This window comes from Aplidium turbinatum, chromosome 4 (assembly GCF_918807975.1).
Source record: "Aplidium turbinatum chromosome 4, kaAplTurb1.1, whole genome shotgun sequence".
Classification (NCBI taxonomy): domain Eukaryota; kingdom Metazoa; phylum Chordata; class Ascidiacea; order Aplousobranchia; family Polyclinidae; genus Aplidium; species Aplidium turbinatum.
The window spans coordinates 20,752,304-21,040,661 of NC_137475.1; the positions used below are offsets into that span (position 1 = coordinate 20,752,304).

The following is a 288,358-nucleotide window of genomic DNA, read 5'->3' on the forward strand; positions in this document are numbered from 1 at the left end:
CGTCGTTTAGCGACGTAGATTCGACGAAAGCGGCGTAATAATTAGTAGGCCTACCTGGTATCAATATTGGCTGTTTCTGCAATGTTGCGTTATGACCATGAACGCCACGTGGCTTGAAAAACAACATTATAACGCTGAATGAAACCATGTGCATGAAACTGATAATCTATCTAATAAAATTATCTCTGATGTAAATTCAACGATTGGGCAATGGTATGTCTCAACAAAATTACCAAATATTCCATCATTTTGACGGCTAGAATGCATTGTTGTACCTAAACCGAAAAATATAGATGCGCTGTTCATCCATAATTTTTGATATTTGTTTATATGTTTAGTGAAAATAAGCTGTCATTCTTGTTATTATATTGAAAACGAAAAGAGCAGTTTGCAAAACGTCTATATTACCATGAATGCGGTTTCATCTATTTTGATTGTCCCTTGCTGTAGGCCTACTCAGGCAAGTTGTAATTATCACAATCTAACTTTTCCCAATTATGAGCACTATATCTCGATGCGCATTTGTGTATTGTGTGAAAATTTTGATGATGTCTAAAAATCAAATACTATTTACAAAATAACTCGGTCTCTTAGAATATCCTCATATGTCACATCAACAAATACTTTCCTGACTTACCAATAGGCCTAACTAAGGTAATAAAGAAACATTCTACTAACGGACAGTTCAGTGATAAAAAAAATCGAAAAGTTTGATATTTCTTGCAAATGCAAACAATATAAGTTTTTCACAAGATGAAGTTCAATAGCATTACAAGAATTCCATCACCATAATTCAAAAATAACCTTTCCATTACTTGGGTTGACCCTTGCGATTACTCCGCATGTGGGTTATGTTATGTACCACTATAGTTCACCGTACTGCCGATTGCCTAAAGCATGAAAAAAGTTGCATCTGTCTGCGGTTATAAGTTATATTTTTTTCTAAATTCAACTAAAACAGCTATTCGCATTATGAAACAGTTGGATAAGTGCCATAAATCAAACTATGGAATAAGTTTGTTTCCCTATAAAAACGCCTGCCTGCAAAATGATACCATGTTCATAAAAATTACTAGATGTACATAACGCAATATACTTTATGATATTATATTTTCTGATTATACATTTCCAGTCTATGTCACAGACTGCATAATGCTTACTCATTCACTTTCAATGTAACTGAAAGTAGTTGTTAGATAAAACCTATATATCACACGCGCTATCAAGTAAAAGCGTTCTATTTTACATTGATTGGATTGGCTCAATATGAGATGGCTACTTCTAAACTACACTTATGAAGGCAGAGTCTGCAATTACTTGAATTTTTGCAGGTGTTACCTACAATAAATAATGCGATTAATCGAATACAGTTCTCACACAACTCGTGAATATGTCTAGTCAATCAGCGCTGACATAATGCTGGATGATGCATTATTGTTTATTGAATAATTTAGTAAATATGCGTAACTTCATCTGTTTGTTATTGTGAGACGAAACTAGGAAGAATGGAAATAGAAATGGATAAAATAAAGGTATTTTTATTCAATGTAAACGCGCTGCCGCGTGTCATTATCTAACTAAAATATCTCTCGCCGCTAGCCTATGTCGATTCATCGTTTTCTGACGTCACGTCCATTCGACAATAAACGATATCTTTCATGCATTCTCAGTTCAGTTTGGCAGTTACCCGCCTTTCCGTCGATTCAACGTTGCAAGACGTCGCATAAGTTCATATCTTTAGTTTGGTAAACGGAGATAAGATTTCATTGTGACATTGCCATGCAAACTTATATTTCACATGAGATAACTTGACAAGTAAATACACAAGTTTTCACAGTTTATGACGAGTTATAGCACATGGAAATGTTACGCTACAATTGCTTTGCGAGGTACTGCATTGCGGTTTAGTTTATCAGTGACAGTGAACCTGGTATAAGAAGCCTCGAATATATTGATTCAACTAAGCCGCATGACGTATAAACGTGGTGGAACGATCGTCCTTTTCACAAAAGCGTGATGTTCTGGTTTATCCTACACAAATGAGAAGCGTATTGCATTTCAAATCTTTACATGTCGACTTGGAAATAAATGTTTACAAGTATATGTGAGAAGCTTTGGGAACATCGACGCCTTTTCTGCTTTTGATAGTGTGTCGGATAAAAGGAAAGATTTGAAACCAAAATCATAATATGTTACAGCGCAGCTTCTACAGTACCGTAGGTAAATTTCTAATTATTCAAAAAAGCGTTGTGGCCCAAACAGAACAATTCAAAAAACAGTCCACAACGTTGAATATGTCACGAGAAATGAGAGTGAAACAAAACAAGTCGATCACTTTCAATACTTATCTCACATTTTACATCAAATCTACTCCAAATGACGCTGAGTCATTGCAATAACGTTGTAGCCTATGCTTTGTTTGATTGAAAGGACATAATTGTCTGCGAAAAACAATTCTCGCTCTAGATGCATTGGCATCAAGTCTTATGTTTAATTTTACGCAATTTCAACCGCAAGCGACGGTAACTCATCGTATCAAAGTTGAAGCTTTTCTTGTATCGAAGTCGCTTATAAGCCTTGGTGAGAACAAAAGGTCCACGCATTCTGCCAATTTCCTTCACGCTGTGAAGCAGTTAGGATTAACGAGACATGGGCCAAATTAATTACTTTCATCCAGCTGGTGGGAAAATTTTGAACAATAGAATATGAAATATTTCAGAGGATGTGCTGAGAAATGCCTTATATCTCTCAATTTATAACCTTTATTCGCTCAAAATTTTAGCTCAATAGAGGTGAATGAAAGTTAGGAAAAGTCAAGAAATCTCTTAGTCGCAGCCTCAGTGGTTTTAGAGATACAACTGTTGATGCAAAAAAGTTGAATTGACAGCCCCCCCCCCCAACCTTCAAACAGTTAACGAAACCAAATTGCTACGATTTAGAAATGAAAGATGAAAATAGAATTTTTCGTCCAATTTTGTGTACGAAAGTTTGTGTAAAAACTTTTCAACACAAAACCAGTAATCAACTCACAAAAATCAGATCTTATTGAAAAGCAAAGTTGGCGTGTCAAGGCTGCTATACTAAAGCGAGTAGTCTTAACATAAAAAAGAAAAATAGTCTCAACATATACTTAAATTGTAGCCTACTAAAAATTAGATTAGCCAACAGTGAAAAATTGACCGGTCTAAACAACAAAAACATAACTTAAACCAGACAAAAAATTAGAAATTTTTATAGCCTTCTAGCCACACTTTTGTTGTAGCCTGTATTAATGGAGAAAAACAAGTTTGTGACATGCGCTTTCTTAAACTCGCTATTAGTGCATCGCAGGTTCACAAAATTATTTTTAGTGCGTCGGAGTGCGTCGTTTGAGAACCGTTGTCGTAAACATCTCATTAATTAAAAAAATGATCATGCCTCAAAGGATGTTGTTTATTCAGGAGGAGCGGGATGAGATAAAAACAAATCTTCTCCTGACGCAGTCAGCTCAAAATGCCAAGAAAGATGCGAACAATGTCATGGAACTCACAACCCTCTTGGCTGAACAAGATCTTTATGAGCATATTATCAATGAAGAAACGGATGCAATCCAAAAACTGGATGAGGAAATAAAGGAAATGGAGCAGAAGATTGGAAGTCAGCATCGAACTATAGGAGGCGTTTACTCGGGTCATCAGAAGCACATAGGAACGCAAAAGCAAATCCGTGTCCTTGAGAACCGACTTGACAAGGCCACAATTGACTTCAATAAGATGTTGACATCAAATGCAAAACTTCGCGAAGAAATCGACCACTTGCGATCTCAGCGCGCTGTCTTCAATGGTTTGCACAAAAAGCTAACGAAAGAGTTCAACGAGCAGAAGAATGCAATGGCAGAAATCATAGAACAATCAACACAGGTGATTATAATAATTATTATACCCTAAATGAAACTATCTCATGAGAATGAAACTTATGAAGGCTCAGTGATGTACTCGCATACAAAAAATATTGACGCCGTCAGCGTAAATGCAAACGTTCGAAAAACCATACACCGTATGCGTCAACGCAACTTGTAAAAAAAGTTGGCGGCGTCAGCTTCAGCGCATACACTAGCGTAAACTAATTTTTGTTTGCTAGGTGCCAAACATTCACACGGTATAAACCTCTCGAAACAAACAAGTTTTATTATGAATTTCCACGAAGATACACAAGCATCTGAAAGTGTTCATCTGACCTTTTTCTGTGTTTTGGTTCCAATCTGTCTTTGCCCATTGAAAACATTCTTTCAACTGCAGCGCTGGAAGGTATTGGCGTGTTGTAGCCAAAAAAAGACATTAAAAAGTATGCGTTGACGCTATACGCTAAAAAACCGCGAAAACTTTACAGCGTAGCCTCAGCACAAACTATCCAAAAAAAGTGTGGCCGCAAGCGTTAGTGTAAACAAAAAGTCTACGCCGCAAGGATGCGGCGTATACGTACATATCTGTGAAGGCTGTATGTTAAAGGTCTGTTTTAGTTTACAGGATCATTTTCAGTCAAACTTGTGCGTAGCTCATGAGATGATGAGTTAGTTCTCTGTCTTTTGGCAAATCGACTGCTGTACTGTAGACGGCCTACATGCGCTTAACTTAACTTAAATTCATTGCACAATAAAAAGACTTAGAGCTGTAATACTACAAACTTAGAGAATTTGATCTTTTCATCTTGCTTAAGTTTGAACTCCAGTTGTTTATCCAACTTTAATTCCTCTTCTGTTATTTAATTTAGTTAGCGTATGACCATACGATTAAATGTAGCATCAAAACGTTTTCTATTTAGCCAACTAATTATTTTTTCTGCTTAAACCAATAGACCTACAAAACCAACATAGACCTGTTCGTCAATCGTCAGGTAAAACCGTTCAACCGTTAAAGTGTATTCAACTTGGCGTCTTACGTCATAGAACATTGCTGGTCTGCTGGAAATGTTGCATCATTTCTTTTTTTACCGCGTGTATACGACAATATGTTGACTGTTACGTCATAAATGCCAGTTACTTGCGTGTTGAAATATTCCATTAGTTCCGTTATTTTTTGATTGTCGCTTGAGAAAGTTGGTCGAACTGCTCTGCTTTGTGAGTACCAACTGGACAAAATTTCCGTTCTTTAACCAGAAATCTGTCCTGCTATGTCAAGTTTTTTAGTGCGTATGTGTTGCACCTCCTTTTTAACAGCCTGTCTTGCTGTCCTTTCTTGAAATACAATTCGTGAAGAGAGTTCAAAAGTGTGTTTCGCTCGGTGTCATCGCATACAGACGAAGGATTCGGGAACTTTATCTTACAACTTTCCCACGGAGATAGGCTATTATGGTTTTCCGCTGTGACCATAAAAAATAAAGGACGTGTTCTTGTGAGTGGTCACAGCGGTAAACCATAATCTCTTCGTGGGAAAATTGTAACATAAAGTTCCCGGATCCGTTTGTCTGCATATAGTGACCGAAAAAGAAACACTTCTTGAAACGTCTATTCAATAAGTGTATTCCTGTAAAATTAGCCCGCGGCTATCGAAATTGAGATGCAATGCCGTACACCTCTAAAACTGTCACTACGATACAGATTACTTGGATAAAAGACGGAGAATTTGTCCAGCTAGCAAGCACCAAATAAACCAGTTAAATGTGCGACCGACTTCCAACAAACAACTTCGAGAATGAATCAGAAAAATTTGTGATAACTCAAAGGCACGCCAGCAGTTCGTGACGCAATATTTCATGTTTAAACAGGTTTCAACAGGTTTGACACAGGTCTTACGAACGATGGCGCAATTTTGGCTCATGTTTTAGGAATTTCCATGACGTAATATTCAGTAGACTTGAACGGTTTTTATATGACGTTTGACCAGGCAAACAACCGTCTGGAACATAGCGGCCCCTAGTTATGACAGTCTGACATGGCATAACTAAAAAAGAATTGACGACAATTGTGAGCCAATGAATAAAAACACATGATACACAAATTGTTAGAGTCACTCACGTTTAAGTTAATACGCAAATACAAAGGGCATGCAAAGAATGAACAGCAATAAGAATAAACACGACGATACATGAAATTGGTACCATAGGTAGTAGGTACACGCAAAAAATGATGCTATATACAATGGTTGCGATAATAACCGACTGTTCCGGGCTCAGACAAGGGTCGGCCACCGCAGACAAAAACCAGGCTCAAACCCTAACACTTAGGTGTTCTTTACGGGGGCGAGGCACGAAATATCCCTCAACACATAGTCTACTTTCACTTTCCCCGTACTCTCATCATAGTTGCAGACGGCAACTTTAGCTCTACGAACCACAGGCTTCCCTTTCCTAATTTGTGGAACTACCTCATGCACCCTCCCAAGTTGATACTTCCCACGTTTACCAATGTCCTGGAGAGAACCTACCACTACAAGTTGACCAGGCTCCAAATTCTCGGCCATTTTTAGCCATTTTTTCCGGCCCTGAAGACCTGGCAAGTAAAAATCGATCCATTTACTCCAAAACTGCTGAGAAAGTGACAAATTGAACCGATAATCCCTTCTTAATTGGTCACGATCATGTGGTTGCCCAACAGCACAGTATGGGTCTAAGTATGGGGTCAAAAGTGAGGCAGGGGTGATGACAGTAAAATCTCTAGGGTCGTCACTCAAAGGTACCAAAGGGCGTTCGTTCACGATCCGAACGGCACTGCCTGTGTACGTAAGCAGTTCAATAAAATTGGGCTTACGACTTGAAGAGTCCAAAATGTGAAAAAATGCAATTTTAAATTGTTTAACCATTGCCTCCCAGGCGCCACCTTGCGCCGGAGCATACGGAGGTATAAATTTCCAGTTTATCTCTCTCTGTCTCAGGGCGTTGTGAAATTCAGCTGATTCTATCAACTCGGGTAACTTCTTAGATGCTGCCTGAAAGGTACTTCCATTGTCGGAATAGATAGCATTAACCTGCCCACGTAAATCTGTAAACCTTGTAAAGGCAAGTAAAAAATCACTCAGCGACAATGACGTAACCAGCTCAACATGAATAGCGCGAGATGCCATACATGTGAACAAGAGTCCCCAAGCTTTTTTGTGACTTCTACCTTCAACAAAGGTTAAAGGTCCAAGATAGTTTAAGCCGCAATCAAAAAGGGTTTCCTATGCGCAGTTGTGCGAGACAAAGGTAAATCAGACATGAGCTGCCTTATAGGTCGTGCTTTCTCAATCGCACATACACCACAATCATTAAGATACCTCTTCACGGAGGCATTACCATTAGCGATCCAAAACTTCTGTCGCGTAGACAACAAAGTGTGCTGTACTCCACAGTGCGCATTTCCATTATGATGCGACAGTACAACAAGCCTAGTGAAGGGGTGCTTCGAAGGCAAAACAATCGGATGCTTTGCTTCAAGAGAGATCTCGGGAGAATTACTTAAGCGCCCTTCAATGCGGATTACACCAGCGTCATCTACACAAGGTCTGTACTTTTTAAGTGAACGTAATTCTTTCAAGCGTTCCTTCTCACGTTGCGAAGCGCCAACACTACCTCGCTTTATCACTTCCTCAAGGGCATCCGGCGATCGTTTGGTCATTAAATGTACCACATCGCCATACACGCTCTTCTGAACAAACTTCACAGCCAACTCTGAAGCACTGTTAAGATAAGATGCATCCAGTTTTGGCTTCACAAAGCTACGCTTTCTCGTTTTACAGCACAAAAATTCAACAAAAGCAACCAAATAAGCGATTCTCTTTTTCATAACATACAAAGAAGGTGCGGCCTCGATCAATCTGTGAAGACCACCCTGTCCAACGTCAAGCGACTCCTCTTCGTCACGAAGATATAGGCTATGGACAGGTACTGGAGTGGCATTTTCTACAGATGGAATTTCCTCACACTGGTAGAGAAGACTAGAACCATTTAACCACAACTCTCGAAATTCTTTCTTTGTAATAAGATTTGGCCTTGTGCCAACATCAGCTGGGTTCATATCGGTAGGGCAAAAACGCCAATCCTGGGCTCCAGACAACAATAAAATATGCTCAACTCGACGCGTAATAAACTTATTCAAACGTAAATCAGGGTTTTTAACCCACTGCAACACAGTACGAGAATCACACCAAAAATACTTAAGGCAGTCGGGCATCTTCAATGCCTCGTAGGCCTGCTTCACGAGTCTTGCTGTATTCAAAGCGGCAACAAGCTCTTTCCTAGCTATCGGCCAAGAAAACTGATTTTTTACAACAATGGTAGATTTACCCAGAACGAAAGACACACTCGGAACTCCGTTAACCAGTCTACGTAAGTAAACAACAGAAGAGAAAGCTTGATTCGAAGCATCACTAAACCCATGTAATTGATATTAAACAATATCATCCGGACTGCACACACCAGAGTTTGCAAAATACCATCTCGGTAACGAAAAATCCTTAAGCAGGTCCAAAGAGCGAAGCCACGACTCCCACTCTTTAACAAAGCTATCAGGGACCTCGGTGTCCCAATCAAACTTGTCTATCGCCAATTGCTGAAGTATAAGGCGTGCTTTTAGAAAAAATGGCGCTCCAAAGCCTAGCGGATCAAAATTTTGTCCAAGCTGACTGAGCATACTTCGGCGCGTGTGTTTAGCTTAGGGCTTTAAGGAACATGCGATACGCATCTCGTCAGACTCGGTTTGCCACACACAACCCAATGTCTTCGCTGATGGCAAAGTCATATTTTCAGTCTGAAAGTCAATGTTACGAATCAAAGGTGAAAGCATCTCATTATCCAAATTTGACAAGACAATCATAGCCTCCTTGTTAGCACTCCACTTACCAAGTTTAAACCCACGGCTATCAAACAAAGCAATTGATTCATGAGTGATTTGCTGAGCTTCCTCTAAGCTATCAGCCGAAAATATAAAATCATCCATGTACATATTATTTGCAATATTGCAGAGAGTCAATTCACCAGCACTGCTGGGATTCTGCTCGATCATTATCTTTATAGCCAAGCAAGCGATATACGGGCTACTCTTTATTCCCCAAAGGTGTACACAAAACCGAAATGGTACCATCCTACCATTTTCAAGGTCATCATCTTCAAACCACAATATACGAAACAAATCCCTTTGCGACTCAGGTAACTTTATTTGAAAGAAGCATTTAGTCACATCAGCCATGAGACCAAATCTACCAAGCCGAAATCTAGCCAAGACATCTACCAGAGGGTTTAACAAGTCAGGACCCGAAAACATTACATCATTAACACAAGTTCCTCGAAATTCAGACTTGCCATCGTAAACAATGCGCTTTTTTAATTGTGGCGTAACAAAGTATGGTAAATACCATTCAAATCCCTTGACATTTCCTGCTTCACCAGTACGCTCAATATAGCCATTTGATTTAAGATCTTTCATGGTGTCAGTAAGGAAATCACGAAGTTCAGGTTGTTTTAAAGCCTTCTTCCTTAAAGCAGCAACTCTATCTGACGCCAACACAAAATTGTTAGGTAGATCAATATCTTCCTTCAACGGAACAGGTATCTCAAATCGACCATCTTTCAACTCAATATTCGGTTCAACAAGTTCTCTAGCCAACTTATCATTGCGAGACAATTCACAGGTTTCATTTTGCAACGTCAAATCCTGAATGACTTTATTCAGGTCTGCTATTTCCATATCGCGAGACTCAATTTTACGCTGAAAGCCAGAGATGACATCCGACTCTGAAGACGTCTGCACTCTGCACACTTTAGCAACGCTTTCATCTAAGGGTGACTTACCACCACAAGCCAACCAACCGAGAGGAGTGAGCAAAGCATGTGGTTCACTACGATTTTCACCAACACGCTCTTTTTTTGCACACATCAAATAAGCGTTATCGTTGCCAATCAGTACATCTACAGTACTACAATCATTCAAATGAAACATATTCACGTCATGAAAATGACGGAAACCATTTAAATCTTGTTTATGCGGTAAAGTTTTAACATCGTCAGCCCAAGCTGGGTTAACCACCGAAGTTATATCACAAAACAGTTCATCTGTCTCTAACGACTGGATGTTGAGTTTGACAAGGTCAGCACAAGTAGCTTTCTGACCAGCCAGGGTATCCATTTTAAACGACGCTTTATCGTACGGTTTAAGATCAAGTTCACACACCAAATCACTCGAAACAAACGTCAACTGCGAACCAGGATCATGCTGACAATACACCAACTTCGATTTGCCAGTTATTGGATTCAAAACACGAGCAGCAGTAACGCGGTTAAAAGCTGCTTTAACATTTCCAATCTTAACATTACGCACAGGAACTCTGGCACGAGCATCATCTTTCCCAACAGAATCCAGAGAATCATGTGACGTCACATAAAAATCATGCAGAAGAAAATAGTGTTTCCTATCGTTGTTAGGCCCACACTTACGACAGTTATTTGCATGAACGCAATCCCTAACCATATGCTGGCGCAAACAATTCAAGCATTTGCCAGCTTTCACAATGACATCTCTCCGATCTTTAGGTGTCAAGCGCAAAAATTCTTTACAATTAGACAAAAAATGATATTCAACTTGACCACGTGACGAACAACAAATGCATGCCGGTAGGTTTTTACGTCTGGCTTCACCACCGCGCGGTGCGCCAACAACAGTCGAGTACTGCGAACTCCCTGACATCACATCATCATGGGGTTTTACGGACGTCTGCCTAACCGGACATGAAGGCAATTTTCCTTTGCCAAACTTTTTAAATTGCTGCGACTCACCAAAATCGCCCATTAGCATAATGCTAAAATCAGTCGACTTACGCGTTTCCTCCCGTACTACAAATTCAAACAAACTCTGAAAAGTAGGCTCATCAGTGCCACCATACTGATCACCTAAAAAGTCAAGATAACGCTGCTTAGCGTCAAACGGGAGTCGCTTAGCCAAATCCAAAACAAAACGTCCTTCCAATTTGTCACGCTGACCATAAGCTTGCGCGTAAAGCAAACACTGCGATAATTCATCTTTAAACTCTTTCAGATCACTGGAAGAGGTCGAAGTCAATTTGCTACCATAGCGATACTTTATAATTTCCGGTTCTGCAAAAAGACCTCCACGAACCCCAAAACGCTGGGACAAGCGAGCTAACGACATTTCTATCCTGTCTTCCTCTGACAAGCCAGGGGTGTCAGAAACCAAATTAGCAATCGTTTGCGCAGCTGTTCTAACACAAGCTGCTTGTAACAAAGTCAAACGAGTCCCCTTAAAGGGCGAAGCTGCCATTAAGGCCGTAACACGATTTTTAAAGAAGATAAATGGCATATTATTACCATCGTAACCAATCAAGGCCGCCTTATCGAAAAACGTCCTACTATTTTGGTATTCAAAAAAGCAATCCTGTTGTTGAGAACAGAACTCGATTTAGCGGGAGAAGACAAGCTATATCCCTTAAGGGGCTGAGTGGGCTCAGTCACATGCACAGCTCGATCACGATCCTCACACACGTTAAAATCAGGAGACGCGATACGCCTCTCACAACCACCCAAATTACGTGTAGCTGGGCGATCAAAACCTAGCGGCGCAGAAAACTGTGAAGGGGGCAAAGCATTACTACTAATAGCGGCCCCGTGACCTGTACGCTCTGGGGGAGGAGTTCGGTTGTAATTCGCAGACCTTGGCTCTACAGCATTCGGAAGACCCTTAGCCGCGGCCCCGAGACCTCCTGAAACAGCTGGAAAACGTGTGGATTGCCCTGGTCCACTCACAGGTTGAACGGGCGTTTGGAAAAGGTTATGTAAATTAAACTGCGATTGATGTTCATTTCTGGAATGCCTAGAAGAGCCCTTCTTAGAGCTACGCCGAGAGCCCACCTCTGATCGATATTCAGCTAAAACTACCTCTTTACGTTGTTCAGCCCTCAACTGAGCGTCTTTGAGTGCGAACTCAGCAGCTCTCGCGGCTGCCTCAGCTGCTCTCGCTTCGGCCTCAGCTCTCGCGGCAGCCTCAGCTCGAATGGCCTCAGCTCTCGCGGTAGCCTCCGTTCGTATGGCCTCAGCAGCTCTCGCTTCGGCCTCAGCTCTCGCGGCAGCCTCAGCTCGATTGGCCTCAGCTCTCGCGGCAGCCTCAGCAGCTCTCGCTTCGGCCTCAGCTCTCGCGGCAGCCTCAGCTCGAATGGCCTCAGCTCTCGCGGCAGCCTCAGCAGCTCTCGCTTCGGCCTCAGCTTGTATCTGGAGCTCCTCTCGTCTTAGCTGCAGGTTAATTTGTGCCACTATCCGAGTCGAAGTCCTAGACATCCTAGTGCTTACATTTGAGGCGCTATCCTCAGGATGTATGTCAGCATCCAACATATCTGAAAACTCACTTTCTTTTTGTTCAAAGTTATTTTTTAACGAGTTAAATTCGGGATCTACCCTATCACGAAGTTCTGCCAAGATTGCAGAGTTAAAAATTTTAGTCAAAAGAGCATGGAAATGCCGTAATTCCTCTTCTAAAGTAGATAACTTAGATCTAAAAATTAACAGTTCCTGCTTATCACTCAAAGAACCTAGGGCCACAGAAAATTTCCCAATTTGAGTCAAAATATCCCGTCTAAGATGCCGGGCCTCTCGAACTGACTTAGCCTCATCGTTAATGGGTCCCTCCCCAGAATGGCCTGCCCGACCGCAAAGAACATCATCAGGCTTAAACTCAGTCGAGTCGACGGCGGTCGAGTCCCTGTCGCCACCGAGTGTAGACATATTAAATGTTGGGGCTAAATTAACAATTAAAAAAATTAAGTTACACAAACACACAAAATTATTAGGCTACAGTAGTTATAAAAAACTTAACTGCAAAGACCGTAAAAATACAAAAAAGAATTTAAATGCACGATACCGTAGCTGTACGAGTATGAAGTCCTAAAGTCCATAAAACTTGCTTGGATTCTTCCACTTGAATCTACAAGCACAGATGGATTGTCTTTTAATCTTCTTTCTTGCCAATGAATGTCAAAGTTATTTTTCTTCAGTACCAAACTGAGAAGAAATGTCTTTACTTTTCTTTGCTTCTGTAAGAGTGTAGACTACCAACCAACAAATCTTCTTTTATTATTTCTTGTACTTCTAAGTAGTTCTTCTGCACTAGCTGACAACAAACACGTCGTTTATTTTTATGCTTTCAAGTGCTTCTTGGCCTACCAGCTAACAAAAATCGTCTTTTATTTTTTATGCTTTAATTTCTTCTTGACCTACCAACTGACAAGAACTCGTCTTTTATTTTTTATGGTCACAGCGGTAAACCATAATCTCTTCGTGGGAAAATTGTAACATAAAGTTCCCGGATCCGTTTGTCTGCATATAGTGACCGAAAAAGAAACACTCCTTGAAACGTCTATTCAATAAGTGTATTCCTGTAAAATTAGCCCGCGGCTATCGAAATTGAGATGCAATGCCGTACACCTCTAAAACTGTCACTACGATACAGATTACTTGGATAAAAGACAGAGAATTTGTCCAGCTAGCAAGCACCAAATAAACCAGTTAAATGTGCGACCGACTTCCAACAAACAACTTCGAGAATGAATCAGAAAAATTTGTGATAACTCAAAGGCACGCCAGCAGTTCGTGACGCAATATTTCATGTTTAAACAGGTTTCAACAGGTTTGACACAGGTCTTACAAACGATGGCGCAATTTTGGCTCATGTTTTAGGAATTTCCATGACGTAATATTCAGTAGACTTGAACGAAATTCTTCCATGGCCTATGTCACTTTACATTTTGGATGTACGATTTTGAATTGGTCGATCAAAGCATTGTCACCAGGGAGCGCCTAAATACAAATTTAACAACTAAAAATGGAATTAAAGAGCACATCGCCTCTTGTGTAACGTGCACTGACAATGCTTCGATCGATTAATTCAAAATCATCTATCGAGGCAGATCTGAATACCTGACCAAGATTATGGAAGCCCTAAGAATCAAACGCAATAATCTGTCCCTTAACAAACAATTATTTTTCTGTGGCTCGTCTTTCCTTTTGTGTGTGTTCCAATTGTTGTCACATGCTTGCATTTTACACTTCATGTGATCTGTTTCCCGCCGTGTTATTTACTCGTAATCTTTCTTGAATCACTTGTTGAGTTAGTGCTTTTCAGTTCGAAGTGTCGTTACAGTTATAATGCATAGTTAGATTTATTTCATACAGTAATTTGCATTTTATTTATGTTGCAGATTTGTAATTCCTAATGTGATGAAACATTTAATAACCAATTGAGGCTTTTATTCACTGAAATATAGAAACACAAAACAATAAGAATTAAAGACAAACTAATAGCAATAGGTAACGTAGTAGGCATACAACACAAACTTCTACTGTAACATATAGTTTCAAACATAAGACTGCGACGCTCTGGCAAAGCAGTTGAAAGGAAAGGTTGCTTGCGGTGCCAGAGGCATCGCGCTTCTTAATCAAGCAGCAGATGACGTAACTACCAAACACAAACTCCAGACGTTGTCAAGACGTAAATACCACATTCTTCACTCCTTCATCTTAGGAACATCATCTTCGAACAAAACAATAACAAACTGACAAAACGATACAATATTAAACAAATACATTTCATACATGATAAATAAATGCATTATACCTACAGGCACTTCAAACGTCGTATATATTGTGACCATATCTTTCAGGTGGTCTAGTTACTCTAGAAGAACGTCTCGGGTGTGTAGAAATGGTTAAGGGAGATTCAATCATTTTATGATTAGTTTCCGAAGAAGTATGAGCATCTGCATCAATATCCGGTGTAAGATTTTGCTGTGTACCTGCGGTTTCTAGTGAAGGGTTTCATTGTGTACATGGAGGTTCTGATGTAAGATTTTGTTGTGTGAGTGAAGTTTGAACAGGAGATTCAGAAGGAGTAGAAACCATGTTATCATTGTTTGATCCATTTCTAGGTGTTGGGCAAGATCGTTGGTTGATACGGAAGATTCTCGACCATTGGGAAATCTCACATGGGCGAAACTTCGGTTTGCGTCCAACAGCTCGACCTCTTCCACAAGCGGGTTGCTTTTATGTCGGACAAAACGTCGGAGTAGGACCGGTCCTGGCTGGATAAGCCAGCTAGGAAGAGATTGACCGAACATACTTCGACGACTAAACCCCAGAAATGGTTCGTGGGGAGTGGTGTTGGTTGCAGTGCATAAGAGAGATCGTACTGCGTGCAGAGCTTCGGGAAGAACTGCCTCCCAACAGCTCTCGGGCTGTTCATATGCTCTTAGCAAGAGTTTGACTGTTCTCCAAACAGTTTGATTAATTCTTTCACATTGAGAGTTGCCGGTAGGGTGGTATGGTGTACTCCGGCTACTCGCAATTCCTCTGTTTAAAAGATATTGCTTGAGATCTTGAGACATGAATGAAGAGCCTCGGTCGCTGTGGATATACAAGGGATGACCAAATAAAGAAAAGAGTTGACCAAGACATCGAATAACAGTAGGCGAAGTCATGTCTTTACATGCAAATGCGAAAGGATAGTGACTATATTCTTCAACAACAATCAACATATACTTATTCCTGCCATCGAGGGGTCCTTTAAAATCAATGCTAAGTCTTTCCCATGGTCTCATCGATTTAATCAACAATTCGGGTGGTTTACGATAAAATCGAGGTTTTAATTCAGCGCAGACTTTGCAGTGCAAACAAACATTTTTGACATCTTCCATAGAAAAGGGCATATTTTTGGTGCGAATGAAATGGGATGAACGTAAATGCCAGGGTGCCCAAGTTTTTCATGGATTTTGGTAAGATCCGGTGAGTTAGAAGATAGTGTACACGCTCTGGATAACGCATCTGGAACTAGATTGCTCTTATCAAGTCGATGCAAGATGTCGTAATCGAAATTTCCCAATTCGGCACACCACAGCTGGATTTTGTGGTTTTTAATTTTACCTAGTCGTTTTGGGTCAAGCATGAAGAAAACGGCCCTTTGATCTGTCAGAAGTGTAAACTTGCGGCCATGTAATAAATGGCTCCACTTTCTAATCGCATCCATGATAGCGGAAGGTTCTTTTTCTACAGTTGAATAGTTTGCTTCGCAACAAGAAAAGGTTCTAGACTTGAAGTGAAAGGCAACAGGTTGCCCTCCCTGATTTAAAGTGGCAGCTAAGGTATGCTCCGAAGCGTCGCACTCCACTACAAACGAAATTCCTTCTTTGACACTGGTGAGGCAAGCAGATGCAAGACCCTCACGTAAAGTTTCGAAGCTTTTAATAGCGCCAGAGGGTAGAGGAAAAGAAGATGATAGATTGGATTGTACTAAAGGTCTAACCTTTTCAGAGAAATCAGGTACCCATTTGGCATAGTAAGAAAACATTCTCAAAACCCGTTGTAATTCCGGTTTAGATTTCGGAAAGGTAAGTTCGAGCAAGGGTTGAAGGCGTTCGGGGTCAGGTTTGATTTTACGGTGTGAAAGTCTATAGCCCAGTAAGTCAATCTCATTACGAGCAAAAATACATTTTGATTCATTAAAAGTTAAGCCTTTGGCTTTAGCTGCAGCAAACAAGGCGTTTAATTTCGCGTCATGATCTGCTCGATCATTGCCACACACAGTTATATTATCAAGATAGGCATAGGTGTCAGTCAAATTATGCTTTTCGATCAGTTTGTCAACAATTCGTTGAAAAAACGACACACCGTTAGTAACACCAAATGGTAAGCGCGTGAATTGAAATAATTTTCCTTCGGCTTCAAAAGCCGTAAATGGGCGGTCAGCAGGACAAAGAGAAATTTGATAATAGGCGGATTTTAAATCTAAAGTGCTAAACACAGATCCTTCTGCGATTTTCGCAATTTGGTCACTTATTTTAGAAAGCGGATAAGCATCAAGTAATGTAAATCTATTTATAGTTTGTGAGTAGTCAACAACCATTCTTGGTTTATGTCGTCCATCTTTTGCAACCAGCACTAGCGCTCGCCATGGTGAATAAGAAGGTTCGATAATTTTCTCGGACAAAAGTTTGCTCACCTCCTCCCGGATGAATTTACGATCTTCTTGATTGAAATTCCGAGACTTAGTAGCAATGGACTTGGAGTTAGGTTCCAAACTTTGGAATAAACGAGGAGATTCCATGGTTGAGGCAGATATCCCGCAGTAAGAGTCTCCAATCACTAACTTTCTTTGTGATCCATCAAGTTTGAACACAACTTCTTCATGCTGGTTCAGAAAACCTTGGCCTAGTATGATGTCGGCACAAAGTTTTGGTACTACTCCAAAGACGACGTTGGCATACTTTCTCTCTTGAAGTTTGACGTCAGTACACACTTTCTCCAGCACTTGTGCAGTCAGTTGGTCCGAAGCCATTGAAACTTTTGATGGCTTGCCTTGAGGTTGCAGTTTAATAAATTTTGCAGCTTTGGCACTCATGAAGTTGTCGGATGCACCTGTGTCCAGCAAGCAATCGAAATCCACCCCTTTTATTTGTGTACGTAGTGTGGTTTTGTTAAAGCATTCTGGGACTGTACCAAGAACAGAATACAAGTGAGATTTTTCAGCATCATCATGGGCTGTGTTGTCATCATCAAGTGGGGACTTGTGGCCTGCAAATGGTATTGCAGCTGCTTTCCGAAGGTTGTTTTGGCAAACACGTTGGAAATGACCAATCTTACCACAAGCATTGCAAAGCTTGTCTTTCGCTGGACAGAAGTATCTGCCACCGGCATGGAGATTATCTCCACAAAAAAAACACTTGCGCTTTGTGCATCGGTTAGAAACTGTAGATTTCATTGTTGCCATTTTTACATTGCTGCTGGATTGGTTAGAAATGGATGAAGCATGCTGGGGTGGATTAGTTAAATAAGAATTTGAGTGTTTTTTGGCTTGGTCCAGCATTTGAGCTTTTCTAATGGCAGTTGGTAAATCCAATTTTTGCTCTTCAAGTAATCTCTGTCGAATAGTATTGGAGTTGATGCCATTAATAAAAGCATCTCTTGTAATTTCGTCCTTGTAGGTCTCGGCGTCTACGTTTTCGAATTCGCATTCTCTTGCTAGTTGACGTAATGCCTGAATGTATTCATCGATGGTCTCTTCAGGATTTTGAACTCTGGTCATTAACAAATGTCTAGCAAACACAACATTTTTCTTTTTATGATAAGCATTGTCGAGTGCTGTCCTTGCTGCGGCGTAGGTTCCTGCATCTGCGATGAAGGCGTAGGTTCTGTGTGAGAGTGAGTTTGCTGGTAATCCCAGCTTGTCGATGTTTTCTGGATTTCCTTCGTTTCTTTCAACCGCAGTTAGAAAAGTTTCAAAAGTTTTTTTCCAGCGATCGTATATTTTCTTTGCTTCGGGCTCCTCTGGAAGGATCTCCAGTCTGTTGGGTCGCAACAACTTGTCCATTAAATCAAGTGAATAAAATTGAGATAAAAAGACTTTTATTCACTGAAATATAGAAACACAAAACATTAAGAACTGAAGACAAACTAATAGCAATAGGTAACGTAGTAGGCATACAGCACAAACTTCTACTGTAACATATAGTTTCAAACATAAGACTGCGACGCTCTGGCAAAGCAGTTGAAAGGAAAGGTTGCTTGCGGTGCCAGAGGCATCGCACTTCTTAATCAAGCAGCAGATGACGTAACTACTAAACACAAATTCCAGTCAATCATGCTCGTAAGACAAATAGATGGCCGCTTCAAAAGTCGCACAAGCACGTCATTCAAGTCGACTTCTAAGATATGAAAAATCTGGTACCACTTGAAGAACCAAGCTAACTTCTTAACATATTAAATACCAGGCACAATAAATAGTTTTGCTGCAAATTTCTCAAATGTTTTCTGTTTGCAGCCATAAAGAAATAACTTTTACCAAACATTAAACAAATATCAATTGAAACCTTGCATATTGGTGTAAACCACAAAAGTTGCAGTACGGTACAAAAATCAAGCAATCTTTTTGCCACATGCTTGTGACTTTTTAAAAATAGTTCTAACAAAAACTATGTAATCACATCAATAATTACATTAATGTTACTTACAGGAGGAGGAAAAGTTCATTTAATAATACCTTTAGCAGTAGGGCTTGTATACTGCTATCCTAACAAGAAAAACAATTTTTTTGTCAATTTTTATAGTGATTATTTGAACAGAGGTACGATGGTTTTCTACTAATGTATTTTTAAACAACTATTACTGTGTTGTTTTTCTTCCATTTTTCTTTTTAACATTGATGAACATTGATGTTTTGATGCCATAGTATGCGTGGCACAAGAGGGTAAATGTGTTTCTATCAACTGGGCTTGTGCCTTATTTCTTTGCTTTGATGACAGTGTGAAGTTTTCAGTCCAAACTCATCTTTTATTTTCAGGCTTATGACCAAAGAGATGATGCCCAGGCGAAAATGGCGTCATTGAAAGATAGAAATGAAAAGGATTTGAATCAATACAACATGGAATACAAGGAGTTAATGAGAATCATTGCTCATGATGCCAAACTCAAAGCATTCATGAATATTAAGTCCCAGGAACGAAGCGAACTGGAAGAAGAGGAAGCTGCTAAAAGGAGGGCAGGCGAAAAAGATAAAGCAGAGCGAACTGCGGAAGAAACCATGGAGACGTACCAGGCTGCTTTTGAGGACATCCAGGCAGTAACTGGGGAAGAAGATATTTATTTTTTAGTGAAAAAGTTTGTTGAAACTGAAGATAAAAACTTTGCTCTCTTTAATTATGTTAACGAACTGAACAACGAGTTGGAGTTGGTTCAAGAGCAGATCTGCGAGGTCCAAACTAGCATCCAGCACTTTAAGGACCTTGGACTGAAGCATCAAAACGAAAGAGAAGCAATTCTCAAAGACATGGAAAATACTTTGAAAAAATCTACCAAGCAAGCTGTCACACATGAAAGGTAGTAGAATTGTTTAAAAGTTATAAATATTTTACTCTTGCACAACAACGTTAGATTGGTGGAGCAGATTGCTTGATGGTCTTAGAGCCCAATCGTACACATTTTGTATATTTGATTTTGTCCATTCAAATGAATATTTAATTCTTGTTTATGCATGTAGATCAGCGCTCTTCAACCTTTTTGTCATCGCGGGACCTCTAATTTAGTTTCGCGTTTTTGACGGAACCTCCAATCAGGGCGTTCGAGAGAAATCAGGCTGGTGAGGAAACAATACGAAAAATGGGCCCCATTTTTTTCAACAAAAATACAAGCAACAAACTTGTATCATGCGTTGCATCATGTGTTTTAAAGTGAATTTGGCCTACTTTCCTCAGCGTGAAATTGAATTCCTTTTAACGTTTAGATTTAACAACGTAGGCAACGGTTTCAATATGAAAAACAAAACTTCTTTCAATATGAAAATCAACAAAAATCACTCGACTACACAAAATTGCTATTGTTGTTCAATATTTTACCTAGAAAAAATTATAGTAGCCCTATGGAGTCATGTGGTTTGCACATCTCATACGCGATGCCTTAGGCCAGTGCTTCCCAACCGGTGGGTCGCGAAGCTATTTCAGGTAGGTCGCGAATCATTTCCAAATGTTACTGAATGTTAAATTTTTCTAAAAAATACCGACATTACTATAGATCTCACAAGCCGCAGTTTGGTCTTGAACAGTGCTGCGCCTTCGCCATCGCTACTCTTATCTTCACTTCATTTGTTGACTTTCTATTTTCATGAATTGTGCACCCTGTTTTCTATTATATCGGGAAATTATTGCATTTTTATTACGTAATAATTATGCAACAATGTAACAAATATGTAACAATTAGATGTGTTGTGTAGCATTAACTTTTTCACAACGTACACCAATAATAAAGATGCCGTGATAAAGATGTCATATCTCATTGTGGGTCGCACAATAAAACTTGCATTAAAAGTGGGTCGCAAACTGAAAAAGGTTCGACGTCCTGAATGTTGGATTTGCATTGTGGGCATCCAGGGCTGCTAAGAGTATTTCGGCAGCCGTGGCCGAGTGGTTAGCGCGTTGGGCTCGCAGTCGAGAGCCTGCATGTTCGACTCCAGCCACCCGCACTTGCTGTTGTTTCTCTGGGCAAGAAACTTAACGATAATTGCCTCTACCTAGTGATCGATTTCGAGTAATGGGTAGTACCAAATTTAAGTCATAAGTAAAGTAGACAACCGGAAAACAGACATTGCCGTCGGCTGCAGCGTGGGTCAGGTGTATGTCGGAAGGCGTACACCGATGCATAGCGCTCAAGTCCGCTTTCCCGCAATGCAGGATAAAGATAAACAAACAAACAAACAAACAAGCAAACAAAGAGTACCTCGCCTATGTAGTGTTTTGGCAGTACGGGCGTGTTTACTGAATGATGCACAGCATGCATAATTGCATATGCTGTTCAATCGGTTCTGAGTCATGAATCGTCAACAATTTTTCACAAATTTCTGAGCGCTAAAACTAAGTTTTCAATTCGCAACTGTTGGAGGTAGGGCCTGTTTGCGTAAAAATTTCTCAAAACAACAAAAGTATTTGGAAAATTGTTTTGAAAGTTGCGATTAATGATTTCCTTTAGTAAAGATCATAGGTGACGAGTTCCGGTTTGCAGCTCACGTTTGCTGTGCAGTTTTCTTTCAAAAGTACCAATTCATTAACAATATCACTATTGTAGGCTACAACTTGTTTAAACTTGTGCCACATGCCCAAAAAGCATGAAATTTTCATAGATCATCAAGCTTATCGATGATATGCTTAAGTTTTGTTAAATAGGCTATATCAACCGCCAGCGAATCTTTTGCAACATACAGTAGAATAAATTTCGTTTGTATGATGGAGCTGGTGAAGCAGAGTTGTTGGAGCGTTCCGTCTCCATAAAAATCAAACATTTTATTTTATAGTTCCTGTTAACAACTTAAGATTGCGAGTAGCCTAGTCCACTCTTTCTAGCTCTCTCTGTCTATAACTTTGATTACATTTTCTTTTAATTTCAATAAATTCATAAGTTGATTGTCCATTCGTTGTCGTCGTGTGAGCCTCTGGGGCCGAGGGTCTATCCTTTTACCAACCTAGATTTACGATGTTCACAGAATACACTGGAAGGCTACTAGAGAGCAGCCAGTCTTTGGTTTCATCATCCATGACACGCGGACCTTCCGCTCCATTAGGTGGCTTGAAGATGTAGCAGTCATTGATGATGTGGTCTGCGGTCTGTTCCTCGGCACCACATTCACAGGAGGAGGAAGAGGCCATTCCCCATTGGTGCATGGTTGTGAAAAAGCCCGACGCCCGTACGAAGACGGTTGAGGCGCACCCATGCCTGTCTTGGTAGTGTTAGACCGATGGGGCGTGTGTCGGCGTAGGGGATGAACGAATAGAGTCTGGTGGCTGTTGACTTCCATTCAGAACTCCATTTATGGTCCGCCCAAGCAGCCGCAGAGATGTCCTGTACATCAGCTTCGTTAATAAGAAGTTGAGCGGCTGGCACGAATGGGTGTCTTGATTTCAGTCGACGGGGGTGCTCGTTTGAGAGAGCAGAGATCTTGTGGTGGAGAAGGTGGTTAAGCTCCAGTGCCCGTTGACAGAGGGACAGAGTGGCTTCTTCGCGACGAAGCTCAGCGGGTTGGATGCCAGCGAGAATGGGGAGATTGTCCAATGGTGTGGGACGCAGGCATCCGGTCACTGTGCGCAGTGCGCTGTTTATGGCAGTGTCGATGTTATGGCAGTGAGCACTGCGGCACCAAACAGGTGCACAGTACTCTGCTGAAGAGTGAACAAGGGCTAAGGCTGCTATACACAAAGTGTCAGCCCTCGCCTCCCAGCTAGAGCCTGCCAGGCGCTTGAGTAGCAGCGCAGATGTGAGTTTTTTGCGCAGTGACACCAAATGGTGGCGGTATGTGAGCGATTTGTCCAGTGTTACCCCAAGATATCTTGGTTCGGGGCAGAAGGACAGAGATTTTCCGTTGTTCTGAACGTGTAGCTCACGATCAGCTTCCCGATTATGGAGGTGGAAAGCTGCTGCCACAGTTTTGGTTTCGCTGAGTTTCAGTCGCCAGTTCTGGAGATAGGCTGAGATAGTTTTCATGCCCTGGCTCAAGGTGTCTTCTAGATTTTCCCACGACTTTGTGGAGTGGAGAATTGCCAGGTCGTCCATTGAGCAGTTATTTATCGCTGTATGAATGGTTTAGTCGAGTGAATTTCGTTAGGACTATAATGCACAAAATGCAGAGAAGCATAGATTTGAAACTACTGAAGTACGGTACGGTAGGCTGCTTGTATTAATGAGACAATTTTCTTTTCAAATTTCCTATCTGGCCGGGTTACAATTTAAAATGACACAAGCGTACCGTCGATCAATCACTTTGAAAATGATATGACATCTGTGGCCTACACTATAAACTCCAACTAGATTTAAGCAATGATATCCATAAGAAAAAGATAGTCAGGAAGGGTTTACTTTCTTTAACCTTTTCAGACACGTTGGATCAATTTGTCTGGCCAACGCAGTGTTTGAAGTCAAGGCTCAGTTGGTCCAGCATAAATAGTAGGCCACACGCTTAGCTACACGCAATGATACAGAAATTAGTAGGCTTAACAATGGCTATCAGATTTTACGTCTTGAAGGAGTTTAACATAGCCTACCTAAATATGAGAGTGATTTGTTCATAATGAGACAGTTGAAGTGGTATCTAAATTGATCGAAAAATACTTGAAACTAGACATTTCATTCAAAAATTTATTTATTTTTAAGTTGGTACTCTTTCATTTTAGTAATTTCTAAAAATGGGCCCCCACTCAAAAGTGAAAAAACGAAAAACTACTCGTTTTTTCTTTACAATATTATGCTATGGGGTAAAGTTGCCCGACTTTCCCTCTCTCTGAGCCCTGACGACACAAGAAATAAATTCCCCTATAAAACGAGGAACCTTTACGAAACCCTTTAAACTCATCGAACCCTATGCAAAACTCTTGTTAAAGAGCACTGATGTATGAGCATGTATGAGCTAGTATATGAGCTAGTGATGACCCTAAGGGATATAATATTTGCAAACTCAATAGCTGCTGTGAGCCACAATACAACTACTCATTGTGCTTGTTACGTTTGCTATTTTTCGTGCGAACATGAATAATAGCTTCTGGTGAAGTGTGGCCATCCTTCACTAGGGATGAGTAGAATTGTTCTAGAGTAAACATTTCTTATTTCAGACAACTACGAGAGACCGAAAAGATCCTGGAACAAATCAAAAGTGGAATTGAGACAGTTTTTATGAAGATCAACTGCGATCGATCAATCATCTCCAAGATGCTAGGAAAAAATGATACTGTCAATGAGAACAACATGATGCAGTATCTAGGAGTCATAGAGCAAAAGACAAATGAGCTACTGCAGATCCACGCCTATTTGCAACTTAAAGAGTTAGAAGGTTCAACTGAGAGGGCACCCGGGACTCCCAAATCTAGCACTTCTGCTCTCCTGGGGGGTCCGTCTGCTCCCCCAGTTGTGGTACCCATTCAAATTGTCCCTCCGTCTACAGAAGACGATAAAGCCGACGAAGCGGCCGATTGTGCGGACGAAGGAGGCGAAATTGATCGACCGTTAACGCAAAGTGAGCTAAAATCCAGGGCTGTTCGAAGGATCGCCCGTAGAGAGATGGGTACACACACCGCGCTTGGGGGTAAGCGGACTGAAAAACAGTTTGTGCTTCCTGACAAAGTTTTGCGACAGAAAGAAACTTCGCCGAAAAAGAAATCTACTCCCAAGTAGATGGACATTCATTAGCTTGTCAATTATGCTGTCACTTGTCTATGACAGCTAAAATGTCACTTTCTTTTTACTTTAATATTTAATCGTTCTTATCCTATCGTGATAACTTATTCCACTTAAACTAAGATAACTTTATACGTATGTTTATGTTGTGTTTATGAAGCCTTTCCCTTATTATTATTTATTGCGTCAGACAAGAATGTCCGCATACGAATAAACAAACAAAAAGAGATACACAAATAATGAATGGCATAACAGTTGTACAATGTTTATACACACCAACGACACAAAAGCAGCCAGACGACATCTCAGCACAATCACTGGCAGATACAATGGCCTGCTGTTGGCTCAGCAAAACTTGACAGACTCTTCTCATTAAAGAATGAAAGCAAAGAATAAATTACAGGAAAAAATTTTATGGATGGAATGCAGAACATGATATTGTAGTGTTCAAAGAATTTCGATTTATACAGAGTTTCAGAGGACAATAAAGCTTTCAGTAGAGAATTGCAAGATTTATAACAGCACGGAACAAAGACATAAAGTGATTTTCGCAAGAGAGTTTTAAAAGTTGTAACATTTGCCCTTCGCTAGCCCAGTCTTATTTAAAGCTTTTGATATTCATCATCTGACATTACTGTTACTATAGTCTCCTTAAGTGGGCAGAGTGCAATTAATAAACGCAAAGTTTGTTTGCATTTTGTTGTTCTTTGTGTCTTACTAGGCTTGTGGTAAAATATGAACCTAGCTTTTGATTTAGAGCTGCCATCAACACCGAGTTCTGAACACAAAGACATAGCCCGATCATACAAACCAACATTCTATTCCGTGGCACCTAGTTGGTATAGCAATATAAACAAAAAATAACCTTGTGGTCTAAATTTCGGTAAATTGGTCTGAGTTAGTGATACAATGCTTCTTCTCATATAAAAACTGTTGAATTAAGTTTCAGGAGAAGTATTTTCCGACAAGTTGAATATGCTCATTTAAAACAGCTGCTTATTTAAATCCAAAGTTTTACCACCTGTGGTTGGTTTGTCGTAAGATTTGGTTCTGTTTGCTGGAGCATTTATGATTCTGTTAGGTTTTTGTGGTTTCAGTTGCAGAAGCTGGAAATTGAAATAATAATTTAAAGATTGATAAAGCAAAGCTTTTTGAAGAGCAAATTAACAAATTAAAACACAGCTCATGCTGTCTTCAAATGGAGATCCAACCCTTTACGTTTTTTAAATATAATATTAAAAACCTTTTTGGTAGGGGTGTAGGTAGTAATTTTAATTTCAACATTACCCCTGATTTTCGGATACAACAGTACATTTTAAGACATCAGGAAAACAATTATTTTCCGTCCGAAACCCTCCTTCCTCTGAAAATTACTCTTCGCGTAAAATTGCCTTGTATTGCATTGACGTCACTTTTTATTATGACATTTAAAATTCAAGTATTATTTGCTACTGTACTGAAACACGTTAATACTGTTGCAAGACAGCTGCAAACAATTTTTCTGGTCTAGGTTTATCGTAAAACACGGGAAAGTGGTCTTTTGATTTGTGCGCATGACTACGCGCATGCGCAAAAGCGTACCGAAATAACAGATATTCTGTATTGCAGAAATAGATAATAGGCTACCACATTAAATTGATAAAAGGCTATTGTACAGCTTTTGCCACACTATGGCTTTTTGTACTATGGAATTTAATTAAATTCCACACTTTTGGAATTTAATGCAACTAATTAATTAATTAATACGGGCAAATTACCAATATATGTAGGCCTAACTATTTTATGAGCGACGACGCGTACCGTAAAGTAAAGAAAGTCTTCAAAGACCTGCATTTGCCAGTCCACCTCTTTCGACGCTCAAGAACCCTCCGAAACGCCCTTCAAAAACCACAAAAATCAGAACCTTGCCGGCTACAAAACTGCCCACTACGGAACGACGACATGTGCACCACCAAGAACTGTGTCTACAAGATCATAATTATGCAAGAAATGCAGGGAAAGCTACATAGGCAGCACGATTCGCCCACTCCACTCCCGGTTGAAAGAACACCTTAACTCAGATAAAAGTTCAGTATTTGATCATCAACAACAGTGACTCGCCGACTTTGAATTTACAATCACTGCCAGAGAAAACGATGCCGTACAATTACGCTTCAAAAAGGGCATTTTCATAAGTAGACAGAATCCAAAAATCAACAACCGTGCCAAAAAAGAAGAACTACGACACCTAATCTATTAATCAACTGATTTAACAAAATTTTAAAGCAATAACGCCTAACAACACAGAAACTCAACAACCAGCAGCCTTAAGCCAAACAAAAGAGCCGCAGAACGACTCACTGAATTCAACACCATTCGTCATAGCACATGACTAAGGAACTATGATCCGAAAGTAGTGTAATTCGCTATTATCACAGCGAACTGGCAGCATCAGGCTAAAACAGGTCGTTAAAATCTACATTGTGAAATATGTAGGCCTATTTCACCAACGAAATCAAAAGAACTTAATAATATTTATGAGCAAATGAATTAGGCCTAATATTTGTTTTCTGTACCACGCACCTTTTTTAAAAGTACAGTGTTCGATTTTATCTTTTCATAAAATTCACTACATGTAAAAACAAAAAATTAATTTTGCAAGTGAGGAGAGCTTTGACATTCTGTTTTAGCATTTGGCCTCTGTCGTCTGTCCACATATTTTTTATAATTGAAAAAAATTTCTCAACTGGTGCTGATGTCCCAGAAAAACAAAGCACAAACTCAACAAGTTTTTGAAAGTTTGGAATGGCTATGTTTTGTTGATAAAAGTTTGGAACAATTGGATCCACTTTTGCTCAAGAGATGTCGCATTTCGCTATGATTCTTTCCTCTCACTCTCAGACATATATTTCTTTACCAAAACGTGCTCATCGAAAAGGAAGTCGATGTTGATCATTTGCTTCTGAAACATTTTGTTGATATTTTCCGCAGACCACTTGAGAAAGAACTTCTAAAATGGCTAACTCAAGAATTTTTTTTTTTAAACTTTAAATTAAAAATTCTATAACAAACTGCTTAACTGGAACAACGGGACAAGGCCTTAAAATCGAGACTGTCTCGGCTAAACCGGGACATATGGCAAGCCTAAGCCTCAGTCAGTCACCTGTCCTTCAGCCGCATGAGTTTTTATCTCTGTTTTTCATTTATCGAAATCGTCCATTTGCGTTCTGACTAGAGCGGCGAACTGTCATATTTTCAAAAATTTCGTATTGATGGTGGCTGACTATTTATTCGTGGATTGCAAGTAAACCTGAGTTTAGACTACGTGCGTTTTTATACGTTTTTGTTACGTTACGTATTTCCTGTGTTTTGACTCAAACACTTCGCGTTTACACTACCAGCAATTTCCATGAGTGCTGTGCTACGTCATTTGGAAAATAGAGGGTATTCCTCTTTATTCTTGAATACCTGCTGAGGGTATTATTTTATGGAGTTCTGTATATACGATCATTGCAATTGTAGCATCCCGCTCTGTGGATGGGTGAGTTTTATCGCTAACCTACCAATCTAGCCTGACTCTCACCACAAGTATATACTACAGTCGGCATAAGTGTTGTAATATGAAAGAAAGTAGTTGACAAGTGGCAAACAGCATAATTTTAACTGTAACTGATTAAGCAATTTAAACTAAAGTTTACTTACCACCAGAGCGCGACCGGACACCACACAAAAAGAGCGAGCGACACTAACCACGAAGTGGTGCGCATAACTGTCACATCGGTTCAGATAAAATTAATTGTAAATAGAAAAGGGACAAAACATAAAATAATAGGAATCGTCCTCAACATACTCCCCACAAAAACGTAGGTAAGTCGCTGACGGACGTTTTTTAACTAAGGACGATGCCACACGAGAAATACAAATCACACTGGCACATTATACAAATGTACAATACATGCAAGCAAAAAACACATAAATTACTGACCGTGCACGAGCACGAATATTGAAGTCAAATCACGAAATCAAGCTTCTTTGTTTTATCCCAAGCCGCCACACAGTTCGATTCATTTTGGAGATGATCTCTAACAGACGCTTCACACTTTACATCAGCGATGGACAGGGTAGCCGACCTCGTCCTTTGAAAAACGGCGTGCCTCAAGGATCAACCTTGGCATCACTGCTATTCAATATCTACATCAGCGACCTACCTTGCACCAAGTCAAAGCAATATGGTTTTGCTGACGATTTAGCCCTACTAGCCACTAATAGAATGTGGTCAAATGTAGAACACTCACTGGAGTCAGATATGAAAAGAATTTCGTAATACCCAAATACGTGGAGACTGCAACTCAGTGCTACAAAGACTACTGTCAGTACTTTTCATCTCAATAATCACCAAGTCGACAGGCAATTGAAGGTCGAAGTCAATGGTTGTCAGCTACCGTTCAAGATTCAATCAACTTATCTCGGGATGAAACTGGATAGACAACTGACGTACAAGCAGCACAACCAAGGCCTGCGTGCAAAACTAACTGCACGCAATGGACTTTTGAGGTGCTTGGCCGGAACTACATGGGGGGCAAACCATCTACCCTTCGCATAGGTGGCCTGGCGCTTGCCTACAGTGCCGCGGAACACGCAGCTCCGGCATGGTGTCGCAGCAAGCATACCAAAAATTAGACGCCTGCCTGAACGAGACAATGAGCATTTTTACTGGATGCTTAAAACCAACACCACAGCAATACCTACCAGTGCCAAGGCCTATGAGAGGGGGGTACGGAGGGTACGGCGTACCCTTGAAGGCCCAGAACTATGATTGTTGGGGGGCCCGAAATTGTGATTTTATAGTTTACGTGCAACAATGTTTGGTTAAAACCATCCTAAACGACTAAATTCAAGCATAAAAGCTGTTATTCTTTAGTCCCGTAATGTAGAAAAAGGGCCCGAAAAGGTAATTGAATGCATTCCACGCAAATTAGGGGCCCAAAGTGGTGATTTAATGCTTTATGTGCAAAAATGTTTTGGTAAAAACATCCTAAATTAAACCATAAAAGTTGGTTGTTCTCCTGTCCGGGGGGGGGGCGTAGTGTAGCAAAAGCAGGGTTGAGAAAAACTCGGGCTTTTTTAAAAACCCAACCCGCTAGTTTTTTTTTAAAGCCCGCAGGTATTTTTGAGCTTTTTTGTGTTTTATTAAAAACTATTTGAGTAAGGTAGTTTCACGCTTATTTTACTTCAAAATGAATTTCGGAGCAGGGAGCGCAGCCAGAGTAAAAAAAAGTGACTTCGTTCACCTCTGCTAGGCATGTGGTGAATGAAAAAGTTAATATGTTATAATTGATGAACAAAATGTTATATTTGAGCCTTGGTAGAGAGCTTGATTTGTTGTACCAGATACATATTACACTCAGTAACATTAACGGATTTAACATTTTTTATTAATCACACAGAAAAAACTATTAAATCCACGTTTTCGACACCACATAGTGTCCTCATCAGGAATAATTATACGCAATACATCTAAGAAAAATAAATAAATGAATTTGAAAATTTTACATTAAAGCTGTACAAGCGACACTTCTCAACAGCACCATCAACAACTGACACACGAATTCAATGCAGGATACACAAATTGGCAAGTGACAGATCACAAGATATGCACAACACAAAACACTAAATAATAGTTATATTGCAGCCAGCCTACTATTATTGCGCACAGATGTCCAATTCTGCAGTAAAATGTTGTATGATGTGCAATATGCCTATTGCCTAAGCCAGTGGTTCTCAAACTTTTTTTTGTTGCGACGCCTCTGGAAAAGTTTTCTGGACTTGCGACGCACCAGCAAATAAAAGTAAATGAATAAACTTATGATTAAAGTTTTGTTTATTGATACGACAACAAAAGGCAATGCATGTTATTTAATGTGACATGTGGGCTTGTTTGTTTTCACAAAGTTCATTGAATCTTGGGAGAATTTTTGAAATTGCCATTCGCATTACTCTTTCGGTGTTTATTCGTGATCGATATTTGGTTTTTATCACCACCAAGGCAGAAAATTTTGCTTCACATAAATACAACGTAGCGAATGGGATAATAATTCGTAGTGCTTTGTTTCACCAAACCTGGATAATCGTCATTCATTGAATCCAAAAATTTGCCGGATTTCCTACTACGAAAGGATTGCGAGTCCATTCGTAGTTTGAAAAATTTTCCTGGAAGTATTTTGCAAATTTCGACTCGAGCTTGGACAAATGTAAATAAATAAATAAGCCTCTGCTTCGCAAATTTGAAGGGAAAAAATGCACTTGCAACCTCAACTCTTCACTGTTTTCAAAATGAAATTACACCAAGAAAAATGATTCATCGCATTTCACACAATAGAATCTATGGTTGCTTGGATTTTCTGGTGACACGATACTTTTTACCGATCCATGGCTTTTTTCTTCCTTCTATGGTGCATAAATCTTCACCAATTTGTCGTTTTTGCCTGGCTATCCGCCCAGATGCTGCTGTTGTCAGTTTAACTCCACGTTCTACAGATTGAGTGTGACTTGGATAATTTAGATGAAGAGGATGTTCCACAAATTGCTTAATGTTAATGCATGATTTGGTCAGGGGAGGTTTGTTGTATCCAGGCTTACACCAGTGGTTGAAGATTTAGATTAAGTGGACGAGAAGGCATGGAAGCCAATCTTCGTGTCCACCTTCAGGCATGCCTTTAACCCTTTATCCTGTGACGTATTTTGGCCAGTTGACTTGCGGACGGGGGGGTCGGTTCGACACTATCACTTTGAGCTCGTGTAACTCAAAAACTACGCAAGATAGATCAATCAAATTTTCACATGGTGTAGATAATTTATCTGACAACATAACATCGAAACTCTTTTGCAATTTGTTCAACAGCGCAACTTGAAAAATCAAATAATTTGATGGTTGGTCATATTTTTTTATTTGACTTGAGAAATTGCTTCTTAATTAACTTATAATTGAGTGTGACGGGTTAATTCTATTGTGTAGATTTTAATCTCTTACGCGGAGACGTCGTCCACGCTTCAATGAAATCGTAATTGGCGTCCGACTCGCGTTTGCTTGTTGTTTTGCCGGAGGCATTGCAAAAATAATTTGCTTTGTTTCAACATTTGCAGAGAATGAGACATAATCACCGCAAAAAAACTCTTTCAAGTGCTTTTTGAGCCACATGTTTATAGTCTACACTTTTTCAAACGTACTGTCATTACTTGATATTGGAACTAAATCAAGCAAATTTTTTTTCACATTCACACTGTCGAATTTGGTTATGTATGATCAAGAAACACTTTGCATTTCACAGCACATCTCAGGAAGCTATTTATTCGTTTTTAACATTATTTCAACGTCTAAAGAGGTTGAATCGATGTAAAAAGTGTCTGATTTGCTGTCTGGGTAGCGATTGAATACAGAAAAGTAAGGTAGCCTGTGGTGTCACGTGGTATTTGAACAACAACCTATCCAAAGGTAGTGACTTGCTTCGATAGGAGCTTGTTCCATTTTAGGCCATCATGCACTCCAAAAACAAAGAGCGTCTAAAACTCCTGACTGATAAACTATGTCACGATGCATTCCAAAGTGATATGTTTCAATACTTACCAACAATGATCACTTTGAATGAAACAATTTTGCAAACAGCTGTGACAAAATGTAGTGATAATAATCGTTTAGTCAAATCGTGTTGGTAGGTTATAGAAGAGGTTGTTTGCCAAATGGAACTCCCGTTCTGCGTAACAAACTCAAAGTCGTGACATAACGATACAAAAAATAGAAAAAAAATCTTTTTCAGGCCGAGTGCTTTTGTCGTAAAAAAACAAAAAATCACTAAAGTGTTGACTTTTTCCTTGGGCAAAATTGAAGGTTGTTGATATTTTAAAAATGCACGTTTGTGTCAAAATGATTGAAGCGTTTTTTTTCATGTTGTTAACTAGATTTGCAAAATAACGTTTTCTACATTTTTTGTCTATTTTGTTGGACATGCATTTTGTGTCAAGTTATTTATTACGCATGAGAAGATTTCTTTCTGTTCAAATTTTGAAATAGCATTTTAGATGCAGTTTGCGGTTGATGGCGTTACTGCAAAAGCCATCTTTTGTAATTGACACACATCCAAAAACAAAAGACGCATAAACTACTGCTGGCTGATAGACCACGTCACAATACATCGTAATGATGTTTTTCCGAACCGAAGACCCAGAAAACCAATTTCGTCGTATATTAGTTTAGACGTCTGCAGACGTTGAACCAATGACAAAAAGTGATTTGCTGATTTGAAACAAAGTGATTGCTGTTTCCAATGTGCAAACATTTTGATAAAAAGTAATCAAGTTTTGGCTATCAGCTTTCTGGTCCATTTAGGCTACTCTGGTCAATCGACTCACGTTGCAAATAACTTGTTTTGTGTAAGGTCTTGCTTGTGAAAAAATCGAAGTAAAAACACAAAAATGAAGTAAGCTATATTTACAAAGTGTTATATTCTTGAATGAACCATAGTTTTTAAAAAAAATAGTTTGAACAGGTTTCATCTGATAGAAACTATAATTGATATCATCGCGAAGGATCAAATAGCTGCGAAAATCACTTCAAGCAATTCTTTGTGGTTGATTTTCATTATGCAAACCAAGGTGAACTTCAATACACATATTTTTATGCCAAACGATAAAAATCGTTCTTTTCTTTTTTTCAAGGATAAGGAAAACGATCCGTATAAAATATAATTCAATTCAACATATTTTCCTTATTTTGTCAGATATGCATTTTGTGTAACAATGCTTTAGAAAAATTGCTGAGTATGGTATAGCGTTTGAGATGCAGTCAGAGAATACAACTGTATGGTTGATGGCGTTATTACAAAAGCCAATCTTTTGTCAGGGAAATGTATTCGAAAACAAAAAGGCACAAAAGCGCTGACCGATAGATTACGTTACGATACGTTACTAAAACGAGGCATTGATTTCAGATTCTTTCAACCCAACAAACAACTTTGCTCCAAATGACACAAACGTCCAAATTTATGGAGAAAAAGATATAGGCCGACACCGTTTTGTGAAAATAAGTTTTTGTAGACCAACATTTGAATGAAAAGTTTGAAATTATTGAGTTGGTCCTAATAGTGTTTCTGCTGAGATATATCAAAACTTTTCAATCCTCGTATAAAAAAATAATTTTGTAATCTCTCAAGCAACTGCAAAATTACCATTTAGGCAAAGATTCAGTGATGATACAATATGCACAATGCTTGTCAAAGCACAATAATTTAGCTGCGCGTGTTTTTCCACAAAAGCCAAGCAGTTTAGATAGTCTGTGTCAAGTTCTTTTCAGTATCCTTCAATCTCTCGTTTTCATAAAACATTTTCACAACATCCATAAATATTCATGTGAATATAAGTGTACACTGTACAGGTACATGCAAAAGTTTATTGGCGGGTCAAGAACGCACTCCTTGCTTTCCGACAAGAAATCAAGAAACTTACCACATCAGTATGTTTGTTTTATGAGATAAACAGAGTTTTGTCAAGAACTTTCCTACTGCTTTTTGTTAGAAGTTAGAAACAAAATGTATTCGCCATAGAAAGCAACGTAAAATTACATTTTTTTCAGCATAGCTTATCCGATGCTCTCTGATAATTTCAAAGCAACTCAGATGTAATTAAAAGATTAATCAAAGCAACTCAAAACTCGAGTTTGCAAACAAAAGGCGGAATCATTACGGTTGAATGCTTTACAACAAAACCAAATCATGAGATATCTGCGTCGCAGTTCCACGCACGGCGGCGCTCAGTAATCCTATTAATCCGTATAATTTGAAAACAAAAGGGCTAGCTAAAATATCAGAGTATGTTATGAAAGTCATGCCATATCTCTAAAACTATAGACAATAGCAACGTCATTTAAAGCGGAATAAATACTTGAATAATTTTTAGGAAAAGTCAAGAAATTTCAAAGCTGTGGATCGCGTAGTTCTTTAATGATATTGCTTTGAAAAGTACCAAGTCCCAACCGACCCCCCCCCCACAGGAAATAGGGTTAAGTGTCCTGCCAAAGACACAGCCGCATGCTCTTGAGCGGTGTCGAACTGGCGCCCTTTCGATTGCCGTTCCAGGGTTTTCACCAGGGGAGGTTCATTCAAGGAAAGGATTCCTTTTTTATTTGAGAGGTAGAATATTGTGGAGCACCCTCTGCCATATATGGTTATCATTTCTGTATAAGATGTTGCCTCAAAAGTTAATCTGGGGAGGTGAAACTCTTGCACTGTAGAATTTTGCGATTGACTTTCATCATTGGTGGTGCGCTTAATCTAATAGATTAGTTTGACTGCATTAGCTGTGATGGTTTTGTTATCATCGCCCAGCATTGTCAAAAGCACGTTTTCGAGATCAGTAAAAATGCAATTTTGTTGAACACTCTGTTGAATGACTAGGAGCACTTCATTGCCATTGAATAGATTATTTCGTGATTGCATTTCTTGAAAAAGATTCATCGGCCCATCCATGATTGTACTTTGATATTTAGCTTGAATGTGACCTTTCCAATTATATTTTGCAAGAAGGCGGATTTTTCTTTGTAGGGTGCATTTTGTAATGGTAGTTAAGAAATGCCGATTCTGGCGCATTAATTATTTGACTTTTCAACAAATTAAGTCATAAAATACACTTTTTTGTTGTTTTGAGACATCTTAGTCAATGACCCCAACAGGAAATCCCACGAAGGGGATTTTCATAACGCCGATTGGTTATGTTTCTTTTAACGCTTGCTGATTTGTTTCTCATATGTTTTTTCGAAACCACATGTTGATATTTATATCCAAAGCTGTAACTTTTATCACAAATTTCACAAATGAAAGATTTTCCCTTATTCTATGTCCGTATTGCAGCATTGAATCGTTCTCTTTTATTATCATACATTGTATATTTGATTGGTCGACCTTTAGTCATTTCTTTTTATTTATACGTTTGATTTCCTTTAAAGAATTAATAAAAATGACACCACTTTAAAAGAAAATCTCTCGTATAATAAAATGAACTCGTCTACTAATACTCAAAGGTATAATAATAATAAAAACGACAACCCTATAAAAGCAAATCTCTCGTATAAAAAAATGAACTCGTCTACTGTAAAACAACTTAAAAAACTTGCTAAAGAGCGAGGTCTCAAAAGATATTCTAAATTACGAAAACATGAATTACTATCTTTGTTAACTCCAACCCCGAATAATATCCTAGATGAACCAGTCCCTGAGATTTCTACCCCTGTTTTGAAACCAACACCATATGAAGCCCCAACTACCACTCCAGTTAAATCAAAAATTAATGAGATTGTAGATTGTGCAATGAATTTTATTCCTCCAGTTCCCAAAAAACCACATCTCTTTTTTCAATAACCCCGTTAAAGTTTATTGAAGGTCAATCATCGTTAAAACATTTCGCAAGGAAATTCAAAGTCGTTCCAAACCAGAAAGGACACCACGACGAAAAGCCATTTCTGTCAAGTTTAAAAATGAAGCAATCAAAATCTTAGAAAACAACTCTGGAACAAAAGTCCGGATGGTTCTAAGATATCTTCTGAAACGGAATGATACTATTGAACAAGAATTTCCATTTTCTTCATATACTGAAACTAATCTACCAGGAACAAATACTCTGGATTTGTTCGAAAGAATGAAAACATAAATCTTTGAAAATTTTGGTAAATCTTTACAAGAAGGAAGTGGTTGGACCCTCGATTCTATAATTCATCTCAAAATCCACATTGTTGAATTTAATCCATTAAGTGGCTCTTCATACATACCTCTTCCATGTTTTATTGCAAAGAAAAAAGCTATTACAAACCTTAAAAATGAAGACAATTAATGCTTTAAATCAGTGGTTCTCAACTTTTTAACAGTGGGGGACCAGCAAAATTTTTAAAAAATGTTGGCAGACAGGTAACCAAACATCGTAGTGAATGGAATGAATATTTGAAACGTTTTGTTAACCAAAGTTGTCGTTGCGCACCATAATGCAAGGTTTTAGCATATGATTTGTATTCAGGACGAAAATTGGAATAAAACGGCAATCAAATCAACTCAAACAGACAAATGTCAATCCATTTGCATAGGCTACAAAATCAATGTCAGTGGGAAATTTGCTACTGTTACGCAGCTTACGCTGCCAATAGCCTAGCTTATGTGAGGAAAACGAGATATCAAAGAAGTATCTAAAACATGTAGCTCTGTTTCTGCCACAGACGGTTTCGGCATCCAGGCGATTTCTTGCTTTATTTCTTTGCTATTTTAACCCTTTGAAGGTTGGGAGGGGGCTGTCAATTTAATTTTTTTGTATCAACAGTTGTATCTCTAAAACCACTGAGGCTGCGATTACGAAGTTTCTCGACTTTTCCTAACGTTTATTCACCTCTCTTGAGCTGAAATTTTGAGCGAATGAAGGTAATAAATTGAGAGATATAAGGTATTTCTCAGCACATTCTTTGAAATATTTCATATTCTATTGTTCAAAATTTCCCCACCAGCTGGATGAAAATAATTGATTTAGCCCATGTCTCGTTAATCAAATGATTCAAATTGAGATGATGTAAAAAAATTTTAATCACAACATTGCAATGCATGTTCTTCATTACTCTACCAAAAAAATATCACATAATCCAAACGTCACAAATCACCTCAACATTTTAACGTATATGAGCAGTTCTAAAATTCACATAGTTTTAATTTTTGAATATGCTCAGCGTGAATAATTTTACAAAGTGAATACCAAATTTTAAAACCGTGTCTTAAAAAATAACATCACTCCTAAAGCATAAGAAGAATCGACAGCCCCCCCCCCCCCCCCCTAAACTGAGCATGACTCCAGGAGCCCAACCTTCTAAGTGTTAAAGCTAGAGATGAAAAAGAATTAATTGTCGTTTCTAAATAGCTAGTTGAAACAATTACCTGCAAATCGATTTTGAAAGTTAGCCCCGAATTCGTTTGCAAGATATATCCAGAAGTGTGACAATAATTTTTTACGAATCTGGACTGCAAAGTAGAAGCACAACATATTGTAATTCAATCAGACTTTCTTTTTCATGAAGATTAAGGTCGCATGTGTTGACATCATCGATGCATGGGGGTTGTTTATCCAAAAGTTTCCATGTCGAGGATCTTCATGTTACGCAAAATGATTGTGAAAATTGTTAGCCAACTTTTTCAAGTGTCGACTCACAATGCTCAGCACCTCTTTTTACTGTTTTCACCACTCCATTTCACCAGCATTTTACACAGCAAATCGGCTTGCTTTCATTCCATTCCGAAGCGCTATTTTCCGCATAGTCTTTGAAAAACAAGATTTATCAAACTCTAAATTTTCGTCTCCAACGACTTTGAAATTTTTCAAAATCAAGGACAAAATTCCCCATTTGATTATGTATTTCTGTGTTTCAAAATTTTTTTAAAACAACACGCAATTTGTCACAAAAACATTATCAACGTTACAGAATTAGGTCATCAAAAAGTTCACCCTAATTATCAAACAATTTTACGTGGAGATATGTCAGCTTTACAGCTGTGCATGTTTCACAGTGCGATCACAATTTTACAATATTGCTAACGACTACACATTAAAGTAAGCTTTGTAGAAAGTAAGATCTTCTGCGGACCGGCGGTTGAGAACCACTGCTTTAAATGGTCTGTTACTCGGGGGTTAAATCCAGTAGAAAGAGATGGAGAACGGATATCTAAAGACCTTCGAAAACAGTCTGAACAACTTGATTTCTCTGGAATTTCCTTCCCAGTGTCTTTGAAAGACATCTCAAGGTTTGAATCTAAAAACAACGACATCTCAATCAACGTTCTCGGATTCGAAAATATTTTTTACCCTTTGCTAATTTACAAAGGCCCTGAACGAAAACATAAAATTAATTTGTTCTTCTTCACGAATCATTATTGTTTGATTAAAAACCTTAGTAGATTGTTGTCATCTACTAAACATAGACATCAAAAACATTTTTGTCTGAGATGTCTCAACTCTTTTCATTCTGAGGGATCACTTGAAACCCACAAAGAACTATGCAATACTAAAAATCCAGTTGAAATTGTGCTTCCAGAGAAAGGTAACAATATTCTCAAATTCAAAAACGTTAATCACAGTATGAAAGTTCCGTTTGTTGTCTATGCTGATTTTGAGTCATTTGTTGGGAAGGTCGATACTTGTCAACCAAACCCAACTCAAAGTTACACAAATCAATTCCAAAAACACACACCATCAGGATTTTGCTATCTCATTAAATGTTTTGACGACACGATCTTTAAACTTAAGTTAGTCAATTTCACAAAAAAAAGTCAGAAGACCAGAACGTTCCCCAAATATTTGTAGACACTCTCGAAAAAGACGTAACTAAAATCTTCCAACAGATTAAATTTCCAAGAAATATGATTTTTACTAGCAAAGACAAACAACAGTTTGAAAAAGCCAAAGAGTGTCACATATGTGGAAACCCATGCCCCGACGACCTCAAAGTAAGAGATCATTGTCACCTTTCTGGGAAATTTCGAGGAGCCGCCCACAATGAATGTAATCTTAAATTCAATGTACCAAAATTTATACCTGTGCTGTTCCATAATCTTTCTGGCTACGACTCTCATTTGTTTATCAAAAACCTTGGTGGTAACATCAAGTGTATTCCAAACAACGAAGAAAAGTAGGCTACATCTCCTTTACAAAAACAATAGTCATCGATCAATTCGTAAACAAGCAAGGGTCAACTGTAGACGTTAAACGTGATTTGAGATTCATTGATAGTTTCTAATTTATGTCAACCAGTCTAGCAAAACTCACTTCTACTGTAATTTAGACTCAGAAAAATTCTTTACCTTGCGAAAATATTTCACTGATGAAAAAAACTTAACCTTGTCGTAAGAAAAGGAGTGTATCCATATGACTACGTTGATTCCTTAGAAAAACTAAACGAAACATCTCTTCCACCTAAAGAAGCATTTTATTCAAAATTAACCGACGAACACATCTCGGAATCAGACTATCAACATGCCCAGAATGTCTGGAAAGAATTCAGATTGAAAACTCTTAGAGATTACCACGACCTTTATCTACAAACCGACGTCTTTCTCCTTGCTGACGTATTTGAAAATTTCAGGGAGACCTGTTTAAATCATTATCAACTTGATCCCGCTTGGTATTATACATCTCCAGGATTGGCGTGGGATGCTGCACTCAAGAAAACAAAAGTAAATCTCGAACTATTAACCGACCCTGATATGATTCTCATGGTTGAATCTGGCATTCGAGGTGGGATCTCAACAATTATAACCAGACATGGGAAAGCCAACAATCAATACATGAAAGAATACAACAAGTCACTTCCAGATAAGTACCTAATGTATCTCGATGCAAATAATCTCTACGGGTGGGCAAGGAGTAAATCACTTCCGACGTGTGACTTTAAATGGATGGACTCTACTTGAAATGGATGGACTCTACTGAAAATTGGAAAACCACTCCCTGTATCCTCGAGGTTGGCTTGGAATACCCGGTTAAACTTCACAACCCCACAACGAATATCCCCTTGCCCCAGAAAAAACTCAGGTAAAAAGTAAAGTAGAAAAACTCATACCGAATCTAAACAACAAAACAAAATACGTTGTCCATCATGAAACACTTAAATTATATGAATCCCTTGGGTTAAAAATCACCAAGATCCATCCGGGTATTCAATTTAAAGAATCCCCTTGGCTAAAACAATACATTGATCTTAACACCAACCTCAGAACAAAAGCCAAGAACAACTTTGAGAAAGACTTTTTCAAACTCATGAATAACTCAGTCTTTTGGAAAACTATGGAAAGCATCCGCAATCGAGTCGACGTTCAATTGGTTACTTCCAGAAAACGAGCATCAAAATTAGCAGCCAAGCCCAACTTTGATCGTGTAACTGTATTTGATGAAAATTTGATTGCTTGTCACATGAAACAAATCAAACTATACTTTGCTAAACTAATTTATCTTGGTATGTGTATTTTAGACTTGTCCAAAACACTTATGTATGATTTCCACTACAATTACATCAAACCAAAGTATCCAGGTAAATTATCAAAATTATTATTCACAGACACAGACTCTTTACTATACGAAATCGAAACCAAAGACTTTTTCAAGGACATAAACCAATACATACAATCCAGGTTCGACACTTTTGGATACCCAAAAGATCACCCGAGTAAAATAAAAACTGGGGTTAACAAGAAAATTATAGGTAGGCTATGATGAAAGATGAAACAAATGGGAAAATTATTTCAGAATTTATCGGACTCAGGGCTAAACTGTACTCGTATAAAATGGACCTTGGATCACAATCCAAGAAATGTAAGGGGGTCAAAAAGTCTGCCGTTAAAAAATCAATCTGTTTCGAAGACTACAAAAAATGTCTTCAAACCAATTCAAAGGTCCATCGTAGGATGAACGTAATTCGAAGTCACCAACATGAAATGTTCACAGAAGAAATCAACAAAATTGCGTTGTCTGCAGAAGATGACAAACGGATAATTCTTAAAGACGGAGTTCATACACCAGCTCATGGTCATTATTTCTCTTCAGATAAGCCTTTGAATACTTCTCAGGAACCACCGGACATAAATATGTTATTTGATCATCAATCCAATTGAGTTCTTTCATTAATTCTATTTCGAGACCAAAATTAAATTTTCTTGACCTTAAAATGTATTTGATTTTGTTAAGTGCCTTTTGATATTCACCAACTGCTTTCCTACATGATTCAATCTTTTTGTTAAAGTTTTTCTTTGTCAGAAAGGTTTGGATTAATATCTGTAAGCCAGCGACAGACCCAAGAACAACCGGATTAATTGTTATCCCTCCTATCCCTCCATAATTTGACCTAGCTTGATTAAGTAAAGGCAAACAGTTGAAAATTCAAATAAAATTTACTAATCAGGAGGATAACAGAAATGCTTTGTCGGTGAAAGCTAGAACAAACGCTTCTATTACATCATCATGCAAAACTAGCATACGCAAAAGGTTAAGCATTCAATGCGGCAGAAATAGGTGACAAGGGAATGGAAAAACTAAAAAAACCGTATCTATGATCAAAAGTGGGAAGAACTAACTGGAAAAGAACTAACTAGCTTTCACCGACAAAGCATTTCTGTTATCCTCCTGATTAGTAAATTTTATTTGAATTTTCAACTGTTTGCCTTTACTTAATCAAGCTAGGTCAAATTATAGTATTCGAAAGTTGCGTTTTTGCTAAAAAATGAAGAAAAGGAAAAGAAAAAAAGAAAAGAACATGGAAGACATGAACATTTTATCTAATTAATACCGTATGTAAATTTTCGTTCGTTTTGGTACAGTTATGCTGACAGTGACATCTATTAATTTTGTAGGCTAATTTTTGTTTCAAGTAATTTTGTTTCGATCCAGTTGTGCTGAAGAGTTCTAATGAACGAAAACCGGTTCCACGACATAAATTAAATTTTAAATTTTATTGAAATACTATTGTGAGTGTTTGCCTGGACAAATGAATTAAGGTTCAGACTTTAGGGAAAAAAAGCTATTGATTTGTTTTCTAATTCAATTGGGTTTGAATTCGTAGGTGACATCCTTTTTTCAATATTTTCGAAAATTGTGAGCTTTGGTTTTCGAGAATCAACATAACCCTTTGTAGCAGGATCATCATCCACAGGAGGATCAACAAGTTTTTTGATTGTAGTTTTGTTTCCAACACTTACAAGTCCTTTGTCTAGTGAAGTAAAAATCCTTATCTTTTCTTCTGAGTTACCAATAATATCATCAATTCCATAAAGATCGGAATTTTTAATAAAGACACTAGAAGGTGAAACAACCGGTATGGTGTTGGGATCAGGGAAACTTAAATAAGCTAATACTGAACCTGGTCTTGGTCCTTGTAGACCCCTGGAAAATTTCACATGTTGATCAACGTATTTCTTATTCGTGGAATCTCTTGGGTCCACATTTTATTATCAGTCATGTTAAGTTCACCAAACATTTCATCTCCTGCTTTTGATACTTTGGTGGAGCCTGAGGACCCCTCGAATTGACAAGAAGTCCCCCAGAGATTGTACCAAATTTTTTGATTGTCATTTAATAAAAGAATGGAACTTACTAATTACGACTCCGAAATACCCTCCGAAACTTGCAAACATCACCCGTTGATCCCAGACTGTCATTTTATGATTGTTGGGTCTACCGGTCAAGGAAAAACTAATCTTCTTTTGCATATGTTAAAAAAGTGGATGAATTTCGATGAATGTTATGTGTATACAATTAACCCTAACCAAGCAAAGTATAATTTACTTGATTTTGCAGAAAAATTAGACCCTGAAGAGACGATTCCAGTAGAACATCTTGACAATGAAACTCACAAGGTGGTGGTTTTTGATGACATAAAAACCGACCTAAAGAACATGAATAAGATTAAGGAATATTTTTCACTGTCTCGGAACAAAAATTGCAATTGTGTCTATTTGACTCAATCATACTATGACGTACCAAAATACATTCGAAGGAATACTAGGTGATTTGTCTTTTTCGGTAGTTTAGATAATAAAAACATCAGACACATTGCAGATGATCACGCAAAAGGTATTACCACTGACGAATTTAAAAAAAATTACCATGAAGCTACTGAGGAACCATTTAGCTTTATGGCAGCGTTTCTTAACCTTTTCTGACTCTAGCACCTCTGTAAACAGGCCTCAACAGTCTAGCACCTCCTAACTATCGTTGGCATACGACTAGGCTACTACAGTGCCGACCAAAAGTTTAGTAGAGGCCAAATTTTGACATGCCTTTAGATCGCTGGCGATATATTTTGTAATAAAGTCTCTTGTTGTTTAACCCTTTGCTTTTCAACCTTTTTTCGCAAGTTGACTGCTCAAGGGGGGGCCGTTGTTGGACCAATTTCAACCAGCTGTTACGTCTGATCTGCTGGTTCTTTTTGAACAGAATTTGTACTGATGTATAGCAAAATCACTTGTCTATAAGTTTGAAATATTAATATTCTGACATTTTGTATGCTTAACTTGATATCTCAGTTTTTGCAAAGATACCCAAAAACGCTTATTTTACTTCATCTTGCCGCCTTATAATTACTGTGCTAATCCAATTTTACGCAAAGCGCTGCAAAACAATGAGCTCGCTCCAACGCAATGCGGAGTGTGTGTGCCAGTGTATTATATTAGATAGCTTTGCGAGCGAATCTTACATCGTGCTTTACTTCAGAAATCTTTGATGCAAGAAGCCCATAGATATTTTACTAGTTGGAAAATCTGGCATAGTTTACATTTTGTTACAATGTAAACAATGACTGAAATTTTTAGTAAATAATGACGGTTTGCATTGTTGTGCAATGCAAGAATGACTAATTATATCCGCCTAATATCAATGGTTTATATCGTTTTCGATATCAAATTGAAACAAAAATTCCATTAGTTTTTCATAAGCCATTGCTTTCCGAAACACATAATGTTTAGTTTTTATGGAACCAAGCATCCCTCAGCAATAGTACCTAAAATATTGAATTTTTTGTTTGTGTGGTTTTGGCTAACAATCGCATGTAGACATTTCGATTTGAGAAGAGCAGCTTGCAATAGACCTACTGTTGAAATTATCTGAAATTTCTAACTTGTAAACTTGTTGATTTTTAAATTATTGATTTTCACGACAGCGTCTAACAAACAACCAAAAGCCATTCCATTTTCACTTTAGCACGTTTATTACTAATCATGTAGGATACTCACTAAACACAAATACAAATCACGCTAGGTTTGAGTACCTCTTTTATTGTAGATTTTTATCAGACAGTTTACTTGCGCCGTCGTGGTAAGCAACAAAGACAAAACAAAAAGAAAATATGGTTGGACAGAAATTTATACGTGAAAGAGGTGGTCAAACAATGAGTACAAGCTAAGCAGAGATTATCCCAGACAGCAAAATCTGTCCTTTCTCTACATTGATGTAACGTCTTCAGACGTTAAAGCAATGTAAAAATGACAGAATTTTCTTTCTAGGAATAGTTTTTAACAAGAACAAAAATATTACCATATGGTTTCAACAACAGATGTGATTTCAACGTAGTTTCAAAGTTTATGATAAAAGTTGACATAGAGCTACAATAAAAAACAGTTAATTTGTAGGCTACCCGATTGCTCCAACACTTTTTCAACTTTTCCAAACCTATAGATACCCCACAGGATTGAGAATCTTCTTTATGACCTCACATTGTCTAAACAACACAGCGTTGTTGAAACAATTTGGCTGCTATTATACAAATAAATACAGTTTGAAACCTTGAAATATGAAAGAAATCTTCTTGGGATAAGTTCTGACTATGTTTAGTTGCATCTGAAACGTAAAAAATGATGATGGTGAATGATTCAACAAAACACGTGTTTTATAATTCTTCCTCTAAGATTTGTTGCAGCAAATTCATCACAAGACATGAAGCATCTGCAAAAGAACACTATCTGATCTACACAATTATAATGGTTATCATGCAATTATCGAGTTGCAAATTACCTTTATTGTCTATCCTGTTGATTTTCGGCCAGCTTGGAGCAGCATGCAATACACGCATTTATGGCATGTCTATTACAAGACGGTTTTCCGCAGTTTTCACATGAAGTTTTTATTTTTGACATGCTGTTTTTCCGCTTCTTCTGCCCTGGACCTGCAGCTTCTGTGCAGCACATTCCACATCGCTTTCGCGACTCAGCCTTTAGTGGAAATCGTTTCAGTAGTGTATCGTTGGAGGCACTACTATCTGCTTGAATGCCGCATGTAATGCCCATAACCAGGTTGATCTTGTGTCGTACGGCCATTTGTAAGCCATTGAGTGACCGCCGTTGTATCTGGGGCTTAATTAGGCTCATAGCTAAATCCATGCCAAACTCAAAAGAATTTTGTTTTCGAGGATCTTTGCCATTGTTCATTGCAAACACAGTGGATGCATTTATGCGGCAAGTATCTAAAATATATGAAAAGGCCGGGATTGTCCATCGCTTTGATTTGGTTTTTACTGTGTTGTTTCCCATTCGTTGGTCCATCACGTCTGTACCACCTTTCGTAAAGTCATAAAGCTTGTAAATGGCGGGTTTTTTCTTATCGTCTTTTGTGACTCCTAGCAGTGGCTGGACCGTTGACAGAAGCAGGACGTTTCTCATACCTTTGCTTTTTGTTTTTACAATGTAAGAATGCAAAACAATTTTTTTTTCTTGTTCTTCCCAAAAACATTCGTAGGAGTAAACTTCCCGATTTCCACAGGTTTTCAGTTCAACAGGTAACCCTCTCCTGTTAGCTTGCAAAGTTCCCACGCACGTGATGTTGTGGGATAGCAACCAGTTTGCAAGAGAAATGCTGGTGTAGAGTCTATCAAAAGAAATATTTCTTCCTTGGAGATCGACTTGGCCTTGCAACTTTTCGATGAGGTATTTCACAATATTTTCTGTGCCTGAAACATAGTAAGGCATTGGATCTTCAACTGGTTTTCCGCAATAAGGTGCTGCAATGAAGGTATAGCTGTATCTAACAGCATTTACCGATTTGAATAAAAGTCCATATTTCGCCGGCTTGCTCGGGTTGAACTGTTTAAATCCTATTTTGGTGCGCATCGGATAGAGAGTCTCATCAATTGATAGGTAATCGTCAGGCACAACATGCTTGGAGCAATTATAGTTGAACTTTTCAAAGAGTTCCCGTATTGCAGCAAACCTATCTGACTTCCATCTTTCGTTTCTTGTTTCCTGATTATCAAAAGAAATGCAAGAATTAAGAAATTGAAACCGGTTCTTACTCATAGTGGCACCAAACACTGGTGGACCAACTATGGGATCATAAAGTACCTGCACGTTTTTATCATTCATTCCTGTAAGCCCCCTCACGTACATTAGCCCCAAAAATGCGGATGTTTCAGTGTTGTCAGTATCGTTCGTGAAGGTGAATGTACTGCGACTTGTGGAAGCATCGAAAGACTTACGAGCATTTCGTATACGATTGTTTGTTGCGGTTACTACCATTTCCAGCATTACCGAAGTAAAGAACAGTTCCCATACACCACGGGAATCAGTTTTCAGCTGCGATTCTTGTGATGGACCAGGATTGCCAAGGATTACGTTATGCAGTGGTTGGCGACCACTGCTGAGAGGCCTTTCACTTTTCCACGTTATGAAAGTAGGTGCAGCACGTTTACTTGCGGGTCTATCCAGAATGGCACTGTAACATTTCGGTTCTGACGCAAGTGGAAGGATAGAATAATTGTTAATATTCAGAGCAGAGTCAAGGTCATGCACTGGCCTTGAGGGAAGAGATGTGGCTTTCCTGGGGCAATGAGTTGTAGAAACTCCATCTTCTTCATTTTCACTTTCAGAAGTCAAATCGGATGCTGACAATGAATCCATTGATGAAAAATCATCGTCTGCGTACAATTGGTTGATTGATTCTTCTTCTTCTGCGCCAGAAATCAACTGCTCTATCGCTTCCTCGGCCGTGAAGCATTGTCTTGCCATTCTATGAATGTTACACGTTCTACACTTTCAGTAATAAACTAAATAAAGCACATAAAAAATATCCTAACGGTATGCAACAGTTTTCCGAAGCTCTATTACAAATTGAATTTATGCGTCAATCTTTTCTTGTTTTGTCGTACCCCTCCTGCGTAAAACAAAACAAATTTTCATTTTTACCGTAGGCTACCCCGATTAGTAGCAGTTGGTTAAATAAGTAGCAGCATAGTAATATACACCAATAGCATAATCTATTCACTATCTAGATGAGGTGCCGTTTTGTAGATCAGATCTTTATTCTCCTTTCATTATTGCAAAATAATATTGATTGCTAGATATGGCGTATATTCATTTGCTAGCTAAAGTAACGTTGCTGTGGTACTAAGCTACCCTTTGTTCTACACACCCTTTCCGACTCTGTTGCTTTTTTACTTCTACTTTGATTCGTATATGTGGAATTTTTTTCATTGGATAGTCGAACGACTAATTAATTATCACCATTTGCTGCATCGACCTAATAAGCTTACGTGTTGTCTGATTTTTTTTAGAATGGAATAAATCCGGCTTTGATAAAATAAAATTGTCACCGTTTATTAGTTATTTTGTAAAGAAGTAATTTTTCTGTACATTAGACAGAAGCAAAACAAATCAATTGGGTTTGAATGACCCTATTGAAACCCAATTACCCTTCGGTCTATCATCTGTGTGTGGTGTAATCTATGTCTGTCTATGGTAGTCTCCTGTTATTACAAAGCTGAAAATTACGTTTTGTTAGTTACTTGGAAGAGAAGTTATTTTGTTGTACCATAAACAATTGATAGACAACAAAGTAATTGGATCGAAAAACACTAATCAATCCCATATTGTTGTCTATCTACTCTAATAGTTGTCCAAACTAATAGCCTACTTTGTTGTCGATCCGTTGTCCATAATATTAGCTATGTAGAAAACGAAACTTGTGCAGTAAGTCACGTAATAATTTGAAACCTCTAACGCGATTTAGCAAATCAACAAAAATTTCAAGATTATGGAAACGAAAAGAGCGAGTTTTCTATTATTCAAACATAGATCCTGCACAAATAAAACGTAGTTGAATGTTTATGGCAATAGCCTACTGGCAATCTGACATGTGGAGTAAAAAAAGCTATCCCATTGTGTATACATCATTTAGGCAATATATATTTTTTAATAATTGAATTCTGTAGGAAAATCAATGCCATGAAATCATAAAACTATAAAAAATAAACATAAAACAAAGGTTGATCAAAAATAACTTATATAATTTTATATCAAAATCCATTCATAGCTGTATCCAGTGGTAAAAATGTGATGTCACAATGACAAAAAGTAAATGATCATCGAGTTTAGTATCTGTCCACCACCTAAAAAAACACGGTCCAAATCATCAACCTTGAATTTCTGAAAACCCTTACTATATACCGCTAATTAGGCTACACTAATTGAAGTTTCATGATGGATTTTCTCATGTTCTAAATGCTTTTTTTACGCAAACATGAACACAAGTTTTCCAACACTGCTGATATGAGCATGCAATTTCGAATAAAATGATATGATTATGATACAAGGCTCTCTGTAACGACAGCACAAAAAACTTTATCAATGGCAACAATCTGCGTAATAGATCTACCAATACTTGAATAAAGAACACGTTTCTGGTAATTTTTATAGCTACATCAAGCCTTCAAATCTAATCAAGCACATTTACGGCAATTTTTGCTCATTCCATAGAATTTTGATTTGTATTGGTTTTATATGTCTTTCGTACAGTGACGTATTGTATACGGCAATGGATATTTGTTGGATCGAACTTCTACTGTTTTCAATAAATTGTATGTGAGCATTTGGTGGTGGGTAACTATTTCCCGAGTCGCTAAAAAGACAAGATAGAACGTATTCTTTTTCATGAACAACTGCAGTCTCACTGGCTGGTATATTATAGCACAAGAAATGTTTGGGCATTGTGCGATTTTTCAATGCAATGCTATGAAAAAGGAATAACATGTTCTATTGTCCACTCAATAGGAAAATCTTTTCTGTTTTATTTTGGTTTCACGTCTTGAGACGTTGAATCAATATAAAAAAGAAGTGATTTTCTAACTGGATTGCTCTAGCCATCCGCTCGGGACAAATTTAGGTCAAACAAAACAATGGAAAACTCCGCGATAGTCTCTCTCCTCGCGCATGTTGATTCACGGAGCAATTATGAGCTTATCCCTTGTAAGCGGAAAGTAATCGATTTCATGCTTTGCCAAACGTTGGCCAAAAACAGCAAAAATTCACCAAAATCTTGAATTTACAAACAAACTACACAACTTTTGCTATCAAACTTTACATCATCAGATCCGCCTTGCAATTTTGGGAAAAGTCAAGAAAAACCAAGTGCATAACATTACTGTGCTTCAAGTAATTAAAAGAAATGTGAGGGGGGGGCCAGATCTGGCCTCCCTTTGAGGATCAAAGTGTTAACAAACTGTGCAGTTGTTTTAACCAAATTGATTCAGGATTTGGTATTTGGCTTTCATTCACCAACAAAAATTCAATTATAACCATATGTAAGCGAATCAACTCTCTTAAAACAACAGCACAGTTTGTTAGGCGACAAAAAATACAAAATATACCGCCAGTGATCAAGAAGCATGTCAAAATTTCGGCGCCGCCATTAAACTTTGGTCTGCATTATTGAAAGGAAAGCGATGTACAAACTGATCATTTTGTTTATTCTTCAAAACTACTGTCGTCATTGGTGATAAAGAAATAGGAAAACCCGAGAATAGTGAAAGAACATGGAAAAACTTAAGCATACTTAAGTTACTCAGCTGGGTAACTAGTTACACATGTATCAATGTGATTTCTGTTGTTGCTTATGTGTGACCAATTGCTCTATTCGAGGCTAAGTGTTGGTCAAAGCCACTCTCATATCGTGGAGCAACCCATGTTGAAGGCGGTTCCTGTCAATTATTTTGATTTGGAGTATAGTGGAGAACGCCTTTTCACACAGTTAGGTAGTCAGAAATGGAAAGATCGATTCCAATGCTGCTCATGCCAATGCATGATATGCTGTCAACTGATCACACCAGAAATCAGCAAGCGGAAGGACGAAATTTTGTCCGACAACTCTGGTTCACCTGCATGTCAATCAGCTTCTTTTTTAGTCTATTATCATCACTCATGTCTGCCAAAAAGGGCTGCTGTATCCACTCTGGATATGAGTAATTTGTGGGAACGTATTTTGCCATGGTGGTTGATAGAAGCGAGCAGTAATATTACAACAAAGCACCCACCAGGTAAGTTCGCACAAACTACTCAGGATCAAGTTGCGTACTTGACTGGGAGATGACTACAATAACAACACACCATGTACGGTAGGCTACTTCGAAACAGCAATCATTGATATGACAACTGCCGATGCTGGTAGAAAGACGAAACAATGCAGAAAAGTAAAATGGAATTTTTGCTATTATACTGCATGCATTTAGCACCCCCTACAGTCTACTCCAGCACCCCCAAGGGGTGCTAGCATCCCCGGTTAAGAAACGCTGCTTTATAGTCTTGGACAAAACAGCTAAGCATAAGTCATTGATGTATCGGAAAAGGTTTGATAATTTTTATTTTGCTTAGCTGTCAGCTAAGCATGTTAGCTTTTTTTTCTTTTATGCTTAGCTTAAATAGAGATGCCTTTTGTGAATGATGAAAAACTCAAAAAACGTGACAAAGTACTTGCTCAGTATTCCAAACAACGCAAGAGTATAAAAGAAGAATTTCTAGCTCAAAAACTTAGCAAAGAACAATTTTATCATGATGCTGAGAAACAGTTTAAACTAATATTAGAAAAGCTTGAAAATCCTCCAATTGCCTCTGTTCCGGAACCTCAAGCTCAAGCTCAGCTCGCAATTCAAGACCCCCCGAGTCCTAGGTTTGTGGTTGATTTTGAAAAGAAATTCAACCCAGAAGAAAATAATTTGTTAGAATACAAGGGTTAGATCCTGAGATTAACCAATTCAGAGACCTGGAAAAAATTGAGACTTAAAGAGCCCATGTTGCTCAATTAAACAAAGTCCACGGTGGTCAAACAAAAAGTCATAGAATATCGGAAACTAAAAAGTCTGAATTAAACAAGAAAATTAAAGTAAGTATAATAAGATTTTGAAATCAGTAACATCCGCATTGAGACATGGTACAGGATTGAGGCCTAATGAATTATGTTATCGATTGCACCTTTTAATGTATTCTAAACAAGCAGGAAACAACAACAAAAGAATAACCAATGAAATCCTCCAGATTCTCAACAAGCTTAGGGAAACAGGATGTCTTACACAAACTGACTATGAAAAAATAATATTAGGCTACCAAGTAATAAATGACAATCTTATTTTTCGATTCAAAGAAGGGAATTGGGAATTCACACAATTTTACAACCAAGTTTAAACCACCTTTAGAGTGGAACACCAACCAACAATACGAAATTGGTTTGGTCAGCGCACAGATTTGGTACTCTTGGCACAACATCACCACCCGGAATAATGTGTTTAGTTATCTTAATTCTAGTACCAGCAATTTGTCTAGAATCGTCATTCCACCAGGGGCTTACAACATCGAAGACATCAACAAAGAGATTAAACATCAAATGAAACTGAAAGGTGATCGCCCAGAAAACATAACCCTGGAATCAAACTTCAACACACTGAGAACCCGATTAGAGTTAAAAAACGGATACAGTGTAAGCTTTAACCCTATTCGGACTAACGGGTGGACGGGTTCCGTCCATACCTAAAACTTTCATCGATTACATAAAAGCTACTGGCTCAAATTAACTGAAATTTTATGACTTTTCCTAAAAATTATTCATCTTTGATTTAGTAAAAGAATTACATTTTTGTGTAGTATAGTTTTTTAGTTATCAGCAGTTTTTGACACCCTACTCCCAAAATTATCTGCAAAACTAGTAAAAAATTAATCAGCGTGAAGTTGAAGAGGGATTAAAAGAAATTAACTCCACCGCTGGATTTTGCGTCAGCAGTTGTCGAAAGAAAATAGGTCACGACGTCAAATCTTCGCTCTGCTTGATATCAGATGTATTGCAATGTATTGTTCAGAAAAATCAGTGAACCATGACAAGTAGACTGGCATTTATGAACAAATGCAGTTGATCTCGTGGGAATTGTGTTTTCGCAAACAAAAGAGCATGAAGTTTAGAACTCAACTTTGTTGCTAAAAACCGATTACAAAATTGTGAATTTCCCTATGTAAAAAATTAGGCTACGGAACAAAAAAAACCTCCAAATTTTATGATAAATAACATGGTTGATAAATAATATAAAAATGTAAAAAAATATAACGTTGGTATAATAAATAAATACAAAGCTTAAATGTAACCATAATTTTACTGCATAGCCTACTTTTAGTTTATTTTTATGGCTTTACGAAGGTCAAAAAAAAGACTTTTATGTCATGTCAAACTTGTCATTTTTGTGACTTGTCTTCAAGTATGCTCTGTACATTTTAGTTTACACAAAAACAGAAAAAGTTAGTTTCATTAGCTGTTGGAGCTTTTTTCACCAAAAATGACAGAGGTTCCCAGACAACAAAATCTGTCACTTTTACGTTGATTCAACGTCTGTCGACGTTGAATCAATTTAAAAATGACGGATTTTTCTGCCTGGGTTGAAACTTCATTAGAAGTTTGAGGTTAGAATTGTTTCTAATGCTAATAGGTTATCCAATACATAAATTTGCAAATTACAAACACTGAATAGAACTGTTTTTTGTTTTTTTTATGCAAGCAGGATTGCAGCTTAACGTAATAAAGTTTCATGAAATAGTAACATCAAGTTGTGCAAAATAACCCAATCGAGATTAGTCAACATCGCTTTGTTTTGTAATCTTGAAACCTCATTTTTTATTGTTCTGCACGCAAAACAGTAGTTTGAACAAAATAAAATTGTTACAAAATCTCTTCAGAACGGATTTAGAACAAACATCCAGCATAAAATTAGGTTAGATAAAAGAAACGTTCAAGCTGCTGTGCAAACATTGCTGTTTTCAGAACATATTGATTGCATTCATTCCTTTGTCTGTGCTATAACAATGCCAGCAAAGTTACAATTGTTTCTAATTGGTTTTTACCAAGACGGACTATATAGAGGCCATGACAACGCACAATAGGATTGTTAAAACTGGGGGCAGATAGTGACATCATAGTACCATTGTCTTCAATGAAATTTCTCTACAGATGCTTCCATTTTGCAGTGCGTTTAGTTCAGGGTAGTCAGGAATTATTTTACTTTAATGAATACCGGTACAGTAGCCTACTTAAGTTAGAACTCTAAACTTGGTAGGAATGTGATTTATCGGTGTCCTATATCAGCATAAGGATGAGATAGATCGATATTTGAAACAGAAATAGCCTACTTTGATTTGTTTTGGTATTTCAAAATATGTTTTTTTAATTGTTTCGAAATCCAAGCAATTTCATTTGGTTGTGCGTTTTAAATGATAGTGAAAAACTGGAAAATCTCAGAACGTAAGCCTAATAAGCTGCCGTACTAAATTTGACCCAACACGGACGTTTGACGCCTATATGAATGGGAGAGTCTCCTACAAGTCAGCAGTTTTTGAGATCACCAGCTGAGTGTATGAAACTGCCATACAAAACTACTAGACTAGCAGTGTTGTACGTTGACGCCGTCAATTTGACGGCGTCATTTGACGGCGTCAACTTTTTGTTGACGCTGAGGCTAGCGCCGTCAAATTATTTTTCAGTTGACGGAAGTGATAGCGCCGTCAACTGTTTTGCCGATTTTAAGCGTCAAGCGCTAAGCGTCATTTTTTGTTTTCATGGAAAATCTCGTTTCACAATAAGAGTTTCACAATGTATTCTGGCCAGCGCGACTCATCCGAATTACCGGCTTTTGCGTTGGTTGGAATGGCTCCCTGGCAGGCGCGGATTTATGGGGGGGCCCAGGGGGCCCGGGCCCCCCCCGAAATTTTGTGAAAAATTGTATGTTTCCGCATCAAATGGTTTGATATGCTTCTAAACAGCTGATATTAGTCCTTCGGCATCACAATTGATGAAAATGGTTGTTTTAATGTCTATTTTCTAGCATATCGTATATGTCGTAGTATCATTGTTCATATCTGTTTAGCTTTTTCTTTCTTTTTAATTGATTTTCAAATTTTCTGGCCCCCCCCGAAAAAAACTCTTAGATTCGCGCCTGCTCCCTGGAATACATGCGGAAGAACTTCGCCAAATGGTGATCACCCATGTATTGAGAACGAGGGATCAGAGACAGAAAGCGAAAAATCCATGAATAGCATCGCGGACGTTGAATATAGCCTACTTTATTTCAAGAGCTTTATGCCCCTGAAAAGAGCGATGTTGGTGCAGTGGACCTCGTTAAAAGATTTATACATGCTAAACTATCACAGCACGCTTGGAACAGTGATACCTTTCCAACTAAACGTTTTCAACTTGTTTTTGAAATACAACACACCAATACCAACCAGCGCTGCTGTAGAACGCATGTTTTCACTTGGAAAGGACAATACGCGCAGGGGCGCCGGAAGCGGGGGGGAGCAGGGGGAGCGGATGCCCCCCTGCCCTCAAATTTCTGTGGATGGGGAGGGAAGAGGGGGCAATGGTGCCCTTTTAAGGTCATGTAAGCTACTGCACACTTTGCATTATAACAATTTATGCTATTCGCTATTAGCCTAATTATAATGTTCTATTTTTGCCTCAAAATAATATTCACGACACAAAATTCTCCATCACAGTAAGTTATATTACATCATTATAAAATAACATTATGCCCTTCCGTGCCATTGTTCTTTGTATAGCGGACACTTGTATCATTACTCGACAATAAGCTGATAGATGAGCATTATCGCTATATCTTATCTTAAAACTAACAAAAAAAATTGGCCTTTCAGCAACAAAAGTGCCCTTTTTTCATACTCCTGCCTATCCAGTCAAAAATCGCTCCGGCGCCCCTGAATATGCGTTCCAAACGCAGCAGATTGTCAGACAAACGTTTTAAAATGCTTGTTTTTCTGCAAGGAAACAACTAATAGGCTGAGCAGCTAATTACAATACAGTCTCAAAACATAATACCTGCTCTTTATTTATAGCTATTGTTAGGCTGAACTTGGTTGAAATATTTCCGTTTTATGAGACGCTGGAAAAAAATAGCGCTAGAAATTAGCGCTGACGCTGACGCCGTCAATTTCTTTAAGAGCTTACGCAGTCCTTTACGCCGTAAAGTTTTTAGGCAATTCGCGCTGACGCTGACGCCGTCAAATTATTTTAATGACGCGTACAACACTGTAGACTAGGCTACTAGTTTGAGAATATCAAATAGACCTGTCAGTTTCTGTGTGGTAGAAAACGAATACGGTAATTTACTTTTGCCTTTTCCGGCGTGTTTTTTTTATCATTTCATTTTGATTTGAAGCAAATCATACTTTTCTTGGCTTCCACTTAATCCATATTTTGGAAATTTTTGCAATAAACAGATTGAAATCATCAATCAAAAAGTTTTCCAACTCCCAGTGCTATTGCATGGTAAGGTGCTTTTCCGGTTGTAATACAATGATTGTTTTTACGTTCATGGATGATTTGATTCGAAACAACATAGTCTAATTGAATTGCTGGTCGTCATTTGAGCTATTAGGGCGGAGGGTCTAGTCTACCCTATTGAGCAACCCGGTTACCTTACTAGTAATGAGTCAGGATGCACCGCAAGTACCCGTATTTCGAAATATGTTTGTTTCGAACAGCCTTGCTGAATAGGCTATTTAACGTCCTAATACGTCTATATTTGATTCAATCTTATATTTGATTTGTTTTACGTTGTGAAGCATTGTTTGTGATATATTACGGAATGGCCCGTTTCGGTGAGTCCGATCCCTTAACAGGGGATTTTTTCAATTTTTTTTTTTTAAATTATCGGGTACCGTAGCCTAATTATCATTGGCGTTTTAGGGTTAGGGGTTAAGGTTAGGGGTTAGAAGTTAGGAACTCACCGAATCAGACTCACCGAATCGGACTCACCGAATAGTAGCAGACCGGATATATTAGTATGGTTATGTCTTGTAAGTATGGTTAAGAAGTGCTGCGTCAATTCCAATGGAAATTATAGTGAAGAAAATAAAGTTGCGGTATTTAGACTGCCTAAATGCCAACCGGAACGTGATAGATGGCTTGCTACTATCCCAAGGGATAATATTCCCGATTCAAAGGACACCATCGTTTGTGAACGCCATTGGCCAGAAAACTATCCTACCACTATCAAGTATGAGAAACTTAGGGAAAGTAAGATCTTTTGTATCCACCATCTGTGTTTACCTGTGTCCCTTTGAGTTTATTTCCTTCACCACCCCTTCTTCCTAGAAATACTCAAAGCGCGTTAAGTGGAACTTGCAATCAGCCTGTTGATGAATTACCAAGTTTTGACAAAAGTAACATCATTGTGAGCTTTGAAAATCTCCTGGCTAATGCTTTTAGTGTCCAATTTCATTTTTTAGCCGGTGATCATGTTGTTGTGTTTCGGGCTCATCAGACTCATATGGTCTCATTAATATTACTATAAGTAGGGTTAGCATATTAGTCAAATTATATACTAAATGCGTATCAGCCTTGTCTCGATATTGACTAGTTTGCAAGGCTTGGTGAATGATGCATTACTTTTTACACATTAACAATATTAATCTTATAACTAAGCGAGTCTAGGCTACGAGTAGCTGGTGCATTGTTTTTTTTAGATACTTTTTGCTAGTGATGTTACCACTTTTTTAAATATCTTAGTGTTATCATAGCTGATCCATCGCAATTTTCAAAGTTGGTGCGGTACAATATCGGTAGGCTATAACGAACGATTTAATTGTATTTTTCCTTTTACAAGTTTGTGGTGGGCCCGTTTGATACGAGATTAAAAAACATAAATGATTTACAAGACGAGTAGCGTACTTGACGATTTATTTCAACTTTCAGTAGGCGACCGTTCTGTAACAACATATTAATTTTTTAAAGCTGCCACAGCTTTCGTTTCAGTGTTATAAATATTAACGTCCAGTCTCGGTTCAATTGAAGACAATGGCACTATGACGTCACTATCTGCCCCCAGTTTTAACAATCCTATTGTACGTTGTCATGGCCTCTATATAGTCCGTCTTGGTTTTTACAAACAGTATGGTGCAACCAATTTTCACATAAATACTCAGAAAGCCCAACACGTACATTTATTTGTGAGAAAAATTTGTGCATGACATACAACCACACTTCAAACGCGCAACATGGCTCGACAACAATTTTCTGCAAGCAAAGTTGTGGAACAACTGAAAAATTCTTTTGAGGAAAATATTAACGATGTGCTAATATCTGATTCTGATGAAGAAATAGATTATGAGCCGTCGACAGAAGTGCTTAATTTAGAGCAAAGTAATGTGGAATCAAATGCTGGTAGTAAAAGAGTAACTGTAGCAGTTTCTAAACGACGAGTTCACGATATTACTTCGGCCTTGAATGAGGAAAACTATGATGAGGTGAGTGTATTTAGACCACATAAATTGTACGTAGGAATATTAGAAAAAGGAAACAAAAGCAAAAAAGATAAGGGAATTGGCTGGACAACTAAGTCACCGCAACAAACTGGTCGCCAAGCGAGGTCATGTGTTATTGTGGGAAGACAGCCAGGACTCAAAGACACTGCAACGCATGCAGACAATTGTGAGAAGGCATGGAAGCTATTGTTTTCTCAACCAATGATTGACTTGATAGTTGATAGCACAAACAACCAAATACGTTGCATGAATTTAGGCAGAGACGATGATGATCTCAGAGAAACCAATGAAACCGAACTATTGGCATATATTGGTTTGGTTTATATACGAGGTATGCTGGGTCTCAACGGTCATGAAATAAACCAATTATTCGCACCTGTAGTAGGACCGCCAGGGTTTGGAGCAACAATGAGCAAAAATCGCTTCAAGTTTCTCCATGCTTGCTTGACATTTGATGATCAAGCCACTCGCCAGACAAGATGGAAGCATGACAGATTTGCTGCTATTCGCACACTGTTTGAAATGTTCAATGACAACTGTTCCAAACATATTATTCCAGCGGAGTTTCTGGCATTGGATGAAACATTGTATCCAATGAGAAATCGTATTGGTTTCAAGCAATACAACCCAAGCAAGCCAGCTAAATATGGAATGCTCTTCAAATCGATTAACGCAACCAACTACAGTTACACTTTTACCACCTATCCTTATTGTGGAAAGCCGCTGGAAAATCTCACCGAGCATTATGTTTGTGTAACGGAAGAAACTGTAAAATACCTTGTAAATAAGCTACAGCTCAGTCATGATTTACAAGGACGAAAGCTATCATATGACAGGCTCTATTCAAGTATTCCACTTGCTCTGTAGCTATTGAGTCTAAAGATAACTTGCGTCGGGACATTGCAAAGCAACAGAAAAGGAATCCCTGCCGAAATTAAAGATGTCGGTCAGCGAGAGGAATTGTCTTATCAGTGTTATTGGGAAGGTTCTGAAAAGAGGTTAGTGCTACATTCCTATATAGCAAAGACTAAAAGTTCAGGAAAACGCAATGTTCTGTTGCTTTCAACAATGCAACCTCTCATTGGAACTACAAAAGAAGACCCAAAGAAAAAGCCAGCAATGTACAAGATTTACGACTTCACGAAAGGTGGAACAGATGTCGCAGATCAAAGGATTGGCTTTTATTCTTGCAAAACAAAGTCACGACGTTGGTCTACAACCGCATTTTGTTATATTCTGGACACATTTCGGGTCAATGCAAGCACAATTTTAGCTATGCAAAAAGGAATTAATCCCAAAACTCAAAATTCTTTTGATTTTGGTTGGGAACTTGCAATGATGCTGATCAAACCGCACATACAAATGCGGTCACGGTGCGGTCTTCAAAAATCCGTTCTAAGCAAAATAGTTACTATTCTTGGATGCGAAGATCAAACTGATGTTGCTTCAACATCTTCCAACAACTTGTCTCAAAAGAAGCAATTTCCTACAAAATCAGACAAAGACAGACGTTGCTATTTTTGCAGCCCTCCAATCAATGGCTCACCAGCAAAGCGGAAAAGAAGCAATTTGTCTAAAAGTAAAAACCAGTGCCAGCTGTGTGGTAAAGCTGTCTGTGCTATTCATGTGACGCAGGCTTGTCCAGAGTGTGCAATAAACATTGATGTTGAAGAGTAATGGATGCAAAGTTTTAATTTATGCTCAATTGTTTGCAACAAAAATATTGTAGCCTATGTTGTTCACATTCCATTTTGAATGTATTTTGATTTAGAATGATTTGTGAAAAAAAGCTTTTGTAGCCAACTATAACATTTTGGCACCGGTTCTACCACTCAGAAAGTTATACTCTATTCTTTGTTATTCTTTATTATCCTTTCATAACTGTTTGATGCAATGACCGAAGTTCTTCTCAATCCTAGTATTTCCATTAAAGATGCTACAGCTTTTCCTCAGAAAGTTTCCATAATTTATCGGAGTCAGTTCAGCAATGTAAATTGTTTTGTTTGCTTTTTTTTGTGGCGCCCAGTTTATCAATAGGCCTACATATGCTCAATTACAAAATTTTCTCAGATCGACCCTTTGATTTTGTTTGCTAGCTACTGTAGATATGTCCGTACTCGACCGGGAAGTTACCGCAGTCTGCAAGTGCAATAATACAACTTTCACCAACGGGGCAGTAGCTTACTGTTCTCAAACTAGACAACTACAGTTGAAATTTTGAAGCACCATCAAGTTAGAAACTGTTTTCAGAATAATTTGGAGCACAATGAACTCTTAGTGATTTGAATATGAAAACCACACAAATGCAATAAAGCTTGACATGCAAAATGAACTTGTAAAACTTGCAATGCTCTAACTACATAAGATTTTGTTCAAATTATTATCAAAAATCTCTGAAATGGATGTACTCACTTCTTTTTGTAGCGCATTAATATTCTATACGTAATAATTTTTTATAGCACTTCTCTTATTTTCAAGCTCTAGTCAAGCCCAAATTTAAATAACATAGGTTTGCTTGCAATAAAGCAACATTTAGCAAAGTTGAATCAATATGAACTAATAATAAGCACTTGTTTGATCTCGATCAGCGTCATAAATAAGTTTAGTTGAATTTCTCTCAATCCGTCGACAACACCAGAAACGATATATGCCAAAACTTTCTTTTGATGGAATTAATTTTGAGAAAAAAATATTTTCTCTAAGCTAATATCATCTCTAAACTAACATCAGCTTGATGTTCAAAAACCAATGCAATTGCTTTGGCTGGGAACGTTTTGGTTTATTCGCCATCACAATTTGTTACCGAATTTATTTTATTGCTAAATCAATCTCACCTTAAATTTCCAAACGTTAACATAGGCCTATACTGTATCGGCCTAAATATAATTATAAAAAGTGCGATTGGAACACTCCAATGGAGAAGTTTTAGGAGTAATGATTGACTGCAGACTTTTACACTGCTCAGTCAACTAAAACATCATCAAGGAGAGATTACTTTTATTTCCAAAGCAGATTGGCTACATTTAGCAACGTCGTATAAACTATCAAATGGCAAATATTCAAACATTCTTGCATAGCAATAGATAGAGTTTCACTTTTAGCAGCATGATCGTTGATTTCTTCTTCACAAATGTATTTGCATTTGGAGTTCTTGCATAGATTACTCTAAAATAAATTTGGATTGAACAAAAGATGATTTTTCTTCATTTGCGTTTTTTAGTTTCGAATACATCACTACGTGTTTTTAATTGTTATACTTGTTGGTAAATCATATATTCAGTGGTTTATGGTAGCCTACAACAACATACAACTTTTAAAAAGTGCGATAAGCCAGCTACCGACTTTGTTTTGATCGACAGTCTACAAAGGGACAGAGAACACATTACTAGGTTTAGAGTAGGCCTATGCACTATGCAGCCTACTTGTTTTGAACTTTTGCAAAAAACAAAGTTTTTGAAATAACAATGACATTTTCGATGTTATTTCTACAATTTTCAAACTAATAAAAACCCAAATTCAGATAAGTTTAAAAATTTTTTTGCTGAATAACATTTAGCAACGCTGAATCAACATGAAGTAAACTTTCTAACAAATACGTTTATTTTCATTTTTGCCATTTAGCGATAATGCAGAAAAAGATTAAAAATGTGGATCCAAAACTAAACAAATTTACATCGATGGAACCAAGTTCTTTTTGACTAATATTTTTGCTAAAGCAACATTGTTTTACGTTGAAAGACCGTCTCAAACTGTTGTCGTACTGATTGCTTCAAGCTATGGAAAGTTTACATAATTCATTCATCACCAATTTCTTAATTTGATTTTGTGCTTTTGTTACCACACAAATCTATACTTCAAATTTGAAGTAAGTTTCATTGTGAAGCATGGATTGAACTAAACTACTCGAAAAGTCTTTTGAGTGATTTTAGACTGCACACTTCCACAGTATTCAGTCAACCGAAACACCCTTATTGTCTTCATGTGCTTACATTTCGTTTTATTCACAAAGCAGATTGGTTACATTGAAACGTCGTATAAACAATGGAATGATGAGCATTTTAGTATGAACGAAAAAACTGATAATTACTCACAGAAACCCTCAAAATCAGCAATTTACTATGCAACCATATCAATTAAATTCAAAATAATAATTAAGTTGAATAGTTATCGAGACGTTTCTTGGTATGCTTGCGTGGTAATTTCTGACGACTTTCTTCATAATTCATACATGTTCCAACGCAAGTCTAAAACAATTTCATTTCAAGTAACTTATTCCTTACAAAGTCACAAGCAGATTGAAGTCACAAGGAAATCAATAGCCAACGCAATAACTAAGCATTATCTGAAAATTGAAATATTACTTGTAAATGCAGCGTAGTGATTAATGTTTTATACTAAACGACAAATGTTTTTCGAAGCATAATATTGGTTTGTGAGAGGTTTTGCTGGTTTTCTGGAAAACTTTATCTTCTTGTACAAGCAAGTTAGCAAACATTTGTATTGTTTTGTGCGTTCCAAGATTTACTGCGTGACCTACATGACCAATGACCATTTCGGATTACATGCATGGCTGGACCGTGCGTGCCTTCAATGAAGAGATTAGCGATTTCAAGGAGATTATGGCGGAGACATCAGACAAATTTAAAAAAAAATTGACTTTTTTTAGCAAAAAAGCAATAGCAAAAAACTGATAAAGTATGTGTGTAAACTTAAAATTTTAACCAGTTTGTTAATAATTTGCTCTAACTTTGCGAAAAAAGCAACCTCGTAGCGTTGTTATATCAAAAGTTATATCAAAAATTACCTCACAAAAATCGCTTAGTCTGAATACGGTTAAAGAAAATAATTCAATCAATAATGTCCTTGAATTTTCAAAAAGATTAATTGAAGATAATGGAGTACATGACAGCGAGAATATTGTTAACATCACGGAAATCGACACCCTCCAACTTAATTGTGACTTAATCTCAGGATCTTATGTTAATGGATCATCTAGTTCATTGTTGTTTAGTATTTCCCCAAATGTCGCTCCAGGAAGTTTGATAAGTGTCCACCCAAGAAGAATATACATCCCGATTATGAAAAACCGTGTAATAGATTCGATTTTCTGTTCAAGACCAAGATGGAAATGAAATTGACCGTAATAATGAACTAGTTACACTTTAAATTCATCTCCGACCACAAAAAAAATAGTTATAATAAATAAATGATAACCCAGAGAAACAGAAGATTTGAAAAAAGAAAAATCATTGGTGGAAAGTTGCTTAAAAATGTTTACGATAAAGTCAAGAAAGTACTAAGTTTTGGATGTAAAATAATCAACAGAAATCCGAGATTGAAAAAACTTGGAGGTCCTTTAGAGATTAAAAAACTAGTAGGCGGAGATCAGATCCTCAACGACAGATCAAGGGCGATTCTCTCAAATTTAATTTCCGGAAGTGGTTTTAGAAGACTACTCTAATTATTATTTTTTTGTTAATAAATAAAAGGACCATGAAAATAGTAAACGACATACTTAAAATTTCTGAAGAAAATCTAGAAGATGACTCAATCCAAGAATATGAATACATCGAGTATCTTCCTAGAGATGTTGACGTGAATAAAGACAACCAAATGTTTGAAACTAAAGATAATGATGTGTTTTTATTGCCTCACAAAGCTGTCTTAGTAACTCGAGGAAAACTCCAAACAAACGCTGGTGCTAATTACGCTGAAAACGATGCGGTGTCGTTGGTCAATAATGGGTGGTCTCTGTTTCAGTCCGCTCAATATCTAGTCAACAATCAAATCATTGAAGACGTAAATAATTACCTACCACAGGCTAGTACAATTCTTAATACAGTAATGTTCTCCGATGATTATAGTAGGTCAACCGCTTCGGGTATGCTTTGGTATCGAGACACTGGGAACGCAGGAACAAGTCTTATTCAAAATTTAGGTGATGTTGTCGCAGACGATGCAAACCCAGCTGCTGTAAGAGATGGTTTTAGAGAGACAATTGAAAGATTCAACCAAAACACAACTGCAAACCGAGGTTTCACAGCACGATAAAAGATCACAACTGGGGACAAACAAACCCAATTATTATTACCACTGTCACAAATATTTGGGTTTTGTAGAGACCTTACCAAGGTTTTAAGAGAGGTCAAACACACATTAAATTTAAGAAGAAGTCTGGCTTCAAATACAATCATGAAAGCAAAATTAGTAGGTCAAAGTAGGGGTCGCTGATGGGAGGTTTAATGTCAGTTACATGAGTCTTTGGATGCCAAAAGTGGTTCCAAATCTACAAGTCCAAACTGAACTCGACAAGCGGTTGATCCAAGGTCATCTTAAGAAACTAAATTTTGAACAAAAATCAGGGTTTACCAAAAGTAATTTCAAGCAACCCAAATTAACCCAACATGGAGAATCACAACTCAGTCAAGGTCTGAACTACCTCGACACATTTTCGTAGGATTCCAATCAGCAGAACGATAATGAAAACCAAAACATGAACAATATGGTCTTTGGCAATGTAAATTTGAGAAGAATCAGTTGTAGGATCAACTCTCAGCAATACCCCAAATGTGAATTTGAATGCAATTTTGAGGAAGCGAACAGAAGTTACACAAGGTCTTATATGAGTCATGGATGCTGTGAACAAATATCAAGACACAGACACCGGATCACAACTAAGTGTGAAAGACTGGGCTAGTTTGTATCCAATTCACCATTTTGACGTCTCCAGACACAACGACCGGTTGAAGAACTCCCCAGCAGACATTGAGTTAAAATTTACTCTCGGCGGTAATTTCAGGAACCTCGCAAACAACGCTGATTCTCCTTATAACGTCTACACTGTGATTTTATCCGATCGACAAATGGGACTTGAAGGGCTATCAGGGAGAATGAATATAATTGTTTGATTGTATATATAATAAAGGACATGTACGAATCATATGCTGTGAATTTGACAGAAAATCAAAAGCAAATGATTAAGACCGCGTATCAAAAGAAAACAGGAACAGAAATAAAGTTGAGTTTCGGGCAGGTCACCGGAAATTCCACAGGAGAAAACTTGGGATTGACGAAAACACAAGTAAAAAATAAACACCGCAAAAGTGAAACGAACCGTAGTAACAATTAAGTTATCAAAGTCACAGGTCCAAAAACAAAGTGGGTTTCTTGGGACCCTTTTAGCAAAGTCTCGCTGGATCAATTTTACCAAGTCTTTTCGGGAACGGATTGAGATTACCAGGAACCGGGGGGTCTGGGACTCTATATTACTTTCCACAACCAATTCATGGATCTGGTCTTATCTTGGGGGAAAACTCTTCATTCAAGAACATACCGATTCTTGGTTTGATTTTATGATAGTTAATTTTTTTTCGTGTGTAATAAATGTGTTATTTAAAATTTGATTTGAATTTGACAGAAAATCAGAAAAGGAGGATTGGGTATGCTGGGAAAAAGGGAGAAGGACTTACAATTCGATTGACGAATGGGAGTCTACGTGGTCCAAAAAATGCATCACTTTTGCTAACAAAAGCTCAGATCAACAAAATTGAGAAAGCAAAAACACAAAAGCAAGGTGTGGACTTGAAGATGTCGAAAACTCAAATGCAAAAACACGGATCCGGGATTTTCAGTGGTATTTTGAAGATGTTACCAGCAATTGCAAAAAAGGTCATACCAACTTTGGGTTTAGCTGCTGCATCGGGTGCAATTCATGGGGCAACCAGCGAAACTGTTCAAAAAAATGACTTCTCTTTCCAATATTGGTATAGAAAAATTGATGAAAAAACACCTCCAAAATTTTAGAGGAGTGTTTTCAAAAGACATGCTTCCATAAAAAATGACGAATTGAATCTCCCATTGATGAATTATCAATCTCCAAGATTACTTTGCAGGACCAGGGACACATTGAGTTTCTGTATTTAACGATCCGAGGTCTGATTGTGTTGAATATTTTGATTCATTTGGACTTGTTACCCCGAGTGAAATTGTTGATTATATAAAAACTGCTGGGAAAATTCCGATTTTCAATGACTCACAAATTCAGAACATGAGTTCAATTGCGTATGGGTATTATTGTATCTATTATATATCAGAACGAAATAAAGGAAGACTTCCTGATGAAATTTTAAAAGATTTTCATGAAAGCCCGAGTGAATTCAATGAAGCGTTTATTCAATTTTTTTGAGAATTAATTGAATAAAAAAAAATGTTTTAAATAAACAAACTAATATGGAAACCTATTGCGTCAACGAACGAATGAAAACAAAATGTGTTCCAGGAAGTGAGCGTATTGAAAAAACAAATCGGGTTATGATGAAGTGTGTTTGTATAAGTTGTGGAATAACGAAAACAAGTTTTGGGATTTCCAAAAGTGGTGGTGATCATAAACTAATTCAAAAATTACCAAGACCAAAAGGAGGTTTCACTCTGCCACGTCATAAATACACAGGTCCGTTCAATCCTCTTGATCAACAACTCGATGCAAACGACAATCCGTTGCCTGGTCAAGAACCATTTAATCAAGTTGATGCTATCGCTTTGAAACATGACATCTGCTATCGAGACAATGACAACAAAGCCGGAAAATTAAAATGTGATAAATCCATGTTGGATAGCTTGTCCAAGACGAAAACAAAAGGAATCAGAGAGTCATTTGACAAAAAATTAGTTCAAGGAGCAATTGGAACAAAATACAAATTAGGTTTGGGAATAGTAAAAAAAAGAGGGTCAAATACTATTAGCTGATGAGCTGCATAAACCAATAAAGAGAAAATTTACTCGAAGACAGGTATTTTCAAAAGGAGTTGATGAAACTTGAGCTGCAGATTTAGTTGAAATGCAAAAATTTTCCAAGTGGAACAATGGTGTGAGGTACTTGTTGATGGTAATTGACGTGTTTTTCGAAATTTGGTTTTATTGAAATGATAAAAGATAAAAGGGGTGAAACAGTCGCAAAAGCTTTTCAAAATATTATTTTTAAGAATGGGAGGACCCCTAAAATGGTTTGGGTTGATAAAGGGAAAATATTTTTCAATCAACATGTGAAAACAAAAAAAATCAGGTTATACACAACAGAAAATGAAGAAAAATCGAGTGTGGTTGAACGTTGGAATCGAACAATAAAGGAAAAAATGTGGAAACGATTTACTGAAACAAGCTCAACACGATTTGTGGATTGGCTTCCTGACTTATTAGAAGAGTACAGCAACACACACCATTCCTCTATAGAAATGACACCGACTGAAGCAAGTTTAAAAAAGAACTCTGGGATTGTTGCCTACAATTTATACAGGGATCATCATCAAAACCCTGTGGGAAATCCAAAATTTAAAGTAGGTGACTTTGTTCGAATCAGCAAATACAAAAGGAAGGTTTTCGATAAAGGCTACACTCCCAATTGGACTGAAGAAATTTTCAAAATTGTGAGAGTTAAAAACACAAGTCCAGTTACGTTCGTGATTGAAGACTTGAGTTGAGAGTCCATCCAAGGGTCGTTTTATGAACAAGAATTATTAAATGCTAATCAATCTACTTTCAGAATAGAAAGAGTCATTCGTAGGGATAATAAAAAGGGGGTTGTCTTGGTAAAGTGGAAAGGCTATCCAGAAAAAATTAACAGCTGGATTCCAATGAAATAGTGGGGGAACAGTTTTCAAACTGAATTCAGTTTGAAAACTACTTTTTTTTGTTCGTATGGAGATAAATCTGGTTTTTACTTTTTTTGCGTGGACTCCGATGTGAACTTAAATTAAGAACAATACCTTTAGTCTTGTTCTTAATATAATGAAATTTTGTTTTTACTTTTAGTCGTCATCTCCAAACGATACTGATCCAGAATCTTCCTCAGAATCTGAGGAAACTTCAAACCCTGAGAAAGGACACTTGGCCTTTTAATTGAGTTTCTCTTGAAACTCAACTTGAGCAAAAGTTGCTTTCATTTTCAAAGAAACCATATCGTTTGATCCTTCATTGTAGTAGACATTGTCCAATCTGACTACAAACTTAAATTTTCTAGGATGAGTCATATCAATAAAATCCTTATATTCAGAATCTTTTATTTGTCTGACCTTTTTTTAAACTGGTTCCTCTTTTCTATTCAACTTTGGTACAAATATTGGTGTTGTGATCGTATCTGTTTTGTTATCAACCATTGGTTTCAAAGACATTTTTGGATTAACTTGATTGTCATCATGTTTTCCATACTTAAACATCTTAATTTTATCAACGCGTAAAGGAATATAATTAGGGTTCCTGAAAAGTCCTTCGGCTTTTGAGACAAGTTCTTTAATATGGTCATTAACAGCATTCATCTTTTCAAACCACTCCTGGTTTTCTGGGGGTTCAGAGCGCTCAGCTTCTTTTAAATATGGAAAGGGTGAAGCGTTGAATCTGTAGTCGTTATATTTTTGGGGTTTGCCTTCAACTGGGAATCTTTGAAGGCAAAAACTAAACAAATAGGGTGTTATAAAATTTAAACTCACTGCATGCTTGTTTTTTTCGACAATATATCCTATTTGGACTTCTCGGTAATTCAAAGACTCTACTTTTCGACGAACTGTATCACAAATGACAACCTTGGACAAATCAATGTCTTTAGATTCCAAAGTGACACCGTTGTTGTAAAAGTCTTTAGAGATTATTTTCTTTCCTTTGTATACAAAGGTGTTAAACATTGTTGGTGTAGTAACAATCTTTTTTAATGACATGTGAGAGGAGTTCATTTATTATACATGAGGTTTTTCTTTTAAAGAGGCGTCATTTTTATTAATTCTTTAAAGGAAAATCAAACGTATAAATAAAAAGAAATGACTAAAGGTCGACCAATCAAATATACAATGTATGATAATAAAAGAGAACGATTCAATGCTGCAATACGGACATAGAATAAGGGAAAATCTTTCATTTGTGAAATTTGTGATAAAAGTTACAGCTTTGGATATAAATATCAACATGTGGTTTCGAAAAAACATACGAAAAACAAATCAGCAAGCGTTAAAAGAAACTGAACCAATCGGCGTTTTGGAAATCCTCTTCGTGGGATTTCCTGTTGGGGTCATGTGACTAAGATGTCTCAAAACAACAAATAAGTGTATTTTATGACTTAATTTGTTGAAAAGTCAAATAATTAATGCGCCAAAATCGGCATTTCTTAACTACTTGTAATTGGTATCCAAACTATCCATGGATATGTAAACCCTTAGAACTTGTGATCCCAACGTCAGCCAGCGAGAATGACACAGTGGACCAATTTTTTTATTAACTGTTAACTCCAGAGATTATCATGAAAGCTCTGATTTTGTCTATAACAAAATTGGTCCACTGTGTCGTTCTCACTGGCTGATTTTGAAATCACGAGTTCTAAGGGTTTACATATCAATGGATACCAATTACAAAATGCACCTTACAAAAAAAAGTTGGGGTATCAAGATAAGTCTTGGGATCTCCACATTGTTTGCAAAACTTGCAAAGAGCATTTACGTCAATGGACGAACAAAAGGATTAAGGTTTGCTATTCCAATGGTGTGGCGTGAACCAAAATATCATAATTGCGACTAGGCTACTATTTTTGTGCAGTAAAAATAAAAGTCATAAACAAGAATAATAGGACTTCCTTGCAATATCCAAACCTAGCTTCAGCAATCAGGCCAATGCTACACAGAGAAAAACTTCCTGTTCCTGATTATGAAGGGTTGCCACAATTGGATCTACTTCCTGGTAGCGAAGACGAGCAAGCTTCCACTGACAGCGATTCCACCCTTGCTGAAATCGAATTTCCTCCGGCTATTTTACCTTGTCAACTTTTTCTCAGGGAGAACTCTATGACCGCGAGGGATTTAAATTTATCAAAGGAATCTTCTGAGTTTTGCCTTATTTTTCTCGGGAAAATGATATGGTATACTGTATCGATGTGGAAGGTCTTCTTAAAAAGTGTGGTGTAGCAGAATGTAATCCTCAAGATTGGCGACTTTTTATTGACAGCTGTAAACGAAGTCTAAAGTGTGTTTTACTGCACAATGGAAATGTTTATGGATCTGTACCACTTGGACATTCAACAACTCTCAAAGAAAATTATAACGAAGTCAAATTTGTTTTGGAAAAAAAATCATATTATGAACACAATTGGACTTTGCGTTGATTTGAAAATGATTGGATTTCTGCTTGGAATGCAAGGTGGATACACAACGTTTCATTGTTTTCTCTGTTTGTGGAACAGCAGGGCAAGAGATCAGCATTGGAAAAGGAAACATTGGTCTTTGAGAAGTGAAGTGATTCCTGGCGAGAAAAATATTTAAGCTCATTCTCTGGTGGAACGATCAAAAATTGTGTTACCTCCTCTTCACCTTAATATAATAATAATGATGGTGTTGCAAGCACAGTAATGCTTTTTCACCTTCATGATAACTTACGTAACAAAGTTGGGTATAATGAAGCAATTTGTAAAAGCACTCGATAAAGATGGAAATTGTTTCAGATATATTTGCACAAAATTTCTAGAATTAACAATTGAAAAGTTAAAAGCCGGCATATTTGATGGGCCTCAAATCAGAAAATTAATCAATGATCCAAACTTCCCATCTTCTATGAATGAAAAAGAACTGAGTGCCTGGGATGCTTTTTTAAAAGTTGTTAAAATTTTTTTGGGAAATAAAAAGGCATCCAATTACAAAGAGCTCGTGTCTAACTTACTCAGAAGACTCCAGGATATTGGTGGTGACATGAGCATCAAGCTTCATTTTCTGCACAATCATCTAGACTATTTTCCTGATAATCTTGGCGATTTGAGTGATGAGCAAGGGGAGCGATTTCATCATTAATGGGATGGAAGTCAAATATCAAGGGAGATGGGACGCTACCATGCTAGCTGATTATTGATGGTCTATTAAACGCATTGATGCTTTTGCAAGTCATTCTCGTAGATCTCTTAAGCGCAAGTTTATGGCAGACATTTAATCGTATCTGTTACTGGCGTAGACCTTATTGTCTCGCCCTCTGCTAATTCAGCAATTTCACACAGAAGCAGTGACGTTAAAAACCTGAGATTTTTTACTTTTACTTTTTTTTCTTGCCCCATTTTTTAATCCCGATTATGTTGGTATCGGATAATTGTGAAGTTCACAATAAACCTTTTGTCACAGCCAGTTATGAAATGCAAGAAATTTGCTGATATTCAAAAGCTTGATTGACAGTTTACTATTAGCGTGCGGTTTCACTTTGTGTTAACGCGACGGCGCTAAAATTCCAGGCAGCAAAATCCGTCATTTTTACATTGATTCATAATCGATTTTGCTGTCTGGGTAGGGAGTCGGTCTCTGACGCAATATGAGTCATTCTTTGATGGCAGATAATAATTGGGAAGGTAATTCGTTATTTGCGCAAATTGCTTTGTAGTGCAAAAAGTGCACGTAATACTGTTTGCACAGAAACGGAAAAACAAAATTGATGAAATTCTGTGTTCAATGCAAGAAGACTTTCAAAATGAAATGTCAACTGAAAAATTTTACCAAGAAATGGCGAAATTAGGTCTAAAACCGAGTCTTTATCACCTTTTCTACCTAAAATACACAATCACGAATATATTTTGCGAAATAAATTGATTGAAGTGATAGATAAGGCTTTTGACCAACGGCATACTTTTTCCAGGTGTTATTTGATATAAGCCGACGGAGTAATTAGCAATAAGAGAGACGTAGACCTGATGGTCTCGGCCAGTAACTCTTGCCGCCAAAAGGAAGCAGTGACAAATACGGTTAAGCAATGTGAAAAATGAAAAGCTACCATACCTATTAATCCTATGTTCGTGTGTACGTTTTTAAGTTCTTTGTTGGCTTGCTGAAATTTATTTGTGTCTTTTGACAATATATTTGACTCGTGAATTGATTTCACATGCACTCATGTAGTTGAATCACCGTAACTAGAAAACTAGACCTGATAGACAAAAACTGACTGTATTTTCGAAATCAGCGACCCCAAATTAGCTAGAAACAGTTGAAATATCTGCGCACAAAAAAAAATTTTTGTCGGCTACTATTATTGTTCTATTTTATGTTCCATAGAGTTAAGTTTGCAACCGGCTTATTCAAGCCTAACAAAGGTTAACTTAAACTAGATGTGTTTTATTACAATTTCATAAGCTGCTTACTGGTGGACAGCAAGTGCTTGAGACCGCCGACTTTCGAAGTAGACGTGAATGCCTTAGATAGCACCAAGAATATTTGAATAAGGTGAATGGATGCCTAGGTAACTTGTGTAAATCGAAAAATTTAAGTACTGTAATTTTAATCTTGCCTAATACTTCTTGCTACTGTAATTACCTTGCTAAGAAAAATGGATGATGTTAGAAGCATAATGAAGCAATTGTCTGAAGAAGTAAAGGAGATTCAAAGGGAGCAAAAGACCTTAAAAGAAAAGTACCAGACTAAAATTCCTAAACCAAAAGCTGACTCCAATGGTACATCCTGTTTTGCAGAACTTCAAAAAAACCCAGATTTGGAACGACTCGACAAAACGATTGACCATCTGGTCAATAAATTCAGCTTGATGTCTTCTGCCATGAAGAAAATTGAAAACAAAATGGATGACCAAGAACAGTATACCAGACGCGACTGCTTGATTCTTCATGGATGCTCAGCCATGCCTAAGGAATCAAACAGTCGCTATCCTTCTTTTTTTTACTAATTTTTTAATTCAAACTATAAAGGAGAAGTTAGATTTAAACATCACAGATTGGGACATAAGTACCTGCCACCCTTTATCTAACAGAACTGAAAATGTACCGATAATTGTAAAATTTACTAGGAGGTCAACCCGAGATCTGATCTTCAACTCAAAACGCAAACTAAAAAGAACCGAGATGGCCATTGCTGGATCACTAACCAAAAGAAGGCTGGCATTGCTGAATCAGGCCAAGGAGAAATGGGGAAAAAGTAATGTGTTCTCATTCAATGGGAAAATTTATGCGTATTTTCAAGACAAAAAGCATTGGATTCAATCTGAAGATGACATAACAAGTTAAGCAATTAATATTAATTATTTATATGATTTCTTCTTTACATACATTTAGCTCCATAACCGTTGAGACTTAAAATGTTGAAACCTACTTTTAGATGCAGTACTGAAAAGTGCTGCTTTTTATATACATACCTTTTGTCAAAGTCAGCTTGCAGTATGCTAATATAACTTTAAAGCCTCCAGTCAACATCAACTTTAATGTGTAATTATCTTGCTAAACTATGCTTTGATTATTGTTCAATTTTTAGCATGTTGCTTTTTTCCTGCTTATTGGAATACTCAGCAGTAGGCTGTATTTTTAATATCATGTCGGTTGACTTCTTCACAGCTACACCGGTAAGTCCATATTCTGTATGCCTACATGCAACATTTGTGAGAAAGTTGTTCGCAGCAACCAGAAGTCCATCTCATGCAGTGTGTGTAATTTGTCTAATCATCGTAAATGTACTAACTTAACTCAGACTGATAAATCTTATTTCTGTACAAACTGTTTGCATCACTCTTTACCGTTTTTCAACTGTAGTGATATTATATTTACCCAACTTTTTTCTTACAAAACAGCACAACTTCTCAACCAAGATCCGACAGTACTTAATGAACTTTTTTCATCTCCACTTGGAAATGAAATTGTAAATACTGAAGAACTTGAACCTTGTTTTCATGCTAATGATATGTATATGTATTCTAACAAAGTACATTTCTTGGCAACAAATATGCAAATAAACAAATCTCTAATTACTATGCACCTTAACATCAGATCTTTATCAAACCCAAAGAATTTCACAAAATTGCAGGCACTTGTAACATCAATGACAGTTAAACCACATATTATATCTATTAATGAAACATGGCTAAAAGTAAACCAAACTGGCGAATTTACCTCCCTTGAAGGATATGTATTTCTCGCAAATAGTAGATGTAAACAAAAGGGTGGAGTGGGTAAACAAAAGTCTGTATAAATGTTTTATAATGGGAGATTTTAATTACAATCTATTGGATCATGATAATTGTCACACCAGTAACTATGTTGATGCAATGTTCGAACACAGCTTCCATCCATTGATAACTAAACCAACTATAATTACTTCATCCAGTACCACAGCTATTGATCACATGGACAAATGTCTATAATGCCAAAACAAATGCTGGTATAATTGTTGACTGCGTCGCTGACCATCTGCCTGTAATACAATGCTTTCAATTAGGTACCATAGAAGAAGTTTTATTAATCAAAGAGAAAAGATGCTTCAGCAACTTAAACACATGTCATTTTGTTGAAAAATTATCTGAGCTCAGAATGAATGACATCATGAATGAAACCAACACTGATGTAGCTGATAACATGCTTTTCAACAATTACATTGAAGTATTTAAAAACAGTTTTCCAGTGAAATCTGTAAGAAATGTAACTACAAAATGCTGGTATGATCACGAACTTAGTGATCTTCACAGAAAGAAACAACTGGCATAGAAAAAATACCTTAGAAATTCCTCTGAAAAAAACAAATCTAATTACAATGCTCTAAGAAACTTCTATACCAGGTCACTAAAACTCAAAAAACAAAACTATTTTAAAATTTTACTGTTGAAGCACAAAAATAACCTGAAAAAAAACCTGGAACATTTTAAATCAATTATAAGGTAAAACCAGATGCAATTAACAGTCCCATCTTGTTAGAGGTGACGAAATACTTATACAGAATAATGAAAAGGCTAACTACTTCAATGAATATTTTTCTTCAATAGTATCAAATCTGGTGGATAAAATTCCTAATACAAGTACCAAATTTTCAGAGTATCTTTCAAATCCTATCAGTCAAACCATTTTTTGCGCCCCACTTCTGCTGATGAAGTCAAACAAATTCTTTCTTTATTTCAATCCAAACTCAGTTGTGGAATAGATGAAATACCAACAAAGATATTAAAATTTGCACCACAAAACATAATCATAGCACTGACACACATCTTCAATTTATCCTTAACTAACGGCGAATTTATAACCGCATTTAAAACATCTAAAATAATACCCATATTTAAAAAAGGCAAAACTGATGACTGTAGTAATTACCGTCCCATCAGTCTTTTATCTTCCTTTTCTAAAATACTTGAAAAAATAATTTACAACAGAGTGTATAATTTTCTTGAACACCATAACTTTTTTTACCCCCATCAATTTGGGTTTAGAGAAAATCATTCAACTAACCTCTTAGTTTTGCATCTTGTAAGTAAAATTTCAAATGCATTTGAAAAAAAGGAGCCACGCTTGGTATATTTTTAGACCTGTCCAAAGCATTTAACTGCCAGACCTCCAGTTACTTTAGGTATGTAGATGCAACTGATTCTTTCAACTAATTCATCTATTTTATACTGTTAGGTTTGGTGGCCGTGCTTAAATTTACCTTCATCGACGTATCCTATTTACATCGCATGCACGTTTTAAACTTCCTTGGTTTTGCCCGTTTCCTTTTGTTGGTTTTTATTCCCGTAAACTGTTGCGAACTTTATCATTGCTGTTGTTTTCCAACAAAGAAAAATAAATTGAATTGAATTAAAATTGAATTGAATTGAAAAGAAATGGAAACATTAGAGGAAAACATTTCAAAATTATTTACGTCGGATCGAAAATGCTACAGCTGAAGATAAGCTCGATATTCTGGTCAGTTTGATTGATGCATCGGTTTATAGGACTCTCACGTACCGACACCACCTGGAATCACTTCGCAAGAAAGTAACATCACGCGTTGCCTTTATTCGTCGACTGGCAGGTACGAGCTGGGGTGCGACAGCAACAACTTTGCGCACCACTACCCTGGCTCTTGTCCATTCCACCGCGGAGTACTGCGCCCCTGTACGCCTTGCGTATTGTATCGAGATGCCTGAAACCTACACCTACTGGGTTTTTATCTGTTCTTTCAGGCATCGCCCTGCTGAGCTTCGCCGCAAAGCTGCCACACTCTCCCTGACTCGCTGGTCACTGGAGCCACACCACGCGCTCCACAGCTACATCATCAGATTGGTAATAAAAAAACGCCTCAAATCGAGAAGCCTCTTTGTCGCTCAAACACAACCCTTGCTGGAGCACAACACCAGTGCCTCATCCTGGATCGCCAATACCTGGCAAGAGGAGTGGACAGACAACACCTCCAGACTCCACACCTTTGTTCCCGACGCTGGACCCATGCCACCATGAAAGGAGCTCAGACGACCTGCCTGGGTACGGTTGAATCGCATCCGCACGGGTGTTGGGCGCTTCGTTTCCTTGATGCACAAATGGGGCCTATCAACATCTGCGGTATGCAACTGTGCTGCAGAGGAACAGACAGCAGATCACATCCTCTACCACTGCCCGACGTTTACTGCTCCAAGGGCAGCTGGCCTGTCAACACTGGAGGACTCTACAATCTAGTGGCTGCTCGAAGAATGCACGGACATTTGACCCCAATGAAATGTAGCCCAAAAAAAAAAAACTCTCTTTCGAAAGAAGAAGAATTCACTTATCTAGACGCATATCCGTTACCCAAAATCCAAAGCATCATTAATGAGGTATCTAGGTACAAGTGGTTTTCCACACTAGACCTGTGAAGTGCTTATCACCAACCAAGTGATGTTGCTCCCTGAAGAAAAAAAGTACGCTGCATTCGAAGCGGGTGGGCAACTATATCAATTTAAGCGAGTACCATTTGGCCTGAAAAATGCAGTTCCTTGTTTTCAGCATGTGGCAAATCAAGTAATTGCAATTTTAACTGCAATGGTAGCCTACTTTTGCTTATTTCGATGACATTACGGTCTGTGGTCGCACACGCGAAGAGCACGATGCTAATTTAAACACATTTTTGAAAGCTGTGAAAGAATGTAATCCCACCTTGAACAAGGATAAGAATATTTTTGCGACGAATTCCATCAATCTGTTGGGCTATCAAATCTCAGAGGGCATTTTACGACCCGATTCCGATAGAGTAAAACCGATTCTTGATTTACCCGTGCCAAGTAGCTCAAAAGAACTTCAATCCATTATTGGTACATTTTTCTATTATGCACACATTCCACAGTGGTTACCAAAATTTTCAGAAAAAATTAAGCCTCTTATCAATGCTGAACAAGCCTTTAATACACTTAAAAACGATTTGGCTTCTGCTGCCTTATGGATAATTTAAGAAAACCCCGACGTTTATGATAGAAACTGATGCATCTGAGAACGCGATTTCTGCTTCGTTAAATCAACAAAATCGTCCTGTGGCGTTCTTTTCTAGAATGTTGAATAAGAACGAACTCCACCATTCCAGCGTAAGCCGCTGCCATAGTTGAGGCAGTTCGGAAATGTGCCCATTTTTTTGTGGAGCCGCCACTTTACGATCATTACTGATCAAAAATCAGTAACATTTATGTACAGTTCTCAAAATTATGGAAAGATCAAAAATGAGAAGATAATGCGCTGGCGGATGTTATTAAGTGAGTTTGATTTTGAAATTGTATATCGGGCAGGCAAGTTCAATAATGTGCTGGATGCCTTGTCGCAAGTCTTTTGTGCAAGCATGTTTGACAATACGTTAATTAAAATTCATTAATCGTTGTGCCATCCCGGTATCACCCGTCTTCATCATTTTATTCGGATGAAAATTTTGCCTTATTCCATTGAAGATGTGCGACAAGTGGTTAACCGTTGTAAGATATGTTGTGAAATCAAACCTAAATTTTCTGTAAAACAGCACAAAAATTCTATCAGAGACAGCAATTGCGTAATAGATCTACAAATAATGAATAAAGAACACATTTATGAAAGTTGTTATGACTACATATAGGCCAGATACAATCTAATTACGCACATTTACGACAATTTTTGCTCATTCCATACAATTTTTATTTATTTTATAGTTGGTTTGGCATGTCTTCCATACAGTAACGTATTGCAAGAGGCAATTTGCTAGATCGATCTACTATTGCTTTTAATTATTTGTGTGTAAGATTTCATCGTGGATAGCTATTTCTCCAGTCGATAAAAAGAAAAGAGATATTATTTTTCATGAACAACTCTGAGCTCACTGGCTAGTATATTATAGCATAAGAAACGCTTGGGCTTGGTGTGTATGTATTTTTCAATGCGGTGCTTTAAAATTGGAATAACATCTTCTATTGTCCAGTATTGCGTACAAAGGTTAAACTTTCATGTCAACTAAATATTATTTTGCTTTCGAAGTGCCCCCACCAAATGAGCCACGTTACGCCATTGGTTTAGCCTATGTGTTGCTTTTATTAAAATGAAACCAAAAACACAAAGTTTTGTCTAGTGAAGCATCACAATTTTTCAGCGATCTTCACCCAGTCGCTCAGTCTAAATAAAATTGCTTTACCAAGACATTCACTGAGCCAAATAGTCACTTGAAGAACTTTCAACCTGTTTGAAAAACTTCAGTATAATTTCCAACTATTTTAAGCAAAAATCATGACAGAAAAACAAATACCCATGTCTATTTTCCGTTGTTCGTAGTGACGATATTATCAGCTGAGTCCACAGTGGTCTCGTAGCAGCAGGACTAGCAGCAGATTCACAGCAACCACGCTTCCCGTACTTTATGTAGAAGAGAGATATTTGACTTCACAAGTGTAGTTAGCGGTTAAATTGTTTCTCAACATGATGGCGGCATGAGCTTAAAAACGGCAGCGATTTAGATTGGTGTATTTTAAAGCAAATTTTAATAAGCTACTTTATTCATATTAAAAAAGTAGGCTACTTTTGCATTAAGTTTTACTGATTTTTATGAAGTATTGACTATTTTATGCAACCTAGTCTAATGCATAGGCACAAAAGGTTTGCAGTGACACATAAACTAAAGACTAAAAAAGCAGGCTTGAGTTGTAAATATAAGTTACACCATGACCTACTAGAACACTACTAGAACTACTAGACCTGTTTGAGTAGGCCGTGGTTACACGGCAACGTTGGTTTGCATGACAACAAATAAAATTGTAGAACAATTTTCTAGTAAATACTTTAGCACCGAGTACTATTAGTCTTGGTAATTATCTTCTCAAGAAATTGTAAACTTGAAGTTCTTCGAAATTCGTGCGTCTTCGCAAATAGTGTATTCTAGTGTTGTCAGCATAATTTGAAGTAGTAAAGTTTTCTTCACCAAAAATAGCTTGGAACGTTTTATGGTGAAATAGTCATTTCAAATAGATGATTTTGAACAATATTTGACAGATTATTATTTTAGAATTAATAAAACGTTTGCTTTTGCTAATTTTTACAGACCCACCTTTTAAAGAAATGTAACTGTAATTTTGCCCGCATCATGCATCTTGTGTCTCCTATCAAAGAAATTCTCAATCACCATAGCTGTACAAAATGGGCAAGATTTGAATAGAGTGCCATGCAAACATGATTTTTTTACTTTAACAGATTCTAATATAATAAATTGGCTGCATTATACTTGAACAAATATGGCCAGTCTAGGTTCTAACACGATCAAATTGGAAGAAAGGTGAGAAAAATTAAAAAATTCTAACATATTGATCATTTTTTTCAATAAAATTTTATTCATCTACTTCCCGTCCATTTTTGAATGTTCAACTTTCATTTTTAAGTTATTATTTTATATGGAGAGTGCACAATGTACGGTCAATCATATTAGCAGACTGGGGAGTAAACAATCGAGTGAGGTTTTTACACCTTGTCCAATTTGTTAAATAGTAGGCCTACATTTTGTTGCAGTAGATACGAATAATTGAAAACAGTTTAGCGCTAACCAATTATAACTAAACTAAAAGAGATACATTCTGTTTGACAGAGCTAAATTTTAAAATTAAAGAGATAACTATTGATGCACATAAGCAGTGAAACAATCATATCACATACTATTACTGTAATCAGTGATTTTCAACCTTTTTGGTGGAACGAAACCCAAGGAAACATTCGAAAATCTCTAGGAACCCCTGTTCAATAATTTAATTACCTTATACAAAAAACGTTGTTTGATTAATAAAATAAAATTAAAATACTCATGTTCAGATTCAATTATGTACAATAAAAATACAAACAGTAAAAAATTACATTTATTCTCATAAGAAATTCAATGGGAAACTTCAGCCTGGTGTTTCTTGCACAAGTCTTAATAATATAATAATAATAATAAAACATACTTTTGGATTTGAATGTAAACTTGCGGAACCCCTAGACTTACTGGCGGAACCTTAGGGTTCCGCGGAACCCTGGTTGAAAACCACTGTGTAGTGTATATAATTGAAAGTAACCATTCGCTCGCTTCAATTAGGCTCAGGGTCGTTTTAATCGCTTCCTTACGCGAATATGTAAATTGTAGGTGGCTAAACACACAAAGTTGAGAACATTTGACCTAAAAAAAATTATTTTCTAAAGAGCAAAATTTTCTTCTCTTGCTTTCTCTTGCATGTTACATTAGTTTGCCTTTAAACATTTTTTTGCAACTATTATTTCATATCGTTGCTGCTTTGAATATCTCCATTGCACAATTATCCAAAACAAAAAGATGCTTTGACTCCTCTACAAAATAACGAAGTTCTTTAATGATCAGTACTGGCGCCAACTCTTTTCAACATACACTTTAGTGATATGCCGACGACAACTTCACTTAAATTTGGATTCGCCGACGACTGGGCTATTGCCGTCCAGTGCAAATAATAGAAGAAACACTAAATGAAGATCTGTCAGAAATGAACAATTATTTTAAACAATGGTACTTGCGCATGAACACTGCCAAAACAGTTACAATTCTTTTTCACCTTAACAACCACTTTGCAAAACTGAGACTAAACATTAAAATAAAAGGAAGAATGCTGTCATATGAAAAAAATCCCTAATATTTCCGAGTTACACTTGACAGGAGCTTAACGTTCAATAACCATATCCAAAATATTGCAGCTAAACGCAAAACAAGAAACTTGTTAATCACAAAAAACTATCTGGAACAAGCTGGGGTGCTTCTCAAAACGTGTTGTGCATTTCCACGCTAGCACTGTGCAATTTAGTGGCGGAATACTGTGCTCTAGTGTGTGAACGATAAGCATAATTCGAAGAACGTGATGTTCAATTACGAGAGTCAATGCGCGCGATCACTGGAGCGCACAAATCCACCCCAGTAGGCTACAATGGTTACTGATGAATGATAAGTGGAATTCCCCCGCCATATCTGAGAAGAGGAGAAATTACAGCCAAACTAAATCAAAGACGTGAAGAAGCTGGCAATAGTTGGAGTAACTCACCATTACAAAACATAATCCAACAAAAACCAAACACCCAGCGACTAAAAACGCGTCATCCCTTTTACGACCAAAAACTATGATCTAAATCATGAATGGAAAGAATATTGGACAAAAAATCGACAATTCATCGCTACCTCTCCCAGGTTTCTCGACATGCAACAAAAAGAAATGGATCAAGTAAAATAGAATTTTATCTTGTCATGCCCGAACTACTACCACTCTTTATCGATAAGGCTATCAAAACTCACCAATGTGTCTAAATTGTGAAAAAGCAGGCAAACGTGCAAGTAAGGCAGATCAATTGATTTTAGAGTGTCTGTGGACTGGTGGTTTCAACACAGTTTATCAATGTGGAAACATATTTAAAACTGGTTAAAAGACAATAAACTTCAAGTATAGCTAATTCAAAGGAATTTTTATCACTGCACATTTTCTCAGAAAATTGTTACATACCGTAATGCTACCATGGCATGAAAACTAAGAAATTGCAAACTTAAGCAAAAGCGGCTTTTCCGGTTACCTCGGTTTTATTTTGCTTGCTATGCATCACAGTTTCATTTAGGCTACTGACTACTGTGCAAAATTCTTTTTATTTTGTGAAATTAAGGAAAGATGATAACTAATCAAGTTGCATTTTGATAAGTAAAAGTAAAACAAATAATTCTGTGTGACAAACTCAAAGTCTTAGCATAACAATACGAAAAATAAATACATTTAGCAAGACATCAAATCTTGCAAAAAAAATTGTTTTTTTGGGTTGATTGCTATTGTCGTACAAAATAATTACCAAAGTTTTGACTTTTTCCTTCTGCAAAATTGAAAGTTATTGATATTTTTAAAATGCACATTTGTATCTAAATGATTGAAATGATTTTTTATGTTGTGAACTAAATTTGCAAGATAAAACTTGGTAAATTTTTTTTTTCTAATTTGTTGGTCATTCATTTTGTGGCAAGCTATTTCTTACACAATAGAAGATTTATTCCTTCCAAATCTTGAAATAGCATTTTAGATGCACTCTGCGGTTGACGACGGTACTGAAAAAGCGAATCTTTTGCAATTGATACACATACACACCGAAAAACAAAAGGCCCACAAACTTCTGCTGACTGATAGATTACGTCACAATACAATCAGAAAGATGTTTTTTCCAAACCAAGCACTCAGAAACCAATTTTGTTTGATATTGACTGACAAAAAATGATTTGCTGATTTTTAACAAAGCGATTGCTGTTTCCAATGTGCAAACGTTTTAATAGAAAGTAACCAAGGTTTGATCACAGCTTTCTGGTACACTTACTCCAGTCAATCGACTCACGTTCCAAGTAACTTATCGACATTACTGGATGGGCTCACATTGAAGACTGGAGTTGTTTTGTGTAAAGTGTTGCTCGTGAAAAAGTCGAAATAAAAACACAAAAATGAAATATATTTGCAAAGTATTCTGTTTTTCTTATTCTGCTTGAATAAGGACCTTCTGATGATCCCCTTTTAGGGTGAAATAGGCTCTAGAGGTTTTAGAGATTAATAACTATTTTCGATGTAATTCGCTATGCTTGGCTTTTTGCTTGGCGTTGAGCAGTTTTTGTAGTATTAATATTATTTATTGTTTATTTGCAAAGTATTATATTCTTGATTAAACCATAGTTTTTTTGTTTTTTTTTAAGTTTGAACAGCAGCTTCTGTCATCTGATAGAAAGTATAAATGATAATATCGCGAAGGATCTACTACTACAGTATCATAGCCGATGCGGCCTTTGATGAACTAGATGCTCAGTTCGTAAATTCTTCCAATGTTCCCTTTGTCGTGCAGTAAATAGCTGTGAAAGTCACTTCGAGCAATATTCTTTGTTATGATTTTCATTTTTCGTTATGCTAACTAAGGTAAATCTCAATATACATACTTTTGTGTCACACGATGAAAATCGTTTTTCTTGTCTAAAAAATCCGTATAAAATATAATTCAATTCAACGTATTTCCCTTATTTCATCAGATATGTATTTTGTGCAACAACTCTTTAGAAAAATTGCTGAGTGGTACAGCGTTTTAGAATTTAGATACAGTCAGAGAATGCAACTTTTCGGTTGATGGCGTTATTACAAAAGCCAATTCTTTGTCACGGAAATGCATTCAAAAACAAAAAGGCACAAGAGCTGCTGACTGATAGATTGCGTTACGACGATATGTTACAAAAACGAGACATTGATTTCTGATTCTTTCAAGCCAACAAACAACAGAATAGACGAGTCAATATACGAAAAAAAGGCACCTTACCCCAAAAAAATTGATACAAAAGGTTTTTCAACGGATTCTGTTACCAATGGGCATACTAAATAACATACTAAAAGTCTACCAAAATCGGACCCCCAGAAAGGGGTCATTTTCAAGGAAATGTACGGCATATTTCTAAATAATTTTGCCTATTGGGTAGATGGTGGTATTCAAGTTGTTATTGTTCTTGTGTTTGTGACATCATAATCACATGAATGCGTGCATAGTCGCATCACAATGCAAGCAAAGTTATCGTTGTTCAAGTCAAAAAGATTTATTCAGGCAAAGTCACTCAGGACTGCCAGAGCTTGTTTTTTTAATGCACTTCTGTGGTTTTATTTTTGAGTCTGGGGTTTTTGAACCATCTAATTTATAGGCTTTCATTTTGCTATTTTTAGGATATTTTTTGCCAGGCGTGCTATTTTCCCGCTGTTTCATGTTATCCGTCGCAGCAGCCAGTTCTGGGCAGGCCTCAGCTCAGATCTCGTCATCGAGACGACATTGATGAGGTCGTTGAAAACCACTGGGGGTATGACGCACGGAAGTGGAATGGATGAAAAGCAGAGAGCCCTTTGGACCATGTCCATTGTCCTGGTCTATAACATCAGAATACAACATCGCTAATATGCAAGAGTTTACAAACTTGTCATTCACGACATCTGAATAGCACAAGGATTCAACAAAGGCAAGGATGAAAAGGCACGTTGCTGACCTGGAGAAAATCAGTTCAAAACTTGTCGTATGTTCACCTTTCTTGCAAGATGCTTCGTTAAGGAACGTTGTCACTAGTGTTGTAGCCGATGATAGTGTGAACGTGCACGAATATGAGACTGTTGGACAAAAAGTCTTACAAAAAATGACAGGACAACCTGCATTCACACACTCATTCAGTAGAAAGGATAAAGCCAGGACCCTTGGGAAAAAATCTGCGATCAAGGTCGCTCCTGATCGAACCATTGATACTGCACTTCTTTTTCAACGCTTCATGGTGGTCTCCCAAGCTGGACATTTATCACTGGAGGAAGTAATGTGTTACGAGCTTAGTCCTTTCCTTCCTGCTCTCTTTGAATCGAGACATGTATTCCGAAAAGCTGATAAGCCACAGTTAGCACACGCGATCTGTGATCACGCAAGTAATGCAATCCTACATTCTGTGCCAAAAACGGAGTGCCACGTACTTGATGGCGGTTCACTCCTTCACCGCATACCATGGCTGGGTGGACAAAACTATGGTGAAATAGCACGGTCATATGCTGATTTCACCATCCGGCAATATGGATGATGAAATCAGCATAAACTTCGGAAACAAAATTGCACCGTGGTAAATGCATCTGGGGATGCTGATGTAGAAATTGTGAAGGCCGCACTGGAGACATCTCTTCTCCAGACAACAACGCTGATTGGAGAAGATACCGATCTCCTTGTGTTAATTGTTTACTATGCACAAGAAGATAGTAAGGGCCTTTATTTCAGGTCAGACAAGTCCAAATCTGATGGCAGTACCAAAGTATACAACATCAACCGTTTGAAAAAAATCTTTGGACATGACATGTGTTCTGAGTTGATATTTATCCATGCCATGACTGGTTGTGACCAATTATGAAACCAAAGACTGGCTGCTCTCTAGTAGCCTTCCAGTGTAGTCCGGGAACATCGTGAATCTGGAGTGGTAAAAAGATAGACCCTCGGCCCCAGACGCTCACACGACGACGACGACACTACGTCTCGGATATTCGGTGTTGGCAAGAAGACTGCTTTTCGGAAACTTGTGCATGGAGATCCTGTTCTTCGGTCTTGTGCTAAAGCATTCACTGCCCCAAACCAGACCACAGAGATAATCGATGACCTTGTGTGCCAATTAATGGTTGTCTTCTTTGATGGCCAGAGCACAGATTCCCTTGCGACAATGCGATACAACACCTTCAGCAAGAAAGTTGTCTCTGCTTCATCATTTGTTACGCCCGAGCGTCTGCCACCAACTGAATCTGCTACCCAATTTCACTGTCGTCGAGTTTACTAGCCTACCAGATAATGGTCTGGATGGGAAAAGCAGAGAGTATGGATGTCATGAATTGGAGGTGGAACCTTCAAAAGAATCGGCTCATCCCACTTATGTCAAAAATGAAGGCTGCTCCAGACAGTCTCTTGAAGGTCATTCATTGCAACTGCTCCACTGCCTGTAAGACACTCCGCTGCTCCTGTAGAGGATACGGACTACCATGTACCGCTGCATGTGGACCATGCCAACTGCAAGAATGTGACAATCCACATAACAAGTTTCTTCTAGACGAGTAGGAAGATGATGAATAAAGACAGCCGTAGGCAATAAGACAACAAACGGGCTGATCACCCTGGTTTACGATTTACTGTACCTTTGTAGCCTACTGTGTAGCCTACTACTGATGATTTTCTGAATGTGTCTGTGTCCAGACTTTAATGGTAGGCCTACGCCATTCTTTAGAACAGATTAATCCCCTGTATTCATCTACTGTAGGAGGCCAAGTATGAGCCTCCTGTTGGTTGCAGTTTTTCTTACCCCATAAACATTGGCTCGTAAAAACACGAGAAATATACGTGGATTACACGAGTTTCCTCAGAATTTCACGTGCTTTTCACGTGTTTTTCACGACCAATGTTTATAGGGTAGATGCCTGTATTGATAGTACTTGTTATGCCGCATGTAATATGCTGTTATGATAATTCCATCTTATTAGGGGAGATTGGGGATACTACGGACGGATTTTCGAGTATTTTGTTGTCGAAAAAATGTTTTATTTTAAATTGTACTGGAAACCGTTTTTAGCCAATACATATGGAATTTATTCAGATAAAAAGTGAGGAGTTGTCTCTGAAAATTTTACCACTATTCGGCTTATCAAGCTGCCAAAAGTATGGAAACTAAAATGTTGGAAAACCACTTTTCTCAAGCTCGTGTTACATAATGGAAGTCAAGATGATTTTGTTTGCGGTTTATCTCAAGCCTCAAGTGAATTTGCTAATATCGTGCTCTGTCTGATGTTCACCTATCGCTGCGTCCGAAATGTCCCCGGGCTACCCCAGGTCGTATATTATATACAATCATACGTATTCTTAGTAGATAATCAGCCTATCGTAATTTAACCTGTTTAATTCGATTCATTGAACCCGAAAACCTAGGGATAGACACCTAAACCGCCTTTCTAGCTTGAATAGCAATTGAGATATAGACAATATAACATCCCGGCGGCCATCTTGGACGCCATCTTGAAATTGACCCTTTTCTGGAAGTCCGATTTTGGTAGACTTTTAGTATGTTATTTAGTAGGCCCATAGGTAAAAGAATCCGTTGAAAAACCTTTTGTATCAATTTTTTGGGGTTCAACCTTATATTGACTCGTCTAGAAACAACGGTTTGAGCAACCAAAAGTTACAGGGAAAACAAAGTAAACATTTCTTATAAAGTAAATTAAGTCTACGTTTTGTCAGTGGAAGTGGTAGACATTTCGATTACAAGTGTTCGATTCCCACCCAAACCATAACTTTTTTTCTTCTGAAATTACCAAAGAAAGTTCAAAGTAGGATCAACTGTCTGGTTGAATGCCAAAAGGGTAGGGTCACAACAGTGCCGGTCTTTGGAGTGTGCAAACCGTGCGGTCGCACAGGGCCCGCAAATTAGGGGGCCCGCAATTTACTCAGAAAATGCAGTAATTTTGTCATTTCCAATGGAAAATTTCAACAAGTGAATTCAACAAAGGAATTAGCAACAAGAAAACATAAAGACTCAACGGTGCAACCTATTTTGTCCCCTGAACATTTCGTACCCTGAAAAGATCGAGAAAAAGCAACAGAGCCGAAGTCGCTGATAGGAGTTGCCGCAAACATTTCAAAATTTCTCTCGATCTTTTCAGGGGACGAAATAGGTCAAAATTTGATTTTGTTACTCCGATTTCAGGGTACGAAATCAGGGTACGAATTTTTCAGGGGACGAAATAGGTTGCATCCAGACTAAACATAGAGACATAGCTTTATTTCCGAAAAATGCCAAAGAAAGCATAATCTTATCCTTTTGCTATGCCACCGGACAGCACCATTTTACAGTAATATTCATAACCAAATTTATGTTGAACATGCTCTCAGAATGCCCCAAATATTCCGCACAGGGCCCGAAATACCCTAAGACTGGCACTGGTCACAATTGGACAACAGTTACTTAAACATGTTCTGATTGGTTGGCGGTGTCATCAGGTCTTACACTACCTCTCTGAGCAAAGCTGAAAGGAACTGATTATTTAGTTTTGCCATTGAAAAAAAAACACAGAAGTTTCTCAAAGAAAAGTTGAGAATTTTTGCTCAAATCTTCTCCCACTGCTTCTATCCGCTTTAGGCTACAAATTCATTCCTCGTAGCTTATACTCCCCGTCCAGGCGGGTGGCACGGCTGTTTAGGGGCACACTCATCTTAATTTGATTTGTGTTTTCTTTTCTTTTTTTCGGTGCAAAACTTCATCAATAGCTTAAATCACGCAAGGCCGTATTTAGGCTACCGCTTCCCATATATCCGGCAGGGGCCGACCTTGTCTAAGGACCTATGCATATTCAGTTGGTAGAATACAGCGTTTTCCCGCTATATGAAGTACAAAATGTAAAAGACTGCTACAACAGCTCGACATTTAATAACTTACATCAATGGGGTTTGTATTGTCGATCATCAATTGGTATGACTAATTTCGAAACCAGTAGGCTAAATCTATGTTATTTTGTGAGAGTTTATGCAAAAGAAATAATATTATCATCTCGTTTTCTTTGAATATGTCAACGGTTGATGTATTGGGACTTGTCCAACATTAAACACTCTTGAAATGGCAAAGATGTTGGATATTAGCAACCAATAGCTTTCACAGAGAAGATTCGATTCGTTTGCGCCAGGCAGAGCGTCATAACAGCAATCAAACGATATGAAAATCATGTGGCAGTAGTTGTCCTATCATAGAAGGCGTTTCCAGTCAACGAAGTTGAAAAAGTCTACAAATATTAACAATTTAATAAGAACACAGTGATGAAAAATCACGACGCTTGCTACATTTTTTATATCGGGCAGAACCAGGCAAAAAATCGGTGGTGTTGCAGTACCACAGTACAATTACACGATGCGCCACTGTGTGAATGTGGAAACACCTCAGATAAATTTACGAAGTTCTAGCCTTCTGAAAGTCATGAAAAAATTAAGCTGTGAACTTTAAAAAATTTGCCACTGCTGATACCCTAATGTACTAAGTTATTGGATATCTATGCTTAATTTTAGGATAGACATCATTTTTTAAATTTTTTTTGCTTAGATGTTGTTTATATGACATATAAAGTGGTAAACAAACAAATTCTACATAAAAAAAATTTGGGGGGAAATTTAATGGTCCTCAAAGGGTTAAAAAATAAATATTGAAATCTTTACTTGCTCTTGAATAAATTTTCTTTTTTAAATAGCCTACAGTCCAATTTATATTTAAGAAATTTTGGAATGCGTTTTGATTAAAAAAATACATCACCGCGACTAAAAATGCCAATCAAGTGACCAAAACAAGATTAAATTTGTCATTATGAGAGCAAGCTCCTCAGACATCACGGCCCGTTACTGCAATGTCGGCATATTAGCTTTTTTTTAGAAAATTCGAGAGTCGTTTATTCTTTGCTAAAATGATAAATGCGATTTTTTTCATACATTGACAGTATTAGCCGCCCTAACTTAATGTTTTCCCGCACTATTTTTAAACAGGCCCATGATTTGAGAAGCATTTTAAAGTGCCATTACTAAACATATAGGGGCTCACTGGTGGATTTTGGAAGGGGCCCTATAGATGGTACACACGTCGCACAAGCCTTGATTGTACTTGTCATGAGCAATTGCATGTTCTCGTTTCTTTATCCTTGCAGCGACAAACAAGGTTTCCGTAGTTTACGTGCTTACGAAACATAAATAGTTTCGGCCACATCGATGGACTTGTCGGTTTATGACAGAAGAACATTGTATTTGCAGAATTGAGGAATTGGATTCGTACCTTGAAAAGCAAACTGAAGATGCAAGTGAGTTCATATTTTTAAAATTTGAAACTAACAGCTATCTATTACATAATGTTGGCAACGAGCGTGTGTTAAATCGATTCCTTAATTTTCAAATGAAAGCTATACGAAGGAAAGTTGTGAATGATTTGTAATAAAGTTGCAAAAGACGATGATTACTAACAGCGCTGTCTGAACAGTGTAAACATAAGTTATTGCTGCTTTAAAAATGGAAAAATTAGAGTAGACTATACGAAAATCACAGCTAGTGGGGGGGGGGGGGGCATTTAACCATGACCCGCCTTTTTTAAAACAATGTTTAATTAAGCAAATTAAACAAAGTAGATTACGGTATAAAATGTTTTGTATAGCACTGTCAATGCTATTAACAATCTTGCTAAAGACTAAGCAAGTAGGCTACTAACGTATACAAGGCCCAACTCACCTACCTTATCCCAGGCACGTCAATAGAATAATTTGTAAGCCTATTAAAAAGAAAAATTCATGAACTCAAAATATTTTTTTTCCAAAAAAAAGTGTGTAGTAGGCTGTAGGTTACCAACCACATTTAACCTTGTACAACTATAACTGATCTATTAGCACTGAAATAGATTAATTCAACTATCAACCAGATGTTGAGAAAATAATGTGTTTATTTTTATAGTGCATTATTTGTCCTGTTTATGAAGGACACATGAAAACCTTTCAGCCTTTTAAATGCAATTCTGCAACTGGTTAAGTTAAATCAATGGTTTTAAGTATTTTTTTGCACCGGGACCCAGTAGGAGCAAAAAATGTAGCCTCGCGACCCTTCATTCATTGATTGAGTTCTTTCCTCTCGTCAAGAGTTTTAGGCAATGAAGCGCCAAGTTTCTCTGTTGTTATATTTTTATTTTGCAATTTTGTAATCAAGTCCTGATCAGTCTTTAATAGCATTAGTCCAAATTTTTGGTGGTCTATCCCTATTTCGTTTTCCATTCATTTTTCCTTAGAGTAGCCTAGTTATCTTTTAAAAGAATTATTGCCTACCGGATAGCGACTTTAATATTCTTGTTTTAATTTTAGTCCAGTCGTTGAAGGGTTTTACCTTGACTTAATTGGTGTAAAGCTGAAATTTTGCACATTGGTTCTGTTCATTGTGTACAATGACCAAAAAAAAATCCCCGTGAAAATTTTTTGGTGAAAAAAAGTTATCCGCTATTTTCGAAATTCCGCCATTTTTTTCAAAATAACGGATGTACAAATACTGAAATATTCAATTTTTATGAAATTATTGTTAGTGTTGGTGCTCATTTAAAAGTAAATTTCATACTGCAATTATTTCACATTGGCAAAGTTTTGGTCCACCGTGATTGCCGGAGGAAGTTTACGGATACACGGAAAAGGGTTCAGGGAAAATGCCTGCAAAGAAATTACGATCTGTGTCAAGGAATTTCAAGCTTCTGAAGCCTACAGTATACTGTGTCAAAAGGGTGCTGATGGGATTAATGCTGCCAGTACTAATAGAGGGGACAACACTATTGCGACAGCTGGTCGATAAGTACACATAGACTGTCGTAGGCCTAAACGTTACACTAACCCTATCGATATACAGCTTAAGAAGAACAGAGAGGAAAGTGGGTCCTGCGTCACGAGCAAACGAAGTGTTCGAATTCTGGATGGCAATTTCGGCAGTAAGACTCATTGTTTTTTTTGTGGCCATGTGGGACTCGAGTTCTCACGGACAGACCTGGCTTTAGTTTTGTTAAAACAGATGTTTTTGCAAGGACTATATTAGAGTGTTGTGAGAGACGTTCTGTCGATTGGTCATTCGCCACGAAAGGTCGTATTGAATAATACGGTGGCGATTTGCATGCTGCACTGTGTTTATACCATCATTCTTGTAGTGTTAATTTTATATATGGATTTAACGTAACCTTGTAATGCGGCAGAGTATTGAGGCAAAACGTCGAAAATCTGGGCGACCGAAGGATGAGGAACAGGATCAGGCATCTCTAAAGATGTGTTCACATCTTGAACAGAATGATGAAGAACAGTTAACGATATCAGACCTCAGATCTAAAATGAAGAAGTTTTTAGCAAATGATGATTGCCTTCCTTATGGATCAAAATATCTGAAGACTCAATCGATGAATCTATTTATATAACTGAAGGTCAGGGCCTTCATGACATTGTCACTATGAGAGAGAAGACATCCGAATTCCTCCGATCTCATTACCTAAAAGCAAAGCATGAGGATGACGGAGAGTCACAAAAGAGAGAAATAGTTATAACTGCGGCAAGGCTCATCTAAAATGATGTTCCATCTGGTAATGATCACTATCCAAGCACAGACGTACTCAATAATAATAGCAATCGTGTTTTATGTGCGCCCATTGCGATACATAACATATAGTAACACTGCGATCGCAGATGCGATACAACAGACGACAGGAAGCAGTGAAGTGACATATAGTCTTCGAGTCAGCTGCTCCCCTTATTTTGGCTTGCCATTACTTTATTTGTAGGAAAAGACACAAAGCAAAAGGTTGCTAGTATTGGCCAAGCTGTCGTTTTCACCACTCGACCGACCAGATCGTCAGACCACGAGCGGTGATTGCACCATTGCAAATTGGTCTTGTTGTTCAAGGACATCATTTGTACAGGTCGAGATTTCTTGTTGATACTTTACACAATATGGGATATTGTTCTTCTTACGCTGAAGTCCTGAGGTTTGAAAAGAATGCAGCTGATTGTGTAGCGTCAGAATCTATTGTTCTGAAGAACATAGACCTACTCGAAAGTACAATGTTATTTGCAGCTGACAATGTTGATCATAATATTATCACCCTGGATGGGAAGGGGACTTTCCACGGGATGGGAATGATTGCTGCCTTGACACCGGGTCATAAAGCAAACCGTATGATTCCAAGGCACAACATATCACAACTCCACATCACAGAGAAGACTAGGATTGAAATCATGCACCTCCGCTTTGCCAATGAAGCGCAGAAGACATCACTGGCTGGTTATGTATCTTTTTCTCAAGATCAAACCCTGAGGAATATTGTGAATGGTGTTGTGGCCGAGGATAACGTTAATGTACATGAACATGAATAAAAAAAAAAAGATAGACCTATTCGATCAGTAAAACACTTCGGGGTAGCCTAAAGGCTGCGAAGTGATCAATGCCCCAGGGGATGCTGATGTTCCGATTGTGAAGGCTGCTGTTCTTAGTGCAGTGTCACACTCGACAACGTTGATTGGAGAAGACACAGCTCTGTTGGTCCTGCTTCTTCATTATGCGCAACAAGTAAACAGAGATCTATATTTCCGTTCCGACAAGGAAAATGCTGACAAAGTGTATCATATAAACGGTACCCGGTCAATTGGTCGAAAGACATTTGGTCGACAGTCATTTGGTCGACAAACATTTGGTCGACAGGACGTTTGGTCGACAGACAATTGGTCGACAAGACATTTGGTCGACAGGACATTTGGTCGACAGACATTTGGTCGACAGGACATTTGGTCGACAGACATTTGGTCGACAGGACGTTTGGTCGACAGACATTTGGTCGACAGGACATTTGGTCGACAAGACATTTGGTCGACAAGACATTTGGTCGAAAGAACGATTCATTTTAGGGTTAACTAACCCTAACCTAATCCTAACCCTAACCCTAACCTTAACCCTAACCTAACCCTAACTCTAACCCAAATGTCCTGTCGACCAAATGTCTTGTCGACCAAATGTCTTGTCGACCAAATGTCTGTCGACCAAATGTCTTGTCGACCAAATGTCTGTCGACCAAATGTCTTGTCGACCAAATGTCTTGTCGACCAAATGTCCTGTCGACCAAATGTCTGTCGACCAATTGTCTGTCGACCAAACGTCCTGTCGACCAAATGTCTGTCGACCAATTGACTGTCGACCAAATGTCTTTCGACCAATCGACCGGCCACCATATAAACGAACTGAAAATGGTGATGGGTGAAGAATTATGTTCCCAGTTACTTTTTCTACATGCCTGCACTGGATGTGACACAACATCAAGAATCTGTGGTGTGGGTAAGAAAATCTGTCTTTCACAAGCTGGTAAAGGGTGATGCTATTCTGAAAGACTGATGTGCCAATTACCTCCTTCTTCCATACCAGACAGCAGCATCCATTGTGAACAAAGATTGTCAAGCGATGGCTGTGATTTTTGGGGGCACGCGGACGGATTCGCTCTCGTCATTGCACTACAGAATACAGAGTAGGCTACTAAGAAAAAAAGTAGTCTCTTCCCAATCATTTGTACCACCTACTGAGTCATCAACAAAATTTCACTGTCTAAGGGTTTACTACCAAATAATGGTCTGGCTAGGACAGGAGAGTGATATGGAAACTTGCGGGTGGGGTTGGAAACTGGAAGGCAGTCAGTTTGTGACAACAGAATCGGACATGAATGCGGACCCAGTTTCCGTCTTACAGATTATCCACTGCAACTGTACAACTGCCTGTAGCACTGCCAGGTGTAGGCAGAATAATCTACCCTGTACCTCAGCATGTGGACAGTGCAACTTGATACCTGTGACAATACGTACAATCAGTCATTACTGGATGAAGATGATGACCAGGACTTATTAAGCAACTGAATGTAAATAACTTAATAAGTGGTCTGCGATTCTTGTACTGTCAGTCTTTCACTATTAGTTTTGTTTCATATAGGCCTAAGTCTTTCCATTAAACTAATTAGTTAATTTCATTTTGAATTGTTTTAATGAATTCCTTACCACCTTAAACCTAGGGATAGACGCCAGAATTAGAGCTCTAGCATGAATATTAAGTGAATTATTGTCATTATACTGTTTTTGCGGCCATCTTGAAAATGACAACTTTCCGGTGCTCTGATTCTCCTAGATTTTTAATACATTAATCTTGATGGTAAATACTAGAAAAAAACCGTTGGAAAACCTTTTGTAGGAATCAAACCATATATTGACCTGACTATAAGTGAACAAATTTATCGTTTTTTGAACTATTATACATTAGCGTAGGCGATTATATAATATTTTGTTAATGTCACTTTGTTTAAAGTCAAAATATAGTTGTTATTGAGTACCTACTTGCTTATTAATTGTGACAAATATTATATCATATTTTAAAGAAGCCGTAGTATGACGATACTTCGGAAAAATATTCGAATTTTGTTTATCCGCCAATTTGAGAAAAAAAAATGGCGGATTTCGAAAAAGGCGGATAACATTTTTTCACCAAAAGATTTTCACGGGGATTTTTTTTTGGTCAATGTACATAATCAACAGCAACAATGTGCAAAGTTTCAGCTTTACACCAATTAAGTCAAGGTTCTGCCCTTTTTTTCGCTTCAACGACTGGACTATTTGTTTGTAGAATTTCCATGGTGGTTTGCATTCAAAATAGTAGGCTACATCTTCGTTTATGATTTTATCTTTCCATGAGATCTTATTAAACCCTCATTTCAAATGCCTCAAGTCGTTTTATCATTTTTGATGACAATGTCCGTGTTTCTGCATTGTAAAGTAACGTAGGCAGGGGCGTTGACAGAGGGGTCTAGGTGGTACTTTTGGACCCGGGCCCGGAATATTTAAGGAGCCCGGATTTTAAAGATTCCTTGCGACTTCAAACATTATCAAGATCTTAATATAATCAGATTCAAAGGAATTGCCATCAGAGGTTAAAACAGCCACTTCAGCAGTCAGATGGCAAAGTACCGGGCCCACTTCAGCTCTCTGGTGGTAAAATAGCCACTTCAGCCACCAAACAGTAAAATAAAAATTTAGTTTAGTCTAGTATAGTGATTTCCTTAACCACAAATACATAGTGAAATATAACAATAAACACGAATTTCAAAATAAACATAGGCTACTAATGTTTTTTTAAACTCAAAAACTGAAATGTTACAGGTAAGAAGATTGCTATCCCTACTTCTGGACTAAAAATTAGATCAAAACCGCTTTTCAGATTGCAGCAATCATCAAATGTTTGACCTAAACCCAAAAACCTTTCCCAAATCAAATTGAAAACTTTCTGACCGTCTGCACTAACTTTGCTGTAAATTCTCTTCTGGTGAGCCTAGAATGACCAGTAAAACATCAATAGAATCGGAAAGTAATACTCTAGCGCCATGTGACAAATAAAAGTTCAAAAAAAGCAACCGCTCAATAGAGATAGTAAATTTCGCGGTTCGGGAAATGTTAAGATTGCGCAAGATTTGTTAAACAACCATACTTTTAGCATAGCCTATCGGGTTTGATCTATTCCTCTTAATTTTCTACTTTGAACGGCATGAGTCATTATCATTTTAACAGCAAGTTTTATATTTATAATATTGTCGATGAAAGGGGCCCGGAAATAAATTGGCACCGGGCCCGAGAACTCCTGTCAACGGCCCTGAACGTAGGCTACTCCAAATTTAGCATTTCATAATTCGTTTTCGAGTGTTGATGTTAAATTTGCGTGTTGTTACTGTCTTTTTCATTTTGACAAAGTTATTTCTTGCTATTTTTGTTCGACTCAATATTTCTGTATCGCATCTGCCATTTTCAGTTACTGTGTGTCTCAGATAGGTAGGCCTAAAGCTTTTGCTTGTTCGACCAGCATTACGTTAATAGGCGCCTAATACTTAAACTTGGTGCATTTTCTTTTCTTGTTATAATCATCGTTTTCTTTCTTTTGTGTTAATTTTCATGTTATATTCCTTTCCAATATTGTTTACTTTTTTTAATAATTTTTGGAGAGCTTCTGCCAACTCAGCCAACAAGACAGTGTCATCTGAATACCGCAGGGTTGGATACGTTCTTACCTCCTATACTGATACCCTCTATGATACCCTCTATGCCATCAACCTGCAAGATTATTTCAGTGTACAAGTCGAAGAGGCATAGTTGAAGTTTAGTGTTTTACAACATATCGTTGTGAAAAAGAACTTCTTTCAATATAAAAATCAACCAAAATCACTCGACTACAATTGCAGAAAAATTGCCAATGTTCCTCACTATTTTCTGTAGAAAAATTGTAGTGGGCCTATATTCGTATGGTGTGCACATCTCATATGTGGTGCTTTTGACGCTTTAACCAGTGTTTAAAAACATCGTCACATGCATGTAAGCTACTGCTCCATATCTACCACTGATTTTGGTGGATGGAGAAGTGGATGGAGAAACCTTGACCAAGTGATCGACGTCCTGAAGGTTGGATTTGTAGTGTGAGCATTCAGGGCTGTTGAGAGTACCCCATCTAGGCTACGTAGTGTTTGGGCAGTGCGGGCGTGTTTACTGATGATCCCGCTAGCTATTACCGATTCTTGTCTGTTGGTTGTGTGAAAGCCTGGATGAGCCGTTGTTTGGTCAGTGATAACGTCTCCTCCCCTTGACAAGTTTGCGTGCTAGACCAGTATTGGTTGGTATTCCAATCATGATACGAACCAAATTGTTTATGCTTGTAATTTTAGTATAGCCTAAAAAAGATGAAGAAAAAACTGTGCGCATACAATAGGCTGCAGGCAATGAAAATAGCGCAACAAGCATTTAATCCATTGCTGACCTTTAGCAATGCAAAGTTGTGGATCCCAGCATCAAATGCAACGTCTGATTTAATGCACAGCATGTAGGTTACTGGCTGTTCAATCGGTTATGTAAAGTTCGCCTTGGTTATGAGTCATGGTATACAAGCAATTCATTACACATTTCAACATGCTAAATCCACGTTTTCAACACGCAACCATTGGAGGTACCGGTTTATGTAAAAGATTCTCAAAGTTACAAAATATTTGGAAAAGTGTTTCGAAAGTTGCGATTAATGATTTCCTTGAATAAAGATAATAGGTGATAAGTTCCGGTTTTCAGCTCAAGTTTACAGCTCAATGCTTTAGCTTAGGCTACCTTAGCTTAGGCTATCTTTTGTCATTTTTGTAGGCTACAACTTGTTTAAATTTGTTCTATTGCACATACTTGCAATTGCATATCAGACACAGGCCTACGATGAAATTTCCATAGAACTTCAAACTAATTGATGATGTGTTAGAGTTTCTTGATGTCTAAAAAGAATAGAATATTAATTGAACTATCATAAACATAATTATTAAAGAATTAAACGCTATAACATGAAAATCTTTAACAAAACTACTCTGCAAAATAACTGCCACTGCTCAGTGCTCACTACTGTACGACTTGACATGAACAATAATTGAAATGAAAACGGCAGGCAAGGCTGGCAAGCAGTGCGACAGAAATGCCAAAGACACACACACACACACACACACACACACACACACACACACACACACACACACACACACACACACACACAATTATGACGTAAGCAATTAAGCAGGGCTTCGACCAGACAGCAGTTCAAATACATCACATTCGCCCTTCCAAAAATATGAGGATAAAAAGAACGATGATGAATGAAATAAGAATGATTGATATAGTATTACCGCAGCAGTATCTTAAATTAAACCATTACAAGGGCTTGCTAAATATACACAACACAGGGTACCACAAATGAAAAACAAGGTTCCAGTTTTGTATGCTCAACATTCGATGAGCCAGGAGTTCAACTCAATGAGGCACTAAGTCACCATATCTGTCTGGTGCTTTTCTCTCTCTTTGGGAACGCCTCAGCGGCACAGTCTCAGTGATCTCAGTGGATAAATTCACTGAATTCTCAGATGTTTCAGAATCCGGACCAGGAGGTATCAACAACTCTTTACTGACATCATGTTCGGACGTACTTTGTGGACAGTTTATGACATTAGGTGAGCTAAATCTTTCAATGAAACGGTTGATTCACGGCCATCTTTATAGCGGATTTCTGCAAAGTTCGAATTTACGTCAAGCAATTCTACCTCATCGCATAAAGGATCACTTTTATTTCTAACAAACCGGCGCAACATGACCGGACCAGGGGAAAGTAGCCAAGTTGGCAAAGCTTTTCCCAACATTAATCTTCTGGAAAATCCAAAAAACCTTTCGTGTGGTGTTGCGTTGGTGGCAGTGCATAACAAGAATCTTATGGCATGCAAAGCATCAAGTAAGCTATCTGCTCACGATTCTTCAGATAACTTTCTCGTTTTCAGAATGAGCTTGATTGTTCTCCACAATGTTTGATTTAGGCGTTCACACAGTGAGTGTCCTGTTGGATGGTACGGGGTCATTCTGCTGGTTGCGACACCCCTTGTGTGCAGGTACTCTTTTAATTCAGTTGAAGTAAATGCGGTTCCTCTGTCGCTGTGGACGTAGCCGGGTAAACCAAAAATGCTGAACAATTGAGACAAACAAAAGATGATTGTTTTTGCTGAAGTGTTTCTACAAGCAAAAGCAAATGGGAATCGACTATATTCGCCCACTATCACCAGCATATATGGAGATTTAGATGATTTTAGGGAACCTTTGAAGTCTACATTGATTCTTTCCCATGCTTGAGTAGCTTTAATGAGGTTGTTGCCTTATTCGTGTTTGTAGAACTGTGGTTTTACTTCAGCACATGTGCGACATTGCTGACAGGTATGGCGGATATCTTCCATGGAGAAAGGTAAATTCTTTGACTTTACAAAGTGATTCAGTCTGATAATTCCTGGGTGTCCCAAGCAGCTGTGAATGTCAGCAAGGCTCGTTAGTGACGCAGCAACACCACAGTACTTTTTTTGACAACTTCTCGAAAGTGTATCAGGCACTACATTTTGAACTCCTGAGCGATGGACGATGTCATAAGAAAATTGTCCCAATTTAATTCGCCATAATTGAATCTTAGAATTTTTGATTTTTCCTTTGAGTTTGGTATCAAACATAAATGCTACGGACTTCTGATCAGTTACTAATGGAAATTTTTGTCCATGTAGATAGTGGGACCATATTTTGACCACTTCCATTCTTTAAGAGGCTTCTTTTTCCACTGAAGGATATCTTCTTTCGCTGGTTGATAACGTCCTAGACATGACAGCCACCGGAGGCCCTCTCTGGCTCAGTACGGCCGCTATCACAAAGTCGGAACCGTAGCACTCTACTGTGAAATGAGAGCTTTCATCAATACTGCCTAAGCAAGCTGCGAGTAGATCCTTCTTCAGGGTTTCATAAGATTGCAGTGCTTCAGCATTAAGTAAGAAACTCTCCGTTTCTGATAACGGATGAAGTTTGTCTGAAAATTTTGAAATCCATTTTGCATAGTATGCAAACATCCCAATCACACGACGCAGTTACTTTTGGTTGATAGGTGGAGAAAGTTCTACCAAAGGTTTCAACCTTTCTGGATCCGGTTGGATGAAGCCATGTGACACATTATATCCCAACAAGTTCAATTCCGTGGTTGAAATTACAGATTTCGCTTCCTTAAAAGTCAGTTGTTTTTCGCCTGCAGCAGCTAAAAACTTTTTGAGATTATCATCATGATCTTGCTGTGAATGTCCGGCAATATTGTTATGTTGTCCAAGTATGCAAACGTACCTTACAGTTTCTTTTTTTCTATTAGGCCATCGATTATCCGCTGGAATGTTGATACGCCATTCGTGAGCCCAAAAGGAAGACGACTATATTGGTACAGTTTTCCATTTGCTTGAAATGCCGTATACTTGCGATCTTCAGCTGGAGGTATTTGGTAACACGCAGATTTTAAATCAAGTGCACTGAACACTTTGAAATGGGATATTTCGTTGATTTGATCATCAATTCTAGGTAACAGATAAGCGTCCAAAAACGTATATCTGTTTACCGTTTGTGAGTAATCGATCACCATTCTTTTCTTGTGTCGCTGGTCTTTTGTTACCAAGACTTGTGCCCTCCAGGGAGATTTTTTTTTTTTTTTTTAGGGCCCTCCAGGGAGATGAAGATTTCTCAATAATGCCATCTTTTAACAACTTCTGCACTTCCTCCTTTACAGTATGAATGTTTGGTCAGCTTTGCTATATTGGCGAGACTTGACAGCAATTGGCCGGCACTTTGGTGACATGTTTTCAAATAAGCGTGGGGGTGACACTAAGGATTACGCAACTCCACAGTGTCTTTTAGGGTTGACAACGATTGCTTCTTTAGATCCACCCATCTCGAACGTTACTTGCTTATGAAGTTTCAGGAAGTCTTGTCCCAAAACAATATCTGCGCATAACTCATGCATTACTCCCACGGAAAAACCATCATACTCTAAATCTGCGTATTTCAATTTGGCATAGATTTTACTTTTCACTTGTGCAGAAAAGTTAGTAGAAGCCACACTGATTTTAGATTGATAAGGAGATGGTGTAATTCCAAGCTCTGAAACAAACTTTTTGTTGATGAAACTTTCTGATGCTTCGGTATCCAATAGAGCTTGCGCTGAAGCATCGTAGATAAACACTTGGATTGTTGTGCTTTTGATACATGTAAGAGCTCCACAGACATAACTGGATGTGAGAATTGGTAATGCAGTTGCTGCAGTTTGGTCTTCTTCAGTTGGTTACTTTTTGCTCTCGCAAACTTTAGCAAAGTGGCCGGTTTTACCGCAGTTATATCATTCTGTCTTCTGAGCTGGGCAGCTGATTCTTCTATGCATTGATCCACCACAGAAAAAGCATTTTCTAGGATTACGTTGTGATTTGAAAACGGAAGCTGCAGACGGTTCTTCTTCCTTGACGAGACAATCAGGAACATAATCTCAACACTATGACGCTGCTGATGCCGTAACAGATGAACCATGGCCACCTGGAGATTTGGCCTGATTTGTCACATTTTGCAGATTTTGATTACAGCTACTGCTAGTGCTTGACTGACATTTTTTAAGATGTTTTTACTTTTTGTGGTTTCCTAACGACATGAAACCTTTTTGTTGCCTTGGGGAAGCAGTAGCAAATGAGAAAAAGTAAGTTGAAAAACGCTAAATCAAACTGTTATTGAAAAATTAACAGTCTGACTAAAACCTTTGAAATCAAATTTTCTTTGTTTTTCAACATGTGAGGATGTTAAAACCTATTGTGTCACCTGGGGAAAAGAGAAAAGAAAGCGTAAAAATCTAATGTTTAGAAAAATTTATTTAAACGTTCGCTCAAAGTTAGAAAAACCTGAAAATTTCTGCAAAATGTGACAAATCAGACCATATCTTTAGGTGGCCATGGATGAACCAACATCATAGATGGTTGAATTTGTCTGGGCAAGGTCTAAAGAGCGTGCTTTGCTGGACGGTGCTTGTAGAGTTAATTGACCTTCTTGTTCTCAAAGGCGTCTTATAAAACCTGACTTCAGCCCAGTGATAAAGGCATCACTAATTGAAACCTCTTTATGCTGTTCAGCAGAGACTTGTCTGAAATTGGAGTCCTTTGATAAAATTCTCAAAGACTGCAGAAATTCGTCTATACATTCGCTTGTCTGTTGTCGACGAGTAGCTAACAGATGTCTAGCAAATATTTTATTTTTGGCTTTAATCCTTAGAAGGTTGGGCTCCTGGAGTCTTGCTCAGTTGGGGGGGGGTTGTCGATTCTTTTTATGCTTTAGGAGTGATATATCTGTTATTTTTTAAGGCACGGTTTCAAAATTTGGGATTCACTTTGTAAAATTATTTACGCTGTAGGACTGCTCATATATGTTGAAATGTTGAGGTGAATTATGGCTGTAATTGTAGCGTGAGTTTACACATCATTTTTTGGTAGAGTAATGAAGAACATGCATTGCAATGTTGTGATTAAAATTTTTTACATAATTTTACATACAGCCAATTCCCTTCACGCTGTGAAACATTTAGGACGAGATATGGGCCAAATTAATTACTTTCATCCAGCTGGTGGGAAAATTTTGAACAATAGAATATGAAATATTTCAGAGGATGTGCTGAGAAATGCCTTATATCTCTCAATTTATAACCTTTATTCGCTCAAAAGTTCAGCTCAATAGAGGTGAATAAAAGTTAGGAAAAGTCAAGAAGTCTCGTAATCGCAGCCTCAGTGGTTTTAGAGATACAACTGTTGATACAAAAAAGTTAAATTGACAGCCCCCCCCCCCCAACTTTCAAAGGGATAACATATGTAGCTTCAAGCACCGCGGTGGCCTCGTCATAAGTTGCAACGTCTTTTATGTAGTGATACACAGATGCTGCACGAGATTTTCAAGTATACTCAGCTTGTCTAGAGGACGATTGGCTTCGACATATATGATTCTGATGAAGTTACGAAAGGTCTTTAGCCGGTGCTTAACCCTATCTTAATGCTAGCTGTTTTCGTACGCGAAAAGCACGTCAAGGGCTATCTTAGCCCCGTGCTAATAGCCTGAGCTATAAAAATCACAGAGCCTGAATAATATTTTACAAGATGATTGTCGTGTGTATTGTGCGTATAGAAATTAAATTTTTACCCAACAAATTTATTGAAATACAGTGCTTGAGATGAAAAGACGTCAGAAAGTCGGTTTTTATTCTAATTTCCCAAAAATAGCTTTAAAATTGAAATTTTTGAATTATAACATAAAATAATGCTAAGCTAAACAAAAAATTACTTTTTCTCATAAATATAAGCCATTTTTGGGCATTTTTACATTTCAAAGTAATTGCACTAACATTTATATTGCACTAACATTAAATTATATATGTCTAGCATTGCACGAAAATGTCTAACCACCTGAAACGAATTGCTTATTATGAAGGGCAGGAAGGTAGAAAAATTACCAGTTTAGGTTTAAAAAACTCGCAAAAAACAAAAACTAAAAGTCAAGAAATTTCACATTTCTAGCATATTTCCTTCTGAGAAATATTTCACTACTAGAGTGAGGCGTCCTCATAAAACCCGATATTGCTACAGATAGGGTTAAACTCTGTGCTTGGGGTCGGTAAATGTGGGTTCACCTCTAAACGATCAGGTTGCAGAAACTTGTCTACAACCAATGAATAGACCTTAAGAAGGTTTTAATTCATTGAACCATTGCTATGTCTAAAAAGAATAGAATATTAATTGAACTATAAAGAAATAAAACATAGTAACTTTAGCGGGTTTAGCATACTTTATTTCACACAAAATATAACATAATTAAAATAAACTCAAACGTTTTCGACACGTACGTGTGTCCTCATCAGGAATTAAATCTGCAATACATAAAATGAAAAATCGTAAGATAAATTTGACTATGCACTGTAACTGTATACTAACGACACTCCAGACTGAAAGCACAAACTGAACAAATGATACGAGAATGATTGCGAGTAAATTATGCGGTGGGAAACAGATCACGTGAGGTGTAGACTACAAGCATTGGACAAAACAATTAGAACACACACAAAAGGAACGATGAGCCACAGGCGAATAACTGCCGGTTGAGAGATGGATTGTTACGTTTGATTCTTAAGGCTTCCATGATCTTAGTCTGAAAATCAGATCTGCCCCGAGAGATGATTTTAAATTGGTCGATCGAGACATTGTCAGTGCACGTTTCACAAGAGGCGATGTGCTCTACACCTCACGTGATCTGTTTCCCACCGCATAATTTACTCGCAATCATTCTCGTATCATTTGTTCAGTTTGTGCTTTCAGTCCAGAGTGTCGTTACAGTTACAGTGCATAGTCAAATTTATCTTACGATTTTTCATTTTATGTATTGCAGATTTAATTCCTGATGAGGACACACGTACGTGTCGAAAACGTTTGAGTTTATTTTATTTAATTATGTTATATTTTGTGTGAAATAAAGTATGCTAAACCCGCTAAAGTTACTATGTTTTATTTCTCTATGGTTCAACAAAGCAAACTCTCTACCAAAGCTTTATAATTGAACTATCATAAACATAATTATTAAAGAATTAAACGCAATAACTTAACATAAAAATCTTTAACAAAACTGCTCTGCAAAATAACTGCCACTGCTCACTACTCTACCACTTCAGATGAACAATAATTAAAATGAAAACGGCAGAGAAGCAGTGCGACAGAACTGCCAAAGGCACACACACACAATTATGACGTAAGCAATTAAGCAGGGCTTCGACCAGACAGCAGTTCAATTACATCACACAACTAGACTATCAACGGCTAGCGAGTTTTTTCTCACATAAGCTAGCCTGCGACAGAGTAAATTTCGTCTGTATGGTTGAGCCGGTTAAGCGGTTTTCTGGGAGAGTTGATGGAGTGAATCTCGTTTAGGACTGTAATCCACATAATAGCATTGATTTTAATCTGTAAGCTGCTTCTTCTCTCGTGTTGTCGCTATATGTCAGGGCATCCGTTGGTTAGCCACTGCCTGGTGTCGTCATCTATAGAAACTAGGCCTTCCATACCATGAGGTGGTCTGTATAGCCGTCAATTCTTGATAATGTGGGCCGCCGTCTGCATTTCACCACACTCACAAGCAGCATTCTCTGCCAAGCCCCAGCGCAGCATGTCTGCACCATAGCGTCCAAAACCAGTGAGCAAACGGTTACGCCTTGATGAGGCAAGTCTGGAGAGGCCATGGCCCAGCTGGTTTTCGGGCGGGGATCTGAATACTTGGCGAAGTGGGGATGTGCTGCTTGACCATTGTTCACTCCACGCCGCGTGGCACCACTGTTTGCTAGGGCTTCCACCAAAGACTGTCAGAAGGTCTTGTGCAGCACGTACAAATGGCTTTCTTGATTTTAGCCGCTGCTTTGGTGGACATCTCAGCGTGGTTGCGTGTAGCAGATGGCCGGGGTTTAGGGCCTTACGGCTCAGGGAAAGAACAGCACGTTGGCGCCGTAGTACAGCTGTCTCAATGTTTGCAAGGACAGGCAAGCAGTCAGTTGGAGTTGGACGAAGGCAACCTGTGACAGTTCGCAGGCAGTTGTTGATTGGCACATCGACAAGGTCAGTATGGGCGCTTCTGCACCAAGTAGCAGCACAGTATTCAGCAGGGGCGTAGACTAAGGCTAAACCACTTGTTCTAAGCACTGAGGGGCTAGCACCCCACCATGTACCAGCCAGACGTTTCAAGAGAGCAGAGCGAGCTGTCACTTTTCCGCGTAAGTGTTCTAGGTGTTTGCGGTATGTGAGAGACCGATCAAGTCGAACCCCAAGGTATGTGGGTGTGGCTTCAAAAGGAAGTGTCCGGCCGTTATTTTGGATGTTAATTTCCCTGTTTGAGTCTCCATTACATAGGTGGAAGGCAGAAGTCACAGTCTTCGCTTCACTCAACTTGAGGCCTCATTGGTGCAGATAAGAAGATAGAATGTCCATATCCTTAGTCAAGGTGTTCTGCACTGTTTTCCATTTGCGGTGAGAATAAAGAATAGCCAGGTCATCTACGTGTGTGTATTTATTAAAGGAAGTATTTGGAAGGTCATAAATGTAGATGTTGAACAACATTGGGGAGAGAACAGATCCCTGCAGAACTCCATTTCTTAAACGCTTCTGTCGGCTTTTCTTTCCGTCGCTGGTTTTGAGGATGAAGCTGCGGTTGGAGATGAGTTCGACAATAAACTTAACCATGTGTCTATCTGGGATTATCTGCAGCAGTTTGTAAGTGAGGGCCCTGTGCCAAACCGTATCATATGCCGCAGTAAGGTCGAGGAAGACCGCTCCCGACTTCAAGTTGGCCTCAAACCCATCTTCGATGTTTTGTGTGAGCAAGGTTACTTGGTCGACTGTTGATCTTCCTCTCCTAAACCCCGCCTGTTCTTGTGGGAGTTTGGGGTCAATAACGGGTTCCATTCGTCGGTGTAAGACGCCCTCCAGTAGTTTGAATGGCACGCACAATAGGGAGATGGGGCGATAGCTCTTTGGGTCAGTTACCGGTTTGTTTGGTTTTGGGACTGCAATAATCAATGCTTTCCGCCAGAGTTTAAGGATCTTTAGGGTTCGCATGCAATGAGAATAAAAATTTCGTAGCCAATTAATTGTTTCCTTTCCTAAGTTTTGTATAAATTTAGGGTGAATCAGGTCTGGACCTGGAGCCTTCCCTGCTTTCAATAACTTTATGGCTTCAGTCATTTCTTCGGTCGAAAAGTCTTCGGTTAGTTCGTTGTTATGCGTGTCATCCTTCCACATTTCTGATGTGAGGCTTGAGATTCTACGTTGAAATTTGCGGTTTCTATTTTGTTGGTGTCGTCAATTTTCCACAACCTGCGATGCAATGGCATTAAATGTTACAGGGCATTTCGAACAAATTCTAGAACTTCTTCCAGTCAGGCGATTGACCGTGTTCCATGCTTTACGACTGGAGTGGGTAAAGTCTATAACTTCAACTGTCTCAATCCATCGCTCCTGGCGTTTGGTGTTGAGGTGCTGCATCAGGCTTTCAGACCTTTCTTGGAAGTCTTCAGGTGTTTCGGAGTCATTCGGGTCTTCGTACATACTTTGACACGTTTCGTCCCAGCATGGTATGTATTCCTTGCGTTGGCCACGAGGAATTGCCTGCTTTGCTGCATGGCGAAGCAAATCTGTGAAGGCTGTGTAGGAGATATTGACATCTGCATTATTGGGTGGGGGTAAAGTATGAACTAGTTTACTCGTGATTTCAGAGAATTGCTTCCATTTAGCCTTCCTAAAGTTCCATCGTCTGACTGGGTTGGTTGGTGACGGTTGCACAATAGATGCAGGAAAGATTATAGAGGGTCTGTGCTGAGATCTGGGAAATTTTTCTATGATTTTACGATCTGGGATGGATTCGCCTTGGAGTACTCCTGCAAAAGCAAGATCAGGATTGGTACCTGTGTTCCATCGTCCGGATAGAAAACTATCTGGGTCCCGAGGATTATATAAAAGGGAAAGATCGTTTTTAGAAGCCCATTCATTTAAAGTTTCACCATCAGTGTTGTTGTTGCAATAACCCCAATCAGTGTGACGGCAATTAAAATCCCTTGCATATATGCAGGGTGCAGGAAATGACGGTAATGATGTCTGAAGAAGTCTACTTGGAGGAGGTTTGTAGACATTCACAACAGTCGTATCCTGTATTCGTACTGCGATCCATTCAAGATCACCGTCTGCTGTGGAAGTTGCCTCTAGTATCCAGTGAAGGCCTTTTTTTACGAATGTTGCTATTCCATGCTTGTTGCTGAGGGTGCAGGCAGCAAGATTGAAGTGTGGGATCTTAAGCTTCTCCAGGGTCAAGCAATGGGTTTCCTGGATGATGATCACCGCTGCATCGTTGTCGTGGGCAAGCTGTGTGATGATGTCTAGTTTAGCGTTGGCGATGCCTTCAACATTTAGTTGCAGAATGGTCACTCCTTGACCTACAACAGCTGGTGCTGTTCGCCCTGACAAGGGCGCTGTGCTCGGTCTGGGGGTGCCATTCTGATGATTGTTCATTCGCATAATAACTTTATAGCGACAGTTGTAGCAATTTTAGTTTCCCAAAGTCGGTACTTGCGGGGACGACCACGTGGAGGTACTTGCTTTCGTCTGCTTAAATTCGTCTGTAGGCTGAAGCTTTCGTCTGTAGGCTGCTTAAATAATGGGACAGCTTTCTTTAGAATTTCTTGTCTGGCCAGTTACAATTGAAAATAGTGGAAGCTTACATTCGATCAATTAATCCAAAATTGATATGACATCTGGATAACACTGAATCTAACTACATTAAAGCAATGTCATCCATAAGCAGGAAGGGTTTACTTCCTTTAATCTTGCTTGAAAATTTTTCAACTTTCCAGACATGTTGGATCAATATGGCTGGCAAACGCAGTTTTTAAAGTCGTTAATAAGCTGAACTATCGCAAGTCCAAATTTTTTAAAATGGCTTTTTGAATGATTTGGTATCTTTATAGACTACAATTTATTTTGTTAAAGCATGGTAATTCCATTTACTTTAGTTTTGATGATACCAAACTTTACATTTTGTTGAACTATCGTAAATGGGAGTTACGATAGTTTTGCAAAAAAGAAAAAGAAATAAAATGAGACTTACGATACTCTGTTCTGAAAGTAATTTTACACGTTTCACGTTAACACTCCATTTTCTTCTGGTTAATTTTTCTTTCAATCGTTTTTTGCATGTTGATGATCAAAGCTTAGTTATATTTCTTTCTATTTCACATACAACAATTTTTCTGTGTTATTGTAACTACACTTCGACAACAATTTTTTTTTGTTAATCTATTGTATGTCCATATTCATTTCTCTAACGTTCAATTTTTGCAAAAAAAATTATCGTTTTTTCGACAACAAAACTCCATGTTAAAAACAATGTTTAGTTTTTAAATCAAATATAGTTATTAGGCCTACTATCTGAATCCTTAACAGCTAGTTTCACCTAAAGGGGGATCATCAGTTTAGGTGATCCTCCTTTAGGTGAAACAGGCTGGGATTCAGATAGTGATAACTCATCATCATCATTTTGTTCCTTCCTCGTGTGGAGGGTTGGATACAATGCGCCATTGTTCTCGACCATGAGCTGTGCGCACTGCACATTCATAAGTTTAGTGATAACTATGTTTGATTTAATTCGCTCTGCTTTGCTTTTTTTGCTTGGCATTGAGCACTTTTTGTAGTATTAATAGTTTTCATTGTTTTAATGTTTAGTTTTTATGTTTTTCCGTTAAAGAACTTTTAGAAAGATCACACAATGTACATAAAAGACAGCGTGAACTTTGAAATTCAATTTTCTCAAAACTGCATTTTTGGAGTTACGATAGTTCAGCTTATTGGCGACGAGTTGGTCAAGCAAGAATAGTAAGCTGCACGCTTAGCCAAAGCAGCACCAGTTTTCGAACACAACACAAGCCGTTCAGTGACACCGAAATCAGTAGACTTAATAGCAGCAGATTTTAAGTAGGCTATTGAAGCAGTTGAACATAGCCTGCCTTAGTGCAATGATTTGTTCTTGGTGAAAAACAAATGAAGTAGCATCTACAGTAAAATGATAGAACGAGAACTACCTATTTCACTAAAAATTAGGCCTATTACTAAGGTAACTTCCATTTTGCTAAAAATTTCGCATTTTTGTTTGTGGTTACATAAACACAAAACTACAAAACGTCATTGCATTTCTCTTTATAGACCTGCCCTGAGCTGTTGAGTCATTTTTCAATGAAATTGGGTTAATTTAGCAGGAAAAAGTGACGTCTTTTATTTGAATTTACGTCACTGACGAAGTTTGTAGTTATGTAACCACAAACAAAAATGCAAAATTTTCAGCAAAATGGAAATTTTCAGAAGCTGTGAGGAAGCTGAAGGAATAGTTTAAATGACTCCAATTTTTTTTCTTAGGTTAATTAGATATGTCTAAACAATATTTGTATCTACCCAAACTAAAAATATTTTTGCAAAATTGCGTTTTTGACCTCATTTTTCGATTTTTGAGCCCCACGAGGAGGCTGAAGACAATTTGTTACGAATCTCAAATTTTGTCATGAGCGTTTTCTCACTCATTGGCACCATTTCCCTGCTACCTCGAGAGAATTTAAAAAAAAGTTCAAAAACGAGCCACCCTATTGTGTAATGCAGTGGCGGCTCGTGGTCTTAAAACGTTGGGGGGCTGCATCAACCAGTAACCTAATATAATTATAAACCTGTACCGGACTGAGTTATAAATGCACTGAGTTAGGGTTAGTAACACAGTACGCAGTAACATGTTCTTTTAATTGGCTGTCGTTTATTGTTTTTATCATTTAAAGTGAACTTTTGATAATGGTTTGAATTTGGTCAATTTTAGGTGGCCACCAGATAGAGCTAGTACTATTTTGGGACTTGGTATTAACTTAGTTGGTTAGATCTATGCTTGTGCTTTCCAACGATAGAAAATTTGTTGAAATTGAAAACAAATGAATAAATGGGAGAAAATTTCCTTCAGGTGTTTTTCAGTGCATTTCCACCCCGTACTTCCTCCTTTATAATAGTCCATTCCAACGTGTGCGACGTTGACGTCATCATCCAGTTGACCAACAGGGCGAATTGTGAAGGTAGCCACTTTAACAAGTCGAAATTCTGCCACTGCGAATGACTACAATGCAACCGCCAACCAATCAGAACATGTTATAAGAGGCTGCCGTCCAATTGTGACCCTTCTAGCACTCATCTAGAGAGTTAATGCTTGTTTTGAACTTTATTTGGTAATTACAGAAGAAAAAGAGCAATAGCAGTGGTGGGAATCGAACCCGGGTCAATGAAATGACTACTTTCTAGCCCTAACCCTAACCCCTAAGCCAACCAGCTGACAAAAAGTCCATCACTTAATTTGCTTTCTATCATCTTCTTTTCGCCATTTTTTACGTCACTTAAACTGTAGCTTATGATTGGTTGGAGGTTTCATTCTAGTCAAGTTTAGTGGCAGAATTTCGACTTGTTAAAGTGGCTACCAATTGTGAAAGAGCACCAAAATGGCTACAGTTAACATCTAAATCATGCCTACCGATAATTCTTAGGCTACTTGAACATATCACAACCTAGAAATTCTTTTCAAGACAAGCGTGAACAATACATCTCATGCTTCTACTGGTCTGAAATGATTAAAAATAAATACAGTAATTGGCTTTACTTCACATCAAAACTAGTCTGTCTCAGTGACTTCTCAAAACACAGATCAAGTAAAGTAACCTACGATCCCTTTACCCAATTACCGATAGCTCTACACGCTTTCCCTAAAGATTTATGAGAACGAAAGTTGGAGTCCCTGACTAGGGTCTGTTCTATTTGCAGTCCCCACAGCGCTTGTTCAGTGATGCTAGAAAACCTTTTTCTGAAAAACTTACGTCATAAAAATAGAACAAGCAACACCAGACTGGCAAAATTTGCAGACCCAGAGTTGCCAATTAATGTTTTTAATACAATTTTTTTTTCATTACAAAAAAAATTAATATTAAGAGTTTTTTAATTCTTCAAGCAAAATAAATTAAAAAAAAAACATGGAAAAACTATCTATATGTATTATAATTCACATATGCACAAAAATGTTGGGGGGGGTTGCATTCCCGCAGTCCCTTATGACGAGCCGCCACTGGTGTAATTATAGATATTTTCAATTGGGACTGAGCAATTAGCAAATGCGGACCAGCAATACAACCAATCCTTCTTAGTCAGTGGTTGAAAGATAGGCTATGTTATATTTGCTAACATGTAGCTCATTGTAAAACCTATACTGTAGGCTACTAGCAATTTCACTGTGGCCAAGCCTATGTAACCTACTGGATGGAAAAGTAAACTTGATTGATAGGCTAACTGAATGCTTTTTATTGTTGTTAGTGTAGCCTATGTTATGTATATAGGCTACCGTACATTTCTCAAGACTGAGTGTCAGACATATTTTGTTTGTTAGAAGCTATTTCTACGGCGCTGGTTGTGATTAAAAATCAAAAACCAAACTTGGTCACAGGTGTTGTCTGAGTTAAGCTAGGGGTAGTCTATTTAAGGTTAAAATTAAGGTTTTACTCGCTAGTTCCGTAAACCTTGCCACGTCCACTTTGTTTGTATTTCACAGAACTACTAATGTTCATGATGACCCTAACACTAATGACTGAACACAATAACTTGAAAAGACTTGTTGCCAGTGTTATTTTCAATCATTTGAGAGATGCAAAAGAAATGCACTGATGTAGCTTAGTAGGCTCCTAATCAGGTTGGAAGTTGTTAGTCAAAAAGCAATGGCTATTTCACTATTCGATAGTGCCCAAAGAAGCAATGACTTTCCGCTATCGATACATAAAAAAGCAATGAATAGCAATTACTAAAAATAATTAAAAAAAATAACAAGCAATCGCAAACTCAAAACAAATACGCAAACTCGAAAAAAAACAATCCCAAACTTGCGGGAAAACCGCAAGGTTGGCAATATTGTTAAAGACCCTCACTGGCATGGTTTTTCTGAATTGTGTTGCCGCAACATTTTCTTTAAACCTTTAAAGTTCGAAAAACGGAAGGGGACTAGGTTGGATAGCAATCCGAAAACTACATCTCGTAAATTCGTTTTGACGACGAAGTAAGTGAACAACAAAAAATGATTAAGCAGTTCTCCAAAATATCAATTAGTGAAAAACGAATAATGATTTCGTTGCTTGCATAAAAAAGCAGTGAATAACGGGCATTCAATATTTATTTTTAAAAGGAATAGGTTTAAGCATTCGATATTCAAAAAGCAACGAATAACGCTATCGAATAGTGACAACTAGTTGTTACTTCCAACCCTGCTACTGATAAAGAACAATTAATCAGTCCATAAATTAAGCTGGCCTATTCTTGAAAAACACAAATGAATTTACTCTGAACTTGTGATGTTATTGACCGAAAGGAATTTTGAAAGTACATAGGCCTATTGCTATTTCTAGTATTTCAGTAGTGGTTACACTTTGGAAATTATAATTTCACGTTTTATTGTTCAACGTATGTCAACCAGCTTTATTTTCAGCGTACGCAGTAGCCTAGTTAAAGGCGCGGAAATTCCTCATGCGTAGAGGTTGTATTCCTTTCGCCCGAAACCAAAAGCAGCCGCAATGAGATGGCATGTAAACAAAACCTTTTTCACGCCGCTTTGAGATGTCATTTCGGTCATTTTTATTTCGCCTATCATGTAAACGTAGCCTTAAGGGGAAAAGTTACACGAATTTCCCCTCCCTTTTGGAGCCCCTAGATGTAGCACTAGATAAGGAAGATATTCCCCCTAGCTAGGGCCACAGCTTGTTTTTTATAATCTCTGTAGGCTACCTAATTTTTATTCATTTTAAAGACAATGCAACAGCCATCCCTTGTAATCTTCTTATGGTACCGCATTTTATAGTAAGATTCCAACACTGGATCTTCCAATCCAGAGTCCGAATTCTAGCAGCTACTGCAACAGTGCTCGACTACTTCAACGCTGTGTGTTCACTACATACCGGTATACTGGGAAGATGTGTTAGGTAGTTCTTCACACTGACTCAGGGGTGTAGTCGTTAGAAAATTTTAGGGAGGGACAGTGCCTCACTGCACTTACTGACAGACATGCCTCATCTAAGTTATTGCAGTTCAGTGCATTTATCCAATTAAAAGCATCGAAATAAATTAATTTCAATGGTAGGCCATTGTTCTCATTTGTCTATGGTAAACATAAAAAAATCAGCAAAGATACCCTTCGCAGGATTAAACTTATTACCTGTTCAGTGATACAGGTTTAACTATGCTACTTTTGCTATTGGCACGCTTCCTTTGTCTATCTAAAACCTATGACTGCAACAAAACCAGCTATAAGTTACCGTACTACTCCTACAACCATACTTGCACTGTTGTCAGACTCCGTGTTGCCAAATGCTGGAAGCTGCTTGGCACCAAAAAGTAACTAAATTTCACTAGATTGCATACAATTTTACCAGATATTTAAAACACCGTAAATAAAGCATTTCGCCTAAAAATACAAATAGTTTTTAAGACACTGACATAACGCATGCGCAAACCTCTTGCAAAACATTTTCTACACGAGCTGGGATTTTTCGCTATAAAGTTTCAAAAGAAATTGAAAAATCTTTCTTGAAAAAAATTGAGTGGGGAAGATTTCACCAGGTTTCACCAAAAAGTTGTCTGGCTCCAAGGTCAAAAAGCTTGGCACCAAAGACCTCTAAGTTTTACCAGAATTTTTTAATTAGGTATCCTACTTCCCCATCTGGCAACGCTGGTTTGCGAACAATTTTTTCAATTCCCCAACACTGCAGGTACTTTTATTGCAGAAGGGTATTTTTAGTGCTGGCACTGTTAGGGCTAACCGAAAGCATTTTCCCAGAATAGATGTGCCAACCGACAAAGCCATGAAAAGAGGAGATTTCTTGTTATCAGACAGAAACTGACATATCATATGCAAAATGGATGGACAACAGATCTGTACACATTAGAGATGCAGCGAACCCCAAATTTTTATCCGCATACCGCACCGCAACTGAATCACCAATCCGCACACCGCAATTTATCTGGAACTTTTACATTGCACCGCACCGCACACCGCAAATTACAAAATTTTCAAAAAGTATTTTAACGAGTTATTTTTTAGAAAGTCAATTGTGGCAAAAAGCACCCATGGCGTATAACTGGTAACCTACCTGTACAATTGTGCACTAATTGACTATGCTAATTAGATCATATTCTCTTATCAGCAATGCATCTAAGTCCTAAGACACCATGCTTTTTCAAATGGAATATTCCTGGATCCAGTATCAGGGCTTTTGAACACTTTTTGTAAGCAATAATGCAATTTTAATGTCAGTGGCTGTATGAACTACACAGACAGACAAGACATCAGGAGTAAAACGTATAGCCTGAACTCACTGGGCTAACTGTTATAGTAACTAATGCGCTAGGCCTAAAGCCTGGTAACTGGGAGAAGAACTTATCAGCTAGGCTATTAACCAAAAACACTCGTACAGCTTCATCACAAGCCAGCCCCAAAAACCATGTCAACTGCAAGCCATAGCTTTACTTAGTTTCCAGCTTAGGGTTTCCGTTAAAGGAAAAAAAACTGATCCGTGTTTCCAATTTAAATTTGAATTTCATAACCGATTTTTTTGAAAAGTTGAAAGTTTACGTTTAGGAAAGTGTAATTTCTTGAAAGTTTACGCGGCAAGCGGCGCGGCTTTGTCATTTCAACCTTCCACGCGCGCGGAGCGGCACGCGGCGAAAAAAGTCAAAAGCGGCCGCGTACGCGGTGCGGCGCGGCTTGCATCACTACCCGCACAACAACGTGTCGTTGGTCCAACGTTAGACCATCGGAAACGTCCCGTGGGCCCTCCGTTGGTTTCCGACGTTGGCGCGTAACAAATTTGGCCAGCGGGCCACCTTGGGCGAATCGTCAGTCACAAAAATCGGTTGGTAAAACGTCGATCCCCCGGTGGCACACTGTTGGCCAACCCTTTCCCAACCATTTGCCACCTGCGACCAACCTGACGACCAAACGCTTTCGTCGGTTCGACGTGGAATCCACGACGCAATTTACAACTATCCTCACTGTGGCGAAAAAATGCTTGGCTAATCGTAGACCCAACGTTGATGCACTGTTGGCCAACCCTTTCCCGACCATTTGCCACCTACGATCAAACGCTTTCGTCGGTTCGACGTGGAATCCATGACGCAATTTGCAACTATCCTCACTGTAGCAAAAAAAATGCTTGGCTAATCGTAGACCCAACTTTGGTGCACTGTTGGCCAACCTGACGACCAAACGCTTTCGTCGGTTCGACGTGGGATCCACGACGCAATTTAGCCTACAACTATCCTCACTGTGGCAAAAAAGAGTTGTTTAATCGTAGAACCAACGTTAGTGCACTGTTGGCCAACCTACGACCAAACGCTTTCGTTGGGTCGACGTGGAAGACGCAATTTACAATCATCCCCTCTGTGGCGAAAACGATTTGGTTACTCGTGGGCCTAGCGTTGGCCATCATTTGCTCACCAAACCGAAAACGTTTCTTAAATTTGACCACATGGTGGCGTGTTGTTAACTCACTTTTTTCGAGTTAATCTGTGCTGAAAATGATGACCACGAAGACGTGGGATCGAGGCCTCAATTCGCAGTAAACCTTATCATCTATCATACTAGCATTCAGTAGCGTAGCCAGGAATTTTGAAAGGGGGGGGTTTTGACCACCCAACGGCGGGTGGGGGGGGCCTCCCCCAGAAAATTTTGAAAAATTACTTTGAATTTGGTGCATTCTGAGAGCATTTTCAACAAAAATGTGGGTACGAATATTCCTGTAAAATGGTGCTGTCCGGTAGCATAGCAAAGGATAAGATCATGTTTTCTTCGGCATTTGTCGGAAAAAAAAGCTAAGTCTCTGTGTTTTCTTGTTGCTAATTCTTGGCTGAGATGTTTGAATGTTTGGTATTGGCAAAACTCGCTCTTTTAATGCAATTTTGTTTAAAATTAGGCAATTTTTTTTTAGACTGAAAGCATCATTCTCAATATCGTGACGTCACACGCGTGCCAAAGGGGGGGTTGTAACCCCCAAAACCCCCCCCTTGGCTACGCCACTGCTAGCATTCCACTTGGTACAACATTGCTAGAAAAGGCATTCATACAGCAAAAAGTAGGACAGATGGCAGTTAAGTTTGTTTTTATTTCTAACCATCACAGCAAAAACAAAGAACATGCTAAATATAACAGCGGTCTAGAAAAGGGCATGAGGCAAATTAAATCAAATTTCCTGTCTTCCTCTTCTCAAACTTCTCAATTCCTATCTCTTGCGTATTTCAGCCAGTCTGAAATAGCGGCATGGATATTTCAATTTGTTGTTGTGGACAAGTTATGCGTTCTTCGTACTCCATCTAAAAATAATAATGTCATTGGGATAAATTGCCAATTGCTGGTCCAAACCAATATGTCTAGTGGAAAAGGTTAGTTGCTGAAGCCACGTAACTAACTCTAACAAGCAACTTTTTCCCATAAAGCAATGAACTAATCACACTGAAAAAGCTCTGAAAGTATCTCCCATGGATAAACTCAGAATTACATTGATTACAACAGTCTGGAAAAGAAAATGAGAATTATCCTGCTCAAAATAAACTTTGAAATCATTTCTTCAAAGATTTTGCGAATTACTTCTATTACAAATACAAAATTATGATTTTTCGTCACTGTAATAAACACCTTTTTCATGCAACCTTGCATTAAATTAACTACACAAGCTTTGTCTGTAGTTATTATTCATTAAAAACTGAGAGTTTGTTGAAAAAGAAACATAAGGTAAAGGGGTAAATGCTTAAGCTGACCATGCTTGTGCTTGGAGTGAAAAAGGATTATCGAAATCTGATGTAGCCTCATCATCATCCGTCATCACCATCATCATCAGCCTATTCCTCACAAATAGAGCAAGTTTTCATCGACCTGAATATTCAAAACAATTTACTTTAAAATGTGAAAATGACCTTAATGACCTAACAAAAACTTGACCAAATAATTTAGTGTTTTTTTAGATTTTATGTTAAAACTAATTGCTTTTAATCAATTAAATCGTATCAAAATTGCAAAATTGCGATACAACACAGTAGTCTGAGCCACAAAACTGGCGACATAAAAATAAACAAACTATTGAGGGTGAGCTTTTTTTATCAATGTAGGAGGAAACCCTTTGCTTACCAGTGTCCATTTAAAACAAACTGACTTGAAATAAGTAATGGTATTGAATTGACTTTTCATTGATCTATTAAATAAGCATCTGGAACCCTTTCCTTACTTTCAGAATCCTTACGAAAAACGCACCGCGCAAGCTTGCTACAAAAAGTTGACTTCATTGAAAAAAACAGGAGATAAGCTATTTAGTATTATCGAAACTAACACAAAAATCAATGCACTGCACAGTACACACCCAGGTGTGTCCTAAAATCTAAATTTATGAATAATTATGTATCGGTATTGCATTACAATTAATTATAGTAGGCTACTACATTGAACTAATTGAACCATCTCATGCTTTATCAAAAATGCTAACAACAATAAAAACAGCGATATGCAGTACATATGCACTCACCAATGCTTTTCCAGGCGACTAATGATATTATTCGAGGCTGGAGCTTGTAGGCTTAAAATCTTTCGCAATTTCATTGGTTGGACCTTGCTGACATACCAAAGCACCGCAATATTATCTTTGTAATTCGTACAAGCCCTCAAGCCGTCACAACTCACTGTGAATAAATTTGAAAGCAGGGCAGCATAGGAAAAAAATTAAAAAGAAGAGGATGACCTAATTAAAACCAATGCATGACCTAATTAACAAAGAGCTGTTTATTGCCAGCCAGCAAAGCATGCTTTTGTATCAACATCTGTGAACGTTGAATCAATGAAAATCAATTTCTGCTCTGTTGTCCGGGTGAATCTAGTAGTTAAATTTAATTCAATTCAATCAAACTTTGGATTTAATTAAACCACAATTCTATTTGGGTTAAATCACTGGCGAATAAAATCAGGCATTTTACATTGATTCAACATCTTCAAACATTGGATAAATGTGAAAAAATTGGACTTTGCTTTTCAAAAGAAACTTTTAGGTCGAAACGAAATACTTCGAAAATTCGAAGCAAACGAGATGAAAACAACAAGTTTTGTGGCTAAAGGAAGTAATTTGTATTGAACACTCGAAAGTCTGAATGGTTGAGAAATAGTTTTTGCCCACCACAAACATTCATATGATCATTTGTAGGCTACTTTATGGCGGATATTTGCGGTTATTGTAAAAACATGATGAAATCATTTTTTTGGTCTAAATTAAATTATTTTATTTTGATGTAGTTAATTCTAGTCAAACGTTAAATACGGCAGATGTAGGCTAATGAAAATCCTTATCCTCAAACAAGACAAAATTTTTGCATTTTGAGTTTTCTTGGTTACATTTTCAACAAAATATTATTTTTATATGAATTTTTGGCGACGGCTTATATTTCATTTCCAAAAATTTCCGATATCCAACCGATTTACTGACTTATAAACTATTGAAAAGCTGTAAAAACGTTTATCAAAAGAAAATGAATTTCTTTAATCAAATTTATGCAGCATTTGGTCATGCAACATTTTAATATAGGCTATTTGTATGAGTGATTGTAACACTTTGTTTCGTGAGACTTGTGTTTTCTCTAATTGAAAAACTATTTAATTCAATTGCATAGGCTAAGCATTTTGAATTCTATGGACTTTGAGTCTGATTGCAAATAAATAAATAAAATTAAGATTTTTTGGCAAAAGGTTTGCTCACAACCGAATGCCCACGGCGACGAACGCGCTGTGGGGCCCACCATTGGCTCAACGTCGCGTCAACAAACTATTTTTATATAGCGTTTTTGTTAGAATAAACCTTTGTTCACTTTAATTTCGTCAAATTGTAAAATATACTGGCCAATGCTTCGAATTATTTTGTTGTGAATACGAAAAATGATATTTGTTGTAGAAAGGTTGATTCACAACCGAATGCCCACGGCGACGAACGCGCTGTGGGGCCCACCATTGGCTCAACGTCGCTTCAACAAACTATTTTTTATATAGCGTTTTTGTTAGAATAAACCTTTGTTCACTTTAATTTCGTCAAGTTGTAACATATACTGGCCAATGCTTCGAATTATTTTGTTGTGAATACGAAAAATGATATTTGTTGTAGAAAGGTTGGTTCACAACGGAATGCCCACGGCGACGAACGTGCTGTGGGGTCCACCATTGGCACAACGTCGCGTCAACAACTATATTAGTCATATTAAATTTTTGTTGAAATAAACTTTAAAAATTCTTCATTTCATAGAATTATAATACATACTTGCCATATTTCTTAATTCGTTTGCCAGAAACACCAAAATTGAGATTTATTCTCAAAAGGTTGGCTGACAACCGAATGCCCACGGTGACGTACGTGACGTTGGTTCTTCGTTGGTTCAACGTTGTGTTAACAACCTATTTATGATATTGACGTTTGTTGAAATAAAATTTATAAAAGCTTCAATTCACAGAATTGTAATGGGTACTTTTCATTATGTAAGAATATTTCACCCGGAATATCAAAATAAACAATCGGTGGCTGGAGGTTGGTTTTCAACTGAATGACCACGACGACAAATGCGACGTTGGTCCACCATTGTTTTAGCATTGTGTCCACAACCAAGTTTTACGCAATATATATTTGGTAAAAAAAATGTTTTATGTGGTTTATATCACCAAATTATAACATGTTGTACCCTTTTTTACTGATTCTTTGTTCAGTTAAAGAAATAATGTTAGTTGGCAAATGGTTGTTTTGCGGCGAAAAGCCGACCGCGACGTTCGCGACCGTTGGCCAACGATCAGCCGACATTGTTTGCTGTGCGGGTAGTACACATGCTGTCAAACTTTTTATCAGCTTATCCACTGCAACAAGTTAAAAGAAAAAAAAAGGGTTGCGGTGAAAAAAAAACAATCAACTGCCCCAGTAAGGTCAATCAATATAACCAACACATGGAGGGTATTGACCTTATGGACCAAAAAAAGGTCGTGTATCAATTTGATCACAAGTCCAAATTCAAATATTACATGCGAGCTGTATTTGACGTGTTGGACATTGTTGTGAATAATGCCCATACTGTGCACACAAAACTTGCACAGCACAGAGATGGCATTTCTGCCACAGATTTGAAGACGTTCAAACAAACTGTAGCACGAAGCCTGATCGGTAGCTACAGCAGTCGTAAAAGGTCAGTTTCCGCAGGACCTATTGTCACACCACAACTATCCGATGGGTTGAAAAGCAGTTAGTACTAGCAGAGGTGGGCAGTAGCGCGGTACTTTCTTGGTAAAAGTAGCGGTAGCGTCCCTACTTTTTAGTTGGAGTAGCGGCGCTATTTTTTCCAAACTATCGGTAGCGGGAGAGACGCTAATTTGTTTCAGTCACACTCCTGCTACCCGCTCCTTTTTAATTTAAAGTGAAAAAGTACTCGTTTTTTTGGCAACACTGGCGTGGTCAAGCAGTTATATAATCGGTTTGGTTGTAAAGTTGCCGTCTTTTGGGAATCTCGTTTTCTGGTGTGGAGCTGCGATCATGCGATCAAGATATGAAATCGATAATGTTCAAGTGCGAGTCCAAGGCGTATTACGGAGTCTTGCTTCCAACCATTACAATTTGCGCGAAGAAGTTGACCGAGATCAGTGATCTTGTGACCTGTGAGGAGCTGAGAGTGAAAGTCCTTGAAGGGGTGAAGAAACGATTCAACAAGTGCTTTAACGACATGAAATGCGTTATGGCGTCATGTCTTTGTAGGGTTTTCCTAATCTGACTGCCGCCAGTGTACGGTTTTGCTAATAATTTGCTATATTTTTAGTGTAGACTTTTGGTTATTGAGAGACTCTGAGTCTCTAGCTACAAAAAGGGTAATTCAGGCTTCTGTCTAGGGGTATGATGTATCTACCTACAAAAGTTACACAAGTTAAATGGAATATTGAATATATTTGTTATAAATAAAAATTACAAGTTCAGGAATTTGAAAAATAGGTCTAACCAATTTAGTTCATTGCGACTGGTGTCAGAAGAGCGACATTCCCCAGTCATGAATTTTACCTTCTCGTTCTGCCATTGTTCAGTCGGTTCTGAGTTCTGAGTGTATGTCTTTTTCAATGCCCCGCTTATATCATAATATCCTATAGTGCCTTTTTTCAGTAATACAGTGGGGGTTATAAAAGCGATACCGGTTACATAGTTGTGTCGCTTTAGAAATACCAATGTGAAATACCAAATACCAATTAGAAATACCAATAACTCGGTTATACAAGATGCAAATAATATACAGGTGTGTGGTTATAAGATACTTTACAACAAAAGGCAAACAATTAATAGGGGAAGACCCATGACCCCCCTACTTTCGTAGGATGACGAGATTAAACGCACACATAAGCAAGTAGATAACACATACTGTTACTGAATTATATTGTTGCAGGGGTAACACTCGTTTATCATAACAGATAAGGCGATGTTGTAGTTCCTTGGAATCCTTTTGGTTTAGGATGATATACACAAATTGCGGTTGCAGGGGTAACACTAGTTTATCATAATAGATATTGCGATGACGTAATTATGAAATAGGGCAGCTGTTACATTGCTGCGTCATTCTTGAGTAAGCATTACGAATAGTTGTCAAAATAAAATACACAAATGTTATAGGCTAATAGGCAGGTAAGTGTCCATGACTGTCCATGCCCTGCCTCCGGAGAGATAAGACTTGACACTCATAGAAGCAAACCAGAGTAGTAATAAGATAGCGGTGAGCGTCACGTGTGCGAAGGTTGTAGGCTTACTAGACTGAGATGGCGTTCATGAGAGTGATGTCTTTGAGGACCAGATATGCTATAGAGTTTGAGCATGTTGAGTTCGAGACTATGACAGCAGTGCTGATGAGCAGTTCAGTTTATGTCTGTTGACAGATGATGAGCACGACATGAGGCCAGCTTGTAAATTCGCAAGCTGTAAAGCAGACGTCTTGGGCAGCTGAATACTGTGATGATGTTGTTGAACTAGAGTGCTTCTTGTGTGAAGAAGGCTTGAGTGCGTAACAATGCAACTACTGTGCATGGTGTCGCAGTATAGCGGGCGGACATGGGTTGACCATGTTGAAAGGTAACGATGCAGCTTCGATGCATGTCGGCGGCTATGAGGTTAGCTGAGTTGACGTCGTCTTCGTAGAGTTTCTTTCAGTACAGGCATCTCTGAATAGAGGCATCTCACTTGGAGGTAAGCTGATGATCGAACCACAGTGTGGTGGCGATGACGTTGTGTCATCCGTCGTAGTGCTGTCAGTCTCTCAATGTCTCTCGAGGTCTCTCGCATCTCGTCTTAGCAGCAGCAATGTAGTGAGAGGCGCATCTGGAAAAAACGATACAGAGTAGCATCTGCGAGATACATATAGTAAGTAAGGCACGTACATGGTAGTATAACACAATAACAAAAAATATATCATAAAAGTGGTTCAAATGACTTGGCGCATGATTTAGTCATGTCGGCTGATGAGGTGCTAGAAGCTGTTCAAATATGAGAACAGGCAGGAAAATTTGATAGACTGTAAGTGTGTACAATGTGATGCAATACAGGGGATACAATGTCAGTGAATGAACAATAATGTCAGTGAGACATGGCTTAGCTTGAAGTACGATGTGTAAAAACAGTAAATAATAGCATATGATAAACGAGAATACTACGTAACATGACAGTGTCATGGCGTAAACTTACGGCTAATAGGGTAGCCTATATGTAATAGGAAACAGTAATGGTTCAATAGAACATACCGAGATAAAATCGTTAGGCCTAAAGCGGCTAGTATGTTTTATAGTGGTTAATCAACGTTTGAACGACGTGTGATGAATGTTGCTGTTTTGTCGATCTCAGCGCTTAGCAGCGCTTCTGCATTATCAAGAGATAAAAGAAATTACATGGCCAAATGCCAACCAAGCTTGCACACAAATTTCCATATTCAGGGTAAATAATTGTGCATATACTGCCAATCCAAACAAAAGAAAAACAGCGACTAAAATGGCTAAACAAAGTTTCTCAAATCATGTTAGCTTCTAAAATACTTAAAAAAAGTGGGGGGAACAATAACCATCTTTATTGGTGCAGGCGGCTTCGTATGATTTCCTCTATCCTTTGCTCCAGGGAGTTACACGAACTGATAGCTTCAGCTGAGAACGTAATGGTAGCAAAGTGGATGACTCCTAGCCAGAGTAAAAAGACACACAAAAATCACGAACGGTTGCTTGGAAGCGAAACCACAACGCTTTGCAGAGCGGTGCCTGCACGTTTGTATAAAATAAGATTGGGACGGGGTGTCCTGCAATCTGGTCTTCCGACCTATGCTAATCGCACGTAGGTTAAGGCAAAATAAAAAGGAATATTAAAATGAGCTAAAAATTCAAGTTACATTTGACTCTGCAAATTTTCAACAAAAAATTGCATGGTACTGTTTCCCTGAAAAGGCAACTTGTTGGCAATTAGTAAATATAATGTGAACGTTTAAAAATATTAAAAGTGCCTAATGGCGCTTTGGCATGCAAATAAAATTTTTGACATTGGCGTCTAAAATAAGCTGTTTGCCGCTGAACAATTCGCTTTATTACTTCCCATGAACAAACAACAAAAATTAGGTACGTTTGACAAGCAATAAATTGCCGGCATTGCGCTTAAAAGTACAGTAGGCTACACAAAATTTGTTGGCGAACCAACGTGTGAAATTTTATCAAGTTGCATGTTTTTAAAAGATATTTATGAGTTCGTGCATTTTTAAGTTAGAAATAAAAAATTGTAGCATAGCTTACTTGCCAGAATTTTCATAGCTACTTTGGAGAAAATCTGTCTAAACTTACTTGTCTGAGTGTCACCAAAGTGGAGAGCAAATTATGCTTTTATTCATTTTCAACTTCACTTACGTTAGGATGTCACCAATGTGATAACATTTATATTACATGTTTGTTAAAGGTGTTATAAGTTAATGAATTATATTAAGACTGTCTGACTATCTGATAAAATTCTATTTAATTTGACTACACTAAACCTTTTTCATACAACTGTTGTTCATATTATATTGTCGAGTTATTCTGAAGTTAATTATTTTTTGTTTGGACGAGCCCCCAATGTAGGGTTTTTGCTTAATCTGAATCCCCCTAGTGTAGGGTTTTTCTTATAATTTGCTATATTTTTAGTGTAGACTTTTGGTTATTGAGAGACTCTGAGTCTCTAGCTACAAAAAGAGTAATTCAGGCTTCTGTCTGGGGGTATGATTTGGCTACCTACAAAAGTTACACAAGTTAAATGGAATATTGAATATATTTGTTATAAATAAAAATTACAAGTTCAGGAATTTGAAAAATAGGTCTAACCAATTTAGTTCATTGCGACCGGTGTCAGAAGAGCGACATTCCCCAGTCATGAATTTTACCTTCTCGTTCTGCCGTTGTTCAGTCGGTTCTGAGTTCTGAGTGTGTGTCTTTTTTAATTCCCCGCTAATATCATAATATCATATAGTGCCTTTTATCAATAATATAGTGGGAGTTATGAAAGCGATACCGGTTACATAGTTGTGTCGCTTTAGAAATACCAATGTGTTGGGCTAAATTCCGTGTGACATTGGTTAAACAGGAAGCGTGACCTAAGTTTCGTGAGAGCATAACCTAGGTTTTGAATTTGCAGCGTTGAAATGCGTTTTGCAATTCTGATAAGTTTCGGTTAAATGTAAAAATATAAATTTGTTGCTTAAAAACATGGTACATGTTACATCTTCATCCCTCCTTCAAGACGTCGTGGCTACAATTTCTGCACTACGTTTCCACGGATGATGCTGAAGCACTGCGAGAAAAAGTCAAGACAGATGTAATTCGACTGTTGCGAGAGACATCAAGCCAGGTTGATACCGAGAATAGTGACACCAACACCAGTCACGACTCCGAGCTGGAGTTTTTTGGTGTGTTGGCGCCATCCCATGAAACATCGGTGCAGAAGGAAACAGCAATTGTGAACGCCTTTTTTTCGGACAGGAGCAAGTCCTTGAGCTTTTCGAATACCGAGTTAAAACATCTGTTCATTAAATACAATACCCCCATTCCTTCCAGTGTTGCGGTGGAGAGACTTTTCTCTGTTGGAAAAAATGTGCTTAAGCCAAAGCGGGCAGGACCTACTGACTCTCATTTTGAAATGCTCGTGTTTTTGAAAGATGAGTAACAATAAATTTCCCTTAGAATGTGTTTTCTATTCATAACGAGGTTAAAATGACAGTGTAAACGAATGATAACATTCGTCATTTTTGCGTCTTTAGGGACATGAAGAGTGTTTCCTTGTGTCATTTTAGACAAAAGTAGCGGAAGAAGTAGCGGTAGCGCGTGGAAGTAGTAACGGTGGTCCGAGTAGCGGGCCGGGTAGCGCGCTGCTTTTGTAAATTAGTAGCGGTAGTGCGCGCTATTTTGGTCCAAGTAGCGGTAGCGCGCTACTTTAAAAGTAGCGGGTGCCCACCTCTGGCTACTGGACATTCATTATGTTATCAGAAAATAATTAACCAAGAAACTGGACTCCTATCAGCATACTTGGCACTCTTTTTTTTGCGACGTCAGTTTAAATTGACGCTAAGAGGATATGGGTTAGGTCTCACATTATTATCCATCATGTTAAAGAATAATTTGCAATTTATAGTTGTATTATTCACATTATGTAGGCGTTGAAACAGATTTATTTTACTCACTTAGTGTCAAACCTGTCCACACACGACACAGTGATTGACAGCGAACCTGGAGAACATCATATTCTTCCAGAACACTACGAGTACCACATGGGGAAGGGAAGCCAGCATGAGACTAAAGATCCTATAGATCTTGACAAGAAGTGGAATGCGGAACCAGGTGAGAAGTTCATTAATTTTTTTATGTACGGTAACAATAACAGAACTGCAAAGACAGGCTTTTTCACTACACAAGTAGCCTGCGATGAGATTGCCACAAAAGTTGTAAAAAAATGTTGACCTTTAAAGTTTAAAATACTGTTATTTCATATTTTTCTTACGCCTCTAACAGCACGGCAGTATATAACTTTCTAAATTTTACTTTGTATGTTGTTCGCTCTGAGGATGCGAGTTGTGATGGTGCCCGAAACGTCAGTAAAGCAATATATCAACTTGTTTGTTTTTTCTTTTACTTTCACTTTCATCAGATGAACGTTGCAAATAGAGCTAGAAACATGAATAAGATACATTGAAGTAAGTGTGTTTTAACGGTTTCCGGATTATTTTGAACGAGAGCTACAAATCTCAAACAATGTTCCTCCTTTCATAAAGAAAAAAAAATGGTCTTAAATTCGGTGTGATTTCAGGAAGTTAAACTTCGAAAAAGCATACAACTGTAGATACTCAATCAAATGCTATAAATTCCAAAGAACAACATTATTTCACAATGTAGATGGTAACGACCAGTTTTAGCCTGATGCTTCTTGTTCGCTGTGGCAATAGCGAATTGCACTAGCTTTCGGAACACAGTTCCATAAACTGATGCAATTCGGTATTACAACAGCGAACTTGCAGCATCAGCCTAAAACTGGTGGTTGAAATCAGAGATCCCTGGTTGATATCTTCATTGTAAAGTAAGAAACGATCATGCGGGTGAAAGCGAAACTCAATATATTCAACAACTTTATGTTGGATTGATAGAAAATCATAAACGTAATTTTACATCCAAACCAAAATGCAGGTTGATTAATCTTTCCAAGTCTCAGATTGGCCGTATAAATAAGTAACACGTGGACTCAATTAATGTAACCATCCTTGATGCCTCACGCATGAATCAATGGAAAACACAGATTCCGTGTCATCCTAGTTCAAGGCTATACCATCTAAGCGTCAATGCTCCTTTCTGAAATTTGACATCGTCGATTTTTATCTTTCTATTAAGGAAGAACTTTCTTGCAAAGCTGCCAATTTTGTCAAATTATTTATGAATATAGATGATTATATTAAACAAACAAGTTTCTATGCCAGGAAATCATTTCTTTTTTGATGGTGGTCTTCTTCTTGTTCGTGTGAACCTCGGGGGCCGAGGGTCTATCCTTTTAGGCCTACAACCCCAGATTCGCAATGTTCCTGGACTACAGCGGAAGGCTACTAAAGAGCAGCCAGTCTTTGGTTTCATCATCCATGACGTGCAGACTTTCCACTCCATTAGGTGTCTTGAAGATGGTACAGTCATTGATGATGTGGTCTGCGGTCTGTTCCTCTGAACCACAGTCACAGGAGGGGAAGAGGCCATTCCCCATTGGTGCATAGTTGAGCGGAAAATCCCGACGCTCATACGAAGACGATTGAGGCGCACCCATGCCTGTCTTTGTAGTGTCAGGCCAATGGGGCGTGTGTCGGTGTCGGAGATTGATTGATTGAATCTTTAATGTCGGACTGGGAAAGCTTCTTGCAGAAGTTAATCCTGGCAGTTTCGCATACTTGTAGAGGCTTTGATTCACTGACGCAGGCCCGGTCACTGAGATTGACAGAGTGAAGTTTCCAATTGCTGAAGTCTTGTTGCCGGGGAATTATTCCATCCATTAGATACCGCTGAATGGAGAGCAGTCCTTAACGTGCGTTTTTCAAGCGCACGCCCCGAGAGTCGAAACAGTGTCGCTTGATTTTGAAGCTTCTTAGTTCCAGAAGTTACGAGCTAACGAACTGAGCTATCGGGGCGAAAAGATGAACAAATTGAGTGTGGTGGTACTAGACTTCCATTCAGAATTCCATTTATGGTCCGCCCAAGTAGCCGCAGAGGTCTTGTTCATCAGCTTCGTTGATCAGAAGTTGAGCGGCTGGCACGAATGGGTGTCTTGATTTCAGTCGACGGGGGTGTTTGTTTGGGAAAGCAGAGATCTTGTGGTGGATAAGATGATTAGGCTCCAGTGCCAGACGACCGAGAGACAGAGTGGCTTCTTCACTAAGAAGCTCAGCGGCTTGGATGCCTGAGAGAATGGAGAGATTGTCCAATGGTGTGGGACGCACGCGTCCGGTCACTGTGCGCAGGGTGCTGTTTCTGGCAGTGTCGGTGTTATGACAGTGAGCACTTCGGCACCAAACAGGTGCACAGTACTCTGCCGAAGAGTATACAAGGGCTAAGGCTGCTATACGCAAAGTGTCAGCCTTCGCCCCCCAGCTGGAGCCTGCCAGGCGCTTGAGTAGCGCAGCGCAGATGTCAGTTTCTTGTGCAGTGACACCAAATGATGGCGGTACGTGAGCAATCTGTCTAGTGTCACTCCAAGGTACTTTGTTCGGGACAGAAGAACAGAGATTTTCCGTTGTTCTGGACGTGTAGGTCACCATCAGCTTCCTGATTGTGTAGGTGGAAAGCTGCTGTCACAGTTTTGGTTTCGCTGAGTTTCAGTCGCCTGTTGTGGAGATAAGCTGAGAGGGTTTTCATGTCCTGGCTCAAGGTGTCCTCTAGATTTTCCCACGACTTTGTGGAGTGGAGAATTCCCAGGTCGTCCGCATAAGCGTATTTTGCGGAGACCGTGGTTAGCAGGTCGTGGGTGTAGATGTTGAAAAGAAGTGGAGCCAGGACCGATCTCTGTGGGATGATGTTTTTCAGGCGTCTCAGTTTGTTCGCCATCGATTCCTGACAAGTTCCATAATCATACGGACCATATGTCGGTCAGGAAGTACAGTAGGCGAAGCAGCTTGCAAGTAAGGCCGGGATGCCATACGATGTCATAGGCAGCTGTGAGATCTAGAAAGACAACACTGGCCTTCTTCTTTTGCCTTAAAACACAATCAGAGACAACATCATGCCCTTCATTGGCTCACGTTTTGTTGCCATAGTCTGAATGGGTACTTTCCTTTCTTCCCCAGTAGCGTTTAATCTTTTGGCAACGTTGACGTCACAAAACGACATTTCCGAATCTGAGTCAAGAAACGCGTAACTGGTGACTTCCCTACCGTTGTAGCTAACCCTCACTGGAACAGTGAGGAGGAATGCCTTTCCAGAAGAGCTTTTACCATTCACGCTATAGCGTGCGTTTGCGCATACTGTGGCACCTTGACCGCCGTCATGTTTATGCAGCAAAGTGTGGTGGAGTCCCGTGCATCCTTCCACAGTGCAGCTTTCCTTTGACTTGCAATCGGCGGCTACGTGCGATTTTGAAAGGCATCTAAAATACAAGCCTTCCCTTTTCAACATCGCAAAGCGTTTATAGCGATTCAACTCTGGAAACTTGCTGCACTTGTCTAATCTGTGATGGCCTTTGCACAAACACCATTGTCCAAATCTATTAACACTAGGAGAGGGGGAAAGACTTTCTGATCCAGCGTTGAAAACCCCAACTTTGTGACGTCGGACAAGTGGTGATGGCTTAGGCTCCTTTCTTTAGACTTCCTTCCGGGACCAAACACGTGACGTCCAAATAGCAATTTTGCAATTTCAGACTGCTCATGTACAATTAGCTATGATATGAGGCTGGCCATAATCACAGTACAATCTCTGTCGTGCAAACTTGTAGCCCTGAGTTGCATCGGCTGTGTAATGCTCAACCTTTTCTCGAACACGAGGAGAACATTGCTGAAGCATGTATACCAGCCGTAATTTGTCGCTTGGCAGTTTTGAGCCGATAGGCACTTCAAATTTATGAACGAATGTTGAATACTGTAACGGGTCACCATCAATTTTCTGGATAATTGGCCTTGGCAAAAAAGAATCTTCTATTGGGCCTCCGTTATGACGACTAGCTCTCTTTTCATCAACTGGTTGCGAAAACCCTACCACAGTTGGCTATTCGCCTTCCTTTGTGTCATCAGCGGCGGGAACATAAAAGGACCGTCAAGTGTCTAAATCGACATTACCGTCCCAATTACCATCCGATTGTTGGAGATATTTCGACGGCAGTGAAGCAGAATTATCTCGCATCGAAATAGGTGGACTGCGCTCAGTGGTATTGCGATGCTGGTTGACACTTTCAAAATCAGTCTCATCCAAAACTGTAAATTGGCGGCCGCTATGAGATTCTTCTGCGTAAGCTTCGGCTTCCAATTCAGCTATTTCAATTTCTCTATCCGCCTCTCTCATGGCGGCGGCTCGTTTAGCAGCTTCTTGTCTTCCAGCTTTCAAAAATCGCTCTGCTGTCTGTGCCTTTGCGAGTTTGGCCATTTTCAGTTTCACTCTACCCTCTCGTTGCTTGAAGCGTGTCGACGACGTTGTAGAGCTGCGGCTGCTTCAAGAAGAAACATTTGAAACGCTATCAAGAGCCGAAACTGAACTTTCGGGCAAAGGGGGAAAACTTTTAACTGACATTTTAAATTTAGGTCTGACAAACAACTCGAGATAAAGTGAATAACAAAACACATGCAATTTAAATCAACAATAATCACAATCAGTATGTAGTAGCCAATATCAAATAAATCAAATTAGTCTACACTACAATAATAGACTAAACAGTAGCAACAGAATCGTGCAACACTATAAAGTAAGAAAAGGCACAATTACACTTTTGAAAACTGATGTACGTAATATTTTACAAGCATTCTCCTTAGTACAGTCAGGATAGACATAGCTGCGTCCGACAATATTTAACTGCAACCTCCACTTTGTGTCAACGCGCGTCTTTCTCCTCACTGTCCAACAGCAGCAGACCATTCGTTTGGAGAAATATAATCATTCGCTATCTCCGCTTGCAGCAGATTGCGCATCAACATGGGTTACTTGACAGGGTTCCATGTGATTTTGAACGAAAACGAAAATTAAAGAACGAAACAAAGATAAATAGGCTATTGGTACAAAATACTTAATAGACAGAAAAGTTAATAATTTTGGTTTAATCAGTTTGACAATCTTCTTATTCTTTGTTTGAACCTTCTTCGCCACTCCAGGGGTCGAGGGGCTCTGCCTTTTACCACCCTTGGGCAGTGGCGGCGGCGCGGTCTAGATGTTTGGGCAGGTGTCGAGCAGCCATTGAATTGATTTGTCATCCAGTTCACGCAGACCACGCGCACCATTTGGCGCATGGTAGATGGCGCAGTTACAGATGGTGTGATCTACGGTTTGTTCCTCCTTGCTACACTCACAAATCGCGGATGGAGCCATCCCCAATTTGTGCATGTTGGAGCGGAATAGTCCAACGCCAGTACGCAGGCGGTTGAGCCGCACCCAGGCCTTTCTTGGCAAATGTATTCCGGTTGGGTGGTTGCTGGTGTCGGAGATGAAACTTTGGAGTCTTGAGGAGTTCTTCTTCCACTCCGAGCTCCATTGATGGCCCGCCCAGGTAGCCGCACTGATGGATTGGTCTTCAGCGGTTTTCATCAGGAGTTGTGCGGCACGTACAAATGGGTGTCTCGATTTCAGTTGCTGAGGTTTCTCGTTCACAGACTCTTAGAGACTTGAGTAGAGCAAGTGGTTGGAGTTCGTAGCGCGACAAGAAAAAGACAAGATAGCTTCTTTGCGACGAAACTCAGCTGGTTGAATGCCTGCAAGGACAGGGAGATTTTCCGATAGTGTAGGTCGCAGGCATCCTGTCACGATACGAAAGGCGTCGTTTATGGCAGTGTCGATTTGATGGCAGTGGGCACTGCGGCTCCAGACAGGTGCACAGTATTTTGCTGAAGCGTGAACTAGCGCGATGGTGGCAATGCGCAGGGTATCGACTCCGGCTCCCCAGCCTGAGCCGGCCAGACGCCTTAGCAAAGCTGTGCGTGTTGAGATCTTTTTGGGTAGTGACTCCAAATGTTGACGGTGAGTGAGCGACCTGTCCAGGACTACCCCTAGATATTTAGGGTTTGGGCAGAAGGGCAAGGTTTTTCCATTGGTGTTGATCTTGAGCTCACGCTTCGCTTCCCGGTTATTTAAATGAAAGGCTGTCGTTACTGTTTTGGTTTCGCTGAGCTTGAGTCTCCATCTCTGGAGGTATGCCGAAAGTGTCGACATTTCCTGGTTTAGAGTCTCTTCTAATGTATCCCATTGATTCGACAAGTGTGAAATGGCCGAATCATCGGCATAGGCGTACTTTGCGGATACTGTGATTGGCAAGTCGTGGATGTAGACGTTAAACAGAAGGGGGGCCAGGACAGATCCCTGAGGGACGCCGTTCTTAAGGCGTCGTAGCCTGCTTGGTTTACCACTTCCGGTGGTGAGGGTAAAGCTTCTGTTGTAAACGAGCTCCATGATCATGCGGATCATGTGCCTGTCCGGGAGCAGGCGGAGGAGTTTGCAGGTGAAGCCTTGGTGCCATACGGTGTCGTATGCGGCTGTGAGATCAAGGAACACAGCACCAGCTTTCTTTTTTGCCTCAAAGCAGTCTTCGATGTCTTGAGTCATGAGAGTGACTTGGTCTACAGTAGATCTTCCACGTCGAAAACCAGCTTGCTCCCGGGGCAAGAGTGGGTCTATAATTGGTTCGACTCTAGTGTAGATAAGACGTTCGAAGATTTTAAAAGGGATACAGAGAAGAGATATAGGTCGATAGCTCTTCGGATCCTCTTGTGGCTTATGAGGCTTAGGGATTGCGACTACTTTGGCTCGTCTCCAAATTTTGGGGATTTTGAGTTGGCATAAGCAGGAAGACAGGAATTTGCGCAGCCAAGACTTCATGGCGGTGCCAGCATGGAGTACAAGTTCGGGGCAGATGTTATCGGGACCAGGGGCCTTACGGGTCTTAGTTGATTGTAGGGCAGCGGTGAACGCATCGGACGTAAATTCACCAGAAATGCTTTTCTCGTCTGGTGTTGGGATTTTCCAGAGATCAGACGTTTCCCTCTTTACAAGTTTGGAGAACTTGCGGTCGCCTATTTTGTAGGTCTCGTTTTTCACTAGTTCTGATGCGATGTTATTGGCAGTAACGGGGCATTGGTAGGAAGGGCGAGCTGAACGGCCCGTAAGGTTGTTGACAGTACTCCATGCTATCCGGCTAGAATGTGTAAAGTCGATAGTGTTGACGGTGTTTTTCCATCGCTCACGCCTCCGTGAGTTCAGCCGATCAAGCAGTCTTGTTGCGGCTGAGATAGAGGCAGAACCTGGTGAGGCACGAATATAAGAGCGGTATAGAGTTTCGCACTCTGAATCCCAGCACGGCGTGTAGTTCTTTCGGCGGCCGCGAGGGATAGCTTGTTTAGCTGCGGATTTGATAGCACGGCAGAAGTCTTGGTAAGCCTCATCCACGTTGGTGGTAGAAGGTGAGGGTAGTTCCGCCGCGGTTTGATTGGTTATGAGGCTGTAACGATTCCAATTAGCCTTTCTGAAGTTCCATCGCTTCACTGGAGCACTTGGGATGGGAGAGACAAGCTTAGGGGCAGTGATAAGCGAAGGTCGGTGTTGGGAACGTGGAAACTTCTCTAGCACACGTCTGTCAGGAAGAGAGCTGTCTGTATCCATGCTTGCAAAGGCCAGGTCAGGGTTTGTGCCCGTTCCCCAGCGTCCGGACCAGAAACTGGCTGGATATTTTGGATTGTAAAGGAGGGCGAGGTTGTTGTTTGCAGCCCAAGCAGCCAGGCATTCTCCGTCGCTGTTGATGTACTTGTAATCCCAGTCGGTGTGCTGGCAGTTAAAGTCACCAGCATAGATACTGGGTGAGGGAAATGCGGGTATAGATGATGGGTTCAGGCATGAGGATGGTGGCTTGTATACATTGATGATGTTGTAATTTTCAATGCTCACACAAACCCTTTCTATTTCCTCATTGGCGGAGGAGTTTGCAACCGTCCAGTTTAAGCTCTCATGGACAAACGCGGCCAGGCCATGTTTCCTGCTTTGGGTAAACCCAGCTAGTGAGTAGTATGGAATTACTAGCTTGTCTGCAGAAGTGTAGTGGGTCTCCTGGAGGAGGATGACAAGAGCTCGGTCCTTATGAGCGAGCTGCTCGATCACATCAATCTTGCTGGATGTGATGCCCTCAGCGTTCAGCTGTAAAATGTTGGGACGACGGTACTTGTCGACAGTGGAACTGCCGCGCTCTGAAAAGAGCGGTTCTCGTGGGGTCCTGCGCTGAGCTTTCCGGGTCGAGGTTCGGTTTTGCACAATGTTATTTACCAAACTATTTCGTGTCCAAGGTGCATATCGTCCAAGGTGACTCAATTACATAGTTGATTTCAATATTCTACTTAAATGGGAAATTCATGTGTGAACAACTTAATTCACTAGTTGTTGGTAATCCACGATGAAGCCACAGCGACAAACAAAACAATGCCACTATAGTAAGTTTCATACAAAGTTTTGCTGTGAAATAAACAAATAACATAACTACATTTTAACTCGTGCTTTTCTCTGCACTATGACTACCTCTAGCTCTGCCATTGCAACTAAACTCCACAAAACAAGTAGCCTACGGTACTGTACATAAAAACTGGGTCAGCGAAAAGAATTTACAACATGCAAACAACGCTTTCGTTTAGCAGTTCTAAAGCAGTTCTAAGCAGCTCTAAGCAGTTCAGTTCAGCTCTAAGCAGTTCTAAGCAGTTCTAAGGGAATGTGGAAAGTGGGTACATGCAAGATGTGCTAATGTCAAGAGAGCCGCAACAAGATTGGCGAAGTGTTTTGTTTGTGGGAAATGCAGTAAAGGAAGGAATGAAGTGGAAGGCCATGATGATGAGTTCTTCCATGGCATCGAAACAGTGACAGACTTCTGTTATCTGGGTGATCGGATAAATGGAAGTGGTGGATGTGAAGCAGCGGTGACAACAAGGGCAAGATTGGGCTGGGCAAAGTTCAGGGAATGTGGGGAAATGTTGCATGGCAGAAAATTTTCACTAAGGATGAAAGGAAAAGTATATCGGAGCTGTGTGCGGCCTGCAATGCTATATGGTAGCGAGACATGGGTATTGAGAGAGAGTGAACTGGCAATCCTGAGAAGAATGGAAAGGTCAATGGTGAGAGCAATGTGTGGGGTGAAAACGAGAAGGGAAAAAGGACTGAAGAATTGTTGGATATGCTAGAGATGAGAGAGACCATAGACCAACTGGCAAGGGCAAATGGAGTAAGATGGCATGGACATGTGATAAGGAGGGAGGAAGGAAGTTTTCTTAGAAAGGCACTAGATCTAAAGGTGGATGGGAAGAGGAAACGCGGTCGTCCAAGAAGAACATGGAAACAACAAGTGAAGGATGAATTTAAAAAAGTCGGACTGAAGGAGGAAGATGCAAGGGACAGGGTGAAATGGAGAAAAGGGATTAAGACAATTGCTGCGCGGAAACAATCGGCCACCCCCACTAGTGGGGAACAAACCGACGATGGATTATGATGATGATGATGATGAAAGCATGGTGTTGTCCATCTGCCAATTCTCGCTGCACTCGACCGCCCAGAGATAATGTAAATAAGGTCAGCGTTTCTTCGTCCGTTCGTCGCCGAAGTGAAAACAATTCTTTTGCAATCCAATTCACGCTTCATTTATCTGACCAGCGTAGTTATGCGTCAATTCAAATCCGATAATTCAAAGCGGTCAATTCAAAGCGGTCAATTCAAAGCGATCAATTCAAAGCCGATAATTTATTTATGATAAAGACAATAACCCTAACACTAACCCTAACCTTAACCCAGGGACCTCTGAAAAACAGAGATTTTTTTCTTCAGAGATCCTTGCCTTACAATTTTGTCGTTGAATCATCGGCTTTGAATTGTCTGCTTTGAATAGACCTTTCCTGCAGCTCTGTGCAATGAAACGTGACGTTGAAAACAACCACGCTGGCTTCTTCATTGGCAAGCACCAAAATGCTTGTAAATACTTTATAACTTGTTAAGTAGTTAGTAGAATCTTCTTAAAAACGTGGAATCAACGTTGAAAAACAAGGATCTGACTGTTAAATTTTATTCAAGTTACTTTTATATGAAAAACAAGCCAAGTGATAAATAATAAGCCACTTATTTAATGGGCTCTAGTAACAGCGCATAAGCTATGGCGCTTGAAGGAACTGCTGGTAGTGTGTTAATGTTTAATAAGCAAAACGCTGTTGGTCTGCAATTCTGATAGACTTGAAATTTCTTTCTGCTTTAGCTACTATGTCTTTATAATAATAAGTAAGAATTACTGTCTTATTTGCTACAATAAGTAGGCTAACTGGGTTTCAGTTTGTAGCCTTTTTTGCTTCTTTACTTGTGAAAGCAATGCAGCCTATCACTTATGGCCTACTTGCACTGAATATGAATCAACTGAAGTAGGCTAATAAGCTGGACTGCCATTTAATCAGGGCGTTAACCTAACTTCGTCAGTTGGGGCTCCGATACAATTATGAGGCCTCTATTTGTTTCTGTGCTTATTATAGAACATAGAAATGACATAGCCTACTATGTAGGCCTAACGCTCGCAGGAGCTATAGACCACGAAACACCGGTGTATATTGCTGTCAATTCTTGCTACAATCAGCTGCTCACAAACATTTATTGTTACTATAAGCTTATAGCCTACCTTGTTTTGGCCGCATTTTGGCTCAATTGCCCAACGAGTCAATCTATTGGTGAAGACGTATGGGCACACACTTCGCATTTGTCCAAACTCATCCAATAAAAACTGGATTTAGGCAGAAGTTTGGTGATTACTTTAGATATGAAATCGAAGCTACGTTTTAATGTTTTTTCCGACCACAGAAGGATTTCCATTATTTGTTTGTTTAGCCTACCCAGTTTCATATAAGCTACCCAGTAAAAGTTGACATGAAGTCCTGTAATAGGCTAGCCTAATCACGTTTTTTTGCTCCCATTGCAACAGCATATAAACTATAGAGTATTACGTAGCCTTCACTGCGATCACAAAATGCAACACAATAAGAAGCAACAAAGAGATATATAGGCCTAGGCCAGTTGTCGAGTCAGCTGCCATCCTTATTTTAGCATGCCATGAAACTTCTTTGCCAAGACACAGCCGCAAATTCTGGAGTGGTGTCAAACCGACGTCCTTTGCGAACGTCGCGCAAACGTTTTCACCACTCAACCATGCAGTTGCTACATTACTATAAATTGTTTGTACTTAGTTAGCGTTTCATAATGTTAAAAAGTTTTCTAAAATTTTAGACAACAGTTAGTAGGCTAATAATTTAATAAAATTGTATTAGCCTAACCAAAAAGTATGGTAGGCCTATTGGGGATTCCACTTGCGCTGTAGTCCAATTTAAAATGAATGCGTGTGTGTTGCAAACTTGTGATGTGATTATTCCTATTTCGACAGAAAGTAATAATTTCCAAAAATACATAGGCCTATGCTGTCTCATTCTGTGTCAATATATTAGTTCCATAAGAATAAAAGAAGCCGAATCAAACACAAACATTAAGTGGCTAGAAACTTGGAGTGACCAAAAGCATACGGTAAGCTAGAAGAAAAACATCAAGTAATAAACGGAAATGCTGCACGAAAAAAATATAAGTGTAGATTCTAAATGAAATGATAACACGTTTAGGCTACCTACTTTAGTTGTTAACTCAAATACTTTTGAAATAAAATTTATCAATGCGAAGTCCTTTCGTTCAGTAGTCCCGTGCAGTAAGCTATAGCGCTGTGCCGGCGGTAACTAGGCCCATGGGCTAAGGCCCTGTAGTAAATTCAATTTTTTTTTTCTAAAAATAAATAACTTAATTGTAATACTCAATCAAAAAAAGTACTTTTAGTACAAAATGTACGACTAAAATGAGCTATTGTTCGATCAAAACGTTCAAAAACTGTGCTTCACTACTGTGATTTCGGTCCTTGAAGTGGTTTGTTTTCAACGTCACGCTTTATTGGCTGGCTGCGGGAAAGGTCTAACCAGCGTGATACCGTCGCACACAAAGTACGGCACAAACAAAAATGTTTAAAATATTCTACAATTATTTATCAAAGGCTCATGAAACTTTCCAAAAGTAAATTTTCACTCACTTCTTGCTCTCAATAATACAATTTGAAACTCCTGAGCGATTTTTACTCTGCTTGCTTTCAATCTGATACCAGCATATTATGCGACAGTGACATAGCTAAGAATTTTTTTAAAGAGAGTTGTAAAAGCAACTGTTGGGAGCAAATACATTTCAATGGTTGAAATAACAAGTGTTTTCAAAAATATAACTTCTGAATGCAGTCATGCATTTGTAAAACGCCATTTAATATGTAATACAATGTCATTTTATAATATTAAAAACCTACTTATTGGGAGGGCAAGATAAAATTTTGAGTGTGAGATTGCTCTCCCTAAGCCTCTTCTCCCATGGCTACGTTTCTGGTATGCGGACATCTGAAGCGGCGTTTAAGCAGGTTCTCTGCTCAGTTCTGCTGATGCTGATGTTGGTAATAAATCAAAGACCTTGAAGACATTTAAGGTAGTTTTGGTCTACAAAGTTAACGCCAATACCAATGCAGTATTCACTATTCAGATATCTGTGCAGAGCGTGCACACATATGCAATGTAATGCACAGATGTACAAACAAATGCAAAACTTGCTTCCACTCTGTAAATTCACTGAAAAACTGGATATTAAGTGCATTTTTACAAATGCGCGTTATTGAAAGAGTAATTTAACCGGTTTGTATATATTGTGTAGCCTATGTAATTAGTATTGTATAGTCAGATAATGGTTTTTGCAATTGAAGGGTAAAGCGTTTTTAAGTAAAATAAAATTTATTTTCTGCATATTCATGATTTGCATGATAAAACTCCACAAAATATGACATTGGGATTTAAAGTTTAAAAAAATTTATATCCTTATTGCGCAGGAAAAAAATCGCTGATTGTTCAAGCATTGCAGTTTATAGTCAAATTCTTGTTTTTTTTTGTTCTATGTTGGCTGATTGGTTCAGTGTCATTCTTGTAGCCATAACAAGAAAGCGTGTAAGATACTGTGGCTTGGTTTGAAAGATGTTGCTTTTCAAGGACCTAAGAACAACACATTTCGCAAAGAAACATGCATTTTTATAAAACGTTAGATAAACACAGAGTGAAACTGTTTACCAGGCATTTAAAACTAACTTGCGTTTTTCTTGTGACTATTTACTAGGTTACCTCATGATGTTCAAGATGATAACTAGCTTTTTGTATTTCCGACGTGTCGTCAGTCAGCACGACTGACTTCATCAAGGTGGCTAAAACAGGTTAACACAACCTGTTCAGAAACGATGGCACAACACAAAAACATACTGATAAAATGAATAAAGTAAAGCAGCAAGAATCCGAGTTAAAAAACGCAACAAGATAACTGCAGGTTTACCTGAATGCAGTGAAGGTAGCCTACTGGTTTTAGGCATTCACTGCATTCAGTTAAACCTGCAGTTATCTTGTTGCGTTTTTTAACTCGGATTCTTGCTGCTTTACTTTATTCATTTTATCAGTATGTTTTTGTGTTGTGCCATCGTTTCTGAACAGGTTGTGTTAACCTGTTTTAGCCACCTTGATGAAGTCAGTCGTGCTGACTGACGAAACGTCGGCAATACAAAAAGCTAGTTATCTTCTTTAACATCAGGATGTAACCTAGTAAATAGTCACCAGAAGAACGCAAGTTACTTTAATTAAACGTTAGATACATTGGTTTTCATAGTATTACAATATTCTTGGCTTTTATAGTATTTCATTTTATCGATAGGATGTGGCTGCAACCCAGACACATTTTGGGGCAAATGTGCAATTTACTGGGGAAATCACTGCGGATGCGAATCGGGCAACAAGTTAATGATTGGAGTCAGAAGACTTGGATCTAGAAGTAATTACAAGTTTTCATTTAATTGCATGACTTAAGTACGAAGGCAGTTCAACAGAAAGAAACATTACGATTTGTTAAGTTTGAATTAAACTATGAACATTTATGCCTAGTAACTGTTAATATATTTTATATTGTTCATTTGTCCGTCCCGATAGGTGACTTTGGTAAAGCGCCTTAATTTACAAAGGAAGAAACTGCAAAATCAAGCGGCGCTGGTTCGATTCTGGGGTTGTGCGCGTGCGCAACGCACTTCAAGAACAGCTCTCCTTTGAATGGCACCTAGTGAATGGAATAATTCACAAACAACAACACTTTGACCAATGACTATCGTAAACTTTACTACGCCAAACTCGGTTTCCGAACCTCCATCAGTGGTTCAAAACCTCTACAAGTATGCCAAACTGCCAGGAGTAAGCTCTCAAAGAAGCTTTTTCAGACAGAGGATAACGATTCCCTCAATCAATCAATATATAAGAGTGGTTTTCAACTTTTTTGTCTTGCCGGACCCCTTATAATGCCTTCGAAGAGTTCTCGACGCACTGACGCTGGTCAAACCCCGAATTAAGACTAATTTTGCGCAAAAGTAGCTAGGCTACTCTAAATGATTTTACTGGCAGGCATCGTTTAAATAAAGTTAGGTTTAAATAACTTTCAGTTTAACGATTCAATTTGTGCTCAAATTAAAATTGCAAATTGAAAATTATACTGTAGGCTACATGTTATGTAGGCTAATGTTTTACATTCTCTGGCAGGAAGTTTCTGTCAATCAAACACTTTAGCTGTTGCAGGAAAAACAAGTGGCTAAATACAGTTAACACAATTTGTCCAAGAAGAACGTGGAAACAACAAGTGAAGGATGAGTTTAAAAAAGTCGGACTGAAGGAGGAAGATGCAAGGGACAGGGTGAAATGGAGAAAAGGGATTAAGACAATTGCTGCGCGGAAACAATCGGCCACCCCCACTAGTGGGGAACAAACCGACGATGGATTATGATGATGATGATGTTTCATTGAAAAAATGACTTTACTAGTTTTCGGGAATACACGCGATACGAACAAGCATGGGCTCGTGCAAACCTAAAATCCGTACCAAAGTAGAAGATATATTAAAAGCTTGACATTACATAGAATGTAAATTCATCTCTACGGTAGATAAATGACAAATAAATAGGGAGATTAAGCAAAAGAGTATGCAAAATAAAGTGACCTAACAAATGAAAAGTAACCTAAAAGCACAAAATGTGACTTTTGTTAACTTTATAACTTCTTAACCCTATCTTAACGGGAGCTGTTTTCGTACGCGGAAAGCACGTCACAGGCTATCTTAGCACCGTGCTAATTAATCCCTAATAACGGGAGCTATGAAAATCACAGAGCCTAAATATTTTGCCAGATAATTACCATGTGTATTGTGCGTATAGAAATTAAATTTTTATCTAACAAATTTATTGAAATAAAGTGTTTGAGATGAAAAGACATCAGAAAGTCGGTTTTTATTCTGCTTTCCCAAAAATGGCTTTAAAATTGAAATTTTTGAATTATAACATAAAGTAATGCTAAACTAAACTAAAAATTACTTTTGCTCATTAAATATAAGGCATTTTTGGGCGTTTTTACATTTCAAAGCATTTGCACTTACGTTTATATTGCACTTACATTAAATTCAGTGTTGTACGTTGACACTGAGACTAGCGCCGTCAATTTATTTTTTAGTTGATGGAAGTGATAGCGCCGTCAACTATTTTGCCGATTTTAAGCCTCACAAGCTATGCGTCATTTTTTGTTTTCATGGAAAATCTCGTTTCACAATGTATTCTGGCCAGCGCGACTCATCCGAATTACCCGCTTTCGCGTTGGTTGGAATGGCTACCTGGAATACAAGCGGAAGAAGTTCGCCAAATGGTGATCACTCATATCGTGAGCAGTATCGAGAACGAGGGATCAGAGAGACAAAGCGAAAAATCAATGAAAGTCGGAGGTTGAAGATACTTTACTTCAAGACCTATACGCCCCTGAAAAGAGCGATGCTGGTGCATTGGACCTCGTTGAAGGATTTATATATGCTACACCATCACAGCACTCTTGGAACAGTGATACCTTTTCGAGTAAAAGTTTTCAAGGCTTGTTTTTGAAATACTACACACCAGTACCATCCAGCGCTACTGTGGAACGCATGTTTTCACTTGGAAAGGACATTATGCGTCCCAAACGCAGCGGATTGTCGGACAAAAATTTTGAAATGCTTGTGTTTCTACAAGGCAATAACTAATAGGCTAAGCAGCCAATTTCAATAGTCTCAAAACATAATACCTGACCCTGGCTAAAATAGCGCTAGAAATTAGCGCTGACGCTGACGCCGTCAATTTATTTCATTGACGTGTACAATAGGGTGGATTGAAAAAACCTTTTTATAAAATTTTTATTAGCTTGGGGTTGGAAAACTTGCCAATTACTACTAAAACTAATTGTGCAAAATTAGAATGTAATCTGACGAGAGCTTGATCTGCCACCAGCCACTTGAAAATTTACCATTGGGCCATTCCATGTCAATTCACGCAGTCAAGAAATTCAACCTTTTCAATTTTTGTTAAATTTTACACACCTTTTGACTATCTTATATGATGAACACCTGCAAAATTTGAGTGAAATTTATTGAGAAACACGAGAGTTATAAAGCATTTAGTTTGGGGGGGTCTGCCGCGGGGGCACAATTTTTTTTATTTTTGGCGATGTTTGAGGTCCTATTACTGCTTAAGTAAATTAGGTAAGAACCCAATTTTTTTACAGGTGATAGTACTGCTGACAAGTATTGAAAACACAACATCGTTCATATTATCACTCTAAAAGGTCAAAGGTCAAAGACATCCAAATGTGGCCGTTTCCAGCTCTCGGCAAAAATTTTTCAAAACTTTAAAACCTTGCCAAGACCCTATTTTTAATTGGGTTTGGCTGACATTTAGTAGAAATGTTGGTTGCAGGATTCTCTATGAACTGAGAAAATTCCAGTACAAAATATTAAAGGAGTTGGGAGGTGTTTAATGTTAAACATGGGTCGAAATGACAAAAAGCAAAAAAGAGGTCCTTTTAATATCTCGATTATCCATGACTCCAGTAAAAATTTACACTGAGGTTTCATGGAGAATCCTGTAAACAACATTTCTACTAAATTTCAGCCAAAACCAATCAAAAATAGGGTCTTGGCAAGGTTTTAAAATTTTGGAAAATTTTAACCGAGAGCTGGAAACGGCCACATTTGGATGTCTATTACCTTTGATCTTTTAAAGTGACAATATGAACGATGTTGTTTTTTCAATATTTGGCAGAAGTACTATCACCTGTGAAAAAATTAGGTTCTTACCTAATTTACTTAAGCAGTAATAGGACCTCAAACATGGCCAATAATAAAAAAAATTGTGCCCCCTCGGCAGACCCCCCCAAACTAAATGCTTTATAACTCTCGTGCTTCTCAATATTTCACTCAAATTTTGCAGGTGTTTATCATATAAAATAGTGAAAAGGTGTGTAAAATTTAACAAAAATTGAAGAGCTCTGCCCTGGCGCCTGCTGGTTTTGTTGGCTCTTTCTTTGTTTCCACAAAAATAAGAGTTAAACTGACTGGTAAAGCGGTGGTCGAATAAATTTGTGGCAGAATACGGTGCGATACTGATGAGCCCAGCCTCATGGGCGAAACACGTGTCTATCGCTGTCAATTCTTGCTACAAATCGGCTGCCGAGAAACAAAAAATTGAAGAGGTTGAATTTCTTGACTGTGTGAATTGACATGGAATGGCCCAATGGTAAATTTTCAAGTGGCTGGTGGCAGATCAAGCTTTCGTCAGATTACATTCTAATTTTGCACAATTAGTTTTAGTAGTAATTGGCAAGTTTTCCAACCCCAAGCTAATAAAAATTTTATAAAAAGTTTTTTTCAATCCACCCTATAATTGTACCACACTGATTAAATTATATATATCTAGCATTGCACGAAAATGTCTAGCCACCCGAGATGAATTGCTTATGGTGAAGGGCAGGAAGATAGAAAAATTACCAGTGCAGGTTTAAAAAATTCGCAAGGAACAAAATCTAAAAGTGAAGAAATTTCACACTTCTAGCATAATTTCCTTCTGAAAAATATTTCACTATTAAAGTGAGGCGTCCTCATAAAACCCCGTGTGGCTATAGATAGGGTTAAATATTGACCCCCACGACCATGAAATTTTGGTTCTACATTTCTTTTGTTACTTGGTACAACTAAAAAAAAAGTAACTTTAGTGACAAAAAATCGCCCTACCTAATTTGTTTAACTTAGCAGCTTCGCTCAAGAAGCGAAGGCAATATTTCGAAAAAAAAAACATTGACGCAGTAAGTCAATGTGTTGCTGTAGATTTCGAAATTCTTTGGTATGCTGTAGTTCAAACATGTTTGAAAACCATTGGTCTAGGTAGGCCACTTGCGCACTGGTTTGAAAAATAACATCGTTTTTTTTTGCATCACCTTTAATTTTTATGAGTATTGGTGTAACCCAAAACTTGTTGCTTTTATTTGTTGCATATTTTTTATTGTTTTAGTTTTTATGGGATTTCTGTTCTGGGGTTTTTTCTGGTCAATCACGGCACTGGGTGGACGATACGCGTTGCCTGGAGGCAGTTTATTTGGTAAGTGTTTATTTTGTAGCAAAAGCTGGATTATCCTCTAACCTGGATTATCCTCTAACTAACCTCTACTGATACTAAAAGAAGATTATGTTGCATGTTTTCACTTCGGTGGCAGTTACAAAAGTCTCTTTTTCTGTCCAATTTGCATCACCAAATTTATTGCGCTTTATCAGTGATCACGAAAGGCTATAGGCTTCCATTCTAGTGATGATAATCCTATTGGCAGGCCTTGCTCCAATGTTTCATCATTTAGTTTAACTGACTATACTGTAATAAGGAGGTAAAACAAATATAATCTACTTACACAGCTCATAGCAACAAAATGGCACACCGCAGAAAAATATTGTCGGAATGAAGAGACTAATAGGGTACCGTACCGTACACACTTGTTTTAGTCCCTTGATAAAAGTAGTCGTGTTGACCGAAGAAATGTCGGGGATAAAGCTGGTTATCAGTTTCAACATTTGATGGAAGTAGACTACGGTCAATTGAAAAACGTAAAAAAATAAGTTGAGATGCCTGATGGACAATTTCATAATAGGCTATACTTTTTCCTTTACTTTTATTGAGTTCCATTAAGCATAGGGGATCTCCAGACTACGAAGCAGCAGGCCAGCGATTCTTCATCAAGTATCAGTTCAGTATTTTTTATTAAAAATGCATGGAGAATTAGCAGAGCCCTATTTATGGCATATGCATTTCCCTCTACTACTGTAGAGCATCACTAGAGCCTTACTCAAATAGAATCTTTTCTTTACAATTGATATGTTTAAAAACGTCCTTTGTCCTTTACAATTGATATGTTTAAAAACGTCCTTTGTCCTTTACAATTGATATTTTTAAAAATGCAATTGTTTGGCGTTAACAATAACTGGTGTAGTGCTAAATGATGCCCGAATGTTCTATTATATTTTTTTCTACAGCTTTACGTTTAGTAATAGCCCATGTTTCTATTTCATTAAAAAGTGACGAAATAATTCTCTTTAATTTTTTACCTTTGTTACAACAGAAAAAAATTGATAAAGCTTTGGTAGAAAGTTCGCTTTGTTGAACCATAGACAGACAAAACAAAGTAACTTTAACGAGTTTAACATAATGCACTACACGAAAAAATATGGTTGGTTGGTTTTGAATCTTTATCCTTGGACTGACAAAGCCTTGATAGGTTATTCCTGGTAGTTTCGCATACTTGTAGAGTCTCTACAGTCTAGACGCAGGGCCGGTTACTGAGATTAGCAGAATGCAGTTTTCCGATTGTTCAAGTGTTGTTGCCAGGAAATTATTCCATTCACTAGGTGCCGCTAAAAAAGTTTTCGACCTGTACTTGTGTCCTCATCAGGAATTACAAATCTGCAATATATATTTTATAATTTTCATTTTACTTTGTGTACAGTATATTGCACATTTGTAATTCCTGATGAGAACACAAGTAGGCCTACGTGTAGAAAACGTTAGAGTTTATTTAAAAAATATGGCAAGCATGCATTGTTCTTGAAACTTTACCTCCACTTTGAGTAAAAGTTTTAACCATTTTTTTTGATCTTTCAGTTTAGACACATTTTATAAATTATATAAACGTTTAGGTATCATCATGGTGTTTTTGTGGGGAATAGTGTGTGAGCGACTGATCATACTGTTTCCCCTGCCTTTTGACTTGCCTCCACTTCCGCCTCTACTAGGTATGTATGCATGCTTTTATCATATAGCGCATGTGGCCTTTGATGAACTAGATGCTCAGTTCGTAAATTTTTCCAACGTTTTCTTTGTCGTGCAGTGTCCCAAAGTATTCTTGGTTGGCTATTTTATTTATTTTGTTGAAAATTAGATAGAAAATATTATTTGCTGTCTGTCACGGGACGTTTCGAAATGGGACCGCTCAAGCAGAGATCTTCGAATTTTTCTTTCTAGATGATGTTACAGAGCCATTTTAATTGCCTTTAACTTAATGTTGTTCAATAGTTTCTTATCTTGATGTGCACAATTTAAAACTTCTGCATTTGTGATATAATCACTATACGAAATATGGAGCATTTTTTTGCAAAACCACATTTCAACTACTTTAATGTTAGGAAAAGATGGTACAAAACGGACACGCGTGTCACAACGGACATTTGTTTTTTTCAAAAACTACAGATGAAAAAAAAACATTTTTTTCTTTATTTCCTAAAAGTAGTGGAATGAATATACCACGCAAAAATTGGAATCCTTCGTGCCACACTCGGCGACCAAGAAGTTGAAATAGTTTTCTCAGAACATTGTTATAACAATATTGTCCACTTAAATGTGATGATGATTAGAAGAGTTGATTGGTGGTACAAAAATTGAAAATTGCGAGTAGAATATTGCTAATGGTAGCTGGAAGTTGTAGGTTTTCGTCGGATTCTCTTCAAGAGCTATCGTCAAAATAAACTAAGGCTAAAAGTGGTGAAGTATTTATGGTAGAAAAAAAAACGAAATGTAAGTTTGGCTGAACAGAATAATTTAAAATTAACGTAGAAGTTTTAAGGCATAAACGAATTTTTGTTGGCGGCATAAGATTGGATCGAGAGTTTTTATAAAGATTGCTTCCAGTGCTGCGAGGTGAAACGAGGAACGGCCTTTAGCAAATTACTGTAGAAAGCATTCCCAATCTAAAGTTGAAAGCACATTTTTCATTTTCAAGCATGTCTTGTCCTATTGCAGAGTTGAAAGATATGCTTTTGTCATTTACACCTTTGTAAGCATGATTTGGTTGATTTCTTGTTGTATTGTTTCTTTCTTTGTTGTTTTCGGGACATGTTATTTGATTTGTTTCTCCAAGCGTTGGGACGTGCGGCCTACGTATCGATTCTCACAGTGACACTTTAACCCTTAGAAGGTTGGGCTCCTGGAGTCTTGCTCAGTTTGGGGAGGGGGCTGTCGATTTTTCTTATGCTTTAGGAGTGATATCTTTGTTATTTTTTTAGGGCACGGTTTCAAAATTTGGGATTCACTTTTTAAAATTATTCACGCTGAGCATGTCCAAAAATTAAAACTATGTGAATTTTAGAACTGCTCATATACGTTGAAATGTTGAGTTGACTTATGACTGTAATTGTAGCGTGAGTTTACACATTATTTTTTGGTTGAGTAATGAAGAAAATACATTGCAATGCTGTAATTAAAATTTTTTACATAATTTTACATACAGCCAATTCCCTTCACGCTGTGAAACAGTTAGGATTAACGAGACATGGGCCAAATTAATTACTTTCATCCAGCTGGTAAGAAAATTTTGAAGAATAGAATATGAAATATTTCAGAGGATGTGCTGAGAAATGCCTTATATCTCTCAATTTAAAACCTTTATTTGCTCAAAATTTCAGCTCAATAGAGGAGAATAAAAGTTAGGAAAAGTCAAGAAATCTCGTAATCGCAGGCTCAGTGGTTTTAGAGATACAACTGTTGATACAAAAAGTTGAATTGACAGCCCCCCCGCAACCTTCAAAGGGTTAAATTGGTAAATTACGTTACTAAACTTTATGGTCGGAAAGCAGTAGGCCTATTAGTTGGTAGAACCGAAAATTTCTTTGGTCACAAAGACTATCCATGGTTTAATGGCTAAAAACATTCGGAATGGCCCGTTTCGGTGAGTCCGTTTCGGTGAGTCCGATTCGGTGAGTCCGATTCGGTGAGTCCAATTCGGTGAGTCCGATTCCCTATTCGATGATTTTTTGAATTTTTTATTTAAATTATCGGCTACCGTAGCCTAATTATCATTGCCGTTTAAGGGTTAGGGGTTAGAGGTTAGGGTTAGGGGTCAGGAGTTAGGAACTCACCGAATCGAACTCACCGAGTCGGACTCATCGAATAGTAGCAGACCCAAAAACATTGGTTGACGGTTTTAGAAACGTAATTTTCAAATTTTATGGAAACAGAGCCCAGCCACGGCAGTTTCATGTAAACTGGGCATTTTTGTGGGCCAAATTGTGGTAAAGAGGAAGATTGACCGATAATTTTAGAGATTGTGGTGTTCACGATGTGGTCCGGATAGTCATTTTGCTTCATAATTGATCAAGTTTTATCCAGTTGAGAATTTAGTTTGCATTTTCAACAGATGTTAAATGCTCTGTGTGTCAAAATGGAAATAAGGTTAATTTTACGTTTGTTAGGGGCAAAAGAGTTCCAACGTACGTATGAGGTGGATTTTCGGTAAACAGACGTGAGAAAACCAGTGGTAGAAGCTTCGATAAGAGCATCTAAGAAGGGTAAAGTCCTATTTGTTTCCTCTTCGTGTTTGAATTTAATGCAGGATGGAGTGAATTCAGCCGACGCAGAAAAATATTGAAGGATTCCTCATTGTAAAAAATTGCAAAAGTGTCATCAACATACCGAAAGTACATGTGAGGATTCGGATTTTTTTCGTTTACTGTAAGAACTCCACCATTTCTAGGCCTATCTTATTCTGACAATTGCTCCTGATGAGAGTCAGACAAAAACCTGCAGCTTCGAACTACCATGAGCAACATTCTACTGTACTCGCAATGATGTTTAGTTATTTTTGTTTTAAATTTTATAGCTTCTCCTTTAGTTTTAAACGTTGGTGGACGATAAATCACTACCCACCAAAAATGAGTTTTTTGCGTATTTCATTTTTGCTTATAATTACAGACTTTCTTAATCACTTGCAACACAGCAACACAGCCTAAAGGAAAGAATGTTTTTTAACGTGAAAGTTGTTTGTTTTCAAAGACATAGCTAGTCTATTTAGGAGACGTGTAAACAGCAAAGATGCATTTGTTAAACACTGTGTAACAGACAATTAGTTTGATACTATTTGAATAAGAATAATGAAGAAGCTGTCTTTACGGCGGCGAAAGCTTCATTTATAATGAATTTATTGGTTTTTTCAAACCTAACTGTTTTCATTTTGGATATTCATTTTAACAAACTCACAATAATTTTCTGGATCTGGACAACGCTTTAACCCTATTTCCTGTGACCCTTTTTGGCCAGTTGACCTGCGGACGGGGCTCGGTTCGACACTAGCACTTTGAGCTCGTGTAACTCAAAAACTACGCAAGATAGATCAATCAAATTTTCACATGATGCAGATAATTTATCTGACAACACAGCATCGAATTTTTTTTGCAATTTGTTTAACAGCGTAACTTGAAAAATCAAATAATTTGATGGTTGCGTTGGTCATATTTTTTTTAATTGGCTTGAGAAATCGCTTCTTAATTACCTTATAATTGAGTGTGACGGGACAATTCTTTTGTGTTTAATATTAATCTCTTACGCGTGGACGTCGACTACGCTTCAATGAAATCGTAATTGGCGTCTGACTTGCGTTTCTTGTTGTTTTGCCCGACGCATTTTAAAAATCTTAAGCTTTGTTCGACGCTTGCAGAGAATGAGAAAAAATCAGCGCATAAAACTGTTTAAGGTTATTTTTGAGCCACATGTTATAATCTACATTTTTTTTGGAACGTACTGTCATCACTTGATTTTATAACTAAATCAAGCAATGAGCTTTAGTAAACATTTTATTTGTGACAATTATGTTTAGTTCAGATTTCTTTTCACACTCACACTGTCCAATTTGGTTATACATGATCAAGAAACTTTTTGTATTTCGCAGCACATCCCAGGAAACTATTTATTCGTTTTTAACATTGTTTCAAGGTCTAGAGACGTTGAATCAATGTTAAAAGTGTCTGGTTTGCTGTCTAGCTAGCGGTTGATTACAGAAAAGTGAGGTAATGGTGTCACATGGTATTTGAACAACAATCTATCCAAAGGTAGTCACTTGCTTTGATAGGAGCCCGTTCCAACTTAGGCCTTCATGCACTCCAAAACCAAAAAGAGTCTAGAACTCCTGAATGGTAAACTATGTCACGATGCATTACAAAAGTGATCTGTTTCCATGCTTACCAACAATGATCACTTTGAATGAAACCATTTTGCAAACAGTTTTGATAAAGTGTAGTGATCATAATCGTTTAGTCAAATCATATTCGTAAGTTATAGAGAAGGTCGTTTGTACATTGCCTAATAATGGAACTCCCTTTCTGAGTGACAAACTCAAAGTCGTAGCATAACGATACGAAAAATAAATGCATTTAGCAAGATATCCAATCTTGCAAAAAAATAATTTTTAGGTTGATTGCTATTGTCGTACAAAAAAAAATCACTAAAGTTTCGACTTTTTCCTTCGACAAAACTGAAGGTTATTGATATTTAAAAATGCACGTTTGTATGTAAACGAGTGAAATGGCTTTTTTCATGTTGTCAACTAGATTTGAACGCAACAAAAACCTTCTGCATGACCATCTCATCAAAAGAAATAACTCCAGTATGCACTATCAAAATACAAAATACAACAGTCTCACAAGTAAATAGTTTCAACTATCTGGGTTCTATGGTCACTTCGAATGGTCGATGCTGGAGCGACGTAAAATCAAGAATTGCACAATCCAAACAAACTTTCATCAAAATGGACAAAATACTGAAATCTAATTCAATCTCTCTAAACACTAGAATAAGAATTTTACATGTGTACATTAGGTCAGTTCTGCTATATGGCTGTGAATCCTGGACTGTATGCCCGAAGATAGAGAAGAAGATCAACAGTACTGAAATTTGGTTCATTCGTAGAATGATGGGAATTAACTGGATGGATAAAATCACTAACGAAGAAGTGTGGAGACGCTTTGGGTGCACCCCTGGCGTCCTCATCACAACTATCAAAAAAAGGCAAATGACATTTATCGGGCATGTCTACCGCAAACGCGGAATTGAACACTCAGCAATGATGGGGCGATTTCCTGGTCAGAGGCACCGGGGACGTCCACGTTTGGAAATCTTCAAAAATCTTTCAACATGGACAAACCAAAATTTTGAAAACTTAATTAGAAGTATGGACAATCGATCGTTGTGGAGACTCATGGTAGCCGACGCCTTATTCAGGCATGGCCGATGATGATGATGAACTAGATTTGAATTTTAGATGTAGTTTACGGTTGACGGCATTACTGCAAAGCCATCTTTTGTAATTGATTCACACCCAAAAACAAAAGCGCATAAACTAGTGCTAGCTGATAGACCACGTCACAATACATCATCATGATGTTTTTCCGAATCAAAGACCCAGAAAACCAATTTTGTTGTATATTAGTTCTGACGTCTGCACACGTTGAACCAATGACAAAAGGTGATTTGCTGATTTGAAACAAAGTGATTGCTGTTCCCAATGTGCAAACATTTTGATAAAAGGTAATCAAGTTTTGGCCACATATTTATGGTCCACTTAGGCTACTCTGGTCAATCGACTCACGTTGCAAATAACTTATCGACATTATTGGGTAGGCTCACACTGAAGTTGGTTTGTGTAAAGTTTTGCTTGTGAAAAAGTCCAAGTAAAAACACAAAAATGAAGTAAGTTATATTTACAAAGTATTCTTGAATAAACCATAGTTTTAAAAAAAATATAGTTTGAACAGGTTTCATCTGATAGAAACTACAATTGATATCATCGCGAAGGATCAAATAGCTGTGAAAATCACTTCGAGCAATTCTTTGTTGTGATTTTAATTTTTCATTATGCAAACCAAGATGAACCTCAATATGCATATTTTTATGCCAAACGACAAAAATCCTTTTTCCTTTTTTTTTAATTAGTTTTATGAGACAAGGAAAACGATCCGTATAAAAAATAATTCAATTCACACATTTCCCTTATTTTGTCAGATATGTATTTTGTGCGACAATGCTTTAGAAAAATTGCTGAGTATGGTATAGCGTTTGAAATGCAGTCAGAGAATGCAACTTCGCGGTTGATGGCGTTATTACAAAAGCCAATTTTTTGTCACGGAAATGTATTCGAAAACAAAAAGGCACAAAAGCGCTGACTGATAGATTACATACGTTACAAAAACGAGGCATTGATTTCAGATTCTTTCAACCCAACAAACAACTTTGCTCCAAATGACATAAAAGTCCAAATTTATTGAGAAAAATATATAGGCCAACACCGTTTTGAGGTAAACTTTTGTGAAAATAAGCTTTTAAAGACCAACATTTGAAAAAAAAAGTTTGAAATTATTGAGTTGGTCCTAATAGTGTTTCTGCTGAGATATATCAAGACTTTTGAATCCTGGTAGAGAAAAAATAATTTTGTAATCTCTCAAGCAACTGCAAAATTACCATTTAGGTCAAGATTCCGTGCTGACAATACAGTAGGCATATGTGCAATGCTATTCAAGCACAACAATTTAGCTGCGCGTGTTTTTCCACAAAAGCAGAGCAGTTTAGATAGCCGATGTCAAGTTCTTTTCAGAATCCTTAAATCTCTTGTTTTTATAAAACATTTTAACAACATCCATAAATATTTATGTAAATATAAGTGTACCGGTACATGTAGAAGTTTATTGGCGAGTCAAGAACTCACTGCTTCTTGTTATAAGTTAGGAACAAAATGTATTGCATTGGCCACAGAAAACAATGTAAAATTACATCATTTTCAGCACGGCATATCCTATGCTCTCTGATAATATCAAAAAAACTCAGATGTAATTAAAAGATTAACCAAAGCAACTCAAAACTCTAGTTTGCAAACAAAAGAAAGAATTATTACGGTTGAATGCTTTACAACAAAGGCAACTCATGAGATAGCTGCGTCGCAGTTCCACGCACGGCAGCGCTCAGTAATCGTATTAATCCGTATAATTTGAAAACAAAAGGACTAGCTGGTAGCAGGCTAAAATAACAGAGTATGTTAGGAAAATCATGTCATATTTCTAAACCTATAGACAATAGCAGCGTCATTTAAATCGGAATAAATTCTTGAATTATTTTTAGGAAAAGTCAAAAAATTTCAAAGGTGTGGATCGCGTAGTTCTTTAATAATATTGCTTTGAAAAGTACCAAATCCCACCCGACCCCCCGTCACAGGACAAAGGGTTAAGAAAAGGAACTACAGTACGAGGCGAAGCGATCATAGTATGTAGGATTTGCCTCACAACCGGAGAAAAACGGCCACCCAGAATAAAAATCAATTTTTGTAAATAAACAACTAGTAAAACACATTAAGTTTAGTACTCTGAGCAGTTGTTGTTACTTGACATGCTGATTCAAAATTCGCAATTGATCCATGATATCTGTTTGCTCAAATAGTCGACTTTAAAGTTAGCATGTCGATCTTTCCCCTCCTTTCCTACACCTACTTTCTGCGGTAAATGTCTATGTCTCACAACCATAATGGAAAATAGACGACACTAAAATTTGCGTACAAGAAGCAGAAGAAAAGACTACAAATATTTGTAACTTGTTAGCACTCTTGCAACCTATTCCTGTATATTTAAATTTAAAATTTTAGTATGTGTAGTTTCCTGTATTGGTAACACCGTTAATTTAACATCGTGTATTGGATAAAACACACTTTTTAAAACGGCAAATTTGTGACAATTGAACTGATTAAAAAGATTCCAGCCCATTAATGCTTTCCAGTAGTGCATTTTCATCTCTAAAGCATCTTTATCCATAGCTACCTAAAAATAAGGCCTGATTAATTATATTTTGCAGAATTTTCGAGATTTTGCCAACTTTTAGTAACTGTCTGAATGAGTTTTTCTAAAAATTATATTTGTACGTTTGCTTTACTGTCTTCCCTAAGCAACACAATGGGTTTTAACATCATCAGACGTTGACAAAACAAAGAGAACTTGATTCTGAAAATTTCAGTCAGACTGTTAATCGCTTTTTAACAGTCTAATTAAGCTTTTTTCAACATACTTTTGCTCATTTTTTACTGCTTCCCCAAGGCAACAAAAAGGCCATCATTACGAGTCAGCAAAAGTAGAAATACTTTAGAAAAATCTTGTCAGACAGTTACTAAAAGTATTCAAGATGGCTATTATGATTTATCATTTTAAAAACCGTCTGCTAAGACAGTGGTTGTGAATAATATATTGCTACCAGCTATAATTTTTTTATTTAGCCTCCTTGTTTGTGGGAATTATCTTGAGGAACGTGCCCCATATCAAGGTGGCAAAGTACATTAACCCGGACTGGTCCTACACTCTTCGACAAATGGCTTTAGGCGTTATCTTGGGTGAAGCTGGAGTTGAAGTCGACAAAGCGGTAACGTCGCATACATGTATTGTATGAAACTATAGGCCTTCTTTGTTTCTCTTAAAAAGCAAAAAAAAAACATAATTGATGTTAGTTGTTTGTTGGTTTTTGAACCATTATCCTCGGACTGACAATGTCTTATACGTTATTCCTGATAGTTTCTCATACTAGTAGAAGCTTTTGACGCATGGCCGGTTACTGAGATTGGCAGAGTGAAGTTTCCGATTGTTGGAATTTTGTTGCCGGGAAATTATTCCATTCACTAGGTGCCGCTGAATGTAATGCGTTGCTCAAGCGCACATCCCGAGAATTGAACTTACAAAGCGTGATCTTGAGTTTGAAACATCCGCAGCTACTCTTTCCAGCTCAATCTATTCTAAGTTTTCTCATTTACGTTGGCCCAAACAAGATGTAGGCTACAAATTTTCAATCAAATTTTGCATCCGTCGTAACCAGCTATGTATTGAATGATTCTTCCTTGTTCAGATGATGTTTAAACTAAAGACAGTGGTTCCAAGGCTTTCCTTTTCCCCGTGCTTAATTGAGGCGGTGGCCTATGGAATTTTTTCGCATTTAATTTTAGGTCTTCCGTGGATGTGGTCGTTTATTTTAGGGTAAGCAGCAAAATAACTTTATTTTTAGTTGACCGTAAACCAAGAAACTTCGCATAGTCCACTTACAAAGACTTTGCACCAGTGATGCAGGACAGGCTACCATGATGATACAACTTCGCCAAAAAACTAAACTAATTCATTTAGCACAAAAGTTTAAGTGCGGAATTGTTCTTCAAGTGTTTTGCTTAACTGTACATAGGTAATCCAAAGATACAACAGGTGTTATGTTATTTTTTTTATGTTGAACTCGAACTTTCTTTGATCAACGACAGTGGTGCAGAGCAATAACATACTAGTCTTACTAGAGATCCGAGTTATTTTGTCTTGACAATCATGCGGTGCAATTTTGTAAATTTATTTTGTCAAGATAACGCTTGACTTGTACAAAGCAAAAAAACCATACCAACACTCGAACTGATTCACTTGGGTTTGATTCATTTTGCGATAGTTTTATGGTTTTCAATGGTTCTCAGTGCAGTGCAGCTGGCCCCGCCGCTTAAAAAACGGTGTTTCGCAAGGATCATGCTTATCACCCCTACTATTTAACATCTACATTAGTGACATGCCAGAGACTACGTCACGCCAGTACGGCTATGCTGTTGATCTGGCACTACTCAATTCTGACAAGTCCTGGCATGTGGTAGAGGAAGCACTTACAGATGACATGGCCCAAATCGCAGACTACCTGAAGCTGTGGATGCTGAAACTGAGCCTGGCAAAGACCACCGTCACACCTTTTCACCTTTGCAACATGGAATCTACGCGCCAATTGTCAGTCTCTCTCAATGGAAACCCACTCCCACACAACCCGTGTCCCACCTACCTAGGAGTGAAGCTCGACCGACAATTAACCTACAAACACTATGCTGAAGCCCTCCATGCTAAGCTTTCAGCACGCAACAACTTGCTGAGATGCCTAGCTGGAACATCCTGGGGTGCTAGTACATCCACACTCCGTACAAGTGCTCTTGCACTTGTTTACAGCACCTCCGAATATGCTTCCCCCACTTGGTGCCGCAGCGTACACACTTCCAAAATTGACATTGCCCTCAACACCACCATGAGAATAATCACCGGTTGCCTGCTTCCAACTTCCACTGACTTTCTGCCGGTACTATCAAGCATCGCCCCAGGTAGACTTCGTAGGGATAACCACGTACGTAGTCTGGTCCTACAAGCTATGTCAAGGGATGACCACCTCCTCAACCAGATTGTCCTAAACTTGCACTCTCAAAAGCCCCAGCGCTTGAAATCTCGACGCCCGTTCTCCCGTCATGCTGCAGCTATCTGTAAATCGAACTTCTACATTTTTGAAGTTTGGAACCGTGAATGGAGAGAAGTTGCGAGACCAACCCAATTCACAGTCCTTCCTAATACCAACACCCCACCTGGAGCATAACTACCCCGGAAGAAATGGGTGAAGCTCAATCACCTGCGGACTGAAGTGGGCCGTTTCAGCAGCAACATGTTCCAGTGGGGCCTCGACGATTCACCATCTTGTGCGTGTGGCTCAGATTTTCAAACTGCACACCACATTATCTATCAATGTCCTGTATACCGACCACAAGATAGACATGTGGACCTAACAACGCTCGATGAATACACAATCCATTGGCTGCTGCGCCTGGATGCAACAACGTGATCTGTGGCGGCTTCAAACGCAAGAAGAAGAAGTGGTTCTCAACCTTCTTCTCCTATGGACCTTTTTTAAAGTAAAATATTCCATGGATTACTTTGTTCTGCCAATAACCCAACAAGGCCATTTGTCGGAACTATGTTGCACATAGGTCAGCAAACTCCATTCTGTCCTTTTCCACTTAAGCAGTATATTTTCATTAGAACACTCAACCAAACTACTTGTTTGATTTGAACAAGTAGAAGCTGAGTGAGAACCCGTAGCGGACCTAAAACAAATTGATAGAGAGAACCATAAATTTGAAAGAATAAGAATTCGCAAGACCAAACAAACAATAAAAAGTTTAAAGTTTAAGCAATTAAAAAATTTACTTTGACAGATTTAACTTTGTTTTAATCGCTTTTTGTGCATTATTTAGCCTAATTATTAGGTAGACTAATTGAAGTTATGTTAATGTTTTTTTTTTTCTTTTATGGCCACGGAAACATTTCAAACAAATTATTTGTCGAAGATTTTCCACTTCTAAAACCATGCATTGCCAATGCTACACGTTGGGTTAATAAAATAGGATTGAGAGAGTGGAAAAATTTTGCAAAAACTTAAAAAATTTACATGCTTTTTGCCTGATTTTGGTGAGTGAGGCACGTCACCACATGCCCCCTTCTCCTTATCTCCGCTGCAGGTAGGTACACATAGATTGAATTTTCTTGTAACAGAAGAACATGCACATATAGTACAATACTATACAGTATTATCTAGAATCAATATAACAACTTACAACACTAGTGACTGCCGTTGTTTGATGTTTCTGCCACAAAAATGCAAAGTAAATATTTGACAAACTTATTCAGTCTAAATCTGATAATTCATTTGCTATTCATGTCCAATTTGTGGACCACTAAAAATCTCCGTAGACCACTAAAAATGTCTGTGTACCACTAAAAATCTCCGTATACAACTAAAAATCTCTGTGGACCACTAAAAATCTCCGTAGACCACTAAAAATCTCTGTAGACCACTAAAAAAATCTCTGTAGACCACAAATGCTTCACCTGAACCACATTGCGAATCACTGAAAAGTCATATGTTTCAACGCTTTGTTTCTGCAGATTTGTTTGTGGAGCTGTTGCGCCCGCATGTGTCGTCCCGTCAATGATTAAATTCCAACAAAGGGGACTTGGAGTAAGTTAATAATATTACATAAGATGCCACAAATAAGCAAAGAACAACAACACAACAGGGTTGGGCATTATAAGATTGTACTTCACACATTTACAAATATGCATATCTTACAAATATTTTCAGATTCCTGATGAGGGATTAAACAGCAAACGTTTGACTGTTAAAGCTATTTGTAAATATGCAAAATGTAACCTTGTAATGCTCGACCCTGTTGCCTTGTTGTTTTTGCCTGTTTGTGCTACAAAAAAGCAAATTCTTCCCCGAAACTATATTATTTACCATAAGATAAACATCTATGAGATACGTTGCATAAGACAGACTATATAAAATATAGAATAACCGATATAATACGTTAACATAGGATTATAATGATTTTGTTTACTTTCATTTACTCTGCTCATGGCCACCTAAAGATACGGCCTGATTTGTCACATTTTGCAGAAATTTCCAGGTTTTTCTAACTTTGGGCGAACGTTTAAATAAATTTTTCTAAAAATTAGATTTTGCGCTTTCTTTATTCTTTTCCCCAGATGACACAATAGGTTTTAACATTCTCACATGTTGAAAAACAAAGAAAATTTGATTTCGAAGATTTTAGTCAGACTGTTAATTTTCAATAACAGTCTGATTTTGTGTTTTTCAACTTACTTTTTCTCATTTGCTACTGCTTCCCCAAGACAACAAAAAAGTTTTATGTCATTAGGAAACCGCAAAAAGTAAAAACATCTCAAAAAATGTCAGTCAAACACTAGCAGTAGCTGTAATCAAATCTGCAAAATGTGACAAATCAGGCCGCATCTCCAGGTGGCCATGCTCTGCTCAACTCTTCACTTGATATTAAGCACTATTTTTGTAGCATTGATACCATTTATCGTACCATACAAGATATCTACTGTAGCTTATTTGCGTTTGTGAGACAAGAATGTCAGATTCTATTTAAAACAGCATTGAGGCAGATATTCTACAATTCTACATAAACATATAGTTTGTAAGAAACATGTAAATCAAAAATATTGTATTCTAAGCAGTGACGTGCGCAGAAAATATTCATCGGTGAATTTTAAATAGCATATGCAGGAGACCATGATAAACTGCATTTACTTCTCTGTAGAAAGAAAAGAAGGCCTATGACAGGTTGCAGAACGTAAGCGTGTAGCCTAAATTGCGTTCATGATGAAAACTACAGTATGGCCGATTACGCTAAGCTTCACTATACCATTACGTTGATTTCGTTAAAAACTTGTTGGTTAAGTGGGTAATGCAATCCACTGTCCACAAATATTGCACTCGGTATTTGGCCGGTTTTTACTATGGAGTACGAAGAGGTGTTTCATATAAGTTATGGTACATTAAAGGGATACTAAAGGAAAAACCTGACTTGGCGATTGTACAATATACACGTTCTTTGTGTTTAACATGCTACCATAAAACGATTTTCAATAAAATTTTGCCCCATTGCGGTCTGATCAGCATTCCGCGCGTGCTATTGTCAGAGCGTTCAAAATGGGAATGGGCGTGAGCAGCGAAGCGTGCGACTATACAGTCTACATCACTATAGACTAGCAATCAGCTGATCGAGCAATAGTTGGTACTGCGGGCAATTTAACTGTAGGCTATGTATGTATGTACATCAAAACATCAGATTTCTACATCAAAACATCAGACAGTTTGCTCAAAACATAAATTCTGATGTTAAGACATCAGATGTGGTAACGTGGCTTTTGTTATTGCTGTCGATAGTGACGTATTCTCGAGCAGTCATTCCATTTTTGGTCATTTTGAAAAAATTAAAAATAAATGAAACATTGGACTTTGGGCCTTGCCAGTACTATTGAAAACAATTTTTTTTCGGTATTTTTTTTGCAATGTATTCTTTTGTTCAGTTTACGCATTTTAATGCTTAATTCCAGTTTGAAAATTTCATTTAGTATGCCTTGAAGAGTGCATCTGGAAGCAAAAGCGTAAATTATTTTAAATGCTCTTTGTAGTGGTTTGCTTTCTCTACAACAGAAAAAAAAATAGGTGAAAGATGATAAAAATCTCTACAAACCCTGTGACGAGATCAAATAAAACAAAAATTTGAAATGAGCTGTGTCTTGTCTAAAACATCATAAGTAAAAACGGTCATTATAGCCTATCTTAAATAAACTCTTTTTACTTAAATCTACGCATTTTTTACTGCATGACGCTTTATGAATTGCGCGATTTACATACATTAGCACTTCATATTTCTTTTAAGCCCATAAAAATACTAAATTGCTGCGATCTTAAAATGAAAAATAACAAAAAAAATTTACGTCAAAGTTTTGGAAACTTTCAACGTAAAAACTGAAGTTGCTCATGTTAGCGAGCTGGAGTCCCAACAAACAATGGAGCCTGTTGTCTACTAAAAATTAGCCTCACCACCAACGTAAAACAATCCGGTTATTATTCAAGCAGATGATTGGCCTACATCGACAGTAGCCTAGTTTTGTTTCAAGCATCCCTACTAGGCTCACAAACTACTACAAAGGCATATCTCAGCAATTTCAATCCCAGTTAATATTTTTTGTTTCGTCATGAAAAAATCATTTTGGCTATAACTGCTATATCACAACAAAAATACATGTTCCATACACTCAATTTACATAAAAACTATTAATAACAGCTGCGTTGGTGAAGTAAAAAATTAATAAAGCTTTTAAAGGATAGACTATGAAAGAGAAAATCAATCTTTGAAAACACGAAATTGCACAAAATAGCATTTTCATTTCAATCAAAGGCTGCAAAGCCATTGAGTCGCCGTTGATCGTAGGCTATATCTCAGATGAACATGATGACCATATTTCATCTTGGGTTTTCTTCATAAAGATATTTGGCCTACTTTTTATGATCTGCATTATTATAAAAGGTTGCTCATGGTGTACCGACTCTGTTGATGGCAGCGGCTTCTATTGATGACATTATCGCAATCAACGGCTTCAATATCCTTCTCACGATTAAGTTTGCCGCAGGTAAGATTATTTTTCGACCATTAATACAAACGTAGAGCGAGTGATTATTTTGATGCAATTACAGTATGTCACTGTCAATGCGCTGGTACAAATTGGTACAAGCCAGGAGGTTAACCTTGTCTTAATACGAGCTGTTTTCGCACGCGGAAAGCACGTCACAGGCTATCTTAGCCCGTGCTAATTAATTGCTAATCGCGGGAGCTATGAAAATCGCAGAGCCTAAATATTATACAAGATAATATACATGTGTATTGTGCATATAGAAATTAAATTTCTACCCAAAAAATTTATTGAAATAAATTGTTTGAGATGAAAAAACGTCAGAAAATCGGTTTTTATTCTACTTTCCCAAAAATATCTTCAAAATTGAAAATTTTGAATTATAACATAGAGTAATGCTAAACTAAACAAAAATTACTTTTGCTCATAAATATAAGGAATTTTTGGGCGTTTTTACATTTTAAAGTAATTGCACTAACATTAACATACATATAACTAGCATTGCACGAAAATGTCTAGCCACCTGAGACGAAATGCTTATTGGGAAGGGCAGGAAGGTAGAAAAATGACCAGTGTAGGTTGAGAAAATTCGCAAAGAATAAAAACTAAAAGTCAAGAAATTTCACATCACATATTTCACTACTAGAGTGGGGCGTCCTCATAAAGCCACGTGTCGCTACAGATAGGATTAACTAGCAAACAAATCTGTAAAGTACACCCTTGAGCATATTAATTGACTCAAACATTTTAACGACAACAATATTATTTTTATCGAAATAATCGTTTATTTCCATAATTTTTCATTATTGTTTCACATTTTAATACGAAGTCTGACCACTTTTATTGTCTATCACCTGTAAAACTCGCTTGTGCATGAAGTCGACTAAATTTTTGCAGTTTTTCTGTATTTGTCGTAGTGGTACCAAGACCAGAATTATGCACTGAACGATAGAACAATATCTTCAAAAAAACGTGAAAAAACTGTCATGAGTCAATTAATATGCACTAGGGTCGTCGTCGTCGCCGTGTGAGCCTGTGGGGCCGAGGGTCTATCCTTTCACCACCCCAGATTCACGATGTTCCCGGACTACACTGGAAGTCTAGGGTGTACTACAATGCACTAGGGTGTAGAAGCTGAACATAAGTTCAGAAGGGTAGCAAGTCATCACAAACAAGTTAGCTTATATGGAAGCGGTATAAAAACTCATTGTACGACAAAGTCATCGTCGTCGTTGTGAGCCTCTGGGGCCGAAGGTCCATCTTTTTACCACGCGAGATTCACGATGCTCTCGGGCTACACTGGAAGGTTACTAGAGAGCAGCCAGTCTTTGGTTTCATCATCCATGACACGCAGACCTTCCACTCCGTTAGGTGGCTTGAAGATGGAACAGTCATTGATGATGTGGTCTGCGGTCTGTTCCTCGGCACCACGTTCACAGGAGGAGAAAGAGGCCATTCCCCATTGGTGCATGGTTGAGCGGAAAAGCCCGACGCCCGTACGGAGACGGTTGAGACGCACCCATGCCTGTCTGTTTAGTCTCAGGCCAATGGGACGCGTGACGGCGTCGGCAATGAACGAATGGAGTCTGGTGGTACTTGACTTCCATTCAGAATTCCATTTATGGTCCGCCCATGTAGCCACAGTGATGTATTGATCAACTTCGTTGATCAGAAGTTGAGCAGCTGGCACGAATGGGTGTCTTGATTTCAGTCGACGGGGGTGCTCGTTTGGGAGAGCAGAGATCTTGTGGTGTAGAAGATGGTCAGGATCCAGTGCCAGTTTTCTTCGCGACGACGCCAAGCAGATTGGATGCCTACGAGAATTGGGAGATTGTCCTATGATCTGGGACGCAGGCATCCGGTCACTGTGCGTAGGGCGCTGTTTATGGCAGTGTCGATGTTATGGCAGCGAGCCCTTCGGCACCAGACAGGTGCACATTACTCCGCTGAAGAGTAGACCAGGGCCAAGGCTGCTATACGCAAAGTGTCAGCCTTCGCACCCCAGCTGGGGCCTGCCAGTCGCTTGAGTAGCACAGCGCAGATGTCAGTTTCTTGCTCAGTGTGATGAATGTATTGATAAGGACAAATATTCATACAACTCCTAGAACCTAGAATACAACTCTATACGCTATACGCTAATACAACTCTATACAACTCTAACGCTATAACTTAACACGAAAATCTTTAACAAAACTGCTCTGCAAAACAACTGCTACTGCTCACTACTCTACGGCTTCATATGAACAATTGAAATGAAACTAGCAGGTAACCAGTACGACAGAACGACCAAAGGCACACACACACAATTATGGCGTAAGCAATTAAGCAGGGCTTTGACCAGACAGCAGTTCAAATTCATCACACTCGCCCTTCCAAAAAATGAAGATTGAGAATATGATGATGAATTAAATAATAACTAGTGCTATAATATGTTTCTTGGCAGCCGATTCGTAGTAAAATTGACAGCGATAGACACGTGTTTCGCCCATGAGGCTGGGCTCATCAGTATCGCACCGTATAGGTGTTGAACTGTTTTATTCGCATCAGTAGCTCACGGTACAAAAGATTGACACGGTGAGAGAGTACAAACAAACATAGCCAGGTCGAAGACTTTCAGAAACCGGCCTGCCACACCCCGCGGCGGCGGGGAGCGGCGTGATTTATGGGGTGACGATGCACCCGGAGGGTTAAGTCTACCAGCTTAGGTCGCGGGGGCCAGGCTGGGGAGTCGAGGTACCTGTGGAGGGAGAGTGTGGATCGAAAACGTTACATGACCCGTCCGCAAATTTAGAATGGCGGAGCCGGCCAGGGAGACAGGCTCTTTCTGCATAGCCCAGAATGAAGCCCTGCGACGGACCGGGCGACCCGTCGCGTGTGGACGCTGGAACCGGCAGTAATTGACCGCCGGGCAGCGCCCACGTCTCCTTCACGCGTCCTCGCGCAGGTACTTTGACTCTTATACCCGGTCTGCCAGTAGGCAGAGCAGATAAAATTGGGGTCTCCCACGAGGAAGAGAGTCGAACCATTTAAGGATAATTTGGCTCTCGTGGCAGACGAATATTCAATAAAAATGTGGAGCAGAGGCTCGATGAATCAATATACTGTAATAAAAAAAAATATATATATATAGGTGGGAGTGTAATTAATACTCACTGGAGAAGAGTAAGCTTTCATTCGGCGAGCACGGATGTGCACTGGCCAGACGTTGAGGCAGGTTCGCCCAGCTGGGTCGGGGAGGCTAGCGATCGAAACCAGAGGCACTGATAGGCTACATTGCCGGTAAAAATAGAAAATTGGGGTAGAAGTTTTGAGGCTGCATCGAGTTGATCAGGGGATCGTGTTGATCAATGCATTGAAAGCGGAGCGATGTTGATCCGAGCGGGCAAGAACAGCGTTACAAGGCGAAAGCAGCGTATGACAGTTCGAAACAATTGATTGATTAGTACATAGAGAATCTAGTGATGATTGAAATTGCTTAATTGCTATTAAACCAGTTTCAAGTCACAATGTACATTAGACATTTTATTTCCTTCCTTTTTACTTTAGAATGATTGTTTTTGAAGAGACTGGAGTATCATATAAAAGAAATGGCGCAGGTTTATAGAAATAAGGTGATGACATAAGGTGATCAATTTTAAGCCAATATTGTTATAAGGTTATAACGTCTAAACGGTTTGCTGTCTTGCGCGCTCGGATACTTACTGCAACGTTATTGGGGAATAAGTTTCTGATCGCTGATGTCGTCTTTTCTATGACGTAGCCCCTCCACAAGTGAGCCCGGCGTTCCAAGCTTTCCAGACGCGGAAGGATCCTTTGATTGAGAGGGAAGCCACTTTTCTAGCCACTTCTGCTACCCCACGAGCAGGAACGCCCAAGGCCGACAGAGCTCGAGAACTCGTCGGGGCATAGCTCCCGAGGGAGCCTACGACGAACGGAAGTGACAGGACGTCCCTGCAAGGGCGCTTCCTGTCTTCCTTTATGTTGACACATAACTCGCCGTACTTGTCGTGTTTCCTGTCGGCGGCTTTTCGAAGAGAATCCGCGCCGTTGTCGAACGGACATGTGACGTCACATACGACCGTGACACCGTCAGGGCGTTGCAAGACGATGTCAGGACGCAGATCGGCACCGCCCGCTTCCACGTGCTGAGGAACCGTACTATCTATGGAAAGCCCGGGTTGCCATTCGGCAGGCACGTGCCCCACGATCTCCCTTAATACTGAATTGTGTCGTTCCGTGATGACAGTCATCACGGTAGGGCAGTGATTCAATATGTGGGGGGAAGTCTCTTCCGCTTTCCCACACGCACGACACATGGAAGGTAGGTAACGGCGGCCATGGCTTGGTTTTGATTCAAGTGGCATTAAATTCAATGTAGCTTTGTACGCAAATACTCGGTCCGCGTGATCCAGGAGCTCCGGGCGCCGGGTCCAGGAATTTGAAAATCCGGACAGGCAGTGGGCACTGACCGTCTTGCCTTGGTCAGGTTTGGATTCCCACTGTCTCCTCCACCACAAGTCATTGTGTTGATGGAGGGTCGGCACCACTTTTTTCCTTATAGGAGAGGTGATTGTGGAGCTCCCCGCGGCCAACTCAAGGCCGCCATCCGGGCGGGCGGACCAACGTACGTTCATGAGGGAGAGGTTTACATTGCCATACTCGTAACGGTGGGCGTTCATCCACTCAGGCATCTGCGAGCAACTCCCAGCTTCAGGAGCGGTCATGTCGCGTCGAAATCTCTCCTCAATTTCTTGAGGTGGGATTTCGCAACGACGGTCACTGTTTTTTCCTTCAACGATCCGGCGGACTGTTCCCTTCGCGTCCCGCGAAAAATTTATTCGACCACCGCTTTACCAGTCAGTTTAACTCTTATCTTTGTGGAAAGAAAAAAGCCAACAAAACCAGCAGGCGCCAGGGCAGAGGACATTGTGAAGAAAAGGGCGTTCTTCCCGGCTATCAGCACAAGGCTGAGCACTCACTAGTACAGCGAGCAGTTGCGATTCGCTAACCATAACGGTGTAGCTTCCACGCTAGCCATTCAGACCATCCAATCAGACCATCCATTCCATTCAGACCATCCTACTAGTGAGTGCTCAGCCTTGTGCTGATAGCCGGGAAGAACGCCCCTGTCTTCACAATAGTGCTATAGTGTTACCGCAGCAGTATTTTAAACCATTACAAGGGCGTACGAAACATACACCACGCAGGGTAACATAATCGAAACACAAATTTCCAGTTTTGTTCGCTCAGCATTCAATGAGGCACCAAGTCACCACATCTGTCTGGTGCTTTCTATCTCTTTGGGAACGCCTCAACGGCACAGTCTCAGTGTTCTCGGTAGATAAATTCATTAAATTCTCAGATGTCTCAGAATCCGGACCAGGAGGTATCAACAACTCCTTACTGACATCATCTTTGGACGTACTTTGTGGACAGTTTATGACGTTAGGTGGGCAGGGAGCTAAATCTGTCAATGAAACGGTTGATTCTCGTCCATCTTTATAGCGGATTTCTGCAAAGTTCGAATTTACGTCAAGCAATTCTACCTCATCGCATAAAGGATCACTTTTATTTCTAACAAACCGGCGCAACATAACCGGACCAGGGGAAAGTAGCCAAGTTGGTGAAGCTTTTCCCAACATTAATCTTCTGGGAAATCCAAAAAACCTTTCGTGTGGTGTTGCCTTAGTAGCAGGGTATAACAAGGATCTTATGGCATGCAAAGCATTAGGTAAGCTATCTGCCCACGATTCTTCAGATAACTTTCTCGTTTTCAGAATGAGCTTGATTGTTCTCCACGATGTTTGACTGAGGCGTTCACACTGTGAGTTTCCTGTTGGATGGTACGGGGTCGTTCTGCTGGTAGCCACACCTCTTGTGTGCAGGTGCTCTTTCAATTCAGTTGAAATTAATGCGGTTCCTTTGTCGTTATGGACTTAGCCGGGTAAACCAAAAATGCTGAACAATTGAGACAAACAAAAGATGATTGTTTTTGCTGAAGTGTTGCTACAAGCAAAAGCAAATGGGAATATATTTTATTCGTCCACTATCACCAGCATATATGGAGATTTAGATGATTTTAGGGGACTTTTGAAGTCTACATTGATTCTTTCCCATGCTTGAGTATCTTCCATGAGGTTACCTTATTCTTGTTTGTAGAACTGTGGTTTTACTTCAGCACAGGTGCGACATTGCTGACAAGCATGGCGGTTATCTTCCATGGAGAAAGGCAAATTCTTTGACTTGAAACAAAGTGATTTAATCTGATAATTCTAAATTCCTGGGTGTCCCAAGCAGCTGTGAGTATCAGCAAGGCTCGTTAGTGACACAAGCAACACCGCAGTTATTTTTCTGATAATTTCTCGAAAGTGTATCACACACTACATTTTGAACTCCTGGACGATGGACGATGTCATAAGAAAATTGTCCCAATTCAATTCGCCATAGTTGAATCTTAGAGTTTTTGATTTTTCCTTTGTGTTTGGCATCAAATATAAATGCTACGGATTTCTGATCCGTTACTAGTGTAAGCTTTTGTCCATGTAGATAGTGGAACCATTTTCTGACCGCTTCCATTATTGAAGAGGTTACTTTTTCTGCAGAAGGATTCTTTCGCTGGTTGATAACGTCCTGGACATGGCTCAGTACGGCCGCTATCACAAAGTCGGAAGCGTAGCACTCTACCGTGAAATGAGAGTTTTCATCAATACTGCCTAAGCAAGTTGCGAGTAGATCCTTCTTCAGGGTTTCATAAGATTGCAGTGCTTCAGCATTAAGTGAGAAGCTCTTCGTTTCTGATAACGGATGAAGTTTGTCTGAAAATTTTGAAACCCATTTTGCATAGTATGCAAAAATTCCAATCACACGACGCAGTTCCTTTTGGTTGATAGGTGGAGGAAGTGCTTCCAAAGGTTTCAACCTTTCTCTATCTGGTTGGATTAGAACATTTTGCAGAAACCTATGAGAACTAAAATTTAAAAATGCACTTTAACTGTAAAAATTCAAAACCTACATTCTGCTCTCACGGAATATAGGTCACGCTTTCCCATAAATGCCACTCTCACGGAATTTAGCTCACCACATTCGTATTTCTGAAGCGATATAACTGTGTAACCGGTTTCACTTTCATAACTCTCACGATAGGCCATTACTGATAAAAATGCACACACTCAGAGACATACTTTAAAAGAGAACTGACTGAACGACTGTAGAACGAGAAGGTAAATTTCACGACGGGAGAATGTCGCTTTTCTGACACCAGTCGCAATAAACTAAATTGGTTAGAGTTACATATATCTGAATTTCCCGAATAAGAACTTGTAACTTTGATTAATAATAAATATATTTAATATTACATTTGACTTGTTTAATTTTTGGAGGTAGCCTAATCATATCCCTAGAGTGACTAGACAGACTAAATTATCCTTTTAATAACCAAAAGACAGCTTCAGATAGCCAAAAGCCTACAAAACCATGCGACACATTGTATCCCAACAAGTTCAATTCCGTGGTTGAAATTATAGATTTCTCTTAGTTAAAAGTCAGTTGTTTTTCGCCTGCAGCAGCTAAAAACTTTTTGAGATTATCATCATGATCTTGCTGTGAATGTCCGGCAATTGTTATGTTGTCCAAGTATGCAAACGTACCTTTCAGTTTCTTTTCTTCTATTAGGCCATCGATTATCCGCTAGAATGTTGATACGCCATTCGTGAGCCCAAAAGGAAGACGACTATATTGGTAGGCCTACAGTTTTCCATTTGCTTGAAATGCCGTATACTTGCGATCTTCAGCTAGAGGTATTTGGTAATACGCAGATTTTAAATCAAGTGCACTGAACACTTTAAAATGGGATATTTCGTTTTGATCATCAATTCTAGGTAACGGATAAGCGTCCAAAGGTGTATATCTTATTACCGTTTGTGGTTAATCGATCACCATTCTTTTCTTGTGTCGCTGGTCTTTTGTTACCCAGACTTGTGCCCTCCATGGTGATGAAGATTTCTCAATAATGCCATCTTTTAACAACTTCTGCACTTCCTCCTTTACAGTATGAATGTTTGGTCAGCTTTGCTATATTGGCGAGACTTGACAGCAATTGGCCGGCACTTTGGTGACATATTTTCAAATTAACGTTTGGATGACAGTAAGGCTTGCGCAACTCCACAGTGTCTTTTAGTGTTGACAACAATTGCTTCTTTAGATCCACCCATCTCGAACGTTACTTGCTTATGAAGTTTTAGGAAGTCTTGTTTCAAACAATATCTGCGTATAGCTCTTGCATCACTCCCAGGGAAAACCATCATACTCTAAATCTACATATTTCAATTTGGCATAGACTTTACCTTTCAATTGTGCAGAAAAGTTAGTAAAAGCCATACTGATTTTAGATTGATAAGGAGATGGTGTAATTCCAAGCTCTGAAACAAACTTTTTGTTGATGAAACTTTCTGATGCTTCGGTATCCAATAGAGCATGGGCTGAAGCATCATTGATAAAACCTTGAATTGTTGTGCTTTTGATACATGTAAGAGCTCCACAGACATAACTGGATGTGAGAATTGGTAATGCAGTTGCTGCAGCTTTGTCTTCTTCAGTTGATTTCTTTTTGCTCTTGCAAACTTTAGCAAAGTGGTCGATTTTACCGCAGTTATAGCATTCTGTCTTCTGAATTGGGCGATCGATTCTTCTGTGGATTGATCCACCACAGAAAAAGCATTTTCTAGGATTATGTGATTTGGAAACGGAAGGTGCAGACTGCAGACGGTTCTTCCTCTTTGACGAGACAATCAGGAACATAATCTGAACCCTGTGACGCTGCTAGCTGATGCCGTAGCAGATGAACCAACATCATAGATGCTTGAATTTTTCTGGGCAAGGTCTAAAGAGCGTGCTTTGCTGGACGGTGCTTGTAGAGTTAATTGACCTTCTTGTTCTAAAAGGCGTTGTCTTATAAAACCTAACTTCAGCCCATTGATAAAGGTATCACGAATTGAGACCTCTTTATGCTGTTCAGCAGAGACTTGTCTGAAATTATAGTCCTTTGATAAATTCTCAAAGCCTGCAGAAATTCTTTTATAGATTTGCTTGTCTGTTGTCGACGAGTAGCTAAGAGATGTTTAGCATATATTTCATTTTTGGCTTTAACATATGTAGCTTCAAGCACCGCAATGGCCTCGTCATAAGTTGCAACGTCTTCTATGTAGTTAAACACAGATGCTGACAGGAGATTTTCAAGTATACTCAGCTTGTTTAGAGGATGATTGGCTTTGACATCTATGATTTTGAAGACGTTACAAAATATCTTTAGCCAGTGCTTAAACTCTGTGCTTGCTGTCGGTGAATGCGGTCCTCCTCAAAACGACCAGGTTTCAGGTAATTGTTCATAATCATTAATCATAGAGAAATAAAACAAAGTAACTTCAGCGGGTTTAACATGATGTATTACATACACAAATATAACATACTTAAAATAAACTCAAACGCTTTTGACACGTACATGTGTCCTCATCAGGAATTACATATCTGCAATATAAATAAAATGAAAATTGTGAGGTAAATTTGACTTGCACTATAACTGTAACTGTATACTAACGACACTCCAGACTGAAAAGCGCAAACTGAACGAGTGACACAGGAATGATTACAAGTAAATTATATGGTGGAAATAGATCACATGAGGTGTAAACTACAGGCATTTGACAAACAATTAGAACACACACAAGAGGAACGATGAGCCACAGGCAAAAAACTGCCGGTTGAGAGACGGATTATTACGTTTGATTCTTAAGGCTTCCATGATCTTAGTCTGAAATTCAGATCTGCCTCGAGAGATGATTTTAAATTGGTCGATCGAGACATTGTCAGTGCACGTTTCACAAGAGGCGATGTGCTCTTTAATTGCACTTTTGGTTGTTAAGTTTGGGTTTAAGTGCTCCCCGGCCCTTGTCAACAAATGTCTGGTTGACATACGAATGTAGCCTATGTCTGGTTTGCGTCACGCAAACAACTAAATTTATACACAACATTCGAAGAAAGAGCAAAGGGGGTAGGCGACTTCAGTTGAAAATATTGGTGCACTTTAAACGTTTTATGTACAGGATGAATGTCACATGAAAATTTCTTTTTTATAAGTTTAGCTAGGTTTTTGGCAAATCTTGTTGAATCGTTTCCTAAAAAGGGTATACTAATGAAATAACTAAAATCTACTTCTTCAGGCGTGTCTTTTGATTCATCAGCCATGAAGGTGTTTAAAACTTTATTGAAAAAGTGGGAAGGATATCCATTTAAATAAAACATGTTTTTCAATTTCTTGATTTTTTTCTGAAACAACTTATTATCAGAACGCACCAAACGAGCACGAGACAACAGACACAAAATTAAACCAGATTTCCATTTGTAAGGGCATAGAGCGTTATAATTTAAAAGCAAGCCAGTGTTGGTAGGTTTTCGCCAAATCCACGTGTCAAAAGAATTGGGTTTAATTTCGATTTCAACATCAAGAAAAGCGATGGTATCATTAGAATTTTTAAGTGTAAATTCGATATTTTTATGCTGAGAGTTTAAGAGGTGTAAAAATTTTGAGCACGATTTATCATCATCAAAAATGGCAAAAATATCATCGACATAACGTAAATACAGTTTGGGATAAAAATCACGATAGAATTCAAATATTTTGGTTTCGATGTGTGCCAAGAAGAAGTTTGCCAGTGTTGGGCCCAATGGGGAACCCATGGTGACGCCATCTATCTGTTGAAACAAACTATTGTTGTACAAGAACATGCCTTCTGTGGCTAAATGTAATAATTTTATGATATCTTTTTTCTCAATGGGCAGTCGATTAGGTTGGTTTTCATTAAAAATATGGTCAGCAATTATAGTAATAGTTTCTTTTAGAGGCACGTTAGTAAACAGAGATACAACATCAAAACTCACCATGCGACTATTGGGTGGACAGTTAAAATCTTTTAACTTTTCCATAAATTGTTTAGTTGAATTAAGCATGTAGTTATTAGGTATGTGCGGTTTTATAATTTTGTCTAAAAATTTAGCCAGTTTGTATTCCGGAGTGCCAATCATAGAAACGACTGGTCTCGCAGGATTGCCTGCGAGACCAGTCGTTAATCATTAATCAATGAATGAAATTGTGATGAATCATGAATGTATTGATAAATATTCATAGAAATTAAGAAAGTTTTAATTCATTGAACCATTGCTATGTCTAAATTCAAATACAATATTAATTGAACTATCATAAACATACTTATTACAGCATTAAACGCTATAACTTAACATGAAAATCTTTAACAAAACTGCTCTGCAAAATAACTGCCACTGCTCACTACTCTACGACTTCAGATATAGACCGGGAGCCCGCGACGTCCACCCTAGGTGAAAAAGTTACCAATTTCTATTCATACAGCGATATCCGGTGGTATGTGGGTACTCATAATCTGGAAGTCTTCCTGGCTGCCGCTGGTGGGTGTGGGAATGGGGGCATTTTTCATACCCCAAAAAATGCGCTAGGTCAACTGAAAAAATTATCGCTTGAAATTTAGTTGGTTGTAAAGTAAATTGTTTCTAGATGATTGCCTGGTATGTGACAGACATTTTTGGTGGTGGGGGGCTCTGACAGACAAGTTTTATACCCCCCAAAATTTGCGCTAGGTCAGCTGAAAAATTCACCGGATGAAACCAACTGATTATTAATCTGTGGGTGTCAAGCTTCACAAAAATATTATGTGACAGACAAATTTGATGGTGGGTGTCCCCTGACAGACGACCTAAAGTAGGTGATCCCCCTAACTTGAGCTAGGTCAGCTGAAATAGTTACCTGAAAAAAACAATTGAAAACTAATGTCCACACAAATAAAAATAGTTTCAATGCAAGGAATGCAGGCGTTCTGAAGAATGACTCTGGAAATCGACGAATAAGTAGCTCCAGGATTAGCCTAATTTGAGTCAATATGGAATGAAGGAGATGTCTACCATCAAATATTTCCGTATCGATTTGTGACAGCGGTGTATGTGGCGTGGTATCTCTTTGATATGCTTTCAATTTGTGTAGTAGCAGTGCTTTGTTTGTTGTCATCATGGTACCATCACAGTGAGCAAGTGAAAGTGGATACTGAGTTATCGGATAGCTTAAAATGTATTTTAAATCAAATGATATTTTCTCTGCCACGATAATTATCATGCGTATAAATGTGCCTCGTAAGCTTTCAGCACTTCTCTTACCCATTTGTGATGATGATAGTCTGCTTTTTTTAATATTTTCAGCTGCAAAATTCTCTACACGTGTTCGCTTCACCCTTTTTTGAAAACGTACTGGGCTTTCTTTCCACTCAACTCAAACTTTTCTTGACCATGTTTTCGTCTGCTCAGTGTTTGTTAATAGGTATTCGCAATCTCAGCTGATGCCGCTCTACCAGTGAAAATATTTAGCAGGTCACTAGCGTTCATGGATTCATCGGAGAATGAATTGCAAGCTTCATCAACTTTTGTACTGAGCAGTGACATTTGCTGGTTGTCCTTAACAATTCTGTGATTGCGTAACTGTTTCGCGGCATCTTCGACTTGTTCTAAGCCTACAAGATGTCTTAACTCTGTTACAGAAGCAGCTCTCTGTGTAACCGTGACACACCATCCTTTTTTGGCACTTTTTGAGTTCCGAAAGGCAATTATTCCTTTTGGGCTACCTGCGACACAGCGTCCCTATTCACAGTTTGCTCTAAAGACAGATCGACTGCCGTCGTAGAGTAATGTTTTTTAGTACGTCTAACTGAGAAAGCACCATTATCCAGTATAGCCCTCAGTTTCGGATCCGCGTTTTTCAGTTTGTTGTAGAGCAACGATCTCCATCTTGCATAATTTGGACGATTCAGAGCGAAATATAGTTCTAGAATTATTGGAAGGCTACAATAAAAATGTAAGATGTAACCACTTAGGCTACATCGTTCATCCTAACGCATCTCTGCACTTGATAGAGTCGGTTTAAGAACACGTATAGTGTCCAGAACAGACAGGTTTCACCAAAAACTCCATTCATGGACATGTTAAAATGTTCTTCATACTTTTTCCAATGTTCGGTGACGACTGGATTGGCCAAGCATACTTCTACCTTATCAGGGTCAGCTGGAATAGTGGACATGACTTGTTGTCAATTTTATCTGCATCCAAAGTTGTCAAGAATCGATCGTATAGCTTTTTTTCCATGACGTTGGCTGTAATTTCGTGCACACGAGTACATCTGTTGTAAAATTTTCCCTTAATGAACCCTTGTAATGATTCCTCGGCAAGGATGTTTGACTCCGACAATATGTACTCTATCCGCAATCATTTATGAAGGTTCCTACTGCTCCGAAAAATTCAAGATCCATGTAGAAATTTCCAAGCATAATGAGGTAAAAAAAAGACAGGCTTCAGTGGCTTGAATGGAGTAGGCTAGGCTTTTTGTGCAACAGCCAAGTCACACGTCACCATGGCATATTGTTGATGAGTTTCAGTTGCAACCTTCATCGTTCTAACCAGTGTTTCTTTAACAACGTCATTGTTGGTTGGTGATCTTGTTATTAGGTCTATGTAACATATTTGCGGTAGCGGTAGACGATCCACTCTCTATTTGCTCATGAAACCAGCATAGAGTGGAGTTGCAAAATCTCTACTTTTGCTGAACCAATACATATCTAAGCGGCTTGATTTTGCATGGCAAGATGGACTCTTCATCCATTATTTCCTGAACAAGATCAGATGCTTCTTCTACGGAACACGACTCATCTGAGTGAAGATAAACTTGAGTCTTTGCCTTACTGAGAGGGGTCAGGAATGGTGGAATTTCTCTTTCTGTTTCAGTGTAGCTTCTTTTGTTCCTCCCAATTTTGGTGATGATCATTTCGGACATTTCCTTCTCAGGGCCTTCATGAGTTTGATCAGCATTCTGGTGTATTTCTTGTTGTATTCTTGTTGTATTTCCAGACGTTTAATATAAAATAAACAATAATAATTGTAGCGATAGCCAACCAAGTGAGAAAACCATTTACCTCTTGTTACTTACTGATTCAGTGTATAAAATCAACGCAATATATAGTAAGAAAGAAACGCAAAACAATCAACTGAGGAACGTGGTACAGAACGCTCAATTGATTACACGCGCAGTGCGGTGGTAATCAATTCCAACGTCTGTACCAGAAAACGCTGAACTGTGATTATGTAGTGACGCTGGTCACGAGTTACATATATTCAACGTAAATAAAATGACGACTATAACAGGTATGTATGACCAACCATAACATGAAGTGTGCCTTTCCCATCAAGGGTTTTGATATTGGCATCATGGTTATCTCATACACAGGATGTTGCAAGGCTAGGACTGTTTATAATACCGTCGGGAGTACTTTCTTCCTGTGATAAAGCGGAGTATGCAAATTCCGTCAGTTCCATAAGCACAAAAGAAAATTAAAGACGTTTCTTCTCAATTGGTACTGAAGAACTTCAACAGCACGTCTTTATTATTTCTTGTGCTTTAAGTTCTTCTGTAGCCTACCAACCAACAAGATCGTCTTTATTATTTCTTGTGCTTCTGCAGCCTACCAACCAAAAACTTCGTCTTTTTTTATTTATGGTCACAGCGGTAAACCATAATATCTTCGTGGGAAAATTGTAACATAAGATTTCCGGATCCGTTCGTCTGTAGGCAATGACCGAAAAGAAACACTCTTCTGAAACGTCTATTCAAGAACTGTATTTCTGTAGAAATAGCCCCAAGGCTGTCGAAATTGCGACGCAATACCGTACGCCACTAAAAACTTGTCACTACAATACAAATTACTGAGATAAAAGACGGAAATTTCGTCCAGCTGGCAAGCACTAAGCAAAACAGTTAAATATGCGACCAACTTTCAAGCAACAATTTTAAGAATGACGGAATAGCTTGCAATATTTCAAACGCACGTAGACAGCTACTGTGAGCTGTGTCATGGTAATTTCACCAACATATAAAATTCTACTGCTGAAATATATAATCTCAAACCAATCATAATATATTCATGTATTTCAAAACTTTCCAAACTCAAAACCTGCCATGCAAGCTGACAAAATGTTTGCTTTGTAAGATCTTGTGTGAGACATTGCAGCTCCACTTTTTTTCATTAATATTTTGACTTCTGTTCTGTGGAGACAGATCCAGTTGTTTGCATTAACTTGACCTGCTTTTCCTGGTTGCAAAAAAATGTTGGCAAACAGCATGCTCACAAAAGCTCATATTTATGTTGTTCTGGTAGTTAGCAAAGCTCATTCATAAGTATTTATGCAGGTAAAATTGGCAGTGAAAAGTGCTTAGATAAACTATTGAGTAGTACAGATATAGCCACAGCATATACTCCAAGTGTGTACAAGGTAGATGAACTCTGCTCCTGCTGTTAGCCTTTGGTATCTGACTAGTGTAATCCTACTGTTTAGCTAGTAGAACACATTTTGAGTTTTTTTTTGTGCAAGGTTTAAACTCTACATACATTTGAAGTGTGCACCTGGTATCAATGTGATATTGTTTATGCAATGTTGGTAGGTAGTCGTACCACTCAGCATGCGATAACTCAGCAATTACATTTCAGCAACTGTTCAAATCAGCAAATATGACTTTCACCTAGCAGCGGATTTGCTTGGTCATTGCTTACGAAACTGAATTTGCTGACTCGTGACATGACAAGTTTTGGCTTGCTCAATTGTTACTTGCACAGCTTCTTCATTAGCCAACTTCAGCCTCTTGCTGAAATGTTGTTAGTTGAGTTGTCGCTTGCTCAGTTGTCACTTGCTCAGTTCACAACTGCTGACTTGTAGGAGACTCATGTTGGTATTGCCAGGCGCTGAGGATAAGCATTACTTGATGATTCACTGTATTTTGAAGTGTTTATGTCACTTTCAGTTTTTTTACATTATCAGTGCAAAGATAATTACATATACTTTTAAACCAATAATGTAGTTTTTAAAACCGAGCTGGTGATTTGCATTATTATTCTGTACAGTACAGTAAAGTGTTAAATTTCAGTGCATATTTCTTTTGATCAATGTTTACTAATTTCATGGCCACATCTTATGTTTTTGCATTGCTTTCTGAGGTCCATCACACCAGTTGGAGGATTTTAGGGTGGAGTGAAAATAACTTTTTCGCGAAATTCAAAAACTGATGTAACTGATGAAACTATCTCTGTTATCTTCTCCACAAACGGAGCCTGAAGCCTCTGTCACAAGCTTAACATGGCGTTCCACAGCCTGGTTATGACAGGGGAAACTTTCAACTGTGAGAGGACTCATCGTGAATGGATTTGTTTTGATCATATTAATCAAATCTCCAATGCTAAGGTTCTTGGTGTGGGGAGGTTCAGTGATATCTTTGGTCTGCCAGTCAATTATTTCCATATAATTCCTAGCGTGAGGGTTCAAGGTAGGCACTCTAAAAACTCGCACTGTACTGCTGCTCTTGCGTTCTCTGGTCTTCAGTATTCGCCTGAGAGCCAGTTCTCTGATACTGATGTTGTCGTCTGCCAACATTGCCAGCAGAACGTTTTCAGGGTGCGCAAAAAAGGCATTTCTCTGGATAGCATTCATAACAACTTCCTTAAGCTCATCCTCAAGGTATCTGGCCTTGTCTACCATGTTGTAGACATGTTTTGCTCCATCTGTACACAAAGATGTCTTTTTAATAGAGAACCACATCGGTGCATAGCCTACACTTTCAAAATAAAGGTGACAACAGTCTTCAATTCTATGGACGGTGCTTCTGTTGAAATATACAACCGCAATATGCGATTTGCTAAAGTCAGCCATCTTGCTTGATTAATTGTACCAGGGCATTTGAGTGAAAGGTCCAAGGAGCAACAACCTTTGCTAATAGCCAGACAGATTTCAAACAGATACTTCTGATCGGTGCTAGAGTCTTTGGGTTGCAGTATGTGCTCTAAATCCTAAGGTATTTTGTCAAATTTACCAGTGGTTGACGGTCACAGGTATGAACGGCTTTGCCGATTGGTCCTGAAAATCTATGGGGGCCAGTAGTTGGACCATCTATCTTCTGAAAAAGATACCTGAGAGGAATCTCATTTGCATGCAACAGGCAGATATACTATTGTAATGGTCTACCTAGTGACTCTTCAATTAATCGAATGACTCTCTTCTTTACACCAGTATTGACGACTGTTCCATCAATACCAATTACATTGAGTTCATTTGTATCTACCCCCCTTTTTTCTAAATAATCTAACAACTTTGAAGCTATCTCAGCCCCTGTCCCGTTACTTGCACAAACATGCCCGAAGTAAGATGATCCTGGTTCTGCTATAATTGTTATGTGTTCCTCTGATATTATTTTACGGTGAAATTTGCCATCAATATCTTTTGCATAAACATTGTTTTATCTTTTTGGTCATCAAAATATAAACCTGTAATCTTTGTGCTGGCTTCACCTGACAAAGCTGTGCGTTTCAGCATCCTTTCCCTGCAAACTTTGCTTCTGTCAATCACCAAGGAGTTGCCGCCTTGAACATCAGCAAGAACAGAACTCGCTATGGCTGCTGCTGCCCTATCTGAGACTCCATATCTGTCACAAATGGTTGCCATTGTTTGCAAAGATTTGGGGAAGACCTTTCTCTTCTTTGGACAGGAAGCATCTATATATGTACCACTATCGTTAGGAAATTCTGTGTCACTGTTACTGTCACTATGATAAGCCTGAGATGATGCAGACGACTGAGTTGCACAACTTCTTGGGGTCATTTCACTATACTTTAACAATGCTCTCCTTTTGTTTCTTTTTTCTAGCTTTTGTGTTTCTGCTTTATCAATACTACCAATAATCATTTGCCTGACATTTCTTTGCTCTATCAGAAATTCATTTTCGACATTAGGCAATTTACACCCTTTCTCACACTTGCAGTTATACAAGTTAGCATACTTGCAAGCCGAAACGTCAAATAGATGGTCAGTTTCTCCTTGAACTTGCAAAGTCTTTCTTTGTAACTATCTTTGTCTTTATCTCACTTATAGTTCTTCAGAATAAGCCTGTATTCCTTGTAGATTGAGTCCATCATTTGCTCCATCCTAAGATACGTCACAATAGGGATTGATGCCTTGTGCCACAAGTCTGCTACCTTGTTTAGTACTACTCCTGATATTTCTTTATGTGGGCGGTTTGTCCTCAATTCATTCTTCATTCTCTGCTGAGTGAAATTGTAGAATTTTATTATATCTCGATACGTCGGAAGCATATTCTCTGGCACCTCAGCTGATGCACCAAGGATAACACAGAATGCATTTTATACTGCCATATTATCTCTGAAGTGATAAAAAAAAGGTTGATTATTGTATTGTATAAATAATATATGCATTTATGCAATATAAAAATAGTATTTATGCATTTCGTCTAAAATGAAGGGAGAACTACAATCGTGTCCAACTGTCCATATTAATCGACTCAAGCAGGAAAAAGCTATATAGCCTAACTATAAAAAAATGAAAGAAGAAATAGCAGAAATGGAAAAAATGCAAAAAAACATAATTTGGCGGCCATATTGGATTTAGTGACGTCATAATTTGCTCACGCTGTCATCATATGTATTTCTAGTGTTTTATGACATGAACGAGGAAAGCTTGTCGAAATATGATGAAAATTGGGCAAGTATTGGCAAAGTTATGGTGAATTTACTGTATTTTCAAGCAAAGTTGGCGGCCATCTTTGATTTGTGCATTGAGCTTCATCAAAACATTACTTTTTTTATTTTCGTTTTTCACAAATGTGTTTTTCATGAACAAAAGCAACTTTTTAGGAGGCTATATTTTTGAATTTCGCGAAAAAGTTATTTTCACTCCACCCTAGACTGTACGCCTACCCTGTAGCGGTCTATAAAATATATTCAAAAATTGTACAATTAATTATCAGCAAGTCTCTTTGTGTGTCTCAAGGCCGTTGCCTTAAGCATCACGCAAGGGTTGCTCTGTTGTTGAACTTGGCCAAGTTTCAAGCCGAGCACTCTGCTTTCAGACCGTGATTTCATTCAAAAAGATAATTAGGGTGAGACATCCTAGAATCTATAGTAAAATGTGCAAACTTGGGTTTTATTATATTATCATGAGTACATTTATATTGTCCAATTACAAATATACTCAATTTCAAAATTTCCTTTCAGAGAATGCTGGGTGTAATATTAGAAAATTAGGTGGGTATATTTTCTTGCCTGTAATTCTCATTAGAGGATTCTTGTATGTGTAGGGTTTTTACGTGGTTGAAGCCCCTTAGTGTAGGGTTTTGCTTAACTTAGTTCCCCAGTGTAGGGTTTGGCTGTCTAGTTGTCGTATTTTTTGTTTATAAAAAGGAAATAAAAGGAGAATTTACAAGAATATATTAAAAGGATATTGAGGCTCTCTGTCTCTAATTAAAAAGGATAATAAAAAGGATAATTTAGGCTTCTGGCTGTCTAGTCTAGGGGTATGACTTCCTACAAAAAAGCAAACGAATTAAATAGAATGAATCATTTTTATTAAATCAAAGTTTCAAATTTGCTATTCGGGAATTGAAAAATATCTCTAATCAATATAATTTAGTGCGACCGGTGTCAGAAGAGCGACATTCCCCAGTCGTGAATTTAACCTTCTTGTTCTACTTCAGTCCGTTCGTTTTGCTAGTCAAATTTCGAATGCCTGTCTTTTTCAATTCCCCGCTTACTTCATAATATACCGGTAGAGCCTTTTCATCAATAACAGCTATCGTAAGAATCAAGGGAAAAGCTATACCGGTTTCATAATTATGTCGCTTTAGAAATACAGATGTGTTGAGCTAGATTCTGTGTGAGTGGCGTTTGTTAACAGGAAGCTTGACTTATGTTCTATGAGAACGTTAGGTTTTGAATTTGCAGCATTGAAATGCATTTTGCAATACTGATAATTTTCGGTTAAATGTTAAAATATAAATTTGTTAGTTAAAAACATGGTACATGTTACATATGTATTCCTGCAGTAAATACAAACAACAATACAGTACATTTTGGCAAGTACTAATTATTTCCTGTTGCTGATATGATTTGTGCAATCATAATAACTGCAGACAGGCTCCATTGTTTCAACTTCAAGGTCTAATAATCAGTGCACTTGGTCTATATAGGTCTAATTTTAACCAGTGGCCTACCTTCTTACTTTTTATACAGAATATTGCAGTGGGCTTGTTTTTTATTTGTCGTCTGTAAAACAATATTTGTTACTCCTACCTACCATGCCAAAGTGCAGAAGCATCGAGCAATGCACAAGCAAGGTATCTTCAAAGATGAATTCAGTTGTTCTATCTTGATTAGCCTACTTTGGTATGAAATTCTAGCTAGCTGGTGATCTTGTTATGTTAGTTTTTCACTGTTATCATGCACCGCATTCATTATATTTGGGCAATTTTTATAAAAGCGTGCAGATTTGGGCAAATTTACGTTCTGCCCCCCCAAAATGGTTTGGTCTCGTACGGCTATGCACGGGTGGGATATGTCGTTTCGAAATTCCTAAACTAAACTTTGGGTAGGCTACAAAGATTTGACAACAAACTCGTTGCTGCGGTGGAGCGAGTGGAAACTCACTGAGCTACCAATTCTACGCGATTTCAGCATCCAACAGCTCACAGAGCTTTTCATCGAGATCGATGTTCCTACATCGATTAACAGTTTTCGTACTGCACACAAGCAGTTGAGCGCGCAATCAAACTCGTCACCGAAGTGAGCGATGAAGTCATCGGCCGTGACAGCAGACATGAACTTATTCCGACGCGAACTGCTGCTCGCTGACAGCGTTCACGTTTTGAGTCAAGGAAAAGTTACGTTCTGTGTTTGTTTTTGACTGTTTACGTCGTTTTGTGTATTTTCTATTTTTTTAATTACGTTTTATTTTTTTTGGAAAAAAATGTTTTGACGGCCCTCCCTACTACACAGGCCATGACACCGTGCAGTTTAAAATTTGACTGAAAGTCGATCTGTTAGTAACCAAAATCGCTAGTTTCAGTTGATAATTTGAGTATTAATTAATAAATCCAGTCTTTGTGTATATATCTTTTTCGTCCCGGACGCGTTAATGACGAAATATAAAATGATTGATTGATTGATAATTTGTGTAATTTTGACTCACTTCTGTGGTATTGTTACCATTCAAATAACGGAGTAGATTTATCATATTTTTAACGTGATATTTATAGTTCTACAGTGTTTTGAGATTCAGTGATCCCTAAGGCCATTTTTATCACCTGAAAGATTGAAATATATGACTTTATCTTTTGAAACAATTGACAATACATGACTTTATTTTTAGAGCATCAAATTTATGGTAATCTCCGTAATTAATAACTCGTATGTAAGTTTTTACATGTATTTTGAACAATAACACACTCGAACAACTAACATAACACTTCTGTTTCACTTGAAAATCACTACAAAAATTCAAATGTCTAAAATGCATGTATCTACCAAACCAGCTACTAAGTAGTAAGAGTCAAAGCTCTGAGCTCGAAAAGTACCCTTGGCTCTTAAGATCTCAACACTGGCTGACCCACTGCAAGTGTTCATGATATTCAGAGACTAGATTGTCTGTTGCAAAATAATGTGTCAAGATGATGTCACAATGAAAAATGACATCAAACAGCAAGCGCTATTACTAGGCTAGAGAAAATAATGAAAATGTTGCTTCCAATGCTTCGTGAAACTCAGCGTGAGAACTCTCACTGCCTCCCTCATCCACAAATTATCAAATTTCAATGTCTACAGGAGCTGTTTGAACTGCATTTACGAATTTACTAGGGTTCAATCTTTGCATTTTAAAATAACAATAAAACGTCATATTTTATGATCTAAAACAGAAAATATGACTTTTTATGACTTTATAACTTCTTAAATTGACCCCGTAACAATGTCGTTGCTTCACTATTATCGGTATGAGAGCTTTCTGTACCACCAAAAAAAAAAATATGACTTTAATGACGTTTACTGGCCCTAGTGATCACACGTTGGCAATTTGAATTCTCAAAACTATCATTTCAAAGAAATATAAAGTAAGTCAAGTTTATATTTCAAAATCAAAGTTACTTCGGCCTTCAGTTCGCTGGGCTTGTGTATATAGATCGCTATGGCTCAAATGATGAACAACTTTGTTAGGCTATTGCCAACTAACGTCAGAAAGAACATGTTATATTTTTTCTATATAGGCCAGGGGTGTCCAAAGTTCGGCCCGCGACAGTTTTTTTTATGGACCACGTCTGTTATTGGCAATGTGTTATTTTTGACCCGTAGCCACACAAAATCGTACAAATCCAACTTCCATTTTTTTTTATTAATGAAGACAGCATTTTCTTACAGACGAATCTCGGTGGGATAAGTTTAGAATCACCCCAGAAGCTACTTAACAAGATAAAATTCACTCTAAATTGCTCAAAAAATCTGAAAATGCCCATCAAACTTCACCCGACTTTTAACCTTTCTGTGGCGGAATTTTATTGCGTGAGAAAAAGCCATATTGTTACAATGTTACATCACAATCACATTGCCTCTTCATTTCTTGTGCCTTATTGCAATGGCAACCTTGGTAGCCTACATTTGCGGCAGTCAGTTCTTCAAGGATTTCGTTTTTTTCGCCCATTTTGAAAGTCGGTTGCAAGATTTTTGCTCTCCAGGTTCAGGTAGTTTCGTTTGCAGTTTTTTCTTTTCTTTTTAAAGTGTTTTTCTATCTCTTTGTTCTTACTACTATTTCTATCTTTGCAATTTTACGTTCTTATTACGGTACCAACCTCTTTTGCTGCGTTCTTACTGTAGGCTTATCATTTTGTTTATTCAACGGTGATGAAAATAAGCTGTTTTATCAGCAACGAGAACGCACGCGTACAAATAATTGGGTTGAGAGACTTCAAAGAACCGGCCTGCAACACCCGCGATGGTGGGAGCGGCGTGTTTGTGGAATGGCAATGCACCTGGGGAAGAGGTCCACCAGCGTAGTTGCAGGGACCAGGTTGGGGAGTTGAAAGGTTTCATCGAGTTATTGCTGAGCACAACTTCACGACACGTTGAGCTTTCGGCATACCAGCATCATTTGTTGCTACAAAGCCAAATTCCGACTGACATATCGCAGGGATTCTCAACGATTTTGATCTAAGATCTACCTTTGAAATAACTAATCCCTTGAGATCTACCAAATTATTGTCGATGTCGGAAAGCCACAGCAAAAGTTATCAATCGTCAACATGAGCAAGAGCCATAATTTGACATATTCAACCTGCATTTAGTTTGGCTGTTGAAACGTTTTCGTACAGATTACCTGCTCCTCTTTAACAAAACTAAAACCATTATTACAGATTATAAGCCGTGTAGGGTAGCCTACAGGAAAACTCGATAGGCATATGCAGTTCAAACGAATAACAACCTATGTTATCTGTTTAGCTTTATCAAAAACTACCAGCAGGCCTGCGGAAGGCTACCATCTAAAACTACCAGCAGTACCAAAAACTACTACAAAACTACCAGTAAAATCAAAAATTACCAATGTACCACAGCAGTGTAGCCTTACTTGTGCATTTAAACGCAAAATATTTTTTCTCGCAAATCTCCTGTTTTTGTTGTCGGCAGTTGAAGATTTAGATTAGGTTGACTGGAAGCAGGGAGGCCAATCTTCGTGTTCACCTTCAGACTTGCCTTTATGTGTCTTGCTAAAGACACGGCCACACCCTCTTGAAAAATGTCAAACCGGCGCCCTTTTAAACATCGATCCATGGCCCTCACCGCTTGGCAATGCAGGTATCTGCTGTGCAAGGTAGCAGTAAAAAAATAAACCAGATATAAAACAGGTAGATCATTGTTGATCTGTAGCCTACATAGGCTACTTGGACTCGATGCTATTCATGTGCAAAAAAGTAGACTCGCACAAAAAGTTGATTAAAAAGAGTTATCAGATTCAAAACACATTTGAGAGTGAGGCTGAAATAATTCTCCTCTATCAGTAATCAATAGTAATGTAGTAGTTTCCAGAACATCACATACTCTCCAAGTTAAGATGGTGTTGGTTTGGCTTCATCTCAATATAATGTAATTTTTCAAATTCAAAATATCATCCGCAACAGCGAAACTTTCCAAGTTCAAAAGTGGTTTGATTTTGGCAACAATGTTACCAGCATCAACACTTGCACTAATGAATAATACATAGCCTATAGCTGGCAACAGGCTCAATGTATGCAAAATCAGTCGGCTAAATCGTCTTTCAAACTCTAATAACATGCTCTGAGAGCGCTCATCATAGTGACACAGCGTTGTCGAGCTGTGTCACACCTTTGTTTACATTGTAATAGGCTATACTGCTTGCATGTGCAGGTGTGCGCGAAACGGTCTACTTGTTCACTTTTCTTTGTTCGGTCTCGGTTTTCAACGACTTGCAAAAATGAAGAGAAACAATAATTGTGCACTTTTGTTTTATTAATTCAGTTTCTTCTCTCTCGTGATAAGCAAAAAAAATGAATAACCGTCCTGTAACTCAACCAACTTAAAACTGATGCATTTTTCTCAACCTAGTCAAAAAATGAAACGTGTAACTTACAAAAAATGTGAGATCATCTGAAGGCAAGCGCGAGACTAATTTAGTTTCTCGCGCGGGCTTGCGGTGATCGAAGCCAAACGTCACACCAGCCCTCCCCCAGATGAACCATGTGATATTCCAAACAAAAATGGTGAATCGACAAAACATATGTGATGTGCACAAATGAAATCACTGGATGAACAGAAGAGATGACCATGGTACTTTTGCACGAAAGAACAAAGTACTTCCATTACATATCACTTTTTTTTTTTTTTTGCTACGGACAAATTGGTTTCTTGGGCGAATTACATAAATCACTTTTGAGAACGTTTTTTGTCCTGCGAATCAGCAAGAAATTGATGTTTAATTAACACATGCTAAAAGATACAGTATTTCTATCAAAACCCATGACTTTAAATAATCACTAAAAAGTAACAATCTCATATTACAAAAATAATGATGAACTACATGAGCTTTTGCCAAAAAACGCAAAAACCTTCAGACAACATAAGATTACACTAAGTCAACATGAAATCTAACTACACAATTCTTACTTTAGCTAACATGCTATGCAAAGGACGCAGAACACAATGTAAAACAAAAACCAACGCAATATATATAACTACTGTGACACAAAATAGCACTGACATCAAAAAGCATCTTCAATCATTGAAGTAAATCCTTTTTCAAAAAAGAAAACTATTTTCTCTGAACTTTACTTTGTTAAAATGTGTATTTGTGTCAGTGCGTACATATAACAATGAATTTTTCAACAAAATCTAATCACAAAGCATCAGTTTTGATCAGCAACATGCAAGTTGGATGACATTGCTTTATGTAGAAGATTTCCATTTGAAACTAGCGTCGGGGTCACCAATGTGCGCGAAACGGTCTACTTGTTCACTTTTCTTTGTTCGGTCTCGGTTTTCAACGACTTGCAAAAATGAAGAGAAACAATAATTGTGCACTTTTGTTTTATTAATTCAGTTTCTTCTCTCTCGTGATAAGCAAAAAAAATGAATAACCGTCCTGTAACTCAACCAACTTAAAACTGATGCATTTTTCTCAACCTAGTCAAAAAATGAAACGTGTAACTTACAAAAAATGTGAGATCATCTGAAGGCAAGCGCGAGACTAATTTAGTTTCTCGCGCGGGCTTGCGGTGATCGAAGCCAAACGTCACACAGGAACTTGCGTACTCGTAGGTTACCATACTGCAGCCTGCTTGATATCAGCTGCAGTTATCTTCAAATATGTTCAAAAAACTAATTATGTTGGCCACACATTGACCTTACCCTGCCACTCTACACACAATACATTAAACTCGTTGATATATTTAATTCGCCAAATAATTAAGTGAAAGCCGTTTTGAAAATATAGGATACTCTCTCACATGACGCTAATCATCTAATCTAGTTGACATCATATCAGTTCTGTCAATGCGATCATAGCAATATATTTTGAGTTTTACTTTCTCTGCACAAATGACTTTCACAGAAAGAAACAAACTCATAACACAAGTGATCACACTCTAGCCTACCCTAGTTATCAACACACTATGATATTAAAGTAGAACACTTTTGAGGGTCACATATTCCAAATAGAGAAGCCAAAAATATAATATTTTACTAAACAATATGGAATGCAGAGTGGCATCCAGACTTTTAAAGCCATGCAAAAAATATTTAATTGCATCGAGTCGGTTATTATGTTAAAATAAACTTTATTCTATGTGGACCAACACCAAGACTGTAGCTACTATTGTAATTTTTGGACAGGCTATGTCTTTAGAATATTTTTTTGAATAATCTTGAATTCTAAACTCCTATTTAGCAAACATTTCGAAAACTAAACTGTATAGTATTTTTGGGTAGGCCTATACATTTTTTTGGTTAAATTGACCTTGCATTCTAACCATTTTGCTCCTGACCTTGGTAACTTTGTTCAAAAACCTTCCTTGTTTTATAATCTTTGTAGAATAAGTTTGAATTGTTTGTCCGCTGTTTAATAGATTAGTTTCTTTATTTAAATGTTAAAAGTTAAAACTACACCACAAGCTCACTACTAGAAATGTGGCCTTGTTCATATATTATACTGTGTAGTGCCTACGTTTAAATCAGTAAAAACGACTAGGCCTAATAGCCTACCTCTTGGAGTCATCAAATGGTTTGCTATTGAATTGATGTGCTATATATTGTGTATTCTTTACTAGATAAAAATCACTTTTTTGAGTCGCAAACAAGCTAAAATTCATTTTTTTATGCTGCCAGTAAAATTTTCCTCAAACCTTAATTCCTTTATGCTCGCAGTCTTGGACCACCCTCACATATGATCCCACAAGTCGTCGTAACAAGCTATACTGTAAACAAAAGAGTTCAACTAAAAAGTGCACAGTCTTTAATACCATCTATAAGCTTGTAATGAAACTATGAAATTTGTCACTTGATTCGTAAAGCCGTGAATAAAATCATCGCGAAGGTCAGATGAGGCCATCTGTATGTATTGTCGAGTTGTTGTGGTCTTAGGCCTATGTGTACTGTAGTAGTTGCCTGTAGTTGAAGAGCTTGTATCATACTAAGTACAAGCTATATCATTTGAATTCTTTAGAATGTTTAGCTTATTTCCAGGCTACAGGTTCGGCTACAAGATCGGCATTGGTTATGACATCATTACCGCTATATTTGAGGTGGTATTTGGGCTTGTGTTTGGAGTGGTGTGCGGAATCGGAATGTGGATGTTTCCTGACCCAAGACAAGTCAGTTGTGTCTAATGTAGACTAATGTAGGCCACACTGTATTTTCACTTGGGAAACTGTAATCACGAATGTCCGAATTTGTAGGTTACTGTATTAATTTAAACCAACCGAAAATTTACAAAGTTAAAAAGGTTAGGGTTAGGTTAAACCCTAACCCTGATTGCTCATCATGAACACGAGCAGAATGTCCAACTGTGTTTCATGAAATACCATCACTACACGGTTCAAAATTTTTACTTCAAAACATTAGCAAAAGGCATATTATTCGATCTCAAACAAAGGATATAGCCTTTTATGACTTACACTTTAAAAGAAGTGTACATTTTACAACGCACCATTCGGCCGAACCAGATAATTCGCCTGTTGTGTTAGTCTCGAATGACCACAAAAACCTCAGTCATCGCTCACGTAGCAGTCCTTGCGTCGCCCAACGGCAGGTACGCGCACAGTGCTGCGTAATTACCATTGCGTGGCGTCTCAGGGCATAACATGTATTATGCCTTTACACTACATCTCCGCCCAAGCATCGAGGTACTGTAAAGACATCATACAGAAACAGGTGTATAACCACACATTGCAAATACAGGACAATAAACAGAATAAGTTTTCACACGGTTTATGGGAAGATAATAGGGTACGGTATTAAATAAGATCAGTTAAGCTTCTGTGAGCCAGTCTCATGTATACAAGTCAAACAATCATGAAACTTCGCGGAACGTTGTCAACTTTCCTATCGTAAGACACTTTCAAGGAAATATGGTAAATTAAAACAATATGCACTAGTAAGACACAACTATAGTCCTACATTATCTCCCTCCCAAAAAAACACAAGACGTAAGCAGTTAATATGACAAGCGTTCAGGTGGTTTTAAGATCCTGCCGAATCTCGTTCTTGTAGATTGGACGTCGCTGGTCTCTGTATTTGCTTCGTTGTTAACTAAGTGATTGTCAATGGAATGAGAGATTTCACATTTCACGCTAGGCCTACTACTTATATCAAATTCACCAGCCTGTGGTATTTTTACCAATGCTCTGCGGTTTCTACGAACTGATGTTCCTTGATTGGTGTCTATGATGTATGACCATTTGGCGTCATACTCGTTTCTCACGACCCCCTTCTGCGTGGCACTGCTGTCTCTAACAAACACCTCATCACCTGGATGGAGGGTGGGTAGCGGTCTCGCTCCATGGTGACGGTCAAAGTATTTTTTTTGTTTGATTTGATCCTCAAGGTCAAGCTTGCGGACAAGTGCAAAATCTGGCCAATTTGGCAGCAAGTTGTCGGGAAAACATGGAAGTTTTGTCCGGAGCTTGCGGCCCATCATCAACTCTGATGGAGAAAATCCATTCCTCAATGGCGTCGAACGATAAGCCAACATTGCCAAGTACGGATCTTTGCATTTGTCGAGAAAGGTCTTCATGGTTCTGACGGCTCTTTCGGCTTCGCCATTAGATTGTGGATATCTAGGACTAGACGTAACATGAGTTATGCTAAAATCTTCTACAAAGTTTGAAAAGTCTCGGCTTTTATACTGCGGGCCGTTGTCAGAAACTAATATCTCGGGAATGCCATAACGAGAAAACATAGACTTCATGTGATTAATGATGGAAGGAGATGTTGTACTCGATAACAAGGATAATTCGGTCCATCTCGAAAAATAGTCTATCAGTAAAAGATACTTCTTACCTTTGAACTCAAATAGATCACTCGCTATTTTTTGCCATGGTCTGCTCGGTCTTTCCACGGGCAGCATTGGTTCACACCGATTGCGGGAATGTTCCGCGCAACAAACACAACTCCTCACCATTTCCTCGACTTTTTTACTCATTCCTGGCCACCAAATTGCATCGCGAGCTCGTTGGCGACACTTGACGATTCCCATGTGGTCTTCGTGGATTTTCTCCAGGATATCCAATCGTAATGAAACGGGAATCACTAGTCTTGTTCCTCGAAGTAGCAATCCATCGTGTACGGACAATTCACTTCTAAAGGGATAAAATACTTTTAGTTTTGGGTCTAACTTACTTAAGGTCGGCCATTCATTTGTGCAATAATGCATAATCTCACAGCACACTGAGTCATCAGCCAGACGTTCTTTGATTTGTTGTAGACGACTCTCCGTGGCTGGCAGCGATTCAACAAGAGAACAGACGAAAGCGTGGACCTGCTGACAGTCATCTTCGTCTGTTTTGGAAGGTGGCTCTACCGGAGCTCTAGAGAGTGCGTCTGCAAGGATTAGGTCTTTTCCTGGAATGTACAAAACAGAATAAAAAAAACGCATTAGGCGAATACGAAACCGTTGCAGTCGTGGCGTCAATTCTGCTAACGACTTTGCTCCTAAGATTGCAACTAATGGCTTGTGATCGGTTTGGACAACAAACTTCAGTCCTATGACGTAATCAGAAAACCTCTCACATGCCCAAGTGACACCTAGGGCCTCCTTTTCGATTTGAGCATAGTTCTGTTCTGTGGTACTCAAAGAACGCGAAGCAAAGCATACAAGGCGCCAATCACCATTCTGTTGTTTCTGAAGCAAAACTGCCCCTAATCCAAATGAACTAGCATCTGCTGAAACAATTGTTTCTCTTGTTGGATCGTAAAAACACAATACTTTTGTGGAACAACATAACTGCTTCACTTTAACAAAGGACTTCTCTTGCTCCTCTTTCCAAGCCCACACAGAATTCTTGGTGAGTAATTCTCTCAGCGGCTTAGCTGCTTCTGAAATTTCTGAGGAAAACTTCCCTAATTGATTGACCATACCGAGGAATCTTCGAACTTCGCTTACGTTCTTTGGAGCACCCATATCGCGTATGGCTTTCACCTTGTCTGGATCGGCACGGATTCCTTCGCTGTCGATGACGTGACCTAGAAACTTTATCGACGTTTTACAAAACTCGCATTTTTCGTTTAATGTTAATCCACACTTTTGTATTCTACTCATTGTTTTGCGCAGCCTGTCGTCATGTTCGTTCTTGGTAGTTCCAAAAACTAAAATATCGTCCATTTCACAAACCACCCCCTCAATACCTCCAACGATTTGGGACATTCGTCGTTGGAAATACTCTGGGGCACTTGATATCCCGAATGGCAAACGATTAAAGCAGAATCGTCCGAACGGTGTAATAAACGTTGTCAACAGTTTTGACTGCGTTGATAGTTTGATTTGCCAGAAACCCGATTTTGCATCTAATTTAGAAAAATATTTTGCACCTGCCAATTGGCCTAAAACTTGATCTACATAGGGTAACGAGTGTTTTTCACGTTTCACACATTTGTTGAGTTGAGTGTAATCGACACATATGCGTAGTTTGCCGTTTTTCTTTGGGACGACGACCATCCCTGAACACCAATCCGTTGGTTCATTAACTTCCGATATGACACCATCTTTTACCATTTGATCAATTTCACCTTTAACGTTTGGAAGTAGAGGGATGGCGACTCTTCTCGCTACGGACACTTGGTAAGGTTCGGCATTGTCACAAATTTTTATGTTGTACTCCCCCTCGAGATATCCCAATTTTCCGAACAAGTGTGGGAATGCCTTTTTGTATTTATCTGACTCTAAGTCGAGATTATCCACAAATTTAACTACATTTAATTCCTCTATGGCGGGTTTTCCGAGCAAAGCTCTGCTACCTCAATATGTAACATAAATTTTTTGCCATGCCGCACGTTTTTTGTAGGATACGTAGTAGTCGAAGTATCCGACAATGTTCAATGTTTGTCCATCGGATCCTTCTAACCTTTGGTCAGGTTTTACCAATTGAAGCTTTTGGAAATCTTTAATTAAGGTTTTTGGTATAACTGTAACATCCGCTCCTGTATCTACTTTAAAATCAATGACGTCGTTGTAAATTTTAATAGGCACGGTCCAATTACTCGTTGAAGACTCATTTATTTCACCTAAGTAAGACGTCTTTTCTTCTTCGTAACTAGTTACGACTGTGTCAGCTGATATCGACGAGACTTCCTGGTATTTATTGCTGCGGCATTGTCTTGCAAAGTGGCCTATCTTTGAACATTTAAAACAAGTAACGAATTCAGCTGGACATTTTTCGTTTTCGTAATGTTTATTTCTACCACATCGTTGGCAGCATTCTCGCTTCGGGAAGAACTTATTGCGACGTTTTCTTTCAACCCCGTCCACGTAGTCGAAATTTTTCTCCGCTCTTCCTTGAAGTTCACCTTGTTGCTCTGCAATGCTTTCTGCGTGTCGTACGGCGTCGATAGCTTTTTGTAAAGTTAACTCTGAGTTCGTTTGCATGCGTTCCGACAGCGACTTATTTGTAATTCCTACGACGAGTCTGTCTCGCAGTAGCTGATCAGACATATCGCCATACTGACACTTTTCTATCATGCCATACAGAGAAGTAACATAGTCATTAAAGCGCTCGCATGGCAGTTGATCTCGGCGGTTGAATACTGCTCTTTCGAAAATTACGTTATTGCGCAGTTTGAAACGGTTGTTGAAGCGTTCCTTGACTACGTCGTAGTTGATCGAATCGGCCTCTGATAACTTAAATGAAGAAAACACATCCTCGCCTTTGCTTCCTAGCAAATAGACTAGAGAGTTGACTTGCACTTTTTCAGGTTTCGACGCTAATTGGGATGCTTGCCTATATCGTTCGAATCTTTTAATCCACTGGCCCCACTCGTTATGTTGCCAGTTAAACGCATCTGGTAACATTATCTGATGCGACATTTTATCTCAATTCTGACACCATGTTGTGTTAGTCTCGAATGACCACAAAAACCTCAGTCATCGCTCACGTAGCAGTCCTTGCGTCGCCCAACGGCAGGTACGCGCACAGTGCTGCGTAATTACCATTGCATGGCGTCTCAGGGCATAACATGTATTATGCCTTTACACTACCAGTTTCACAGATTGCCTTTACCAGTTTCACAGATTGCTTTATTTCGTCTACATTCCAGAAGAAGAAAAATTTGATCGTAACTTTAATAACTTTTCATTGCCCTTAATATGACTTGCAATGTGGCACAACAACTTCAATAAAGTATGGCAATTGTTTAGCACAATATTGTTCGAGACCGCATCATTCTCTTGTTGATGACTTCCTGGTTCCTCATCTTTGCCACGAACATCATCGGTGTCTCTGGAGCTGGAACTCTTGCAACTTTGACCTGTTCATTTGTTGCTTCTATTGGTTGGCCTCAAGAACAGACAGTAAGTTTATAAAAAGTCTAAACATTTTCAGTTTCAAAATAACTGCAACCTTTTTGCAAACTGCAATGTTTTCAACGACCATTGGTCCCACACAGCAATGTCAACATGCCACTGATGTAGGCTATCCTGGCACAAATGTCTATACCGAAAAGAAATGGATGACCTATATTCATAAGTGTTAGCCTACATGTGCTTGGGAATTCAACTAATGAAAATGATTTCCAAAACTCAAAACTATGAATCAACTATAGGCCAATACTATACTGTAAATCTACCACTCCACCCTACAACATTTTAAGGCCAACTGACCAATGCAAAGCATGCTATCCTTCTGTGGGGATTCTTCTCTCGGATAGGTTATAAATAAAAGAAGATGTAGTAAATTCCTTTCTATTAAATATTTGGTAATAGAGCTAGGTAAAAAAATTCTCTTTTTAAAAATGATACGTTCTTCAAGCATATAGGCCTACAGTGTGTAAATTTGTACAAAATGTTGCAAGTGATAATAATCCACATCAAAAATCTAAATGTTCAGGTAATGACTAGCTTTTTTACGTATTATAGGCTATGATAGAAAGCGGAATCTGCGGCCAAAGTTGAAACAAAACATCGTGTGTACATTTATACGGAACGAAAGGAACGATAATAAATGACACCTCTCTTGCATTTTAGGAAGAAGTTGGCAGCGTTTACAAGTCTTTGTGGTTTTTGCTTCAACCCTTACTTTTTGGATTGACTGGAGCAAATGTCAATTTGAGTCAGCTGTCAGGACACACTGTCGGTAAGAAAAAATTCTTTGAAGTTTTTTGCTAAGGTTCCGACTTTCACTTATCAGTTGCTTTCACAAACCTTCTACTGCAGAAACAATTAGCGTGGGCCTACTTGCAATAAATTCTAAAGTGCACATATGTCTCGTGTGAAGGTATTAGCTTACTGTATAGCCTAATTACTACTTGGTTTCAAGAAGACAATAACTATAAATCCGGAATTATTTAGTGGTGAACGTCAAAAAGCTATAAGTTTATGAAATCACTTCTGCTAAAAAAGATAATGATTGTAGATCACGGAATACAATTCCCAAATGGGAAATTGCCAGCAAGGGGCAATTGCCCTCTACCCAAAATGTTCTTGTACATACAACCGACTAACAGACTTGTGCGCCATTAAAAAGCCATTTAAAAGCCAAAAACAAGTTTATTATAAAAGATGTATTTCTTTGAGAAAAGTCAAAACTATAGTGAATGATCAAAAGCTGACCAGTCATACTTGACAGAAATGAGCCAATGCTACTGAGCATTTTCTACCAACTCTGTGACAAACATTTTGACCATTAACAAGAAGTTTCATGGGTCTGCTTGAACGATCATAACACCTTTTGTTGCGTGCACAATATTTTACAAATTGTTTTTATTCACAATATCGGAGTCGACTGAGACGGGTTTTAACTAGTTATCAGTCTTTGGTATTCTCGCAATCTCTCCCCATTAACAACTGAGCAGGGGATCCTTCAGGTCCAATAGGTGTGTTTCTGTAATCTAAAATACTCAGATAAGGGTCAAGGTAGTTGCTAAAAGCTTTATATAATAAACGTTTTGCAGTTTAGACAAACTCTTTTACAAATCCATTTTGACTGGGAATATAATGGGCTATAGAAGTTCGATCACTAATTTTCCAACTATTGCAAAAATTTGCAAACTCTTTTGATTGAAATGGAGGGATATTATCTGATCGGAAGGTTTTTGGAAAACCAAGTCTGCGAAAAAAGGACTTTATGTGATGAATCACGTCTTGACTAGTGGTCCTGTTTAACAAAGTAATTTAAAAAAAATCTATATTGTTTTTGTCAACCACAAATAACTAGCATTGTTCCAGAAAAAACAAATCTGCCCCGACAATTTTCCATGGGTTACTGGGTGGTTCATAAGGAACCAAAAGCTCTTTGAGATTGTTGTACTTCAATTGTTTACAGGTGTCCCAAATAGAAATCAAATTATTAATACCAACGGTCATACCAGGCCAATAAAACAAATCTCGTGCTTTTTCGGTACATTTCACAATTCTTTAACAGCTTGAATCAATGGGCCACAAACACAACAGTCAAAACGAACGATTTTATACGAATGGCAAATGAAAGAGAAGTTTGGAAGACCATGATCGCCAACGTCTGTATCAGATCAGGCACATATTCATCATCATTCACAATTCTTAAAATGACATAGGTGCAACATTTCAAGCATTTCTTTACGAAGTAAAAAAGGCAAACGATACGTTCACCTCTCAAAATTAAACCATCATTCAAAGATAATACTCAGATCTAAGTTTCCAATGAAGACAAGCATGCATATCAAAGCTCTTTTTATGCTTGGGTCAATTGTTCAACAGATACTTTTGACTTGTAATGTTCTGAAATCTTTTACTACACTTCTTATGTTTTCAAGACAGTCAGTCGAAACCGGAAATGATTCTGCTATCTTTAAAACTCGGCCGTCTGTATCAAATTGAGGCTCACCAACGTCTTCAGAGTGCTTTCTTGACAACGTGTCTGCAACCGATATATATTTTTCAGATCGGAATTTGACATTGAGATCATACGGAGAAATTTTGATCATCATACGTTGTCGCCTTGGTGGCGCGCTTGAATAGTTTCTTGAAAATAGACTGTATTGGCTTGTGATCAAAATGAACAGTAAAATGTCGGCCATAAAATACTGGTGAAATTTAACACAACCATAAACAATAGCTAACATCTCTTTTTCGATTTGAGAGTAGTTTTGTTCGGTGGGAGTGAGCATACGAACGAGATGCATAAGCAATTGGTCCTTTGTGCTGCAGTAAAACTGCACCAAGTCCATCTTTAGAAGCATCAACTTGAATACACACAGGTTTCTTGGGTTCAAAGTATTGTAAAACTGTATCTGGTAGCCTCGTAACGTAGTCTTAAAACATACCAAGCCTAGCTCACCAACGTCGTTTACCAAGGTGGGGTCTTCTATAAGGACCCCATCGTTTTTATTTCTTAAAGTATACAGAATAAACCGTATAAAGCACAAGCCAAATTGTAGTCTATCTTCTTCATCATTACTTAGATTACAGTTTTTCAGCCAATGTAACAAAGGAAGATTGCTGAAATTGTAAGTAAAGTTGATGTCATTTTCATGACACTGTAACATACCCCTGTTTTTACCTCAAGTGTTGTAAAAACTAAAATTTTAATCTTAGCATCACATACAGTATAAAATACTGTATGTAAATACATTATACAGTATAACATACTAAACTAAATAATTCCATTTTTCTGTCAGATAGTAATACAGTATAAAATATGTGTTTCTACAAATTACTTGGGCAAAGGATTATATTCATAAACGCACAGTTCATTCACTGCCATCTTCACATTCTTTTGCACATGGGGGTCCCATCAGGACCCCAGGTAACGTTATGTTGTTTTTTGAATATGTTTCAAATTATTGTTTAATTTTTTTACATTATACTGAACTTGCTTAAATTTATGACACATACAAAGATAAGGAGAAAAATTGTTGCTATAGGTAAGGCGGGAGATAAAAAAACTCACCTCTGGGGTTCCTATGAGACCCCGCTTGGTATGTTAAGGGTTAAGTGTTGGTACTGCTCGTTGTTTGCTGAATTCTACTTCCACGTGTCTTGCTTCAAGAGATTTCGCAATGGCGTTGTAATCTCGGATAGCTGTGGTGCAAATTTTTTCAAAAAATAACCAATCCCAAAAAGGTTTGGAGTTCTGGTTTTGAATTCTGTGGCTTCATGTTTGTTACAGCATTGATTTTATTTGGGTCTGATTTGATACCACTTTTTCCAATAATGTTTCTATGGTAAGGTACTTCGGACAGACCAAATTTGCATTTACCCAAATTAAGCTTTAGCCTACACCTACTTTTCTGCATCGATCAAGCGTTGTTCTCAGGTTCTCAACTGCTTCTTTTTTAGTATCAGCCCACAGCAAAATATCGTCAACAATAACGCCTTGCTTCGTTTGTGAATCCGTTTCTGAAACACATCTTGCGAAACCTTCAAACCAAACGATAGCCTAACTGTAAAAATCGGTAATTTCCAAAGCTTGTTGAAAATGTTGTAAATTAAGTTTAGAATTTCTTCGTCTAACGGTATTTGCCAGTAGCCTGGTCTGGCGTCCAAAATTGAAGAATGTTTATCTCCGGAAATTTTTAACATGAGTGGCAGTTTCCTCAATTGCAATTTCATAAGGTTTAGGAAAACTACCAATGCCATCTAACACATCGTTACATTCTCTAAGCAAATCTTGATATGAATAAGCAACTTTTGGCATATGTAGTAGGCATCCTTCCATCTTTTCAGATGGTGGTAGCACTCTGGGTACGGCAGCTTCTCATGTGGCTGAAGTCCAATCCTGGCGTGGCAGTCTCGTCCACAGTTCGGACATATGAAATCAGAGGAGTTCTGAGGCTGCTGTCTCTCTTTTCTTCTTTGTCTTCTTTGCTCTAGTTGCTTCCTCCACATCGACTGACCCTTTGCTAGACCCGCACTGACTTCGTAGCGCCATCTGTTGCGGTTTGCTGCGATCAGTTCCCAGCTGGCAGGGTCTATGTCAGTTAGCTTCAGGTCGCGTTTGCAAACGTCTCTGTAACGCAATGCAGGTCGTCCTATTGGGCGTTTTCCTGTGGCAAGTTCACTGTACAGAATGTCCTTTGGAATGCGCCCATCCTTCATTCTGGAAACATGCCCCAACCAGCGTAAACGTCGCTGGCAGAGGAGAAGGTGCATGCTCAGGGAGCAAGAACGTTCCAGAACAGTGGTGTTGGGTATTCTGTCCTTCCAGGAAATACCAAGAATGCGCCTCAAGCAACGAAGGTGAAAGCTTTCAAGGCGGTTTTCTTGTCTGGCATAAGTGGTCCAGGACTCACTACCGTACAGCAGAGTACTAAGAACACATGCACGGTACACTTTGACTTTTGTGTTAAGTGTCAAAAGATTGTTGTTCCACACTCTCGCCCCGAGTTGAGTCATCACTCCTGCAGCCCTGGCTATCCGTCTGTCGATTTCCTTATTTAAGGACAGGTTGCTGGTGACCGTTGAACCAAGGTAGGTGAAGTGGTCTGTCACTTCGAGCACTTCTGGTCCTATGGTGATGACAGGTGGCTTGGAGACATCTTGGCCCATGACTACTATTTTCTTGATACTGATGGTCAGTGCGAATTCCTTACAGACGTGTGCAAACTGATTGAGCAACTGCTGCAGCTCGTGCTCGACGTGTGCTGACAGTGCTACGTCGTCGGCAAATAACAGTTCTCTGATCAGCACTGTACGAACCTTTGTCTTGGCTCTCAGTCCGGCCAGGTTAAACAGTTTCCCATCACTGCGGGTGTGTAAGTGGACTCCTTGTGTGGAGTGACCGAATGCAAAGTTCAGCAACAGAGAGAAGAAAATTCCAAACAAAGTCGGCGCAAGGACACATCCTTGTTTTACACCAGATCGAACTGCAAAGGGTTCAGAGGTCTCCCCGTCGTAGCTGACCACATCCTGCATGTCCTTGTGGAAGGAGATGATGATGCTAAGCAGCTGTGGGGGACAGCCAATCTTCTGCAGTAGCTGAAACAGGCCTCTCCTGCTGACAAGGTCAAAAGCCTTCGTCAGGTCAATAAAGGCGATGTATAACGGCATCTGCTGCTCACGGCACTTCTCTTGAAGCTGTCGTACGGAGAAAATCATGTCTGTTGTGAACCTCTGGGCGCGGAACCCGCACTGAGATTCAGAGTAAACCCTTTCGGCCAATACCTGAAGGCGCCTAAGGACCACTTTGGCAAAGACTTTTCCCACGATGCTAAGCAGAGAGATGCCTCTGTAGCTGTTGCATTCAGTGCGATCCCCCTTTTTCTTGTACAGAGTAATGATCTTGGAGTTGCGCATGGACTGCGGTACTTGGCCCTCTTTCCAACAAAGACGCAGTAACTCGTGCAGTGGTTTTAGCAGGACAGGCTTCCCACACTTTATGACCTCAGCTGGAATGTTATCCTCTCCCTGTGCTTTTCCACTTTGCATAGAGTCAATGGCTTTACTCAGTTCTTCTAAAGTAGGTTCTGCATCAAGCTCTGCGATAACAGGTAGATCTTCAATGTTGTCTAGCACGTCTTGAGAGACTGAGTCTTCTGTTGAATATAGTCCCAGGTAATGTTCCACCCAGCGTGCCATCTGCTTGTCCTTGTCTGTAAGGATCTCTCCAGTCGATGCTTTAAAGGAGGCACACTTTTTGATTGGTTTTCCTGTTGCTTGTTTGATGCCCTCATACATTTTTCTTATGTTGCCACTGTCTGATGCAAACTGAATACGTTCTGACAGCAGATTCCAGTGGTTGTTTGCACAGCGGCGTGAGGTTTGCTGAGCTTTGTGTCGGGCGGCTTTCAGGGCTTGTAGGTACTGACTGCTTGGGTTTTGTTTGTAGCTGAGCAGTGCTTTACGTTTCAGGTCGATAATAGGTTCAAACATAGAGATGTGTGCTTCAAACCAGTCTGTGTTCTTCCGCTCCTTCTCTCCATAGGTCTGGACGGCTGCACGGTGGATGGTCTTACTCAGTGACTCCCACATGTGTTCTGCGTCTTGAGTCTGGACAATGTTCAGGCTTTCTTCAAGACGTTCAAAGAACTTCTGGTTTTTGTTTGGAAGGGAGGTTTTGCTGACATCAATTTTTGGCTGGCCTTTCTTCTTGATGTGATGCAGCCTCTTGGGCCTTATTGATATCCATGAGGCAACAAGAGAGTGGTCAGTGTCGCAGTCTGCACTGTGGTATGATCTTGTGTTACAGACGCTGTTTAAAGAGGTACGTCGTGTGATGACTAGATCCAACCGGTGCCATCGTTGCGATCTGCGGATGCTTTATGGATAGCTTTGTTTTGGAAGAAAGTGTTTGTTACACAAAAGTTGTGGTAGCAGCAAAGCTCGAGGAGCCTTTGCCCGTTGTCGTTCATTTTGCCAATCCCATGGTGACCCAGCACAGTCTGCCAAGACTCATTGTCTGCGCCCACCCTGGCGTTGAAGTCCCCCAAGACAAAGTTGTGCTCTGATGCTGGGATTTCCTGAACAGCCTTGTCTAATTGCTCATAGAACTGATCCTTGGCTTCAGGTGTGGCCTGCAGTGTTGGCGCATACACACACACGAGGTTTGCAGGACCTTCATGCGTGGAAAGGCGCAGTGTAAGGATTCTTTTTGTGCCTCCCGTAGCGGGTTCTATCATGTGCAGCATGGTATTTCTAACGGCAAACCCAACCCCATGTTCTCTGGTTTCATCCCAAGAAGGTATAGGAGTCCTCCTTTAGGGACCCACTGTCAATAAGTCTTTTCTTGCAAAGCAGCTATATCAATGTTCAATCTGCAGAGTTCGCGATCGATCACTGCAGTCTTACGAAAGTCCTGTATATCTCTTAAGTCGTCGGATAGACCAGTACGCATAGTTCGTACATTCCAGCTTGCAATACGAATGGCTGGAGTTTTCTGTTTACTTCTGTTATTTCTTACTTTGTTGTCTGGTGTATGGCATACAACCCACCTATCGAGTAAGACTCTAAGCTCCACACACCCAATAAAGCAGGTAAGTCGTGACGGGTCAGCACCTAACTGGCCGGGGGCTGCCCGGCTTAAAGCGGGCGGTAGCTGAACCAGTAGGATTTCGAGGATCTTTCCCACTGTCGAAGACAACCCGTGGTGTCTAGCTTTTACGTCAATTTAGCAAAGACTTATAACCCGTAGACTGCTGTCCTCCGGGTTGTTTTTCGCACCCAGGGATGGGGGCGACTGGAGTGGCCTCTCCAGAGTGCTGGCCTGGGCGTCTGTATGGAGGTCTTGCGCTGCCCAAAAACACAACAGGACCCCTCTCTCTGCCTCTCCGGCGTGGTCCGAGGGAACGCAAAGCGTGATGCTCGACGACGGTTTGGCTGCAGGAGTTGCCGGAAGGATGTCAGAGTTTGACAGTCGACCTACTCACGTACTGCACTCCGGATTTTCTGTCTGGGTTGACTCCCGTAGCCTTTTCCAGGACTGGGTGTAGCCGCAAGACAGCGGAGGTTTTGAATCAGGGTTTGCCTTTCCCTAGACGAACTGCCGTCCAAGGCTGACGGGCTCCGTATACCCGGATGTTGTACTGCCTTTTGTCAGACCTCTCACCTGTAACCTGCCCGACATGGTTAGATCTGCCAGGGGCTACGAGCACCCGTCGGTATAGCCCACAGGATTCTTGAGGTACTCAAGCCTCCCCACCACGGCAAGGTAACAAGTATGGGAGAGTTGGCATATGATGTTCTTGTAAAACAATTTTCATTAAACCCGTTGCAGTAGTTTACATAATTTTAGGCAAACAATAGCGGTGAATGTGTAGTTTTTAACGACGTCTCTATATTTGCAATTCAAGGTCATTTTTCACTGAGGGCTAATAATAGTTCCTCCCTAAGCAGTTAGCGTGGCATTGATAGGAGACATTTCACTTAGATGAGAAAACGTTTCAAAAACGTTTTTTGAAATAATGTTAACTTGAGCTCCAGAGTCCAATTTAAGCTTTACATGGAAATTGTAGTCAGCCATTAAAATATTTACAAACTTTTGTCAGGATTGGAGTTATTTTTGTCTATAATGCCAATAAAATATGATGATTCACCATCATTGTCTTCGATTGTTAGCTGATGAACTGGTCGATTTCTACAAACGAAAGCAAAGTGATTCAAACGTCCACAGTTGTGGCATTTCTTCCCTTCTGCTGGGCATTTCCTCCCATGCTTATAATCACAAATAGAACAGTTTGGTCCATTTCTTTGTTGGCTTCTATCTATCCTGTGGCTTGAAGTGGTGACTATGGCTTGAAAACTTCGCGAAATTAACGTATGAATATTCAGGGAACACGTGAGTGATTTGCAGTTGAGAAATCTCTTCGCCTAGCACAATTTCAATGCAACGTTCCAGCGTTGGATTCCGTTCTTTTTTCTTTTTTTTTACACGTATATCGTCCGACGTTACGCCTCTCACCAGGTTATCACTTTTCAGGCTGTCGCGTAGGTTGCCAAGCTCACAAAGACCTGCCATCAAACGGAGATCGGTAACAAATGAATCGAATGGCTCATCCTGTCCTTGAGTTCCAACAAATAACTTATGACGTTCAAGTGATGTTTTTCTGAGCTTGCAGAAATGCTTAATTTTATCTAGAAATGACTTTTGTTTCGTGTTCTGCCAATGTCTTGAATTATATATGTCACGCCCCTCTTGTCCAATATGGAGCAGCAAGTAACTGCATTTCTCGACAGTTGACTTCGCAGACGGAGGCCCGCTAAACGTTAACTGTATGGAGGTCTGTATCATCTGCCTCCACTTTTTAAAATTTTCTGCAAAATTTCCTTGTTGGAAGTTCATCTGTGACTTTGTTGCTTGCATCGAATCTATCTTCGATACCATGTACTTTTACACGAAATCCTTGACAGCTAACTATCTCTTGACGAACTGTCATACGCAAACAGATAACATTATTTGAATCTCAACCAGTACTCAGACTTCAACATAAACTAGCAACATAAACGCCCACATGACTGGGGCACTAAAACGAGTGAACTTAGTATTGCAATTAGTGTAGAAATGCAGCAACGCTGTCACGAAAGCCTATTTAAAGCGGCCAATTAAGAGGTCATAGAAAACGTGTAAGGTAAATGCGAAATACAACGTACAAACTTAAAGGGCAATTTCTCTCAAAAAATTAAAAGTTTAAAGGCACGTTTCCAATATTACAGAGTAGACCAGATATTTCTCAAGCTGTCAAGCATTGTATGTAAAATTGTTAAAATGCCAGCCTACTTCAGCATATGTGGAGCAATAATTTTCCCTTTTTAAAATCAATACTTCTTCCAAACAGAAGTTTTGCAGACGCAAACATTGTATAGGGCCTATCGGTAGCCCACTACATGAAATTTAATTGACTGCTTATTGGTTAATTCAGGGTTTCCCCAACTTTTTTGGGCCACGGACCACTATTTGTGAATCTGTTTATTCGCGGACCACCAATAGAAAGATAAAAATGAATAAAACCGAATTTTGTTTATTTAACGAACTGACAACATCAATGGGACGGATGGGATTGCTTCTTATTGCATAAGTCATCAATTCTCGGAGTTATTTGTGAAAGGCAAACTCATAAGTCAGGGTCCACGGAAAGTCCGGGCCTGTATTTTGTCTTCATGTTGGTAAGAGCTGAAAATGCTGTTTCACACATGTAGGTGGTGGGAAAAGGTGATAAAATTTTAGTTGCCTTTTGCGATAGCAATGGGTATTCCTCCACAACACTCAACCAGAAAGATGCAACAGCTGTTTGATTGAAACTAAGCATTAAAGTTCGATCAGATGATAATTCGGCCAATTCTTCTTCTTCGCGTCCTGACAGATCAGTCTTTGTAACAACAAAAGGGTTTAAAATCCAGTCAAAATTCTCATATGTCTCTTTTAAAAAGTATTTCTTGAAATGTGCAGAAAGCAATTCCAAATGTTGTGTAGCGTCAGAGAAAATCAACTGTGTATCAATTAAGCAAATCATTTAAGTTGTAAATAACTGCGGCAATTATCTTTGACATGGTACGTACTGTACAACGTATACGTGTGACTTTTTAATTTCTTGTCATATCGCCACGCACTACTTGTGCAGTGTGCAGTCGTCGCAGACCACCAATGGTCCGCGGACCAAAGTTTGGGAAACCCTGGGTAAGATGCATTATGGTTAGACTTTTGAATTTCTGCAGTGATTTTGAAGTAAAATAAATTTTGTTCGTTTGAATATATTATTTTTCAAAATACATGTAAAAACTTGCATGCGAGCTGTTAAACACGAAGATTAACGTAAATTTGATGCTTATAAAATAAAGTCATGCTGTCATATATTCCAAAAAATGAAATTATATTTTTCGACTTTTTAGGTCTTAGAAAACTTGTCCTAGTAATTAGGTGTCTAGACCATGGAAATCAAGAGCGTTGGTATGCGTCACGCAAAAGTGTTGCCAGATCTTCTTCACAGATCTTCTTCATCATTTTCAGATAATGGTATTTTAATCACATTTCTCAGAAATGAAACAATACTTTCCAGTCAAGCTTGGCCCAGAGTTACAAATCTGTAAAAACTAATTCAAAATGATCTCTTATACGATAGATTGAGTTTCGCTTTTAGCATCAACGAACCCGCAACATCAGGCTAAAACAGGTCGTCATTTGTGATCTCTTATAGGCTAAAATCATCAACTGCGTGTATGCCCAGGATGCAACAACAATACATATACCGGTAGGCTAATACTGTTTATAAACTTAGATCTTTACAAATTATAACTTGAAAATAAATTACAAAATGCGCAGACATTACTCCAAGTCTTGACCCGTAGGCCTACAGCAGAGCTACCCTTAAAAAATGGATGGTTTTAAGGCTCGCGACTTATTCGTTAAATTTATATTTTTTAGGAAGCAGTACAATTGGGTCGTCAGACCATTCGGCATGCGACAACTCAGCAAATACTTTCTTTGCAAGTACAATTCAGCTACTGCCAAGACAGCAAATAAGATTTACTTGTTCAATTCGGACTTGCTTGGTCGTCGCTTGTTAAACTGAACTTGCTGAGTTGTGACATGCCAAGCTTTGGCTTTGCTCAGTTGTTGTTTGCTCAGTTTCACCATTTGCCAACTTCGGCCACTTGCTGAAATGTTGCAAGCTAATTGTCACCTGCTCAAGCGCCATTTGTTCAGTTCACAACTGTTGACTTTTAGGAGACTCGCGCAATTGCTTTGAACAGCTTCCATTTCTGAGCAATATTGCAGGGAGCAGTTGACAAATTGAATTTGTTAGATTATAAAAAGTTTGGGATGGATTTACCAAAGAAGCATCGCTTTAGATCAGAAAAAATCAAGAATAACATTTTTGCTGCTAAAACACCTGGCCACTCTTTTAATTAACGCACCCTTCTCCGAGAAGGTAACTTCGCATCCGGCACTTTCAGAAATCCCTAGTATAAACGGTGCATGATTTGTGTTTGGTTTAGGTTTAACTGTCGCCACCATGTTCATCTGCCTGGCTATCAGATTAACTGTGGCTGGCAACGCTGTATCTTTCCTCGGGTGGACGCACAAGGAGAAGTTTTTGACTTCAATATCTTGGATTCCAAAGGCAACAGTGCAGGTTGGTGTTGGTGTCGTTAATGATTTTGCATTTGAGGCAGAGAGTGACTGGTTTGACTTTCGAGCTTGTATCTTTGATAAAGAATATTATCTTACAAAATCTAAGATGTCATGAGCCATGCAATAAAATAAGGTAAGACATAATTATTGAAACATAACCTCATCTCAAAAGGTCATCTTTTTATATTATCTGTGGTAGTTTCAGATATAAAGATTGTCTCGTTTGTAGCTTACGTAAAAACTCTTCTTGGATAGAGAAATGATACTGATAAAGTCAGCATGGCTAAGTTAAGTTAAGATTGCATTTGCAGCAAAAGGGTAATTTAAATCAACTAGTTAAATCAAACGCATCCAAACAAAAATAAAATGACCATACATCCTAAATCTTCACTGTAGTGGATTTCTTTTACTCTTTGGCAGAAAAGGTAGATCAAATATGAAAAAAATCTCTATAAACCCCATAAGTGTACTATCAAACGAAACAAAATTTGGAAATGCGTTGTGCCTTATTTGAAATGCCCGGAAGTGAATGTAGCAAATGTATCTTGAATAAACATTTTTTTCGCAACCCCTTGGACTTTTTACACTTAATTTAGCCTTGTTTTGCTGTTGTACGTGTTGTTGCCTGTGTTTTTGTACACGGCCAAGTTGATGCCTGTGGAATTATTAGACTACACTACCTCAGAAATTATGAGTAACGTTGGGTTTTTGAAAACTCATTTGTAAAGATAACATATGGGAAAATTTTGAAAACTTTGTCAAATTTAGTTTGCTCTCCCCTCCCCCCCCAAAAAAATGTTTTACTTTACGACTATGGAAATCAAATCTTCATATTACAAAAGCACTTCAGTTTGAACTAATTGCTCGCCATTTTAAAAGTTTAACCAACAGCTGATTATAATAGATTCTGAAGCTCTTTACTCGCCATCCGAGAGAAATACGTACTGTACATAATGACGTAAAACTGTTCAAATTCTGTTTTGAACACCTAAGCTCGTCTAAGACTGTGCAAAAGCATGCACTGCTTTCAATTTTCTATTTTGAAGGCTTTTGTTTATATATTATTTTTGGCCGTTTTCTCCAGCCCATCATAATAGGGAAACTTATAAGATAATATTAGAAGTTAAAAGAAACAAATAAATTCCACTCTAAATTTCTGAAGAGAACGCGTGAAGTTAGTCAACCGTAAAGAAAAAAATTCATAAGGATTTTAAAAGGGCAAGCAAACTGATTTAAAAAAAAAGTAGTTTAAACGATCACAAAAATCGACAAATTCAAGATAAAAACAATGTTGCCTTGGTTTTCGCGATTGTTTAGTGAACACCTTGAACACCTGAAATATACGCCACTGCAAACATATAACATTTAGAGAGTTTGATTTCGAGTATATTTTTACATGTAACATATTCGCACTCATAGGCGTAGCCAAGGAGAGACCATGGCCCCTTTTCAAAATTTCTAAAATTTTAACCGTCAATAATTAATTATTTTTCTAGCATTTATGAGCAGACGGTCAGTTACTAGATCCGTCTTTATTACGACTGTTTCATACAGTGTTAGTGTACATTGTAGACCACCTATTATGGTTTTAACCTACTTCTCGTATAATTGACTATGATTTTTGCTATTGAAAAATTATTATGTCTTATTTGTATTCCTTTAGTTCGGTCGAGATTTGTACTCTGCTATTTTCAATTTCGAACGTTTAGCCAGCGTATTTTATTAGTTTGCATACCGCAGTTGCTTAAGGGCAATATTAAAACAAGCAAAATTGGAAATTTTTTTCTACAAAATCTCAAGTTTTCTAGAAATTGGTCGAAAAGCTGTTGACCATTGAGATGCTGGTTATCACAAAGAAGCAAAATTCTCGTCAAAAGCATGGAAACTGGTCAAAATGCGTGTGTAAACTCGAAGGCAAAATACGCTATACAAACGACAGGAAACAGGAACATAATGACTTCTATTGAAGATGTGATTTTCTGTGCCTCAAGTAGCCTCATATCTTTTTTGTGAGGACATTTCGGAATAAGTGAAATTTTTTTAAGCTTTTCCGGTATTGCATTGACGCCGGAGATATAGATTTACAAAGTATTTTGCTCTGATGTCAGGCAACGCTCAGTAGGCCTATGTACAGTAGGATAAACCCAATAAAACAAATGAGATTCCCTGGATAGACAGCAATATGATAGTGCAAAAGATTGTCATCGAGGCTGACGAATCGTTTTCTCAAGCAAAAGATAGCTTGCAAACGCCTGGTTTGGTACTGTAGCTACTTAACATTAAAAACCAATACGATTGTATGGTCAGATATCGCTACCTGGAGACGCGGAGTGGTTTATCATATTTTAGTTACTGCTACAGTCCGATTGAAATTTTCTAAGTTTTTTTTTTGCTTTTTCCTGACTCGTAATGATATGAAAGCGTTTTCTTCCCTAAGAGAAGCATTAGAAAAAGAGAAAAGTAAGTTAAAATACGCCCAATCAGACTACTAGCGAGTAATTGTCCACCCTGTTAGCTCAGCGTTCGCCCCATTAGCTCAACAGTAAAGCGCCCGATTCAAGATCACGTGGCGCTGGTTCAGCTCTTTGGGTGTGCACTTGAGCAACGTACTTCAGGACTGCTCTCTATTCAGCGCCACCTAGTGAATGGAATAATTTTTCGGCAACAACACTTCAACAATAATAAGAAAACTTCACTCTGTCAATTTCGGTAACCAGCCCTGCATCAAAAGCCTGTACATTGTGTACAAGTATGCGAAACTACCAAAACTAACCCACCGAAGACTTTGTCAGTTCGAGGATCAAGATTCAAAACCAAACTAATTAACAGTCTGACTGAAATTTTATAAATTAAATTATTTTTGTTTTTTAACACCTGATACTATGAAAACCTATTTTGTCACCTGGGGAAGACACATTAAAATAATAACTTTTAGAAAATTTCATTCAGACAAGTTACCAAAAGTTGGAAAAATCTGGAAGATTTTGCAGAATGTGACAAATCAGGCCGTATATCTAGGTAGTTATGAGTCAGGCTTAAAGAAATGATGGAATGTGCCAACTACGCCATAAGAAAAGAGGTGCAAGCAATGCAAGGACTATGACAGGGGTTCCCAAACTGGGGTACATGTACCCCCAGGGGTACATTTCGACTTTTCAAGGGGTACATTAGATTAAGTATAAGGATATTCTTTCCATAACTTCTAATCTGCCTTAAAATATTTTTTATCACCTGATGATGTTAATAATTTGAAGACCTGAGATTAAGAACTCCTTAGTAAGTCACATTTTCACCCCAGTAGAAGCTTTAACCACAACTACAGTAACTACCAAGTTCACATGACTTATTTTGTCCAAGCAAGAGGAACTGATTGAACTCCAACATGATGGCTTTGCACGCGATGTGTACTCTGAGAGAAATTTAAGTGGTTTTTGGTTTACGATGTGCAAGTCGTTCAAAAAGATTGCGGAACCTGCTATTCATGCATTGTTGTTGTTACCATCAGCATGGTTGTGTGGAGTCAACATTTTCAGTGCTGCTTGGAATCAAATCAAAAAGCAGATCACAGCTCAAAACACCTGAACATGATCTTCGTTGTGCTGTTGCTAATGTTTCACCTCGTAGTAATGAGCTTGTTGCTAAAAAGCAGGCTCATCCATCACATTAGCTAGGATTGCTGGGCTTATTCAGCAGATATATTGTTTGTTTGATTGATTGTAGTGTTTGTTTAACCTTGGATTACATTGTTATGATTAACTTTGTGTGCTTTGATTGGTACAAAATATCATGGATGCACTCTTTTAATGCAGCTCTACTGTTAATTTGTTGCAATATCTAAATTTTCTAAGTCAAAAATATGAGAAAATTTTGGGGGTACACGAGCGAATCTATAAATTGACCAAAGGGTACCGATGAACAGAAAGTTTGGGAACCCCTGGACTATGATTTTGGAGAAGATACTTGCGCATTAACTGCTACATCTAACCTTTTTCTTTTGGCTTTATTTCCACTTGAAGTGGAGTCGCCGATGCAGACTGCAGTCTTCCACATAAGTCTGTGAGCAGCATCTTCTTCCTTCACTCCCAATATTTCTATATATTTTGTCACACAATCTCTCCATCTTCTTTTCGGCCTTCTTCGCTCTTTTTTATTAACTTCTAATCGTTTTATTCTTCTTTCGACATAATCTTCGTCTCTCCTTACGACGTGACCTAACTCTTACAATATTCAATAAAGACGCAAAACAATGACATTTCCTGAATAATGAGCATGATAAGTCCAAATGTTTTACCACCTGTGTACAGTGTACTCCAATACTATCAGCCTACGTCTGCATCTGTAGAAACCAGTTTTACGATGCTTTGCAAAGTTCTGGCCAAAGAGGCAACAACTTTAATACGGGAACATCACTTCATGTGACATTTCAACTCTTGTTTATGGTGAAAGTGATATTTATTGTGCAGTTTGTTGCCTGCTTATACAATAATATACAGCCTTCAGATGAGCCTAATATATTCTGTTGAGAATTTTAATGTTTTTTCGTCAATTTAAATTTCTTTTTTGTTGATACAGCCTTCTTTCAAATACGAAACACAAGAAACAATGGTTCAATCAGTCATTCCTTAGGTCAATAAAATCAATGTTTTTGAAATTTTCAAGATAACTTTTTTGAATCTTTAATCATTAAAAACTTCAGATATCAAGCTCAATGGGGGTTAACCCTTAACCCCGTTTTGCATGCCACTGGACTTACATATTTTTCGAAGCAGCCTGAATGACTCGACCCGACTCAACGTCGACAGGTGTTGTGATGCCTTCAATAATTCTGAAATAACGTTTCACTACACAACAGGCAACACATTTACATCGTTACTTTATTTTTAGGCTGCAATTGGAGGCACTGCTCTCGACTACACTCGAGATCTTTGTGACCCGTACGAAGGAAAATGGCCACCCCTGTGCAATTCAACTACAGTAGATGGTAATGTTAACTTTTGCGACTATATAAGTCTGAACCATTGTTTTTGTAGCAAGCTTCTATCTATACTTTAACATTATTTTATTAACTCATTGAATTCTTTCTTGAATGCCTTTTCTTTGTCTAAAACCTTGCTTGTTGTATATAAAAAGTTGAAATTGAAGCTGGTAGTTTGAGGTATCTGCTTGCGATTTCTTATGCAGTTACATTAATTATGGGCAATGAAATATTCCATCCAGAATATTTTCGTCATTTACGACAAAAATTATTGATTTAGTATTAGACAGTGACATAGCTAAAAATAATATTTTTGGGGGCAAAAGCAAATGTTTTGGTGAGCAAACATTTTACCATTTTGAAACAAAATGTTTGTTTAAAAATATAGCTACCGAATGCAGCCAAAGATTTATGAAACGACATTCACCAGCATGAAATACAATGACATTGAATAAAAAAAACAATGACATTAAAATGTTGTACAGTAATAACATTAAAAACCTATTTTTGAGGACACGATAAAAATTTGGAATCGATTCTTCTCCCAAGACCACCCGTAGCTACGTCCTTGGTAAGATTCGCCCCTAGTACGCTCAGCCGCACTCGTCCAAATGAGAACCAGGCTTTTGTTAAATTCATAAGTAAACTAAACCAGTTCTGTTCGGAAACTTGTATAATTTATTGATATTGATAGAGCTTTTCCCACCGTAAAGACGAATAAATAGATTGCAAATGAAAATGTGAATTGATTGCGTTATTGGTATAAAATGTAATCAATAAAGATAAAGTTATCGATAACAGACGTGCTCCAATAACTAGCTCATAACCACTAGCGTACGCAGGGGGGGGCCATTGGGCCATGGCCCCCCCCCCCCCCCTTTAAAATGTTTTAGTAGTTAACGACGTAGATTAAGCCATTTAATATGTTTTGCATTGCTCTGTCAAAGCAATTAACAATATAGACTAAGCCAATACGAAATACATGGCCCAATCCACCTACCCCACCCCAGGTATGCCAATGTAGCATAGTGTTCTGTAAGCCTATTATAGTGAGAAAGAAATGGATAAAGTCTAAACTAAAACCATACTGGGATATCATGAAAACGTCTAGCTTTATTTCCGAAAAATGCCGAAGAAAACATGATCTTATCCTTTTGCTATGCCACCTGACAGCACCATTTTACAGGAATATTCATACCCACATTTTTGTTGAAAATGCTCTCAGAATGCACCAAATTCGAAGTAATTTTTCAAAATTTTCTGGGGGAGGCCCCCCAGACCCCCCGCCACTGGGTGTCGTTTTAGGCGAAAACGCCGTCGGGCTTCGCCCGCCGACCGTAAAACTCCCCCTTTCAAAATTCCTGGTTACGCTACTCTCAATGGCCCCCCCTTGAGAAAATCCTGCGTACGCCACTGCTCATAACATCCACTTTTTATGATCATGAATCATCCTTAGCCTTGAAATTGAATCATCCTTAGCCTTGAAATAAAGCAGCGTTTGAAATCAAGACGCCCCTTTGTGCCTGCCGCACAACAACTCCTTAAGAACGCAGAAGAACTTAGTTTAAGTGCGGCACACTGGACGAACCACATGTGGAACACGGAGTGGCAAAATCACACCTCCACGCTCCGTGACTTCATACCCAACGCCGATCCCCGTCCACCAGGGATGTCCCTCGCAAGGCTTGCGTGGGTCAGGCTTAACCGCCTGCGAACTAGCGTCGGCCGCTTTCGTTCGGACATGCACAAATGGGGCCTGGCTCCTTCATCAGAATGCGAGTGTGGTGCCACGGAACAGACCGCAGACCATGTCATCCACCACTGCCTAACCCACCGGCCTCCACACGGTGCGCATGGTCTGAGAATCCTGGACGACGAGACTGCCGAGTGGCTGAAGATTTCCTGCCCTCCAATCTAGCCTGGAAAGATCGCTCATACGCCATCATCATCATCCTTAGCCAATTATAAAACTCTTCACATAAGCTATTGTGTATAAAAATAATTATTTAATATTTTCTTCTTTTGTGTTGTTCCAGGAGTGTCAATAAATTCTACTAGTCCATTTAGAAATTCAACAGCAGTCACCCCTCTCGCCATCACAGACGGTACCACTGTCGGAGGTACCACGATTGAGCCTTCAAACGCCACTTATACCACTCCTATACCTTCCTGCGTTTATGAGTACGGGTATCCGGACCCACATTTATGCGACAATTACTACAAGTACTCAACAATCGTAAGTGAAATATTTTATATAATTTTTCTTTCTAGATGTAGGCTATAGCTTCCAACTTTTTTTTATGATATTTTGCTCAACAAGATGTTATCATTGTGTTTTAAAGCCAAGAACAGCTTTGCTGCAAAATTGCTGCATTTTAGCACTCTTTCATATTATACAGTACTAAGTTTTGTTTACCAATGCATTCTAGATTCTCCAAGTGTCTGTGATCGTGATTATCTTCACTGCCCCTACTGGTGTCTTCCTTATCGGATTGGCCGGACCGAGACTGCTGACGGCTGAAACGGAACAAGATGAAGAAAGCGGCATTAAGGTCTTTCCACTAAACCGAATTAAATTTGTTGCAAATTTATAATACTATTTTCCTGAAGTGTTCCAGTTCAATAATGAACGTAGGCTATTACCAAAGTGCCATATGGGAACTGACAAGCGAAGCTTTAATTTACCGGTAGACCAATTTGTGTAACAAGTGCATTGTAATGAAACGAACAGAGTAGCCTACCGTAGTTTGATTAATACTCGTCAATGACTTGAATATTGAACATCATATACTGTAATACTTTCTAGAAAAATAAAGACGATAACATCGAATTGGATGAGATAGAAGAAAAGCATGGTGAGTGTATTTCTAAATCAAAATGTCAACACAAAGGTGGAGTCGGTAGCCTATCTAACTACTGTAAATTATGTTTAAAACCGCTTGTTTAATGCCAGATGATTTTTAAGTTACAAGACGTAACACTCTGGCCTCAAAACTATTTTTTCTGAGTCTCAGCCTATCATAGGGTTGTCATTCATTAGGATGTTCCCAGACATGTCAAGCAATTCAGTGTTCAAATCTGCGTCAGGAGTAATTAAAACGCGCCTAAATATGCGAATTCTGACACTCGAATTAGCAAGCGCGTCATTTGATGTATTTCAAGTGTTTGAGTCTGTTAACTATAAATTGTTTTGTTTCTGTAAAACTTCAATTGAATTTCATTTATAGCACTTGATCAGTTTTGTTGTGCTTTACACTGGGCATCTATGAGGGATCGTTAGACACACAATTATTGCGTTCCCATTTTCATGTTTTTATTTAACAAGAACATCAATTTTAAAGCAATTTACATCGCCTTCCTGAAAAAAGCTTTGGCACCCCTGAAAAATTGATCTGGTTACGCCACTGACTATGTCCAAGGGTAGTTTCTTTAAGCTTGCTGGCCTCTTAGAAAAATTATGGGCACCTAAAATTATCATGTGCCCGAGTCTAAAACTGAATGTGACTGAGACAAATTTTTCAGGGATTGTGCATCATTAAGTATCCTAGCTTATCATTGACAGTAAGACGCAGTAACATAGAGTCTAAGGGGCACGTGCCCCCTCCCAACCGTTTTGATGTTGCAGTGTTTTTAACTTTTGTTGAAAAAGCATATTTTTCTAAGGTTGGTTTGAAAATTTTCTGAATTATGCGCATCAGGTGTGTGGGGAGAAAGGGTATATGGACTATGGAGGTCATCAGTCAATTAAATTGCGCCATTCGTGTTAAATTTGCACGTAAAATTTGGGTCGGAGCTGTGGATAGATCTTATAAATATCTGTCCATTCAAGTACGGTACTCAAAGTTCTTGTTCAAAATCTTACTATACTTTGGTTACTTAGCTGAAACGGAGCTTAGTAGACTAGTTGCTATCAAAAAAGAAAATGGAGTTGTCTTCTTCATAAGGCACTTGATGATCTAATGCGGGGAGCTTTGGAGCAAAAAGTTTTGTTTAACTGGTCTGAAGTTTCCAAAAATGTTCAGCAGCAAATGAGTCATTATTATTAGCCTGCTTCGATATTTTAATAAAAAATGCTAATTTTTTTGATGCACAATAATTTTCGTTGTTGTTAATTGAACAAAATCTTTCTCACATTTCTTAAGGCGGCAATATATTAGTTCTAGCGCTAGGTTTTGGCAAGATGTTGTTGCAACGCCAACAAATTATATATTTTTAAATGGTCTATTAGATAGAAGCAAAAGTTTTGTGAAATAATAATCAACAAGCTAATTAGCCAGCTATGAAGCCAAACAAAAAATATTAAAGCAAAAATATTTAAAACCTAAAAATATAAATGGGGTTTACCCTATCAAACTGAAACGTTTTTATAGTATATATTGACAAAAAATATTTTTAGGATTTTTTCCTGACTGATCAATGGTGATAAATTTTGTGTCATAAAGTATACAAGTACAAAACAAGGTGTTTTTTTATTTCCATTTTTTTCAATAAAGGGGTAGCATACCATAAAAGTACCATAAAAGAATTCTTAGAATAATCTAAAAAATGGAATATGAGAAGTAAATTGCTCATCAAAAGTCAAAACTTGTCCAAAAATGCCAAATAATAGCTTTTTGAGCTTTGCAAGCAGTAGCCTACTAAAATAAAAGTTGAAAATTGATCACTGGTATTGTCGCCTTAACCCTTTGAAGGTTGGGTGGGGGCTGTCAATTCAACTTTTTTGTATCAACAGTTGTATCTCTAAAACCACTGAGGCTGCGACTACGAGATTTCTTGGCTTTTCCTAACTTTTATTCACCTCTATTGAGCTGAAATGTTGAACGAATAAAGGTTATAACTTGAGAGATATAAGGCATTTCTCAGCACATCCTCTGAAATATTTCAAATTCTATTGTTCAAAATTTTCCCACCAGCTGGATGAAAATAATTAATTTGGTCCATGTCTCGTTAATCCTAACTGTTTCACAGCGTGAAGGGAATTGGCTGTATGCGTAGACCTTTTGTTCTCACCACGGCTTATAAGCGACGTCGATACAGTGAAAGCTTCAACTTTGATACGATGAGTTACCGTCGCTTGCGGTTGAAATTGCGTAAAATTAAACACAAGACTTGGTGCCAATGCATCTAACGCGACAATTGTTTTTCGCAGACAATGATGTCCTTTCAATCAAACAAAGCATACAACTTTATTGCAATGACTCAGCGTCATTTGGAGTAGATTTGACGTAAAATGTGAGATAAGTATTGAAAGTGATCGACTTGTTTTTTTTTATTGCATTTTCCTTTCTCGTGACATATTCAACGTTGACTGTTTCTAGATTGCTCTGTTTGGGCCACAACGCTTTTATGAATAGTTTGAAATTTAGCTACTAACTGTAGAAGCTGCGCTGTAACATATTATGATTTTGGTTTAGTTAAATGTCTGTTGTTAAATGTCTGTTGTCTGTCCATTAGAAGTTAAATGTCTGTTGTATTTCCAGACGTTTAATATAAAATAAACAATAATAATTGTAGCGATAGCCAACCAAGTGAGAAAACCATTTACCTCTTGTTACTTACTGACTTATGTGCACAAAAACAACTCAATATATCTCAAGAAAGAAACGCAAAACAATCAACTAAGGAACGTGGTACAGAACGCTCAATTGATTACACGCGCAGTGCGGTGGTAATCAATTCCAGCGTCTGTACCAGAAAACGCTGAACTGTGATTATGTAGTGACGCTGGTCACGAGTTACATATATTCAACGTAAATAAAATGACGACTATAACAGACTGTTTCTAGATTGCTCTGTTTGGGCCACAACGCTTTTATGAATAATTTGAAATTTAGCTACTAACTGTAGAAGCTGCGCTGTAACATATTATGATTTTGGTTTCAAATCTTTCCTTTTGTCCGACACACTATCAAAAGCAGAAAAGGCGTCAATGTTCCCAAAGCTTCTCAAATATACTTGTAAACATTTATTCCCAAGTCGACATGTAAAGATTTGAAATGCAATACGCTTCTCATTTGTGTAGGATAAACCAGAACATCACGCTTTTGTGAAAAGGACGATCGTTCCACCACGTTTATACGTGACGCGGCTTAGTTGAATCAATATATTCAAGGCTTCTTGTACCAGGTTCACCGTCACTGATAAACTGAAACGCAATGCAGTACCTCGCAAAGCAATTGTAGCGTAACATTTCCATGTGCTATAACTCGTCATAAATTGTGAAAACTTGTGTATTTACTTGTCAAGTTGTCTCATGTGAAACACATGTTTACATAGCAATGTCACAATGAAATCTTATCTCCGTTTACCAAACTGAAGATATGAGCTTATGCGACGTCTTGCAACGTTGAATCGACAGAAAGGTGGGTAAATGAGAATGGCTATGCTGCCAGTACTTGGTCTAATGCGAGGCCGGTGCACAATGGGAGAAGGGGCCAAGTTAACATTATATCTGGCCCGACTAGTGTTAGAGGAGAAACCAAAGAAGCCAAGACTCCTCGGCAGGCATGGGAACTATTTTTTTTCTTTAAACATTTTGAACATTATTGTTCAAGAAACAAATAGAAAAATTGCCACACTCATTTCTCAATTGCCAGAGAGAATTTTAGATGACAGCAGGTACTGCTATTTTGGCCCAACCAACAACGAGGAGATGCTGGCCTTTGTTAGATTGGGGTATCTTCGGGGGCTTTTAGGACAGGCTGGTCATTCCACGGATGTATTGTTCAATAAACTGCAAGGGCATCCCGTGTTTAGTGCAACAATGAGCAAGAACCGCTTTAAATTTTTATTTTCGATTATTTCGTTCGACGACCAAAATACTAGGCCGCAACGTTGGAAGACTGACCGGTTTGCCGCATTTCGAGTCGTTTTCGAAATGTTTAACGAAAACTGCATCAAACATGTCATTCCAGGTGACTACTTGTCGTTGGACGAAACGCTATACCCCATGAGGACACAAATTGCCTTCAAGCAATATAATCCAAACAAGCCTGCAAAATACGGCCTTCTGTTCAAGTCAGTAAACGCCAGCAGATTCCCATACACATTTACGGCATCGGTGTATTCAGGTAAACTGAAGGAAGAGCCATTTCATTTTTACGTTCGTGGAACAGAAGAAGTGGTAAAAGGAATGGTGATGAGCCTGGAACAACACTGTGACCTTCAAGGTCAGAGTATTTCGTATGACTGCTTGTACACCTCCATACCACTACCGCAGTGGTTGCTTGACAGGGGTATAACGTCAGTGGGAACCCACAACGCTATACGTAGAGGAATACCACTGGAAGTGAAGCAAGTGAGTGGAAGGGAAGAATTTTCGTACGAAATTTATTGGCAGATGAGTGAGGCTTATCTCAGCCTACATTCTATGTTGTAAAAACGAAGAGTTCTGGCATGCGGAATTTGTTGATGTTGACAACCATGCAACCTCTATTGGGGATTACCAAGGATGATGGCAAAAAGAAGCCAAGCTTGTATAAGCTTTACGGCTTCACAAAGGGTGGCACCGATATCATCGACCAAAGGATGGGTTCATTCACGTGCAAAGCGAAGTCCCCACGGTGGACAACTACTGCGTTTGCTTATTTTTTAGATACTTGCCGCGTCAACGCATCTACAGTTTTAGCACTAAATGAAGGGACTGATCCACGCAAGCGAAAATCCTTCGACTTCGGTTGGGAACTGGTCATGGAACTCGTGAAGCCATTCATAAAGTCGCGATCTCTCCAGGGCCTGAACTATCACACCATACATAAGATTGAAGCAGTAGTAAGGAAACAACCTTCAACAACCTCTATATCAACTCCAAGCGGCAGAAGGGCCACCCTGCCCCAACTATCGTCGACACGACGTAGATGCGACGTATGCAAACACGCTATTATGGGAGAAGGTCCCAAAGCCAGAAAAAATAAACTACCATAAAATCGTGGCCAATGTCAATGCTTTGAAAAGCCTTTATGCCCTACACATTCTATACGAGTACGTCAAGCTTGTTTTTGCGCAGAATAAACTATTTGAATGATTGCGTTTTATAAACTTTGGCTTCAACCACAGCCTAAATAAAACGCGGGGCTCAATGAAAGATTTTCCTTTTTTCCTTTCATTTGACAGATAGCTATTTTTACGTTGATTCAACATATCAAGACGTTGAATACTTGTAAACATGCGCGGTTTTGCAATTCGATTGCTTATCAAAATCATCGATCCTTTTTTGTATAAAAAGTTGGTCATAAAACTAATCGTAATAGGCCTACTCGATGTAAAATTCAGCATTTTTATATGCTGAAACAATATTGTATTCATATTTTATAAATCCATTTTCTATTTAGAAAATATCAATATAATGCGGTTTGAACATAGTTGAATTTTAGCAGGGACAAAACGACTGATTTTATGACTTTTATACAAACAAGGACAAAAGAGAAATAATCTAATTGCAAACCCGCACATGTTTACACCATCTTGCGATGTTGAATCCACGTCGAAAGGATTGTATAAACGCCACCCTGCTTCTTCAGCTGGTCTACATTTGTTGATAAAGCGTAGGAGTTTCTGTTCTAAGAACCGAGGTCACAAGATCGTAATCCAAATTGGTGTGACGCGCGTTCAGAAATCTCATTAATGCGTGTAATTGATGAAGTATTGTTCTTTTAGACAAGCAGCGAGCTTATGTTTGAGCGTGGGAAAAGTTATTATTTTGCATGAAAAATATGGATTCAAATTAAGATTATGTAAAAAAATTTTAGCACAACATTGCAATACATGTTCTTCATTACTCTACCAAAAAGTAATGTGTAAACTCACGCTACAATTGCTTTAATCGCAAAATAATCCAAAAGTCATAAGTCACCTCAACATTTCAACGTATATGAGCAGTTCTAAAATTTACATAGTTCTAATTTTCGGATATGCTCAACGTGAATAATTTTACAAAGTGAATTCCAAATTTTAAAACCGTGCCTTAAAAAATAACAGAGATATCACTCCTAAAGCATAAGAAGAATCGACAGCCCCCCCCCCAAACTGAGCAAGACTCCAGGAGCCCAACCTTTTAAGTGTTAAAGTGCTTTTGGTCTACTTATTTGGAGCAGTAAGGAGTGAAGTAAACGAGAGTTGAATTGAGATCAATCTATTGCATTTGCCACTGGTGTTAAAATTAGCTCATGTGCATAATTTTAATAAACAAACTATTCCAGTTTTGTTCCACAAATAAGAAAAGCAAATTGCAAACCAACACTGGTTGATTTGTGCAGATGAAATTTTATAGAAATAAAAAAGTGAAAATCGTTTTTATAGGGGTTGAAAAGCACTGGTTTAGAGTAAAAGCGGAAAATTTTATTTACATATCGGTCCGAAAATGTTTTGGTAGGGTTTTGTTCGACACAACACATTTTCTGCCTTTGGCAACAACGCTCTCCAAGGTGTCAAAAGTGATTTTACTAAGCTTTATTTTATTTTTTTGATTCAGGACAATCAAGAATCCTTGGCCGAATTGGATATATGTCTTCATTTTTGTCTGTTATGAGTTTTTTTTTTGTATTAGCTTTGCAACATTGCATGTAGCATTATTGCAAATAGGCCAACTTAGAAACGTAAAATGGCCAGGGTTGATTACAAGTGCATTTATTGGATAATGAGTAGGGCCAGTAAAAGTCATTAAAGTCATATTTTTTGGTGGTGCAGAAAGTTCTCAAACCGATATAACTGTGAAACAACGACATTGTTACGGGGTCAATTTAACCCTTTGCTTTTCAACGTTTTTTTGGAAGTTAACTGCTCAAGGGGGGGCCGTTTTTGGATCAAATTCAATCAGCTGTTACGTGTTATCCGCTGGTGCTATTTCAACAGAAGTTGCACTGGTGTGAAAACAAATCATTTGTCTATAAGTTTGAAAAGTCATTATTTTGAAATTTTATATGTTAAACTTGATATTTCAATTTTTGCAAAGGTACCCAAAAACGACAATTTTGATTTATCTTGCCGCTATTTAATTACCATGCTAATCCGATTTCATGCAAAGTTCTGAATAACAAAGAGCTCAATCGAACGCACGAAGTGTGTGTGCGGTGTGCCGAATCATTGCATTGATAAAGATTTGCGAGCAAATCTTATTGTAAGCTACTCAATGATTCTAAAATAGTTACAATTAGAGTAATATTGTTACACGAATTTGAAAAAACAAAACTGCGTTTGTTGTCTTACATTTTTGTCCTAAACTAATGCATTCCGAAACTCATGGCTAGCTTCTAGTTTTATGGAACCAAATTTCTCATAAGTAACACCTTAGCCTGCTTGAATAGCTGTTTACATCTTCGTTTGTGTATTTTAGGTCTACAATTGAGTTTGTAGTATGAATATTTTTAGTAGAGAGAAGACAATTGAACAAGTTGTTGAAATTATCTGAAATTTCTAAGTTCAAATTAGGTGCTTTTGAAATTGTGGATTTGTGTCAAGTCGCATCACAAATATCATGCAGGCTCCATCATAAGTCATTTCGCTTACGGTTGTTTATAAACATGACTCATAAATTACATCCACAAAAAATACAGCATTTACATCAACAAAGCTAAGTTCGAAGCCCACTTTTTATTGAAGATTGAGTCAATCAATTTGAAAATACAATTTTAGTCCGCCAGCGTCGAAACAATGCAACAGCGAATTGAGGAACATGCGTAAACAAAGAAAATGTGAAATAACCCACAGTCAGCAAATCTACATAAATTTAACGTTTACAAATGTTGAATCAATGTAAATAGACTGGATTGCTGACTGGGTCCTTATTGTTTGAAGCACAAAAAATACGCGTAAAGGCGACAACATCAGCAAGGCAGTGATTATGTTTCTGGCCAAAAGAAAATTAACTTTTGACTTCAAAGATAAAAATGATTATAACGAAGCTTCAAAGTTTGTCGTAAAACATTTTGCAGAGATACAATAAACATAATCACTTTGTGCCAGATTGTGAGAAGACTTCCTAGATTCTTTCCAACCATTTGCATGATTGCAAATTATTTTCTATAACTTTATATTGCCAAAAAATGGCTTCTTTGTTGAAACAACGTGGCTACAATTCTATAAAAAATTCTTAGGCCTACTACATTGAAGTAATGAAAAATTTTTTTGTGATTTTGCTGATGACGTTTTACAATATCCGAGAAGTAAAAAATAATAATGATGAATTATTTTACAAAACCGTGGTTTGCAAGCGCTTCACAAAAAATTGTTGGGGGAAAATTTACTATTAGACGTAAAACGTTTGTAAAAGAAAATTGTCGGTTTACGTATTTATAATGTTTATTGCGCTGTTATCGAATTATAAACTGCCTGTGTTGTCTACCTTTGTGGTTGCCGGCCAGCTTAGAGCAGCATGCAAACTAAGCGTTTATGGTAATTGCATCGTGTTATGATTCTCGAAAATTTCCCACAAGATCTTTATTTTTATCGTGATATTTTCTGCCTCTTCTGTCCTAAACTTGAAGTTATTGTGCAGCACAATCCACATCGGTTTTTAGACTCAGTCCTCATTGAAAATCTTTTGTGTGGTCCATCATTTCAAGTAGTGTCTTTCCCTAAACTGTTACACAAATCGTCCAGAACCAGGTTGATTATTATGTATCTTACAGCCGTTGAGAGCCCGTTATTGTATGTGTGGAATTATTACTGTAGATGTCTGACTAAATTCATGCCAAAGTCGAGCAAATTCTGCTTTCGGGATCCTTGCCGTTATTTACGGTATTTTTTGTTGATAAGTTTAGGCAGCATTTTTCCAAGATAAATAAAGACATCGGTATTGTTCGTCACTTAGATTTAGTTTTCTCAGCATTGTTTATTCATTCTTTGATCCACTAGTTTGTCCCACTTTTGGTATAATCGGATCGTTTATAAATGGCGGGTCTTTACAATAGCCGGCCTCTTATACATTGGGGCAACGTATTCAGATGTTGAATCAATGAAGAAGAAAGCTGATTTGTTGTTTGTCTTATGTGACGCCTAACTTTATGCCTCGTCTACATTACAAAATATTTTGTAATGTACATTGTACATTTTGTTTGTACATTACAAAATATTTTGTAATGTAGATGAGGCATTATCATCTTTATTTTGCGCTCTTTGGAACAAAACACAGTGCACTGTGAAACAAAAATACAGGACATAACAACAAGTAGGCGACATAAAGCAGGGAAGGGACGCCATCGAGTTAGCTGCTACGTGTAAATGGAGCCTATCTCACAATTTTGAGTGTATCTCACAATTACTGTTTGCAAAAACGCTATTTCTCCGGCTTCTCCCAAAAGCATTTGCAGTGATACATTTCCTCAATTGCAAGTTTTGTCAATGAGAGCATTTCCATAGAACGTTTATTTCGAAACCAGGTTTTCGTGTCTTTACCCAAGAGAAGATTTCTTATTGTAACGTTTTTTATTCGTCAATGAATATTATCTGCTTGAAACAACTGTTTTGAATAGTTTGTGGCCTCCATAGCCTACTATTTTCATCGTGGATTGCTATTCTTCTTTGTAGAGCTGATAACGCAAAAAACGTTTGCTATTATTGTTTCTAATTAACAGCTTTGCGATCACTGGCTTTTCTTTGTAGCATAAGAAATTACGCGCTTTGTATTATTGAGGTCAAACCAAACAAAGGAAAGCAAGAGGATGCTTCTCTCTGCTCGCGCATATCGATGCACGAAGCAATTATGAGCTTATGGCTTGTTATCGCAATGTAATCCATTTCACGCTTTGCTGGAAGTTAGCTAGAAATAGCAAAAATTCACTAAAATCTTGAATTTACAAGAAAACTACACAACTTTTAGCATCAAATTTAATATCATCAGATCCGCCTGGCAATTTTAGGAAAAGTCAAGAAAAACCAAGTGCATGGCGTTACTGTGCTTCAAATAATTAAAGGAAATTTGAGGGGGGGGGCCAAATGTGGCCTCCCTTTGAGGAGCAAAGTGGAAGTTATAAAGTCATAAAAAGTCCTCTTTTCTGTTTTAGATCATAAAATATGACTTTTTATCTTTACTTTAAAATACAAAGATTGAACCCTAGTAAATTCGTAAATGCAATTCAAACAGCTCCTATAGACATTGAAATTTGATGATAATTTGTGGATAGGGGAGGCAGTGAGAGTTCTCACGCTTAGTTTCACCATAGATTACTTAAATAGTAAGTCATCTATGGTTTTACGAAGCATTGGAAGCAACATTTTCATTATTTTCTCTAACCTAGTAATAGCGCTTGCTGTTTGATGTCAATTTGCATTGTGACATCATCTTGACACATTATTTTGCAACACACAATCCAGTCTCTGAATATTATGAACACTTGCAGTAGGTCAGCCAGTGCTGAGATCTTAAGAGCCAAGGGTACTTTTCGAGCTCAGAGCTTTGACTCTTACTACTTAGTAGCTGGTTTGGTAGATACATGCATTATTAGACATTTGAATTTTTGTAGTGATTTTCAAGTGAAACAGAACTGTTTTGTTAGTTTTTCGAATGTGTTATTGTTCAAAATACACGTAAAAACTTACATACGAGTTATTAATTTCGGAGATTACCATAAATTTGATGCTCTAAAAATAAATTCGTACATTCAAAAAATAAAGTCATATTTTTCAATTTTTTAGGTCATAAAAAGTGGCCCTAATAATGAGTAAAATTTCGAATGTTACAGACCTAAAATTGCCTAAGGCTAAATTTTCATGTCAAGTTAAGTATTTGCGCTTCTGGAGTGCTCCCTAAATCAAATGAGTCGCGCTACGCCACTAATATGAAAAATGAAAATATTTCGAATGAACTTCTGTGGAAAGCTTATTTTATTCAATGACAAATTAACCAATCGTATACACTAAACTAATGTACATACCAAACTCTCAAACATCAGTTAATACAACAAAACTAAAAACTAACGGTTAATCTTCTACATACCGCTAGGAGTCCAAATTAAAGTGAAAATTTATGATTTTGTCGCTTTTTAGTTTGCGGCATCACAACAGTAGGCCACACTAGGGCGCCATAGATCATTTGCATGACAAGCAATTGCACAAACATAAAAAGTGGTTTGTAAAAAGTTTAAATCAAGGGTGTGCAAACTTTTCGCCAGGCGTGCCAGGTTTAATAATGTGGACGTATCCGAGGGCCAACAACCTCTGATAATCTTGTTTTGTGCAAAGACAATAAGTTACATATAGGCTACAGCAATATTATGCTATTTATTGTCATTTTTATACAACAAACCAATATACAGGTTTAAGTATTTTGTTTAATACATATCAAGAAATATGATAAGTTAATATATAACTTAGGCCTACGTGCTTTCCATAAAAAATTATAACATCCAGAAACTTTGTAAAATACCGCTGTGTTAATGTGAAGAATGGTATTGACGTCTTGATTTCAATATCCCGGTCAGGTCTGGTTCGGGATTAGGGGTAAACAAACATAAAATATCACTTAGGTCGCAGTCGCTCAGTTTTGATCTGAAGCGCTTCTTGTTCAAGTTAATATCCGAGAACGTGTGCTCACACATATTAAGCCGTTTGCGGGAAAATTTGGTAAGTCACATTTTAGCAAAATTGACTTTAGTGCGCAGTTATGCTCAGAAAAGCACAAAGAATGATCTGTCAGAGTTTCAAGTTAAAATTCATTCAATTTCGACAAAAACGAGGCATGTTTGTCAAAGTCGAATCGTTTTTGGGAAAAAGTTTATTGGGGAGACCCAGGAGAGTTGAGCCGATTTTTCTACTTTGGTAAATATCTATCGAAATTTTTAGGTTACACAAATAATTTGTTTGGTAAACTGAAGGGTAACCATTCACCTTCATACACAAAAAAGGAAATTAATTTAACATCATTGCATATATGTGCATTTTATCGATGACATAAAAAAGTCAGTTGGCTCAACTCTCCCGCCGATGGAGGAAAGTTGAGCATAGTCTCAAGGTGAGTTGAGCCATTGCCTACCAAAACCATATAAACACAAAAGATCTAATACAAAATAAATTATCCAATATTATTCAGTACACAGTGTTACAATGTCACTTGTTAGATTTATTTTTTTCATTATTTAATTCAAAATGGTGGTGTTGTGGTAACATTATCCGCCATCAATGACGGGCTCCAATAGTTTTTTGGTCTAAAAAGTAGTCTAGCCCATTTCAAATTGCAACCCAAGCGCTTTTCCAGCCGTTTGCGGTCACTTCAAGCGATAGGCTAGTGTAGAAGAGGAAATGCCCCGTTGGAAATTGTTTGACAGCAAAATAATTGAAACAATAATAATAATAAATACTGTTATTATTAATATCCAATTATCATGACGTCACACACGTTTCAAAAGGGAAATTTTGAGTTCACAATTGCCCTCTGGCCACCTGCTGCGAGCAAGTCTTTTGATCATTCACGTTATTCTGGTCAATTTAAATCTAATAACAAAAAAATGATTTTGATAATAAGTAAACCAATAGTATTGAGGAGAGTTGAGCCATTGCCTACCTAAACTATGTAAAAGCCATGGCTCAACTCTCCTAGACACCAATTGCTCAACTCTCCTTATGTCACCTTGTACGGTAAAACTTGAGAGTTTTATTAAAACAGCGCTGCAAAGTTGATAATACTTATCATGATAAAAAGGCATCACATTGACAATATATTACACATCTTACAAGGAAACTATCTGCCACTACTTTGTGGCTATAAGATGAAAGACTTGTAACTCAGCAATCCATCTTTAGATTTGATTTTCACATTGTACTACTTCAACAAGCTATACCAGATATAACTACAAAATTGATTGAGTCAAAATGGCAGTACTGTTACATATGTTACGCAGAGAAACCCAAATATTAGATTTCAATACTATAAATTGCATTTTTTGGGGGTGGATCAACCCTCCTTGCGGCTCAACTCTCCCGGGTCTCCAAAAAAACTAATATGGCTGAGTCCACCAAAACAAAGTACAAACAAATTATTAGATTTTTAAATATCTGTAAGATGCAGGGAATTTCTAAGGCATTTTTTACTGTAAGCTAATTAAAGTAGTTGTGCTTTTGATCTTAACACTTGCAATTTCCAAAGTAAAAATTAGAAATATTAAAAAAATGATCACAATTTGTTACCCTCTTCTTTTCTAATTCCATAATAGACGTGACCAATACGCTGATTTGCACTCAGTTGTGATTCATTTAATTACTTTATGCCGTAACTTTTGTTTTTTTCTGTCCTCTAAAATTAAACCCGTCATAACAGTAGACTAGGCCGCCTAACCTAAGCGGCCTGTCCAAAAAACAATCTACATTTTAAACTGAACGTGCGTGGCAATTACGTGTTTCTCTCTCTGTAGGTATCATGGCTGATACAGCCCTCGATGTACAATGATGTTCCAGTTTGATCGATCTCGTGCGTCTTGCCAAATTTTAGTAGGGTTCTTGGTATGTGGTTGAAAATTGTGCAAAAATGTAAATCTTTGAGCTCCTCTTGACCGTTTTCTTAGCATTTTTCCGCTTAAAGATAAATCTTCAAGTTCGCCTTTCCTTATGATGTGACCCAAGAACTTCAGTTGCCGCATTTCTATAGATCTCATTATCTGCTGCTCCTGGCCCATCTGTTGGAGAACTGCTCTGTTGGTTCGAAAAGCTGTCCATGGAATTTTGAGAATTCTTCGGTAAAACCACATTTCTGCAGCTTCAAGCTTTTTTCGTGTTTTTGCCATCGTGTTTAGATTAGAATAAACTCAATAGGCAAAGCATGCGTTTAAAACTATTAGCCTACAATTGATTCGTATCTGACCTGGTCATAGCATTGAGTTCATTATATTGCATAATGATCTGTGACTAAAATGTACAGCCTGACCTCATCAGCGAATATTATAATTTCAAACCGCCACTTTGGTTTTTTGGGAAAATAAAAAGGTCAAAAATCCTTCCGACATTATTTTCTCTACATTTTAAGTGGTTGAAAGGAAAATCTGTTGAAAAAGTTCGTATCAAATTTTTGCACATAAACTATTAGGTCGCAAGTTGATATGTAAAATTGTCGTGCAAAATGTTGATAAGTCAAAATATAGGGAGGAAAGTTGATAAGTCCACATTTTATTCGAAAATACAGGAAAACTACGGAACCTAGAAAGTTAAAACTTACACACCTAAAATGTATTAAAAATCTCCGTCAAACTCACATACTCTCAGTAAAATCTTGTAATGTATAAACTTTTTAGCATATAATTGAAAACTTCAAACGTCGTTTTATCAAAATGACAAAATGTGGCTTATTAACTTTGGCCACAAACTGCTTCATAATTATATGTTGAGCAGAATAAGCTCAACATTTTCTTTGCAAACGTTTGCATTTCTGCAAGCTTGTTTTATCCAGCCGCTGGTTCAAAGTCATGAAGGAAAGATATTGCTGTCGGCTTCGGCGTCACAGTGAAACTCAGTTAGCTGCAGGTGAGCTGAACCCTCATCAGGGTTACGCAGAAAGAAGTAAATGGAAATAATTTCTTTTCAATTGCGGTGAAATCTCGAAAACGGTCGTTGAATCCGCTTGCAAGGGGATTGTATCATCCGCTTGAATCCGCTTGCAAGGGGATTGCTCGATTGTATCACGATATGACACATTTCTAATGTATACTCTTCAGGACAATAATGATTGATTTTGCAATAAAGTCAAAAGAAAGATTCTAACTTTTCTTGCCGAGCTTTTCTCCTGTCTGTGAAAAAATACTGTCTTCGTTAGTTTAAAAAAATGCAAATTCAATTGGTATGATTTCTGTGTGTCTGCGAGCCAAACTTAACACCTTGTGCAACAACAGACAATAAGGCAACATAAAAACTATCGCGGATAGGATTGGGCCGGTCTTTTGACACCCTTGGTTTAAATGAACTAAAGAAGTTTCTTTTGTCTTCGAATTGGAGAAAACGTGAGTAAGCCCTCACAGGTTCACAGCCTTGTGGTTTGACATCTCAAGCAGGATGTTATTTTATCTAATTGTTGCAGGGTATGGCAACAACAAAGCATTTGAAAGTGACATCGAGAGTAGAGGGACATCGGAGTCTCCCCCCCCTTTATACATGTCCCACGAAACTGTGGTCAACACGAGAATGTAACAGATGAACAAAGGACTTCAGAGAATTTGTTTTGTACTGCATTATTTGCTGTGGACTGATAAGTAATAGAAATAATAATTTTATTCATTGAAGAAAATCTGTTCAGAGTAGATGCAGCGTTTAAAATTGGATAGGTTTAATAAGTTGAATGATTGTTTTTCACATGACTTGAAATCTTGGTTGTTTGCATAAATTTCTCTCCCAGTTCTCACAGTTTTCCTATTGTACGCAATTAGTTCATCTGTTACGACTAATAGTCCTTGAATTAATAGAATAGAATAATGTTTAATTGAAGATTTAAAATAATTCAACAATCAAATAAACATAAAGATGCCGGAATGTTTTGTTCTGTTCTTTCCAACTTAGATTTTTATGTAAGCCTACTATGATGTGTTATTTCAGAATCATGAACTCTTTGTCAAAGTTTAGCCTGCATGGTATCTTTCGTAAGCCATTGAATGGTTTGCAAAGTATGTCAGCCGAAAGATTCATATGTATTTCAGAACAAAGTTAATTTTTTCTAATTAAGATTATAAAAAAATATGTATACATATACATCCAATAAACAAAAGTTTAGATTTCCATGGCAATCTGCGTAATACTTTGATTAGTTTTGTAAATGAAAAGTTTATTGCTTACTGAAATGGATAGAAGTGTTTTTGTAATAATAAACCCATTATATTCATGATTACGAAAATAGGTCCTGTATCAGTTTTCAAAAAATGAAATTGAATTTATGTGATTTGTATTAAATAATTTAAAACTCGAATTAATAAAATGATGAAGAAGTGTTTTTGTTAATTAAGTAAATTGTTTTTCGGGTGATGAGGAAGGGCTAATTAGCAAAGCGATTCAGCTGTAAATTTAGAAATAAAACCGGCTCCCAGTTTTATTGAACGAGCTTTTGATAAAAAGCACAAATTTCTTCACCTTTTCAACTGTCAATACCTACTTGTATTGCAATAGTCTCACTGTGTATTAGTAAAAGGAATGCGATTTGTGTAGATATGCATTTTTGAGTAACAGTTTGTGTGTAGAGTAATCACTTACTGCGAGCGATAGTCACTGTGACACCGTGACAGAAAAATTTCACTAATACCTAGAGATCTTCCTGATCCTCCTTACTTCAAGCGCTTATTTGCATTTGGAGAAAGCAAAACTATAATGAAGTTTTTAGTAATTTGTAAAGCATCAATAAAAACATTCGCGTTGATGTGGGCTACTTTTGTCGTCCAAGAACGTGCTGCTTATGTAGACGCATGAGAGGTCGCGATATATTTTGCCTCAATTACCACCCATATTTCCCACCAATATGTTCAGTAAGAGTGAAAATAGTAATCACATTTCAGCTTCCGTTGTTTCAGCTTAACAAAATAGCGGTGACATAAAAGAGATCTTGCAACAATGCAACAAAGGCGCAACAAAAGCATTGTAAAGGAGGGAAAACACTGGTTTATTTGATGTACAAATATAGGCAGGGTTGAAAGCCAGTATTGATCTGAAGCACAGCTTTACAAATGTTCGATTATGTTTGAGAAAGACCGGTAACTTCTGTTGGCTAAACAAGGTTTATTGAATCTTCAATTCCTTGTAAATATACAGTTTCGAAATAAAGCTATTTTCTAATCTTTCAGGAATGGGACGCTTTATAAAAAATTTTAAGCGTTATATCAGGTGAGCCGGTGTCTGTATTGACAACATAACGAAGGATCACTGACACCACGGACAGCTTAAATTTCAAAAACCTTTGCTTGATGACAATTTTCTTCTATAACTTTTGTACAAAGTGGAATTCAATCAGGAAAGTTGAAACAAAATTCTGATTATAGTGAACATTTCATCTACTGGACGTGAAATATTGTGAAATCAACGCTAAAAAATTACCTGAACATACAAATTGACCATGAAATCGCCGAAGAAGTACAGATTCAGATAGGGTTAAAATAAAGTTCTTATATATAAAAAGCTGTGTTAGAAAGACAAATTCAAGTAGTGATGAAACACGAGAGGGGTTTTGGCGGAAACCTGCTTATTCAAGAAAGGGAGTCTGTTGAAACGCCTATTTCCTGATCTTTGACTCCCCTATCTTGATGAGCAAACAAAATCTTTATGAAACCATCCTTACCTATTTGATCGAAATCAGATTATCTCTTCTGTTTAAGTTTATGCAACGACACCGAAAAGCCTCGATTTATTGTTTTCAATGGTAATAGGTAAAATCCGTACGGAAAACATCCCGACTGGAAATATCTATGTAGAAAATATCCCCACTGAAACGTACGAATACAGAAAAAATTTTGACTGGAAAATACCCACTAGAAAAATCCACCAAAATCCAGTCATTCGGAAAATATCCACTAGGAAAATATACATCGGAAAACAATCTCTCTCTCGAAAAATAAGGATATTTTCCAGTTCGATCAAGTTTTGAAGTTGCACCAAAACAAGACCACAGCTATAGGTTTTTTATTGTAGTTTTAACACCAGACGGTACATAATCCTTAGAAAAATACTGCTTTTAAATTTTTAGCTAAACTTACCCGCAAAATTTGTAGATGGAAAATGGAATAGAAGATAGAATGGAAGATAGAATGGAAAATGGAATGGAAGATGGAATGGAAGATATCTATGATGGAATGGAAATGGAATGAAAAAAAATTTCAGAATGGAAAATGCAAAAAAAAACGTCTTCCATTCTATCCTATACCATGCATTTACGAATTAAATATGAGAACATGAAAAGCATGGTATCAGGCTTGAACGGATAAGTAAGACTGTAACAGTTCGATTGACAGGCGATGTTATATGCTTAATAAAAGCATAAATCAAACTTTTCTGTACAAGTTTAAATATCGAATGCAATTATTTATTACGGTACTTTAGAAAAAAACAAAAGCCTTCAGAACATATATAACGAATATAACGAACATATATAACATATATAAGGTCTACCCTAAATCGGGGTGTAAGCATCATCTCGTCCTCCCTCCCGCCAGAAATCCACCAGTGGGCCTCCTTTTTTTAGTGACAGTGCCTAAAATGTTTCTTTAACAAGCCGACTCTGCACTCTGTTAGGACTCCATCTTTGACTTGTACATAAAAAGGCTATGAAATTGAACTAACAAAAAAAAGTTTGAGTTCATTCTAATTAGGTTATATTTTTGTGTGTAAAAAAAAGTATGTTAAACCCGCTGAGGTTACTCTGTTTTATTTCTCTATGGTTTAACAAAAAAAAAAAAAACTGGAAGACTTTACAGGACTATTTTCAGAGGCCGTCTCTAACTTACAATTGCACCACTCTCGAAACACAAAAACTACAAACAGGCACTCTTGAAATACAAAAACTACAAACAGGTAAAAGAATAACACCGCGTTAGTCTTGAAAAAAAAATAATAATACGACGCTGCTGAGTTGAATGCAAAATACTTCAACAGCTCCAAAAAATTTAGAGTTGTGGAGCTTCTTTCTGCATGCAAGCCTCCTCTCCTAAAAAGTTTTTGACTTAATAAAATTATTTCGGAAGACTACCTTTTGGATGCAAAAGTATACGCTGTATAGTCTCTTTCAACGCTTTTGCCAGCAATTATCGAACATTTTCGCCGCTTCACGAACATTTAATGTTTGATAAGTCTTATGCTATTAACCGTTGAATAACATTTTCCGAGAAAGCGTAATGGTAACATTATTTCTTCTTTAATCTAACAAAATAGCATAGATTTATTGGTTTCAGTGGCTTAAAATAGTCGTCCTAAATGATGATCAACAACACAAACCACGATGAATGAAATGTCGGCTTTTGTAGCGTATTGTCACAATTTTATTTCAAATAGTCGAAAACACGTTGTACGGGAAAGTAGAGTAACATGGGCCAGTTGGTAATATAGTCCACCCTTGTTAGGCGTATTTAAAAAGGGCTTGTGCTCACGGTTCCTGAACAACTTGAAAGAAAACTTGACGGCACAGAAAAAACGCAAAGTTTGATGAAAATTTTGTTTGCGTGAATTCAGCAGCGGGTTTTAGTTGGAGTTGTTATAACTTTTGATTGAACGCAAACAAGTTACAGCATTGGAACTAGTGCGCGTAGAAAAATGATTGAAATCTTAAAACATTTATAGAACATCTTTGCAAAATGTTGCAGAAAGACTTTAAGTGATATGCATTTATTTGATTGGAATATGAAAAATTACAAAAGGTTGTGCTAGTATTGTGTAATACGGGTCACATGGTTTTGTGTTGTAGCTATGTGGCCATATTACACCACTGGCAGTGAGACTACAGTATATTTATAGCAAAGTTTAATAAAAATGCAAATATAAAAACCAGCACCAAGAATGGGCACATGTAGCCTATGGTGATTTAACTCAGGCAAAGTTATGCAACATCTTATATCTCCCCACGAGTTCAGAACGAATTTATTCATGTCACGGCTTCTACTGCTTGCAAGAATTTGCTATTCGGCATTAACAAAGCCAAGTACTATGGCCTTCTCTTTGACTCAATACTTGACCAAACACATCGTCGTTGTCGTGTGAGTCTCTGGGGCCGAGGGTCTATCCTTTTTGATTCACGATGTCCCCAGACTACACTGGAAGGCTACTAGAGAGCAGCCAGTCTTTGGTTTCATCATCCATGACACGCAGACCTTCCACTCCGTTAGGTGGCTTGAAAATGGAACAGTCATTGATGATGTCGTCTGCGGTCTGTTCCTCGGCACCACATTCACAGGAGGAGGAAGAGGCCATTCCCCATCTGTAGCTCAACATAGAAGGCTACACAACAAGTAAGACCATACACATCGTGAGCAGCAGGGCCCACAAGAGGGGGGACAACCGGTGCATTGCACCGGGGCCGGGTGAGCTCAAGGGGCCCGACAAAATGTCTAAATTCACACGCTAAAAAGATTGATTTCAACGATTTTGCATAAAATATTGTTTTTATATTAGTTCCGTATGTCGATTGGGCCCACTCATGGGTAATTTTGGGTATGCCCTATTTTAAAACTACAGAATTTTCAATTTTTTGAGTTCAGGGGGCCCTACAAAATGTTTAAATTTGTGTGCTCAGGTCGATTTTGCATAAAACATTGTTTTTTTGTTTTTCATATTAGTTTCGTATTTCGATTGGGCCCCCTCATGGGTATGCCCTTTTTTAGAACTACAAAATTTTCCATTTTTGGGTTCAGGGGGCCCGATAAAATGTTTAAATTTGATTTTTAAGGTCAATTTTGCATAAAATATTGTTTTTCATATTAGTTTTGTATTTCGATTGGGCCCCCTCATGGGTAGGCTATGCCCTTTTTTTAAATTACAGAATTTTCAATTTTTTTTTAGTCCAGGGGGTCCGATAAAATGTTTAAATTTGCGTGCTAAGGTCAATTTGCATAAAATATTTTTTATATTAGTTTCATATTTCGATTGGGCTCATCATGGGCATTCTTTTTTAAAAAACTACAGAAAACACATATTGCAGTGTGACTGAATATTTCAGTTTATTTCAATGTTTTAATTTCAACTACATACCTTGCTGGGATGTGGAGTGCGACAGGCTCTACCGCGACTTCCTCCGTTCCCCCAGGGCACCGCCACCACCAACTCAGCAACAACCCTGCTGGCAAGATTGGATTCAAAGAGGAAGGAGCGCTGAACAGAAGCCATCGACTCAATCGACTTCACGCACTTCAGCCGCGCAGCATGGAGACACTCAACAACCTCACTGGCAGATCACGTGCCTCTCGTCGCCAATGCCCCATTTCAGCAAATGCCATCGCCTCACAACTTGTGAAAAATGGAGTGCACAGAACGAGAGACCGTGAATCAGACAAGTCCGTCCTCAAGGAAATGACGGACCTCTGGAAGGTCCCAACACCTGTTGAGGGCAACATCTCTGGTGAGTTTACCCCAGAGGAATTTGCCTCCGCCCTCCAGCACCTAAAGCCAGGCAAATCCCCGGGCCTTGACCATCTATGCCCGGAATTAATACTCCATGCTGCCCCCTCTATGAGGTCCTGGTTAAAAGACCTCCTTTCCTGCTGCTTGCGTAACCTGCGCATCCCAAGAATCTGGAGAAGAGCCCTAGTGGTTGCAGTCCCAAAGCCGAAGAAGCCCCCAGGGGATCCGAAGAGCTACCGCCCCATCTCTCTGCTCTGTATCCCCTCAAGATACTCGAGAGACTTATCTACGCCCGTGTCGAACCGATAATAGACCCTCAGCTCCCTCGGGAACAAGCCGACTTTCGCCACGGAAGATCAACCGTAGACCAGGTCACTCTGATGACCCAAGACATCGAGGACAGCTTCTCGGCAAAAAAGAAGGCTGGCGCCGTGTTTGTCGATCTCACGGCTGCCTACGACACTGTATGGCAAAGCGGCCTTACCTGCAAACTACTCCGTCTCCTTCCTGACAGGCACATGGTCCATATGATTATGGAACTTGTGCAAAACCGCAGCTTTACCCTTTCCACCGGTAGCGGCCGACGAAGTCGACTAAGTCGACTCAGGAACGGCGTCCCACAGGGCTCTGTCCTGGCTCCCCTCCTCTTTAATATTTACATCTATGACCTGCCTGACACCATCTCCACGAAGTATGCTTTCGCAGACGATCTGGCTCTCCTGCATCCAGCCGGAGATTGGCAGTCAATGGAGAGGAACCTAAGCCAGGACATGTCAACTATATCAACATATCTCCAGAAATGGAAGCTACAGCTCAGCAAGGCAAAGACAGTGTCGGCGGCCTTCCATCTAAACAACAAGGAAGCAAAACGTGAGATCAACATTACCACCGATGACAAACTGCCCTATAGCGCCGAACCCACCTACCTCGGCGTAACCCTGGACAGGTCACTCACGTACCGACGACACCTGGAGTCACTGCGCAAAAAACTATCTGCGCGCGTTGCACTTTTGAGGCAAGTGGCGTGTTCCGGCTGGGGAGCTGACGCGAAAACCCTTCGCACAGTTACTTTGGCCCTCGCCCATTCTACCGCCGAGTACTGCGCACCAGTGTGATGCCGCAGCTCTCACACCCGTCACATTGACACCGCCATCAACGACGCACTACGCACTGTGACTGGATGCCTGCGTCCCATTCTAACGGAATGCCTTCCCATCATTACAGGCATCCAACCTGCTGAGCTTCGCCGTAAAGGAGCCATGATTTCCCTTGCTCGTCGCGCACTGGAACCCGACTACCTCCTCCACAGTACATTCCAGCGCCTACATGGAGAACAGTAGCGACTGAAATCAAGACGCCCATTTGCACCCGCCGAACGACAGCTTCTGAACAACGTTGAAGATCTTGAAATAAGTGCGGCACACTGGACGAACTACACATGGAACACGGAGTGGCAAAACAACACCTCCCGATTCCGTGATTTCCTACCCGACGTCGATCTCCACTCTCCGGGAATGTCCCTCGCAAGACTTGCGTGGGTCGGCTTAACCGCCTACGAACCGGCGTCGGTCGCTTTCGCTCAGACATGTGCAGATGAGGCCTGGCTCCCTCACCGGGATGCGAGTGTGGTGCCACAGACTAGACAGTAGACCATGTCGTCCATGACTGCCCAATCCATCAACCACCACATGGAACGCTTGGACTGAAGGCCCTGGATGACGAGACTGTCGAGTGGCTGATGACCTCATGCCCAAACATATAGTCCGGAAGAAGACAGCTCATACGACGAAGAAGAACGACCAACTCGCGTTGACAACCATCCATTGCATCAACTTCACACCCAATATTGCTTATAAGAAGCATCTTGAGAAGTTGTCACTTGTCAGCCTGTGGTTTGCAATTGGTTGTTGCGGCAAAAGCATACCAAAGGCAAGTTAACCTACTGTATGTGATTGAAAATAGATTGAGCGGAGAATCTCAGAATCAGAGCTTGAATTGAAAACGCAAAGTAAACTTTTGCAGACATAAGCTTAAGACGTTTTATCAGTTAAATCAGTTATCATAACAAAACAGATAAATAATAAATGTTACGTTTACGTTTTACTGTTTAATTGTTACCGTACGTTTAACGTTCAATTGTTACGTTTACTCTCAGCCCCAGAGGCTCACACGACGACGGCGAGATAAATACTACTTCACGTTTTGAAAAGTAGTTTTTAGAAAGAGGTTTCCATCAATTCACGACAGCTTAAATATGACTAGCCTCATACTAATTGTTTGCACTTATCTCACAGCTTTGTGCATTCGTTGTCATGCGCACAAATCGTAACGACTAGTTTATCGTATTTTACCGAAAAATCTGAACCAGAACAATGTTTTGCGGCAGCCTTGCAACATGTCGGTGAGCAATAGTGAAGTAGCAAATAATATTTGAACTTGAAATACCGTAATCAAAATGTAATGTAAGAACAATACAAGGCAATTTTTGTGACTTTATTGGTACCGGTACCTTCATCACTGTTAAATCATCATCTCAATATTTCAAGACAACTTTCCACTTTCACTTTGCTACGCTGAAGAGATCGGAAGATCGAAACACAGACCACTGTCCGTAGTTTCTTAATATCTTTTTAGACATTCTTTTTGGACAATAATGTCTTTTTAGACATTACTTTTAAAGAAATAAAAAAACGTCAAAAGGCATGTAAATTTCACTTTGTGTAGAGCTACATGTACTTGAGAGGTTAACTGTTATTTTTTTATTCACTTGTTGATTCATTCATATCAGTTTGTATCCTCTGTGGATCCTTCTCTACTGTCATGGGCCAATCCTATAGATGTTTGCTGGTACACGCCTTCATTTTCTTTCAATTTTTGTGACTTGTCAAATTTAGTCCTTGCGAAAAGTAATTTTTAGAGTAGGGAGAGCGTTTTTGGACTGAAATTTAAACAAAAGTTACCAGAGATCTTTTAAAATATACTGTAGTTTCCTAAAACCAGGACTAACCATGGATTAGTGATTTGAGATAGCATTGTTATTGGATAGAGAACAAATGTTCAAATGACCAAAGACAAAATGAAGGACCGTATTGATCTACAATTTTGTGATAAGCCTGTTTTTTTGAAAACAAAGTTTGATTGCTTCTGCTGAAACGTGATCAAATCGCCATAAAGTAAAAGTGTTTGAAGCAAATATAGCAAAGAACATTTTTCATTTGAGCAGTTTAAAATTAAGACAAAGGAATTATCCAACAACAGCAGAATTAAATTAGCTCATCAAGTTAATTAGAATAAGATTTTTAACCGTGTCCCACGGAACACTAGTGTCTCGTGAAGGATCGTCAGGTTTTCCGCAAGAAATTTGTTTGACTAGTGTTCCATCGAGCATCGGTCAAAAGAACTTCGCGTTTGTCTTTCTGCAATTCCTGTCCGAATATCAACTTTGTGCTCATCCCAACAGGCTCACATATCGCACTGAGAAAAACTAAAAGTAAATGAGTTGTTGTGTTGTCTATTTTATTACATGATTATAAAATATTGGTGTTAGGAAAGATTATTTTATGCATAAAGTGTTTCGTGGCTCAAAAAAGGTATTCATTCACAGCTTGCTGTCACGCCAGTGTCAGAGCTTGATAAGCACATTGTCTGAAATGTTTTTTAGGTCATTATCGTTACAGGAAGTGCTAAGGGAGCAGTTGGTGAGAATGTGCTTCATCGTCTGATTGTCCAAACTACAATCACTCATTGGGTCGGGAGTCATCATCCATCGAAAAAGATTGCTTTTATTTCTCCCGACTCTGTAGCGGGCATTATTCAAGCAACACCACTCTCTTCTCTCAAAGGTGGGAACTTGTTGAAGGATTTCGGAAAGATTTGGGATAGCAGAATATTGTTTTCCATCAAACTCGGATGACCATTGTTCTAATCGTGCAGTTTCCCCGCTTGTGTGTTCCAATTAAAGAAATCAAATACAAAAAACGACAAAAACGTTTAAAAAATTGGCAACACTGGAGTCGGAATCGGTCAGTTATAAATTGAGAAGTCGTATAATTTTCGCCTCACTCCACAGCCCTAGTCAGCTCCACATCTGACTACAATTCTAGCAGCTTCAGCTGAAAGCGTTGGAAGGCCGTGGCTGCGTCTATTGCCATTGGTGTTGGAACTATTTTTATCGGGGCAGGGAACAATTGATATCATTAATGCGACTTTCAAATCCATCAATCATGTCGCTAAGCCTAGTGTGTTAGTGTACTTTCGAATGATCCGTTGTCTTGGTGCTCTGGCATAGTATAGTGCTCAGGCATAGGACTGGTGCCATAGCATGGCTTTGCCACCGAACGGCGGTGAACATGAGCACGTCTTCATTGTCAGTTTCAATATCTGCCAGAAATTGCTTACTTGCCACCGTTAAGCGCATTTGCACGAATCCAATTTACTGTTGATGTTACGATTTGTATCACATTAGACATTCGTCATGCTTCCCGATGGAATCACTGAATGGATGGAAATATCAAGAAGTGTTCGACAGGGCTGTGTCATGAGCCCAGATCTCTTGAATTTGTACAGTGAACTCATCCTTTACCCTTTGAAGGTTGGGGGGGCTGTCAATTGAACTTTTTTGTATCAACAGTTGTATCTCTAAAACACTAAAGCTGCGACTGCGAGATTTCTTGACTTTTCCTAACTTTTATTCACCTCTATTGAGCTGAAATTTTGAGCGAATAAAGGTTATAAATTGAGAGATATAAGGCATTTCTCAGCACATCCTCTGAAATGTTTCATATTCTATTGTTCAAAATTTTCCCACCCGCTGGATGAAAGTAATTAATTTGGCCCATGTCTCGTTAATCCTAACTGTTTATGTAAAATTATGTAAAAAAAATTTTAATCACAACACTGCAATGCATGTTCTTCATTACTCTACCAAAAAATAATGTGTAAACTCACGCTACAATTACAGTTATAAGTCACCTCAACATTTCAACGTATATAAACAGTTCTAAAATTCACATACTTTCAATTTTCGGATATGCTCAGCGTGAATAATTTTACAAAGTGAATCCCAAATTTTAAAACCGTGCCTTAAAAAATAACAGAGATATCACCCCTAAAGCATAAGAAGAATCGACAGCCCCCCCCCCCCAAACTGAGCAAGACTCCAGGAGCCCAACCTTCTAAAGCCTGGTCTACACTACACAATATTTTGAGCTGAGCGTGGCGCATTCTTTGTTTATTTAAGACAAATCTTCTCTCGGCTACAGCGCCGCCTTCGGCCTGAAAATGTCTGGTCATCGCGAGCTTTTTTTACGCTCTGGAGAGATTCGCTTGACCAAGGTTCTGGCTCAAAATTTAGTTTGAGCTCAGGTCTTGGCATTTTGTGGGACTTTGGCGGAAAGGCAGTTTCAGTTTTCTGGAAAGATGGTACTCTGTTTCAGTTAATAGGTTAGTTGGTGAGTGTAGATAAAAATTAAAAGGTTAGGTTTAAAAAAGTCTTACATAGGCCTACTTAGCTGTTAGTTTGGTTAAGGTGGCACTTCACTAGGATGTTGGTATGATTAAAGTTGGCCTTCCAGATAGTATGGTGGTCCTACCTCTTAGACGGATTCAAACTATCTTTAGCTGTTGGTCAGGTTCAGGTAGCACTTCACCAGGCTTTTGGTCAAACTTGGGTTGGCCTACCTGCTAGCCTTGCATTGATTGCAGTGTTCAACTGTACAAGTTAAAAGATAGCTGTAGGCCTACAATACTATTCTAGATTATTTTCAGCTGACCTATTACACTGTGTCAGTACAGCGATGGATGCGCTTGATTGATAAGTTTGAATCAATTGAAGGCGAATTTCCAGCCAGATGATGTAACCAAGCAGAAAGTGATGTTGTTAGCGCTTGAATGCACACGGTTGCAAGATCAAATTTGCCAGTGTAGACAGTTTTTAGTCAGTCGAGGCTGGACAAGGCAGGCGTTTGCGCTTTTCGGGCTTGTAGTGTAGACGAGGCTTAAGGGTTAAAGAACTGGAAGAAATTGATGAAGGAATTAATATAAACGGAAAACTTATAAATAACATTCGATATGCAGATGACACAGTCCTGCTTGCAACGTTTCACTGCGGTTTGCAAATTTTACTAGATGCAGTTCAAACAGTGAAAAATATCGACTAAAAATAAACATTAACAAAACCAAAACTCTGGCAGTCTCGAAACGTCTTTCTGAACTAGCCATTTGCGTGTACTGCAATGATGACAAAACTAAACAAGTTCAAAATTCAATTATTTGGGCTCAATACTGAATCCAAGGGTACCTGGTCATTTGGTCCACATTCATTTGGTCGACAAACATTTGGTCGACAGGACGTTAGGTCGACAGACATTGGGTCGACTGGACATTTGGTCGACAGGACATTTAGTCGACAGACATTTGGTCGACAGGAGGTTAGGTCCACAGGACATTTGGTCGACTGGACATTTGGTCGACAGAACGATTCATTTTAGGGTAATGTTTGTCGACCAAACGACCGGCAACGGAATCCAAGCACCCGATGTGAAGAAGAAATTAGACGACGCATTGCATTATCAGAGTCTAGTTTCAACACCATGGCAAAAATCTTTAAAGATCGAAAGCTCTCCAAAACCTTAAAATTCGTTTGTTAAAATGCTTTGTTTGGTCAATTTTGATGTACGGATGTGAAACCTGGACGCAAACGGCAAAAACCCGAAAAAAGCTTGAAGCTGCAGAAATGTGGTTTTACCGAAGAATTCTTAAAATTCCATGGACAGCTTTTCGAACCAACAGAGCAATTCTCCAACAGATGGGCCAGGAGCAGCAGATAATGAGATTTTTAGAAATGCGGCAGCTGAAGTTCTTGGGTCACATCATAAGGAAAGGCGAACTTGAAGATTTATCTTTAAGTGGAAAAATACCAGGAAAACGGTCAAGAAGAGCTCAAAGATTCACATTTTTGCACAATTTTCTACCACATATCAAAAACCCTACTAAAATTTGGCAAGACGCACGAGATCGATCAAACTGGAATATCATTGTACATCGATAGCTATGATACCTACAGAGAAAGAGACATCTTTAGTGACTTAACAATAATATTTTCTTGATATAAAATGGAATGGTGCCACATCACAGGGGTAAAACTATTTTATTCACGCAATCTGTTGACGAGTCCCTGAAGACCTTGATTCTTCTTTAACATTGAAAGACCACCATCTGTTGCAACAAAACAGGTTTGTCGGGTCCAAATGTGCTTTTAGAAGACTTGCACGAAATTCACGAAACATAAATATATTCCTTTTGTTGTGTCATGAGTGAAACGCAAAGTGAGAAGTTGCTCGCAAATGTTAAAGTCGGCGTAACTTCCTTGGTAAACACAATTAATTTCTCTATATCCGCAGTGTGGAGAAACCGGACTAAAAGGTATTTTTTTGCTAACATGTACGTTATGTGACAACCATGTATTCTCGCCATTTTGGGCAGTTCTAGCATAAACAATATTTTTACTGTATCGATGAAAGCCGCAGAATTAATAGTTGAGAACCGCATGTGACCCAATGGGCCGTTGTTAAGAATTACTGCTTTAGAGAGTCTGTGCTGGCCAACAGAAATGCACTGGATCGTCGTGTTATTTTCTATCTCAAAACAGTCGTTCTAAGAGTCAAACTTCTTAGTGAAATTGGCAAGCAGATATGAGTGTTCATGTTTTTTAATACTACGATATTATCGTAGAATTTAGGATTTCGAGATCGGTACTGCCGATTGGAATGAAACAGATTTTGAAAAACAACTTCAAATTCTTTAGTGAATCGATTGGTGGCAATAACGATAAGAGGCTCAAGCAGATGTTCTGCTGCGTCATCATCGATGTTACGTTACGTTCTTTATTCATTGAATCGTCACCAATATGACAATATTACTTTAATCTTTTCGCTACACTTTCACATTCCCCGGTCCCTTATCGGTTTGAATTCATCCCCAAAGGGTTTTTTGTCTGGTTCATTACGTCCTTGGGGCAAGGATTCAATAAGTTATTTTATTTGAAGATGAAGTTATAAGTATTCAATTATTGTACTTCCTTTGAAATAATGAAATCGTCTCATTATACTGTCTGGATGCGCTATCTGGAGTTCTTGCTGTAACTTACAGTGCTCTGTTAAGCCCTTTGTGGGTCCTGGGGCCAGAATAAGTTTGGACCCCTAAATGTCAAGTAGACCGATGAGAATTTTCACTGCATCGATATAAGCTTAGAAAGAAGATTCACTTCAATAGACTTTCTTACCAATTTAGAAAACAACACAAATGTAAGTAAGCTTAAGCATAGGTCTATCCATTCATAGCTACACCTTTTCTCGGAATAAAGCCAAAGCATCAACAATTTCCAAAAAAAAAAGAATACTGGCAACGGTCATGAAATACAAGTTTCATTCAATCCAGAAATTATATCATGCCGTAAAAGCTGGTATAAAAATTTCGTATACTAATCAAGTTGACTTTTTTGGTACGTTTCGTATATTTTTAGAGATGTTTTTCTATAAGGGCCCACCATGTATTGGTACCAGGTTAACTTATCTTCTCGGTAGACAAGTACACGCAGTGAACTTTAGTAACTAAACACATGTTGCTACGGAAAAGGAAAATATATTATTTGTGGGCCCTCTTAGATGGTGGACCCGAAAGCCAGGCTTATGTTACTCCCTTGACACGGCATTGATAACAGGGTAACAACTGATCGCAACTAGACATTGGTCAGATCAGTGGTGTACGTATCATTTGTTTCATAATCAATACATAATGATATTGTTCTCATTTGGTTTATGTCAACTTTTTGCTTCAGCAGCGTTTTAGTTATCATAATGCTATTCGTAACAATTTGTCAAAGCTTCCTATTTTGCAAACGTTTTCATTGTATAATCCTTATACAAACTCAAATGCACCCCGGGAAAAAATTAAAAATCAAAACAAGTCGCGGACCTGACTAGTTCAATATTTATTGCAAAATATACACTATCAAGGAACTTCCGACTTTGCAACAATAATAGGTGGTTTTGCTGGCGATTTTGAGCATATTGGTTGCGGATTTACCGAAACATGATTAGTTTAAAAAAAGTTAAGATCAAGTCATATGTAAAGTCAAGATAGGGCTATTTAATAAAAAAAAATCAGTTGTATTCCTTGCTTATGGCTTTCACTACAGCCTTTTCAGAGCAGCGAAAGAAAATACTATTCAAACTAAAACCGAAAAACACAAACATGCCTCTAAAAAGCAAGGAAAAACCTATACGAAAGTTTACTTTGAGCATTTGAAACGCATACTATTTTAATCCCGATACTTGGCTTCTCATTTTGGATGCAAGTTCATCAATGTTTGGGGTCAAGCTCTGAGCTGAATAAATCCTCATGAATGAAGACAGCTGTTCATCAGTAAGGCGACTCCTGTATGAATTTTTGTTTTTTTCATTAAGGAGAACAACTGTTCACAAACCTACGTACTGCCAAACATAGAAAGCAATCCACTCCACAAACATTACAACGATTTCAAGTCTTTTGGTGGAATGTTTAACTCAATCCCTCAACTGAAGAAAACAATTTTGCGACTCCGACACAAAACTACCTAAACTGGGCGGAAATTACGCAGAAAAATCAGGTCTTTCCAACACTGTAGGCTAGTGTGACTAAAAAATAAAAAAAAAAAGTCAGTAGGCGAGTTAACGACATAATTGTAGGTTCAAGTGTCAAATTCCCGAGCATTCAAGCACGTTTTAGCATATTGATTAATCGCCAAAAGGAATTAATTTAGCCACATCAGTCATGAAAGGGAAAGTATATCGGAGCTGTGTGCGGCCTGCAATGCTATATGGTAGCGAGACATGGATATTGAGAGAGAGTGAACTGGCAATCCTGAGAAGAACGGAAAGGTCAATGGTGAGAGCAATGTGTGGGGTGAAAACGAGAAGGGAAAAAGGGACTGAAGAATTGTTGGATATGCTAGAGATGAGAGAGACCATAGATCAACTGGCAAGGGCAAATGGAGTAAGATGGTATGGACATGTGATAAGGAGGGAGAAAGGAAGTTTTCTTAGAAAGGCACTAGATCTAAAGGTGGATGGGAAGAGGAAACGCGGTCGTCCAAGAAGAACGTGGAAACAACAAGTGAAGGATGAATTTAAAAAAGTCGGACTGAAGGAGGAAGATGCAAGGGACAGGGTGAAATGGAGAAAAGGGATTAAAAGAATTGCTGCGCGGAAACAATCGGCCACCCCCACTAGTGGGGAACAAACCGACGATGGATTCGTCAGATACCGTAACACCTTGCAGCTGTTAGAGTGCCCTGTCTAGTGTCTACTGCTTTAGCTATAACATAGCCCAATGATATGTCAAACAAGTATGAATGTTTTATTATGAGTATGAAAAACTATTCCTTGTAAGTTTTTCCAAGCTTTGAAGTATGCCTAACTGACAAGTGCTGATTTCATCATGAAAAATGGAACAAACCGACGATATGATGATGATGATGACATCAGTCCTCAAAATTCGCCAAAAAAGAGCCAAATCGCCAAACCATAAATATGAAGCCAAACGTCTTCAAAAATCGCCAGATTTCTGGATTTTGGCTATAAATTCGTCAATATGGCAACCCTGGAATCTACCCAGAATGTCCTTTGATCGATTATTACATAGACAATAAATTGTTGTCTTAACATTAACTTGATGAGCATATTGAGGATTTGGCTCGTGCAAATTTGCACTGTACAGCAATGGCGTACTTATGCAAAAAGGCACCCATGGCAAAGTTTAAATGTGCGCCCTTTTTAACAATTTAAGTTTAATATTGGATACAAGTCTTTTATGAACAAATCACAAAGAAAATAAATGTGTTATTGCCTTTTTATTATGTTCAAAGGCAGTCACATGAGATTGTTTCATCGTGCAAGTTTTGTTCTCTCTGCGGTGCTATTCAATTTGATAGAATGCTGCGCTTTGTGCCTTCTTTCCAAGTTATTTCCCGCTGACTCAAATTGTCTAAACAATGCAGTTTCTACAACTAAAGTTCTTACAGAAAATATTGTAAGAGGTGGACAAACATTTCCTTTATTAGTAATAACCTTTTAAAGCTTTGTACGATATCGTGAGCTTTCTTTGAGTTGATTGAAAGTTATTAATCTTCATGAATGCCAGTTGTAATATGAAACGAAACCTGATGAAGTAGTCTTCTCCAAGCCACCAACATTAACGTAAACGGAGGAAATACACATTTTTCTACAGTTCAGTAGGCCTAAATTGTTTCTGATCTTTACTCAATGCATAATTGCACATTATAAAAAAAAATATGTCTTGGCAGGGCCGTTGAGTGCATAATTGGGGCCCAGTACTAAGCCTAACTCTGGGTCCCCTCAAAGTTTCAATTGGCAATGCACTAATAAATATACCTACGACCTGAATTTCTCATTCACAAGTTTACTTCAAGTTCTGCATAATTAGCGCTAACTATTATTTGTTACATAGGTCCTCACAACAAGTACGGTACGTGGTAAAAATAATAATAAAATTTTTAAATTCATGTAAAGTGCTAACTGTTTTAAATATGTTTGCCTGTAGAAATGGCAAACTTTTGAGAAGACCCTGAATACTTGGTACAAAATAAGATACACTGTGTTTAGCATACATACAAAACGACTTACGAAAATAATTACCAATGCAGTAGCCAAAAGAAAGACCATTGAATTATAATGATAAATGTTTATCAGGGGGGGAAAGGAAGCAATTGCCTCCCCCCGAAATATTTTAAAGTAACATTTTACACTCTGTTACAGGATCATTTGACTTTAGGCTAAAAGAAAGGGCAATTTTAAGATATATTTTTCAAATTTTTCTGCAGGAGGACCCCCCAGTGAGTGCTCCACCTTCGATGAAACTCGTTGCCGGGCTCACTCACATATGCAAAAATTTTATTTGCCACCCGCAAAATTTTATGCTGGCTGCACCCCTGATATTATGTTTCATAGCTTACGTTAAATTTCAAGATTATTACTCGATCTTGCCCCACACCATCACATACACCAAAGGGATGAGAATTATGGTACTCTTACTTTACAATCATATATTGTTTTGCATAAAAATACAAAAATTGTACAAATAGCATCGAATCATTGAACAAGCTTTAAAAACTTTACTTGGTCAAAATCATTTGAACAGTCGAAACATACAGTACAGTAAACAAGTGTAAGCAATGGATATAGCAAAATGTAAGATAGTTAACCTATTGATTTAAAAAAATACTCTTACTGAAGTTGAAGACAAACTGATTGTCAGTCATACATAAAAATACTCCATTTATGAAAAACAAAATCCTTAAAAAAATGTTGAATGTTATGTTGGCAAATGTGTTTGGTCTATAGTCACTGGTACCATAACAACTACTGTTGTCTTTGTTGCTTTTCACAATTTCAGAATGCATGCAATAATAGGTGCATGTCCAAGATACATTGAAGAAATGACTAGAAAAAGGTAACATATTTATACAAAAAAGACGGATTAATACTCTCAGTTGTGGTACCCAGCTGATTTATTAATACCAATTTTCTAACACAGTGTTTTGAACATATCTACAACGCAAAGGTACTGGTCACAATCAACAAAGATATATAATCATCAATCATCACGTTCCTACCTTGTAGGAGGGCTTGGATACAATGCATCATTGTTCATCGCGATGAGCACTTCTTAGTCTTACAGCATTTTCATAACAAAAGCATATTCACTCCTAATGCAATAAGCTACATACTCACCATGGCACTGAGGTTTAACACCAAGGTTTACTGAAATCTGTACATGCCAACAATACCAGCTCCACCAGTCACTCTGATAACGGACAATGAGAGAGGTGGTAAACAAAAACTTTCTAATTACTTTTATGTTTATACTTGTTACTTAAATACTTTTGTAATTAGTATTAATTCTTTCAACTTTGTCTTGTTTTGAAGTTGTTCTTGAACTCTTTGTGTTTTTTCTTCTTGTTTTTCTATGTGGCAAAGCTTCTATATTAATGAAGTCAAACCTGGTCAAATGCTGAGTCATTTGCAAACAACTGATATTTTAGAGAATTTGAATGCCTTTCTGCCACAAGAAAGTGGTCCATCACCATGAATATGCTTAAAAGCAACTTCACTCCTTTGTTCAACATCACACAACTGAACTTTCCCTTCAATTTTCTTGTTCTTTTTTTGATGAATGAACTTTCCAAGAAAGGAGACAATCAATTAAATACAAAATTATAACTTTTAAAACTGTTTGTAATGGCCCTGATTAACTGTAACAGCAAAAATTTTGCATCGAAATGGTGATTGCTATGAACTACGGATAAAACTAGATTAAAGTCTTCGCTAAGCACCTTGTTTTAAGGACAATTATTATAAGTACCCCGTTTTTGAGACGATGTTTCAGCTTAACATTTACCAGCAAAAAATATATTTGTTGCTTCAGGATGTTCAAAAACGCGTTTAAAAAAGCGATGACATTTAAAAAAGTTTTTTCAGTAGACCCACTTTTTAACATGTCTATCATGTATTTTTGATTTTAAAAACACAGCTCCTGAATGTCAAAAAGCTGTTTATGGTAAATTTGACACAGTGGTACTTTGTTGGTTATTGTTACCGTAAAAGTGTTGTAACTTGTAAAAACATTAATGATTTTGTCAGATTTGTTTCAATGTTAATAATATAATGTTAAGATTGATTTGATTTAGCAGTCTTTGACCCACTGTAGATTTGAAAGCATTTTTAACTCCTTCAATCCTATTTATTGCCAGTAGATTAAAAAAACTTAAATAATGATGAAAGCTTTGTATAATTGTTTAAAAAGTCTTTTATTCTCAATTATTTTCATTGCTCCACTTTTCATAATGATAGGACATAACTGATAGATAACCGATCTCCTTAATGATACTTTATTACGCTATTGAGCTTAGCAATCTTTACTGATGCAAAAATTATATTGGTATATCTTTAACTAATGAAAGGATGTCACTATAGGCTATTATTACCAATCAGTTCAAATGCATTTCTGAACTATGAATAAGTCTAACTATAGTGTTGCAATGCCTGGAAATTCTATTTTCAAGGTAAATGTAAGACAAAGACCAAGTTAAATTACCATGTTGCATATCGCGATTTCGGCTATTGAACCCTCTTCAATAGGCTACAACTCTATAGCCTAATTAGCACATTAAAATTTACAGCCGTTTAGTTAATGCGGTTATTCAGTTTAGAAACAGGCTAAATAAAAATGGCTGTGGCTATTATTCCCATACAAAGGTTGCCAGACATGGAATTATGCCCAATTTTGAGAATATAGGCTACTGTAGCATATGTTTAATTGCCTACTCCATTTTTTTATAAAGTGTAACACTGCAAAAACTTCATCCAAATACAGTCAAGTTACCACAATTTTTCATAGATATTACAAAGTATTTGACTTGCGATAACTTGAAAAGATCCAATGTCGAAATATACTTGGAGCAAAACTAAAGTTCTTGTTTTTTGTTATTACCGCAGTGCAGTGTTAAACACTTGGCATGCAGCAATTTAAAAAATGTGGGCATAAAAAGATCTGGGGGCTTGATTTAATTCTTTCAATTCTTATCACTTTCACAAAACCATGGCTAAAAAACGTACTGAGAGACAAAAGTCATTTTGAATAAACCATGCCATAATAACAACCACAAAAATGACTGCAATCATGCACGATGAGTTTTTTCATGATGAAATCAGCACTTGTCAGTTAGGCATACTTCAAAGCTTGGAAAAACTTACAAGGAATAGTTTTTCATAGTCATAATAAAACATTCATACTTGTTTGACATATCATTGGGCTATGTTATAGCTAAAGCAGTAGACACTAGACAGGGCACTCTAACAGCTGCAAGGTGTTACGGTATCTGTTAAACATACCCAAAAATTAAATTGGTAAATGCCTAACCTATTCTGATATATGCCTGGTAAACTGCCCAGGTACTTTTCAGTTTTAACTATCAACTTCAAAAAGAAAACAGACCCATTACCAGTGGTTTGAACTGCTGGACTTGGCTGGGCTACATTGATCAAAAGTCTCACCAAATAGCCAGTTGAGTATGTGGGAGTGGCAAATAAATCATGTTTAGTTAACTTAAAGATAAAATAACAATAACACATGAACTTTTTATCAATCAACTGCTTTTAACTTTTCTTTAGCAATCGCTATCTTTTCAAGTATCCTGCCACATTTTGCCAGCAACTCAGACTGTTAATTTTTCAAGGAAAAATGTGACAAATCAGGCCAGACACTAGAGGAGGCCATGAACGAGTTAATCGACTTGTCCTCAAACGAAGGGTCGAAGCCTATCGTGGTTTAACCCTCGATTGACCGTTGGCGCAATAAAATGTATTCCGCCTAAACAACAAAATAAGTAAAACTTCTTAGCAAATGAAATCATTGTATAAAATATTCATAAAGGACTATAAAATATTCATAAGGACATAAAATAATAAATATTAAAAATATTAATGTTGCTTTTGCAAGGTCGCTATTCCATTGTTTAACAATAGCTACAGTAAAAGAGAGACTCCATTTTGATCTCTGTGTATCCGGCGCAAATTAGATTTTAAAGAAAGTGTAAGTCACAAATTTTAGTTTTTACCAACCGATTTTTGCGACCCTATCAATGTGGCGCCCATGGCTCGAGCCATGCCTGCCATACCCTAGGTACGCCACTGCTGTAAAGTACTTATAAACTAAACATTTATTAAGTTTTAACAACGTATAACTTCATTATTATTTATTTTAGTTATGTAAGTTTATTATTGATTAAAACTTGAAGTTGTTTATGATGCAGCATAGGCTACCGGCGGGCCAGATTTAAAAGGAATTTAACACCATCCTGCGGGCCAAAAAATGTTGCATCGCTGGGCGGATTTGGCGGCGGGCCGAGAGTTTGACGCATGTAGATAATGCAATCCAACGTGGAAATGATCCAGTGAGGTGAACAGTTACTGCCTGTCTCCGTTGCTTACAAAAACACTGAACATTGTGCGGCAGTGCTGAAAATATCTCATTAAGGCTACGAACACGCTCATACCTCGCATCTACATGGTAATTCAAAACAAAGAGGGCGCGGTAGCCTTTCATGGGAACATCAGAGGCTGGCAACCGACCACAAAGTTGTTTTTCTGCTCCGCCTACTTTTCCTCGTACAACTACGCGACCTTTTCTTCGCAAAATTTCACAATGTAAAAAAATCTTTCACTTCATTCCAGAGCTCACAACGGTTTACTTTTTATAAACTCGTTCAAGACAACTTTCTCACCCCACAACTATTCAACACCCGCCGCTGACTAAACTTTTCATAGACATAGAATAAATGTAAAGTAATGGCTTGTTTCAATTTGCATTAATATAAATTAGAAATATCGTGACTGTGCTGAACAAACTGCCCCACACTTTTATATACGCTATGTACAGTAGTATTTTCGTAAAGACATTATAATAATATAAAAATGACAGATTTTGCTACATGGGCTACTTGTGCTCACAGTCACGCCTAGATAACACTGTGCTGCGTTAATTTTAAGGTTACTAAAGTATTGACGGTTCTTAGTGTACTTTTTGATGCTGAACCCAAAACTGTTATCCGTTTTCTTCCATCAGGTCTAGTTTTTTGGCAAATTGCATTTGAAATTTTCGACAACTGCTGCTTTCAGGGTCTTGCGATTGAGATTCGTGATGTCATAAAAATAATTTAGCAAATGAATTAAGTTTTGATGAAACTTTAGTGACATCACAATGAGAAGAACATGACGAATGCACCCGATGCTTGAAAAGTTAAACATATGAACTGGTTTTTACAGGTTGCGTTAGTGTGCAGTTAAGATGATAGTTATTGTATTTTATTTGGAAATTAGCTATGTAAAAACTTATGTGCACTCAATACTTTACCACGTCAGTATATTTGACACGTTTGTATAATAATGATAAGTTTTGTTTTTACAGTACAATGAGAAAGTGCAAAAATGATGCAGACAGGTTCTGTTATGTGGCAAGGTCACCCTGCATAGTCGCCAAGCAAAAATTATGCAGTTTGTTAAGAAAGCATATTATGAGTACTTTGGAGTAAAACTAGGCGATCAGGACAAGGCATTTGCTCCGCACATATGTTCTAGAGCATTCATTGAAAGCTTGAGATTATGGAGTCTAAAGAAAATAAAGAGCTTTCCTTTTTTTATTCCTATGGTATGGAGAGAAGGAAAAGACCATGTCACTGATTGTTATTTTCGCATGACCAACTTACAAGGTATGCTGATACTTGTACTGTATGGAGGCATTTTCATTTATTGTTTGATTTAAGAGTAACAGTGTTCTTTTTCATTTCAGGAATAAACTGGAAGAACAAACAATATGTGAAGTACCCTGATGTTCCTTCAGCCATGAAACCACTATCACATGGCCCTGGTATACCTGTTCCAGAACCACCTGGAAAAATAAGTGAAATGGAGTGTTTTTCATCAACAGAGAGCGAAGCAAGTGAACAAGACACATGGGATGCAGAGCAAAGTACAAGCCAACCCAAGCCTCTTACACAGCTTGAGCTGAATGACCTAACACGAGATTTAAATCTCACCAAAGAATAGAAGCATAGAAGCCCTGATTACGAAGCACAGGTTAAAGAGCTGCTTGAAAGCTTTCAACCCTTGGAGCCCGGATGTCTGTGAAAATTCACTTTCTGAGTTCGCATTCGGATTACTTTCCTGACAACTGTGGTGACTACAGAGAAGAACATGGAGAGAGGTTCCACGAAGACCTTCGCCAGATGGAAGAAAGGTACGAAGGATACTGGGAAGTAAACATGCTTGCAGATTACTGTTGGTGCTTAAAAAGAGATCTTCCCAATTCCACACATAGAAGAAAATCTTTGAAGCGACACTTTTTGTCAGCATAAATCATTTGTATTTATATTGTTATTGTATATATCGTCGGAATATCATCATGTGCCGAACAACGTTTTCTGTGTTATGCTATTTTGAACACTTCGTTTTTATTTCACACATTGATGTTGGCAAGTATTTCGCATTTAAAACACATCTGTGATGTTAAGTGTTCACGTGTCTATAGTGTACATATTAACTTCTACTGTTAGGTTGTTCGCCGTTGAACAAAATTATGTGTTAGGAAGCTTTCTTGGTTAGTTGTAAGTGCCTTTATTTCACTGTGTCATTATATTTTTGTAGTATTTAAAATGGCTGTCATTGCAAAAACCTTGCATTCAAATAAAAATACCATCTTGCGAAAATTGACAACATGCATGACCAATTAAGCTACCACAGAAATTAGTTTCTCTGTGCACAATAATGACCAAAGCTAGCATAATTAAACATGTGATAAAAAAAAAACTTGACCTGATTGAAAAAAACTGGTTGCATTTTTGACTTCAGCGCAAAAAATTGATTCAGAAACACTTAAAACATCTTTGACCTTTGCGAAAAAATTTTCAAACGCAGCACAGTGTAATGAATGAACGAAGGGGTTTCGGTAACGTTAATGTCAACTAGCAAATAATAACAACATGATGGTCAAAGTAGGAATGCTTTGTCAGCGGGTGCCATGTCAAGTAAAACATTCTACTGGATGTAGTTACTTTATATCAGGACATCCCAAACTGGGCGTCGCGAACCCGCAAGGGGCGCGTAACAATCTTCAGGGTTCACAGAAAGTATACCAATTTTACACAAAGTAGGTTACTGCGTATTATGCTATAGCACTTTTCAGACGTTTAATTCAAAATGCAGTTGTTAAAACTGGTGCAATTGTTCAAAACATTGTTCTTAACTGAGCTATAGATTATACGTAAATAGGCATATCACTGTTATAGTGGGACTTCGTTAAGTGAAGGAAGATAAAAGTGTCTTTATTCGTATCACAGCCGGAAGCATAACTTTTTGATTCGTCACTTTGGTTTATGAGATCATAAATTGTGCTTTTGCGGACTAGAGGTTAGTGTTGCTGAAGACACAGAATGCTTGAGGACTGCATGTTAGTAACCTAATACTGAAAAATTAAAACTAATCGAATCTATAGATAATAATTAATTAGTTAAAAATATCGAACGATAACTGTATTTTGGAAAAACTGTGTTGGTGAGTGTACTGAAGGGCTGCTGCAATGACAAGACATACAGCTGGGATTCATGCAAAAGTGCGACATGCGAGTGACACACATATTACTTTTACACATTGTTAATTGTAATTTATTGAAAGACCTTAATAGCTAAAAAAGTACCTCCTCCTCTAATCTGCAAAGTTTGCATAGAAGGTAAAGTCAAAGAGAAAACGTGGCAGATAACCCAATCGATGGCAAGACAACATTCAGGCATGGACTGGACTCAGTTTAGAGACACTGAGCGAATTAGGTCAAAATTGCTACTCTTGTGAATAAATACCTATGTTGATGCGCAACCTGCTGCAAGTGGAGATGGCAACTGATGATGAAGTGTAGGCTAAGTGGCTTTTAAAAGTCAAAGCTTCAAAAATTCTATGAAAGTTCAAAATGAAGTCGTAATTTTTTTAATAAAAAAAAAATCAGACTTGGTCCACCATTTTTGCAATGACGTCTGACTTTTGAAATTATGTTATTTGTTAGATTTGCTTGAAAAACTGAACAAACTAAACTTGTCCTTCCAGAAAGAAAACATCAATGTTTTTACATTGAAATTCAAGAGTGAGCGTTCATCAAAAAATTAAGCATCTGGAAACAAGAGGTTGAAAATAACTCATTTGCAATGTTCACATTTGCTGAAGAGTTCTTGGCTAACAATGATGTGGAACCAAATGTTATTAAGCCTGTGGTTATCAAACACTTGTCAAAGCTGTTGAAACAGTTTCAGAAGTATTTTCTTTCAGAATTGAACAATACCAAATTAGATTGGATCCAAAACCTATTTGCACTGTAAAAACAAAGTGCCAAGCGCCTCTTTTTTAAATCTCAGGAAAAACGTGCTGATCCATCTCTTGATTCTAAGTTGCGGGTTGTATTTTTTGGAAAAAAACCTTCACACTTTTTGACTTATCGTTAAAGCGGAATATCCAGTTTTATCTGATTCCACAGCAACCGCTCTCCTGCCGTTTGTCTCCACGTATATGTGCGAGTCAGCGTTTTCAAAGTTGACAGCAATCAAACAAAATACCATTCCAGACTAAGCAGCATTGAAACCGCCTTGAGACCAGCATTGACAAAAATTGAGCCACGGCTGGACTTGCTTTGTGGCAGAAATCAGTCTCACCCATCGCACTGAATAAATGTGCTTGCTTTTAGTTTTGTTTCTCGTAAGTTACGTGTAAAGTAACAGGCTTCGAGTACAGGTAGCCATGGGCGTAGTCAGGTGAAAAAAAAAGGGAGCAACTGACTCCTCGAAATTTTTTAAATGAAAATTTCACACTCTATTACTACATCATTTGACAAAGTTTTATTATTAATTTAGACTGAAAGCACTCTCAGAATGCGTAACTTTGAAGTATTTTTTTCAAAACTTTTCAGGGAGCCCTATGGGTACTCCTCGTTTGGTGAACTGTTGCCAAGCTCACTTACATGGGCAAAGATACTTATTTCTACCCAAAGTTTTGTGCAGTCTACGCCCCTGTCAGTAACTTGTTTTCAGTTTTCGTTTAAACAAATTAAGTCATTTAATAAATGTCACAAATGTGCTTTTAGCACTGTTATTGTTTTACAGTGCAGACTCGTGGAAATTTTAGAAAGATTAAAAGGGGTCGTGAGTAAACAAGCTTGGGATGGCTGCTTTATATAATCAAACTCATACTGAGGTTGATTTCGGTTTCCCATGGCTTGTATAAAATCCTTGTTTATGAATATCATTTTCGAGTGGTCACAAATGTGCAAATTCTTTTCCATACAGCTTTTTGAAAAGTCTTCCCTTTAAAATCAATGGATTGTCTGTTCATTGAACGACGAGAAAGTTGCTTCATACGCATTCATAGTAGAGTGAGGGGAAAAAGAGCACTGACTTATCGAAGTATTCCATCATCCATTGCACCTATTTTTCACAGTAAAACTTTATCAGTTCCAAAACTACCTCCAAACGCAGGTAGTGTTGTGTTTTCGAATTAGCGGTAACTTACGTTGCTGTAAAATTTTGACCCTTGTAAAATTCTACATCTTATGTTTTGGTTTTTGCCATTTTAGTTGAAACTTGATGCTGAATGTATAGATTCGAGGTCAAACAAAACTTTAGATATTCACGTCGAATATACACAAGCAACATTTTCAGAGCCTCAGTGTTATAGTCGTCATTTTATTTACGTTGAATATATGTAACTCGTGACCAGCGTCACTACATAATCACAGTTCAGCGTTTTCTGGTACACACGTTGGAATTGATTACTACCGCACTGCGCGTGTAATCAATTGAGCGTTCTGTACCACGTTCCTTAGTTGATTGTTTTGCGTTTCTTTCTTGCTATATATTGCGTTGCTTTTATACACTGAATCAGTAAGTAACAATTACCAGCTCAGTGGCCGAGTGGTTTCGCCTTCGGCTCTGGTGCTGGTAGATCTGAGATCGATTCCAGGTCGGGTCAAACCGAAGACTTTAAAAACGGTACCGATTGTGTTCTATCCTGCATAGCGCAGTGAGAATGAGTCGGGTAATAATGTGATAACATCGTAAACCTGATACAAATTAAAAATGAGCCCTGTCGCTAAAAGACCTTAGCTGTTGTAGAGCGACAATAAATAAAACCATAACGTTATTATTATTAGTAAGTAACAAGAGGTACATGGTTTTCTCACTTGGTTGGCTATCGCTACAATTATTATTGTTTATTTTATATTAAACGTCTGGAAATACAACAGACATTTAACTGGCGTCGTCGGCAGGATCTTTACAGAATTTCTACAGGATTTTAGAAACATGGAGAAACTGATCGAAGTCCTGCAACAACAAATTGCCAACCAAGAACGCCAGACGAAGGAGCAAATTGCCAGACAAGAACAACGTCACCAAGAACAAGAACAACGTCATCAAGATCAAATTGCCAACCAAGAAAAGCGCCACCTTGAACAACTACGAGAAATACGAGCCCAAACTTCAAGACCACAACCAACAACAATACAACAACAGGTATCTTTACCTAAGTTCGTAACGTTCGATGCCACCACTGAACTGTGGGCAGATTATTGGAAGAGGTTTAACACCTTTGTAGCAGCACATTCAGTCGCACAAGACAAAATGCCACAGGTTTTTCTCACCAATCAATCACCTACAATCTACAAAATGTTAACAAATTTGGCTGCGCAGGAAACAAACCCAAAAGAAGTCAACGATCTCACCATGACGGAAATTACAAATTACATGGCTCAACAATTCGACCCAAAACGCTTCATCGTGAGGGAGCGATTCCGCTTCTGGAGCGAAATGAAGCGCAAGCCCGGTGAAACAGCTCAAGAACTAGCCATCCGCATACGCCAGGCAGCTGCCACCTGTGACTTCTCGTCCATTTCAAATCCATTGGACGAAGCTTTACGTACTCGTTTTATTTGTTCAATAGGTAACGAGGCGGTGCTTAAGGCGTTATTCAAAATCAGAGCTGATGAACTTACTTTCAAACGTGCGGTGGAGGTTGCATCAGAAACCGAAGAGGCAGCCAAGGTGGCCAAAGAAACTGTTTACGGCACTCTACCAGCACCAGTTGCGAAAGTAAGGACCATCAGCAAACCTCCAAAAACTAGGCAACTTACAGGTACTTTCTTTTCTTTTAAAAATAAAGAATGCTATCGCTGTGGTAATTCCAACCACAACGCCAATGACTGTAGGTTTAAGAAAGCCACTTGCCATTTCTGCAATATTACGGGACACTTACAGAGTGTTTGTCGAAAGAAAGCTAGACAGTTCAAACCTTCTAAGGTAAATTGTATCGAGGAAATTAACATGCTTTCTAGTTCTTGCAGAAAACCTCGAAATTCAAAGTTGGAAGTACCGATCTCCATTAATTCGGTAACCACACACTTAGAACTGGACACTGCTACAAATGGAAATTTCCTTTCCAACGACGTCTGGACTCGGGTAGGCGCACCTCAATTGCAAGCACCAGTGTCGCAGTTCCAATCTGCTACCAAGCATCTAGTACCAATCACGGGTTCTTTCACGGCCCAGGTAACTTGTCCTTCCACGGGAAGGTCAGATAATATTCCTTTTGTAGTCACGACAGTCAAAGGACTGAACTTGCTAGGTCGTGATGCAATTTCGTCTTTAGGAATTTCTATCGATAAATTCCTTCTGTCTAACTATTCTACTTTACAGAGTATCCAGTCATACGACAAGCCTGATAAGAGTCTGGAGAAAGCATGCTCCCTCTTATGTGACGAGTTCAAAGATGTTTTTAAGCCTGAACTCGGGTGCTTACGAGATTATGAACTAGACATAGATTTTAAGTCTGATGCTACACCTGTTTTTCTCAAACCTAGGCATGTACCTTTCGCGCTAAAGGAGGACTTAGCACAAGCCTATGATTCGGGCATTGCACGTGGTGTATGGACACCAGTTCAGTTTTGCGATTGGGGCACACCGGTTGTTCCAGTCCGTAAGCCTTCAAACTCTTCAGGAGCGAAGGCCAAGTTACGCATATGTGGCGATTATTCAGTCACGGTGAACCCTTCCCTGGAGACCCATCGTCACCCGTTACCCTTACCAGAAGACTTAATGCAAAAGTTGGGTGGTGGGTATGGTTTCAGCAAGATAGACTTGGCTGATGCCTACAATCAGATTCGACTTGGTCCTGACAGTCGAAAACGACTCGCATTAAGCACTCACCGTGGCGTACTTTTACAAAATGTTTTACCTTTTGGCATATCTTCTGCTCCAGGTTATTTTCAGAAGATCATGGACGACCTTACAGCCGACCTTCCAGGGGTTGCAGTCTACCTAGACGACATTCTTGTCAGTGGCACTACTGCTGAGGAGCATCTCCAGAATCTTAGACGGCTCCTCGATCGACTTCACTCAAAAGGCCTGAGGTGTAGGAAAGACAAGTGTAAGTTTGCACAACCTCAGGTAGAGTATCTCGGACACATTTTGTCCAGGCAGGGCATCTCCAAAGGTCCCAAGGTAAACGCCGTACTGGAGATGTCTGCCCCCACTGACGTATCTTCTCTTCGTTCATTTTTAGGTTCCTTACAATTTTACTCGAAGTTTCTACCGTTGAACGCTTCTACTGTAGCAGAACCACTATACCATCTCACGAAAAAGGACATTCCTTGGAGATGGGGAAAACAAGAGGAAAACTCTTTTGCTCAGCTGAAGCATCATCTATCTACTGATGAGGTTCTTACACATTTCAATGCGTCACTTCCGGTAGGTATCGCATGTGATGCTTCTAGTGTGGGCATCGGTGCTACTTTGTTTCACCGTTACCCAGATGGCACAGAACGGCCTATAGCAAACGTTTCAAAAGTATTAACAGCCTCGCAGAGAAACTATAGTCAAATTCAGAAAGAGGCTTTGTCGATAATTTTTGCGCTAAAGAAGTTCTATCAATATCTTTTTGGTAGATCATTCATTTTGGTCACAGATCATAAACCATTGCTTAGTCTTTTTGGCCCGACCAAATCGACACCTTCGTTGGCAGCAAATCGTTTGGCTCGTTGGGCACTCTTTTTGTCGCAATTTACATACACTATTGAGTACAGGAAGACAAAGGATCATCAAAACGCTGATGCTTTGAGTCGCTTACCAGCAGGAGGGGATAAAGTCTTCGATGAAGAGGAAAGTGCGGATGACATTGATATCGTCTGTGCTATCGATGCTTTGGATTTGCAGGTCCAGACCCCAAATGCCGCCTCACTGCGTAAAGAATCTTCTAAAGATCCTATCATTTCCACGGTAATGCGTTTCATTCATGAAGGATGGTCGGCCAAGTCTTCTCCACAAGACCCGGTCGAACCGTTCCGTAAGTACGCAGACTCTCTTTCTACTTGTTACGGATGTCTACTTTACGGTTCCAGAGTGGTCATCCCTTCCAAACTTCGTCCTTCCGTCCTTCAGTTGCTTCATGAAGGACATTTCGGCATTGAGAGAATGAAGCAGTTGGCAAGGACGTCCGTCTACTGGCCAAACATCGATCGAGACATCGCGGAACTTTGTCACAAGTGCAGTACCTGTGGCGAATGTCAACCGCAATCTAAAACCCAGGTCCAATCATGGACGGTTCCAGAAGCACCGTGGAGTCGCTTACACATAGATCATGCGGTAGAATTCATGGGTTACCATTGGTTACTCAGCATTGATGCTTTTTCTAAATACCCATGTATTCATGCTACTACTTCCTTATCGTCAACAGCTACTATCAACCTGCTAGAAGAGGATTTTGCTCATTTCGGCTATCCCCATACTATAGTTACCGATAATGCTACTACTTTTAAATCCACAGAATTTCAAACTTTCTGTAAGGAGAGGGGTATGGTACACATCACGGGTGCCCCTTACCATCCGGAAACCAATGGAGCGGCGGAGCGCCTCGTACGTACGTTCAAGCAAGCACTTCGCAAATCTTCCCTGCCCCCGAAACAAGCAGTCTTGGAATTCCTACAGCAGTATCGACGCACGCCCACTCCGAGTGGCTACTCTCCAAGCCAATTACTCAACAATCGTCAGATTCGAACCAAGATCGACACGCTTCTCCCCACACCGTCTCAAGTGGTACCCCGACAAAACCCTCACAACACGGACGCCTCTGAAGTTACAAAACGACATTTCAAACCGGGAGATCCCTGTTACGCGCTATCATTCACTCCACGACGGAGCCAGGACCCTCGTTGGGTTCCAGCCGAGGTGATTAAGCGACAGGGTAGCCGAATCTTCCTGGTACGTCTGCTGCCACATGGTCCGACGTGGAGGCGCCATATGGACCAACTGCAACCTCGCTATGCATCATCGGAGGACCAGGAGCCGGGAGAAACTCCTGCACCAACAGTCGACTCCTCCGCTGTCTCCACCTCAGCTCGAACGGATTCGGACGACACACCGACTGTACCGGAATTCGGGCCACACAACCCACGAAGGTCGAGCCGTCGCCGCAGACCTCCGGCCCGTTTCGGACTTTGAGAGTTATTGTTTAATTCGGTGTCTTGTTCATATTTTTCTTTGTGTATAAAAATTATCGGGGGAGGTGTTATAGTCGTCATTTTATTTACGTTGAATATATGTAACTCGTGACCAGCCTCACTACATAATCACAGTTCAGCGTTTTCTGGTAGGCCTACAGACGTTGGAATTGAGTACTACCGCACTGCGCGTGTAATCAATTGAGCGTTCTGTACCACGTTCCTTAGTTGATTGTTTTGCGTTTCTTTCTTACTATATATTGCGTTGCTTTTATACACTGAATCAGTAAGTAACAAGAGGTACATGGTTTTCTCACTTGGTTGGCTATCGCTACAATTATTATTGTTTATTTTATATTAAACGTCTGGAAATACAACAGACATTTAACTGGCGTCGTCGGCAGGATTCGAACCTGCGCGGGCAAAGCCCTTTTCCTTTTCATCTAAAACCAAATCGAATGATTTTTGCTATGACTCATAGCACATGATTAGGGAACTTTGTTCCGAAAGCTAGTGCAATTCGCTATTGCCACAGCGAACTCGCAGCATCAGACTAAAACAGATCGTTAAAATTTACACTGTGATGTTTCATTTATGTCAAGCTTTTGCGCATGCGCGTAGTCATGCGCACAAGTCATAATTACTGTACACGTTAAACCTACTTGACCGCAAAATCTAGACCAGAAAAGTGTTTGCTGCTATTTTGCAACCTGTTGGTCACTACTAGTGACATAGCAATGTATCATTTGAACTTGAAATAAGGTAATCAAAATGTAGGATGGCAATTTTCGCATTTGGTAAATGTTAATTGTTAGTCTTTGAACAAAGTAACTTTCATGGTGAAGGACGATCGGAGGGAAGTTATCAAAGGTCTTAGAATATCTTGTTGTAGGCATATCCTTCAACTAGGGCTAAAATTAGATTTGAAAAAATTGCCAAATAAACAAAACCCCCTCCATTTATAACCTCTTTTGTCGTTTGCATGAATCCATATTTCGGTTATTACTAGTTGTGTTATTTGTATTTTAAGGTGTTTTGAACTAATTGCGAAAATCGTGTTTAAATTGACACTAACCGTTGAAAACGTCCCAATAAAAAGTTTCAAAAAGTTATATTTTGCTGATTGTACGCACCCTATGAACACTGAACAGGTAGTCCAAGTTGTTTAATAAGTTACTCAAGATTATGAGCTATGTCACTAAGTCGAAATTAGGAGGTCAATGAATCGCATTTATTTCAGAATAATATTTGCAGTCAGTAAATGTTAAAATATTATAGTTGCATTGTTTCAATTGCAACATAACAATAATCATCATTAGCATCATAATCACCTTTACTAACATTTTATAATCTACTCCCAACCTTAGATTAGTCGCAAAATTTTCGGGATGTTGTTTGAAGTCGTTTCTTTGATATTAGCTTTGATATCGCCGAATATGAAAGCCTGTTCCCAAGTAATCACTTAAAATGATTCTTATTGAAGCAACAGAAACCAGGGTTTAGCGAGTATTTGAGGAAAACCGTTCAACAGTGATTTAATCCAGTGAGTACGCACACATTTTCCATTGTAAGGTAACAATAGGGAAAGGGTTGTCAAAGGGTGGAGAATTGGTTTGGTTTACTGAGAAAATAAGGATATTTATCGTTAAAACAACACCAGTAGTAGTCAAAACTACGTTTAAATTAATTTCATGTAAAAACAAGCAAGTTCGGAAACAGCAATTTTCAATTAAATTCCCTTCCAAGGCCCTCACCAGTTTTTCAAAGGCAAAAATCAAAGAAGTTCTTTTGTGACTACCTTCTTCGTTCTCACCGCTTTTGAAGCGGCCAAGTCACTGTCTCTTATGCTTCCGAGAACAAAGACTAAGACGCGGCACCTGAGTGGACAATTGTGACGTCACAAAAGCAATTGAAAAGAAGATCAGAGCGGCTTTCAGGCTCGAGCTACTCAGATCAAAGCGGTTGAAGCCAACCGTGATAATCCTTGAAAGATAACATGTGCTTACTGTTACATATTTCCCGTTCGCATCTTCTCTCATGTACAGGGGTCTCACTTTTTATCTTCAAATTTCATGATTTTGACTTTGACCATTGCGGTTTTGATCAAGGTTCATGTTGAAAAAAAAGTAACTGAATACATAGGCTAAGCTGTCTTTCGTTTTATAGATGTGTCACAAAAGTACTTAAATTTGGGGTTGCCAGATTGGGCGCTTTTACGCCCAATTGGGCTACTTTTGATTTCTCCAGGCGCCAAAAATTCGCGTTGGGCGCGCTTTTTTGGCTGGCGTCCAATTGGGCTACTTTTTTTAAAAATATAATATAACTTTTTATGTAAAAATTGTATCATGTTTAAGATTTTTACTTAATTCGTAGTTATTTCATTGAGGAACAGCGTTTTTGGAGGCCTCGGTCAGGAAGGGTTACCAATTTGGTATAGAGATGCCAATTATCAAAAATGTGCATGTTTAGGCTTTAATATCTGGCAATCCTGGCAACTCAAGTGATCCAGGTTTTCATGAAAATGCAGTGGACATCAGTTCAGTTTGTTTTTATTTCTGACCATCACAACGAAAAACAATATATGTCAAACATAGCAGGGGTCTAGAACAAGGTAGAAGCGACAAAACACGGACGCTATAACGTGCAATCGTGCATGATGCCAAAGCAGGACAATCAGTTATGGCATGGTCACAACACCTTAATAAAGTTTTTACAAATGTAGAAAGATGAGAAAAAAAAGGCTAATGATTTTTTTTTAACAATTTATATGAGTGGAAAAAAAAGATAGTTTCTACGTTGATCGACCTTGGTGGGTTATCAAAACTATTGATGGTCTTGAGGGGAACACTCTTGATGCGTTAGCTAAAACTTTACTAAATATTACTAAATATTAGCTAAAACTTTACTAAATATTATAAAACTAAATATTACGAAAGGTAATGAAACCATTTTTTTGTGTTTTGGTACCGGTAGGCTACTTGTTTGTAGTTATTTTGACAAACAGTTGAGTTAATGCATGGTTGCCAATCTGTCTGAAAGATGTGAAGAACTGGAAAACACTTATAATTTGGGACTGACGATAAAGTGCTCTGGAATAATTTTGTATAATAGCCTATCTCTTTGCTTGGGCTCCATTTTGGGCTCGATTTTAGAACCCCCCAAAAAATTGGGCTACTTTTTGCATAAGCTTGGGCTCTTTTGTATATTAACCTCTGGCAACCCTACTAAATTGAAGCCAAAGATTATTATTTGCAAAAAAGGCAAAGGAGCAAATAGCAATTTTGTGTCATTCTTAGATGGAAAATTACATGATGCCCAATAAATCAGTTTGAAAATACGCTAAAAAGTTAGATAAATGCAACTCGTAGGCCATGGCGACCGCTATTCACAGGCTATGACAACTTGCAGCTTAAAATTTGACTGAAGACTGATCTGTTAGCAACCAAAATTGCTAGTTTCAGTTAATAATTTGAATATTAATTAATAAATGTAGTCTTTTTGTATAATTTGTGCGATTTTGAGTTACTTCTGTGGTGTTGTTGCGATTCAAATAAAAAGTACATTTTGGTATTTTTGCTGGGAATCCAAAATTCATCTGGCAACATTGGTAAATGCGAAAATTCGTCATTTTTTTAACGTAATATTACGAATTTTGTAGTGTTTTGAGATTCAATGATTACACTTTAGCAAATTGAATTCTCAAAACTACCATTTCAAAGAGATATAAAGTAAATTCAGTTGAAATTTTAAAATCAAAATTACAGTACATCAGCCTTTGGCCAAGCTTCCAGTTTACACGCTGTCAAGACCTGTGTATATAGATCGCTATACCGTAGGTTTACCTCTTCAATGGTCACCTAATTCAAACAAAGTCTTTTCTTCCTGCTAATGATTTCATAACAGTGTAGGCTACGTACTCAGGGAGGGGGGTTAGGTATTAAAACTCCCCAACTGAGCTTGATGTTTGAAATTTTTGCATTGTTTTATGGCTTATTAGGGTTCTATTTAAAAGCGTCATCCTCTATGTTTCTTTTTTTTTTGTAAATCGAGTTTAGTAAACACGTAGCCTATTTGTGTAAAGATAAAGCAATTATATCCAAGAAATTATCTGCGACGAAACAAAAAGTGAAAAATTGAGTAGCCTAGCTGGCATCGAAATTTCTAAATAGTTTGCTTGCTTTTGTTGTTTATAAGTTTAGTACAGATGCTTGAACCAAAGCTGTTGCCCAGGGCTACTCAACTGGCGGACCGCGGTCCGAATCCGGACCTTCTGGGTGTTGAAGGTGGACCTAGGGCTCCTGGAAGAATAACCTCATCGTCACATTTTAGGGCCTCTTTCAACAGATTTCCATTAGGGAAAAGCAATTTTTTGTGATTATTCAAAGAGCTGGGGGCTTCGCCCCCAGACCCCCCAACGCTTTGCCGTCTTCTCTGATGTGCGATCCACACAGCTACACTACAAAGAAACACAATACACTTTTTTCCTTTTGTACTTCTTTGTTTGTGTCAGACAAAAATCCAAGTCGTGTTACATACTACCTAAAAAGTGTTTCGGTGCTCGTAGTCTACTGGTTGTTTAATTTTTGTGGTTGCATATGAAATATTTACCGGATCGCAAAAATATTTAACTTGTCAAAATGGAACTTTGCTAACATTTGTTTAGTAGCCCTGCTGAAGGCTATTGTAGACCCAGGCTCACCACCAGCTTGAATAACCGGTCTGTCTTTTGCTGGTGGCTAGCCTATTTTTTATTAGGCAACCGTTTCCACCGTTTGATGGTACATCTCCAAGCATAAGCAACTTTAATGTTAAGTTGAAACGATTTTAAAACAAACGTTTGTTTCATTTTGACGGAACCGTTTTTATTTTACGATTTCGAGATCTTAGCAATTTGGTTTCGTAGAGTGGATTGCATTCATGATTTACATTGCATTTTTACATTAACCAACTAATTTTAACAAAAAACGTACGCTAGTGTTCGTCAAGCTTTCTCGATCATCTTGTAGCTCTGATGATCAGCACAACTACAAGTCTACGTTTCGTGAGCTGTCATAAGCCCACTTTTGTTTCTGCTGTGAACTAAATGTTGATACGTTTAGAATGGTCTCATGAATTTTTTTTAAATCCCCCCTTCCTGCGTACACTACGCCACTGTTTCACAAAGCCAAGTTTATAAGATATTGCATTGTTTCATTTCAATCACAGTAAGACCTTTTCTTGTATGCAAGTTATGCGCGTTGTAAAGATTCGGTCAAAAGAGTGGTAGGCTAATACAAGGAAGACAATCTTCTTGCGCACCTTAAAGAATGCTTTGCTGTTGTTTCGTATGACGCTAATTTATTACAAGTCCATGCAACTTTTATTTAGACAGAGCATGTTATAAGGTGTCTAGCCCAGACATAGCTGCGTGTTCAAGATTAGTGTTGAACCAAGGTCTTTTTGATGGCTTGACATACCACCCGCAATCGGAAAAATCCATACGGAAAATAGCCACCAGTGTTATCTTCAATTGCCGTGGGCAGTATCAGGCTGGATATTTTCCTAAGGTATTTACCGGGTGGATATTTTTCAGTCCATGCAACTTTTATTTAGACAGAGCATGTTATAAGGTGTCTAGCCCAGACATAGCTGCGTGTTCAAGATTAGTGTTGAACCAAGGTCTTTTTGATGGCTTGACATACCACCCGCAATCGGAAAAATCCATACGGAAAATAGCCACCAGTGTTATCTTCAATTCAATTGCCGTATCAGGCTGGATATTTTCCTAAGGTATTTACCGGGTGGATATTTTTCAGATGGGATATTTGCCGGGTGGATATTTTCCAAGCGGGATATTTTCCGGGCGGATATTTTCCAGGCGGGATATCTTCCAGACAAACATTTTCCAATCAGGATATTTTCCATTTGGAATAATTTCCAAATTGATATTTTTCGTAGGGATATTTTCCAGTCGGGATATTTTCCTTATGGATATTTACCTACATATTCGTCATAGCACATGACTAGGAACTGTGTTCCGAAAGCTAGTGTAATTCGATATTGCCACAACGAACTCGCAGCATCAGGCTAACACAGATCGTTAGAATCTACATTGTGAAGTTACCTACATTTGTTTACACAAAGTGTAGCTAAGTAAATATCCTTCAAAAATATCCAGCCTGAACTTAGCCTATTTGCTTAAAGAGAGGTGTAAGTCAACTACTACAAATAATTCATCATCGTCATTACAAAACTTTTTATCAAAAGCCTTTATCAGAAAAAGTCTTAAATTAGTAAAGCCTTTGTTAAAAAAGATCTTCAATTGTATATTTCAATAACAATACTACAACTTTTCACTTTTGATAAAATTATTCTTGAAAGCATTCACAAATTGTTGGAAAAACTATAAATTTTGTCACTTAACTCTCTCTTCAGCCACGCTTCCTCATCACGGTTCAATGACTTCAAAGCGCACTTAGCAATCTGATATTGTTGATAGCACCAGAACGTTTTCCTTTGATGACAGTCTTCGTTTATCTGACATCAGAAGGACAATTTTACACTGAGGCACTAAGATATGAAAACTTGTAAAACAAATAATGCTGGTTGTCGCATGTTCGTTACTGACAGATTAATTAAAAAAAAAAACTGAACTCATCAAAAAAAAAAAAAATTTCCAAACATCAAATGTACTGCTTGAACAGCAGTTTTTCAAGTTTATTTCTTGTCATTAATAGTCTTGAATAAGTGGACTAAGTCAGCCAGCAAACCAGTTAGCGAAAATACTGTTTGATGAAGCTTATTGAGTAGGCCTAATAAAACTGTATTAATTTTACCGATTTACTGTAAATAGTTTCAAAGAAAAATAACATGCAAAAACAGTACGATGTCTATCGTCATTCACGCTTCATATTTGGCAGTCGAAAGTAAAAATGCAATGTCGTTTTTTTATACAAAGCAGCAAAAGATTTAAGCAAATAAAGTAACTAAATATTTGTTTTTATTTGGAGCAGGGCGCGCTGATATGATTCTCAGTGTGCTGCCAGCGTAAGTAAAAAACCGCTTGATTAATAGGAAAGTAAAATTCTATTGCAAGTAATCAGTTTTATATGTGGATTGGATGATATGTTTCAACTATTGTAGCCTACTGAAAGTTTAAGGCATTAAGCTGTTCAATTTAGCTCTAATTTTAGGCTATATAGATGCCTACATATCTACGAATCACATCAGCCTACATTAATTTTTCCGCCGGCCAGCCTAAAGGCGCCAATTGTCAGCACGATCGGCGGTTCAGTATAGGCAGCAGCCATTTTGCATTATCCTGTTGTGTTTTCACGTGAGAGGAAATTATTCTTGCCTTTTCTTGACGAATATCAACAAAATGTAAGAATCTCTAGCAAAGGACTCCAAGCAACAACATGACATTTCCCATGACACAAGAAAACCTGTGTCTTTTTGTTCTTGTTTGTTTGTTGTTTTTGTTCGATAAATTCCATATTATTTTTTGGATTCTTCTACTTTTGGTTCAACAAAACAAACTCTCTGCGAAAAATGCGAAGTTTGATATATTATTGGATTGATAGTCAAGAAATTATGGAAGATGTCTTTATATTTGAACTTGAGGATCGTGAGATAGTAAATATTTGTTAGTCAGTACAAGCCAGTGTTTGCAAATAATTTAAGAATCGACTATTGATTCAACCAGCCGATTTATAATTAATTGCATGAAAGTGTTGTCAAATGTTTATCTATTGCTGATTACGTGGTCAGGTAGTTTTGGGGACTATCCAGCGTGAGGTTTACATCGTTTTAGCTTTTTTCGAGGTTTAAACGATGTAATAATTGTAACTTTGCCAATTTCTAGATTACGATATTTTTGGTAGATCGTTAATGAGCTGCAGTTAGACTTGTAAAAATGTTACGTTTGAATAAAATGAGAAAATTAATAGCTTTAAAGTAACAAAAATATTGTTTGCAATCTATGCTGGCACAGCACATATGCCAGTCTGAAATATATGTCTTCCATATTATAATAATACGATTTTCTTGAGTCTCAAAAGAAGTTATCGCATTGACCATAAGTCAACTAATCTGACATTGCATTGTCCTGTATAATTTATACGTATAATCAAGCGTATTGAAGCACGTGGTAAAATGTTGTTGCATTTCATTTTAATGAATTTGCGGAATAAAATGATTTAAATTGAGCATGGTTAAATAATGCATGATAGTAAAACAAAAAAAAGCATTCAAGTAGCCATATCACGACAAACTGCATAGAAAAGCGTCAGACACAATTATGCAAAACAAAACTTAGAAGTAAATACCGATGGTGAAGTTGAAAGTGTTTTTCTGCCTTCATCAATTTATACGATGTAAGACCGAATTGGGCTGAAGAATTTAAGTACGTGATGACATTTTGAAAACGTTATTCCTTGGGTATGTTCAATACCTTTTCGTTTTGTAAAACGAATTCTATTTTTTCTCAAATCTTTGGCAAATATAAACCTTCTCTCTCGGCTCTCCACCGGCATTTTGTCACCGATCACAACTCTACATGTGTGTAGATTTTAAGTACTTACAGTGAGTTGAAGTGAAAAAGTTGGCACGATAAAGACCATTTCAATTAACTTTGCAGAATGTTTCAAATATAAATATTTATGATTTATTTCGGCGATTTTGTATATTTTATCATAGAACACTTTTTCCAAGATTCTACAACCAAATCAAGCTGCATGTATTTAAACGCTGATTTTACAAGTGAAGATTGTTTAAATTTGTAACAAATATTTATTTGGCTCTGTTATTAAACTGTATACAGTGGCAGCTTATTTCAATATGTTAAATGTATTACAGTGTATGAAAGAAATTTTTGGTGATATTTTTTCTTCCGAGGCATTTTTAGACTAGCCTACTTCAATATTAGATTTATATATTAGAATGTTTAGTTATGTTTTATAGTTATGAATTATTAGTGAATTTATACCGTAGTTATGTTTAGATTCTATTTGAATAAGAAACTTCTGATGATCCATTTAGGTGAAACAGGCTGTCAAGGGTTTAGTCAGTGATTCCCAACCGCGGTTCTTAGAGCCGCATGCGGCTCCAAGCTAGCCTTCTTGCCGCTCTCATTGACCCCTAAAAATCCAACAAAAATTATAAAAAATCTATCTATAATAATTAGGGCGATTATTTTTTGACTTGTCAAAATTGTTTACAAAGTCAAAATTGTTTACAAACTGCATTGTCGTTATGTCGTAGACTCGTAGAGGTTGCATGGTTGCACTGTCAGTGAACTTTTCATTTTACATCTTACACCTTGTAGCCTACTTTATACTGTTGTGAATGGGCCATTGTCTACTTATTGTGAATCATAAATCATTAAGTGAAATAATTAGGTTGATATGGTGTGATGCTCAACACACTTCAAAACGTGTAAAATTTCTGGTAGGTCCTATAAAACAGACTGAGAAAAGCAGTAGTTATTGCCGCTATAAAACTATAAAGCAGGAGAATCGGGTCTTTCAAAGCGCTGGGGAAGAAAAGTATTTTCGAATTGAGGTAGACAACAAAGCGCATTGCATCCTCTGCAATTGCGCCTCGCTTTGATAAACTTGTTAAAGCTCAAAGCCAATGCCAAGTTGGACATTAAATTGATTTATTTTATTTTTCTTGTTAGTATTGCTATTTGTTGGTAGGCTACATGCTTTCTTGCTTTAAAATTTTCGTTATAATTACTTGAGTGTTTTCATGCGGCTCCATACGTACTCTGAAGTTTGAAATTCGGCCCCGACACCAAAAAAGGTTGGGAACCACTGGTTTAGATAGTAATAACTATATTTGATTTATATATATTAGATGTTTTAATATCAAAAATTCTATAGTTTGAATAGCAATTGGCTAAAGTTGGCAAATAATGAAACTGAGAAGGTAACAACTAAGCAAGTCGAAACCTGACATGCCACAAGTCAGCAAGCTCAGTTTAGCAAGCAATAACCAAGCAAGTCAGATGTTTGGTGAAAATCTCATTTGCGACTTGGACAGTAGCTGAAATGTATTGGCTGAGTTGACGCACTTGCTGAGTTGTCGCGTGCCGAGTATGGTCTGACGCAGGGTTTCTTTTTAGTGGAAAGTGGAGGCAATTGCTTCCCCTCCACTGAACTGTTTGCCGCCTACTTTTTAGTAACTTTTTTATCTCAAACTAAGTAATATCACTAACAGTCGTTGTAATTTTTATACAAAGATAAGTAGCCTACTGCATCGTTTAGACTTTTCGAAACTCTTTTCAGAATTAAGCATTAATTCAGTATTATACCTTTGCGGTTAAAATACTTTTGACATGATTATCGACTAATAAAAACTATCTTGTTAAATTATAATCATGTCAGTTAGTTTTGTTCGCACTTATTTGCTGCCACTAATTGAGTCAGTATTCGTTCGTTTATCAAAGACGCAGAGATTTATCAACAAATCGAAACAAAGTCAGGACAAATAATTTTGCTTCAAAGCGAAAGAATATAAAATATTTCGAAATTACGAAACAAAATTTTGAAAAAGGAAACAAAAATGTAGCAATATCAGCAAAAAAACTATTTTAGATATTCTGCAAAGGAAAAGAGTGATGATTCGAAAGTTTGAATTTCATCTTTTCGTGAAGATATAGTCGAAAAAGTACAAAATTATCTCTTGTAGTAATGCCGGATCAAATATTTTTAGAACAAGATGAAAGTGTAGAGACACCACAAAAAGTTAATTCAGGATTCTGGTAATGCAAGGAATGAAACTAAAAGCATTACTGAGGAAACTGACGGTGTATCCCCACCAGCATGGGGCGCAGTCAGGAGAGAGGAATTACATCCCACCCCTCCTTTTGAAATATTTTAAATAAACATTTCACTCTCTGTTACAATCTCTCTTGATAGAGTTTTATTGTTAGTTTAGGCTGAAAGTACTTTCAAAACGCGAAATTTTAGGTGTTTTTTAAACCTTTCTGGAAGGGGTCTCCCAGGTCCTCCTCTGGGTGTTTCATCTTCGTCAACTTGTTTCCGGGTCTCAGACATGTGCAATAGTGATTATTTTCCCCGCCCCTCACTCCCCCCCCGAAATTTTGTGCTGGCACCAGCACATGAATACACTGACAATGTATTTCATGGGCCTGCAAGCAAAACTCAAATAATATTTTCATTTCGGATTTTAAATGAACGTTGATACTAGGCCTATAATAGCAAAAGTTGGAAAAAAATAAAAACATGTTTTTCCTGTGAATTATACATCGGAGAAGTCAGTAACGAGTTGGAGGTTCTGTAAGCTAGGACAATCACTGATGACAATGCCTCTCCAGTTGAAAATTGTTAAAAGTGGCCCTGGTCTGACGATCTAATCAACCATAATACCAACCATTTTTCATCTCGCAAAAAGTATAATAATAATTTTACCAGCATTTTTTTGAAACAAACGCTCATTGCTCTGTAAAGTATTCCTGTTATCCCGAAACACTCTTTTGTAAACGAGATGAAAGTAGAATTTAACTTTTAATTGAGCGAATACAGTGCGATCGTTCGCATGAAGCATGAGTTCGTTCTGTGTTTGTGTACACCGTAATTATTTTGTTGCTGTTAGGCAATTAGAGTGCTTTTTTTAATTCATTTTTTTTATTACAGACCAGTTGGGAGAAACTGAGTACATGACCAAATGGTCTCCCAAGCTAATCAGATTGAATTATTAAACACTTATCGTACTTATACGTTGCCGAAGCCCAGTCAGCAAGGGTTCGTGGGACCCACGTGGGATTTCCATGGGCATTCGTGGGCTTGTGGGCTTAAGGTGTGTTTATCTGATGTTTCCGATTAGGCCCCAAGTGCGCGGCCTACTTCATATTTTTTTCTTTACAACCGATTCCCGACATCTTTTATTGAATTTATCTTAATAATGTTATCATATCATGAAAATGTATCTGGGAATTTATTTTCATTTCTTGAAATAAACTTTCTGGGCTTTCTGTGGGCATGAAGTGGGCTACCCACAATGATGAAAAATTATAAAATATACGTTCGCACCGGTCCATTATGCTATATTAAAGTGCAATAATCATAAAAATTGAATATATACAACGATACAATGCGACGGCGGTTTACATTTTAATAATGGTTTCATGGTGGGCTGCCCACCCATTAGACGTAGGTGGGCTGCCCACTTGGGACATTTCTGCAAGCCGTGGACACATAGGTACTGGGGCCCACGCAATACAATGTGGGTAACCCATATGCAGCCCAAGTGGGCCCCACGAACCTTTGCTGACTGGGAGGTAGTCTATACCCAAATTGTAATATGGAACTTGATTGGCAAATAAAGTTATTGCTCCCTCTCTCTCTCTCTCTCTCTCTCTCTCTCTCTCTCTCTCTCACTCTCTTTCTGTCAGAACAACTTAAAGCCATTTTTTGTCCTTATTCTGTAGGTTGGGCCATTTACTTGACTGGGAGTAGAGCAAACATCTTTAACTGATACCTGTCAGTAAACATTAACCCGTATTTTTTATGTAATATCATATGGAATAAAATACTCTCGGGATGCTGATTTGAGCTCAAGAAAATAAATATGTCTTTTGATGTTGCATTCGTAATAGTTTGCTTATAGTTTCTATTGCTACGTTTTATAATATCAAAATGATTCATTCACCACTTCTGGCGCCAATGCAGGAGGCGCCATCTTCTTTCAATAGCCAGGTAAGATCGACGTTGTTATTATCTTGCCTGAATTTATTTCCACATGTGATTATCATATCATGAGCATCTACCCCTTTTTGTCAACTCTCTGGATGGAACCAAGGTCAGGAAACTTGCAATTCTTCCTATCCTTCTACTAAAAATTGTTATTATGTGGTCAATGCAGGTTCACATCAATGTCATAATATTCGTATCTGTTGTGTATAACACGGTATGTCTTTGTACTATGTAGCCTATGTTTGTAATGTGTGTATTTCTGGATGACTTAAAAAAGTAGTAGTTTTCAGACTTTTTAAAAGCTGTGTGCAATGGTCTTCTTGCAATGTTTTTGTTTGTGACAAGTTTCCATACAGAGTTTATTTGTGACAAGTTTCATGCCTATATTCCATGTCATGCATATGTCAATCTAATGCATGTTCCTAGCCGCATGTCACCCGCCCTTGTATGTTAGGTTCCGTTTTGAATAATCCGATAATAATTTGGACAACAAGTCTACACTTTTCCTAACGACTGTCGGACAATAGTTTATCAAACGAAAGATTGATAAATCATCTATTTTTAGCGACTTAAAACTAATTCGGATTAGTAGTATTTATTTTCAAAAAATCTTTACTTTGGAAAAATGCAAGCTATTATTCTAAAATCAATCATTAAAAAAAAAGTATTTTTTGCCCGATATTTGCTAACACTTTAAAAAGTCAAAAGAAAAGAAGTGGTGTACCTGCAACCATCTATACCTATAGGATTGACCCATGATACAAGAGAAGGATACAAACTGATATGTATAAATTACAAATAAAAATGTTAGTAACCTCTCCAAAGCATGCAGCTCCACACAAAGTGAAAATGACCTTGTAACTTTGAAACTATTTTTTAATATCAAAGACAGGCAAGACACAACAATACCACAGGGTTAAGCATTACAACAGTATATTTTACATATTTATATGTATACATAAAATCAAATATAGTTATTACTATCTGAATCATTAATAGTTTTCATTGTTTTATTTGTATACATAAATATGTAAAATATACTGTTGTAATGCTCAACCCTGTGATATTGTTGTGTCCTGCTTGTCTTTGGTACAAAAAAGCAAACTTTCTCCCGAAACTATATTATCTTTTAATAATAGTGTTTTTTAATTGAACATCCCAAACAGCCAGTTTATCTGGTCCACATCTTTACTAGATGGGGTACGGATCTGACCAGATCTGGGCCAGATAAAGTGGATGTTTGGGATATTTATAAATTTTCTAAATAAATATGAGATTTTAAGTCATTTAATTTTCACTTTATGTGAAGCTATGTTCTTGAGAGGTTACTGATAGTTTTTTTTTTTTTTCATTTATAAAAATACTGGAGAAGTTTGGAATTTCTATTTGCTCTGCCCAACAGCCAGTAACGTATCATATAGGCTATTCCTGCACATCGTTAATCAAATGCTTTTTTGTTTTCATCATCATATACAGCCTGTGGTAACCCCCCGCTGAGCGAAAGCCCTCCCCTTTTCTTGCAAATTCAGTCGGTCGTGTGTTTTTATGTAGGGTAGATCGGTGACCAGTCTGACGCTTTACCAGTGGGACACTATCGTTTTCGAGAACAGTGGTGAAAATAAATGACTGAAATTTAGCGTGTGGAAGCGAGATACTGGTGAATGTTGTTTGGCGTACTTTGATGGCAAAATTGTTCGTTGTTCAAGCATGACATCAAAAAGAGTTTTTTTTTACTTGTTGATGTAAACAGGAGTGGTCGGATTTCTTTGGTGTTTTTGATTTAACAATGACTTAGTGTAGGAAGTAGTTTTTAGGTTGAGGTAATTCATATAACTTGTACTTCCATTAAGCAAAAAGTGCAAAGTTATTTTTTTTTAGTTTTGGACTAAAAGGCAACAATATTTCAAAATAGGGTTCAGGCACTAGTAGGACATTTTGTTCAAGGACCTGTTGGAAAGTATAAACGTATACATATTACATATACAACATATATAACATAATATGATGGTGTTTTTTTTTCTTAAAAGTCATGGGACATTTGAAAACCTTCATTGTGTATTCTGTTTTGTTTCTAGCGGTGTTTGTTTTGAAAGTTTGAGAGTTTTGTTGAGTCAATCCACCAAATTATTTATTCCAACGCTTGTTTGATGTGAAGTGTCGAAACAATACATTGTAACATACAAATGCATGCATGAAAGCAGTGTAAAATCTTTGTTTTTTATTTGCAACTAGTTTCTTGTTGCACTAAATGCATTTTTAAAGTATCCCACTGCTCCCTTAGATTAGCCACCAGTGGGATACTTTAGTGCGACATTTAAAACTTGAAAATAAAAATAAAAACATTAAGCAATTTTGTGGAAGTGTTTTGAAGATGTGAACAAAAGGTGGAACTTTATGAAAAATAGGTTTGATACATATTGTTTGTAAATTATTTGAGTTATTAAAGAAATAGCTATTTTTGTCACACTGGTCCCCGATCTCCGCTAGCAGTTTGTTGTTTGACATTTTTTGTCAAATTCGTCTCTCCATCTCATTTTTGGCTTTCATCGTTTGTGCTTTTTTCCCCGGGGTGTCCAAGTTATTAATGTGTTAGTCCATCTGTTGCCCTGATGTCTTGCTAGATGACCTGCACATGACCATATTAGTTTTTTAATATTTTGTTTTAATTATACGTAATAACTTTACGTAGATGGATCTAGATTAAGTAATTTTCATAACTTACTATTTGGAAAGTCCAGATTTAATTAAATTTAAGTCTTATTGCAACAATTCGTTTTTGTAATGTGATTTCAAAAATTAAAATAGTCTAGTTCAAATTAAGATGGGGCCTTGCCAAATTTCTATTCGATTAGTTAGGATAATAAATATGCACAATACGAGGTGGATAGCCTACATAGGCTACATTTTGTATGTAACTTGTATTCTCTTTTTAAATTATTGGAAATTCAGCATCAAAACACTTTGCAATACATTGCGTCGTAATAATTATTATTTGTTAAACGTTGTCCAGATAAAACATTTTACTCTATGATAAATAATGTAACTGAATTGTTTCAAGAAGCAAAAGTGAGAATGCCTATCATTTTAAAATGTATTAGGTCTTAGAAGTTCCATATTTTCAAACCACTAAATTCAGCAAAAGCTCTGTGCGCAGTTTAAAGTTTAATTTTTTTAGTTACTTTTTGCAGTGATAAAGTTGTTTGGAAAAGTTGAAGACGCAACAGAAATAGAGTGACATGATAAAAAGCGTCTTTATTGCAAATATTTTCTGTGTAGGTTACATGCCAAACAATGACGGGATTTTGGCTATTCCTGGCCATTACCTCATGGTTGTTCATCAACATGCTTTGAATTCTTTATCACAGCAATCTATACGTTAATGGTCCAAAACAATAATGCAAAACCCATTTCCAGAGCACGCCAACCCGTTCTCCGCGTGGATATTCGATCTCTTCAGCGCCAACATTCAACCCCGGCCTTCATTTGTCGACACAGCACCGAGTCTATCAGCCGTGGTTGGCCGACTGCAAGGCTTGTACATCTCGGCCGAATGATTTTAATCAGCTGAAGCATTCGCAAGCTCTGTTTACTGGAACAAGTACGGGATGTACTGTGTTGGCTAAAGTTATCCGTTTATGTTACTTTGATGGAAGAGGGCAGTGACATAAAAATAGTTCTGAAACCTAAAACTCTCTGCCGTATGTTTAATGACACTGCAACTATAACAAGTAAACAAATTGAACACTTGCAGTCACATGTCAAATTTTATTTTGTATTTGTGCAAGCGTTGAACCTGTGTATGCTTCTTCTATAATAAGAGTAAAGATTAGCAGTAGACGGGGGCACGTGAATAAAATATTCCTACAATTTCTTCTATTGCTGACTGGCTTAATCCTACGCGAAAAAAAAATCGATTTTTATATGTGGATATTCATGAAATAATCACCATTGATTCAAATGTATTTTATGGAATTAAATGTTCTTAAAACTCCCAAATGTATGCATTGAAATACTTACCTCAATTGGGTGAGATATAGCCTACTCCAAAATTTCAATCAATTTAAGCTGTTAAAAGAAACTAAAGAAAACTTCTCAAGATGATCCTTTTTCCAAAAAATAGCACCAAGAAACAAGGTGGTCATATTCAGCTTTTATTTGTGGTTGTTTTTAGCAAGGTATTATCATCGTTAATCCTGGGATATCCGCCTTTGTTGACACTAAAATTTTCATCTTCAAGATTGTTATAGATCATGACGCCATTTTATTCGAATTGGCTTGTTCACCTCTTCCCACTTCCAAACACCTCTCATAAAATAACATCATACGCAATGAAACTGTTTTTTTTTTCGTACAACAAGACATAGAGGAGACATTATCAAGCCCAAAATAAGATACATTAACTCAGGGCCATGTTAACATCCCTCTGCACCCCCCGCCTGGAGAGCACGACTGTTTATGGGCCCATGTGTTATAGCGTTTTTATTGTTTTTTGGCAGCTTAAAAAATGTGCTACATAAGCTTGATAATCAATAGCTTAAATCATGCAAGACCTTATTTAGTGGTTCACATACACCCATCTGTGGGCCTACCTCCGTCTAAGGGCCCATGCATATTTAGTTCGTAAAGCGTTTTTCGGCTTGCAATTTTACATTCAGCTAACTAATTTCAGCTAACTAAAAACTTCTCGCTCAATTTACTCACTCAACCACGTTTTATTTATCTAACCAATGATATTGGGTATGCATAGTTTCAGAAGAAGATTAAAGGAGTAAAAAGTTTTTGTGTCCCACAAAAAGCTAACAAAATAATGCAATGTTTTGAAGTAAAAACTGCTCACTCAAATAACCTAGTCAATTAACAATTAAATTGATAAATATCAGTGTTAGTGGAGATAGGCTATAAAGTGAAACGTGTCGTAAAAATAGTTTAGGTGAAGGTAGGGACACTTGCACTCACTGAAGAATCTGTGATTTTCATAGCAATCAGCAGAAACTCAAATAAACATCAAACATTCAAATTCAACAAGATATACATTTAAACATAAACAAAATTCAAAACATAAGTTCATCAATAAAAATATTTTATATTTGTTACAAATATATCGATTTGTTAAAAAATATTTTCGTAATCTCGCTAATAGGCCTATACGAATTACAGTAAATTCATTGCCAACATAACCTAAGAAAATTAAAAATTATCAGGGCTATTGGAGGGATACGCTGCGCCCGGTACCAATTAGATCCTCGGACCCCAAATCAAGACACTTATAAAAAAAAAGCACTGTATTTTAAGAAACGCAATGTTTTTTCAAGCTCTAAGGCCCCTTGGAAAGATTACGACCCCTTTTACAAATTCAATAGTACCCCCTAGTCTCGACCTCCTGGTCAACGCTACTGAAAATTATTGTCTAGCATTTGTGTCTGATTTGATTAAAGGTACATGATACCAGCGCCAAAAGAACTTCTGGGAGGACATTGTATGCAAATAATGGCAGAGTTTCCCTTAAAGTATTGGACTGGCTATAATAATTTTTTGCCTTCTACAGATCTATTTGACCCTTTGAACGACAAAACCAGCGAACTACCTCCTACCCCACCAGTAGATGGTATCAAAGGTCCCTTAATTTCTTGTCAGCCATACAGCCCGGAAAAGTGCCATCAGCAAAGGCTGTCGTATCATCAACACTCCCAGTCACAAGTCATGCCTGACATGGCTATGAGATGCTTTAATGCAAGGTTGTACCAAGCCAACTGCAACATTGTGAGTAGATAAATTTGTTTCTGTTGAATAATTTTCGTAATGGTCGCTCATTGGATTGTGCGTATTTATTTGGTTTCACTTGATGTCTAGAGATGAAGATTGAGATTAAATGCAGACAAAAAATGAAAATGCAAACCAAACCAAAATTAAAACTGTGCCCAAAGCGCAACACAATTAAGCCTCAACCAACTTGTAAAAGTGTATTTAAAATGATAATTTTCAATAATTAATTTTTTAAGGGAAGGATTACATCGGACATTTAAACGGTGACTGACTTACCCAATTAATTTTTCGGAAACATTTTTTTCAAATATATGAAAATGGCTAAGGAGAATAGGTGCGTTGTTGTGTTCTAACAAACTTTAAGAAAAGTGAGAAAAGTTCGTAATAAAGATTTATATTGTAAATTTTGTAAAAAGCTTTTTAAGAATCTAAATATTTTATTTATCATAGTGCGCATTTCACATAAGACTAAAGTCTTACTTTTCTGCAGCTACCTTCATCTATTGAATCACACGACAGGTGGTGGATGGCAGACAAGCAACGCCAGTATTTAGCCACATCTAACGCCTTCACGCGTAAGTGTAAATAAGTTCGTTTAGTTAAGCAATATTTTTAGAAGTTCAATGATGACTATGAGCTTCCATAATGAATCACATTGCAAATTGCTTTGGAAACCATGTCATTTTTTTTTAAATATAGACCTGCATATAGCCTACTATTAAAATAAGATAAAAGAGATTATGTTATTTGCTTACATCACCACTAGTCACATTATGACCCATAACACAATCTTGTGAAAATGCTCAAGCTGATAAAACTTAGCAGAACGTAAAGTTAGAATTCAAATACTCTATATTTGACTATAAATGTTTAAATTCATTAATATTTTAACAGTTCACAATCCAATTAAATTCACAGAAACCAGCTTAGTCCCGCACATGTTCAGTGGTACGCCCACACTCACCAATCCAGTTCCTGCACCCCAGTACGACCCTCCTTTCTCAAGCTTCAACGTGACAAGAAACGCACACCACACTGCTTTTCTTGCTGTCGGTGAACACCTTCCAACCACAAACATCACCAGACGGTTTGCTAATATAATAATAAAAATCATGCTTTTATTTGCGCCCATTGCGATAACATACAGTACACTGCGATCACAGATGCGATACAACAGACGACAGGAAGCAGCGCAGTGACATATAGTCTTCGACTCAGCTGTTCCCCTTAGTTTGGCTTGCCATTAAGTGTCTTTGCCGAAACACAGCCGCGTGCTCTGGAGCGGTGTCGAACCTACGTCCTTTCGAACGTCGCGCAGATGTTCTCACCACTCGGCTACGCAGCCGACGACTACGCAACCGATGTTAACCTACGGCTACGCAGTCGACGTTAACCTGGATGTGTAAAATTTTTCTAGTGGAAAAATGTTAATACTTAATGGGATGTGCATACATGTTACATTTGGCTTACCGACGTTTCAATAAAACACGATGATTGTCTAATGAACTTATTGAGAGCTACAAGCAGCTCAAACCTATTCCAAATTCAGTAGCCTACGATAATGCGAAGAACACATTTACAAGTCATCATATCAATAGATAACATACTAAAAAAATTGCAAGATCTTCACTGGAAGCAGCATCTACTCATAGGCTACTGCTTAGGCATTTAGAAAAAGAAGATAAATTTCAAAATTAAAGAGTTTACTTAACAATGGTTTTTATATGACTCTTCCATCGACCATCAGAATTATCAAGAATTTATAATAACTAACGTTGTTGTTACGCACTGTTTGGTGACAGTTAAGCTTGTGAAAATGCACTTTGCTCATGCTGTAGATGTGCACGGTGCCGATGTCCGAATTGCCTTTCTCCTTATCAAGTGAAAAACAGCAGCGGAAAAAGAGAGCACATTTGCCATTTTCCAAACTGTGGAAAAGTTTACGGAAAGACGTCACATTTGAAGGTACAAAAAATGCTTGGAACTTTTTTCGTCAAGAACAAGAAATATAGCTCAAAAAAATATTTAATTTTTACTATTTTATTACTTTTTGATGTGTTGTTATTTTATGGACCTGTACGGATCAGAAGAATACAGCACAGTTGGCCATATTTGTAAAAGGAGTGGACAAGGAGTTAAACGGAAAAGCTTCTTTTATCACAGTCAATAAAGGACACGACAACTGGTGCTGATATCTTTACTGAAGTAAATGATACTTTTGATAAGTTTGGAGTGGACTTGTCCATCTTCTGCTGAATTGCAACTGATGGTCTTCGATCCATGTTCGGAACTGGCATTGGATTCGTAGGTCTTTTGAAGTCTGCCTGGATGGAGAAAAAACCAATGACGATATTGCAATTGTTTATTCTATCATTCACCAGCAAAACCTGAGCGCAAAATTCTTGAAATTCAATTAATTGGTTCTGACAGACGAACACTTAGAAATCAGACTTCGAATTGCGAGCACTTCTATTAAGGCAAATTTGGAAAAAGTCGTTGAGAAAAGAAGCCAACTGCAAATTTCTCGCTGAAGTCGTTTAAAGTCGGTGTGACAATAAATTTGAATAGCAGTTTTCTTTAGAAATTTATGCGTTTTAACTTATTATTTTTGATAAAGAGATAATCCACGCTATAAGATTTATAACAAAAAGAAACTATTTTTTGTGTCTACAACTACTAGAAAGTATGTGTTAAATAAACATGCTGTCCGCGTTTTCACCCAGTTACTTATATCTGGCCCTCCTGTAATAAAGGTTGCACACCCCTATTCTATAGCTTGCCAAAATAATCCTTTTTAATGAGACCTCTCCGCTTTGCATAATGCGTCCAAAATGTATGACCGAAACTGTTTGATTTTCGTCTCAATAACGTAAATCTTATCTGTGCTCCTTAGCTTCATCAATTGTATTTCTAAAAGAACTTATTTTCTTGTATTTTTTTTTATTACGGTTGTTTTGAAGTAAAAGCAGTGTTTTAGTGTTTTTCAAGTTTAAGCTCACTGCTGTAGCCTACAATCAATAGCCACTTGCAATATTCTTCGTGTAAACTGTAATTTGGTTTCAAAGTTTGCTTCAATAAGATAAGTTGCCTATACTTTGTTACGTTCAAATGACTTTAGACACCGATTCGATTACAAATTGTGGTAGCCTATAGCAAGTTCAACACTAAAAACATTACTACAATTTGTCGCCGACAAAAGAGAGTTGGTCATATCTAATAATGGTGTATTACCTTCAATAAGTTAAAATCTTGTCAAACTAAAATTCTGGCCTGATGTTACACAACATCTTCAGTTAAACCACATTTTCACCATTAGAATAGATAAATCATAAGATCAATTTGTCAGTTATGAATGCGTTTAGGCTCATATTCGCTGGCATTTGGGAGAAAGGCCGTTCATGTGTCATTGGATGTTTTGTGGTAAAAGCTTCACAAGAAGTGATGAACTGCAACGTCATCTGCGCACTCATACAGGTGAAAAGAAGTTTAAATGTTCGGTAAGTTATTTAAATAACTGACTATCAGATTTACCAACCTTACATGTAGATTCCTAGTCGTGTATTTATTACGAACACACAGCTCCTTGACATTTAATGCTATTTAGCAACGAAATTTCTGGTCAAGTTTTGGTCAAAGTTCATTTTCCAATCATTTATTGCATTGATTTTTTGTGATTGTGTTTATTTGTAGCTTATCGAGACTCATCGTGTTGAGGTTATTATGACAACATGAGTTTTGTACTTTCAGGAAATGTCAAAATGACGAAAAAGCACTATAGCGTCATTAAACTAATCTTTCAATTGCAGATTTGTGAAAAACGATTTATGAGATCGGACCACTTGTCAAAACACATCAAAATTCATCAGAAAGACAAAGCAAAGAAGCAAGAGCCTCAATCCACTTCCAAAGTTGAATAAAAACATTTACCCACTTCTTATATATTATGTTTTAATCTCCAGAGTTTAACTAAGCCCTGATTGCAACCTCATTGACAAACTTAATGCCAAAGTGACAAGTCCTCCTGAAAAGTTGCATTTAATACTTAAAACTGCTGTTTCACAACAAAAAAGTACAAAAAGTTTAGTTTGGTACAACGTTAAATCAATAAGCAGTCACCCACAGCTTTCAAAGGATATATGTAACTAGGTTCATCAAAGTAACTAGCCTACACTGCTAAAGACTTGTTATCACACCTCGATGTTGGTGATGAAAAATATAGCTAGCTTACCAATGGTGAGTTAACGCTAGTGTTTACAAAGGTACGGCTTTAAACCGGTCGACGACTTCATTGACTATTCTAATTCTCATTCGATTGAAATTTTATTACGTGTTTACCAGTTCGAGTTCGGTATTTTCTCAAAGAGGCCAACTTTATGTCAAGCGAATGCAAAGGTTTCAGAAAATGTTTTGTATATTACAAAAGATGTATAATAATCAATTTTGGAAGTTATTATTTCAAAAGTGTTAAAATCTAACTGAATCAATTGTTTTCAAGTTCAGATTTAGAGACTTTTGTTTTTCGAATAGCCTGCAACTTCTCGTTTTGAAAGAAGCGAACTTGTCAGGTCGGTCTCTTGTTTTACATCTGACATCTTATCATTAAAATTACTCATGAATGTGTAAACGCTTTGATTTTGTTGTAGCCTACTTCAAAGCAAAAAGATCTTGTCACACATCTTTTTCTTTAACCAGGTTTCCAGTACGACTGAAATAGCAAAATTGTAGTCCATATTTTCAGTGCGCTCGTTCTTTGGGGTAGGCTATCTACAGTATTGTCATTTACACTGTTTGAAAGCATACTTTATGCAACAATTGTCTTTTCAATAAAAGTGTCATTCTCTGTTCACTTATTTTAAAGTTCTTAATGAAAGCTTTAATCCAAAGTTGCAAGTTGATTAACTGAACCAGGGGACGATTAGCCTACCGGGAATGCGGCAACTTTCCAGTAAGACCAGTTGCAAAAATTGCAAAACTGTAACTCTATTGTAATATCATAATGGAATGACGTCGAGAAATTTCATCCTCCTAATGGGCATGAACGGCTTCCTGCTTTCTGATTGGTTAATTTCTCTTATGGTGCCGAATAAAAGTAGGTGCTACAAATACTAAAATTCAAGTAAAATGAAGGGGTGTACCAGCAAACATCTATAGAATTGGCCCGTGATACAAGAGAAGGATATACGAAGAAGCGATATACGAATAGCGATATACGAAGCGATATAGGATATACGAACGAAGAAGCCTCAAGATCAAGCGGCGCTGGTTCGACTCTTGGGATGTGCGCTTGAGCAACGCATGTGAAGGACTGCTCTCCATTCAGCGGCATTTAATGGATGGAATAATTCTCCGGCAACATGACTTCAACAATCGGAAACTTCACTGTCAGTCTCGGTGACCGGGCCTGCGTCAGTGATTCAAAGCCTCTACAAGTATGCGAAACTGCCAGGATTAAGCTCTGCAAGAAGCTTTCTCAGTCCGAGGATAAAGATTCAATCATATACAGAGGATACAACCTGATATGAATAAATCAACAAGTGAATAAAAAAATAACAATAACCTCTCAAGTACATGTAGCTCCACACATAGTGAAATTTGCATGACTTTTCACATTTTTTTATTTTTTTAAAAATAATGTCTAAAAAGACATTATTAAAAGTAACCACGGACAGTGGCCAGTGTTTCGACCTTCCGATCTCTTCAGCGTAGTAAAATGAAAGTGGAAAGTTGTCTTGAAGTTTTGAGATGGTGGTTTAGGAGGGATTTCGACGTGACATGACCGCTCCTAAAGCTGGGAATTGATCGCAGATGCCTGAGTGGATGAACGCCCACCGTTACAAGCATGGCAATGTAAACCTCTCCCTCTTCGATGACGGTGAAGGTCCCATTACTGCCCAGGTAGTGGAGGCGGTTCTCCAGTCCCTTGATGTCGGTTCCAACCCTGGATCTGACGTCCTGACGCATTGTTTTACGGTTTCTGGAAGACCGTGGACCCAAAAAGGGGAATATTGACCAGCCTTTTTGAAATCTGTCGGATCAACCGCCGCGTACCGGACGAGTGGTGAACTAGCAAAATCACACTCATATGCAAAGACCCTGACGGTAATCTGCATGACATCAGCAACTGCCGGCCCATCTCCATCTGCCAAAATATTTATAAAATTTATGCCGTTGGTGCAGCGCTTGCAGCGATGGGCAGTGGAGAGGAAAGTTGTCAACCGAGAACAAAAGGGATTCATTCCCACAAAAAGCGTCCATAAAAATGATTGTGTTCATGCTCGATACCATTCTCTCGGATGCACAGTCACGAAAAAGACCTGTGTCGGTTGCGTTTCTGGACATCTGAAAAGCCTTTGGCAGTGTTCGGCATGAATGCATAGCCGAAATCCTGAGTCATTTCGACGCCCCTACAGATCTTATTGAGTGCATCTCTGATATATACGTTGGCAACACCTGCACCATCCGTTGCGGTAACGGTGAAACCGATCGTATCCCTGTGGGGCGGGGAGTCTGGAGGGCTGCCCGCTATCTGAGTTGCTATTCAATTTGATCATCGAGGTGCTCCTCAGAGGCGTTCGTAACAATACGGATTGCGGCTACAATTCTTCCTGCCAAAGAAGACGTCCTAGTGCGTTGTATGGCCTATGCGGACGACATCTGTCTCGTTTCTTCCGATCGCGAGCAGATTATCTCCTTCTTATCTACTACTGATCCTTTCTCTTCCTGGTCCGGGCTACGGTTCAACTCACGCAAGTGTGGCACCCTATCCTGTGGGAAAGCGTCCGGTGTTGGCGTCCCGTCTGCGGGTCGACCCGAAACCTTTCTCCCGAGCCGGGGAGGAAATCCGAGTCATCCTCAAAGGCGAAACGTACAAATATGTTGGCGCTCGAAGTGGTTACGCCTCGGATGCGTCCCTTCCCCAACCTTTCATCTCCACCCTGGATAAACACATTTCCTCTTTGATGAAATCTTTCCTTACTCCAACCCAGAAACTTCTGGCACTTACTTCTATCATTCTTCCGTCTGCGTCATACCATCTGCGAGTGCGGCGCTTCGTTTTCTAGTTTTTTTTCCTTGCTGGCGCTTCAGACAGTATGAGCTTCTGAAGCTTGGGTTATTGCAGTGTTTGAAGGTGGCGTGGCGTCTTCCCAAGTGGGCGTGCAGTGCTTTCTTTTACTGTAAGCCTACATTGGGGGGCTTTGGTGTGTTGAATCTGTGTCGTGGAAGCGACACGCTTTCGATAGCCCAGGCCTTTTAGATGCTGACGTCTCCTGACGATTTTTAGATGCTGACGTCTCCTGATTCTATTTGTAATCAAGGTTTCTAAGGTTTCTAGTAAATTAGTCTGTTGTTAGTTTTGTTTTGTTAAGTTAAAAGTTTTCCTTTAATTTAAAATGACTGGTGGAAGAGCGAAAAAATCAGAAAAAGATGAAAGTGTGCTACTGCTACAAGATATTAAAGAAGAACTGAAAGAACTGAAAGCTTCTCTGCAGGGCGTAGTGAGTGATATAAAGGAACATAAAGGAACAACTGGAACAACTGGAACAACTGGATGGAACAACTGGATGGAACAACTGGAACAACTATAAAGGAACAACTGGATGAGACAAGAAAAGAGTTAAAAGAGGTCAAAGAAGAAAACACCATTCTAAAACAACTAATCAACAAAAACATTTTCGCAGTTGACAAACTGGATCAGTATGGGAGAAGAGAAAACCTAAGAATTTTTTATGTTGAAGAACCGCATGAAGAAGGTGATGATGGGGAGGAAGTTATATTAAAAATTAGTAAAGAATTGGGCATCAACCTTTGTAAGGAGGATATCCAAAGAGCACACCGTTTGGGCAGGAAAAAACAAATTTCAAAAAAACCAAGACCAATTATTGTACGTTTCGTGTCATACAAGAAAAGAAATGAAATTATGTTCAAGAAGAAAAACCTGAAGCAAGGAAATGTTCTTAACAAGATCCCAAGTGCTTTTATCACAGAAGATTTAACCCCATTGCGTGCTAAATTATTTCATTATGTTAAAAATTGTTGTGATGAAAGATTTTCCAAATGTCATACAAAAAATGGAAAGATAATTGTTTTTGAAGAAAGCGAAGACAGATGGTATGTTATTGAAACTCCTGATGATTTGTTTAAAATGAAAATTGATGTTGATTTCAAACTGTTGAACTATGAGCCACTCATGCATAACTTGAACTCATAAATTTTTTGAAATTGGCGATTCTATCCTGAAACCTCCTTTTCTGATAACTATGGCATCCAAAAATTCTTGTAAAGTTTGTATCAAACTATGTAAACCAAAGCAAAGATCTGTCCAATGTGATATTTGTGATTATTGGCTACATTTAAAATGCATTGGTTTAACTTCTAAACAATTTTCTATACTTGTGAACAGTAACCAACCTTTTTTTTGTGCAAGTTGTTTACAGGATGGGTTACCATTTCAAAGAATTTCTGATAATGATTTGCTAAACCTAATTAACATTGATGTTGATTGTGAAGTGAAGTGCAACACATCACACGACAGCAACTGCCTGGAATCAAATGTTGAGGATAATCAACCAAAATGCTCAAAAAATATAACAAACCAATTAAAACCAGAACCAAATACTCAATATTTTAACTATAAACAATTGCAAGAAACTGTTACAAGTTTCAAAAGTAGTTTGTCTTTGTTTCACTTTAATACAAGAAGTTTAGGGAAAAACAAAGAAAACATTGAAGAATTTATTCAACTTGTCAATCATTCTCCTGATATTCTTGCCATTTCAGAAACAAAAATTGGTCCTAACTCGTTCCTTAATTATTCCTTACCAGGCTATGTCATGCTACATAAGGATTCTTGTAGCAGTGCTGGTGGTGTTGCACTTTACTTAAAACAAGGCAATGTATTTAATGAGCGAAAAGACCTTTCGATTGATATACCCAATTGTGAAAATCTTTGGGTTGAAATTGTGCAAAAAAACTCACCAAGTATTATTGTAGGAGTCATATATCGTCATCCTAGTTACGCTTTTTCTGCATTCAAAGACAAAATAATTGATTCTTTAAATAAATTAGAAAACTCTCGATGTAAATACATAATTTGTGGAGATATAAATATTGACTTGAGGCTGCAAAGTCTCCTGCAGTATTAAATTATAAAGAAGCTCTTGAAGCTGCAGGCTGCCAGTCATTGATAACAAGCGCAACTAGATTTTGTGGAGAATCTAAT

At 38.3% G+C, this 288,358-nt stretch overlaps 3 protein-coding genes and 1 pseudogene across 4 annotated transcripts in view; all 4 read left to right on the forward strand.

Annotated features, from left to right (window-relative positions):
• The window catches only part of LOC145769674 (coiled-coil domain-containing protein 63-like), a 171,967-nt gene extending 146,647 nt beyond the window's left edge, over positions 1 to 25,320 (forward strand). Inside the window, exons 3-5 of the mRNA XM_082581349.1 lie at positions 3,441 to 3,899; positions 19,280 to 19,815; positions 24,084 to 25,320. Coding sequence (XP_082437475.1) covers positions 3,441 to 3,899; positions 19,280 to 19,815; positions 24,084 to 24,642 — 1,554 coding nt within the window. The 3' untranslated portion in view covers positions 24,643 to 25,320. The remainder of the gene's footprint in view (positions 1 to 3,440; positions 3,900 to 19,279; positions 19,816 to 24,083) is intronic.
• Positions 25,321 to 79,150: 53,830 nt separating this feature from the next.
• Positions 79,151 to 229,445, forward strand: LOC145768543 (sodium/hydrogen exchanger 9B2-like). Its single transcript, XM_082580054.1, has 19 exons — positions 79,151 to 79,234; positions 89,272 to 89,318; positions 125,808 to 125,960; positions 139,596 to 139,712; positions 144,280 to 144,366; positions 145,950 to 146,045; positions 154,325 to 154,467; positions 154,945 to 155,072; positions 157,818 to 157,890; positions 160,781 to 160,883; positions 188,072 to 188,199; positions 193,236 to 193,388; positions 194,061 to 194,169; positions 205,440 to 205,576; positions 210,460 to 210,556; positions 212,587 to 212,786; positions 212,980 to 213,102; positions 213,357 to 213,405; positions 228,543 to 229,445. The coding sequence occupies exons 1-19, from the start codon at positions 79,194 to 79,196 to the stop codon at positions 228,650 to 228,652; spliced, it is 2,094 nt and encodes a 697-aa protein (XP_082436180.1). The 5' UTR covers positions 79,151 to 79,193; the 3' UTR covers positions 228,653 to 229,445.
• Positions 229,446 to 251,567: 22,122 nt separating this feature from the next.
• Positions 251,568 to 252,201, forward strand: LOC145768969 (uncharacterized; annotated as a pseudogene).
• A 20,982-nt stretch (positions 252,202 to 273,183) lies between these two features.
• On the forward strand, positions 273,184 to 283,988 carry LOC145768703 (uncharacterized). 2 transcript variants are annotated; one of them, XM_082580273.1, is made up of 8 exons: positions 273,184 to 273,378; positions 276,790 to 276,973; positions 278,921 to 279,135; positions 279,629 to 279,713; positions 280,057 to 280,225; positions 280,977 to 281,103; positions 282,501 to 282,612; positions 282,945 to 283,988. In XM_082580273.1, exons 1-8 carry the CDS (start codon positions 273,319 to 273,321, stop codon positions 282,950 to 282,952), a joined length of 960 nt encoding a protein of 319 aa, XP_082436399.1. In that variant the 5' UTR covers positions 273,184 to 273,318; the 3' UTR covers positions 282,953 to 283,988. The 2 variants fall into 2 exon arrangements, with proteins under 2 accessions (XP_082436399.1, XP_082436398.1); XM_082580272.1 differs by having other exon boundaries at positions 273,187 to 273,378; positions 282,501 to 282,635.
• Positions 283,989 to 288,358: the final 4,370 nt, after the last annotated feature.

What these genes read in the sequence shown, in the direction of transcription:
- LOC145768543 (XM_082580054.1), top strand. Translation starts at nt 79,194, where the DNA reads ATGGCCAGTCTAGGTTCTAACACGATCAAATTGGAAGAAAG. An exon ending in TGTTTCCTGACCCAAGACAA is followed by an intron (nt 188,200 to 193,235) that starts GTCAGTTGTGTC and finishes GCAATTGTTTAG; the next exon opens with CACAATATTGTTCGAGACCG. An exon ending in TTCCAAAGGCAACAGTGCAG is followed by an intron (nt 205,577 to 210,459) that starts GTTGGTGTTGGT and finishes CTTTATTTTTAG; the next exon opens with GCTGCAATTGGAGGCACTGC.
- LOC145768703 (XM_082580272.1), top strand. Translation starts at nt 273,319, where the DNA reads ATGATTCATTCACCACTTCTGGCGCCAATGCAGGAGGCGCCATCTTCT. An exon ending in AGCTCTGTTTACTGGAACAA is followed by an intron (nt 276,974 to 278,920) that starts GTACGGGATGTA and finishes TGCCTTCTACAG; the next exon opens with ATCTATTTGACCCTTTGAAC. An exon ending in ACCAAGCCAACTGCAACATT is followed by an intron (nt 279,136 to 279,628) that starts GTGAGTAGATAA and finishes ACTTTTCTGCAG; the next exon opens with CTACCTTCATCTATTGAATC.